The 288,358-nt window shown below is 43.0% G+C and overlaps 3 protein-coding genes across 6 annotated transcripts; 1 reads left to right on the plus strand and 2 right to left on the minus strand.

Moving 5' to 3' along the window:
• Positions 1-2,603: 2,603 nt before the first annotated feature.
• WDFY3 (WD repeat and FYVE domain containing 3) lies at positions 2,604-187,834 on the minus strand. Of its 4 annotated transcripts, none has more exons than XM_055796846.1 (67): positions 187,433-187,834; positions 147,444-147,538; positions 127,955-128,165; positions 121,121-121,244; positions 109,917-110,026; positions 108,718-108,879; positions 106,729-106,921; positions 103,973-104,159; positions 100,940-101,106; positions 97,616-98,083; positions 95,928-96,026; positions 92,070-92,263; positions 89,434-89,891; positions 87,205-87,288; positions 81,795-81,972; positions 78,896-79,110; positions 77,122-77,234; positions 75,337-75,568; positions 72,387-72,487; positions 71,165-71,383; positions 68,527-68,708; positions 66,849-67,080; positions 63,854-64,014; positions 62,700-62,811; positions 62,099-62,289; positions 60,439-60,591; positions 58,112-58,185; positions 57,847-58,008; positions 56,373-56,467; positions 54,530-54,650; positions 52,792-53,009; positions 49,856-50,046; positions 48,192-48,326; positions 46,130-46,309; positions 43,956-44,189; positions 41,918-42,017; positions 40,165-40,325; positions 39,329-39,558; positions 38,364-38,473; positions 37,307-37,489; positions 34,693-34,850; positions 33,229-33,306; positions 32,029-32,256; positions 31,128-31,181; positions 28,622-28,790; positions 28,249-28,412; positions 27,321-27,469; positions 26,933-27,053; positions 26,437-26,522; positions 25,992-26,072; positions 25,413-25,467; positions 24,931-25,050; positions 24,005-24,122; positions 22,761-22,867; positions 21,817-21,970; positions 19,235-19,326; positions 18,705-18,917; positions 15,820-15,967; positions 14,609-14,763; positions 14,024-14,182; positions 12,571-12,750; positions 11,285-11,467; positions 10,315-10,411; positions 8,936-9,265; positions 7,757-7,868; positions 7,211-7,408; positions 2,604-6,370 (listed from the first exon to the last, which is right to left on the minus strand). In XM_055796846.1, exons 3-67 carry the CDS (start codon positions 128,132-128,134, stop codon positions 6,250-6,252), a joined length of 10,539 nt encoding a protein of 3,512 aa, XP_055652821.1. In that variant the 5' UTR covers positions 128,135-128,165; positions 147,444-147,538; positions 187,433-187,834; the 3' UTR covers positions 2,604-6,249. The 4 variants fall into 4 exon arrangements, with proteins under 4 accessions (XP_055652821.1, XP_055652820.1, XP_055652823.1 ...); XM_055796845.1 differs by having other exon boundaries at positions 49,811-50,046; XM_055796848.1 differs by lacking the exon at positions 87,205-87,288 and having other exon boundaries at positions 49,811-50,046.
• A 27,388-nt stretch (positions 187,835-215,222) lies between these two features.
• Positions 215,223-247,674, minus strand: CDS1 (CDP-diacylglycerol synthase 1). The gene is made up of 13 exons (XM_055797740.1): positions 247,315-247,674; positions 239,615-239,742; positions 235,854-235,950; positions 231,458-231,555; positions 228,990-229,129; positions 227,388-227,446; positions 225,210-225,292; positions 223,652-223,739; positions 222,536-222,604; positions 221,584-221,736; positions 218,939-219,058; positions 216,864-216,967; positions 215,223-215,706 (listed from the first exon to the last, which is right to left on the minus strand). Exons 1-13 carry the CDS (start codon positions 247,396-247,398, stop codon positions 215,577-215,579), a joined length of 1,353 nt encoding a protein of 450 aa, XP_055653715.1. The 5' UTR covers positions 247,399-247,674; the 3' UTR covers positions 215,223-215,576.
• A 16,252-nt stretch (positions 247,675-263,926) lies between these two features.
• On the plus strand, positions 263,927-267,588 carry NKX6-1 (NK6 homeobox 1). Its single transcript, XM_055796600.1, has 3 exons — positions 263,927-264,998; positions 265,609-265,781; positions 266,809-267,588. The coding sequence occupies exons 1-3, from the start codon at positions 264,392-264,394 to the stop codon at positions 267,058-267,060; spliced, it is 1,032 nt and encodes a 343-aa protein (XP_055652575.1). The 5' UTR covers positions 263,927-264,391; the 3' UTR covers positions 267,061-267,588.
• Positions 267,589-288,358: the final 20,770 nt, after the last annotated feature.

Raw genomic sequence — 288,358 nt, forward strand, 5'->3', positions numbered from 1 at the left:
CAAATTCCCATTCTTTGGGGCCAGCCACGCACCCAATGCAACGTCACGTCACTCCCCCAGTCTTTCTGGCACAATCCGGCTCCCGACACACCCGTCCCGTTTCAGTGCTCACTTACCCCATCCTCTCTACGCTGTGTGGCACACCGACCTCGCTAGGGAATCACCACCACGTCCCAGCACAGGGACAGACGTGTTCCGCTGCCAGCAATTCTCTAAAAATACGTATGTGCATTGTTTACAATGGGATCCAGCATAAACCACTTCGAGCCTAGAAGGCAGGCTCCGAACCTTGCCTCTCCGAGCTGCCAAAGTCATCGCAACCGTGATGAGAGACAATTTAGTCACAGCAGATCTGCCACAAATTTGGCAACAACGGGCTAGGCTGCAGCACTACTGCAGAACGAAACGCTGCATTTTTTAGTTCATAGCTCCTCCCCGCCCCGAAACCAGGTACCGCACAACAGGCACACCCGACAAACGCGTTGGAAAACCTGGCCACGTGTTTTAGCTGCTGAATTGAGTACCCGGCCCCAGGAGCTGCTTCTGCGTGGCAGGAGCGCTGCTGGAGCCACAGCTCAAGGGCAGGGCACTCCCAGGGAGCTGGCCCCTCACTCATCTGCTGCCTTCCTTCACTCCAAATCCGCTGCTGGCCTGTCTGGTGCCTCTTGGGGCTTTTCTGGCTCCAACCCCGACATCTGAGCTGCCATGAATTTCACAGGGCGCTGTTCTTGCTTCTCCCGGACCCAGGTTTAGTGCAGGAACCACACAAAAGGCTACGGAGTTCCTAATTAATCATCCTTCTGTTTGTCTGGACAGAAAGGAGCCGAACTAACTCTCCCAACACCCGATTTGCAACAGGGACTCTAAATTGTACGATCTTAACATTAACATCGAAGGCTGTGCTCCACGTGGCGCGGACGGGACTGCACTTTCCTGATCAAAAGGTCCATCAGGCCCTTTCCCAATCAAAAGGTCCACGGCCCCTGCTTGCTCCTGGCACCTCCACTCTCCACTATGCCTGAGGGATGCTCCAGCCACAGCACAGCCTCTGGCTCCACAAACCCCTTGAAAAATTCAAAGGGCAATTTTTTTTGTTTGTTTGTTTGATCGAGGCAGGCTTCTCAGAGACCTGCGGAAGGGAGTATTTTGGACAGGCAACAGGCTGGCAGAGGTGGAGAGCAGCACGTGCACACTGGGGTGCTGTGGGCAGGAGGGCCACAAAACCACCGCACAAAGCCGGCTCACCTTCCCGAAGCTGAGCAGTGCCTCCGCCTGACTTCACAAGCCGTGGAGACGAGGCGCTGCAGTGCACTCTGTAGGCAGGATACGACACTAATTGCAAGTTCTTTGTGTCATTCAAAACGCTGCACCGAAGTTAAGCACAGGTTAGCTAACATAATACGGCACAGATCAAAGCAGATGGCTAACTCATCTTTTGCTCGTGGGAAAATGAGGTTGAAATACTGAACGGCCCAGCTGCGCACACCAGCCTGGAGCTACTGTGAGGAGGGCAGCAACGCCAGACCCTACACCCCGCGGGCAGCATGGTTTACTAGCTCAGAACACTTTGATGAAGTTCATTCCTGACCCGCTCCATGACAGCAGAATAGCATGCCAGGCTGCAGCTGCCAAGTGTCTGCAGGCACACCGAGAAGTATAGTAATTCCCCTGTAACTGTTAAAATAGAAAACATTTTTTTTCAGTGTATGGAAAGATTTAAAATACAGAAAACCCCGCATGAGAAATACTTGTGCCTATGAAAAGCAGACATTACCAACGCTACGTAACCAAGACATGGCTTAGGAAGGCCACGAAAACTGCTTCTGTAACTACTGCTTAAGAGCACACTTATAACTAAAAACCTGAAAGAGTTCATGGAAGGGGTCAAACACCGTGAGCACAGACAGCTAAGTTCATCCGTAGAGCAGTTCCTTTTCTTTTACAACCAAAGATACCACTACTGGCAAATACGATGTCAATTCAGGTGCTCATCAGCCAAGGAACAGGGGAGCCCCGACTGCATCAAAGCCTGTTTTTTACTTGGAGAAAAACTGTTAGCCACCAGTGTTGGCACGTTATCAACTGCCAACATGACACCCCCCCCACCCCCACCCCCATTCTGTAGCATTACCAGCTAAGCAAAGTGTATAAAAATGGACTAAAGAATTAGTAAAATATTTCAACATTTGGGAATCTTAGGCTGTTTCTCACCACAGAAGGTTATGCTCTAGTAGTCCTTCCCTCCTCGGAGAAGATGATTTAAATTGGATTTTCATACTTCCTCCTCTTCCACTGTCCTTCATCCAGCACGACTTAAAATCATTCTTTTCTGTCTGCTTTCTCTATATTGGTACAGCCTATTCTATACACTGTCAAATTCTGCTGGCTTCTAAAATTGACACTTATAAAGCAAAAAAGAATAAAGGAAGACATAATTTCACCCTGCATCATCATGGATGACCATACTCAAAAACCGTTAACAAGCAACAGAAATTTACTCATCAGGATGATACAGAAACACGTTACTCACTAGTTACCACTCCCATGTTAAAAACATTTATTCAGCTGCAAATGTTGCGTCTTTCCAACAAACGCAAACCAGCTTTTTGGTGGTAAATAGCAGGTATTTATTTGAAATGAAAAAAATACTTCAGTACCTGAACTATTGCATTTAATCATGTATTGTTGTAACTGTGTTACTCTACCTTTTTGCATTGGAGACAAATATACAATGAACATTCAGATATCACAGATTGCACACTAGATAGTAAATCGTCAGGCCTTTTACGTAACCACCAAAAAACAGATATTGGATTCTGCAATATAGTACAAAATTCCACACTCCAGTCTTAGCCAGTTATCTTCAATTTTCTCCTGATGCTGTACAAATAAATGGCCATTTAACTAGGGCTTACAAGTTAATAACAGGACAAAAAAAATATACATTGCACTGACACAAAAAGTCAGCTGTGTTAATAGTCATGCAACAAGTAACCAAACTTGCTGAAATTAAAAATACTTTCTAAAAACAGTTTTAACTGCATAAGTATTTTATACACAGTTCATTTACTGAAACAAAAGGAGTCTTTAAATGATACAAAGCAAATATAAGTTTCTACCAATTTTATACATAAGAAAGTGCAAAATAACTTATCTAAAGTGTTTTGCTATTGAACTGATGAACGTCGGCTGGAGGCAGCCAACCCCCTCCCAGAAGCATGACATTACAGTTGCACACTACATACGAATGTTAAAGAGTACGTGAATAAGTATACTACAAAGAACAAGGCAGGAGAAGACGTGTGAGGTACTTGCAGAGGATACAGTCTACTAATGTTAGTGTACATGAGTATATTTTTGCTCAACAGATTTTTACATGGAAAACAAAGCAAGTATTTGCATTAGAAGCTTGAAAGAAATGGAAAAAAAACCCACTCCCAAGTGAACAAAACAGTTGCCCACAGCACCAGCTGCCAGAGGAAATATGAGCAGGTGTGTTTTTTCCCCTTCACCTCCTACAAGCAAGAACGTGGGTTTTGGAACAGTGCAACTAAAGAATAAAGTCAGAGGGCTGTGGTGATTCGGTTGCAAAATGTAAATCGGGACTAAGTTCTATGCTACAGGACCTGTAAAGAATAACGACCTTGGTTTGTTTAGTATGCTGCCCATCGTCGGAAGCGTAGCACACCACCCGTGTAACGGGCTCACACAGCCGAGAGCAGCTGCCTACCTCTTCACCGACGGCCCACCATCTCCACGACCCTGCGTTAGTACTATATGCCAACTGTTTTCTTTAGTGTTTGGATTATATCAGTGCTATTGCCATAAATAAATATTGTGTTTATTACGGTTTAATTACGTGTATTATTTAATACAAGTTCCAGTCCGTAGAAAAGAAGGCTTCCTTAAATTTGGGTTGGATTTGAAATCTGGAGGCAAGGGGAAGAAAACTCTGTGGACTCAAAGGCATTTCCGAGTTGTTAAAAGAGCCTTTTCTTCAAACCAAAAACGTTAAGGCCACTCGCCTGTCTTCTGAACTATGCTGGTTTCGCATCATTTTGGGAAGGGTGAAGGCAACGTTAGAGAGAACAGCTGAACACAGAAATTCCAGTGCTCCGCACATGCTTACTGAGGACCTCTTCTTGTTTTTAGGGACAAATCTGTCAGGGTAGCCATGCAGCCTGGCTACTTGGATCATCACTCTTTGGATCTAAAGGGATCTATTTGGGTCAGCTAATCTCAACAAACCTGCATTTACTCAACAGTGTGCAAGGGCTCTAGAGAAGCCTTTCTGTTCATTTGGGGACCTAGTATACATACCAAAACAGGAATATATCTCATTTTACAGACCAGCACATACATAATAAACAAACATGTATCAAAATACATATTTAACCTTCAGTGCATAAACATGTGATACCAGGGTAAATAGTAAGTGGTCAGGATTAACAAATTATTCACCGCTAGAAGCTCAAATCAAGGGAAGACAGGTGTACCCCCCCCAGTGCCAAGAACCTTCTGGAAGGAACTCACACCACCACAGAGGGCCTGGCATTTTCGACGGTGCCATTCTGATGACAGTGCCAGTTTTAACCGTTTGCTGTCCCAGGGCCACAGTCTGCCCAAACCATTCCAAGCGAAGGATAACCTCATCGTCTTGAGTGGAGGCACCCACTGAAGTACTAGCGGAGCAAAAGCAGGGCCACCTGTCTTCTGTTGGTTTGGGTCCTATCCTTACCGCTATTTAAAAGAATCCATTGTGAATAAATCTAGATCTAGATCAGTTTGTCACCCATTTACAAAATATATACACATACGTTAAAAAACAAAACCAAGCCAAACACCAGCCTGCCCCCTGCACCCCCACCCCCCCCCACCCCCCCAAAAAAAACCCACTGGCAAGACCTCATTCAGAAATTAAGTCCATGGGCCTATCTCTGATGCACATGTTCCAATCCCAGTGGGTTTCAGTGTCTCTACTTCCTCCCACATGTAGTGCAAAATAAATGACAGAGTAGTAAAAAAATACTGCGATTGAATTCATATTGGAACTTAAAAACCATAATGGAAATCTACTGCTGTCCTCAAGTTGATGTCATGTGCCGAAACATGAAGATAGCTCTTAGAAGCATTTCTGACATGACTAATATCACCCTGTTTTACAGCAATGCCTATTGTTCCAGAAGTTTTTTTGCAAACAAGCTACAGGACGACAGCGGTTAAATTTTACGCACAAGGAATTCATTCTGTACCTATATATGCAAGCCAACTGATATTGACTAAACAAGGTAAAAGCTGGTTCTTGCACTGCATGAATCAGCTGCTAATGAACATTAAGTAATTAACAAAACTGCAGCTCTGACATATGTATAAAAGAGGCCTTATTAAATATGAACAACACTGAGGTGGTAAATAGTTTGGTATAAAATGCAACACAAGTGTACAATTTAGTTCCTGGTTATCTTACAGCTAGAATAAAATACTCCAAGTCCCATTCTCAAAAAGTCTTTTTTTTTTTTTTTTTTTTGAAAAAATCTATGAATAGCCTTACTTAAATTAAGATACTGTGGGCAACTGAAAGAACAGACATGCACAGACTGGATTTTAAACAGAAATATGCATAATGCCTTCGAGTCTTCTGGTTTTGTTTTGTTTGTTTTTGTTTTTTGGTTTTTGTTTTTTGTTTTTTTTTAAAACATTCGTATTTAAATTGATAGATGAGATAAAGATGCCACACAAAGTATAGTGGTTAATCTGAAGTCCCATGTAACAGGCAGTTAAGTTCATATTTAGATAAAAAGGCCATTATACCTATTTACAATATACACAGTTGCTTGCGAAGAAGGCAGATTTACAACTATCTTCTAAAAAGCCTTCCCCTCCCCCTCCCCCCGATAAAGATAACTACCTCTACAAAAACAAGACAAGAACGGGTATTTAGGATAAGTGAGGATTTTCTCCATAGCCACGTCAACATAGGTTTAGGAGTTGACAGTTCTATTGGATTTGCGGTTATTAATCATGTCTTCCTGGGCCTTGCTCTTCTCTTAATTACGCTGTTAGCCTCATTTACCTTCTGTCAACACAAATCAATTCAATGATCCCTTTTTACTTTTAGTGCTTAAAACTCAGTATAAACCTAAGTGTAAACAGACAATATTCTAATCCCTTCCGATCACTGCGTGATACTCTCACTAGTTCTTGGAGCGACCACGGGGCTGGCTGGGGTCTCCGTTTGCCAGGACCCCATCAATTTCTGGGCCCCTCCTCTGAACCCCTCTCATGCTGCAGGTTGTAGAAGCAGTTCTGGCAGACTCTGACTGGTGATGAAATCTTCAGACGCTTGATTTCAGACTGAAACCTACTGCACCTGCAGAGGAAAACAAACATCGCTATCAACCCAGGTCTCCCCCCAACCTAGCCAGTCTCTATCGAGGTGTGGAAATTATCATAACGGTTTCAAATCGCAGAAAAGCGGCATTTAACTTGTATGATCCTCACAGAACCAACGCAACAGCTGCGTGAGATGTAGCTTAAAACCAGCTTAGTCTCTGAACTTTTGTCACCAGTTTAAGCTCAAAGTAGAGCTACAGAGATGAAACTAGAAATACCATTCCTGGCCCAGCGGACCAGACAGGAGAGACTTCCACCTGTTTCTGGGTAAGGGGAGCTCACACACATCCTGTGTGTCATACATCTTGCCATTTGAGGCTGCACGCTGCTGGCTCCTACATCAGCATTCCTTACAGTCCTGCACACCATCCATATTTTGACCAGGTTACTTGTAGACTGCCAAGAAAAACTAGCTGCTGCCAAAGAAGTTTGTTTGGCTGTTTGGGGTTTTTTTGGTGGTTTGTTGGGGGTTTTTTGGGTTTTTTTGTTTGCTTGTTTTGTTTTGTGGGTTTTTATTTCACTAAGTTCATTTGTCTAAAGCTTTTCCCAGATGGGCAACCGGGAGGTTTTCAAAGCTGCAAGCAGATTTCATTCTCTCCTCATATCTGTCTTGCTAACTGGATTTATAAAGGGGCTAGTCTGTCTTTTCTAATCCCTCGCTGGAAGTTTTGAGAGTTCTGATGTTTTTTTCTTCACCAGTTCTGTTTTGGCAAGGGAAACCTCAGTCTTTCAGCAGAGTTCCATGGTATGCAACAGCTTTACCCAGCCTAAAATCCTGTACGGAAAAGAGCCCAAAGGAGACCATTGGCTGACTTACTTCTGACAGAAGAGCTGCCCACAGTTCCTGCAATGGTGACGCCTCTCAGTGAGCGAAAAACGGACCGAGCAGCCCGAACAGCTGTCTCCCCCCTCGTCCTTCACCCAGTGATCGGCTGCAGATCGGCCAGGCTGATCGCTTACGGACCAGCTGAACACCCTGCCTCGACCATCCCCAATAAGAATTCTGCTGTGATCTCTGTAAGAAAAAAACAAAAGCTTTCTTGCCACAACTCTGTCAGTAACACACAGACATCGATGACCAGTTTTACATGCCACAATATGTAAAACCACTGTCATAGTAATTAATGCACAAATTAGGCTGGTATGACTGAGAACCGAAGCTGTAACAATACACTATGTAACATCACGCAGCTGAGTAAGGCTACTTATTTTAGCAGTTTTTTAAATCTCAGTCCTTGAACACGGCTGCCCTAACCAGAAGTACCACAAAACAGCATTACGCAAAGAACAGCGGCTGCTTCGTACCGCTTCCCACTGACAACACTGAAAACATGTTTTAAGCAATCGCTCGCGAGCTACTCACTTAGAGATGCCAAGTGCAGTGATTTCTGCTGGATGTGCGTTGTCTTTGCGATCAAATGCCGTGTGCATAGTTAGTTTGCTTCTAAACACCAACTGACGCTCCCATCTGTATCCTAAAAAGAAGTAGGAGGGGAAAAAGCAAATTTGCTTGTTCTTGGTTTTGTTTTCTCTTCCCCCAACATACAGGTATGTGTGACTTTCTAGAAAGAAAAAACCTCCCCTCAGAGATCACTCTCTATGACTCAATTTCCACTCAGGGAAAACCTATTTTTCAACTGATTCCCAATGCATGTAAGAAAGGAAAGGATACAAAACAACGAACAGAGCCTCCCATGTCCCTAAGTCCATCTGGGAGCTGCAGAGGATGGTGACATGCAGGGAGGCCCTGTACCAAAGCCTGACAGAGGTGGGATAGCTTCCTTTTTTATTTTAATTATTTTATTTTATTTTTAAAGTGAAGACTCAGATTTCCAACTATCATTAATTTTCTTTATGAAAGCTCCTACGATGCTGTGTTTTGAGTATGTGACTAAACCAGTTTTGATGGCATACCAGCGTTTTGGCCATTGTTCAGCAGTACTTGCAGAGTGTCAAGGTTTTCTTTTTTTCACTGCTCTGCCCCGCACTCCCCGTCAGGAATTTGGAGGTGCACAGTAAGTTGGGAAGGGACACAAGCTGGACAGCTGACTCAGACTGAGAAAGGGATATTCCACACTGTGTAACATCATGCTCAGCAATCAAACTGAGAAGAGTTTTTTTTTGGGGAAGGCAGCCATTCGCTCAGAGACTGGCTGGTCATCATTCTGCTTGTGGGAAGTGGCAAAGCCATTGCCTGTGCATCACTTCCTTTGTCTTCCTCTTTCCTTGGTTTATTAGACTATCCTTACCTCGACTCACAAGCTCCTTTCCTTTTCCTCTTTCTATTCTCTCCACCATCCTGCTGCAGGGGTGTTGTGGTGGGTGACTGGCTTAACTGCCAGCCAGGGTAAAGGGACCACAGCTTCTCAGGAAAAGCTTGAACACCACGCGATATTTACACACCAATTTTTCTCTTTACCAACCATTTCGGAATTTATCAGCCACCCCTGCTCAGAGCTGCACAGACAGAGACAGACTGCCTCACGGGTCAGTGCTGAAAGCACCTTTATCTGACAGAGGAGGCGTGCCCCATTTCTTTTACCTGGTTTAAGCTTGCTGTAGTGCCGTGCTTCAGCATAGCCGGGGTGCGGGTGGTTAACCTGAGCGTGGGGATGCATTTTTGCTTGCCCCTCAGAATAATTCACAAAGATAAAGCCATCCTTCTCATCCAAGCTGAGCTGGTCTGACCAACGCCTGGAGTCATCAGAGCCACTGTCTGCTGACCACGCTGCCGCTGCTCTGTTTGATGACGACCTCGGCCTGTGGCTGGTGCTTATGGGTTGACTCTGGCTCTCCTGCAGTTTCATGTCCTGGCCAATGCATGGATCATCTGCCTCAGAGTCACTGCTGTCCTCTTCGTGGGCTTCCTGCCCTGGATTCACCCAACAGGAGAGAAGATGTTAGCAAGGCTGCTTTGAGCCTGAGCTTTTTCCCTATGCTGCCGCTACGCTACCTACAACCCAGCAGGTACCACCACAGCATGACTAGAGGGAAAGTGCATGCAGGCATCTCAAAGCCTTTGCAGAGAGTCATCTCCTGCCAGGAATCACACTATTCATCTTTTTTGCGCTGGTCTGTCAGAAAACAGCACTCTTTAGCTGAAGCTATTTCCTATGATAGGCCATCTGAGTCAGGCTACCACAGACATAACGAGTGGTATTTTCAAAACCGCTCATTAGCAAACCAAACCCTGCTGCCTTTCGGCAAAATGTACACAAGCAAGCACAGTCAGTCATGCTGAAACTCTGGCTGACTGAGAAACAGAATGCAGATTTGCTAATAAAAGGGTTTGTTAATACAAAAAAAGCAACTGCCGAAGATACTTATATTCCTAGTGACACTGAAGAAAAGAACTGTATTTATACAATAATTACTAATGAGTATTATGAGATACAGATTCAAATCCAGATCGTATCTTCAATATGAAGAGGGCAAGAGGAAGATGAGAAGGCTAAAAGGAACACCCATCAAGAATGGACCAGCATCTTCCAACAGGGGAAAGTGATATGGCCAGCACTGCTTGTCTATACAGCACACTGTTCCATCAGTAAATATAAATTATTTTTTTTTGACTCTGATGTTATGCTGTAATTCCATAAAAGAAAATATCTAGCTTTTGGACAACAGTAGCATCCATTGGGTCCACTGATAACAGAAACCACCACACACAGAGCAGTTCAATCTTCACAGATGAAAAAGCTATGATGGGCATGATTTTTCTTTTAGCAATATGAAACTACTGTAAGGAAGATGGTGAACAATGAACTCAGTTGCTCTATTTGTTATGCCCGGCTGGATGTCTATTGTCTTCTGAGACAAAATCCCCATTGTCCATTCTGCACTGTATAACCACAGGTATATAACCTGTATAACCTGTGTATAGCAAAGATCAGATGACAATACACCTGTCAGGAGACATACCTATTTGTGCTTCCTGACAATCCTCTTGCATTTCCAGCATCTCCACAGGCTCTGGAGCTGGTGTTTCTGGTACTTGCAGGAACTCCATCCGCCAGAACTGGAGAGAGAGGGGATAAGAAAGTGGCACATCCTGAACACTTAGCTTTCTTCTGAGCTACTTCTAGAGTGGAGATGGCTTATTAGAACCGTGCATTTGCACTGCTAGAACAAGAGGCAGGTCACGTGATACCTGTTTTTGGCAGCTAGATACTGTAAGAGGACATCTGTGTTCATGCCTGAATCACAAATGAGCAAGTCTTGTGCTGTTATTTAACATTTTAGCTGTTCAAATAAAAAACCATCCCCTCCGCACAGCAATCTGACCAGCAAACTCCAGTTAAGGCAGACTCAGGACTGCACACAGTACTGAAAATGGGGTTAGACTCGCAGTGATCAGGGATGTCACCAAGTTCCTCTTTCCTTTTCAGGCAGCAAAATGAATTGTCTCAAGGTGCATACCACAAGAGTGGTGAATGAAAACTACAATCTACAGGCAGGAAAGCCAGTGATCAAAAAGTGACCAAAAGAGAGCAGGAAGGAAAAATGTATGCTGCTGACTATCACTAGTTACTACATCACAATGGCTGCATCAAAAAGGAGAAGGAAAACTGGAAGACTGCATAGGAATGTCAGCTCACTGAAAAAGTTTTCCATGAATCTTCAGTGTTCATCTAACATGTGGACAGGATACAGCATACCACCCTGTGCAGAGATGGCACGGCTGGTTCCAGCACCAAAAGCAGTCTGCATTGCCTACCCAGCCTGGACTCCCCTCCTTCCTGCAGGGCTAATTGTGCAGGTGGAACGCTCAAGTGCAGCAGGTCTGCTTCTGGGACTGGCCAGGGCATGGTGTTGGATAGACATGACTTCTCTAACTACTACTACTAAGGCATAAACTTAATTTTTCCAAGCAGTGATTCCTGGTACTTACCCGGACAACTCCATCTGAATGTCCTGTTACAATGACGTTCTGGGTATCCCACTCATTCATCTCAGACACAAAACAACACATTATTTGCTGGCTCCGGCCAGTGAAAGTGTTTACGCTTGCAGTAGGGCTGCCATTAATGCTCCATACATGGATGTAAGTGCCAGCACATGACACAATATCCCCCTGCAAAGACAAATAACACTTCTGTATTTCAACACAAGACTCAGGTTTTCTTCAGCAAAAATATAAGCCACGTTGATTTATAAGCCAGCTTCAGTCACCAAGCCTGGCACTTTTCAGGAAGTTCTATTCAAGCTGAGTTTGGCCACTTAAACAAATCTTTAGGATGATATGCATTTTTTTTTTAATTGTACATAGAAAACCACACTTAGTAACACTCTGTTCTATTTACAGCACACAATGAGTAGACCAGTTCCTCCACTTCTCACAGCATAACAATCCAACAGTGTATTTTCAGTACTTTCCCTTCTTGGTTTTCAAAGGCTTTGCTCATGTTGCCTCTGCTCTTTTTCACAAACATGTACCACTTTACACTTCATTTGCTTCCTCATTAGGAAAAGAGCAAGAGATGGTCCAAACTAGTGCATAGGGGAAACACGAGCTGCAGTCTAAAACACTGGCAACACTACAATCATGAGACTACTAGCAGCTAATAAACTGTACCTCTTGCTACCTCCTCCTTGCATTACAGCCCCATTTTGTCTTGCTTTCAGCCACTACTATTGCTTCAGTTGCTACAAGGTCCATCCAGCCCTGACGGACCAGGTACATAAAGTTTCAAGTTGGGCAAATCCTTTCTGATATGTACGGGAGCTGGATAAGCGGCAGCCCATAACTTATAGGACTGCCACAGAGACAAGCTTTTAGGGCATGTCTGTTTCCACTATGATTATCACTGCAGCTTCATCCAAAGCATCTTCCGTCTCCTTTAAATTAAGCGTAAAAGAACAGAAGTCAATCAAGATCACATAGAAATCTTTTCTTAGCTCCTGTGGTAGGTTTGACAACCCACTTTGAATGCCACACTAGCTATACTGCTGCCAGCACTGTCAATAAGCTCTTCTGAGCTCAAGCCACTCTGCATGGAATAAACACACGCGTGCCTCTGGAGAAACGACGCACCCTAAACCAGCTAGTTACTTTTCAGACAAGTTATACAAGTTTTGCCAAACTAACAGAAGAGCCTAGCTTTTTCTTTGGTTTAACAATTTCTGACACTTGTTACTGTTCCCGCTGCACATTGCTGAATGGGATTTGTTTCTTACCGTTAATTCATTTATACAGAGTGCTGAAACTGGGGCCTTGTGACCTCGAAGCTGTGTTAGAAAAGACAGTTTATTCAAATCCCAGATGATGCAGGTGCGATCCCGTGATCCACTCACAATGATGTGATAAGCTAGAGAAGCTGTGAGGCATGTGACAGTGTCAGTATGACCCAGTAACGCCTGCAAAACAAAAGTCAGGAGGAACAAGCTGCAATCAGGAGAGAGCACAAAAATGACTACATTAAATGCACTTACATTAATGTCTTACTGAAAGATGCAACTGACTTACAAATCCTGAGCTGGCAATTATTTTTGTAACTGAAAGTGATAGGAGTAATATTTTTTCCCCATTTAAAAAGTACTCCCACAAAACCAAATTTCAAGGGTCTAATGTTATATAGCCGCCTACTGAAAAAAAACACCTCCAAAAATGTATGGAACAGGAATCTAGAATGCAGTCAGATTACTGCAGTTTACTCGGTTACAAATCACTGTCTAAGTGAAATGGCCTTCAATATGCTGCCCTGAAATTTAAGGGATGGTGTTTTATCTTGCACTGGTTTTAAAAAAACACTTTGGAAACACAGCTTTGGACAGTTGTTGGAGACCACACAAGGGAAGTTACTAAATATTTCTCTAAATTCCTTTTCCCTTAAGTTTGAGTGGAAGCTTTCCTCTGGAAAAGTCCTACTATCAATGCGCCAACAGGAACAGGAACATGTAACAATAATATGTAACAATCTAGCTACCTATAACAATGAATCACAGCTTCTAGTATATTTTGAGGTAATTGTTTTGGGGTTTTTTTTGTGGGTGGGTTTTGTGGTTTTGGCTTGGTTGGTTTTTTTTTAGCAAACATGCAAGACTCAGTCTGGACTTAGCTACAACTGATTTTAAAGCACAGGTGCTTTTTTTTTTAGATTAGAAGTTGATGTTCTGAATTAACAAAGCAAGAAAAGCTTCAAGTGATCCTGAACTCGTATACTCTGCTTCACAAACATCACTGCCAGAAAAAGCAAGTTTTGCACACAAGCGTAATTTAAATATATACATCACACAAGTGTAATTTAAAACAAAAAAATATCAAAAAGGAAATTGAACCTTAAGACAGTCTCCTTCACTGCCCTCCCTGACACAGACGGAGGTATTTTACGTACAACAATACAATAAATCAGATGATCTCACAAAACATGCCTGTATAATTTTGGTAAGAATACTACCAAATTCTCCGTCTCTCCGAAGAGCTCCTTGTGATCAACCACCCTTAAGAACGATGTCATTTTGAAAACAGATTTTGCCTGCTTTCAATGCAGATCAGTACCCCGACTCCTCAGTTCCCCAAAGGTCTGCTGGACTTGTGGTTTCAAAGCTTATTATGTGAGCAATACCCTTTTCATGATTTTTTTGATCCTGTAACATCATTTACGTAAAAAGCATCTTTACTGTATTTTACCTGTTTCAGTGTGAGGGCTTTAGCTTTTTCTTTGGACATGCCCATTTCCCACACACACACCGCTGTACTTGTTCCTCCAGTGATAACCAGTTTGGGGTTGGGGCAAATGGCACACAGTATCTGACCCCATTCTGACAAACATTCATAAACAATTACTGCCTAAAAATAAAGAAAACAAAGAAGAATTGCTCTCAGGATTAGCGTTTGGTAGGATAAAAATAAAAACCCGAGTGCCACCCTGCACGCTGGACCATTGCGTAACTCAGAGCTGCTACATGCAGTTTTTCCTCAAACAGAAGCAATTCCAGCCTCTGCCATTAGATGCCTCCCAAGAGATGAGCTTTAACTGCATAGATTTAATTTAATTATGTTTTGCAGACCCGGTAAAAAATTATTATTAATTGGTTTACGTCATTCTGCCAGCGTTCTGATGAAGGCCACCAGATAGGGAGCAATAAAACATACACAGTCCAAGATTATTTCATTCACACGTGAAACAGATTTCCATTGTTAGATCTTTTTTCACTATTGAATACTAATGGCTTTTGGTGCATTCAGCACTGAAACAAATTTCAGATTACAAACCTTGTCTGACTCGTAGGTACCCAGTCTACAGCTGAGGTCTGCATAGCCCCAAGCAAAAGTTTTATTCCATGTAGGTGGGATGAGAACCTTATTCTGTTCTACTGCCAGAATGCCTTTATCAGTACACACGATCTGTCCCACAGGCTCCTTGAGCTCTAAAAGAGAAGATGGGGTTATGTTTTATTGCTAGGCCAGGCAAATACTATCAGATCCCATTAAATACCTGATGCTCTGCAAAGGCAGGATCTCTGTACTGGATATGTTACACACATCTTTGTTTCAACTGCGATGATGGCAACTTTCAGTAAGTTCGTAACAAATGCAGGGCTAAGCTAAGCACCATCAGCAGTGGCGAGAACACCCTGAGTGTCCCAGACAGCTCTGATCCCACATGCAATGCTGCAGGTGTTCTTCAGACAAGACGTGTGTGGTCATTAAAAGTGACTGTACCATTTTCAGCACAAGCAAAAGTAAATTTCTGGTATCGATTCCAACATCTCGGCCAAGCGTTCCCACAGGCTACATTCCTAACTAAAGCCCATGGTGTCCTACCTGTTTTTCCCCAAGCTTTGCAAATATAGATGAGTGCTTTCTAAATTCCTGTCTTACTACAGCGCAGCCTTACTATGTCCTGTGTAATAGTATGTCCTTCTCTCTTTACAGCAGGCAGGCACAGATTCATTTGACCAACTAGGAAAGACATCACCATATAGCATTTACCTGCCTCACAGACAATTAATTTTTGTTCGGTCCAATGTCAGATATGAAGCCAAACCCCACCATTTTTGTTTCAGTACAGCTATCAAACACCACCTTTCCTGGCAACACTTCTATTTCTTGGCACTAAAAGAATAATAAAGAATCCTTCTGCTACAAAAATCACAAAAATTGAGGCTATCGCAGGTCCAAAAGCAATGTAACCTGAATATCGTTTGTTAAATTAAAACTTTAAAGAGGTGCTTGGGCCCAATTTTATCCCTCTTTTAAAAAACTTATATTAAACCAGCACAGGTGTGGTGCTTCCCAAGTACATTTTAAGGTAGCTAAGAACATAATCCTACAGCTTAGGGTATTTTAAATTTGTTTTTCTCACAAAAGTACAGGCATTAAGAATATTAGAACCAAGCAAAACATGGAAAAGGATGATCTCGTTGAAACTCTGAATGCTCTGGCAAAGAAAGAGGAATAATTACTGCAGTTTTACAGTTTACCTTTCACTGGGGCAAGGGATGGCCGCAAGTTGTCCAAATGATGGAAAAAAATCTTGTCACCTGTGGAACCAGGGGGCACAGAGGTTCCCACAGCCTCCCCATTCAGTCGGCTTCTAACACGCTTTGGTGGGTGTGGTTTTTTAAAGAGCTGAAGTTCATAAAAAAATTGATTATCATCAAAAATTATAGGTTTACAAGAGCACAAGCTTAAAAAGATCACCAGTATGTCCAATTCACCTTCTAAAAATTTTGCAGTTAGCAAACGGTACTTAACTGTTCTCAGTATTCACTACTAACTTATGTCAACTATTTCAGTAAGACTTCAACAAATCATGTGAAATCCAACAAGGATATAATAAGCAAAGTATTTTTAAAGCTACCTCCAGTTGCAAAAGCAGTTGAAGTAAAGCAAGCAAAAATCCCCAAGTTGACGCATAACACAGTATTAAACTCTAACTTAGGCCAAACCCAAAGCTAATTTTTGGCTTTGAAACAAACTGTGTCCCACAAACAGCAGCTCACGCACTTGGAGGCGGCCAGGCTACCAAAGAACAGAGTAACAGCATAGGTGGGCATGTAATTGGACTGCATACGACAACCATATAAAAGAAACACATCTTCAAACCTGATTATCTTCTGCCTAGCTTTTCATTATGAGTGATTGAATTTCAGTTTTACTGCTTCAGTGACCATTCCTGGTATCTCAGATAGCGTTAAACAAGCTGATCATCACTTCTAATAAGTCATGTTCATCAATGACACACGCTATGGCTTATCACGTGATAAATTCATAATAAACGTCTTGGATGGTAGGTGCTACGTACTGTAACATTTAATAAGCATTGAATGTATGTAAGATTTTGATTACTCTTTTGCAGAAAGGTTATTACAGCACTGAAAGGAAAACTGAAATTCCAAGGCTCAAAGTTATTTTCCTTACAGCCCTTTGAGATGTTACACGTTTGCCTATCCAAAGCAGAAGAAACATGCATAAGCCTGAGGCAGTTGAGCTAGGAACATGCACACATGTTCCTACCGCTTGCACCTACGCTCTGGGTACAAAGGGTAACAACAGGCCTATGTGCCACAGCTCTCCCTGAGCTACCACATGCCTCCCATCTAGCTGGGCTACGAGAATATGGAGAAGGCACATCATATACTGTTCACGTGGACAACTGATCTCAAAAAAAGCCAATGCCAGCAAGAAAACAACCCACCCTCTTTGCTCCTTTGAGCGACTTCTCCTCTGGCTTACTAATTCTGCTCTGCCCTTCCAGGCTGTGGCATCTTGGGACCCTCACAGAGCCTGCGAGGGCCCTCTTCCAAATGCAGTACCAGCTCTGAAATGTTTTGCAGCACAACTTTTTAACATGGGAAACAGAACCTCCAGGTGCATTACTAGTGGAAGAGATGGGTTAAAGAAGATGTAGCCCTCATGTTACATCTCCATGCAACAAAGAAGTAAAAAAGTGCACAGCAGACACGTCACTGAGATAGCCTGCCGTAGATCCCCTGGGGAAAGTCACAGAGGGTCACAGCAAAACTCTAAGGTTACATAAAAACGTGCTCCAAGAGCACTCACCACCACAAATGACTTAAGGAAGGAGGTCTGAGTTTCACAAATTTATTGCAGTCTGCCCATTTCCTCTAGCAAAGCATCATGCAGTTTCTGGTAGATCTCATCACAGGTCTGTACCTAACAGGCATTTGAAGATTCAGGCAGACGTCCAAAATCAGCTGCAATGCTCTTCCACCGCCCTGCTCTCAGCCCCAGTCTTTACCTGCTTTAGCTGAGCTATGTCTGATTCTCATCACAATGCAGTGATTGGTTATTGCTTTAGAGGATAAAGCCCTACACCCACTACATATCTAGATTATTGAGAGAGAGCAAGGAGAAAAATGGCAAAAAGCAACCACAGGGGATAGATGAGCAGTTCTTAGCCTTCCTTCCAAGCAATGAGACACAGGCAGCTGTTAGAGGGTCCCCACAGGAAACATCCTGTGGCTGTCCTGGAACGTTATGTGCTGCTGTAGTCTAGTTTCCCGCACATGGGTTGGGTTCCCAGTGAACTGCTGAAGGTTATCTGTGAGTTTCCACCAGATCTACACTGCAAAAATTCACCAATGACATCTAAAAGTTTCACTGGACAGGAAAAAACCCCTAAAGAAATGCCTGAGAGAGAGAAAGAGAGAGAGAGAGAGAGAGAGAGAGAAACCCTCCATCTGCCCAAAAAACTAATAATCCACACAGTAAAACTTTAGATCGAATATTGCATTTAATACTTCAATGCAATCTCTCAAAGAGAACACAAACTTTAAAGCTGCACCAAAACCATGTCTATACTAATCCTTAACTATAGCTGTCCTACAAGATTCAGTCTTCTTCATTTAAATTTTGAGGTTTTTTCCAACACGTTCTCCAAATAAAAGATGTGGGCAAGCCCTACAGAGTGCCAAGAGACCGGTGTAAAAAAAGGAATCATAAGTTATTATAGAAATTCCTTCATTACAGGGAAACTTAAAATACCTAAGCACCAGGCAATACTTTGAAGTTGCACTTTCACTGCTCCCCTCTGACTTTGCAGCGGGAACATACTTTTTTGTTTTTGATGCTGATTTTTAGAGTTGAACCATAACTCACTTTGCCTTTACTTTAAAGGTGGAAAGAGGAAAGAAAAAGAAAAAAAAGAAGACATTTCTATTATCAAGGAAAGCCCAAAGTTGATTGTTGTTGCATTTATGATGGAAATGTGACTTCACATCATTGGAAGAATATTTATAGAACACACTCCCAGGTAGTTTCACTCTTAAAACTTTCCCATTCTATATTGATACATTTCAATTTGACTGTCACCTGGAAAATAAGAATTATATGATGGGTATACCTGCTTTGGTATCTGTCCAAAGTTATTAATGAATCCTATGGTAGCTGTCTCTTTTAATGGATCATTGATGTTATATATGTCCACTTGCCCCTCATAGAAGAGATGATGAAAGACATTTACAGCTTCTACTGCAGCAGGACCTTGCTGTTTATAGCCAAAGATCAAGTCAATCCACTCATGCAGATGTGCACTCACAAAGTCACATTCCAGAGCCTGAAATTCAAAGGGCATGCATTAAAACTAGCTGTATCCCGTCACCAGTTGAGTCTACTACACCTGCCACAAAGAAAAATGCAGAATATATTTTGACATATCCTTGTTATGTTTTGATAAAGCCTTGCTTCAAGTACTCCCTAGCCAAAAAAGAAGGGGAGGAAACACCAGTTCTACAGACCTTTGCAACAATTAGCCATCAGCCCCGAATTCACGGACTGGCTAGTAGCTGTAACTGCACAACTCAAGCTTAGATTAATATGCAGTGCAAAGTCCCAACTGATGTTTTCTGTTGCCATTATTAAATTACAAATTACCTCCCGATGAACTCTGATAAATTCACGAGGATCTCCTTTTGCCCATGGGGGTAGTATTACATCACCAAGTTTAGTGCCATTTTGTTTGCAACCTATTAAGAACAAAAGAAAACAAAACAATTGGAGAGAAGCATTGAAACTGAACTGCAACAATGGTGAAAAAAGCATTAAAATATATCAAATTCTAACACCTTTCCTTTAAGAAAAGCAAGCCACTTCAGTCTTTTCTTTAAAATACTGTGTCATTTTTAAATGTCAGGCAATAAAAAATGAAAAAATCTGCCTCAGTTGCTCATGCTTGCAGGAGGAAGAATTAAAATATTCTTTTCTAAGACTTGAAGATGTGACAGTGTTTCAGCACCCGCTCTTCAAAACAAACATTACCTTTCTAGCTAGAAGCATAAATTAGATTATGCCTCCTCAGCCTTCACAACTTTACCATGCACAGTCTGTACTCACAACCTTTATGTTTCCCCATCAAGTGCTCTTGGAACATCAATATTTTGTCTTTATTCTTCTATTTAAGTAAATTTCTGCTTTTCTCTCCCTGCCATGGGAAAGACAGACCCACTACTGCAGTGTGTGAAAGTTAATGAAAACAAGAGCCAGTAAAATAGCTTTCTGCAACCACTGCACAACCAGAATCTTGTTATGTTAGTTTAGCTTGCACATAAGCAGCCAACCCTGCTAACCGGGAACTGCTACCATAGCAGCTGTCCATTTTGTACCCAGAAAAATCAGCACAGCAAGGTTAATTCTCTTATCTCTTTCAGATATCCTTGTTCTTATTCTATGAGGAAAACTGGAATAAATGTGCTAGCCCAAATTTAAGAAAGGACATAATTTCCTGTATTTGGCACCTGTTTAGCATGTATATAGCAATGGCATGTCAACAGAGTATATTTTGAAGAAAATAAATCCCAGTGCAAGACAGTGTAACAGCAAAGTGCACTGAGAAGCCTTGGTGGGGAACAGTATTTCATCCCAGGATTTATTTTCTTCACCATACAAACATTCTGTACCAAAGAACAGAATTATTGTTTTACCCATGAGAATGGCTACACATCACAGAGTACAGGCTAAATATTCATATCCTAACAGCAAAGAGCTAACTGGCATTCCCAACAGGCTTCACACCCAAGGATATTGGTGATTCCCCTGGGCACGATCTGGCCACATACATTGATCTGGGTCCTGATAGCCCCTTTCCCACTCTTAACATTAAACAGTGACATGTTGTGATTACTAAAAGTGTATTTGTTGTTCCCAGTTATATTCTTGTTTTGTTGCTTGTTGCCAAGAGACAGTTCCACACTTCCTGTTAGCTCAGAGAAACACCAATGAATTTCCAATTTTATAGGGTACACAAGTACTAAGAACATTGCTGCAACAGAAACATGCTTCCCTCACCAGACTGAACCTTTGTCTCTTTTATCTGGGGAAAGGGGAGCAGGACTGCTACAGATTATAACACAGTCAAAAGTATCACACAGTTTTTGACAGTTGTTCATAACGAAACCTTTCCTACTGTTGTTCCAAATGCTCAATGAAGAATTTCTAAACTCTGATGGTCACAGTCCACAATTATCAGATACAATGCTGAGTGGACAAGACCTCAGCATTTTTCAGGTAATGGCCATACCCTTCTGCATGAAATATAATTGGGTGAGGTTTTGCAGGGCGTTCTTTTGTTTTTGCCAGGTTGTGCTTCCGAATCTCTTACAATACATTTTGAAAAAAGGTTTTGAGGCCATTAAAACCTACGACTTGATTAATCTTTATTATTGCTATTAGATTCACAGCACAGAGCTCAGAAAACAGAAGCTTACTGCCACTGTTAAGAGTGACATACAACCTAAGGGACATGTATCCCCTACGGCCCATAAACATGAAATTTGCTGTTGAATAATCACTCTCACAAAAGCTAACTGCAACATTTCAACAAAACCTTTAGGAATACTTTAATAAAAGTGAGGACTGTCAAACAGATTTTGTAAAGCATAAAAATATTCGCAAAAAAGATGGTGAACACCATCATGGAGTAGCAAGTTATGTGGAGAAAAATGCAAACCAGAGAAACCCCAAGTAAAACATGATTTATATGTGGATTTCGAACAGGTGAAAAAAAACCCCAAAAATCAACTAAAACACACCACTCCAAACAAAAATCCTTTTTGGGTATTTCATCGACTTGTTCAGCAATTCTCAGAACAAACTTTGCATTAACTGCATAAAATGAACACTTACTGCTTGAGAAAACATCCTAAGTCTGATGAATGTGAAAAAATAAACCTGAGGTATCACAGAGGAAATAAGAATTCCAGCTACGCTCTTCCTGACTAAAAGATGAGTTCTGAATCATTCAGTCTTTCAAATCTAATACTGAATAAACATGTTGTATCAGGAAATATCAGAAGTAGTCCTGCCTATGCTCTCATGTCAAAACGTGCAAGTCGTTCATAATTTTCTCATGCAGTTAAACAGACCTTTTTCTGCCCATATTACAAGACGCTTTTCTTGTGTTGGACTGTCTGCCACTTCTCTTACACCTGTAGCAACACTATCAAGCTCCTTCTGCCTACCTAGGTCAAAATTGTTGGAATTGAGCAGGAACTCAGGGAGGTAGAAGAACTCTGGAATGAGCTCCTTCACGTCTGCCATGTTGTGCTTTGACGCTGAATACCAAGCCTCCCGTACGCTGTGAAACATTCGGTCAGCCAGGTCAAAGTGACCGCCCTGCAGGACACAACAAGAAGCACATCAGCATCAATCTCTCAGCACAGCAGATTTTGCCAAGGTGGCAAATCAGAACAACCTCTGCCCAATAAAGTTACCATAGAATGTAGCATGTTTCTTCCTTTAACACAACTGATTTAAACACAGCTGCATTACTTTTTGGTGCAAATGATAGTAAACAGAAATAGCAATGAGATACAGATATACAGAATTTTAAGAAGAGAGTCACCTAGTCCTATTTCAAAGTTTGGTCTTTTCAGAGAACCACATTTTTTTTTTGCCTGATGGCTTCTGTCTAGGAAAATACTTGACATGTAATGTTACAAAACCCATTTATCCATCAAACAGGCAAACAATTCCAGGCTCTGCAAACGTTTATTTTAACACTCAGTACTAAAATGGCTCTTTGGATAGACATACTGGTTTAAAATAACAATCTTTCAACACCTCCAGCACAGAACTGAACAAATGGCATATGATTCTTTCAACAACAGAAAAATAAAGCATGATGAGCAAAGTATTTTTCACAATAAAACTTGCTTTGTTTTTTGCTTGCTGATATTTTGTTCTACATACACTTAGAAAAATGTCCAAGCTACAGGAAAAAAAGTGTGAATTCCATTACATCACTTACAAAGAAACATCAAAAACCTCCCAGGCAATAACAACTCTGCTAGAAGTATTTCTTCTACCATATTTGATGAAAACAAAGCTGACTGACCATATTTTTCACTTAGGTCTCTCATATACAGCAGGAAAGAAACACAAAGTGAGATGATGCAATTTTTACCTGTAATCGTAGGAAAATCTGAGTAAAAGGCTCCATCCGGACAAGATAGGAAGCCACTATCATGGCTGATGAATAGTGGGTCCCATAGTGATAAGCTGGGGTTTCCCCTGCACAAGATTAAAAATCATAAACATAGAAGAAATAAAGCAGTTAGGTGACTGAATTAGTACTAACTGAAAAAAAGAATTAATTAGTGGTGCATCTTAATTACTCCATGACCTTGGACACACTTAAAATTGGAATTTGTAATTTTCATTCTCAAGAATCTGAAAGCTTTATGGTTTTTCACAGCCACCACTTGAGTTTTGGCTGCAGTCCAGTAGCCCTAATTCAACGGGCTTCTGCAGAGCAATACTGAATGGTTTGTAATTTTTTTATTTTAACTAACTGAAATGTTGCAGCACAGCTATGTTAATTTTTCTGCCGAAGAAACATTTTATTTATAACTTTATTGGTTACTGTGGAATTAAAAGCTTGGGCAGAAATATGTCTCAGAATTGTTGGCTACAGATTTTGTACAGCTTTTACTTTCTTGATTTCCTGGCCAAAAGTCTGCGTAAGTACTCCTTGAGAATACTGATCCATTTCTAGAAATGAACGTCTTTGCCACCTGCTGTTGTTTGATAGAGAACAGCACTGCAGTAGTTAAACAGGCTCGTGTCTTCAATAAAAGTACACAAGAAGAAATGTATCATGTAATAGCTGCCTTGCCAAACACGCAAGTTGTATATTCAATATATAAGGAAGCTCTAAAATCAAGAATATGTAACTGAATTGCATCTCATTCTGAGTGGGGGTTTTTTTAGCTAAAAAAAATGCATTAAGATAATAAATGATAAAAGCTAGAGTACTGCTAGTGCAGAAGTATTCCCATGCTTTTGTACAACTTATTTTCTTGCAGCAGTGCTCACACTTAGTAGACACAGCTGGTTGTGTGCTTCATGTGCCTGCCCATGCTAGCCTTTAGACAATGTCAAACTGCTCTGAATATGCAACTGTTTTGCCTTCATTTTTTCATATAAACAAAATACGTCATTTGGATTTAAAACAAACACCACAGCAAGAAAACCAATGCCCCTTTGCTCTAACTTAGTATTTGTTGGAGAGTCACTAAAAACCATGGTAGAGTTCTGCATATCCATATCCAGACCTCTTGATCCATTATATAAAAATCTATGAGTCCCTCCTGACATGTGACAAGCACACGTCCCTCTGCATTTCCTGCAGGATGGATCATTACTTACCATTGGGATCTTCCCAGTCTTTGTATCGCTTCTTGTACTGGGTTAACCTGTCCTCTGTTTGAGCTCCCATGGGCTTGGCAAGGTTTCTGAATGTCTTGGGATTTGTAAGATCCAGTTCCTTTAAAAATAAATCAGACATCAATTTTATAAAAACAAAAGCACCCCAAACCAAACAAACCCTTTCTATACTGCTGATTACCATATTTAACACCACACACCTTCTAAGGCTGTCATCTTTGTTTCCTACACATGCAGCAGGTACAATGTTGGATATGCTTAAAACAGTCCTTCAGTCCGACTTAAGAGAGTCAGTGTTTCTTATTTTAAGTCACATATGGGCTCCAGATAATTTTTGCCCTGCTCTCTTTGTCATGTTCCACAATTCCCTCTAATTCTGTTCTGGAATACTCAACAGCCATCTTAACAATATTTTAAGTTATGGTCTGGCTGGTAGCAACAGCTGCCCACAAAAGCATTAACAGGATGTTTCTTCGTTTTTAAAAGTAAATTCTTCACCATGGGGCCAGATTTCACAGCAGCCCCTACCACAGTCTTCTGGACAAGCGTGCTTTCTCTGTGGGCATAATGTCCTTCAGGACATTCAGTAGAAAGCTAATGCAAAGACTTACAGGAACTGTTGTAACACAGGCAACTGTCTTAAAACAAACTACTGATCCCAGCCCTCACTTGTGCACAGTCCAGTAACAGCTGTAAAATCAGCGCAGGCAAGGACCTGCCTGCATGGGACAGCCGAGAATCTCTAATATCCTACCCACTGATAAGCAGGAGGAACATTACAAAATAGACGAAATCAAACAACTGGTGATAAAGACAAGCCTCAGTTTTACCAAGGCAGTATGAGCCAGCTATAATATCTGCAAAAACTCCCAACATATAAAAGATTGCTGACAAGGTATTTTATTTACCTCTGAATCATAGTCTGCAAGGATCCAGGGAAAGACAGGGTACTGCATGAGATCATTATAGGATCTGCCCGCCAGAGTGTTTAAGTGCATCAGGTACTGGAAGTTACTGATTTCTCCTCTCTTAAGGAAGACAGATAACAGCACCGTAAAGTGTTCGCTTTACAACAATCCAATGTCTATACTGCCAGACTGTCAAAGTGTTAAGCTCTCCCCAAACATACAAAACTTATTTCAATATTACAACACTCACCCTATTTTTACTACAGTTGCCCCCCACCTTGTAATTTCAATGGTATAACAATTTCCTATTTGATGATGGTATCATGAAATATTACAAACTAAAACATTGAGATACACTTTCTATAGTAGTATATACCACCTGTTTGATTAGGAGGATGCAGCTTATGTGCCCTCATTAATTACGTATCACTACAAAACGTGGAATTTAGTTAAAAAAAAATCCCCAAAATCTTCATACTTACTTCCCATCTTTGAGTAACAGATTTTTCTCCCACTAAAGTGCTAAGCAAGCCAGACCTAATGGGAAGAAGGAATTGCATTTTCTGACTTAGCAGTAAGATCTGGGTTACATCTACACAAGACAATCCAAAGTTTTATTCTCAAAACTTGTAAATTTTAACAATTTGAAAAATGGGGCTTTGTTCCTTCTTACTTTATCGAAGTCTTTTTTTATTTCTAAACACATACTGTTAAAATCATGGACATTAATTACACAGTTCACTGCAAGTACAAACGTATCTAACAGACTGCTGACAAGGAAAATGTCTAATGGCTTTGGCACTCCAATTGCTTTCAGAATGTATCTGTATACCAATAATGTTAATCCTGATAGTATATATTAATTAGTAAGAAGATATACCAATGCTGCTAATGATATTAGCACATTTAAAATAACTGGAGCACATCACTAGTTAAGTTATTTTGGTAATGTCCAATTTTACATCAAGGTTGCAGTACTCTAGTGAATCCCGACCTTCATGCAAGCATCATTTATTTGAAACTGATTAGCTACAGAGCTTGTGAGGAACAGAATCACCTACCCTTGCTCTACGCTGGTGTTTGGTCTCTGCCCAGACACTGACTCTGAACTGTCAGTTAGAGATGGCACCACAGCCAAAAACCTGCATCAGCAGTTAAAAAGAGATTAAGATTAGAGTTTCTGACCTTGGTATGTCTTCTCCCTAGAAACAGCGTGCATTTAGTACAGTTACAGACTTCGTTTTGAGCAGCTACATAACATCTTCAGCAAAATTGGAATGACCCTTTTCTCACTGAATGCATATCACAAGTTTCACACACAGGCATTAGTGCTTCCTAGTGGTTCTTTTGCACAGCATCAAGTTACTATCAGGGTTATCCACGGCCCAACACCCATCACTCTTGCAATCTGCTTCTGGTTGTTAGGTCACTGTAAGGCTCACATATGGCTCCACACAGACATTTGGAAATATTTGGATTAAAATGTTCTACCTTATTTTACAATACCTTTGATAAACTTTGTTTCTAACCCCTTTTTGGAAAGCTAGAAGATAGTTCCGTCCATCTCCTGAGAAAACTTCAATTGCAATTGGCTGAAAACAGAGGACAAACCCATGTCAACACTAACACATTTGCTCATCACCTCTGAAGGTCAGGCACAGACTAGTGTAGTTATACTATACATATACACATATATATATGACACCACATTACGGTGAAGCAGACTTTGCTCAGCACAGCCAGATGTTTTATTTTTGGTCCACTAAAATTCACTAATACAGGCAAACAGAACTACACCATAGTAAGCCAAATGTTCCAACAAAGATGCCCAATTTCAGCACCTAAAGACAGGCAATAACTTCACTTTCCAAATAGTGAAACACAGGTAATAGCTTCACTTTCCAAATACTGATCAGTCATGTATTTATTTTACTTTTTAAAAATGACATTATAAAAAAATTCCAGAATAGGCTCCTCAATCCAAAAACAGTGCCCGTGTTACCTGCAAAAGGTATCTCCTTTTATGTACTTCCTTGATATCTTCATATGCAAAAATGCTGCATGTTCTTTTAAGTTGACTTGGACCTTGCCTTGCTCCCCTAGGTATAATTGGCTCGTGCATCCTGTAAATGAGCATAAACAGGGAGAGAGAAGTGATAAAAAGACGATAAATTAGAAAATTCTCTTAATTCATATGAGAGTCCAGTTACAGAAACAGCTGATTTTCACAATATACCATACTACACTGAGCAATTTGTGAGCACAGAGGAAACTGCTCCTGAGGTCTTTCTGAATCTGACATTGTTTTAGAGTTGACTCCTCAAAAATCTTATTAAATACTTCTTGTTCAGCTATCAAGAATTGAGGAATCTCACCACTAATCTACTCACTTTGGAGGCAGTGTCTCAATATCCCGTATTTCTCTGGTGGCTGTCATGGTAAATCCATCAATGACATAGAAGTGCTCTTTCCCAAAGAGCAGCAACCCTTCACTGGTGTCCAGGCCCTGGACCCGAGCACAGCGGTACATGTGCTGAATCTGTAACGAAAAGCAGACTCTGAGCAAAAAGCAGGTTAACAAGCTTAGATCATTGCTTGTTAGAACAAGCCCCAGACACTACTGTTATCCCTTGCAGATATGGCAAAAATTCTGCTGTTTTCCCCCTTAATCAGAGATATACCCAACACTTGTGATACAGCAGTTTGGGAAGGGAGTTAAATAAAGCCTCCTCTGTACGAGAAAGACTTATATATTTACCAAGTTATCCACTCACACCATGCTTTTTGAGCATAGTTTAGAACCTGTACTCCACTTGATTATGATGACAAATGTATTTACTGGTATAGTTCAGACAGACAAAGTCTGAAATACCAAATACACAGCACAGTCATTCAACACTCTTCTTGGGAATAAACTACTACTTATCAAGGTTCTTCATTCCAGTGAAGGGAACAATTAATTACAGACAGTCTGCCAAGTTCAACATTTATATTTGCAACATATGTTTTCTGTCTGGACTCATTAAGCCAACAGGGTAATAATCCAAGCATGTAGCATGTAGCTTTCATTTCAGGACAGGTTCTTTTTTCCCTAGCAGGCTGAAGGAAAGAAAAATAATGTTTCCAGTACAGGAGTTTTGGCCCAGGATCTCTTTGAACCAGAGCACACACCTGATTTCAAGGAAGAAGCTGACGAAATACTAAACAAATTCAGCTGTAGATCAGGGAAGGTATTTAGGACATTTATTAATGCTTGCAGTATGTAATGCAGGAATTTCAATACAGTAAGTGCTTGGTGTGTTCAAAAGTACACGGTACCTTCTCTCCTTCTTCGAGAAGTCGAAGCAAAGTTGTATTGTCAGTCTTCTCCTCTTCATCAATTGAACTCCCCTCAACAATTTGATCCTGTGATTGGTCCTGGTTCTCATCATCTCCTCCGTCAGGAGCAGAGCGAGACCGTTTCAGGGGGGGTTTTACCAGGCCTGGGGAATAACAGAGATAGATAAATAAAAACCTGACACAAAAAAATTCACTTCGCAAAAACCTATTGAACTTTGAAATTACTGATCCAATGCTAAGACAGAAAAACAAAAGTCCTACAGGACCCTTAAGCTTATCTTAATGCAAATGAATGAAAAGATATAAATGCAGATAAATTTAAAGAAAACAGTTCTGAACAAAACAATCTAACCTTTGACTCTTGCAATAGTGTCCTCCCCATGTTCTGGCTCCTGCTGAGTGGTTTCACCCACTGTATTCTCTTCTATAGCATCCTGAAATACTGCAGGGTTTCCAGAAGCCAGGCGCATATAGTACTCCTTACTGTCATAACTTACAGCTCTTCGGTAACGAGCAGGTTTCTTAGAAATAATTGAAGAAAATGCTTGGTCAGTCAGCTCCTCAGCCACTTCAGTGAACGTGTTTCAGGAATACTGTGTGCAGCACAGTGCATGCCCATCAAGTGTTTTATGCGTGCTCAGTCATACACCAACACATACAGAAACAGACACTCATCAGCAGATCTAATCCATCAGCTATTTGCAAGGGAGCTATTCAGCCACTCAAGTAATAAGGGGCTTGCAGAAAAGCCTGCAGACAAACCTAAACCTGGAAAATCAGAAGCATGGCCAGTATGTTATGAACTGTCACAAAAGGCCAGGATACTTGTGCTTAAGATTGATAGATCAGATGGCCATTTTATCAACTTTCATAACTCCCTACAACATACACAGCTTATTCATTAGCCAGCTGATTTCTTTGCTGGGCAATAGTTTGAACAAAAAATTGCTTCAGGGAATGATACAGATGTGTGGAAGTTGGTATGAACTAAAAGCAGCCAGGGACCAGCTTCAAGGCTTGGAAAGTCTTCACTAATTCAAGTCACTTCTTTTTTTAGTAAAGATTCTGACAGTTTGTGGGCAGGAGACCAGCACAGAAGTATCCATTTAAACAAAGTAATTCCTTGAGCACCATTTGTACCTTTGGGTGACAATGGATTATGAAACCCTGGTGGTGTGGCGGTTTTTTAGTTTGGGGGGTTTTGTGTATTTTGTTTTGTTTGGGGTTGGTTTTGTTGAGGGTTTTTTGTGAGTTCTTTGGTAGTTGGTTGGTGGGTTTTTTCTCTCCTTTGTCCACTCCATCCCTTACCATAAGCTAATTCTTACGTTCCTCCCTTGATTATGGAGATAACATTCAAAATAGAAAACTAAATGAGGACAATAAATATATCTGAATGATCACGGGAGATACAGGTGAAAATCAAAGAGGTATTAAAGAGCCTTTCCAAAATTAAAACACACTGATGCGTATGGATGGATGAAAACCCCATGGATTTTATACTACAGCTGAAAACTTTCTTCTCTGACTACTATTTAACATCACACTCAAACTTTAGAAAGCTTTGTGAATGTGTTCAGTTCTCCACCACAAATAGGGGTTTTTTGTGTGTTCTGTAGCATTATTTCCCATGAATCTCAAAATTAGATTGGGATAATTACAAATTATTATTATTATTAATCCAGTTAAATGCTTTACATTATGTAAATTGCAGAATATCATTGCTATTTCCGTCAAGATTTTTCCTTGTCCACTTTTGCAGTAATAACTGGAAATATATAAAATGTGATTTTTTTACCTTTTTTTGGCGTTCATCTGTATGATAGTATAGTGGGAAAGTAAATGACCCCCCAAAAAATCAAGCTTAGTTTTCTTACAAGTGGATGCTTGGGATGATAGAGAGATTAAGATCAGCAACACAGAGATTTATTGTTTCAGGTCAAATTGGCTGCCCCCAGAAATTTAAGGTACTGATCTAATTTGTTTACTTATGTTCAATTAAGTCTTCACTCATCACCACAAAAATGCCACCCAGATGATGCTTAAAACCTCTGTGGAAAAAACTTACAACCTACAAAGAGAAATCCTAACTAGCACTGCTAGCATGAAGAAAGGAAAACAGTAACAATTTCTATTAGATACTCTGTATAATAGGATTACTTTCATATGTATCTGTTAGTCTGTTGAATGTAACTCAAAATGAGTGCACGCACATTACACATTGTACTTAGTGATGGGCAAGACTGTGAATGTAATTAGCAGAAGCAGCACAATACTGAAATGCTTGCACAGCAGCCACTTCCAAACGAGTCTGTTGTTTTCAAGGCAGGATTCATCTTTTTTAAACAAATGTATTTTATTAATAGTAAAAAGGAGGAGAAGAGTCAGCTAAGACAAAATTAACCTGGGCTCTAAGTAGTAGGCCTGTTACAGTCCATTATGGCTAAAAGGGAGAACTGCTTACCAGATCCTCTCTTAGAAAGAAACACTTACTTTCCCAGTAAGTGCTTCCCAGTCATCGTGCTGCCCATTACTAAACATGTTCCACTGACCATTAGTTGAAATCCCAAAGCCACAACACTTCACACAGTGAGAACAGTGATAGCACAGCCCAACACAGCCTGTTAGTGTGCAGCAAAGAAGGCAAGATCTACAGAAAGTTTTATTAAGTGAAGGTTGAGGATAGCACAGTAACATCTTTTAATGTGATTACTTGAAAAAACCTTTAGGCCTGGAAGTATTTACTGAAAGAGCAAGTCGAAAGCCAAACGTAGAAGCCTTGTTAAGGTTGCCTAACATGCAGGAGGAAAAAAAGTTGTATTTATTTTACATTCTTTCAGTCCGTGTACTTGTTTCTTTACCTTTTGAGGAATGGTATCATCAGATGTCTCAGGAAGTCTGCTTGAGAAGTCAGACTGAAAACAGGGCATCAATTATATAAGCATCAGAAAAAGAACACTTTTGAAAAGAATGTATGATGGCATGTTCTCCACTCTGGGTGAATTAGACTGTCACTACAGCTAGTGTGTATCAGGCTGCAAGCAGACAAATACACCTAATGGTTTAAAAATGGTTGAATGCTAATTTTTGTTTGCTTGCTTTAAGTACTTTGACACTTAAGCTTAATTCGAGGAAAAAAACTCTGCATGCATATATGCATGCCTAAAGGGACACAAAAAAGACTGCTCCATATCATAAAAATGGTGTTCCAAAACTAACAGGAACTAACTGCCAAGCTTCCAAAGGCCACGTGCAATACTGCTACACAGCCCACGTTCACATTCATGGGCTGTGAAAGCACATTTAATTTCAGAAATGCACCCAAACCAAGGCCCATAGCCTGTCTGGTTTCCTCTTTCTTTTCTTTTTTTTTTTTTTAGATCACTTTTACCATGTTATCTAGCATAAGGCCAAGAACTCAGGCTGAAACCTCCCACAGTTATGGTACTTGTCAGCCTCCAGGGGCTTGTGAAGATGCCTCTGCTGTTCAGTGGCATGATCACTTAGCTGATGCAACCACACCTCATCTGATGCTGCAATTGTTAGTCTTCTGGTTCACTTAGTTTTCAGCTGAGAGATGCCGTCCCTTCCCTAAATATACTATGAGGAACAACCGGACCTTATCAACAATTCAGGACATACAGACAAAATAGCAGGTAATACCAACAGAGTAAGGTAAGTTTCTTAAGAAAAACTTATTAAAAAAATATGGATTTTACAACAGGGCATAAAATTACTCATCCCAAAATCTTGACTACTTACCAGCAAGTTTGTTTCTTGCTCGGCTTCAGGCATGTAGGGATATTGAATATAAAACATGTCATTTCGCACCATCTTTTTCCTCATTCTGCAGGGACCCTCAGTCATCTCCAACATCCACTTGTCAAGATGGGAGCCAATGGGGGGACCCCACAAACCTCTCTCTCGGAGTAACTCATATTCAATTTGAGACCACTCTTCTGTCACGTATTTTAACGCATTCTGCTGACGCTGAATACAAAGACATTTGTATATGCATCAGGAGTGATGCTTTTAAACCTGTCTCTGATATGAACAGAGACATTTTTACTACAGTACAGAAAGAAGTGAAATAATTCATAATTCTAGTAGCATTTTCTAGTACACCTTAATAAGATTTCCAGTGTTGGTTACCATGAAAGCAGGCTTCATATCGTAATCTTCTCAACAAAAAATGGGGAAGTAAAAAAAGAGGTGAAAGTTTTGCTTTTGGTTTGTATCATTAACTAAACATATTTCTAAATGGAAAATATGAAAGAAATTTAACGCTAATGCACTCATTTTGAAAAAGGATTTTAAGAATGAAAACAAAAATTCTGTTGGGGCTTTCCCTGGCTGTATTTACACTGGAGAGGGAAATTAAACGCAGTAAAGTTTGGCGGGTGTTTTTTTTTTAACTAATCACTTTCAATGATCTGTATCTCTTGGAAGCTGATTTCTCAAGATTTATAGCATGTAGCTCAGCAACTAGTTTGAACCAAAGGTCTTTGGGAATGTTTGGAAGAAACCGCAGGGTGCAATGATTTCATTCTGGAAGGCACATATCAGCCACTTTTTATTTCTGCATGATTTGGGAAAGGTATCATAAAATTTTCTTTGTGTTACTATAGAAGTAGAGTTTGTACACAATGCTTCTCCACATCTTCTCTTAGGTTTTTGTATGATGTTTTAGAAAGACAGCATATTCTAGCATATTTCAAATCTCTTTTTTTAAAAAAACCACACTTCTAAGGAAAGACTACCTAAGCTTCTTGGAAAAAAATTAAGATTTAACATGTAACATTGCTAGAAGAGTTTTCATATCCACAACCAAAATGTATCTACACATTCAAGCATTTCACCAATGACAGTCCAATATTTTACAAGCCCCATATTGAGAAATGGGACTGGTATACCTAACAGGTCAAAATATCAGTGTCGTGTAATTAAATCATTGAACCATACCTCCTGGTATTCCTTATACTGCATATCAACCAGGTCCCGAACCACTGCAATGTGAGTAAACATCCACTGGGAAATCTCCTAATACAAAGGTAAGAGGACAGACAGAATGACACTTTATAAAAGAAGATTTTGTTTGAATGAAAAGCCTATGAATACATCACCTTGCTAACTGTGCTCACAATGGATATTTTTTCTAAGAAATCAATTACTTAGATGATGAATTTCAAACTACTGCATGCAACGGTATTTAAGGTTTTGGGGTTTTTTGCTATTTTCTTCTTGTTTTATTTTTAAAGGCAGTAAATGCATATATAGAAATACCCTTTAGAAGAAACTGGCAATCATTTGAAAAATATTTTAACTAACATTCAGAACATTCCCAAACCGCCAAAGATTGGCACTGACAAATATTACTACTTTTGCCTATTTCCTTTTAAGTAATATTTTATGGATGCTGCCTAGTTTGTCGGAAATCCTCAACTCTGTACTACAGTATCTCTGTTTTTAGTTATTGCCCCCTCTACTGATACAGCCAGCAACCGCTCCTGTCAGCTCAGTTTATGAGTTTCTTACTGTTTGTTTTAGTGTGTATGCCTGCTCACCAGGAAAAGGACTGAGAGCAATGAGAATTCTTTATTTTATCAAAGATACCAAATTAGTTTTCAGATCAGAAAGAGAACTGGCAACATTATTTTTTTTTTTCCACAGGGGACAAACTCCTGATTAAATCAACAGGAGCTACACATTTCCTTGCGGCAGGAATACACCTGCCCTCCTTGACACAACATGTCCCCAGTGTTTCAAGTGCTAAATACAGTAAGAAATTAATCCTCCTAAACTTTCAGACTCCTCTCTTTCCTTTGTTTTCAGTGCCTCAAATACTTGATACTGACTCCCTGCAATGACCCACCAGGTACTGTCCTACTGAGAGCATCATTGCAGTGCTATTCTGGTCTAACCTTTTTTTTAATTAAGCAAGCAGGTTTGTAAAGTGCGCATCCAGTTCTACTATCACAGATGGTTTTGCTGAATTCTTCTCTGTAGTACAATAAAAACAGTGCAAAGCAGCATTTGTTTAGTTATGATACATGCATGCTTATATAGGGATCTTCCTAAACCACATAAACTTGGGGGCAGAATAGAAAAAAGGACAAGCATCTATCTCACAGCTTCCATTTCAGAGCAGTATTGCAAACGGAATTTAAGACCCAGACTAGCAAAGCAATAAAGCAACTGAGCACTCTCACCAACATTGAAGAGTTTAATGCTTGGCTTAATGTTACAGATACGCAGCTGCATCTACTAGATTAGGACTCACACAAGCAAGATGCCCAGCCTGGCTATTCCAAAAGGGGAAAGAAAACCAAGCACTCCACAGGATTCCTTACACTGGGATATTTACCATAAACCCTGAACATACCTTGCTGGATTTTAGCCTGCGTGTTATTAATCGACAGAAATTACCTGTGTAGAGAGGTTGTGTTTATGGAGCCCGCTCTCCTTGCGGTTTCTCCTCGAACCAGTTAATTTAGAGAGACCAAACCCACTGCTAACTCGTGAAAGTTTGGACTGTGTGGTTGGAACCAAAGCCTCCCCTCTACTGATGCATTTCTTCTCATGAGCTGAAAAACAAAGAGAAAGTGTTGGGAGCATTTTTTAGGGGATTTTTTTTTTTTAACTCCCTCCATTATATACACACATATACTATTAATAGAATAACCTTTTCTGCCGCTTTAAAAAGGTAGATGTTTGGGGAATTAGAGGAATTGCGTGGGTGGGGTGGTTGTTTGGGGGTTTTGTGTAGTTATTTATTTGTTTTAAGAGTGCCCAGCAGCCCTCACATACATGTCAAACATTCACGACTTGTATGAGGAAAGATCTGCAGGTGAAATCTGGGAATTGCTTGCATTTTGAAATGAAGCACAACAGATTCATTACTCCTTTGATGGATTATCAAGATGAGGGTCCATGAGCTATAAATTCTGTCCTCGTTTGAAGAGATGAAAACAGCTATGTATAACAAAACCATCACCTAGCCTCCCCTCTACCCCTGCGAACTTCGTTTTTGTTGATTTACATCACTTAAAGAACAAATGGGCGTTCCAAAGAAGGGAGACAGCGTCTGGAGAAATATTTTTTTCTCAAAACAGTTACAAAGATAACAGAACTTATATAATTTATGTTATAAACAGTAGAAACGAGCGGAAAAAAATGCAGCTGAGCCCATACTTCTACCCAAAAAGGAGCTACAACACGACCCCACTAACCAATCTGGAAGCAAAATATGCCACGTTGAACAGAGAGGCTACTGCACCTTTTTGTGCACGTACAGCCATCCCAGTTGATAGTCCAGTCCAACAAGACTAGTATGCTTACTCTAAAATGGAAGGTTAAAAATAAAAAAAACCACAGCTTAGTCCAACTCTCTTAAGAGTTTAACGTTCTCCCGATATTCAGCTAATGGACTGTCCTGTATGTCAGTTACCTTTGATTTAGAAAGTACATGCTCACATTTCTCACTGTTTCTTTAATTAACTCCACCTCTGAGCTTTCTTCTTCTTTTAAAACCACCACTACTTTCTTATAGCAATAATTTCTCCTAAGATCTTTCACTCTATTCAAAACATTTCTGCATATATACTGACTATAAGGGAGATACTGGAAACATGAGCAAGTATCAGCCAGGGATAGATAACACATCTACATATCCAGAAATACAGAGACCACAAAAACAAGTATTCCAAGCTTTGAAAAATGCTTTCTGTACATCCAGGTTAAGCTCAATTACTTTAGAGCTGTGTAATCATCAAAGGAATCACATCTATGGAATTTTATTACCTGCTGTCTAAACTCTCGCTAATTCAGTCCAGCAACAGCTGGCCTTCTTTGCACAGAGCTAACTTGTGCTTAACTTGTTGTCCACCTGGATTCCCAGGTCCTTTTCCTGCAAAGCTGCTTCCTATGCTGAAGAGACTTCCCAGCCAAGAAGTCACAGTATCACGGCTGCTGGAGAAAGACTGCTCAGTCACACATTTCCAATTGTATCACCAGACTGAGAGTTTGCAGGCTGCACCCAGACCTGATCACGAGGGGTCCCCCTCCCTGCCTGGCACATCCAATCCTGAGAATGGCAACACAGGTCACCCCAATCCAAGTGTTCATGGGAAGGAGCTAAATGACCCCATCACTGTAATCTACAATATGCTATTTAGCATCTTTAGCACAGAACTGCAGCTTCTGTGGAAGCCAAAACCTGAAGTGAGGACAGTCACTGCTTAGCTGTAACTACAGCTTTGGAGTAGGAACCTGGAACATACCACAGCAAGACCCTAGATGTGGTGTAACTTCAGCCAGAGACGCTTAATTCTCTCTAGACTACAGGGACAAGGTACTACAAGCCCAGAAATGTCGAATTCAGATATTCAGATGGAAATTACAGCAGGCCAAAGTAGTCCAACAGTTGCCAGTCCAGTTAGAGAGTGTTTCAAGTTTGTTTTGGTTTTTAAACGAGCAAGATCTGGCCTTTCAGGTCTCTGGTTTTGTTTGCTTTTTTACCTCCCCTCTAAACTACTGAAGCGTCAGGTTAGTTACAGAGCCAAAGAGATAAGGGAGCACAATGCCAGAAGAATTGCCCAGAAAACCCGATACATCTATTTGCTCAATGGCTGGAAGGATTCAATGAAACACAAGCCTAGCTGCAAGTTTTCAAGCAGGTCCACCATAGCCTAGTCTATGGGAAGAGTCATTTTACTTGTCTGCAGATGACAGAGGATATCCAAAAGGGAACAGTAATCCACACACCAAAGCTACTGAGCGGCCAAAGCTGAGCAATCTTACCCATAAGGTCTTTGGAGCATCGTGTGTCTGACTTACAAAAGCAGGATAAAGGCCCTGTGTGCAGTGGAGTGTAAGTATATCCTATAGATGGTACAGTTTCTAAATGAGACATGTTAAATGGTGACAGTTTAAAGTACTTACTGCTGCCCAAAAGCTAAGCCTATATTAAAATGTCCAGTGCATACGGTTCACTTCAGGGAAATCTATCATTCAGGACAGATAAATCCTCAGTTACACTCACCCAAATGATTTTGCCAACACTTTAAACTTGCTTCCTCAATGAAAGGTCTTGCAACAGTTATATCCACTTGGCCACGATCGTTGACAGGTAGCGTCACTTTGAAAACTTCCTCTAAAACCTGTTTTTTACTATGGATCAGCTCTGTCCACACTCTGTTTATGGCTTTTAAAAGAAGTTGGCGACCTGTATAGGTACAAGATCACAAACAGCAAGCTCTCTACAGTGCTTACAGAATTGGTATTTTTACAGTAGTGAACTAAACTTCTGCAGTTACACTCCAGGATCTTCCACTCCTGCACAACTTGTGAAATGCCTCTGGCCAGACTGTCTTTTTTGCCATTTATATCCTATCAGAAAGTATCTAATAGTTAATTTTGGCTATTTTTTCCTCTGTGAATCTGAAACACCACCTCTGATTAGTTGTGATTCTTCTCCTGCATCCATTTATTAATGACGTAAGATTCAAAAAAATCTTACAGAAGTATGGCTATAAACACATACATAATTCCACATATACATTATGCTTTAATATTTTTACATATGATTGTGTGCATAAAGTACACAACTGGAATAAGTATTGCGTATATACATGTAAGAAAAAAAAAAAAATCATCACCGAATCCTTTATTCCACAGCTAGTTCATAAATTTCCTTTGAGTGAGAGATCCTGAGGTTGTCACTAAATAATAATTTTAGAGCCTATACCAATGAGTTCTTACCTATGCTCATGTAAGACCCAGCTGATACAAAACTATGGTGCACACTTAAAATGAACCATTCCTACTGCATTTAACTCAGTGCATATAAAGCAGTATTTATAATTCTAGTATGTGTCCAGAATACAATGAAGAGCTCTTGCTATTTTAACAAAACAGTAACTTACCCTGGATATGTCTGTCTTGGCATTTCTAAGTGTTTTTTCATCTATTTTTTAGGTATTTTTATACACACACACACCCCCACACACAGCCCTAAGAGTAACTGGGGTAGAAGATTAGTGATGACAATACAGAAGTGGCATTAGGAGACATCTGTGACTTTGCCACTCTCTGATTACCTTCGCTGACATCTTGATTGTAGACTCCATCTGGTTCTATATCAGAGGGAATCATAATGTGCCAAGTTGTCATCCTGGCTTCTGCTTCCAATCCAAACCCATCGACGTTGCTACAAATACACAATGAATTAACGACTAGAAAAAAAAAACCCAACAAGCTAAAGCATTTGGTTCCCTGTGACAGTATCACAAAGATTAATATGTGCTACTACAGCAACGTATCTTCATTTCTGTCCACTTAGGTTCTGATCATCTGCAGTCACAAGCTGCACTGAAGGTTTATGAAAAATGACATGCCATGGACACTGACGTCACTAGAGGAAGATAGCAATATTTGAAGAAATGCAAAACAGATGAGGCCACAAATGGAAAACATTAGGGTTTCTGCTGCTGATGCTTCCCAAGTGTCTTTGGATGAAACACAAGTTGTACAACTTTTTGGAAAGAGAAAATGAAATGCCAGGCAGGTTTGCAGCAATGCAGGAAAATGGGTGCCTACAGCATTTGTCATGGGCATCTGATTTAAAGCCTGACTGGACTTACTCCAGTGTTATATAGCCAAGTACTAAGATATGGAATTTGTATGAAATGATTCAATAGACAATAAATCTAGTGACAGGTACCTTCAAATATTAATTACTTAGCACGAGTGTTTCTTTCTACCTTGAAAACATTTCAAATTATCAAAGCATAACAACAAAATGGTTAGGTAAGCACTTGTGACAGTATTTTAAAATACCTCTGTAAAAGTAGGTTACAATGTTCTCTATACCTGGGCTCTTCAAACATAATTCTTTTTCAAAATGAATCATTTAAGCTTGCTTGCATCTCACTGGCTGGAAAATTATAAACAGTTACGCAGAATTTGCTGACTTACAAGGTGAGTGTCACTGCTTAGAGAGAACAGGTCATTTTAATACTTCACAGCCCTGGTTCTGGAATGACCTTCTGTCTAAGATACTTACCTTCCCACATGCAGATTAATCAAGCAGTGAGCTAGGCAGCTGATGAACTCTTGATCATGATTTCCAGGTCCCAAAATTAAGTTTCTGTTCACAGTAAGGACCCTTAGGGAATCAAGGAGAGCCACTTGCTGAGGAACAGTTTTGTGTGCCCTTGAGAACTGATACAAGATGGTCCTGTTCAGGCAGTGATAAATAGCATCCAGCGATAGTCCCTGAGATCTTCTTTTTGACTGATGTGAAGTAAAAAACCATGATCAGACAGTAGCAGAAAATCAATTTACTGGCACACAATCTTCCCCTGAATTGACCCATGCTCATTTTTCAAAATCGGTATTTTACTAAAAGTGTCAACAATTCCATGAATTTCAAGGACTAAAATGACATTAATTAATGATGATACACTTAGAATTTTAACATCTATAAAGATACTGCTGATTTTTAACAATAAGAGTCTTCTAATAATCTCCAATAAAAGTGCACGAGGAAGCTTCCCAAAAATGTCAAGGTAAATCTAGGAAGCTTCCCAAAATTTATGTGAGGTAAATTTTGTTGTTTATCTGGGGGAATTTCTAAAAAAAAATAAATAAAAAAAAAAAAAATAAAATAAATAGTATCATGTGAAAGCAGTTTCTACTCAACGGCCCCATATTAAAGCACTCCACACTGACAAGATGAGCTAGGAAAGCTCAGTAAAGAGAGAGAAAACCTGGGGAACAAAAGCATGCTGCTGTGCTGACCTGTGTCACTAATGGGTTACTTAGTGACATCATTCGATGGGCTTTAACGTAACCCGCAAAAATGTTTCTGCAAGCAGGCTAATAGAAGAACACTGTTACCTGAGCAATGAGCTGGATTATGAATTCCACAAGAAGTTTGGATTCTTTGTTGAACATGCCCTGCCAAAGCTTATCTACCACACGCTGTGTAAAATAAAACACATTGTTCACCAGCACTTGGTAGCTTCCTCCACTCGTTATAGGCAGAGATGCATCTTCACCTAGGTAACGAAAAAACCCAAAGTTTTCTGCATTTATCAAAACCCCACATCTGCATAAATACATTCACCTTAGTCTGTGCTTTCTAGAATTCTGTAAATCAGAAGAAGACTCAGTCAGAGAAAAAGCTAAAACCTCACTCACAGCTTTCCTACAAGGATCTTTGATGGTAAGCAAACATTTGAAATCAACAGTGACAAAGACTAAGAAAGTGGGGGCTGGGGCAGGAAGAGTCTAGAAGAAACAGTACTCCTATGATCCAGAGGCATCATATTTATCTCTGGTCCTCCTTTTCAACTGGAGCTCCATGTGTGCAGAACCACCTGTAGCTTTTTTAAATTATACTTCTGCTCTTTCAAAAATAAAAGAACCTTGTAAACCACCTTGAGATGACAAGTGGTATCAGCTGGCATCACTTCTCCCTCATGGTGCTTCGCTCAATAAAACTAAGTCAATAGGCATCAGCTGCATATGTCTGCACATACATAAATGTCAGTCCAGCTATATTAAGAGAAGCTTTATGGAAGCACTTGCACTTTTCAAAACACCCAAAACCCCCAAACAACCAAACAAAACCCTCAAACGATCAGTGGTGTTGATTTTGTTGGAAGTTCATCTACACTTATTCACTTGTTGCCTCATCTGCACGTAAGCCAACTGATAGTATCACATGTGGAGGAAGTTGGCAAAACCTCGAAGAACACATGACTGGGGAAACTAAAGTCCTGTTCCTGAGCTGCACAGATGTACTTCTAAGGGCAGGAGACTCTTTGAAGAACCTGACCCAAAGCTTCATGTAACGTGATTCTGGATTTATTTTATAAATGCACTGCACCCACAGAAAAACAAATTGTTGCTGTGGCAAGAAAGGGGGAGCCTTACAAGCACTTTTGAACAGAAATGCATGCCATCCAATGACATTTAGGATGGAGACAGAGCAGACTGAGAGCTCCTGGGAAGTCCAGCAGGCCACCATGAAATCAGATTGGGCACTGTAGCAGTGATATTCCTACAGGCCACCTTCACAATCATCTAAACCCATGCTCTGGTGGGACAGCCTACCCTACTGACATCCAGGTTACAAGCTTCTAATTCTCCTCCTGTCCATTTATTAACTGGATCAATGGAGTGCTAATCACAGAGGCTTTTTCTGGGGTGCTGCATTCATAATAAAATTACAGTAAAAGGAAACAGAAACAAAGCAAACTTTTACAAATGGATGTCCCACCCGTGATAAATGGACTGTAGTTCCAGTTCATCTACTAAGACAAGAAGGACAAGAGAGATGATGCAAGATTCAGTTTCAGGTCTTTTTGATGTGACTGAAATTTGTCTGGCTTATATACCCAAAAGATTCATGCCATATAGTTCTTTTGAATAAGCTATTTTACAGCTTCGGCACAATCAACATAGTGAGGGAACATGCAAGCACAGCAACACCATTTACACCATTACACCAAGGAAAGGAAAGGGCAGGGGAAAAAAACAGAAAAAGACATAAAAGACAGTCACAGAACGCGAATAAAAAAAAGTTAAATATTCAAAACCCTTTTTCTCAAATCCATAGATTGATAATTAAACTTTGCTATATTACCCAATAAAACATCAGCTGCAAGTAAGTGGTCCATCACTCCATCCAAAACGTATGTCTGAAACTCTTTCTGCTGTGTTCGTGTTGATCTTTCAGGAGAAGCCTGGTAATAGAAATACAACATTAAGAAATGAATATCACTGAGTGCGGAAAAGAGGGAGGAGGAGAGTGTTCTAGCTGAATGTCTCTTCTCTCAGCTCTCAGGAACTGTTTTTTTTTCTTTTACGAGTCTGTCTCAATAAATAAGTCTTGGCTTCATCTAAAAATTTAAGAATGCACGTCAAGTATACATTGGCTGTATGCAGTCTTACAGAGTAGGTATTATTCCTATTTAAATCCAGTAAATTTGCCTTCTGCTGTAACAGGAACTGGAAAAGAACACATTCTGAAAAGGTGCACAAATCTAACTAAACATAAGGTTAAGTTGTGATGATCTCAGTTCACAGAATCACCTCCTTCAGTAAAGACAAGTGGGACAGATCAAACATGTAAGTGTATCATCAATCCTACAAGGGGTTCTGCATATTACTACAGAAGCCCTGGTACAGTAATATAATAGATGGATGTGCTAAACCTTTCTAATTTCCTTTGCACTTTAAAGGCGAAAATGACTTTATCACCTTGTGTTGTTCAATGCATACATAACCATACCTAACCGAATGATCCATTTAAACTGTCCTAGAAAGCAATACAAGATTAAATCAACCTGCTTTGTCTCGCCCCATAACAGTTTAGCAGTGTGTACATACCCGATTCTCTGTTTATGCTAAGCAGCCAGTAACACTAGTGAGCGATAACAGATTACGACAGCAGTAAACCAACTGCAACTAAATGACGATGGCCTTAGATATGCTTCCTGATGTTTGGGTACAACTGCATCTTTTGACAAAGCATTTTTTGCTTTGTGACAGCAAAGACATGCCCAACTGCCTCAGGAAGTTTGTTTGGAAATATACAACATTCGTACAGCTATCAAAAAAAAAAATAATCAGGGAGACGCAGCAACTCACAGGTGAGGTAACAAACAGGCAGGTTAAGGGAGAATGTGAATTTATGTGAGCTGAACATTTCAAAATATATAATCTGAAAGAGGTGTAGGCAGGTAAACAGAAACTGAACTTTTCACTCCCTGCCTCCTCATTAACAGAGGGATGCTTTCTGCAGGTGTCACGAACTTTAAAAGATAATATACAGGAAGATAACACAGTTATTTTGTGAATTTTTATAGCATATGGCACCATATGTCCTGACACTTGTTTCTGTCTAATACGAATAAAATAGAAGCCTTATTATTTCTGTAGTAGGGACTTGCAGGGATTTTATATTTTCAACGAAGTCAACACAGCTGTCATTATCTGAAAGGTGTTTAACAAATGAAGCATACTTCATAAAACCAAAACTTGATGAAAACTACAACTTCTCACGCTGCACTGTTGAACTGTTATGATTCAAAACCTGTGTTTCCAGACCAAAAAAGATATTGGCTAAGATGACAAAACAAGTATGGCTGCTCTAAAGTGAGGACAAAATAGAAATCAAACCCTGACATGGCATGCTCAGCAGCTAGCAGAGTCATTTGACTGGCCAAATGAAAGTTAAGGAAAGCACAAACAAAAGCTGTAGTAGGGCTGTGGTGTGCAGGGGAACACAGCACAGCAACAAGAAAGCCAGGTAACCAGCATGCAGACTGGCAGCTCTAGCACCTGAGATGGTCACCAATATACACAAATGCTGGAGGCACGGGCATGGAGAAGTCCAGAAAACACTGTCAAAGCAAGGTTGAGATAAACCCTCTGCATTTGCTTTCTTAGGTTTTCCAAGCTGTTAATGAAAGGTGAGCAAATTATTATTTATGGCACACTAGTGTTCCTTTTTCCCTGCCTGACCTCTTATTCCATGACAATTTACAGGATTCTGCTGAATCCCGAGTCATCATTACTCTAACTTTGAAAGGTAAGTAGAGGAAAACATTTTAGGAAATAAAGTGTCACAGTAAGTTCAAATAATAAAAATGAAAAACACACTCCCAAAGAAACTGTACCTCTAGAAGAAGATCTACTAGTGGAGTCTGTTTGCTGGCTGGTGTGAGGCATAAGTTATCAATTATCAGCACACGCATGAAGTCAAACACAAACTTCTTGGCAGGATGGTTGGTTAGGTATGTCTTGGTGCCAACATTGCAGTATTCTGATTGGCTCCTGTTCATGCCAGAATCAGCTGCAAAGGCTTTAAACTCTTCAGCTGGGGACCCCACTTCATCATCAAGATCAGTGACCTGTGAAAAAAAGCATGTTAAAACCCTAGAGATCAGCAAACCAACAGCAGTCTCTTTGCAACTCTATTCTTTACTTGTCTTTCTAAGGCCATTCACATTTTGCTTCTTAAGAAGCCTTTTTACAAGATTATTATGTTCAGGATCAGTTCCCTAATACACAACAGGAGTTGTGTATTGTATACACACATTTGTAGGATGTGTAAAGTCCCCAAGGCAAACAGTAATCGGTGAAGACTGGCATGAGTTACATGAGCTAGAGACCACATTTCATGTTCACTTACCCACAAGTAGTACTTGGGCAATTTCTAGATACTTTGCAAAAATATTTTTTTTTTTTGCAATCAGAAAATTTATGTAAAAAGTTATTAACTAAAGCAGATACAATCAGGACAGAAGCCACCTAAAAAAAGGCTATCAAGCTTACATGACAAAACAAAAAAGGAATTGAGCCTTTTCTTAATAGAATACCTTCACAGTGCAGTTATAGGTAAGCCAGTTTCCCCAAATCTCTAAACAAAACAACAGGTTTCCACAGCTTTCCTGTTTCTGATAACCAAGAATCTTTGGGGGGCTAGCTTTAAAGGAGGCTGTAACAAAAAGCACAAACAGCAATGAAAGCTGTCAAATCCAGAAGACTGTTTTTATGTAACACCCTCCTCCAAATGCAAAAGGAGACAATATGATTTCCATCAACAGGCTTATTGCATCACCAGCTTACATGTGAAGTAACCAAATGTTGTGAACATTTGGTCTGCTCTCCAGTAGGAGAGTATTCCCAAGAAATTAAGAGAAATGCGAACGTGTACTGCTTCTGGTTTTAACGGCAATCTCAGAAAGGCTGAAAGATCAGTTAAGAATTTTCTCTCAAGGCTGAATTTGGGTTACAGTATTTTATTGTGGGAATCTGGCTGTTATTCATCTATTTCACAAGGGATTAAATAGTTCTGCATATTCGGACAGAGACAAATGCTGGAGGAGTAAACCAATTTGGAAGTCAAGAGAGCCCTCAAACAGTGAAGAGCTTGAGTTGTCAGGCAACTACAAAAAGTTAAGAGACCTAGTAGTTAAAAGTAAAACCTACTCAGAGGCACAAGGCTCCTCTAAAAACGCTGTACAGGTGAAGGCCAAGTCAGCATTACCACTTTATAAGTGGCACTTCTTTTGAGAGAGACAGCACTCCTAGCATCTACTTGAAGTGCAAGTTTAACTTAAAAGCAAAATAAACTATTTTGATGAGAGACTCATCAGCACACACCTTTAAAAACTGTTATTGATAACAGAAAGATAGCATGCAGCCAGCAAGTATTTCCTGAAGTACTGTATCATACCCTCCCTAGTTCTAGGACTTTCAACCTGTAGGCTAACTATCTTTCCACATTCTTAAAAAAATTATTTTTAGATGTTGGCTAACAATAACTGTTTGTTCCCTTTCCATTCATATTCTAGAAATAATACCATTTTTAAATGCCACTAAGCTCAAAGAATACTTCAGGCACCAATTCACACCCTCTCCTGGCTTGAACTCAGTAGTTCCAGCTAATACAAGAACACTGTTTTGTGGCCAAGCCACAAAAGAAGAAATGGGAAGTGGGAGGAAAAAGAAGTTTTAGATTTTATCACATCCTCCAGAGCAGAAGAATGAAAGCACAGGCTGCTTCCCTTTCTTTTGCTTTTGTAAATCTGAGCTAACATTGTTCATATGACTGAAAAGAGTCCACTAGAAAACAAATAAACTGTGTACATTCTCCCTAAAATGCAGTTTCTGGTGTCACTGCACAGTAACTGCCCTTCAGCTGAACATGCACTTCTCTCGGTTCAAAACCCAAGCACAAAACATCGAGGCCAGCCTTTACAACGATCAGAGCTTTATTTAGCATGACTGTTAATTTATAAATCCACATTCAGGGGAAAATGAACAGCTAAGTAGTTGCATTTCCTACCATCTCAGAGTAAGGTCGTATGTTGAAAGGAAACACTGTTGCTGCCAGCGCACACAGGAACTCTGGACTCATCCACAAGGAAATGAGGTCCGGCACATTGTGATACAAATACCGAAAGAACTGCATCAAGGTGACTGGATATTCTCGAAGCCAAGAGCCTTCTTCCTCTGACTGCCAAGGCTGGGTTGAAAAACAAACAGCACATTAGCACAGATGGCACTAACTGACGAACGCTCATTTCAGAAAGGAGCTGCAGGAAGAGGAGCCATAGGGTGAAATATGCAATCAAACATGGTCAAACATGCAGTGAAAGATATGATCATCACATGTGATAAAAGATGCGGCCAAATGTGATCAACCACGTGGACAAGCACTTTTTTAAATGAAGCAGAAATAAGTGACTGAACATGTGGCCAAGCACATAACCAAGTGTGAAAAACGCATCAAATGTGTGTTGCCGCACTTGTCAGAACACATGACCAAACATGTTTCTAGATGATTTCTGAGGACAGTGTCTGAACATACGACCTAATATCTGATCAAACAAGTGACAGAAAATGTGTTTGAGCACATCACTACCACGTGACAAACCTGACCTGATGTGACAGAACATATGTCTGAGTATGTCACCATACAATGGACACCTGACCAATCACATGACCAAACACATGGCTAATCTTGCCTCCAGAATGTGTGACAAGTGAACAAGCCAACTTCTAACACCTAAACCGCCTGCCCAAATCATGTGCCTGCAACAGGTGACAACAGAACACATGTCCAAGTCATCACAGACATGTGACTGAACATACAACAGCACGTCACCGTATCATAAATGCATGAGAAACATGTAGCTGAATATACCAAACATTATAACAGGACACAAGTTGCAAGCCCATGAGGAAAGGTAACCGGACACATGACTGAACATGTGATAAACCTACAGCAGTAACACACAGCAGCCTAACACATGACAGTAACCTATGCCTGAGCACGTGTCCAAGCATGTCACAAACAGCAGACTGATCACATTTACAACACACGATTGATCATAAGACAAAACATGTGTCCTAACATATAATGGTTCAAAGCATGTTGGTAAACATGACCTGACTCAGGTCAACCTAAAATGTGATGGCACTGCTGAACATACACCTGATGACACAGAACCAGACAGCAAGGCAAGAGGCAGCGTATGCCTCTGAGCATGTCACAAATGTGTCTGAATAGGTGAGGACCAAACACATGACAGAACAAAGCACCAGCAAGAGACAAAACACATGACAACGGGAATGTGTACCACACACAGCAGGCTACAAATACATAACTAGTACCCACGTCCAGAAGATACTTCTGAACATGTTAACGTGGGAGGGAGATGCAAACAATGCTTCTCAGAGCATACTGCAAACACATAATGACCAAACAGGTGACAACCAAACAGGTCCTGCTTTTCAACACTTCATGAGATAATAGTCAGCATGTAACACACTCTGGCTCCAAGGAAATATAAAATTTTCCTACTGTGAAACCAACTTTCACAACTTCTGACATTAGATTCAAAGATTAGAAGACGACACGTTTTTCTGATGGTAAATTCATTTCTTTCAGCATGTGGCTATTAATAGTCGGGGACTTGTCTGCACGTAGAGGCTTCATGCATGAAATCCATAATTCACATAGCTCTGAGCAGTTGGGATATAGAGTCTCAAATGTTCCCCCATGATGTTAATCAGCAAAGAAATTCAATGACCTCTGCCAAGGGCATTTTATCCTTCTGCTTTCCTGTTTTGTTTTAATTGCAGCAAAACACAAAGCCTAGCCTTTTTGTGAAAAAGCAGCATTAATTTTGTGGCCACTAATACTTCTACAGATACTGACAAATGAAGTAAGATAGAATAACCCACTGACAATGATGTTTTTCACCCAAGTATTATGAGCCTAACTCAGAACTGGGTTTGTCATGATAGTAACAAAACTTCAACTTCTCTAATTTGGCTCTTGACTAAGTTGCAACTCGAACAATTCTGTATATTCAAATAAGAGAAAAAATTTTTATGCTTACTGAATTCAGCATGCTCCTCAGCATTCCCAATAACAAGAAGGCAGCTTCTGTGCAAACACCATGTATTGAAGAGGTAACAGTGCCACAGGAGGCAGGAACTCCAAATATGAATGTCCAAATAGAATCTAAATCAAACTGGAAGAGGTCAAAGAGAAGAAACGAGACATGAAATAATCCCCCTCTCCAGTGCAATCTGACAATGCTTTTTATTAAACCTACAATACACTCATTTGGAAGTATCTAAAAAATCAATTGTTTCATGTTCTCCAAACTTTATCCCCAAAAGCTTCACATGGTTGCATGTCACTGAATAGAACTCCTTCTAAGCATGGGCTAATGTAACTGCAACTCCCACTTTCTCAAAGGATTTAAGTGTTTTGAAACAAGAAGAGACCTGGCAGTGTAAGTGCTGCACAATCACTTCTGTTTACTTCAGTTACACCTAGCAGTAAAACCCACATGGTATCCCCCCAGAAAAAACAAGGGGGGCGGGAAGAGAAAAAAAGGGAAAGGCGAGAGACGGGAGGGGGGGAAAAGCGAGAGAGAGAGAGAGAGAGACGGGAGGGGGGGAAAGCGAGAGAGAGAGAGACGGGAGGGGGGGGAAAGCGAGAGAGAGAGAGAGACGGGAGGGGGGGGAAAAGAGATGAAAAAGGCAAAAAAGGAAAAAAACTAAACTGTGTTTTCCAGCAAGTCCAAATAATTAAATCAATTAAAAAATAATAATAAAAAAAACGAAGTGCCCACCTTTAGCATTAGAAGTGCAACTGCTAAATATTTCAAGGAGCTGAATTTAGATTTAACAGTGCTGTACTTCAGCGCTGTAAGGAGGTCAGCTTCATGGCTGCACCTCACTGTAGCACAGTGCTGAACATGCTGTCAAGCGTTCCTCTCAAGGAAGCAGGCAGGCAGAACACCTTCCAGCCTGACATCTTTATCTCCCGTTCCCACTGACAAATGTTAGCACTGCATTCACCATGAACAGGCACCCTCTCTACCTGGAGTGTGGCTCTTCTCCATAAAGCACTTCCTAGAACTCTGTTGTAAACCATATAATTTCTACTAACTTACATGCAATTAAAACAAGTCCAAAATAAACCTGTTCAGGATAGGAACAATAAACATTTTCCAGCAACAACTGAGATGCCTCCCTACAAAACCAGAGAGACTTTCTGAAATAAAAGCTACCTTGTTTTGTCTGCAACCTGTGAACTCTCAACTCCCCACTCAAAAAAACCAACTTATAAAAAAACCCCACACCAAAAACCAACCCAAAAACCCCCCAACCAAAACCAAACCAACCCAACACCAAAGAAAGCAAGCAAAAAATTATGTTCCCCCTCAGCGCCCACACCATGCCAGCTCGAACCAGGGATCTGCTTCTCATTTGACACGAAAACAGAGCAGAAAGACACCAGTGACAGTGATGCTGTGACAGGCTGGCTTCCACGTGCTTGCAGGGTACCATGTCCTCCCACCCCGAACAGCTCAGCACTAAACACCACAGCACTGTAAAGCAGCTGCAGAGGAGGGGGGGGGGGGGGGGGGGGGGGGCTGGTTAATCTGTTATTTTCTTTCATAACAGGCAGAATGACATTTACATTTTACTACATAATCCCTACCTGGCGACCCTGATTACACTGGCTGCTGATGACAGGCGCACTGACCTGCAGGTTTTCAGGCAGTTCAGTGACTGGCTGCTGCAGGAAAAGGGCCATGAGGAGGAAATAGAGTGCAGGTACGTTAGTGTGCTTCGGGAGAAGGGACTGCAGAATGGGAAAGCCTGGGAAGTGACAAGCATCCCGGTTAATCTCCCGGACCGTCGATCTGCCACCAGCACTCCTGCCAACATTGAACCCTAAGATGAAAAATAATAAGAAAACCCAAAAAGCCAACAATGTTAATAGGGAAACAACTGTGAAGCTCGCTCTTAATCAAGTAGTGAACTCAAAAGGGTACCTCCTCAGAAATTAACGCCGTAAAAAATGAAAGTGTGCATACAGACTAATCATACATGTTACACAAATCTGCTTCAGATGTCTGATTTATCAATCAATAAAAAAAGGAAATTATTACCTTCCAATAGCGCATAGATGAGACTGCTCCATACAGACTGCCTAATGCTACCACACATGCACATAGATCCATTTTCTGACTATGACCACAATTTCAGGCTTTTAAAACACGCAAGCTTCTGAAAAAAGATATTTCACTGGCTGAGAGGGATGCATCACCTTGATCTCAATTACAGATTTGTATTACCAAGCAGCAATCCCATGGCCCATTTAAGTTGATGGGCAGCTAATTTGTTTCCAAAAATGTCTCAGGGGCATCTTGTTTCAGCTGTTTTGTTACTGATTAATCAGCTGGTATGAAGCATTAAATGTTCTTATTTTATCTGAACTGTTGACAGAGGCACAAAACTCAACCTTTTGTGACCCTGCTTCTACCTATGTATTTCAGGTTTTTATTGAACAAAAATAAAAATACACCAAGACAACAGAAGCACTTATGTTCCAGTGAGGAAGGAGGTAGGAAGGGAGTTCAGGCTCAGCATCAGCACAATGAACCATTCTTCTGACACTGACAGACATCAGGTTGCTTTTCTGAGGCTCTAATACTGATAATTCTTTCCACCAGAAACTGACTTTTTAAACATAAAACAACTACCAGGAATCAGACTAATGAAATCTTTGCTACAAAGTTGCAGGAATTTGGTCAGCAATCTTGAACAAAAATGGCTGGTGTTTCACTTCAGGAGAAATTTGGGGAGTCAACGTGTTGTAATTTATTAAAAAACACAGGGTATAAAATTAGATAATCTGTCACTATCAGTTAATGAGACACAAATTTAAAAAATATGTTTGGTCACAGTCGTGCTTGGATTCAATTAAAGTGATACTATAATAAAAAAAACTGTTACAAATACTCTCCAACTGTGACTGTAAATCAAAACCTTATTTAGAAAGATTTTGTTACTGAAGAAAATTTTATGTTATTGGATTATACATATATACACATATCCATTTATATCCAATATAAATATCAGTTTATAGTGGATACTGAATAAACAAGTCAATTCCCTAAAATATCAATTGTTTTCAAATTTTAAGGCACCAGCGCGCAAGGCACAACCATGTGCAAAAATTGTTTCTTAAATAAAGTCACAATTAGCCAAACAACAGATGCTATAGTATGTTAACAATAAATGTTTGCACGTGTAATATGGTTTCAGGAAAACTGTTCTCCTTAACCTTCATAATTCATTCATAATGCAAAGAACCATCCTATGTTCTTAGTCGAATATCCTGAGGGATCTATTATGGGAAACCAGTGTAAATAAATAGACTTGATAGTTTTATTTATGCAAGAAGTAATAAAGATAGCATAAGATAACTTTGAGAGATTTCAAAGAGACAAAGCATTAAAAAAAAAATGGACTTTTAATTTTCATTTCAGGAAAAGTCCTCTTCCTAAACTAAGATCACTTGAACAACACTTTACAATTATTTCCTTATAATAAACCAATTTGGAAAAATCTTTAGCACAGAAACAGATCATATATTGCTGCAACACAGAGAGGTGCCTCCTTGTACAATCATTTTAGGAACAACAATTAAGTTGAAAGTACTGTTAATACCACTGCCCTGATCTAAAGCCTACTCAAGCTCATGAAGAGACTCCCATTTAGCGTCAAGGGATATGCATCATGGTCTGAAAGGACATTTATCTGAAAAGCACTACCTTATTTTGACCAGAGAAAAACAGGTCCGTATGAAATGGTGACTACACCTGTCCACACAGAATTGACATCCATAACTTGAGATGCTTTGAGATGCATTTCAGACAGCATAGAGATGCTCAACATGGGTCCTGTAGCACTAAAGCCTTACACACTGACTTCTAGATCACACAGGGTAATAGAAAGGTCTGATAACCTGGATAAATGAGGCTTTAAGAACCTGCAAAAAAAGTCTTTATTAAAAGAGAGAGTGTGAACCTGCATAAGTGCAGAAGGACGCAGGAGATGGAGAGGAACAGAAAGGCTGAGATAATACTGTGAACACAGAAATTCCCAAGATAGCAAAATTCCAAACTGGTAAGTCTAATTGGCACAGAACTCACTAGACAAAGCAGCTCTGGTATAACACCACCTGATGCTCTAACTAATGAAAGTAGACAAACAAGTAAATTTTACTGAATCTTAATTAGTTGTGTGCATAAGGTGCTATACTATGCTACCCTTGCATCTAGCTCAGGTGTGCCTGCCCATGGGGCATACTTAACCTCACCATGCTTGTAACAGAAAAAAAAAAATTAGCTACATCGGCTTCATGCAGATGATGAGGTAATACTGAACTACAAGGAAATCTGTGTACTGTCAACTGAAGGGCACTTTTGTAAAACCGCTCCCTTTTGTCTAGGAAATCAAAGTCTTAGTTGTAAGAAAAATAAAGTGCAGAGGCACCCGATTACAGCACCAACAACAGTGACAGAAAGGATGCATCTGCCAGACAGTATTCATACAGTAACCCCACCTCGACACAGACGCACACGTACTCCCACACAAGCCTTCAGTCCTGAGGGAGCTGGGATGCCATACCTAGCACAGTACCAATCTTATCGGTCAGGACAGAATCCGTCTGGTCAAGCCAGCCTCCACCACTCAGACCCTCCTTAAACTTTATAAGGATCGACTGATTACTCAACAGGACGACAAGAATTCGCATAGCTGCTGTGACTGTGGTGGAATGCAGATGTTCTTCCATAAACATCATAATCCAATCAAAACCCAGTGTCTTGACCAGTTCTTCACAAGCCCTAATTAAAGAGGAAAGAAAAAAGTCATCGTCACATTTTACAGCATTTATTTTCCTACTACATAGCAAGTATCAGTGTCCTCCACAACAGTGCAAGTTTCAAGATCAGAAAAAATACAGATCTATCAAAGAGTTAACTGAATTCTTAAATAAATTTGCTACACAACAAGAAATGTTGCTCACCAAATCTTGTGAAATGGAACATGTACAGTATTTGTTTAGCAAAAAGGGAAGACTCAGTACAGCTCCTGAGACTATCCCATTGCATGAGATTTCTCCAACTGCTGCTTTGATAACAAATGTGGAATGCTGAACTGGAAATGTTTGTTCACAAATCATAATTTCCAAATACATTCTGTTGAGCCATACATAGGTAGAGAGTTTTCACAAGCCTTTTTAATGAACTGGTATTAAAAAATGAAGGTTTCTTGGTGTTTGGGGTTTTTTTTATTATTATTAAGGGAAGGGTTGCTTGGGAACATTTGAAATAATGAGGGTTTTTGCTTGTTGTTTTTTTTTAAAAGCAGTATTGCTGAAAAGCTCAAACAGATTCAGGTTGTATGTCAACCAACACTCAGTCAATCACTACGTAATCTACATGTGCCATAAATCCACAAAATGCCTCCAATAGACTCAAGACAGCCTACGGGGCAGCTGCTTGAAAGTTGTATTTTGTCAAGTTTTAACTTGACAGTGTTTCAAAGCCTCTTCTCCAACTCACAACATGACTCTAGTGCCTCATTAAACTACAACATCAGTCCCTCACATGCAATTTTAAGGAACCAAGGGGCATTGTAGGGTCAATGACCCTAACGTTAACCCCTACTGAAGCCATTTTGATCTTAACCAAATGAGAAGCTGACTGTCCAGCTTCTCTAAACAGATTTTATTTTCTCTATATCCACACATGTAGTTATGAGAAAACAGCATCAAGAAGTACATGAGGAGAGCAGGGGTTAATGAACTGGCTCTCTAGATAAAAAAAACCCTTATAGTAGCCAGACATCCACACTAGTTCCCACTGCATCCTACACACCTGTGATCCTCTGTGCCTCAAGGTTTTAAAATTAACAGTTTTACAAACACTGGAACACTGGTTTTCTTCCATAAAGTAACAATAAGAAACAATCTCCCCCCAAATGTACTACATATTTTCCTCTCCTGCTGATATTATGCTTCAAATTAGGAACAACAGAAGTTTCTACTAATGCTGTCAATCATGGTCTGAAAGTTTCTTTTTTAAAGATTCAAAACAAAAACCAGTTAATGCAATAGCTGTAAGATACGTGTTAGTTACACCAACATCTGCTTAGTACTATCATCCTTGCATAAAACTCAATAATCATGCATTCCATTTCTGCTAGCATACCCAAAGCTAATTTAGTCACATCTGCATAAATCATTCAATAGTTCCTACAAAATTACACAATTCAATTAGTGAATCAAATGGGGACTGTATAATTCTCCCCCTTGAAATAAAAAATTACATCTTTTCTCTACCTCGATTTTTTTTGTACTTACTGCAAATTAACAGTTGTCTTTTCTTTAGATGTATATAGAAGTTTCAGAAGGATATCTAAAAGCCTATTCCGCAGTAGAATAAGATTAGCTGAAACAAGTCCTCCAAAATCATCCTCTGTTCCTAAAATTTTTTTTTAAAAAAAAGGGGGCAACATTTAAAATTAGGGTTTTGGAACTCAGGTGTTTTAAAGGCTATTCATAAATTCCATACATAAGCAAATGCAACCTGATCCCACTCAGTTGTGAGGAAGCCACACTAAAGTACATGGCAGCCTGCTACATGCTCCTGAGAAATGCTTCATGCCCCATCATCGTTGTCACACAGTTTAGTCAGCTTGAAGAACGGGTAAAAAGGAATTGCAATAATTCTTAGACAATAATCTAAAGTGGTCCAGATTAGCTAAGCCAGTCACTCCAGGCAGTTAGAGCCATAAAAATAATCAAACACACGCCACCCCTACCCCTCCCTCCCCCCAAGACCCCACAACATGGTATCTGGGTAAACATTTTGCATTAGGCAGTCTGGAGAGGTGAAGGGGATGGGGTGTGGGAATCCCAAGGGAAAAACCTGATGCTTCCGAACTCCCTCTGAATCTCAGAAATGGGGAGAAAAATCAGTTTTCTTTTCTTTCAACAGATCCCCAAATTAATCATCAGTTGAAAAACACACTTGCTGCAAAACAAGCCAATAGATGCAGCTGAGGCCTAGCTTTACAGCTATTCTGCAAATCCCTCTTATTGTACATTATGTTCTCAAAAGAGTGATGTATGCAAAAATGAAGATAGATAAATGGTCACTTTCTGGGCTAAGGTTTTGTGCACAAGTCACAGACATGAACACAAAGCAACTTCTACAGCAGAAATACAGAACTGGTGAAGACTGATAACCTAAAAAACTCATGCCATTTGCCTAAAAAGCTTCTCTTTCCATTCCTGCCACAGCCTGAATTTCTCCCCAAGGTTCTTTAGTCCTCCAAGTAGGCAAAAAGCAGCTCAGGCTGTGATTAGCCTGGGGAAAAAAAAAACTATGGCTGGCCTGGAGTAAGAACACCAATCCAGATCTCTCTCCAACATCCACTCCTGCTTTTTCACTAAAAATCTCATATTTAGAAGGAACAGGAGAGGCACAGGGTGGGGGATAATGATGAATGTGCAGATTGCCTAAATCTTGTTCTTTGGGAAAACAAACCAATAAAGCTAACTGTAAAACAGAAACACTTGTTCCTCACTTGTCCCTGTGCACCAACATATTTCCAAGTGATCGAGAAATGTAGAATCTTTGAGCACTCTCTTCTAGTTATTTGGGTGACAACCACTGTGGGGCTAAAACACTTCTGTTCAGAGAGACTGACTGAAAATGCAACTGCATAAGCTTTTTTTCTTTAGGAACACAAGCGCAGAAATGGTTTCAAAACAGTTCCACATAAACATTCCCAAAGAACAGTAAAACTTTTTTTTTGCCTAAAAAAATAACTAGGCTGTCTTAGTTAATCCTTTCACTTCCTCCACACTGGGAGGGCAGATGCAGCTAGTAATCCACTTTTGTCTTTTTCCTCTCCCCATAAAGAAGCAGAGATGCACAGCTGATTTCAAGGAGCAAATGCAGGAAACAGAACAAAATCATGCAGTGACAAATGAAGGAAAACAAAAGAAAAGTACACGGGTCGTGCACTGCTTTGCATGCAATGCTGAAAACTAAAGTACCACAACTAACAGGCAGCCCCACATTATAACAAAATAAAAATATAGCTAACGACACTACTTCTACATTTTATGTATTTAAGCACAGAAGAGATCACAAATTATTTCTCTTCTACTGCTTCTAAGCCATGTCATCACTTACCACTGTCAAGCTTTTCTTCATTGTTTATTTCCATGACTACAAACTTCTCACAGACTGCAAATGTAGGTAATGTAGAAGAGATGAACTGCCCAAACCTTGATGTATACAGAAAAAACATCACTCATTGATATGACAAATGCACTCTAATTTATCAATAACTCAACTTAAATAGAAATCCGTAACGCTAGTGAGAGAGAGACACCAAAAAAATGTCAGCTTTCTCACTTCTGAATATTGAGGAAAACTGTCTCCATCTAAAACTACTACCCCTAAAAAAATTAACGTGTAGTAATTACTGGAATCTTTGCAGGCAAGTCTGCAGGTAAGTGACCCTGAAAATGCTAGGATTCAAGAAAGGAAACTAGGAGATACCACCAAACCCTAGTAAAAGGAATATGACAAGTTAAAACAAAGGAAAACAAAACATTATTCTCTAACCGTTATAACTGAACAAGTATTACATCAAAACAAGTGATTATTTGACTCTGGTAAGACATTTATACCTATAGCTTGAGGTGATGTAAAACAAGGTCAGGGTTATCCAAGACAAGACAATGATGTGCCACTCAAAGGAGATGCAATATATTCCTCTTTCCTCTGGAGCTAACCTGAAATGGTCCCTAGCTACTATAACTTCTCCCAAGTTATACAGTATTTTTCATTTTTATGTCCAGCAAGGAGAAAAAAGAATAGTCAGATAGGCTGTTCCATAACAGTTTACGCATAAAATCAATGGGTTTATTCTTGAACCATTTTTTTGTCCTGTATGATTAAAATAAAGACAGGTAAGATGTTCAGGTTGATGCTTCTGATACTTTTAATTGTACTTAAAGTGAGAAGCTGAAAACATGACCCCTTGCATGCAAAGAACTCTCAAGCCCTGCAATACTTTATCCATTTCCATTATAATGAAATGGGAGATGAGGAAAAAGTTATCAGGGAGTTGAACTAATTTAAAAGCATTTCAAATACTCCTGTACATATGAACTGCAATAACTTACGTAACTTTCATCAGTCAGAATTAATACTACTGTATCTGACAGTCTTAAATTTTGTTTGTTTGTTTGTTTTTACAGAGTGATGATTAAGAAAAATCGTGAACTAAACATTTCATGCAGGAGAGTAATCAAAGCTGTATTTTAACCAGAAGTATCATTACATTTCATCTCAAATAATATTCAACAGTATTTAAGAAAAGCACTCAGTGCTTCACATGAACAAAGAAGCTGCAATACAGCCTGCAGAACATTAAGCCATTTAATCATTCAGTTAGACTTGGGTTAAGATACAAACTGAATTTAATATGCAAATCAAGGCATAAACAAAATTACTGCCTATATCTAGTTCACCCTAGCTCTTAGAGGAAAAAATTCAGTATATGAGCAGTTCATGTTACTTATTCCACAGCAGTATGATCCTTAAGTATTTTTGACCAAGATCACAAACATTATGAATTATGAAAGGTGTGGGCTACCTGAGCAAGTCATAGCTGCTAGGGAAGCCTTGAAGCAAAAAGCTCAGCACATTACTAATTGCAGCAATAGTAGGCTGGGACAGAGACATATCTCGAAGAGTCAAGAGTAGTCTTGGGATGAGCTGGAATTCCCTCATTAACTTTGCGTTCTTTGCTGCTTCACTGAAAAAAGGAAAGAAAGGAGGTGGCAATTTAAAACTGGAGCATCCTCTACATATTGCCTAATCCTGTAAGTCTCATTACTAGGCTGGCATCGTTCTCATACCTTGACTCAGTAAGAAGTTCAATAAAGTGTTCAAATAATGACAGATGAAGCTCATAGGGTGCATGAAGCCAGACCTGAAATACAGAATAAACAATTAAATGTTTTGTACACAAATCCACTTTAATATTAAAAACTGACATTAATATACCAAAGGTTATAAAAAGCTTGAAGAGATTAAACCTGTGAGTCTGCATGACGATTTACCTGGCCATTGTGCTTAAAAGCTCATTGCAAGGTTCTCAAATGTTTATTTTTCAACTTTAGAGAAGTATTAGGTATACCAGCAAAGACTAAAGAAACACACATTGGTACCAAACATATTCTCCATAAGCCTATCACGCTGAAAACTTTTAAAGGAGCTTTTGACAAAAAAGCTACACAAGGAGTTATTGGGGTTTACAAGGCTGATGAGAAATGCCATGTTACGTTTATTTGGCTTAAGTGAAGACGTAAAATTAACTTACTGTCTTCTACCAAGATTAAACTCAAGGTCTTCCGTATTTTGATTTTTCTTTCTTATTTTTACCCAGCACTTCCTGCACACCATCTAAAATGATTTAGATCCTCTAAAAAAAAGTAAATATTCAATTGTTCAATCAACAGAAGTAATAAAAGATATAAAAGCCAGAAACTCCAGTTATAGCTGCAAATCTTAAGATTGGCTTGCTATCGAACAAACCATAATTAATACTTGTGCTCTAGTGTATAAAACTGGCTTAAATGAAAAGCTTTCTAGCTTTTGCTTTTCTTCAATCTTATAATCTAAAATGATCAGAACAAATCTTTTCATTTCCCTGTTTAGCATAAGAATAAGAACATCTAATTTATCCAATTGAAGTGAAATGTTTGGGTCACTGATTTCAGAATACAGAAATAAAATAAATAATTTTTTTTAAAAAGCCAAAACCTGAGGCTTTTGGAAAGTTTCTGCTTAGTGACTCACAGGCCTATTACTTGCACATTTTTTAGTCTCTTTAAGTGTATTCATCCTCCAGTTGTTCTTGTTCCTCAGGGGGAAAAAAGACGACAGACATGAACTAGACAATACAAAATTGGACCTTTTGTACCGTAGTTGCTGTCTGAGTGACTATATACCATTGATGAAATTTCTCAGCTGGATCCTTTATGGTGGAAAGAAAAAGAAAGAGAAAGAGAAGACTACTCTTCAGTAGAATTCATGCCTCACTGTAAAAGGAGTTTGGCTGTGATTCACACTCTTCTCTCTGCACCTCTTGTAGATATAATATCTCCTATTAAGTCTACACTTAATTTTGTGAACACAAAGAAAGCATTATTGTAATTTAAAAGGTTTGTTAAAGAATAACTAGTTACATGATGCTGAAGAATTTGTTTAGACATGGCACAAACTTATTTCTAGTTTTAAAATTATGCCAAAAAAAAATATAAGGAAACTTTGGTGGGTGACAAATTTCCTCTGTATTAGAACCCCACTAAGGTTAAAAAAAAAAAAAAAAAAAAAAAAAAGCAGCTCAGATCTGCCCTTTTTATTTCCTCTTTCTTTGAGCCATTATTATAGCGTACTGCTGATCTCGGCAAGGGGGCGTGTTGGGTATATTAAAGGCGTTCAAGCTCTCAAAAAAACAAAGTTAATAAGGCCAGTTGTTTTTATTAAAATAAAGGCTATAGTAAGCAGCAAGAGTTTTTTCATAGACAAGTCCCTTGAAGTTTCCATGGGTGATTTGAAATACTCAAATAGACACCTAAAAAAGGGAATGCATAACTCCATAAAACCATTTGTGAAAGATGGACTTGCGCTATTAAGTCAGTATCTTATAGTTGGATTAGCAGTGGTAGTGGTATATTTATTTATTTATTTCAGTGTATGTGAATCAGAATACTTCTACTCAGTCTGTGTCAGGTACAGATAATGCCAAAGAAACAAAGACTAAACAACAAGTTCTACACATCATTTATAAGATGTATGATAAAGTGATTCAATATGCTATGTTGAAAGTTTACCTCCTACTGTTATTTTCAGTATGTCTTTCACGCCTTGATGTATGTACTGCAGCAGAACACACAGGTTAAAAGAAATTGCTGAACAGAAAACTACAAAATGTACCTTCTAGAACAACAAAAAGCAGAAACATCTGAGGTACCCATTCATTGTTCCTACAGTGATTCAAGCCATATGGGCAGAAGTTACCAAACATCTTGCTGCTCAGCTGCTTTACTGTACTACATATGAAATAGTAACTTCTCAGGATAACAACCTAGTTCACTGTTGTTCAATATTTAAGGTGGGTTATCAGCATCTGACTTAATCACTACCCAGTATCAACACTTTTATGTGAAGCTTTACATACTTCAAAATCACAGAGCAGATCCTGGAAGGCAGCAGAATTTGGAATAATGGATGTCTCATGCCCGCTGTCGACAGTTCCCACCAAGGAAAAGGTCAGATGTAGTATGTGGCTGTTCAGAAGTGATCGTTTCTTCTTTAACAGCATTGCAAGCAACTTGAACAAGTAAACAGAAAAGGCATTAGTAGCCCACAAATGCACAGCAATGTTGTCTAAGCACAAAGAAGCATGGATGACATATCTGTATCCCTTTTGAGAAGGCCCTTAAAGTATGTCTGATAGTTGATAATCTTGATAAAAAAGCTTGAAAGTGGTATTACAGGTGATTAGAAAAGAGGCACATCCAGGACACCCACCAGCTCATAAAACAACCGTTGTACACTGCAGACAGTATCTAGGCCCTGAGGATTAGGCATGCACACACACACACCTCCCAGCTCTCTAGTAGTCACAGTTCAGGAGAGCACATGATACATTCTCAGATAGTTGTGTTCCTAGACAGCAACCGTGGACATGGCAAACTTAAATAGAACACCCCTAGAATACTGCATGCACAAATGAGAGGTATTCTGGCACCGCAGAAAAGTAGCCAGGACAACATAAATCTGAATAAGCCTGACTTTCTTTTTTTTGCTGCCCTTTGTGGCCCTCGGCATGACTGCAGACGTCACCCTTTCAGTCCTCGTTCTCGCTCTAACTTCTTATAATCTGGGTTGGGAAAGAACCAATTGCCAGATGTACTACAGGTATTTCTTGTCTTCTGATGCAAACTTGTTAAAACTCTCAACATACTGACCTGTTCAGCTTCACCATCCTCCTTGAAACATCACTAAAGAGATACAGATTTCTGGGAATCTCTTTCAAACCATGCTATTTGCTGAGGTCAATACAAGTGGAATGTAAGCTTATATGTGACGATCCACTAACTGCTTAGGGGGCAAAGAGGACACAGACTGGATTTGTTTGGTCAAAGCCAAGTCTGCGACAGGCTACATGCAATAATATGTTTTGCTGTAACTATACTAGCCATTAGCACTACAAGGTTTGTAAATATGCCACCCAAACTACAGCAGAAACTTTCTGCTTCAGTGAAGCAGTCTTCATAAGAAATGTAAAATGCATTGGTTATGTGAAGATCTTTTCAAGTAAGTCGACCAATCCTTCTGCATAACTGACTGCACTTTCCCCATCCTGATGGAGAAATAAGAAGCCTTCAGCTTGAAAGCAAACAGCATCACTAACTGTAAAGTCTGAGCAGTCTCCTTATTCCAGGAGGAGTCCACTTGTTCAGTTTTCTTCATGTGTCCCTATCCTCCTCTTTTCCTGGCAGATCATGGACACAGAAGCTCCCAGGCTTGCAGGGGTGTTTTCAGAGTCACGGGAAAAGAATCATCTAAATGACATTCTCGTGCTCTTCCTTGCTATTAATGAAGGCTCAGTTTCAGCAAAGCAGCTAAACGTGCACACTGCTTAGCAAAACTTTCCACTCTCTCCTTTAAAAGCCATCCTGAATAACTCATCTATGCTAATTAGCCAAGAGCTCAGTAAACTTAAGAGCAGAAACTCATGTTACCACAACATAACAAGGAATTCCCATGGGAACTGCTGGCACAGAGAGTGAAATTCAATCAGCCTGGTCTGTTTTAAAACATTTCTTACATACCTGATAACCTCTGATTCTTTCCATTTCTTTGCTGGCTAATGGATTGCTCTTTACCACACAGACCAAAGCCTTCACAGCTGCATACAATCCTTCTACATCTGATGCCATGGCTACAAGTCCCAAAATAGCAGCAGCTCCACCAATGTACTGCAGTGTAGTGGCAACAGGCTTGGGGACAAACGTTCTTACTCCTGAGCACAGGCAGGAAAAGGAAGTTAAAGTAAAATCAAACCTAATTTTTGTAGGAAATCATTGTGAATACATGCAAGTAATTTGCATTGTACCATTGCTTGAATCATGTAAAGAATCTTACTAGAAAAACTATGGCAACTCAGAAGAGGAGGTGAAGCAAATGGAAAATCATTTATGATCTAAGGTAAAGTATCAAGTATATTTTCATAATGGTAACCCATATAAACTGAAACAAGCATCCCACGTTAGTAAAAAAGATAGTATGTCCATAAAATATAAAAATGTTAAACAAATTTACCAACATACCATTAGCATTCATCAATTCTGTGATTTATCTTCTAGACCCAAGTTCTTATTGACAAGTAATTAATCATTTTTAAACATAATAATTCTCAGATACTCAACTCACCCAAATATCCTATCAAAGCTGCACCAATGGAGCGTGCTGGTCCATTCAAATGCCCTGCTGAGTTATGCAGTAGCTTCACAGGTGTGGCATTTTCATGAGAAGAAATTGCCAGCTGAACAAAATAAGAAAAAAAGCAGGGGCTAAAGGGAAGAGGTTTTTTTACACTATCCTGGACATAACATGTATTTTCCTCTCATGATAAAGAGTAACATGTAACAGTATAGAACTAAGCTAGAGTCATTAAGACATTCTGTAAAGTAAAGAGAAATCTCCAGTCTCCAAAGCTTAAGGAAGACAAATTTAACTTTAAAAATAATCCCACCAGATCACAGAATGGTTTGGGTTGAAAAATCATCTAATTTAATCCCCCTCCTGTGGGCAGGGCCAGCTTCCACCGAATCAGGTTGTGCAAAGTGTCATCCAACCCGACGTCAAACACTTCCAGGAATGGGGCATTTACAGCTTCTCTAGGCAACCTCTTCCAGGGTCTCACCCCCCCTTGCTATAAAATGTTTTGTCCTTAGGCCAAATCTAAACCCATCTTTTACACAGTTTAAAGTCGTTCCCCCTTGCCCTGTCACTACATGCTCTGGTAAAAAAAATATATCTCCGTTGCTCTTATAAGCCACCCGTATGTATTGAAAGGCTGCAACATCTCCTCAGAGCCTTCTCCTCTTCAGGCTGAACAACCTCAACTCTCTCAGCCTTTCTTCATAGGTTTTGAACAAATAATTTACTAACTTCTAATGTACTTTGAAGTAAAATGTAAACCAATATTCTGGTTTCCAAATCCAAATCACAGTCAGAGGACTAAGCCATCAACTTTGTTCATCTGCAACAGTATAAGTATTGTTCAATGATATAAATGTAACTTTTTCAACAGGCGTACAACTGCCATCTACATTTCAAAGCCAAAATACTTCCAAAAGGTGCTAAGATACATAGCTACTACTAATTCCAAGAATGCAAGTAAAATCTAGGAGTACAATCTCCCTCAATTTTTAAATTAAAAAAAAAAACAAACATGACAGTGATTATGGACAACTCTTCTGACAAGTATTGTTCCTAGTTGCATTGAGCAAATTGCTTTGAAAGGAGTTAACAGAAAGGAACATACAAGTAGTACACATTAACCAACTGATTTTCCAACATACCTGTTTGGCAATAGCTTTACTATCCAACTTGTTGTAAATTTTCCTTATTTTTGCCACTGTAAATGAAGAAACTGACAGTGCATAGAGACCAAAAGAGACCTTCTCTTCTGGTACCAAAGATACTGGAGATGGGTTGATTCCTTCAGACTTTGAATCTTTGCCTTAAAGACAAAATAAAAATTCATTTCAGTAATAGCACTGTTTTTCTTTCCAGTTTCAAGAGTAAAATCTTACACAAAAAGAATAGGTATCCAAGAAGGGTTTTACACACAGCTGAGACTGTCTTTGCATACTTGCTTGCTGTATCAAAAGAGTAGTTTCATAGCATATGAGTCATGGAATGAATCTGCTATTTAAGATAAAAGGGCACTGCACAGCAACACTTTCTTTCAAGAAGGTCTACAATATTAACCTGTAAGGGCAACTGGCAGCCTGTGGCTTAGCCAACCAATAGAAGATGTGGTTTCCTCATCCAAATTTTTGGAAGGCAACATTACTCCTGTACTCAATTTGCATATAGCCGAAGGGCTGTTCACTTCCCTTCCCACCCAAAGGAAAAAAAAAATACTCAAAAGAACAGAGAAGTACTTGGTACATCTGCATCTTTGCCTGTGACAACAGGCTTTTTACAACGGTTTGCTAGGAAAACCGCCTTAGAGAATGGTATAACAGATGCAAGACTGAATAAAGATCAAAAGGCCCAGGAATTGAAGAGAATATACAACTGATCTTTAATATTTTGTATCTACTGCTCTGGAAGTGGATACTTCTTTTGAGGCACTGCAAACACTATGATTGACAGCTGTCTACAATGCTCAGAGGAAGCGTGCAAAACTCAGCACCTGAAAGCTCAACATAGAGATTCACTTCTCCATCTTCAACTCCAGGTCAAAAGGTGACTGCAACTCCAGTGAAAACCATTAATGGAATTTAAACACCATGAAGGCTCTGAAATAAGTGAGAAGCTCTGTGTCTACATAACTTGTTGTACCAGGGTCAAGCCTCACTTAAGACAGAGTTTCAGAAGTCTTGGTTTCCCCATAAATGAAATCCTCATTGGATCCTCTGCTCACATGGATGCCCTGAGAACATTCCTCCATTTCAGCGAACAAAGGAATTCCTTCTCCTGAAATAGTAACTGCTCTCTAAAGGGTCTTTCCAAGACTTAAAGAGTATCAGGTTTTTCATTTTGTTTAAACACAGGACAAATTCTCAGAAGACGGCAATCTTGCTCACTGAAAACAGGGACAAAACTTCCAAAAGAAGCACTGCATGGGCAAAAGGCAAGTCAGACAGTTTCCCTGTAAAGGGCAACAGCTGACGACTGCAAGGACTCTTCTCCAGGATTCCCACAAATAATCATTACACTAAGCAAAACTAAGCATTTTGGAAAGAGAGGCCAAGATAAAATGGTAACATACAGAGCTCATACTGCACCCCCTATCAAACTCCTTAGGGTTTGGCACAGTACAGAATGTGAACAGAAACTTAGCCCCAAATAAAAACACGCCCTTTGTTCTGGAGCACACTGCTCCTGAAATACAATGAACTGAGCAAAGTTTGTGTGGGAGAAACACCACACTGGGAAAAGCCAGTATGCTAAGAAACGAGGAATTCTTTTACTTTACTGTGGGCTTCCTGGTGAACATGGCCTTAGCATAAAGGCGGGAAGATATTTAATTCTCAGAAGTGAAACAACAAATTCACGTTCGTGGAATTTGCTTTGGCTAATTCAGTACTCAAACCCTGGACACCACCAGTCAAAATGCCTTCCAGGAGGAATTATAATTGACTAGCAGATACCTACAGAGCTGCCTGCCAGGTTTGTCTAGCTGTCAAAAAAGTAAGTATGTGACAGATCCATACATGACAAAATCCAGCTCCCTTAAGTTTTTCACTCAAGATGGAAAAGGAAAGCTACCTTCTTTTTCATGACACTTCACTCTTTCACAGCCTGAACATCATTTACATTTGGAGATGTGGGGTGGCCTGTCACCACTCTAGGGAAAGCTTTCACCATGAAAAGTAAGACTCTGCGCACTCCCTGTACATACTTTTGTTTTCCTACCACTCTCATCACTCACTGCCTCTTTCCTTGAGATGGTGACAGTTTCTCTTCAGAAGAGCTGGGGAACATTATGGTCTTCATGGGGAAAGACAACTTGACACATTCCCCATTTTTACTTGTGTTTCACTGGAAAGCTTTATGATAGCCAGGTAAAGCAGAGAGCATCTTCTGACATAATACTGATGTTAGTGAGGAGGTCCTCTAACCGCACAGGAAGACAGGGAGCTCTACAGAACAGGACAATTTCACTAGTGACCGCGTATCTTACTAGAACTAATGAACAATCCATTGTGTGATTATTTAAAAACAAACTCATGGACACACATTTCTAACAAGATTATTCACATCTTTGTGTGTTGTACTCCCCTCAATTTCAAACTAGAATACTTAAAAAAATTGCAGTAGAGTTGCCCATATTTGTTTTCAACAAATGCTTAAAGACTACCTGCTGTACCACAACCCCTCCCTGTTTGGTTTTTTTTTTCCTCAGTTGACCTATTTAGGCCCTATAAAGAATGATATTTCAAGACAGCTGTATTTAAAGTACAGAATATATACCAGATTTGCAAATGCGTGCTATCACTAGAGACTGACAAGTTAAAATGCCTTTCCAATTTCGCTTTCTACAGGTAAGTGTAATATACAGTATGATTAATGATAGCTTTAAGCATTTCTAACTGCTTCAAAACCAAAGCAAGGAATACAAGCACTTCTATCGTACCTCGTACAAAAACTACCAGAACTAAGTTAACACAGTAACGTGGATTTCTATCCTCTGCAATAGCAGCTATTAATCTCCTTCCTATGAACAGCTAGCTTTTCCTCTCTGCTACCACATAATCTCTCACCTCCTCTGCCAATATGCACACAAAAGGTTCCACTACACCTAGGACAAGCTACTAGTGCTGCCATGTGAATTGTACTTACATGGTACGTATACTGCTTGAAAGCTTCCGACGTAATTTGGTCCCAGCTCATAAATGGTGCTAATACCTGGGGCAGGCAAAACTTCCTCCAGGAAATGCGTAGGGCCCAAACGCCACACTAACGAAGAGAGCTGGCGCTGTGCGGGTGGCGTACCAATATAGGCATAAACAGTGCTGACTACAGGTGGGTTGGCAGAACCAGACCCACTAGGGCTACTATGAATGTAGTGAAGCTGTAAGGAAGAAAAACACAGTGAAGTTATTGAGGGAGCACGGGTGCCATGAAAAGAAAGAAGGAAGGTCAGAAATTCAGGCAAGCATTTTGCAAACCAGGGCATGTACCAAATGACCGCTATGTAACACATGGTGTTCTGATGACATACAGCAGCAAAAGTCAGTGAAGAACATTAAACAGAAGAGAAATATATAGATAAGAAGTTAAGTGGCTTTCAAAACATGAAGGTGTGTATGGAAACACAGAATGAGAACATGTGAGTTCTGTGCTTAAAAACACTGAAAAATGGGGCTGTATCTTGATTCTAAAAACATGGTACTCTATGACGGTCATTATTTTTTGCGAAAGAAGCAAGACTATCTCAAACTTGTGCTCTTCCTCCTTCTTATTCATCCAGTGAAAGCATGCCTTTGATAATTATACTGTTTTGAGCTAAAGTGCAAACATGACGAAAGCCATTTGGTAAGATTTCCAGATGACAATAAAACAAATGCATGCATAAGATGCTGGCCTATATATAATGACAGTAACAATCTCACAGGCATTTTCTATCTACCTCGTAAAAATTCTGTTACCAGCTATTGAATGTAGTCACATATGGTCACATACATGCTCATGTGTTACAGCTATTAACAAAACAAGTAAAGTTACTATAGCCCTCTTTCTGCAAAAGAAATACTGAAAGGTAAGCGTAGAAAGACAAAACATTGTTTTACTTATAGCAGCGCAGTAACACTAGTGAATTTACACCCCACACCAGGCTTAGCTTACTCCCTTAATACCCACACCTGCCAGGTGCCAATTAGTCTTTGGTTATCAGTTACAGGTCAGGAATACTTTGTGGCCAGCGGACAGGTCCACAGTGCTCTTCACTGCGCCCTGCTTTTGGTCTCCCAGTTTCTTCACCTATCAACAAAATTTTGACGTTTACTACTAAGCGTGTCTTATCTACACTCAACTAATAACAATGCTAGACATCTCAGTGGCTATCACCAGCAAAGGGATGCTATTTCTGGAGTGGCAAGAGGGTTCAGAACAGAATAACCTGAATAAATTGGTAAGACCACCTTATTCTTTAATCTCCCTATTATTCAGTTAGATGTCCTACATGGTTCTGGGTAAGTCTTCTTCAGCTCTTTATGGTCCTTCTAATTAACCTAGGCAGCAGCATGGCTGTGCCACACTTGCCTCACATTCAATGCAACGTGTCCACTTCACTTAAGCATTACTATTGCTCATACCTGAGAAAGTATGCATTATCTTCTCTCCTTACCAGGACTAGGGCTGGCTCAGACCTGTGTGGTGGTTTGGGTTTTTGGGGGGGTGGGGTCATGTGTTGGTTTGTTTTGTTCTTGTTTTGTGTGGGGTTTTGTGGATACATATATGTGCAGAGAGAGAAAAATCACTCCAACCAGTAAAAATGAGTCTGTAAAGATCATTTTACCTTAACAGTATTAACAAGCTGTCCATCAAGGTAGAGTGCAGCTGTGCTGTTCTTTAGCATGCCTTTACTCATGACCAGAACTAGGTGATGCCACTGGCCTTCCACAATGAGGTCACCACAGCGGAAACGGGCACAACAGGGAAGAATTTCATAAAATGATGATTCCTCACTGAAGTCATCGACTAAAGGAAAAGTACCAGTTAGTGGGCACCAGCAGAAGTGTTACAAGAAGCTTGAAACAGACTAACACATCATCTGACTTTACAAAAAACAATCTACAGCAATACATTAAAGCCAAATTTTTAGAAAGCACATAGTTAACACAAATACAATTAACAAGATATGAACAACCACACAATTAACAAGACTTTTTGAGAAAGTATTCAGACCAAATTGTCATAGTTTGACAGGGTGAACATCCTTAAATACTTGCACATTATCAAACTAGTATAGCCTTGGTAGTATCACCAACAGGTCTCCTCTTCCTTTACCTTAATTTTTATCCAAGAAAGTTCCCAGGATAATTTCAGACTTTTGACAGTTCCATTTTACTTTTCTGCTTCTACCCTCCCTTTGAAATTTTAGCTGGAAGAACTAGTTTGCTCAAGTTTTTACTGACATTCTCATACCGCCATGCAAGTCACAGAAAGATCTTTTTCTAATTTTTTTCTGAAAACCTTTTTACAGCAGTAGTCAGCAGTAATAGGTGTCTCTCCGAACCTACAGAGCTATTTTTCACTTTTCTCACACTGTGGAAAGAAAAATACCCATACTTCCCAGACTTTCTTCTCACAATTTTCCCTGCTCCACCAGGGTTTCCTCCACAAGCCCTGCTACCTGCTCCAGTGTGGTCCCCTCCAGGGGCTGCAGGAGAGGCTCCAGCACCTCGAGTGCTCCCTCCTCTCCTTCTGCTCTCACCTTCCTGTCCTCAGGGCATTTCTTCTCATGCTTTTTTTCTTTACTCCTCACTCCATGCACCCTCTCTCACACACGTTTTCCCAGAGGCACCACCAGCCTGGCTGCTCTGTTCAGCTGTGTCTGCAGGGTGGTCTGCTGCAGAGTTGGCCAGAACCAGCCATATCTGGCACTGGGCCACCCTGGCCTCCTCCCACAGAAGCCCCCTCTTGTCCCACCAGCACATGGCCACAGACACTCAGTATAAGCTTGCCACTACCTTGCTTAAACCACCAGGGTCATGCACAAAAGAAGATGCAAGTAAAAAGAGAGCCTTTCAAAGCATCTGCATCAGAATCACACTAAATTACAAAGCATCAGCGAAGTTGAAGATGAAGCTGAAAGCCTGAGGCTTTTTTCCTTAATAAAAACCACAAATACGATGTCTGGCTAGTGAGACACACATCAAGCACAGGCTGGAGGTAACTGTAACTCAAGCCTCAGCACAGTGGCTTCTCTTCTTCCCTTTTTGCAGTTCTAAGGAAAATGAATTTTCTGAAGCACTGCTACTGAAGGGCTCGCTCAGAGCTGAGACATTTCTGCCCAAGTCAAAACAAAGACTTCACGATGTCTCATCCATTCCACTCCAGAACTGTAACCACAGCAAGCTGCCCTTGCCTTCCCTTCGCTGTATCAGCAGCAGAGCCTGGGTTGTAAGGCCACGGACCTGATTATGACGGACACCAGCTGCTGTGGGGTGAGGTGAGCTGCACCCACAGCTCCATCAGCCACCCTTGCACCAACAGATGCAAATGTCTGCTTATCGTGAAAATAAGGAACATTTCGTGACAGTCTGCTTCATTGTTATTATTTTTAAAAGACCAAACAGTTATATAAATTCTTTATTAGTGCTTGCTACTCAAAAGGAAAGAACAGAAGCAGGAACAGATTTTTTGATAACCACTTGTTGGTCTGGTGAAGAGCTAAGCCTGAAACATAGGCAGGAGACTGCCCTGCTCCTTTCAGCTCCTCCACAGCCATGGTGTATAAACAGCCTGTCAAAACTGACCATTTTTGGAGGCTCTGATGGAGGACAAGGCAGGAGACAGGAGATAGCTAAGCCTGAACTCCCGTCCCTGGCACTGATAACGTGCTCTAGCAAATTCAATGGCCTCACCAGCTTCACTTAGGTCTTCACTGCACCTCCTGTAATTTCACCCTTGATAACACATACCAAATGAAGCTACAAACTCTTCATGAAAACTGATCACAGCATCAAAACCTGAAGTGAATGCCTCATCGCCTTCAAATAGCCCTCCAGCGTTGAGGCTAACCACACTGAAAAACCTTCACAACCTGTTAGTTTATTATTTCCAAACTTCTTCAAAGCAAAGATAAGTTAACATTTCCACCCCAAAATATGATGTCTAAAGTGAACGATACAAAGGTAAAAGGCAAAAGCCTTCCAAAACCAATGACATAATCCATCCTTCAAATCTGTTAATACTTGAGGTTTGGCAAAAAAATTTCTTTATACACAGATATCAAATCTTCTTTGGAAATTATAAAAGCACCTTGATTTCTACATGAATGCTTACATTTTGCATTTTTCCACTGCAAAATACATTAGGAGTTGGTGAAGCTACAACTCAAGTTCCACCACACCCAATTCTTCTAGATACTTGGTGCTGTCACATCCCCATAATATTGTCAAGATTAGCTGATGACATGACACAACTCTTACCATAATTTTGAAGCAATTCTTCTTTAGTTGAAACAATCAGTGATCGGTCTTTTGCTGAGAGAACAATGGCAAGACATACATAATGCTGCTCTGAGGAGTTTGCACGCCGCACTACAGTAAGAAGTCTCACAGGATGGTTATTAGGAGGCGTACTAAAATGTTCAATACAAAACCAAGTTGAGTAGCTTAAACCAGATGGCGGTGGGAAAAATCTTTCACCTAAAAACAAAAATGAAAGCCCATTATATATCTGCAGTAGCTAGTACTTAGGATACCTATTTGTTGTTCTTCCTTTTTTCATATCTGCTCAGTTGATACCAGCTGTGCTTTCTCAAACTTTTCCTTCACGGACTTCAACATTATTTCTTTAATTTTTGACTCAAACTTGGAGGAAAAGCCACAGAAACCTAGCTCAGAGGGGTTTCTTTCAAAACAAAGTAAAGCAAGAACTGCACACTATTCCCTCCTATTCTAACAATAAAAACCAACTCTGAACGTGTGCTTGTTCAGAACAATCTAATTTCAGTTCCCTACACAAAAAAAGTGGATCAGGCCATCAGAAACTAATATCATGATGAGATGTTTCTTCTATACAACTTGCTGAAGAAGCCTTTGTTGAAGAAGATCTCTCTACCACATATATCTGACTCCATCTCCTGGGGTGTTCCCACAGAACAAATAGCTCACAGACTTCAAGTACTGCCTAACACTATTTCAGTCTTACTGCAGTAAACCTTCAACTTAGTTTTTAGAATTAACACCTTTTCTAAGTGATGAAGTTCAATTAGCCCCATAGCACACCAGATTCCTGTAGGGTGATTTCTGTAATGATGTGTGTAACTACACCTGTAATAAATTCAGTCAAGAATTCAGCATAACAGAGCCATGAGTACAGCATTACAATTCATTCCATGTTTCCTACGCTCTTCACACTACCACCTCAACCTGTTCTTAATGCCTCCAGGTTCATTATTCATAGGCTTCTCCGTTACAATTTAACTTTCTGCTGAAAGCCTTGTACTTTAAAGCAATCACATTTGTATTTTATATTGCTTTTCACTGACTGCGGGGCAAAAAGCAACAGAAACTCACACACAAGAAGTTCTCAATTATGAGTGTACAATGTCCAACACCATATTATCACTTCATGGCTAAAAAAAAAATACAAGAGAACTAAACATCAGATACAAAACACTGCTAACAGTCATACTCGAGTACTTACCAGTTCCAATTCCACTGACAACTGCACCGTCAATAAGTCCTGTTGTAACAGCATTATTTGTAGGTGCATTATGGGGAGCCAAACTTGGCAAGAACAGGCAGCTGTTAAACAGAAGATTAGTAATACACTAGAGTTTATGAAAGTCAGTATAATTGGAGTTCAATACATGCCAAATGTAGCCTAGGTAAGTATACCATCACTTTCCTTGACCACACGTATTCATGAAAAGTAGAAATGAATTCTCAAGATTTCTCCTTGTGAGGCTGAATTATCTCCAGTGCAAAGAGCTTTGGCAGTGTATGTCTTTGGTGCAAAGGTGCATGTGGCTCCATAGGGTAAGATGCTCCTTTGTGGGCAACCGTAAGCTGTTGCAACCTTTGAGATGTTCAGGACTCTCAGAGAGACTGGATTAGCTAAACGTTCAAAGGGTCTGGTAAATGCATACTATGCTGTTCTTATTTTAAGTTACGCTCTCACATTAACATTGTATTCCACCAAATTAGCTATGTTTGGTCCTTACAAGAGCCACTGATGCTGTGCACACAATGAAAACAGATACAAGGAGTACCTCCCTCAGGTACTAAAAGATTTTAAGAGCCCAGACAGTTTCAGTGAGCAGCCTGCCTGAGATGGAGTGAATCCCCACAGGAATTCAGCTTCCAGTTTGTATAGACTGCCCTACTGGAGGCAAAATGATATTCTTCCACTTACTGAAGAACCATCATTTTGTTGACATTTACACCTGAGCCAGCTAGTTTAAGTAGCTGGGTTGCCTGACAGAACTAGGAGTTATTCTGTTCTCACATAAGCTATAAAGAGTTAAACTTGACCACCCATCTTGAAAGTAACAGCAGTCCATGGTTCCAGCAACGGTGTTAAAAGCATGTCCTCTTTAAGCAAATAATTTGCAAGGATCCACCAACTGTTGAATTCATGAAACACTCTGGCACTTTAAAATAGATGAAAAAGTTTTTAGATTATCTTTTTTTACATTGATTACAGCAGCCTTCCTAGGTGACTTGCTGAAATTCTAAGAAGTCACAGCCGCGTTACGTGGATTACTTTAGGACATTACCAGCACCTACAAATCTCCTCAAGCAACCACAGTGACAACTCATTTTGCTAGCCTATTTCAAGTTCTTTTCTGGTCCAAAACATTTTCTTTTCTCTAGTGAAGGATGCAGAACAGAGCTCTGAGCAACATTTATTTTCAAAGAAAGCTCTGTCCCTGACTACACTGGATATAAAGCCTACATGGAATATGGGTGCTGCACGCCTGTAGAGGAATGAAGCCGGGTTAATTAACATTGATAATATACAGCTGTGGGCTGGCTTCAGGGGCGGGGGGGGGGTGGGGGGGGGGTGGTAGTTGAGAGCCAAGGAAGAAGTAGAGAGAGGAAGAAGCAAGAGAAGAGAGAGTGCTTCTGGATGACGTGAGATGAGGGGAAGGCAGCAGAGGGACTGGCATGAAGAGTGTGTTGGTATGAGATGGTAAAAGACCTTGTTGCAGCTTGATAGTTTGGAGAGTGCTGTGACACACTCTTACTTCGCAAAGCTGAACAGAGAATGCAGAGCAGAGCTCCCATATATCCAGGCTGGACTCTGCTCTCAGACCAGTCATCCCAAATAAACTGGAACAAGTGCACTAAGATGAACTGGCTCTGTCAAAGGCCACATCAGAACAGAAAAAAGATTTTAGTAGTAGTATATATAATAAAAATATGAAGATGGAAAGAAAAAGACAAGATGAACAATTCTGTCAGGTCAAACTGTTTCTGGTTTTATGAAATTTTAGCACAGTTGTGGAAAACCGATCATTTCCACCTCTTCTAAGTTCTTTTAAAAACCACTGAGGAGCTACTCATCTCAAACAAGAATCTGTCACACACTTTTGGGCTTCACATCAGTTGTCATTTTTGGTGGTTCATGTCACTAAAAGCCTTTTAATAAAGCTTCTAGAGTCAAGGTTTTTAAGATTTTAACCAAGCTTCTGGGAAATTCTGAACAATTAACTTATTTCAGGTGCCATTCCCAATTGTCTTAACTTGCATGTACCTCACAACACTGCCTTCTCTGAGATCCTGGCTTTCAGCCTATTTGCGAGCCTCTGCCTACGGACCAGTCACCAGGCAGTTAAGGAATACCTGTTCCATATAATATTGGTCTGAAATTTTATAGCAATTTTTGAGATATTTACCCTTAAGCACAAAACAGAATGAGTATTTTGAGGTTTTTCTATTCCATTTTTACAAACAAAAAGACAAAACACTTTCCTTAAATAGAAGCTGAGAAAGGTGTCATGTTTTCATCTTCTGAACAGTCAAGTTAAATCATATTACATGATACTCAAAGTGCCTTACTCAGCAAGTGTTTAATTAGAGAGAGAAAAACTGTAAGAAAAGGTGATACTGCATACTAAAAGAACAAAATGAGTTAAGCATTATATTCAGGCTACACCTCCAGCTAATAAACATTTTTTTCCAGTTATTTGGACTCAACATAACTCCCTTCTCTGCTTTACTTGTATTTCCAATTTGTCCACTTCTGCATTTCCAAGTTCTTCAGCAATTTTAAGTGGGTTACAGAGCATTTGAGCCATCCAAATGTTGCGCGTAAATCCTAGCAACTAATGAGTTTCTGCAAGGGTATGTTGGTGTTCCTTTGATTTAAAAAGGCATGTGAAATCCAGAACTGAGAACATACTATCAACATTTAGATACACACCTACTTCTAACTTCCACACACAGCAAGCAAGCATTTGGTTTCAAGGCATTAATGAATTACAGAGTGGAAATTTAAGCGGCTTGAAGTACTCCTTTCTTTTCTTTAAAGAATTAATTTGTTTCTGGTTTGCAAACAGTCCAATAAAAACTACAAGTATTTATTTGAAAGAAGAAAGTAAAACATTGCACTGTGCCCCATGTTACTTGGGAGAACTGTAGGACCTTACCCGAACCCTTCAAGAGACGTGTCAAACTCGATGAAGGCCGGCGTAACTGATGATCCATGAAGCCTGATATCATGTGGGGTTGTCATGGAGACCAAGCACTTCACTCTCGTCAGGGGTACTGTGCTCCCTTCTACTGGCTTGAGCAGGCTCTTGCTTATCCGATAGTGGCTGTCTTCATGCAAACCGAAGACGCTGTCAGAACCCAGACCTTCCATTGAGGTAACCATGCTATCTACAGTAGAAGCCAAGAAACAACACAGCATTGCAAAAGGGAGGCATTTTTAGGCTATTTATTTGGACTTTTCAAGTACTGCTTCCAACACGATAGCTGAATTGTCAATCATCATCGACTAGTCCTGCCTTTCAGTTAAGAAGATGATGAGTTGGGAGTATTGCTCTCATTATAAAAACATTCAGCTGAGGCAGAGAGATGAGTATCTTGTGCTAGGTATTACAGAAAGTCTGTGGTAAAACCACACAGAAATATGTTGACACATAGAAATAAATATCACATGCTTTGGAAACTTATCAATTGATTTCTTTGTACTACCTTTTACTGACACTCTCATAATACTACATGAACTGCTATTCCCAAGCTCTACAACTCATGGATAATAACAGGAAAGAGCACATGTTGGAAGAGAGGTTTGAGTCGGCTGGAGGAATACATCAGTTACATTCAGTGCAGTTTATCAGATTGATTCGTTAAATGGCTGGAAACCAGAACTAACTTTCCAGTGTGAAAATCAGAGCTGATGCACAACTGCTAAAAGAATATGATGTATTCTATCAGATGGATGAACTTCCATGACAAGATACCACACAAAATTATGATGAAAATTACTACTGCATATGCATATGTATATATATCTATAATCTAGGAATATCCTATGAAAATGCCATGTGAATACTTTCCCAAAGTGTTAATTTCAGGACTAAAAATGACACACACACACCTTTTTCTTTTTTAAAGATGATTTACATGTGTCCTATTTCTTGGCAATTTTTAAGTTACTATGTGCTACTAATTCAACACATGCTTACCACATACTACTAAAGAGTTCAATTTTAAGATACCAGGAAAGTACATATATTGAAAGCAAGCAATGAGTAAAAACATTACAAATATTTGCCACGAAAAATTAATGGATAGTTAAAAAGGGACTGCTCAACTTTAAATAATTAAAAATGGGTGTTCCAACTCCAAATTCTACCTCTTTATAAGAGAAAATATTATTAGATTGAAATTCTGCCAGATTAGGTAAATTGCGCTCTTTTTTCTTTTTAATTCTCACTATTAGTGATGCTAACAATGAGCCAAGTTCTTCAGTCTAGCTGAAATAAATTGAATTATGCTTACATGTAGGAATTTAAGTTATTTTATCTGACATCTTATTGAACCCATGAGAGACACCACATAGATTTAATGACATGTGACATACACATGAAAGTATCTGGGAAAAATATTTTTCCTTTTACTGTTAAATAACTACAAATTCAGTATCTACTCAAGACTTAAAAGCAAACTACTACCATATTTAACAGTCACTGTTCCTAAAGTAAAACATTATAATTAACTCACTGGATATAGATTAAATACAAGTACTACGTTCCCTCTGCTTTTAGAGATTTTCCCAATCAAGCTTTTCTGTTGATTTTCCATTCAGACAAAGCTGAGTGAAGTTAAGTTTTTATGGATGCTTATCTACAAATTTTACGTAAGTATGCAATTGGGGATGTCAGTGAAGCATTCTTTACAAAAATTCCTAGCACTTCAGCACCTACTTCTCATCTCCGGTTCAAAACTCAGTGAGCTGGGTTTATGCACTCGGTACTGTTTCAACAGCTTTTTGTCCCAAGCTCCGCAATTCAAAGGATTTCCCAAGCGTAAAAATTCCCTAAGAAAGAGAATAAAAAAATTTACAGATCATTTTGTCTAATTATTCACCCAGAATGGCACCCATTCTAATACCATTTTTTAAAAAAGGTAGTAATTACTTGTAATAAATGTCACTTTTAACTAAGAAAATTAACTAATGCATAATTACAAGAAACACATTTGATCCTTCAAAACCATTCAAGTTTTGAACATATGCTGTCAAAAGTTGACATTATTTCAACTGACTGAACAATTTCACTAAAGCTCCCAATTCCCTTCTCTTAATTCCAAAGACTTGGCAGGAGGCTCCCGCATCCTACAGGAGAACACCAGGATGCTCACCGATACACATTTGGCAAGCTGAGCGCATCTGGAAGGCAGACCAGAAGGCTGAAGTGAGTGAGTTCCATATTGTTTTACCTATGTGTCCTATTTAGCTGGGGGATCACTTCACAGCTATCAACATCTACACCTATAGATAGTTCTAGTATCTGTATCTACAGCTACCTAGACTATTGGTGCCTATGCTTAGGGAAGCTTAAGTCCCTGCGATGCAATGCAACTACCAGCAAGAAGGTTCCTTGCAGAATCATTTCTGATGTAGCTAAATGCTACTGAAATGAACCAAGCAGCTGTGCCGGCTGCAGATCAGCCAGTCAGTGATCCACAGGAGATCATACCGTTAAGTTCCTTATTCCAGCTGACACTGCAGAATCACAAGGTGGTTTGGCTTGGAAGGGAACTTTAAAGATCATCTAGTGTAACCCCTCTGCTGTGGCCTGGGACATCTTTCACTATATCATGTTGCTCAAAGCCCTGTCCAACCTGACCTGAACACTTACAGTGATGGGGTACCCCATAGCTTCTCTGGGCAAACTTCCAGTGTCATCAACCTCATTGTAAAAAATGTCTTCCTTATGTCCAAACTAAATCTACCCTCTTTCAGTTTAAAACCCTTGCCTCTGGTCCTGTCACTGCAGGCCCTGGTAAAAAAAAATCTCTGTCATTCCTATAAGCCCCCTTTTTTTATATTGAAAGGCTACACAAAAGTCTCCCATAATCTAGCAAGCAATCCAAACTATAATACAACTGTTTAGGTATTTAACAAATGGTTACAAATATGCTCATGAACTAGCATAGATGTACAAACCTACTTGCGTTAATATGCAGAAAGATCAACTGTTTAAAGCTATGCATTCACTTCCCAATACCTCTTGTACTGCATTTCTGTACTTCCTTCACACAAACTAAAGTTCTAAATACAACTCCTGGCCTGAAGTTTTTCCAATCTAAGGTATTTAATGTTGCACAGAAAAGTCAAGGAAACCATCCTCATATTTCCTCTTCCTGCAGGACCCAGCCAAGAACAGCATTTTTGATAGCCTCTCAAGATTTGCAGGAAGAAAGCAAGCATTTAACTCAGTACAATCTCTGTGGATAAACACCAAACAGATTTCCCCACTCAAAACTTCTCCCTTCTCCCCCCCGCTCCAATTCCTTACTTGTCTAGGGTTACGTGCTTATTAACAGAAGCAAGACAGATGAGAAATAAAACAGCATCCCATGCAATCACTACCACACAAGATCACTTATGCTAACAATCTGAGCCATTTACAGCCAGCCAGCGACAGTGCAGGCAGCTGGGCTCAGCTCAGTGGACTTCAATGCTATCTTTCTGACCTCAACACCATGGGCTGCAGTGCCTGGGAGGCCAGCCTTTCAAACATCCTTTGGAGTGGCGGATGCAGTGAGTGGTCCTCGTCAGCCAGAGCAGCACTGCATCTTTGTAGAAGTCGTGCATGGAGCCCAGCTTCGCACATGACTTGTTGGTTTCTCTCTGTGTGCACTAGAGATTGCAGGATATTGGCCACTGCCAGCTGGAGATCCAGTGCGTGCTGGGGAAAAAAAAAAAAAAAAAAAGCACACAACTTGAGAGAATGCAAGCTGAGAAGGCAAATAAAAGAAAGCCTTTATGCAAAATAATTAAAAACAAACTACCATTAGCAATAAATACAGAAAATGTCATGTACTTAAATATGTGTGTGTGTGTGTGTGTGTGTGTGTGTACACCTGTGTGTCAAGAAACATTTCTGTCTCTTTATGAAAAAGGATAGTAAGATATATGAAAGATTACACAACTATTGTAAAGAAAAACAATGCACGTATGGAGGGTTAAACTAACCTTTCCTTTTTGCCAGAAGAAGTAAGCCCGTTTAGAAATTCTACATGCTTAGACTGTACTAAGAACTTTTATGACTGCTAAGGTAATTCTAGTAACTTAACACACAATCATAAACCCACTTAGGTTGGAAAAGACCAAAGATTCCGGAGCCCAACCGTTAAACTACCACTGCCAAGTCCACCACTAAAGCATGTCCCCAGGTGACCCATTTACATCTACTTAAAATACCTCCAGGGATGGAGACTCAAACACTTCACTGGGCAAGCTGTTCCCATGCTTGACAACAATTACATAAAGAAATTTTCCTAATATCCAGTATAAACCTCCCCTGGCGCAACTTGAGGCCATTTCCTCTTGTCCTACTGCTTATTACTTGGGAGAAGAGACCGACCCCCACCCGCCTACAGCCTCCTGTCAGGCAGTCGCAGAGAGTGATAAGCCCCCCCTGAGCCCCCTTTTCTCCAGGCTAAACACCCCGGCTCCCTCAGCCGCCCCTCACAACACTTGTGCCCCAGCCCCTTCCCCAGCCCCGCTGCCCGTCTCTGGACACTCTCCAGCCCCTCAGTGTCCCTCCTGCAGCGAGGGGCCCAAACCTGAACACAGGATTCCAGGGGCGGCCTCACCCGTGCCCAGTGCAGGGGGACGGTCACTGCCCTGGTCCCGCTGGCCACGCTGTTGCTGACACAAGCCGGGATGCTGCTGGCCCTCCTGGCCACCTGGGCACGGTGCTGGCTCATGCCCAGCCGGCTGCCCACCAGCACCCCCAGGCCCTTTCCCCCCAGGCACTTCCCAGCCGCTCTGCCCCGGCCTGGAGCGCTGCGTGGGGCCGGTGTGACCCCAGGGCAGGACCCGGCACTCGGCCTTGTGGAACCTCATACAAGTGGCCTGGGCCCGTGGATCCAGCCTGCCCAGACCCCTCTGCAGAGCCTCCTGCCCTCCAGCAGATCAGCACCCCTGCCCAGCCGGGTGTTGGTTGCAGACTCGCTGGGGGTGCACTCGATCCCCTCGCCCAGATCACAGACAGAGACACGAACCAGGACCGGCCCCAGCGCTGAGCCCTGGGGAACACCCCGTGTGCCCGGCCGCCAGCTGGATGTGGCTCCATTCCCCACCCCCCTTTGGGCTCGGCCAGCCAGCCAGCCTTTTACCCAGCCCGGAGCGCACACGTACAGGCCGCGAGCCGCCGGTTTCCCCAGGAGACGCTGTGGGACACGGTGTCAAAGGCTTTACTGAAGTCCAGGTAGACAGCACCCACAGCCTTTCCCTCATCCATGAAGTGGGTCACCTTGTCACAGGAGGAGATCAGGTTCATCAAGCAGGACCTGCCTTTCATACACCCCTGCTGGCTGGGCCTCATCCCCGGGCTGATCTGCACATGCTGCGTGATGGTGCTCAGGATGACCTGCCCCGTAACCTTCCCCATCACCGAGGTCAGGCTGACAGGCCTGTAGCTCCCTGGACCCTCCTTCTGGCCCTTCTTGTAAACAGACACCACATTTGGTAACTTCCAGTCAACTTAGACATCCCCAGTTAGCCAGGTCTGCTGGTAAATGATGGCAAGTGGCTGAGTGAGCGGTTCCCCAGCTCCCTCAGTACCCTCGGTGGTCCCGTCCTGCCCCATAGACTTGTCTGTGTGTCCAAGTGGAGCAGCAGGTCACTGACCATTTCCCCTTGGATTATGGGGGCTTCATTCTGCTCCCCATCATTACATCTACAAATTTTAAAATATCTGCAACACAACTGTCAAATTAATGCCCCGAAGACAGAAAGTTGCCACACTGATCACCAGTAGAGCACAAGAAAGAGGAGTCAAGTCTAGTAATTCTTGTAAGCTTTCAGATTTTTTTTTAATTACTTTTTTTATTTAAAGAAAGTGTGTTCTTCAGGGAAGACATCTCAAACAAGAAATACTTTAGAAACTCCAGAAAATGTCCAACAAATCCTTTACATCCAAACCACCAGTAGAGGTTTTGCTTTGGGAATTGTACAAAGGAGGCCATAGAATTTTGGAAGTAGAACACAGTCCACCTATTTCAAACAGCACATACACAGCAAGGCATAATGTCCAATCTCATGTCCTCCTCATACTACATGTTAACACAATACATCAGGGAAAATGTGAATTAATCACAGTGTTTAGAGACTTGATCTGATGGTCACTGCAGAAATTTCTTTAAATTTACATTGTTGCCAGGAGTTTGAAAGAGACAAAACAAAACAAAGCCTAGGAAATAGAGGACTGATAGAAATAAGTTTAAGTCACCAGTTATTCATCTGTGAAATGTATTAGTTTCTCAGCACAAAATGAGACTACATAATTTGTTTTCCTATTTGCCATAGCCAACCTTTTTCCCAGTCACTCTCAAAACTTAAGACAGCAGAAATTTTTTTCCCTACCTCTGGGTGTGTAGCTGATCCAACAGAGGCCAGAAGATCCAGCATCGCGAGCATAGCACCAGGGTGGATAATGACTGCATCAGAGCTTTGTATGGATGTGGGTCCTGTTTGGAGTTTCATATCAGTTATGTTTTTCTGAGGGCAAACAGGTGGTGTTGAAACAGAATGATATGCATGCCTGCAGGACAGAAAACATCTCGTGGTTACAACACCCATCTATTACGAGCTTTGCATATTTCAAACAGATGTAAAGTTGAACTGGCCTATACACATTACTCCCCTCTCCCTTCTCTTCCCTCAGACCAAGTACTTTCCTCTTCTCAAACCTGTTGGACATGTTTCCCCAAAGACAAACTGGAAGAGTTTCAATCTCTCAACTATGCTTGAACTCAGAAGCCTTTTCCCCAGGTGCTATGCAGTTTGAAGAACGGAAAGGTTGCCTTTATTGCCTCCCTCTTTTCATTCTAGTTGTGGTAGCAGCACACAGCAACAGCAGCATGCAAGCCATCACTGCTCCTGTTCTGGAGAATGAATTCATCTCTGAATACATTTCTCCCCATTTGCTTTTCATTAACAACTGACTACAAAACACGCTATCACAAAACGCTCAGCAATCTCTGATTAGCCTACAAGAACAGAAAGTATGATCTCAGTCTTTCTGTAACTGCTATGGCAATTTAGTTTTACATAAAGCTGCTTTATTCTGATCAAGGGAAAAGAGGCTTTGACACTGACTTAGAAGCAACCACTTGTGCTGAGAGTTGTAGATGTGTTTCTCATTGAAACTCAGAGTTATCAGCTTGATGCCATTTTTCTATCAGCAGAAGATTCAACACACAAACAGCATGAGCAGCTTACTGAACATATGCTTTCAAGATGTTGCTTTCAAAGCAAAAGACAGCTCGAAAGGCTCACGCTCACCATGAAAACAGAACAAAAAACACAACCAAAGTCACCCATATTCTTACAGTATTTAACATATATTCTTATATGTAAAAAGAAAGAAAACAAACTCTGTGTAACCATTTTTCTTGCAGATCAAATATCACCTGCTGTTTTACAAGAAGTGAATCCAGCGAAAAACGGGTCTCTTCCTATCAAATCAGTTGAGACATTTTCTCTCGTGTTCTCATTGACAAGAGATTTACCTAACCCCTAACTCTAACAGAAATAACACTTGGAGACTCACTGTGCCTCACCCATTAGGCACTTCCAACTAGGAAATCTTTTCTCCTGGGGGAAAAACAGGACGTAGATGGGAGACGAGGATGGCTGCAAGTGCAATTCTGTCCTAAACACTCTGAACGCTGCATCTCAAACACACCTGTACCCACCCCAGCAAGAAACTTCATTTGTGGAGAAAGGCTGAGGCAATGGATTATTTAGCCTAAGACAGGACACTAGAAAGTACAGCACAACCTTCTTGTGCTGGTTGGAAAATAGGCTGGATAAATAACATTCCAACAAAAGTGTTTCTATTGAAAAGGCTAATAGCAGATCAACAACTCTGCATCTGAACAATCCAAGAGCACTTTTTAAAAGAGAGTTTTGGAAGAAAGATGAAATTACTGATGCTTTATTCAGCTAACACTGACGGCAAACATGAAATAGTATGGAAATTCTATTGTAACCACTAAAAAAAAAAAGCCTGCCCAAATAAATTTTTCTAGTGTTTTTCAGACTCTCTAACCATCAATTTCCTAAACTTCTCTAGCAGACTCACTGACTGAAACATCTGGCAGGCAGAAGGCAGCTTTGTTATGCCTTTCAAAATTAAGTGGAATTAAGAACAGCAGAACAATTGGTAAATACTGTCATAGAGAGATGTTATCTCAACCCTGTTCTGTCTTAATGCAGAGACTGAAACATGGGCAATTGTTTCTCATGCATCCTAGCACTCCATCTGAAGAAAACTGCTACTGCTTTCCAATGTCACCTTGAGTGTCTCAATGCAACTTTTAAAGGACACAGTTTAAAAACTCAACATCCATTTGTATTTTAGAACGCTCTTCAGTCTAGTGAAATTCCACTCCCCAATACACTCCTGAAGATCAAGCTTCTATCCACTTTTAAGCATAAATTTTATTTCTAAGCACTCTCATCTGCACTATTACATTCACCTCATTAGGTAAACTCTGAGGCTGTAACACAGTAGTACAGTGACAGCCTGATAAAAACATGAGCCATTGCTCAGTATGATTCATGAATAAGCACATGATCCTGGCCTGAAACGGTCTAGACTTCAATATTACATACAACAAACTGAAAAGGGAAGACAGGCAAGGCTAGCCTAGTTGCTTTTCTGTTAGCAATCGAAGTAAAAGTTATGTCCTTCAAGCATGTATTATTGGAAGTGTCCACATAATTTTAAAATACATTCTGTTTTTTCTATATAAGGAACACTTGTATCAAAACAACCAAAAAAAGTTCAAAAAGATTTCCTAGGCAGGGAAAATAAAATAGATCCTACAAAATCCTGCCAAAGGATTTGCACTATGGGTCAGTGCAAAACCTGCAAAAAATAAATTTAACCATGCTTACACATTTTTTTAGGATCCTTTTAAAGGAGAAGAAGGGAAGAAGGAGACAATGGAAAAAGGCACCTGAAGATGACAGACAGCTCACACATCTGTCTAATTTAACAAAAAATAAAACTGAAAAAAATATTTAAGTTTAAATTATATAATTAAGTACAAATCTTTATAAGAATTATAACACTATTTTCATCTGGAAAGAAATACATAAGGTTTATTATAGATAAACCCCCTGCATATCATTCCCCAGAATAATCACCATCCAAACTTTGTGAAAACAATGGCTGAAGTATTTTAAAGTTAAAGCTACATTCTGTTCTCTACTTCACCTTGTCAGGCCCAAAGCATCCTCTCAGAGAGCGAGAGGGAGTGTGCCTTGTGTCAAGGTAAGCTTTTTCTACCAAAATCTCCAGCTATCAAACAACCAGCACAAAGCTGTAGTTTTTCATTCAAATTATACAGGAGAGGTAGAAGAACAATGCACTCCAGACAGCAGGGGGGACACATATGCACTCCCATCCCAACGCATGTGCTTAAGCAGTCCTACCTACTCTGTTTACATAAGGATAACACTTGGAGGGCACCATTCCTCAGGGAATTTACAGTTTTGAGAAGTGGCAGAGTATCTGAGAGAGAATATTAGCACATCTATGTATCCAGAACCATTCTAGACTGTGTGCATCAAAACCAGAACTGTACTATTTTTGATTGTAAGAATTATTTGTTTGCATAGTGTCTGCTTGCTCTTTTAGCAAACAACACGGGGCGCTCTCTCAGGCGCTTGTCTTAAGAGTCAAAAGGCAGAAATCCAGGCCACAACAACAAGGGAGATCCCAGGAAACAAAGTAAAGGAGACAGAAAACAAGAAAAGCGCAAACACTTCTCTCAGAAGAGTTAATTTCAACAGAATCTGACTGTACCTGACATTTTAAAAGAGAAAAAAAAAAAAAAAAATACCATTGGACTAAGATGTTTATTTTTGAAAGAAGGAAGATCCCAGCTATTGGCACTGAATTCACCAGGAATGACAAACATGACACTGAACAACTGTGAGAAAGTGACAGCTGCTCAAACAGACCTTTTGAAAAGCCTAGCCCTGTCTGTTTTTTTACTTGAAAACATGCTTTACAGAAGAGATCTGAAAAGTTGTACAGGCCAGAATGATGATTCTTTCTGTGCACTTTTGCTTGGAGTCTTACACAACTTGTTATCACCCAAAGGCCTTTTTTGTTTGTTAAGATCCATATCAAACACACTCCTTCACCTCAGCAAGTACCCACATTACTATACAGGTGCTTACCTAAATCGCCCAAAGCATCCCAAGGGATACTGACTTTTTAAACCATCCAATCTTTAACTCACCTTTTATCACATGGCTTTCAGATTTCATTTTCAGTACTACAAAAAACACACACAGGAAGCCTAACATATCTTTCATATATACATATATTTATATTTTAAGTACCAGGCTGCACCAGCTACCCATCTGGCACACTTTTATTCATTATGCCCTGGAGTCAGCTCCTGCTTGGCACGCATTGCATGCATTCTGCTGCAAGCCTTTGCGTACCTGCGTGTTTGAGTAATTCAGTGAACCTCAGCAGCCATGCCAGTTATACCTGGCAGAACAGCAAAATGTAGTAAAGGAAAAGGCAATCCATAATGCTACAGAGATTAATATCAGAGCTGCAGCAGTAAAATCCTCCACAGGAGGCTGTTTTCCTTTAAGTTGCTTCAGAGTAAGCAAGAGGGAAAGGAGTTTGGCAGCTAAGTTTTTTCCTCTGTGAACAGCAGTTGCTGCATTTGCTCATAAATGCCTCAGTGTCAGAAAAGAAAGGAAATGACAGTCTAAGATGTTCTGGTTTATTGGAAAAGTTGCCTTGCCCAAGCCAGTCCCTGACTTGGGTAATATCACTCAGAAAGACAAAAAAAGGCTTCTCTTTACTAACTTGCTCAAGTACAAACATTTCCTTTCAAAGCAGTTTCCAAAAGCAAAATCTGTTACATTCCAAATACGAAACTTGGTGGCATATTTTAAGCCACACACCAAGGAAGAATGATAGTATTTTCTACACATGACACCTGCACCTCAGATAACCTATTCTTTCAAACGTCTTTTTAGTGTCAGAAGCAAATCTCTGCCTAACCTGCATTTTCAGAAAACAAGTGGCTGCCCTCTTCCACAGGGGCTCCAGGAAAAATCTCCTTTTCTTTATTTGCACAGGCCTGTAAGTCACACTATTGTTGAATCAGTAAACTTTTTTTTTTTTTTTTAAGAGAAAATAATCTATCAGACAGTAAGATGCATAAGAAAAGACAGCAGCTTGGCAGGGAAGTAGATGTTAGGATTTCTGAATTGTGCTATTGGTGCTTGCTTTTCAAACCTTTTAATTTAGCATGCCTCTACATCATTTGTTAGTCAAGTACTGACAGGTTCACTGTTTATTTTTCATTCTGTGCAATTACTAACACCCCATCCACCTTCCAACTGAAAGTATCTTTTCTTGATAAATCAGTCAAGAAAACAGAAATCCTGCTGTATTAATTGGTCTACTAGCATAGTCTGAACTACTTTGAACTGCTCCTGAATGTGTCATTTATACCTCCCTTAGATCATTTCTTATACTAGACCTTACTTGGTTTTGAATCATGAACTCCATGCAGTGCTTCAGGAGTCTGGAGACATCTTTAATCCCATCTGTTAGAGTCACTACGAAACATACCTTTACATTTATTTTATTCAGTAAACATACAAGTGAAAATGCACACCTCAGAAAGAAATAGCAACTTGAGAGAAAAATTCCCCCAAAACTGAGAAACACAACAGTGAGAGAGAAATCAGAAGTGAGATCAACTTCTCTTTGAAGGGTCGGTACCTTTTCCTGGACAAAGCTGGCGTACCCCAGGGAGAGGGGAGAGAAGTCTCATTTGTCAGGCAAGGAGGGATCTGTTCTGCACGACTACAGACAAAACAGACAGGGGTAGGACAGAGAGGTTAGAGAAGAAACCAGAAGCCATAAGCTTGTTAGTTTTACAAAAGCACCAATAAAACCATTAATAGGATCTATTTTTCAGAAACAACACAGGTGAGACGAAGGACACTACAGAACAACACGCATCAGGTAAAACATGGACATGCAAAACATATGCTTGTTTTACAGTAGGACTCTGCAGCGCTTGTTCATTATTCTGCAGAGGTTTACTGATATGACCACACCAGCGAAACAGAACATCTTTCAGTGTTGAAGAGTGGAAATTGAGAGGAGAAAGTAAAACCTCAGTAAATTAAGCATAACTAACATGAGTAAGAAATAAAAAGCAATGTAAACTTTAGGAAGAATGATGATCAGAAAATTTAAGAAGAAAGAATGCAGTCATGGAAGATTACAGCCAAAAAACACCAAAAAATGAACTTAATGAGATAACTTATGCAAACAATACCAGGGGATTTACTTACCCCTTTGACCCCTCATACTCTACTGTCAGCCAGTGTTATAACTTCTACAGTACATCCAACGCATTTTTAATATGCCTTTCCCTGCCCCTAGCTAAATGCCTTAATGATACTTTAAAATGAGATCAAGTAGATTGATTTCTGTTTTTGGCTTTTAGTTTGGGGGTGGGTGGGTGGGTGTGTATGTTGTTGGTTTGTTGTTTTTTCTTTTTATGTTTTGTTTGTGGGGTGTTTTTTTTTAAGCAAGAGAAAAGCATTAAGATTTGCTGCTTTGGAGGCAAAATGTTAAAACGTTCATTAGCAAGAACACAAAGTTTGTACTACTAGTCAGCTAGCTTAAGAAAGCCTGACCAACGGGCAGCTCCATTAATACCTCAATGTACACAGCCATACCTTCAACACTTGGAAAATCAGACCCTGGTTTGACTAACTAGGTAGCCCATCTTATTAAAACAGGGTCACATGTATAAATAGCTGGGGTGCAGAAGCTCCAAGGTCCCAGAAACTAAGCTTAGACCTGTGATTTACTTTTTTGTACCTTAAATTATGGTCGAGAACTATTTTAAGACAAGCCAATCTTCAACACATATTTCATTAAGTTTTGTTGTGATTTTGAATCAACTTTAAGACACATATTACTGTTCATTTCAAATCTCAAGTATAATTTAAATTCTAATTGTTTAACTCTAGGAGAGTCTCCCAGTTAAATTAAAAAAACCCAGTAATTTACAGACTAGTTAGAACTTTAAAGAACATACCAATCCATCTAAAACAAGATGTCTAGTCTAGATGTGTTCAGTAACAAGGAGGCTCAGAGGAGACGTTATCGCTCTCTACAACGACCTGAAAGGAGGTTGTAGGCAGGTGAGGGTCCATCTCTTCTCCCAAGTAACAAGCAACAGGACAAGAGGAAGAAGCCTCAGGTTGCAACAGGGAAGGTTTAGATCAGATGTCAGCAAAATTTTCTGCACTGAAAGGGCTGTCAAGCATGGGAACAGGCTGCCCAGGGAAGTGGTTGAGTCACCGTCCCTATTTAAAAGATGTGTAGATGTGGTAATTTGGGACATGGTTTAGTGGTGGACTTGGCAGTGCTAGGCTAACAGTTGGACTCAACAACCTTAAAGTGTCTTTTCCAACCTAAACGATTCTATGATTCTAAATTTGTCATTAAATTATCTAATTACTTGAAGTCCCATATCAAAGAAAACATGAAGTTAAGGTGTGATGTTCAAAACCCAATTTTTCATTTGACTTAATAAAAATACAAAAATCTAGTAGTTCTGTACAACAAAGCAACCAGACAGTCTGCCTATCAATCAACAGGTTGCTTCAACACATCAAATGTAACCATAAACTGACACCCCTATCCTAATTGCTGCCATGACAAAAACATTCAGCATCAGAGAGAACGCTGCATACCCTGGAGAACACCAGTAAGCTAAGTCAATATTTGGTCAGATGTTGACACCTTCTATTCCTCTCACTGGTGTGAGGGAACAAAGAAATCAATTGAAATAGAAATACAGAAGTTTGCAATGAATGTATTCAACGAAAACTATTTGTGGGAACACTGCAGGGGGGTGGGGGGTGGGGGTGGCAGGTACAACAGGAAGAGAAAAATAATAATAAAAACAAGCAGCAAAGTTCATACCTGTCAAAAGAATCTGTTGCTACCTTGTAGAGGTAAATAAAAAGTTTGCTGCAGTGTCTTAGTGTAGGTGACACAGAATCCAGGGATATTAGGTCATCCTCCAAAAGTCTTTGAAATAGTTGTGTATTTGAAGGGAAGACATTCAAGGGACTTATTTTTCTCAAGTCTGAGAAGCAGCCAAGTAATCGAACAGCATCTGCCAGTTTTTCATACTGGATCTCTGTTTTGAAGAAATGAGAGTTGGCTGGCTCATAGCGCATTGCTGCAGTCAATGTGCAGAACACAGTGTGAAGCAGTTCAAACACTTGATTCTGGTTTACTTTCTCCCAGCCATTCTTAGGTGGTGAGCACAAAGATCTTTCCATAGCAACGAGTAAGGATGTGACATACACAAATCCACCAACTTTTCTAAAAACAGTTCTTGTGCGGTGACTTTCTCTCAGCACTGAGAGGAGGGCCTATGGACAAAACAAACAATCAAAACAAAGAAGAAAAAAAAGCAGCAGGCATTACAAACAGCTTGGAAAAAAGTAGGACTGCTTTTGTTTGATATGCTAACAAAATCCTCCTGTCATTTGTCAGACTTTGGTAATGCCTGAAGTCTCCAAAGATCAGCTTTGTACTGTAAGAGTCCCCATCTTCAAGAGCTTACAAAATAAAAAGAGAAAACGTGGTGGGGGAAAGTAAAGCGTTGCCCTTAATTTAGAAATAAGAAATTCAGGAGGTAAATAAACCTTCCAACAGAAAAGACTTGACCAAGCCTAGAAGAGAACCCAAAATCCCCAGGTAATTCCCTTAGTGATAAGGCAGAGACTACAGCTATTGGAAAGAAATATACTCTGCCATCATACTTCACAAACAATTTCAAACAAAAGTGGGCAAACAATTGGCTGTAGCAATGAGACATCTAAACCTCAGACCATCTTAACACAGGTGTGCTCAAAATCTACAATGCATAAGCACTTGGCAGCTATGAAGCCACAACAGCACTCAAAAGATAACGGCACCAAAGAATTAGTCCAAAAATTCACTTAGTTTTAGCCTTCCTATATAATGAAACCCATAAATCTCTGCATTGAGTGAAACCCAATCTTAAGAGTTTCTGTTCAAAAATAAGCCTGAGAGAAACAAAAATGGATAAAACCTTCTTTGCTGAACAAATACAAAGCCACAGTATAAGAAGTGGAAACTACATGAATATAGCCACTAGAGAATAATAATACTCATTTAATCTGTGAAATTTGGGGGTGGGGAAGCCCATCCACCCAAGCAGACACAAACAAAAAAACCAGCTGTCACGGAAAGTTTGACCCACATGTGAATATGGAATATAGAAGAAAAAGTACCTCTACATGAAGCACCACAAACAACAGAAAGATGTTATTGACACAGAAAGATAGGCTAAGAGGGACAGGGAATCTTCCACGACCAAGAGTTTACTAGTTGGTTTTTTTTGGTTTGTTTTTTTTTTTGTTGTTAAAGAACTCAGAAGGTGAGTACTGAAATAGTTAAGACTGTCATTCCTTTGAAGACAGTATCTCCTTTCCTGCCAAAGCTGGATTAACAGTAAGAAACACATCACTGCACCATTCTGGGCTGTCAGTTTCATAACCAAAAGTTCTGAAAGCAGCACTGATGGAAGATAAATACAACAGGTCAGATGAAGGACAGAAACCCTAACTTTGGGTGTTAAGTCCACTGGGGAACTGCAATATCCTTTCTCTCCCCTTAAGTATCATGAATGAGACATGCTCAAAACCAACTGTAGACCCTGATAGACAAAATGAGTCAAATGAATCATTTTGTTACTAGCTTTCCTTTCTGTCTTTTGGAATAATATATAGCTGCTCATCTATCTGTCAGAGAAGTATTACAGCTCCTTTTAACAGAGATGAACCTAGATGTCTCAGAGTTCTCTCTGGTAAGACTCATTTACTTACTACTACTTGCCTCAGCTTTTTTATCCTGAAATAACATTATTATGTTAATCTACAAAAATAACATTAGCTATTCTAAGAAGAAATTATAGGTCTAGATTAGCAACAGCAAATCTAATACAACAGAGAACAGACGAGAGCTTTCTCTCTCCTCCACTCACAGCCTTACCCTCCTACCTTTCCACTATTTTGCTTAAGCAAGCAAGTTCTTCAGCTTTATCTTCTACTATGGTCACTATGATTTACATTTATACTAACTAGTTCAGCATTTATAACTAAAAAAAATTGGTAAAATAAAGTAAATCTGCCACAGGAAAATGCAGGCACTGAAAATAAACTTAAGCGTTACATGCTTGCTTTTTCCCCCCCCCAAGTACTCTCACTATTTCTAAATGAATAATGCTCTGCTAGGGAAGATTAGCATTAACTGTAGAACCTCATTTCCTACCCACTGAAGCTGATAACAAGTGATGATGCTAAAAACACATACTCACTCACTAGCCTTCATCTCTGATTTGAAACCTGGCATGGACAGATGGAAGAAAATAAAAACCGTGCATCAAATGTATGCGTTTCAACTCTAGAGACAATCTACATTCATTAGCTAAATGCCACCCATCCAATCCAATCCCCTTCTCAATGTTTTCTTTTTTAAAACAGAAGTTTAGGAGCAAGAATCCCAAGCAGTACTTCATTTACCCTTAAGATGTCCGTTTTCAGCTGCAGTTCCGTAGGTGGAGCAGAGTGCATCAGTCCCAACAAAGTGCCCATATCATCTTCTCCACTAGGTGATAACACCAACTGCTGGATGATCATCAGGGCATGCTGTCGACACTGGGGATACTTTACTATGTTGTGCACGCATCTTGCACCGCCAAATTCCCTGAAAATACCTAGTCAAAAAGAGGCGCATGGGGATAAGCACATAAGCAGTATGAAAAATACTATCAGTAACAATTAATGACAACAGCAAAACATGAAAGGTATTTGTTTTCATTTCTACAGATTGAATGGCAGAGGTTTAGCCCTACGGATGTTTAGTGACTTACTACTACTTTTCCACTCCTACCACAAATAACAGCGGAAGTTGAATGACATTCTTCTGACAGTATTTTCCACTAAGGGTGTTGAGTACAAGGATGCAGGTCAGTTCTAAGAATTTGCTCAATAACTCTGTTACTCAACAGTAGTTACTCTTTCAGAGTTAGAGCTCAGAGTCACAAAATGAAACAAAAAATACAGCAAATCCTCCATCTTTAGTGAAGACTATATGCTGTTTTGGTTAAGGATAGTGTTCATACTGATTTAGTTCACTGCCAAAAATATAACTAGGCTGCTTCTGGACAAGACAAGCAAACTAGGAACAGTGGTTAAGAAGTTACTTGGTCTATTCACAAAATTTGTAAGATTCTACAGAAGTTTTCTTGTGGCAAGACCTACCACTGTAGAGGTAAAGCTTAAGTCAAATAATGGTTCTCAAGCTTACTAGATACTCAGAAGAACACATGTGCAATATTAACTGAAAATTAAATCAAAATTGATTCTGAAAACATCATAAAACCCAAACCGGAATACACATGGCACATATAATGTGTGTTTAGCACAGTGACAGCACCTAGAATACTGCCCTATGTTAATTACTGAAGATGAAAACAGAGTAGGGAAATAGATCAATGCTGCATTACTGCACCAAAAGCAATCATTTTCCTTGTGACCATAAACTAAAAGAGCAGTTTAAATGACCAAGTTCAGGAATAACAAGCTGGTCAGGACAATGTTTATTCCCTCTAATGTACATATACAAGTCTTCATCCCACTATCCATTGCCGATTTCAGGCCTCCTGCTTTCTCTGATGTTCTTTGGATGAGGTATGGACTTGGACAAGGCAAAAGGAGAGGTCTCAGACCCTGAGACAGTTAAGTGTGTTGCATTCCTTTACAGGCAAAGAGCATCTCCTCAGTGGTCAGGTCTCTTGTTTTCAGAGAGATTGAGGTAACATTTCATTCTTCTCCTACTCTCAGTCCAGGTTCTCTACTATCCAGTGAGCCTGTCTGGGTCTGGACACCCAAAACGTCTTGTTTGAGATTTGGTTATCAGTTATGCGATATTCAGGAAACCTTATCAGAGATACTGGTTGAAAATCAGAAGCCAAGCTTTGCGTGTGGTATGAATCACTGCAAGGCTGCATAATGTCTATTTATGCCTCTGTGATGACCTAAAACCTCTGCTGGCCTCTGGATACAATGCCACTGAGCTTACATCCCAGTCACACTGCGCAGACAGCAACCACAACTTCTTCGATAAATGGTTTAACTCCTCCTGTACAGCTCCGTCGTACTCCTGAACTTGGAGAGCTACTGATGAAATGAGGCCCTTGAAACTCTCCAAGAGTCCTCAGAAACACCTGTGGCATCACCCCACAGTCCTGATGTGTTTTATACTACCGCATGTTGTTTCTCTGGTAAATACTTGGAGATTAACTCAGTACCAAGAAGCAGCAATGAGGTACTGCTGCTTCAGGCAGTATGGAACACCATTAAGCAGCAGCCAAGGATTTGTCACAAGTCAGGTGGATGCTACCACAGTCAGAATATAATCCATACCTCACAGGAACAAGGCTCAGGTTCCACAGATGCTGGCACCACGCAGGTACATATAGACCAGTCCTGTGAACCATCAGCTGCTGCTTCTAAAATACAATGCAGTTCTAGTCCTTCAGAGATGTTAACATCACATACTTAACACCAACTCCTCCTATTCATCTGTAGAAATCAAACAATCCTGAGCTTTTTTGGGTTTTGGGTTGGTTTTTTTCCTCCCCCATTTTCTCCTTATATGGAAGCCCTGCCTTTACGTCACTCCTTTCTCGCCCATTTCTGACTCTGCCTTTTCTTACATGGCAAAACCAAAGCTGAGCAATAAATACACAAGTATGTAATTGATTCGTGCAATTCATCTGTAATCCATACCAATTCCTCTCTAAAACCTCCTTATTTCAGCCTAATTCACTTGCTGCTTGGTTCATCATTGAACAGATTCATCTGGTAAATCAAAGATCATGGTTTTTTTCCTTTCCATTGACAGGAGAGGTAGCTTGGTGGACAAAAGGGAAGTGGCAAAGGAGAAGCATCTCCAATTCAGCAAAGCTTCTGGCAGTGTCATCCACAGCTTTCTCATAAGCAATCCGACAAAATGGTCTAAGTGCAATAATGACAGACTGAACGTGTAACAAATTGAAACATAGCTTGGAGTAACCTCTGCTTAGCTCCAATGCCTTTCCATTTTGACTAAGGGCATCCAGCTGGTGGTTATCTTGAATGCCATGAATAATTCCTTTCCCAATGGAATGAGGAACTAACTTATCAAGTATACAGACAAAGCCAAGCTCGCAGATGTTGTAAATGCTCAGTGGGTAGAAGTCAAAAGCCATCTTTGAAAATGCTTTGAAACCACAAGCTGAAACACAATAGAACTTGAAAACAAGCACAACAGTGAAATGGGACAGACAGTGCTGGAGATTACTCCAACACTAGGCCTAAATTTAAATAAAATTTTGCCCAGGCAAAAGTAGAAAAGAAACAAGTTACAAGCTTTACATCATTAGTCCAAGAGCTAACATTTAAACAGTGAGCTGTCATCCAAGCTGGACAATTTTCAGCATTTCATTCTTAAGCATTAGTCACAGATTGTATTTTCTCCTACTTAAATGAAAACAAAAACAAAACCGGAAGTGAGAAATCCCCAGTCAGAATTGAGGGAGAAAAAAAAAAAAAAAAAAAACACCAAAAAACAAACCACAAACTGCTGAAATAAGGATGTTTCATGGCCTCCAAGGCCAGAAACTTCCTGGTCCCTCAGGGTGGTGTCTGTTTCCCTCCACCTGCTTACTTTCTTTTTCATCTAATAGAAGAGATGAAAAGGGTTTAAAAACAATTATCACCCTTTCCCAATCTGTTATTTCAAGCTCTCAGAGACAGTTTTTACTAATACAAGATACACGTACTATGTGTTTATTTCACATACATATGTCTATTTCAATGCCACTAAGTCTTGGCTCATGAAACATAACATGAACCTGCCTGACTTACAAAAGGACACTCGTAACAGAGCCCTATTTATACACAGTGACTGGGAATATGCCTTTGAAAATGAAAAGCCTTCTTCACAAAAGATGCAAGCAATAATAACGACATTTAAGTAGACATGGCACTGTCAACAGCAAACTACAAGTCTAATTATATGCTTAAAATTTTCAATATACAACCTGTGTTACAAGCCCTACTAGAAATTATTATAGTATTGTTGGAGAATGATGGAGTACTGTGGTTGCCTTCAGGTAAACAACAGCAAAGAAACTGAAGTTAAAAAGAAAAACTAGAAAAGCTCTAGTTTATGCTGCCTGTTCTCTCTCTTGCCATTTTTTTCCAGAAAATAAAGTACGTTTTGGTGTGTTTGATTACTTGCCTGAAGATAGAAAGTCAAGACTACTCTGCTTTCAGGCATGATTTTCTGAGTGAGTTACTTATAAATATTTTGACAGTAGTTTCTCTACTCACCTGCATTTGTGTTTGATCCTTGCAGTAGTACTGTTAAGGTCTCCATAACCAATAAAGCCAGCTGCTTTTGGTCCTCAAATGAACTGTTTCTTGAATCACCTAAAAATAATTTCAGAAGCCAGAATCATCATAAAAGTCATTCTTTTGTAAGATAGATCTTGATACTTTCCACCAACAATTTTATTTTCTTTGCCTCCCCAGAGAACTGCAGTCTAACCATATTCCAAAGCAAATTGAGATTTAGTCTACACATGCATTCCTGGGAAAGCTTAACTAAAAATTGTTAGAAAAGGTATTTATAAAGACAAGAATTTAAAACAGAAGTTTCTGAGTACGTGAGCTGTGGCTGACACTGCAGCTGTCTGTGTAGTTTCATATCCCCAACTGCTATTTCTTGAAGCCACAAAACCATACCATGGCTGAAGATTTCACAGGATCTGTTCTTGTTCAGTATTCAGTACTTTAAAGAGAAGTTCCACACAAAAGCATAAAACTACATTCACATCATGACAGTAAATGTGCTGATGATTCAACAGGTGTAACAGATGAACCAACACTGCAAGTGGCATCTTAAACACAGGGTAACACTCCAGAAAAAAAGATTTATTTAATTATTCTAATAAGAAGCAAGCCACAACACAAGGGCATGCGCACCCAGGCAGTACCCTAATCAGATGACAGCTCAGTCCATTCATTTACAGGAATGTGAGAATTACTGTGTTCTTCAATGGAGTTGCTGACAACAAAGCTTTCTAACTAACCAACTGCTGCCACTCACTAATGAAGCTTCAGACAGCAAACTCAGGTGAAACATCCAACAACTATGACTAAAAAAATATGTGTCACTGATGCAAACTAACTCAACTTCAGTTTGAATAAAGAATGTAAAAAAAAAAAAAATTCTCTGTGTGCGTGCACATATGGAACTTGGCCCCACATGCTTCACAGGCTAAGCAGCTATGCAGCTTATCTCAGAGATGTCCAATTCTGGAGATAACTCATTTCTTTTTTATTTTAAATATGCTATTAGAAAAATGTAGAATCAACTTTAAAAAAAAGTCTGCAAACTTGAACACATACTCCTATTAAGAGCTCAGATACATGCTTTATAGTATATTTTCAAAGTTGAGGCTAAACACAATCAAATGCACAAGTACCTTTTGTGAGGAAGAGTCTAGATCAGGGGTCCTCAAACCTTTTAAACAGGGGGCCGGCGCGCGGATGAAGTGGCAGGAAGCCATCTGTGGCTGTTTGGATTCCCCCCCCAACCCCCAGCGGGGGGGTCTGTAAATACCGGGGGCCGGATTGAGGACCCTGGGGGGCCGTATCCGGCCTGCGGGCCGTAGTTTGAGGACCCCTGGTCTAGATACTACGTATTGCTCCTTCACTTGCTCTTTTCATGTTAAGTAACAAGTATTAAACCAATACATGAAAAAAACATTTAAAAAGGAAAATACGAACTGCTACTATTTTGCATTCATTCAGCATCTTCATTAAAGCTTGCCTCGAGCTTTTCACAGGACATTGAGAGAAGCAATTGAGCTTCTAAGAAGGCACAGCAGCCCCCACCAGAAGTCAGCCCTTGAGATACATATTCAGACTCTCTCGTTCCTCCTCTTCAGTGCTCACCTCTGCCATTCCCAGCCAAATAAAGACATGTATTAGTAAAATGGAAGAGCACACACTACCTTGATCATTTGGTGCCTGAGTGGGATCTTTCAGAAGGGCTGCATATTTATGAAGAAGATTTACCATCACCTCCAGAAGCCCCACTTCCCTGAAGACATCTTTAAAGATGTAGTCATGACGGGTGAACTTAAGGAGTGTCTTCATGGCAATGATGCTACACTGAAAAGAAGTGCTGGATTTTAAAAGGATGCTCACACTGATCAGTTCTTTACAGGGTATGTAATTCAAGCTGAAGACAACAAATTCCAGCATCTCAAAGTATTTGGTCTGCACTTCTGGAAGTTTAGGAATTTTCTCTGCAAACTGAGACAATGTGTGCTGTGATTCCAAAATGAAGTAGTTGGCATTGTCCGCCATATAAATATTCGTGATGGCATCAAGGATGATTTGTGCTAGATAGTTGGTTTTTGCTCTCAAAAATGCATTCTGGAGGACTGAAAATGCTTGAATATTCCTCACGCTATGACCTAAATCAGGAAATAAAGTGGGATGGGAGGAAAAAAGGAAAGAGAAAGTTCTTAATTGCCATAGACAATGAGTACACTTATTAATAATGATCCATGCATTTTAATAAGTGTGAATAACAGTGTATGTCACGTATAATACAAATATTAAAACTGATTCTTAAAAAAAGCCTTTGCACAATCACTTACATTGCAAAACCTACAATCTCCTGTTTGTTAAGGTGGCATCTTCATCTTTAAAGGTGTTTACATAAGCAGCTAAATGAAAGATCATTTCTTTAAAATAGGCAAACAAACTGACCTATTGTTAAAACGTGCAACGGAATACAGTTCTAGAGACAAAACAAAGCCTGCCTGTCATCTATCCAGGCCACAAAAAGACCCATTACAGCAACAGTAACACGTTCTGTACTCCATAACGTAGAATGAAACTGTCCTCTACAAGGATTCAGCAGGCTAAGTTTAGAGTAACAGCCATCTGTATCCCCTCACTCAACAGAGCAATAAGCAATACTCCTCAGCCAGATTCAAAGCTAGATAACATGCATGGCCACCAAATTATTCTCTTGCTTCCACTCTTTGGCAGTTGCCTGCAAGAACAAGAGAGCTACGTGCAGAGAAACACCACAGGCTGGCACAAAGCTGGCAGTTGCCTGCCTTAGGCAGACAGGCTGCTTTTGCTCAGGTCTGGATTAACAGGCATGAATGACCATACCAGTATCGGGAGGTGGCATGGGGTTGGCTTTGGGAATCAGGCCTGGGAATAAGAAAGCTTTGGCATGGTCCAGTACTGTTAATAATTAGGCAATTAAAACAAAGGGAAAGAGCTGTAAAGTGTAAGGTAGCTATAATAGTAGCACACAAAGACCTCACATGTTTAAAAGCTCAGTCAAACTTCTCGTAAGTACCTTCAAGTTGAATAAAATTTCATTCATTTAGCCGAAGAATGCATCATTTATGAGTGTTCCCTGTGGACCCCAGAATTTTCTATGGGCAGGTATTATTCTACTAAAAAGATGCCTCTAAGCCAACTTTTTCAACTTCTGTAGGAACACTACAAGTCATGGTGGACAAATCCCATGATACAGAAAACAAGTAACAGCAAAAATAATTTAAAAAATAAACAAACAAAAACCAAACAATCAAGAGTGAGAACTTGAAACACATTCTAAACAAAGCATTTAGGATGCTCTAACAATAAAATCTTATTTTCAAACAAGCTATAAGTAAACTGTTAATCTGATTTTAAAATGCTTTCATAAACAAAGAATGTTTGTTTATTACATATGCTCTGTAGAATGCTACTCTGTTCACTGTTTATAAACTAAGTTGTCCAATTTGAAAGTAAATTCAATTATCTTTGTGTCTAGCCTCACCAACTTCCCTGCCAGTATCTCTCCTGAAGGCAACAGGAAACTTCCTTGAGAACTAATATGGAACAATTTCACATACCAAAAGAATATTAACATTACATTGTAAGTCACACTCATTTGTTTCTAGAAGGACATTTTCTACATGCTTTCTTTACAATGAAAAATGCTGAAAGGGGGATTTAGGGCTTATTAAATGTGACAGGAACATAAGTAGGGACAGGTACAACTTTTTCTATTCTGATTTACTATCAATAGTTGTTTCAGGCAATCAAGTGGATTAATAAATTATCTTTGATTATTATAAGGACCTCTGAAGAAAGCAAATCTTCACCAGCTCTTCAGGTTTGAAGAACTAAAAGGATTTAAATGGAAGCAATTAAGAAAATGAGCTAATATTGTCTGCACAAAAAGACAACTTGCTAATGTAATGAAAAGCAAGTAAAAGGAACTGAGAAAAGTCATGACAAATACCAGAAAATTATTAAGTAAAAGAATTCCTTTGGAGCCTACAATAGGCTATGGTTCTCTCATGTCGTTGTATCAGAAAGGCTGATTAGCTCAAGCAAAAATTAGTATGTTATTATCAAAACATGGAGAAATTAAGCTCTGAATGTGACTATCACCTTCTTTATTTATTGCAAAGGAAAAACAATTCCCATGAACAATGAACTCTCTCAATACCAGAGAAAGGAAGTCATTGTCCAAGGAACCTAGATATCCAAGAGAAACAGCGAAAGTAAAGCCACTAGCCTATAAATCTATAAATGTAACCCTATCACAAAAATTTTTCCTGTGTTCCTGGTATTACTAAATCCCATAAAAAGTTTGAGTAACAAACTAGCTCCACGGTCACTATTAAGTCTTGTATGTAACTAAGGAGTTTAGAATTTATCTGAATTTTAAGTTTATACACAGGATGTGAAAAACAAGTTTGCTTTTATAAAACACTTTCTCCCCTCAGACTTCCTTAACCTTATCTCCATATCATAATTGACTGTGGTTGCAAGTACACCACAGATTTCACCACTCTGAACACTGGTGATGAAACAAGATTTCAGCTCACAAGTTACGCTTGCCTAAGCTAACAGAAAGCAAATGAGGGTGGGGGACGGAAATCAAACCAGCACATCAGCCTTTCACATCAGGTTAGTAAGAGCAGCTTAGAATACCATAAATCAAATCAGTGCATCTCTCCATTATGATGATCTCTTACAATGTCCACACAGAAACTGTCAGCTTTGCAGTGAGAGATATTTGACTCAGCCTTTAATCCTCAGAAGACGAAAGCCCTACACTTTCTTCTTTGGGTACCAACCCCAAAATAGAACCTTTGAGACCAACAGAAGAAAGTATTTGATATGCAATCTTAGTAAAACAACATAGACTCACTTGCAAATGGTTTGTGTAGTACGCAGCTGCTCTGTATTTTGTTGTTTACATTTTAAAAACCAAAATACAAGCAGAGGGAGAAAGAAAGCAGACTCACCTTTGCCTGCAGGCTGTGGGACTGCAAATCCAGGTAGTAGGAAAGGTACTCCAGTGGTAACACCAGCTGGCTTTAATTCATTGACACCGTATGTTGTTAGGGAAGTTATCAAATTAACTAAGTCTTTCAAAGCATCCTTAGATTCAGCCTCTTTTGCCTGTTCTAATCTAAAGAAAACACGATAGATCAAGTTAGCAGCACCAGTTTATTTCAACTCAAATCACTTCAATAAGATCTCTCTCCCATTTTACTCTATTTTAGAGACCACACTTTTAGCGCTCTGTTCCTGCAGTATTTCACAAGTTCTCTGTTCATATTTCATACCATTCAGTAAAACATTATTGGATTTATGAGACCATACATTTATTTGCCATAGAAACTCACCTCATAAATCTTTCCTTGAACTCAATAGTCTGCTAAAAAGCAGTACAGACATGAAGACTTTTAAAACCCTCTTACAAACATGAAGCTATTGGATAGGGAAACACCTAGGTAGTCTGTCATTTAATAAATTCATAATTATTCTGCTAGATTCTATCTGCCACTTTGAGAGCTACTATTTTATGCTAATGAAAAGGTACCTTGGTAGAAGCCTAACACTTAAAAGCACACAATGAAACATCTTCATTAGGACTACCTTTGAACGCAAGACAATAGAAATGCTAACGTCTCATTCCAACCATTGTTCCCCAACAGCAACACATCATCAGACCAAACCCTAAAAACTGACTCCAAACCCCAGAACAATCCTCATTTTCTTTCTACTTCACCAAAAATTACAGAGTTAGTAAGTAATTAAACGTGGTTTAATCTACAGGTCTCAAGAGAAAGCTGGGGATCACAATCTCCTATTTGCTCACACAATGCGAGCTGTGTTTTATTTCTTGCTGACAAGTGACCGTGGGAGGCCTTAGAAACATCTCATTCTGCATCCTCCATCATCTTCTCAGACATGCAGCTGAATCTCCTTCAAGCAGCCATTACAGAAGCACTTAGGTCACTTATTGCCACTCTACTAATCCTCCATATGCCCTGCCCTTTCACATCGTTGAGGCGAAATTACATACTTGCTCCTTTGGTCCTCACAGGCCTCCTCTAATTTCTTATTAAGTCACCTTCTTCACGTGTCCTTCTGCATTACCAGCTCCAAAGCCTTTCTTCTTTGGTCCAGATTTCATTACCCCACATGACAATCATCTTCACAACAGTGCCACAGAGCTGAACAAATCTCTGTCAGTAGGTTTGAGCCAAATCATGTCCAGGGAGTATACATTACTGTTGTTCCTCACTGACCAATACATAGGCTTCCCCAAGATGATGCTTTTTTGAAACAAACTGTGTTTTGATTTGAAGACCAAATAAACTAAAACTTACAAGAAACGGCAAGACACATGGCCATGAAAACAGCACTCCCGTTTTGAACCATCTTCCATCTCCTCTATAACACACAAGCCACTAACAAATATACCACACATTGGTGCACACTGTTCATCTTATCCCAGGCATTTCTGCAAGAGTATTAGCAAGTTTTCTAGAGCCACCCTGGAAGAAGTGAGGATAACTTATTCCTATGCTTTTAGCCTTTACTGATGTCAACTGAAGCAGCCAGGTGCTCTCCTTTCTTTCAATCAGACATGCAAACCGCTAGTCTTCCTACACCTCTGTCAGGGATCCCCCACTCTTCGATTTAAAGGATGAGAAAGCTCAGGAGAAAGTATGTTTAAAACACTTGATCTAGAGGGGATTGCTTTTGTACCTGAAAATGAAATTGCTAATGACAGTGTGTTCCCCTCAGATTCCACCTAAACTCTGGCTGACAGTTTCTGAAAAACAGCTGAGTTTGAATTACATTGCTTTGAATGAATGCATGAATAAATATAACATACTCAAAACCACCATTTATATTACAAGAACAACGATTCCTTAACAGGTGTTTTAGCTTTTATGACACAGAAGATAATTTACGACTAATTTTAACTGTGATTAAGAATTTAAAATGCCATGTCTATGTCTGGTATCCATTTAAAACTAACAAACAAAAAAACCCAAAACATACTATGTAGTAGAAAATTTAGTTCAAATTATTTGGGTGCCAAAACCTATCATCCTAGCACACAAAATGAATGGCTTGAACAAGAGAAATAACAACATTTACACCTCTCATTAATGGCCATTACAGAACTGTTTCTAAGCATCTTTGACCCGAGTATACTTCGTAAGGTATACACTCATAGACATCATTTCCCAGTTTCTGTCTTGGTTTTGTAAAACATATATTTCAACAGCTAAGCATGCTTCTTCAGAACTTCATACTCAAAGCGAGCAACACAGACCAACCATTGATTTTACAAAAATAATGGAGCAGATGCTAATTTGTTGATTGAGAAGAAAAGAATGAAGTTTCTTTCATGGAAAGAAATAAAATCATGGATGGATCATACATCCAAATCTTGTCTGGGCAGGCATTTTCATTGCCATAGTTTGTGATGCATCAGCACATTAGCATTACCTTTAATAAAAAGTACAAATAAAAAAATAATAATAACTATACATATATACACACACACCCCGAATCCCTGGTAATATGAGTGTTCCCTCCAGCACTCTGGTATTAGAGCTTATGGACAAAAATGTCTCTTCAATACTAAGTAGCATGCACCACACTTATGTATATGATTTTTCGTTACAATAGTATGTTAAAACAAACCAAACCCCAACCAAACCCAAAAATGACCAGTTGCAACCAAAATTTCATGTTCTGAATTCTTTCTAAACATTTAGTACCAATTATTAAGCATCTGCTTTCTTAGCATATACAGAAACACTTAGTAATAAACCAGTACCGATGAATAAAAAGTAAACAATGTAGTTTCATAAATTGAGAGAAACACATAATTTCATGTTTTGTTTCTAATATCCTAATTTCATAATAACCTATAATCAGTTATTTGTTCAAACCTATTCTTTACTAAGAAATCTCTTCAGAAAAAGTTCAGTGATTTGTCTGCATTCCTTCAACCACTTTCTGCATACCTGAGGAGGAGGTCACAGAGGAAGTTGTATCCTTGCCATATCCTAAAATCATCCAACAGCGTTTGGGATACATCACTGGAGTCTTTGAGAAAACAAGAAAGTCCAGCAAACATCTCAACTATTTCTAGGGGAGAAAGGTCATCAGACTGCTGCATGTTCTGAACACACGTGGACAAACATTCCTTTTCTGCAAAGAATTGCAATTAAGAAATTTGGAATTTTACTGACATTAATCACAGCAAGAAGCATAACTAGTACAAGAATCACAGCAATAAGGTAACTGTTATTTAACTATCTTTTATCACATAACATAAGAGCACTTCAACACAAGCAGGATTCTCAAGCAGTTTTGGATCTGAACCCTAAGCTCTTTCTCAGATTTTTAGGTTGCACTCCTGTTTTAAAGATGCTCACTTTCAATTATCTGCTATTTTAACTTCACAGCATGTGCGAGACAAGTGCAAATCTTTCTAGCTAGACTGATAACAAAATTTCCCAGGGATCAAATCCAAGCATGAGATAGTGAAAGGATGCTCCTTTGCATACGATAAAATATCTTAACGTTTTTTCTGAATATGAGATGAGCCTCTTGACAGATGTAATCTCTTAAGTCATGTTCGTTTTTTTTTTTTTAATCAACAAGTGAGAGGGAATACCAACTGGTTTTATTTTTAAGATTTCATTTCACTTTTTAAAAAAACTAGAATATCTTTTGATATGCCAGCCTCACTCCTCTGTGGATCAAACCCATAGAGAAGTGAAAATGTAGTAGCTGCAATATGTCAAACACCACAGTCAAAACTTGCTTACTTTCTTTGTTGTGCTTCATAATACTTTCACATATACACATACACTTTCTACACTTACCAAAACCCACCAGAAGGCTGTTACAGATGCAGGCAAAATACCTACCACCTTTTAAGTCCTATCTGAATATACTTAACTGCTGACTGTTCTGTGCCTCCAAGTGATACTTGTACATTCACATTTTTCTGACTGGAATTGGAAACACACTGCTAGCTCAAGAAAAAACACAGACTGAAATTTTCTGTGAAGGTGTGGGAGCAGGGTGACGTATTTCATAAACTGTCAAAATGGTTTTGTGGAGTCTTGTTAACTACTTGCTTCCCAGTGTGTGAGGAAACCGTGAGGTTTCTTTTCCAGTAGATGTACACTGCTAAAATGTATGATAAGGATGTTAGTTCACTTCCAACAGTCATTCCAATTAAAAAACTACAAATGCTTCTATGGGGTCCTACAGTCTAAAAGCCCCTAAATATAGTGCTAGAAACACACTCTATCAAATTTCCTACCTCAAATCCTACAAAGCTAAACACCCATGTAGTTTTAAATTAATGCAACACTAGTATTTCGTGTGCAAAGCTGCTCCTGGGCAGCTAACATCTTCTCCAACACTTGTTTTCATCTTGCTTTGCTCTCACAAATTCTTTGTCATGAACCAGTTTGGCAGTTGCCCTTGCTAAGCAGACCATAACCAGTCCCTTGTAAAAATACATGATGAATCAAGTACTACTTATATTAGCTACCAAAATCTGTAACCAGCTACAGAAATACCCCTATACACTATATTTTCTATGCCTGAAAGTGTCAGGATGCTATTTGTCTTAAAAAAAGTACAAGAGAGAAAATGGCATGATTCTGGCTCCTTCAGTCATTTGGTGGCTCGCAGGCTGCGTTAAGGCCATCAGATGATTTTATTTTGGCTTTCAGGATGCACAAAGCCTACAATCTGTAAGCTGTATGGCCAAGTGGGGAAGTCAAGGGCCCAGCAGAAGAAACACAGGCTGGCTGAAAGGTGAGCAATCTAGTCAGTCAGTCCTAGGGACAACATCCTTGGGTTGGGGACTCCGCAGGGAAGCTGGACTGGACCACAGGGGAGAAAGCCAGTTGGCTGTTCCATCAATCAGCACTTGGAGGTTTGCACTCAACTGCTTCTGTGCCCAAACACCATGTTCCCTCAAGCAATTCCTAGTGCCTGTATTACACTGGGTTTGCTGTTACCAGGGTATGCCACTCCCAACGTCCCGGATAATGGAGAATACACTGCAAATCAAGGGTGGCTGTAACAGTCTCACCCAGCCTCTTCCCATAAAAGCAAGGTGTCTGGGAGAAAGAATCTTCTCCCAACAGACCCAAATTAGCTCTCCCCAGTCTGCATAACACACCGGTATTTACTACAGAACATGAGCTTTCATGGAGCTGGTTCCTGCATCTTCCTCAGACATCTCTACACTTTTATTGCCAGCTACAAGCAGCTGTAAACAGGGCACTGCTAGCTTGCCTCACACATCTACAAGGGACTGCAGCTGCTAATTCACACTGAATTTTTTCAGTTTGACAGAAAACAACTAACTCCCATTAAGAGCTAATGCTCGCAGCAAAAACAACAAACTTCTGCATCTTCCCCATGAATGTTTTTCAATACAGACAGTCACTGACGTTACCAAAGGCCTTTTCTTTTGGTCATTGTAAACTCTACACCAAAACATGAGGGGAAACTCTATCTTTCAATGTTAAATTGAAATGTGCATGAGGCAGATTCAGCTACAAACACCTCTCTCACAACACTGTGCTCTGAAATTTTACCTGTATGCAAATACTTACGTGTACAAACAAAAAGCCCCAAAGCTTTTCCTTGATCTACTATTCTCATGCCTATTTCCTAACTAAGAAAATGATGAAAGAAAAAGAATAGGAAAAAACCCCAATAAATAATATTGAATAAAGACACATACCATGAATGTATTTCACTACATTGACACTAAGGCCGTGACGCGATATGGTCATTAGTACTTCCCCTGCACTCTTCCTCCAAGGCAGATTATAGGGAGGGCACCATGAGGTTATTGCACTGAACAGAAGCTGGAGATCATCCTTTTGAGCTAGTTCTTCCGCCGGGGACACAAAACTGCACAATTTTACTAGGATCTGAAATAATAAGTCATTAAACATCTAGCATTAATACCCTGATCATTGTTATTTTTGCCTGGACTTAGTAAAAAGCTAAACATTCTTCCATTTAGCATACACATTAAAAAAGATAACACACTGTTTCCCCTTTGTGTGTTGTTTCTGTAATTTAAATTGAAGACAAGGTTATTGAACACATGGTTATTTCAAGTCCCGGTTCAGTTTAAAATGACTAGCAAAAGATTAGCAGCAGAGTTTATATCTCTTAGGCTGACACAGCATACTTGTATGGATACTAAGTTATTCCATTCTTGGAGAATCTGCTAGTTACCCAATTTATAGGTCTAAATGCTGCAGTAGGGCAGAAAGCCTGTGAAGCAAACTATTGTATCCCTTCCGAATGCAGGAAGGCAGCTACTGAAGAGATATGTTGGCAGAGTAGCATCTGTAACACCTTAGTAAAATGAAAACAACCAAAATAGTGTGGCAGGAAAGGCTACAGTAACACTGTAAACCTACCTGGATAACTGGCACCTGGATCTGAATTCCCAGGTTACCATATATAAGACAAAATGCAGCCACACAATCAAAATTACTATGTTGTGCTCCCTTTTCTGCATGCTTTGAGGACATGTGACATCCATTTTGGGTCTGGTGCAGGAAACTCTGAGGGTCCCTCTCAGAAAACTAGAGGAAGACTTTGTAAGGCTGACTGTGTCTGGAAGAGGTTTGGAAGCTCTATGAAACCTCACCCACTCCACCCAGCTCATTTGAGAGCACCACTTTATGGCCCTTGAAGAGGGACAGAAAAGAGCTGAGTGGTAGTATACTGGGGGGACCCCATAGGGTAACATTGATTATAATTAACTCTGGTGACTGAAACACAGCAAAGCAATTTCTGAAAGATAGTTCACAGCACATTGTGATTTCTGCTTTGGAAAACAGCCTGTAGTACACAGACAGAAAATTAAAAAAAAAAAAAAAAACCAAAAAAAAAAACCAAACCCAAAACCAAAAAAGGGTAAATGGGTATGTTCTCATATAGTGACTGTTACTGGGCAGACACTGTGGCTAATAATTGTGGGAATAATGCTCATTTTTATTTCTGTATTGCAGAAACTAAAATGACTCTTTAATATTATACCTAAACATCTTCACACTGCCTTCAAAGCCCTGAAGGATGTGATTGCTGATAAAACTCTGTGGTTTTGCACATGTGGCTATAGAGAGATGCATGCAATTTGCACATGGAAACTGGTAGTATGACCACTGACCCTTTTCTAACAGTAACTGTCAGCTCCTTCTAGAAGTTTCATCAGATGGTGGCTCTGGCCTCCCTGGGAAATCTGGGGGATAACTGTAATAGTAACTGCAAGCTCCGATGCTTCCCGTATTTAAATTATTCGTTCATGTTTTATTTCCATAATTAAAGGGAAAACAGCATATGTTGAACTAACTCCTAGATAATTATCAATACTAATGGTTTTAACTATGTCTATTTCAATCAGTAACAGCCAAAGATACCAAAGACCAGTTAAATTAATACAGAATAACAGTCAACTCATTCCTCCTTTTAAGCAGCTGCACAGAAGAGTTACATGCATTTTTGGGGAGGAGGTATTTGCCAAGGACAAAAACCACAGGGGAAGTGGAAATTTAACCTCAACTACACTTGGAGGAAAATCCATCTTAATCAGTCATCAGTTTGTGAGGAATCAAGGAAGAGAAAACCTGGTTCAAGTGAAAAGTTTCTGGACTTTTCTCACATGAAGCACTGCCACTCCTCTTGCAACTTCCTAATCTACCTTTCTTACCTGTACAAAGACTTTCTGTAGTAGCGCTCGGCGCTCTGCGAGAGGTAGTTCATTCTGTGCTCCTCCAACTACCTCAGGCACATGTGGAAGATCAAAAAACAGATACAGACATTTAACAAGTGTGGAAGGCACTGACATTGTAGTCATGCAGTCCACAGTTTTCTGGGGAAAAAGAAAACAGAGCAAAAATAACAGTTCAGCATATTACTATATTAAAAAAGCCACGTTTTTATAATGCAGTTGACTCAAATGCTGGCGTTTCCTTCTCACACTGCTGGTGACGTCCACATGGCAGTACAGATTCACCATCTATCTTTGAATGCCTACCTAAACAGTAACCTTAAAAACAGGATCATATTTTATTTACATGACAACAGCATCTAACAGCCACAGTTTGGAGCAGTCCCGGCTCAGGACAGAAACAAAAACAGACAGTCTCTGCCAACAGAAGCTTACAAGTTAATTAGAAGACCTTCAACCAAGCCCTCATTAGGTATCTATTCTTTATAGCAGTAGAAATGGGAGTGGGAGGAAGACTATTTATGCTCTCACTCGGCAAGAATGTATAAGCAGGCATAAGAAGCATGATAGTAGAAAATATGTGAGCATCAGTGGGAAGAACAGACAAATCAGGGTGGAGGTTGGTGACATATCAAACACAGATAAGATGATGTGCTCAGTTATAAAGGCAGATCAGAGCAGGAAGAACAAACCACACAGCTGTCCAGTACATTGCCAGAGATCGGCTCTCTGATGGAGAACAGCATCAAAAGCAGAGGCAGTAAAGATTCACTCTACCACCAGCTCATCAGTGCTGCTGGCTTCACTTTTTGCAGCTGCCCTCCTTGAATGGGGAGCCCAAGTTCAAAGTCTGAGTGATTTAGGTGCTGTGACATGCACCTCACAGGGCACTAAGCAGCAGCACGCAAGAGAAGCCTTTGGGGAACAATAAAAGTTGTGTGCACAATTCAAAAGAACGTTATAAATTAAAGTTCCAAAACTATTATTTTTCTAAGCAACTGAAACCACAAGGAGCTAAAGCAGAAGTCCTGTGGCAGTACAACAGAAAACGGATCTTTACAGAGAAAGCAGAATATAGTTACAATACCTTTTAGTGTGTGTTCATGCAGTTCATTACCTTATTGCTTTTGTTTCTCCCACCCCACAATATATTTTTAGCCTTGCTGTTTAAGACTAACCTGTCCTGATGAAGCTAGTAAATTGATTGTGGTGAGCAGCATCCAACCTCTACTTGCTTCTTCACTTTGATTGACCTCCAGAAACTGGACTATGGCACGACTTGCAGCCTCTGTAGGGTTAAAAAAAAATATGCAGTAAGAATTCAGTATGGCAGTCTGCAGAAGGGAACACATCCTCTTAGCTGACCTGAGCATGAATTCACCTCTGCAGCACTACTTGAAAAAAGGACTAGGCATAGGCCTACACTCTCCAGACACACATTCCAATCTTCCACACGCACTTGGTTTTGACACTAGCAAGGACACAAAAAGTACGTTCTTAGGTCATGCATCATCCTTTAAAGCAGCAGACAGCTTTCAGTAACATTAAGCAACTTTTGTTTGAGTATTCTGGCTTTATCAAATACAACATACTCTTTTCCAGAGACATGAAGTCACCATCACTTAGTGGTTCCAGTGGGAAAAACTGATATTAAATTTCTGAAAAAAAAGCACTGCACTGAAACAACAGTATGGAGGACAATGGGAAAAGACTGGAGGGAAAGAGAGGTGCAGAAAGGCAAAAAGAATAAAAAAAGCAGGAACAAAGAAATAAAGCCAGCCCTTTGTTCTCATGGGGGACTTCAACATACTGGATGTCTGTTGGAAATACCACACAGCAGAGAGGAAACAGTCCAGAAGATGCCTGAAGTGTATGGAAGATAATTGTCTGGCACAGCCGGTCAGGGAGCCAGCCAGGGGAGATGCCCCACTGGAGCGGCTGTTCCTGAACAGAGAAGGACGGGCAGGTGTTGTCGAGGCTGGTGGACATCTTGGGCTTAGTAATCATGAGATGATAGAGTTTTTGATTCTCAGAAAAGGAGAGGGTCAGCAGAACGGCTACCTTGGACTTCCAGAGGGCCGGCTTTGGCCTGTTTAGGATCCTGGTGGACAGAGTCCCTTGGCAGGCAGTCCTGAAGGGCCCAGGGGTCCAGGCAGGCTGGGCATCCTTCAAGACGGCAGTCTACAGGCACAGGAGCTGGCCGTGCCTGCATGCTAAAAGACAAGCTGGTGGGGGAGAAGATCGGCCTGGCTGAACAGAGAAGTTTGGCTGGGACTCGGGGGGAAAACAAACAAAATTTGTCACCTTTGGAAGAAGGGGCAGGCAACTCTGGAGGACTATAAGGATGTTGTGTGGTTACAAAGGCAGAAAATTAAAAAGGTGAAAGCCCAGCTAGAACTTAAGCTGGCCACTGCTGTAAAGATAAAAATGTTTTTACCAATACATTAGCAACAAAAGGATCTGCATCCTTCATTGGACGTAGAGGTGAGCACAGCCACAGAGGGTGAGGGAAAGTCTGAGGTACTTCGTGCCTTCTTTACCTCAGTCTTTAACAGCCAGACCAGTTACCCTCAGGGTGCTGGGTCCCCCAAGCTGAAAGACAGGGACGAACAGCACCATGAAGTCCCCACAGTCCAGGAGGAAACTGGTGTCAGTGACCTGCTGCTCCACTTGGACATGCACAAGTTAAGGGGCTGGATGGGATCCACACAAGGGTACTGAGAGAGCTGGCAGAACTGCTGACCCAGCCACTTTTAGTCATTTATCAACAGCCCTGGCTAACCGGGGAGGTCCCAGTTGACTGGAGGTTAGCCAGTGTGATGCCCATTTACAAGAAGCACCAGAAGGAGGATCTGGGGAGCTACAGGCCTGTCAGCCTGACCTTGGTGATGGGGAAGGTTATGGAGCAGGTCATCCTGAGCGCCATCACGCAGCATGAGCAGATCAACCCGGGGATGAGGACCAGCCAGCAGGGGTGTATGAAAGGCAGGTCCTGACTGACACCAACTTAATCTCCTCCTACAACAAGACAACTCACCTAGTGGATGAGGGAAAGGCTGTGGGTGCTGTCTACCTGGACTTCAGTAAAGCCTTTGACACCATGTCCCACAGCATCTCCTGGGGAAACCGGCTGCTCGCGGCCTGTACGTGTGCGCTCCGGGCTGGGTAAAAGGCTGGCTGGCTGGCCGAGCCCAAAGGGGGGTGGGGAATGGAGCCACATCCAGCTGGCGGCCGGGCACACGTGGTGTTCCCCAGGGCTCAGCGCTGGGGCCGGTCCTGGTTCGTGTGATCTGGGTCTGTGATCTGGGCGAGGGGATCGAGTGCACCCCCAGCGAGTCTGCAGCCAACACCCGGCTGGGCAGGGGTGCTGATCTGCTGGAGGGCAGGAGGCTCTGCAGAGGGGTCTGGGCAGGCTGGATCCACGGGCCCAGGCCACTTGGATGAGGTTCCACAAGGCCGAGTGCCGGGTCCTGCCCTGGGGTCACACCGGCCCCACGCAGCGCTCCAGGCCGGGGCAGAGCGGCTGGGAAGTGCCTGGGGGGAAAGGGCCTGGGGGTGCTGGTGGGCAGCCGGCTGGGCATGAGCCAGCACCGTGCCCAGGTGGCCAGGAGGGCCAGCAGCATCCCGGCTTGTGTCAGCAACAGCGTGGCCAGCGGGACCAGGGCAGTGACCGTCCCCCTGCACTGGGCACTGGTGAGGCCGCCCCTGGAATCCTGTGTTCAGGTTTGGGCCCCTCGCTGCAGGAGGGACACTGAGGGGCTGGAGCGTGTCCAGAGACGGGCAGCGGGGCTGGGGAAGGGGCTGGGGCACAAGTGTTGTGAGGGGCGGCTGAGGGAGCCGGGGTGTTTAGCCTGGAGAAAAGGGGGCTCAGGGGGGGCTTATCGCTCTCTGCGACTGCCTGACAGGAGGCTGTAGGCGGGTGGGGGTCGGTCTCTTCTCCCAAGTAACAAGTGACAGGACAAGAGGAAATGGCCTCAACCTATGCCAGGGGAGGTTTAGATTGGAGATTAGGAAAAGTTTTTTCACTGAAAGGGCTGTCAAGCATTGGAACAGCTTGCCCAGGGAGATAGTTGAGTCTCCATCCCTGGAGGTATTTAAAAGACGTGTAGATGTGGTGCTTAGGGACATGCTTTAGTGGTGGACTTGGCAGTGCTAGGCTAACAGTTGGACTCAACAACCTTAAAGTGTCTTTTCCAACCTAAATGGTTCTATGATTCTATTATAAAATTAAGACTAAGATCTGGAATTACCACATCCCCATCCTACATTTTTTGGAAAATGAAAACACTAAGAACTTGTGGCTAATTCTAAAGATCTGGTGGCCATTCTGGAACCAGATGCTGTTCCATATCATTCAGAGCTGAAGATAAATATTTAGCCTAGTAAACAAGTTATAAGCCTAAATAAATAAATCAAGAGAAAATGTAATCCTATTTCACCGTTGTCTGAATACACACGTGTTAAGAAATCTATAATGCCAGTCATAATGACTGCCCATTACCCTTAAGGGAAATCTAAAACCATTTTTCATTAATAACTGCATATCTATCATCTTCAGTGCTTTTAGTGTCAACTAGGACAGAAGAGGAAGGTCCCTAATACTGCTTTAAAAGGAAACACAAAGGAATTACTAATGGAGGAATATATTGGCAACTGAAGAAAAATTCAATTTTAATCTTTGTTTGCTTCATCTGCTGTCAAGATTCCCCAGTACATACCTGTGAAGGCGTTTGTTCTAAAGTAAATACATTTTATATGGCAAAGCACTTATCAAACTTCTAGCATGGACTACGCTGATAAGATAATTTTCTGGAGCTGATAAACTGAGCTGGACTATAAACCCACAAATTAGATCATCCTAGAAGACTTCTACAGTTGTTTGCTTTACAGTCCTAACATTAACTTTTCCCAAAAAAGACTACCACCATACCAAGCCAAAGCCATCAGACACTGGTAAAACAACATAATAAAAATCATGGTGTAAAGAAAAATTTTTATCAACAGAAGGACAGACCACAGATTAAGTAAAGTCATTTCTTCCTTCCACAAAACACTTCTTAGATCATGTGTGGAATGCTGCATCCAGTTTCAGACCCAACTCAATGTAGGGAAGACAACAATCAACAGGAACAGAGATGCTTGGGAGCTGGAGCACCAGCCCCGTGCGGAGAGGCTCAGGAACCAGAGTTTACTCAGCAGGAAGAGGGGACAGCCTCAGGGGCACCAAGCAGCAGACTCGGTGCCCATGGTGGGGGGAGCTATCAAGAGGTCAGCCAGGCTCTTCACAACACTGCACGGCTGGATGGCAAGAGACAACAGGCTTAAATCAAGAGAGTTTTAGACTACATATAAGGAGAAATTTCCCCAAACCCTGAAGACAGAGTTGCACTGAAACAGAGCCCAGAGAGGCTGTACTGTTTCCAGCCTTGCAGGTTTTCAAGACGCAAATGGATCAAGCCCAGTGCAACCTGGTCCCATCTCGCAGCTAGTCCAGCTGTAAGCAGGTCAGACAAGAGTCCTCTCTTATTCTACAATTTTTTTTCTCATACAGAAAAAGGTCTATTTGATGGATGTCTCAGACAGATATCGTGTCACCCATGCCTGTGTCAGTTGCATTCCCTTCAATTGCAAAGACGACTTATTTTTCCCTAAAGCCCAGAAACCCTTTCATATTCATAATCCTAGGGGAAAAAAAAGACATACAGATTTAAGGTAAAAATACAGATCTAAGGTAAAAATCCAGACTTGGTTCATTTGTTCAATGACTATTTTCCCATGTTTTTGTTTTGCAGCCTTATTCCCATAGCAGGTTTTTGTACAAACCACTGGCTGAAGCAAGGATAGGCACCTACTAAATCCTTGCATGAGACTGAATAAGATAAAACAAAGCTTGAAATAACAAGGTGAAAGGCAAGGCAATTTTTAAAACTCACACAAACATGGACATGCAACAACTTCCCAGCATGCTGACCTGAAGTATCTGGTGAGCACTTTGTTTTTCAAAACCACCGGTGCAAAACATTGGCCAGATGGTTTGGTGTAAGAGCAGACCAACTTGGAAAGCACAACAGTCATACCACAGCCATAGTTCCTACATTAGAAGCATACACGAAATACTAGAATTCCTGGCAAAAGCCACTTGCCCAAATTCTGAGCACCAAGCATATCTATAGCACATGCTGCTTCTACAATGACAGTGCCCCACCAGCACTGTCTGAGCACTGGCAGAGGTGGGCAGTCAGTCTCCGACTGCAAGATGGTACAACTGGTACCAACCAGGGTGTGCACAGCCTCCTTTGGGCATAGTCTCCAAAAGCCACCAGTGGAACTCTTTTAGTCATCTTTGAAAGTGAGACTCAGGGGTTAAGTATATGCTTCTGAAGAAGTTACCATGCTGCTGGCATCCTAAATGGCATAGCAGTTGAAGACTATAAATAGCAGTTTCAAAACTGTCAGTCTTAATTAAGCACTACCTAAAACACAGACAGCATTTTAAGCTCAGGAAGAAGTTGTCTTGTCATTTGCTCTGAGCAAAGTTGATAGCACTATCATTTAAGATTAATTTCTATCATCAGCACTAATCTTAATTTAATTCTTGTGCCTTTTCCCTGGTTTTGAAGTGCTCAAGTCATCTTTTTAATATAACATCCTCTATGTGCCTCACCCAAATGTCCTTAGCCCTTCAACATCTGCAGAACAAACCACTAAATCTAGGATTGGGATATGCTAGCTAGCAAAAAAAAAAAAGAGCAAAGAGAAAAAACTATAAAATAATACCTAAGCATACATATCTTTACAATTGTGCAAGCATATATGCATAAGTATCACCATGATTATGTGGTTTACATAGTTAATACAAAGTACTCAGATTTTTCAGCATGGATTCAGTATATATGGGATAGAGGATTAGATGAATAAAAACACCAGAATTTGTTTCATAGGTAAAAGATGACACAGGTGCTTTGTGTCCTGGACTTCAGAAAAGCTGCAGATGGAAAGCAATGGGATTACACCCATTCAGATTGCTAGCAAAAAGCAGCACTATGTTACAAGCAATGATATCGCCTGTAGCAATAGCACTAAAGACAAATTCCATACATGAAGCGTTTAGTTAGATGTTCTAATACCATAAATTGCATATAATAGCATCATCAGACTTTTGCATAGCTTACTCTTACCCCAGAGTAGAATACTAATGAAAAAATACCTGTGCATATGCCAAAGGGGGCAAGGGGTGTGGGATGAATGGGTGTATGCCAGGGGAGTGGATGGGGAGCAAGCTGAAATCAGGGACCCCTTTTCTAATTGAGCCTTCAAGAAGTCTCTACTACTTCTTGCAGGGAATGCCTGTCAACAGTCAGACACCTAGAGTTAAAGAATACAAATCGTTCCAACTGTCCTAAGACAGAAGTATCAACACAAACAAAAATGGAATAGCAGAAAGTCTTCCTTCAATCATCAGGAACAGTGCAGTGCTGTCATCGCAAGCTGCAGATACTAAGTGGCTGGTGCCTTTGCAGTGTGCAGAAACAGAGGGCTGCTCATCCAAAGATAAACTCAACTGTGTCAGCATACAGCCTCAACAACCCAGTCAATAAAAGAACGAGCTTCCTAGGATCTCTTGGAAAGGCACTATATTGCTTACACTCGCCTTGCATAAGATCTGGTAAACAGCAATAAAAATAAATTGAGAGTTAACTAAAAGTAACCAGATATCAGAAGTCAGTTCTGATCAATGGCTGCTATGAGTAGCTGATAAGACACTACTTTCCTTTCAGAGCAATTTCAATAAATTCAGGACAGAATCACCTTGTAAAGCATAGTCACCCACAGGAGGAAAAACATATAATGAAAAGAGACATGTGTAGTCACAGCGTGTGAGATTATTTCCAGCATAATCTCTTCTCAGCAGAAAAGTTAACCAATGTACCAAAAAAGTCTGAAAGCAGCCCCTAAGTCCACTTATTTTAGCAAGAAATAGTCTCAACTCTTTAAAGAGAAGCAGACAGGGAAAGTAACATTATCAGGAAAACTTCAGACCACCATGGGAGGAGCCCAAAAGGCTACGTACTAGTAGAAGATAAGAAGTGTCCTTAACTACCATTGGTAAAACTTACCCAAAACACAAGATACACTTGAACAAATAACACTAACTCTTCTGTATTTAAGAGAAACAAAATTAGTTCTGCTGATACGACAGAAATAGAAATTAATAATACAAGCAGAGTTTGCAGGTCAATGGAATTTTGTAAAGTATAAAGGTAGGCATTGTCAGAGGCCAAATACAAACCACTGATGTGGTTTTCTGCCATGGTTAAACATTATGATGATGAATGTTCAATTTGGTCTCCCAAAGTGGTTTGAAGATGAGATAATGACAGTCTTTCAGCAGATCTGTTAGAAGCATTTTCACTGGTGAAACAGTTTGAGTAAATCAGTGACATTAAGATGAAAAGAAAGAAAGGGGGGGGAGGGGAGTGGGAACACACAAAAAAAAGCAAAAAACCAACCAAACCCAAAAACCCAAACCACCACAACATTCAGAGGGTATAAAGAGTAACTGGAAATGTTGTTTCTGGAGGAAGGAGGGATTAGCTGAACAGTCCAGAGGTATGGTAAAAAGTAAAATTAGCATTAAATAGCAAAACACTGAGACAAATACATACAGAGAATACTGCAAATACCGGATGGAATGTTGACTGAAATCACTGAAGCAAGACACAACTAAATTTTTTCTACACAGACTAGCACACATGAAATAAAAATAAGAAAAAAAAATATCAAACAACTTTTGACATGGACCTCAAAAGGAGGTTAAAATGTTCCAGACCTGTGATGAACTGTTTTGCTTTCTCATTCTTCAACTTCCTACCCTTCTGCACACGTTTCATAGATTGTCCCCACAAACACTTACTCATATTCTGACTCGGGAAGGACCCCCCAGGTTGCAGGACTGCCCATCGGAAATCATTCTGAATCTCACTGTAATATCAAGTTTTTATACATCCTAATGCATTAAATAATGGGAGCTGTCAGTATGCCTTTTGGTGCACTTGAGATGCAGATAACATAGGATTGAGTTGGAAACAATTTTAGTAAACATGGAATAACCACTACAGGGTACCAAATCACAGGTTTACACACCCTCAACTGCTGAAATACAAGACATTGTTAAGAGTGAAAGAGAAAGATGTACTCTGTACTTGCCCTGTTTCTTATTTTCTGTTTGTTAGTGACTGCAGTTGGGAACCCACCGCTTGGTTACATGGGTTCACAGTTCGATCTGGGGAAGGCAGCTTTATGCACTTACCTTTAAGTCTGCAATATGAAACTATTCATTACTTGGGATTTCCTATGTACAAAGTACAGGTACTCACTGAAATGATAAACCCAAAGATCCCAGGCTATTCAGCTCATGGCACCTGTGGCACAGAGAGATAAGCTCTCGCACCTACCTGCACACCAGCCACTCCCTCATAGAGGATTTCGGGGACCACACTCCACCGTGAACCAGCCTGGCTAGTTACCTTGAAATGGCACACAAGTCCCACTGTCCATGCTAGAGGGACTGCCCGAACTAACCTTCCCCGCTGCATGCTTATCTTTGTATTGGGTCTAAATTGTGATGATGTGCCAAACACTCTAGGACATGCTGTTGAGGTATTTGCAAAATCACAGAGGAACCAATTGCATCCAGGTTATGTCCTTTGAAAAATATATGAAATATAAGTGTTGCTTCCCTTCCAGCATCAGTAGCCAAAGCAGTCATTAGCAGACACATTTATTCTACCAAGATTCCAGCTGTCCTTGTCCCTTTTTTAAGAAGTCTATCTTTTTCATCCCTGAGCCAGATGCACTTGGCTTACAGAAGAAATGTTCATTTCTGAACTGAGACTACATTAGGAATAGCAGTTGGAACATATATTTTAGCATGGTACTACCACAACTTCTTTGATCAATTCAGACATGAAATTGGATTTATTTGTGGAAAGTCGGACAGCTAAAAATGTCAAGTATATAGAGCTATCTCACCCATGACCACACCATCTTCTAAAACAGACTAGGTACCCCAGGGCAAGGGAAACTATGCACAGATATGGTTATTGCTGTCACCTGCAAATTATCACAACTCAGTTTTAGCTGCTTCATTTTTCTTACTCCGAGGTTACATACATACTAGAAAAATCAGGCAGCTGAAACTGTAGTTGAACATCCTACTTAAGATAGGATCCTGACATAGTTACTACTGAATCAGGGAATGCTGTTCTGAGAAAACTACTACAGTCTGCCAAGAATAACTGAGATATGCTTCCATAATGGCATTACTCACATAGCTATTAACATAAATATTCAAAGGCCTGATGAAAAAATTGTCCTGTGCTCCATTATGAGAGGGAGGGGAAAAAAAAACAAACACACAAACCCTAACACAGCCACAGGTAAGATTTTATCATACCACGTTCCCAACTATAAAATACTGTATTCATCTCTTTGTAAGAAAGCAAGTTCTTGTAAAATTTCTTCCCTTTCATTAACTATCTAAAGCTGACTTCTGATAACATTTGTATGGAAGGCTTGCCTTTAAAACAAGCTCAGCAGTTTTGTTGACTTAAACAGAGCACTTCACACCACCAGGAATCTGCACCTGGATATTGCCAGAGACATTTCCTGCATATAGTTTTTACTGAAGTTTTTCACTTTTAAAAATGTGCTAGGAGATATAATTACCTGTTAATAGCTATTAAGATATGCTGTATCTTTTTGTTTGGTACACAAAAATAATGGAAGTTGTAAAAAAAAAAAATAAATCCAAGTGCCTCCACAAACCATAGATACAATATTGTGTCTTTAACATAAAGCGTATTCTAAAAAGCCAATAATTTCTATTATTTTTTTCAGTCTTGCAGGAAAGGTGTACCTAGCTCTAAACAGTTTTGACATGCAAGTCTGCAAACTATGAGTTTTGACAGTTGGTTAATTGGCCATTTCTGGACAGCAAACCGCAACTTGCTGGTCCCACCAAGAGTCACAAAGCAACCGCAGAACACGGACCTATAAGGCCTTCTAAAGTAAGTTCTGAAAAGGGTTTACTGACAGACTTAATAACAATCTTGATAACAGAGGAAAAATTACTGCCTTCCATTTTAAAGTCAACCTTGGCACTCATTACATTATAGTTTAGAAGAGTACTAAACTGCCTTTTAAGTCATTGTGGTTAAGTTTCCACGTGAGTAGAAAACAAGAAAACTCCCAAAAGCCACCACCACGGTCTACCTCTGACTTGTGAGGTTTCAAGGATGACAACTGGATTATCTTGAAGCAACAAGCAGAGGTATAGCTTAAGTAATAAACACAAAAATGGCCATTCTTAGCAGAATCCAACTGACTAGCAGGCGTAACAGATGTTCCCCAGAAAAAAAGGTCAAATGAACACCACCATTCTCCCAGCACGGCTGTTGGACATTCATTTCCACCAAATACCTAAAGGAAAAGACATTTTGTGCCTGTTTACCCATAAAGAACAGGTTTTGTCTATGATATCTGTTTAGCCATCTGGACTGTTTCACTGTTAGTCACTTTACTTAAAATGGAAAGAAATTGTAATTGGCACAGTTTGTGACTCCTGATTTCATGCGTAATAATTTGCACAGCCTTTTCCAGCCCACTATTTCCTTATTTACCACTAAATCCAAGTTGAGAAGCCAGCACAGATCTTAATTATCTAGTAGACAAAAGTTTGATACTTCCCAGAAGCGCTTGTCTTCAGAAGAGGAAATCAAAGAGGAAAGCTATAGAAACATGCCTTCTTGGTGCATTGTCTTCTGTTACGCAATTGCCCAAATGTAGTCAGGTTCTGAAACATGCAGGGTTCAACAGAACCAAATCTCATCCTGACGTTTAATAAACAGAGCAAAAGACAGGTCCACTAATATCTTTCTAGAGCTGGTGGTGTTGGTCCTGATGTGGGACTTGCAGTACTTTCACATCTTATTAGCATTTTAAGGTAGCTGTTGGCCTGGAAGCATGTTTTTGGAATGCTAATATATGCAAGTTGCAAAACACACCGCAAACAGGCACCTTAGGCAAGACAGAGCAACATGTTCTTGGTCTCCTTCTACTAGAAGGTAATGCAATTTAGCTCACTCCTCTCCCTCTGATGCATTGTCAAGTTTGTGGAACTCTGCTTTCTCCGTAACCAAGGAAGGCAAACTCTAGCCTCCTCCTCTCTCAGCCCAAAGAAATGGAAGACAATTTGTTTCCGCTGCGCAGAATTCCATTTCTGAGCCTGCACAGTTGGCTTGGATGGCAGCTCATAGTATCCTGACTGATCTGAAATTGGCGATGCACATCTCAAAGCCCAAACTTATGCCCCATGCAATACCTGTGGACTTATTTGATGCTCTCCGTCGAATTTCAGTCACCATCAATCGTGACACTTGAGTAGTAAACTGCAGAAGATCAGAAAATTTTTCTGTCATTGTACTTGGAGGAGCATTTCCAAACACCTAAAACGAGAAAAATGGAGTATCAAAAAGTCATTCACTTTACAAGGATCACTATGAACTACCGCCTTCCTTTGCAAAGAAGGAGTATTACCATGGAGATAACAAGTTTTTGTTTTCCTGCTGCGGTATTCATCACTGTGTTGGTTTTCACAGTGCATGCTGTAAGATATATTCATAGTTGGAATTAAGCCATCATTCAGGGAGGTAAGATCTGATGAACAAAGAGGGAAAAGGGAATCATGAGTTTTCTTGCAAGATGAAAACCCCAGAGCCTCTAAAGACTGAGATTGCACGTAAGTGGGTAAAGACTAGGTAACAGAGCAAATTCTCCTACTGGAGTTCTGTTTTTAAGAGCAACTCCTTTACTATTTCCTGGACCTAAACGTCTCACAGGGGTGAACTGCAGGTACAGAATGATGTGTGTAAATCTTCTAGAAAGGAAGTAGAACTGCCCTGTTAAGTCTTCCCTCAATAAACTGACAACAACAGGAAGCCTCCCACACTGCTGGCATCCCAAGGCCTTACTGTCCTCTCTTGAGCTCCTCCTGAACATAACAGCGGTAGTTACTAGGGATTATCTTTTTTTATAAATCGTCACTTAATTCACAATTAAACATTAATTTGGTTATTAAATCATTTATTGAATCACATTAAACAGGGAGAAATTTGTTAACTCTGTGGCATGGCACTAAGCTATGGAACATGACATTAGCTCAAAATGGATTAGCTAGTTGTTGAGGTAATTTACTGTTTATTCAAGACTGCACACAAAAAGAAGCCTCCATCCACACTTGACTAAAATGGTCGCAGTTAAACCACAATATTAATTATCAAACACAGCATGCAATCCAAATTGTCGGTGCTGAAAAAAACAGAATAGCCTGCTAAATACCTAAACAGTCAAAACACTTCTCTGCTCATTTACATTTTCTCCCTCAAGGCTATGTACATAACCTGCAGGAGTGTCACAATGAGCCAGTGTAAAAAAACCCAGTATTTTTCTAATAAAACTTTAGTTCAACATAGTATATTTGCTTCTCAGAAAGAGGATGTGATCTACAGCAGTACAAACGATTTGGACTCAGCAGCTGCTTCACCCTTGTTTCCTTTCCCTGGGTGACCCAGTTATACTATTACAACTGAGCTGCTGACATACTTGAGGTCACTTAAGTCAAGGGACATCCAGTGAAATCCACAGTATTACAGCCAACAGGGATCCAAGATAACTGTAGTACCAACTTACCTTGGAACCCCAAACGCACTGAAGAAAACTTAAAAGGCAGAAGACAGAATAACCTTTGTCTAAGTTTGACTCCTTACTCCCCTTAATATCAGTTGCTCTGGCACATTACAGGAGAGCCATAAATATTTTTCCTGCCTACTCGCATTGCAAAGTCATGATGAAATAGAGCTAGAAATACAACACTGAAATTCAACACTCTGTTTCTTCACAATAAAAATATTTTTCACCAAAAAAAATAAGCATTTCTCATACAGGAAATTTCAACCACCATTATCAATAAAGCAAGCAAACAGGAGTCTAGACATCATAGGCAGAACTGTTTTCAGCAGACCAAGAAAAACACCCCTCGTTTGGATTACAAAGGATGTAACATTCCCAGTACAGACAACCTAGATCTCCCTAAACTCTTCACAAGACCTCCTTCTGCAGTCATCTGCATCAACTCCCAGTTCATCTGAGAGCCTAACTTCCACAAGGCTACAAGATGTGAAGAGGGCCTCGAGGCTTGCACGTTAGCTGGTATAACCTAAGCAAGATTATCTAGACTTTCAGAACACACGTTGGCAGAGCATCTTGCCATCATTAACCGTTTAAAGGTTTCACTCAGACCAATAAAGAGGAAAAACTAATAACCCTGTTACCTGTCCCAAGCTTGCCTAGAGTCGTCAGCAGATCCCAAGAAATGCAGAGATCAAAATTACAGTAAAAGGCTGACTGAGGTGATGGGATTTTAATTAGCTGCCCCATAACCAAGTCTGTGCTATGTAGAACAAGCATCTGCATTGGATATTGATATATTATTTAACTAAAGGTTGTAGTAAAACCCAGGAATAGGATATGAAACATTTTACCAGTAAATCATCTTTTTAATAAGGAAGAGCAAGGTCCTTTCAAGAAAATGTAAACCATTTACTAAAAACCAGCCTCTTCATCATTCCATCCACTTTTTTAATATACTGCAAAAGCATTACTACTGTGACAGTAGAGCAATGCTTCCACAAATGCATCAAACTCTGAAAGGAGCCTTTTGAGTGCTCTTCCAGAGGGCTAATCTTTTGTTAATTATGCACTGATTTAGCTTTCCATTACTATGTGATTCATCATTTCACAAGCCTCCCTGAACAATGAGGAAACAGAAATGGTCTGTAAACCCATTCATTACCAGAAATAGCAAGATGGTTTAAACTGTAGCATGTTTGAGACATGCTGTATCTATAAACCAAAGTTAAGAATGCTTTAGCTCCTCTGGATTTACTGTTAATAATCCTCAAAATGTCAGGAAGAAAACTGAACTGCATTTCACACAAAACTTCAGATACTTCTGAAGGGAGGAAAAAACCTAAACATACATGCAAACTCCTACATGGTTAAGCAAGAAAGCCTCAAGCTCGTGGATACACAGGTTATTTAACTGGCTGCCTGTTGCTGGCCACTTGGATGCCTATGGGAAGCACACTTACCTTCCTCACTCTGTATATCTGCATTCAGTAAAAATCACACTTCTTCTAGAACTTTTTCCTGGATTTTACATACACACACACACAGACACACACACACTCCCTGCTTCCAGCCAAAGACACACAATTACCACTTCCAACAGCTCACTACTCTGTACAACAGAATTCTGAAGCACACATTAAGGTGCGGTACAGAAGTCTTGATCTGAGCTCAACAATTTATTTGGAGTTTTCTCCTCCTAAAACAGACATCCCGATCTTGTAACAGATAATGTTTCTATGGTACACCATCATGGACTTCACTCAAGGCAGTTAACACAAGTACTCAATCTCACTTAAACCTGTCCAACAGGAGAGAGATAACTACGCAAAGTAACTGAGGGATTCAGAGTCTGAATTTTAATCAAGTTATTAACTGATAGCTTAAAACATTTGCAGCTAATGGCTATCTTTGAGAAACAATAATATTTTTCAAACAAAACTTCTAGCAATGTTTTAGTGTTTTCTGTCAGTAAAAATATAGTCTCAGAGGAAAATAACCTCAGAATTTAAAGTGAACCAAGATTTACCATGTCTCCCACTGAAAACGTCATATAAGACCCTTCAGAAGATTAAATATTCCTCTTGTTCTATTTTTTATTCCAATAAATTTCAGAGTTTGCCTTACTCTGACTCAGTTACTAACCTAGCAGGATTGTTCCAAAACAAGCTGTACCACAGACAGCTGACAGTCTAGAAGAAACAAAACTAGATAAGCCAAAGAAGTCACACTATATATTACTCTATATGTAAGCCTCAAAAGAAGGTGGCATTAACCAGGAATGTAAAAAGGTAAGCTGTGAAAGTATAAATAAACAGATGACATCACAACTGCTCAGCCTCTTGAACACGGGAAGACACACATGCAAGGAAAAAAAATTCCCCTGTAACTGGGACAGATGAGATCTGGCTGACCAAGAGAAATCCGTTCTGTTTGTGTTACACTAACAGTTTATTGATGACTGATAATGATTATCAAGGACTGCAAGAATGGAAGTGAAAGAGCACAGACAATACATCCTTCCCTCCACATGCCAAACTACGACTCAGATTTTAGAGGCTGGAAACTGAAGTGACAAAATCCAGCAACTGTCAAGAAGGACAACTCCAAGAAGGTCACAGAGTAAAAACAGTCAGTTTGAGGACAATGATGTTAAAATTAAACAACAAAACAAGAGGGAAGAGGAAGAGAAATGACCACAGGTAGGATATAAAAGCAAAACATTTGAACAACACAGAACGCATGTCTTCAGCACCAAGTTCACCTCAGTACAGGAGGGAACAAGAGAGTCTCTAGGATTCAGAGAAGGGAAGAAAAGCCCATCCACAAAATCAGATGGATTCTGTAAAGAATAGAAGAGAGACATGGGGAACCTGGGGAAGCAAAAAACCTACAACAAACAAGGCAAAAGCTGGAACCTAGGAGAAAAGAGTAGCCAAGATGTATTCATACAGATGGAAATCACAGAAACCACTCATCTTTTCAAGGATTATAAATGGTACCTGAGACTAGTTAGGTGAGGGCTGATTTTGATAGAGCAAGAAGAAAATTTGGGGCCACCGATTCATTTTTCAGAATGCTTCAACACACCAGCTGAATGAAGGACAGTGAAAGGACACAAATGGTACAAAAACCTAAGGCAACCACAACTAGGCTTCAACAGGATCAAGTGGAAGGACTGAGAATTAGGACAAAGTCAATAAGCAGTGTAAAGGAGAGGGAAAAAAAAAAGCATAGCAATAAAGAAAGGGAAGAGGGAAAAAGGAGAAAAAACACAAATTAAAATTTAACTGTTCTTCTTTATCTCTGAAGTCTTCATGAAAGTTTAAGGAAAGACTGTACGGAAATAGTGCATTGCTGAACTACGTTTCCTAAATCCAGTTATATCACCAATTGGTATTTCCATAAATACAATACTGCTGCAAGTAACTACCACAACAGCTAGGAAAAAAATTTTCTCTACCCATAGGTTACAAGTAAGTGTTGAAGCAGCTGTAGTGGGTACGTTCCCTTTTTCAGAAGCATCAGCCACCTGTAACCACCAGGGGGAGATTTTAAGCATAACTGCATCAAAATAACCTTCACAGGCTCAAGCCAAGATGAAGATTCCATTGTGCTAATTTGTAAAAACAAATTAAGAAAGTCCATAACTAAAGGGCATACAAACCAAACAGATAAAGAGAAAGCAGAGGAACTGAGCTTACTTCTCCCAAACTCACACAACAGGTTAGCAGTAGAACTAGGAATAAGATCTAAGGCAACTGAATGACATTTAGGGGATCTATCCACTAAAGCATGCTACCTAGTAGACTGAAAATCCTATTAATGCTATACCTTAACTAGGATTATTTTTTCTACACAGCATTGTCGTGGTTTAACCCCAGCTGGCAACTAAGCACCACACAGCCGCTCAGCTGCTCAACTGCTCCCCCCTGGTGGGATGGGGGAGAGAAAATCAAAAGGGTAAAAGTGAAAAAACTCGTGGCCTCAGATAAAGACATGTTAATAGGTAAAGCCAAAGCCACGTGTGCAAGCAAAGCAAAACAAGGAATTCATTTACTGCTTCCTACCGGCAGACAGGTGTTCAGCCATCTCCAGGAAAACAGGGCTCCATGATACATTAACGGCTACTTGAGAAGACAGACAACATCACTCTGAATGTCCCCCCTTCCTCCTTCTTCCCCCATCTTTATATGCTGAGCATGATGTTGTATCGTATGGAATAGATCCCTTTGGTCACCTGGGATCTGCTGTCCCAACTGCATCTCCTCACAACTACTTGTGCACCCCCAACCTACTCATTAGTGGGATGGTGTGAGGACTAGAAAAGGCCTTGACTCTGTGTAAGCACTGCTCAACAATAATGAAAACATCCCAGATCATGAACAATATTTGCAGCACAAATCCAAAGCAGAGCCCCATACTAGCTACTGTGAAGAAAACTCTTTCCCAGCCAAAACCAGCACAAGCATCTAAGCAATTCAACATCTAACACTGTCATAAGCCACACTTTCAGCAAAACATCAATTTAAAGAAAGAGAAAGCCGAGTTGATTTTATGATCAAGTTTTTGCATTTTAGTTTTTGGATGATTCCAGTTCTCCACAGTAGGGTATACAAGCACAAATCCATCACTGAAAAGCAGCTTCAGTAGCAAGGGTTTAGTAGGTCAAAGCAGGAAAAAGAGAAAAGTCAAATCTGTACCTACTGCTCTTTCAAGACCCTGAAACTACCACCAGAGTTGTTATTCAAACTGAAGTGGCAGAGTAACTGACTGATGTCAGGAGATTTAGCTCCTATTAATTCCACTGACAGTTGTCACAGTCCTGCCTCCAAACAAAATCTCAGTGCCTGAGCACAAGGAAGCAGTGAAATATGAATGGCACTGTACAAGTGGCTACTACATCTTCCCTACAGATTGCTTGTTCAAAATCCCGCTTGTCCAAGAAAAGGGATTCAGACTCAATACACAGGAAAGGGGCTACAAGGGCGATGAAAATACTAAGAATTTATCACGAGAGGAAATTAAAATTGTTCAGCTTATCTAGCGTAGCAAAACCAAGTCTGACAAGAGATATTGTAATTGTTATCTCTAAATATGCATCACTACAATAAACACAAAGAAGGGAGAAGAGCTATTTAGACTCAAAGACAATGCTGTCACACAAACAAGCGGGTATAAACTTGCTACAAGTAAGTTTAGGTTGGAAATCAGATGACTAATAACAGGCAAGCTCTGCGACAGTCTAAAGACAACTGTGGATTGCATTTCAGAAAAAGTGGTAACAGAAGGAAATCTCCAATGGCAGGTTTATCCACTAACACAACACTATGAGATGAGAAGGGGAAAACTGAAGGGATGCCAACAGAAAGAAAGCTTCTGTTGTGCTAAAACCACAGGCCTCGGGAATACAAAATATGAGCAGTCAATTCAAATAAAGAAAACATCTCTTGCAGATTCTCCAGCTTACCCTGTTAAACACTGGCAACATCATGTACAGTTTTTCTTCTTGTTCTTTCTGGGTCATGTGCCGTGGAGGATGACAGAGCTCTGTGAAGAGGCGACGCAGATGCATCAAGCCTAGTGCATTATCCTGAGGACTACACTCCTCCTGCCGTGGCCGGCCCATGATCCTCTTCACCATATTCATCTTGAATGACTTCTGGAAGCTCTCTTGTATCCTGTTCAGAAAGGAAAATGAACTTACTGAGTACAACAGATTGAGGCATTATTCCATCAAAGCCTTTAAATATATAACACCCTCTCTCTCAGTAAGTACCACACTGCAGTTAAGAGCATTAGCTAATTTTATATGCTAGACATTTATTAGTACATGTCTGGAGGATTTAAAGCCAACAACTTGAAACAGGAAAATATCCAATACTCTTCAGCACGAAGCATGACTGACCAGGCTTCAAACACCGCAAAACAACTTCAGCACTTTCAATTAGTGATTTTTACAATTCCTTGGTGCACATTCCACAGCGTTTACGGCAATGTTATCTATGTATTGCAAAGTATTCTCAAAATAATTCTAGAATAGGATCAGTACCAGTTATGTACTTTAAAATCTAATCAAACAAGACCTTCAAACTCTCTCAGACATTGGCTTTGTCATACAGAGGCATGCTTTAACTTTTTCCTGACTTCCCTACGGCAAATAGACAAGGCTACCCAATGGAGCTATCGTTCATCTCACACTTCAGCTGTCAGGTCTCGGAAGAACACCTCTGTCTTCTCCCTCTTGAGGCACAAGAAACTTGTTTTAGAATCACAGAATGTTTTTGATTGGAAGGGACCTTTAAAGATTATCTTTTCCAGTGGACGTCAGGGTGGCTCAAGTCCCCTAGCAGAATCAGGGCCTGCAAGTGTGACACTTCCTGTAGTTGCAGTAAGAATGCTTCATCTACATCCTCCCCTTGACACACAGTCTGTAGTAAACACCAGCCATAAGGTTTCCTTTATTGGCTTGGTCTCTAATTTTCATCCATAAGCTCCTGACCTGTGCATTGCCATCTCAAAAAAAAGCACTGTGTAATCAATCCATTTTTTAATGTAGAGGGCAGCACTGTGACCCTTCCTCCCTTGCCTGTCCCTCCTAAACAGTTTCTAGCCATCAATTGCATCATGCAACCACACGATTCATCCCACCAAGTTTCAGTGACAGTGGTCAGATGACAGTTTTCCAGCTCCTTTCAGCTGTTAGCCATGCCGCGTGCATTGGTATAGAAGCATTTCAGGCTGACTCTCAACTCTCTCACCTTTCTCACGGAACCTTTTTGAAGGGTTGGGGTGCATTCATCTCTTCTGTGGCAGATGCGCTCATCCACCCTGCTGCTTGTGAGTATGCAAGTGTCCTGGCTTTGGACTCCATCCCACAAGCTCATTAGTTGAAAGTGTGATACACTAAGTCAGCCAACCCGCCAGCAAAGATTCTCTTCCCTTTTCTAGGTATGCAGATCCCATCTCTCCCCAGTAATCTGTATTCCTCAAACAACATCCTGTGATCACAGAAACTAAAACAGTGGTGATGACACCAGCCACAAAGCCAGGCATCAATCTGCATAATGTGTCAACCTCCGCCTGCACCCCTATCTCTGACAGGCAAGATAAAAGTAGAAGATCACTTGGGCCCCTGTCCCCTTCACTCATGCACCCAGGGCTCCTAAAGTCCTGCTTGATCTTGCCCAGGTTCTGCTTTACCATGTCACTGGTGCCCACGTTTTAAAATATCTCATGGATACGACATAGCGTCTGTATTTAGTCCTGTATTAAGTCTTCAAAACAACATGGACCAAATCCTCAGAACATGGGACTGAGGATCTTGCACAAGAGGGTCTGAGCAGATAAATCCCTCAACAGATGTAGTCAATTGGATACTGTGGCAAAAATAACTATTCTCACAACTAAGTTCAAGTAAAGGAAGGTAGTAAGGGGGATACAGGGAAACAGTTTCAATTCCACATACAAAATTAAGGAGATCAACAATGAAATACTCCTCAGAACCCTAAAGTCGACCTCTCCTGGCTTAAAGGTGTTTGGAAGGACAAAGGTCAGTAACAGCCATAAAAATTATTCAAGGGTAGAAAATGCCTCACAGCAAGAAACTTAAAGAACTTCATTCCACTACTGAAGAACTCAAACCCACAGATTAAGTTGTGAGGAAAGACAGTAGCTGGATGCTAAAGCCAGGAAAACACCAGCTACAAACAAGGACTACACTTTTAAAACTAAAGATAATTAACCACTAATAAGAAATATTAACAATGGAAATTGACCCAAGGATGAAATATCTTTCTCGAACGTGTTCATAAAACACCACTTTACTAACATGCAAGAAAAGTTAGGAACTGATGCTAACAAACTTTTTGGTACAATACAAAACATCCATTTATGAAACGAGAACTCATAAAAAAAACTAAGCTAACGTACAAGCCAGCAACTGTCAGCCCATCCTGGAAATCTGCACTGGCTTTTTACATTTGAAGAAAAATGAGACAGAACTGGATGTTATCTTTTAGCATATTATCCCTAAGAAATAACACAGCTAACTACTTCAAATCAGCATGATTCACGCAGTTAAAAAAGAGATAGTACAGTTTCTGGAGGTGTTTCTTCCAGAAACCCACACCTTTTCCCAAACTCTTCAGTTTGGGAACTCTTCTCTCACTGTAATAACGTGTAAACTAACAGAATACCACATCTTAGCTCCAAGAGCCAAAACCTCACTGCCTAAAACAGCAGGGGAAAAAAGTATTCTTTTTTTAATCAATAAATCTTTTAAAGATAATAATTTAAATTTCTTTTTATGAGTCATAAAATGCTGAGAACTCTAAATCCAACACCTAAAACACATATTGCCATTGAATGCACCACTGCTGTAGACTTCTGCTAGCGCAGCCAATTTTTCTTTTAAATCCTATTGCTTTGTTCATCCTAAGCAGACACTAGATCAGGAATTTGCACTGGTTCAGCCACACAGTTGTAATTCTAATTCTGACAATTTTGTTATAGTCAGAGAAGTCCAAATACATGTCACACAATTTTCCCAGCATAACAGGAGCCTACTTGGGACAGCTTCTCCAAGACGTGATCCAATGACCTCCACTGAGGCAGTTTTAACCCAGAGGGATGACAAATGCAGAGAACAATTAAAGTAGTCCTCAGTTTCTCAGCACAGTCACAGTCCCTCCTGCCTGTTCCCCAATACAATCAGATATTCAACCTCAATGTAAGAGGTGGGGCAGAGAAGAGGGAAGAATGGATGTAACATAGTGTAAGTAAAATCCAAATGAATTTAACTCCTTTTTTTTCTCCAGAAGTAATCAAAAGACACCACAAAAATTGATATATTCTATGTGTGTACTTAATTCAGTTGGAACTCCAAACAAAACAAAACAAAACAAGCCAACCCAAAACCCAAACACCACACCAGAACACCACAATGCCACAGAATTTCGGACTTCTGTCCCAAAGACTCCCCTGCAACACTCAAGAAAATCTCCCTAGAAGATACTGCTTTGGGAATATCCTTCACTATAAAATACTCACTTCCTTGAGGTTGAAGTCCATGTTGCACTGTATAAAGTGAAGACAGGGGTAGTAACACTGACATTTACACATAGAGATCTTTGCAATATATGCTGCTTTTCTTCAATGATATTATCTGCCCTCCAGATCAGCTTTTTCTGTCAGTATTTTCCACGTATTCTCAGCCCTCAGAATCATGTAAAGTCTACCCTCAATTCCACTGCAGATCAGTTTGAACGTATGCAATATACTAATTTCAACCAGAGTAGACAGTACTTGTGGAATTATTCCACAGCTGAGTCCCACTGTTTCTGCCCTGTTAGAAATAAGGCTAGCATGGGCTCCATGCAACATCATACACAGTATCTTCTACATCAAATCTGAAAGAATTTCTGCGATTTACTTTTGCCATCTGAATACTGATAGTTTTTCTGATCACCACAGCACAAATTTAGAAATACAAGACAGCTGTGGGCTATGAGAGCTCCAGCATTAGGCCTAAATCTTAGACACGAGAAGGATTATTCATAGTTTACAGCAGGCAAAAGCCTCCTCATTGTGAATCTCTGTAACAGAGCTTACTTATCCCTAAAAGAAAACATTGAGATGTTTAAGCTCATTAAAAAACCAAACAAACAAACAAACAACAAACAACACTAAAGTAATACCTTAGAAATACTACATTAGAATATTACACATGTTCCCTGAGTGAAAGGACAGCAGTATGTTGCTACTATGTCCTGGGTAAATATTTTGACTGAGGTTTTCTTTGTTTAGGCTTAAATCTGGAAAAGAGAAAGCAGTATACCTAAACCTTTTGCTACAAACAAAAACTACCTAGGAGAAAGGACCTTCCCATTCTATTAAGTGAAAGCATCTGCACAGTCTTTACAGTCAGCTGTAACCACCACATGACTCAAATTCAGCATTAAGGCCTGGCAGTCTCTTTAATGCCAAAAATGAAAGGATTCCAGTATTTTCAGTAACAGTCAAGTCACCTGTTCACAACTGCTTGCTTATACCACATGACAAGCAAGTGCCCTGCACAGCAAAAGCACCTTAAGAGAAACAAACTCCCAAGTTAGGGAACACCTGTCTTGTAATTGCTTGTAGAGCTTGAATTTGGCCTGGCTTTACACCATTCGTTACAGTACAGTCTTAAATTGCACACTCACTTCCTACAGTCCCCCCACAAAGGGCCTCCTGCCTCTCTCAGCAGACAGGCTGGACACAGCCCTTGCTTCACAAGCAGTTGCTCAGTATTTTGCCACTTCATCTCTCCAACTGTGATGCTAGACCTTGGTTACTGCAACCCAAACCGAAAGCAATGCACTTCCTCATGGGTTCTTCTGTCCCACTGATTACTGCCAGATCAGAATGCCTCACAGCTAATAACCAACTTATTTTCACATCTGCCTCACAGCACAGGCATGTTGACAGCCTCAATATACACACAATGAACAAACACATGCACACACCTTACCCTAAAACTGGTCGTGTCTAATAATCTGGATATCTAGTTTAAGAAACTTTGGAGGGTAGCTAATGCTAAGTGGCATCTTGTGATGCTTGAATCCTTCTGCTTGCTTGCGTTGTATCCCTTAGAGACTAGCTGACATCCTTCTCCTTGTGATCTCAAAGTTAGACACCCAGCCCACAAAGGGTGCAATTAGAGAGCCATCCGAAAAACCTCAGAGGTTTTGTGGAAGATGCAATGACAGAAGCTGATTCTCAGGAGAGGAGGCTCTTCCGTGCCTTGCATCCCCTCTTCTGGCACATACAGCCCAGTGCAGGCACACGTTCTTTCCTACACAGCCCTGATGAGTTACTTCCCCCAGAAGGTCCATGCAGGCACACTCCACATTGAGAACCTTTGAGTTGGATGGTCCAGCTGTTGAGTCTTTGGCTTTTTTTAGCTGAGTAAGAAATTAGAAGTTATTTTGAAAGAGCAAACTAAGCAAGCAGAAGCTCTACAATGCAGCCCCACAGTGACAGGTACACAGTTTATCAGGAGCGTTGAAGCAGTTCAACCCACTGCACCCATCTTCTGCTACTTGAGCTATAAAGGTGAATTAATGGCAGTTGTGTATCATCATGATCTCTCTGGGCCTAAACTAAAGGCAGACACTGGATGAGAAGATTTCAAACGTGCACAGACAGCTACAATAAAAACACTGCTCTCGTAAAACACATTGCTGTTTTCTCCTAGTGGCAGAAGTAGAAAAGTCTCCATGTGAAGAGAAATGAAGCAAGCAGTAAAGGCACAGCATAAGCATCCTTACTTAAACAACCCCTTTATTTTCTTTCACTGGCTGTCAGATGGCTGCACATTTTCCCATAAGCATAAGCAAGGCTGACCCATTTGAGCAGCTCTGATAGAAACCTATTCACCAAGTTCTTCACTCTTCTGTTAAATTTATACAGGAACCCTACAAGATGAACACATGAGGTTTCTCAAGAATTCTCAGTGGACTTAGTGCAAGTGGTAACTTCTATCCTTTAAAATAGTATTTTAAAGTGTTTTCTACTGTTAGTGGAAGCTGTTGGCCAAATGATCACAAACCACTTCACATAAAATACCAACAACTTACAAAGCTCAGACACTGTGAGAAAAACATAACACATACACATAATCGTTAACACAAGTTAGGGTATGATAATGTACGGGTAATACCACTAGAGCTATCAAAACATTTGTGAAGAAAAAAAAAAGCAAGCAGACAGAAGCTGCATGAGACACACTTATTTCACAATAGCTATTATAGGTCCAAGCTGTGCATCTAGTTCCAAAAGGGTGTTATTTAAATAAGCAGCTAGGTAATTATCTGCTTTGTAATTACAGTCGCAAGTGTTTCTCCAGGCACTGTGTTGGTATTACATCAGCAGCTTAGCAGTGAAACAGGAATCGACTTCTTTCTTTGCAGATTATAATAGGACATCAGCAGACACCTCTGCTCCAAATATGTAGGGGAAATGAAACTTAAGGTAAGCCTTGTTGCTACAATGAATCACCGAAGTCCATTAGTAAATTCCACTCCTGTTATTTCCCTCCACACACATTTGTTACTTCTTTCCCGATTTTAAGATTCCCTACTTCTGTAGTTAATACTAACGTTCCAAAGATGATCATCAATATGCACTATTAAAGAGGACATTTTCTGGCCTTCAAAAGAAATAATAAAGAGCTGTTACAGGCTAGATATATCCATTTGCCCTTAGAACTGAACAGGAATAATAAATTCTCTTTGTAGGCAAAAACATCAGCAGGAGGGCGAGTAAGGAACCCCACTTCCTCCCACTCTCCCCCACCAAACAAAAAAACAGAAAGAAAGTCATGCACAAGGAAGCTGTGTTGCTGAAAAGGAAGGCATCAGCTCTCCCTGATGGACTGAACTCGCACACACTTCGGGGGAATATCGCCCAGTCCCCACAAGACAGGGCCTGGAGCAAAGCCAGCATGCTGACTCAGTAATAAAAGTGCCTATTCCTGTACTAAGTCTTCCTGTTGTTAAACAGCTAGTCACCTGGTTAAAACAGGAACTATTTCATTGAGAAATCCTCCCAACAGAAAAACACCATCAACTCTCACTCCACTTTTTGTACTGCAAAGTATTATTAATTAAGGAAGGTGTGCAGGGAAGGACTTGAAGTTCGCCCTATTATTTCAGAGTTGTGGGGTTATTTTTTTTCCTTTGCAATGAAATACTTTAAAACTTATCTCAAGGAACCTTATGTTATCACCTGAAGGCTTAACCTTCCTTTTTTTAGATTAATGTAAGTGCAGAGGCCAACCTAATGAAATACTGTTTTATTTCTACAGGTTGAAGAGATGCTTACAGAGGTGTCTCTTCCAATTCACAGGCAGTCTCCAAACCAGAGAATTCAATGCAGTTATTTTTTGCTTTAACATCTCTTAAAAAAATAAAAAAGAAAAAAAGGACACAACAAAAAAAAGAGAAAGAAAAAAGCTTACTATCCTAATTCAGGACATGGTTTTTCCTGTTCTCTGAACTCAGATCAGATGAGTATTTAAAGATACAATTCCTTTGTTACTTGCAATATTAGAAATGCTATTCTTATGCTCAGACTGACCTTAATGATTTGACATAGCTGCAAATAAAAATCCTTAATACTTCAACAAATATGAAGAACTTAAGTAACTGGTTAGTGAGAAAGACACAGATATAAAACCCAGACTATCAGTCTTCTTTCTAGGTCCATTTCCCACAAATTATTCATGATAATGACACATAATAGCAAGTGCTGATAGAGTAGATTTCCTGTGGTTTGTACCCTCTTGAAGGTTAATGTTTTATATTCAGTGAAAAAAGAAGGGCAACAATTAAATAACAGTGATACTTTTGACTTACGCTGAAGGGATGGAGGAAAGCTGTCTTGCTAAAGGCTAATAATGCATGTATTTCTTATTTACTATTAACTTAAATGAAAATGAACTTCAGCTATATCAAGTTTTTGCACTTCATTTTGTTCAAATAAGAAAATCAAGTCCTGCTTTTTACTTCTGCATATGGTCTATTTTTTCCTGACTTACTAGTGTGTACCTTATGTCTAGACAATAACCCTATCTTTGCATTTTCTAATTCTTTAATAACTACAAAATCTTATTTTCCAAAATTTCTTCCAGTGCTTTAATAAAATATTTCTAAGCTACAAACATTTCTTCCACCAACTCCTAAACACAAAGCCCATAAAACAAGTATTAAATACTACCACAGCAGAAAACAGTACGTAGTACTTCTCCAAACCACAGTTCAAGTTGCATCCATTTTCTTTGCTTCCATTTCCATACACAAAAAGTACAGACAACTTTAAGATCTCAAGTGCAGACCACCATCTTTTATGCCCCCGCAACTGAAGACTCTACTTCAACTTTATTTTTTTACTGCAATAGCACATAACAACAGTTACCTAGCATGAAAGACTACTGATGCACATGTGGAGGTAAAGGATGTGATTAAAATCACTGTTCATAGATATTTTAGGGATGGTGCTTGAAATTCCTAGCTTTATGAAACAAGAAGGAGCTACAAGTGAATTTTACAGAGAGCAAAGATGAGATAGCACAAGAGGAAGGAAGCATGTGTGCTGCCTTTTCCTAGCAGGAACAAAACTGACCACATAACATCTAGAATGTGATTTTTGGCTGGATGCTGATAAAATTGCTTCCTACATCTTTATTTAGCACACGTTAGAATCTGTCACCAGCACAAACATAATTTTGAGTGCTGCTTTTCTTTAAGGAAGCCCTTCTCAAGACTTAAGGACTCCTATTTTTCAACTCAGTAATAATCGGATAATCAAGCTAAAGAATTGCAAAGGCCCACAAAGCAAACTGCCAGAAAACTCAAATATAGGCTATTTAGACTGGCCACACATACTCATTTAAGGTTTCTGCCTTTGCATTTTTTACTCTACATCTTTTCAACTAAAATGAAAGACAAATTCTCATTTTTTCTTGAACTACCACACACTGCCTAGAGAACTAAAAGGTAAATCTGTTTTTGTAAGTACTTGAACAGACACATCCACCACTTGTTTAAAATTGGCTTTTGAAAAAGGTCAGGGAAATTTAATGAGTAATTTTCACATTTCAGAAGCCAAAGAGCACGTAACAAATACTGCGCCAATGACCAGCTAAGAGATGCAGAAAAGCTCATCTTTGAGGTACCTGTAACAGTACTTCATCTCTTCATAAAACAAGACCGAGAAACTCAGTCCATCCCTTAGGCTACCCAAAACCCACATTTAACTGCTGTGTTCTACACAGCTTCATCTGTGAATTTCAATGCAAAGTCTACGACCACCTCATCGGCATATAAACACAGACCTGACCTCCAAAAAGCAATTCGGATTTGCTAGCCATGAAGGGAGTCTGAAATTCCATACCTCAAACTGTGTGCTCCATGGCATCTCCTTAGGTTGGGAGGAAAAAAAGGTAATATTTATGCCAGAACAAAGTTTAAAATCATTTGTAAAAGACAAAATATATTACCATTGCAGAGCTGAGGACGAAATAAAACTCTTCGTGTGTAAAAGAAGCCTTTCTACTTTAGGAGATGAGGAATGGTCGCTCCAGGGGGAGAAAAAAAAACAAAAACAAAACAAAAAAAAACCCCACACCACCAAAACCAGAACAACTTTCCATGTTTCACTAACCCTAATCGTTGGTTACAGTAAAGATCAAAGCAGTGGCTCTATATAGGTATTATGTTAGAAATGAGAGACCTGCGTTAGCACGTTCAGGTGGTTCATTCATAGACATTCTGGCTCCAAGAAAATATTTGCTCATGCTTGTGCAATCACAGCACTACGGCATTTTTACACTCTGACCTGTTCCAATGCGGTCTCAAACTGGCAATTCAGTCCTGACTGCAACAAAGTCTGAACTAGTTCTAGGCATACAATTCCTCCTCTCCTTCAAGGAGCGTAAAGGACACTATTTACTAGAGAAACGTGGTAACTGAGGGGACAAAAATGTGTACAACATAAAAATCCTGACAGGCTGAAGGTAGACCAAGTTGGCTGAGCACAGACACAAAAGGTAACAACAAAAATAGGAGAAATTTCTCCTCTGACATATATTTCTGGAACACTCATTTATAGGAATATTGTGCCTGGTAAATTAACAAGTTTTAGACTGATAGGATAAAAATTCTGGTTTTCAATGTTCTCCATTTTCATAGATTACAAACACAGCAGATTACTTCTGGAAACTAAAATTTATGTTATTTATGACGCTAATCTGGAACTTTGTAACTGGACAGTCTTGCAGGTGTGAACGACCCCCATGCTAGCTCATTTATCTTGCTAGCCAGCAAAAACAACACAAAAGCAAACTCAAATTGTCTGCAAACCTCAGTACTGCTATTAACACCTACAGCTGAAAAACATACTGGAGGAAAGCAAGTACTGAAACATCATTCTGGTTTTGAACATACATTGGAAGAATTGAAACCTCTCAACATCTGCACCTCAGCAAAGTCATCTGAAATGGAGGAATCAATAAGATTATTCTGAACCAGAACATTACACGGAAAGCTTATAAAACAAGTAATCTATGCAGTGTCAGGAAAAGTTTGAATACTATAAAGACAGGTAATAACTGGTTAAAAAACCCAAATCGAAACAGAATGGGCTACTTGCTATCTCAATACTTTTGGACAGAAAATTCTAATTAACGAGTTCTTGCTATGTTCCCTGGTAAAATATCTTGAGCTTCTTTGAATACTGTTTTTCTTGGGGGTTTTTGTTTTTAAAAGGCCTGAATAAACTGATTTGCATTAATTGGACAAACAGAATGCCAGTTACGGCCTGTTGGGAATCAAGCAGAACTGAAATTTTACTTTGCCAACCTGAACTGCATGGCAATGACTAAACCATGCCATTCAGGAGAGGAAACGCTGCTAAGAAGCCCCTGGAAAAAAAAAAAAAAAAAGTAAAGGGGAGTGGGGGGGTGAGAGCATGGTGACACAAGATAACAAACAAAAAAGCAAAGTAATCTGGATTCTGAATAGATAAGCATATGCTTGGTTGGTATACAGACATCAACAAATGCATAGGGGAAAAAACCCACTCTTCCAGAGGGTGGCTCTTGCATTAGGAGTATATAAAAAGCCTTCCTAGAAAACTTACTCTACTAGAATCAACAATGAAACAATGGGCTGTTATTAGGAACCCAGAGAGTGCTTTGGTCTGTTTGCCTTTCCAAGTAACAGGGGTGGGAGTGAAGATGGAGAAGGAAACCTGTGAACCTGGAACACCAGACAGGCTGCTATATTGAAGCAGTAAGGCCATGCACTGAACAGTGTAATCCCAAACAACATGTTCAGTAAGGAAAATAGTGAGTCTAAGCACAGCCCTGATATTTAGCTAAGAAAAAAAAAATGTTTTTAAAAGGATCATGGTATTACACAGAATGGGTCCTTGTTTGTTGTGGTGGTGGTAGTGCTTTTTCTTACCAACAGCAACCTAAAGCATGAAGTTCCTCCAGCCATGTAAAACAGCCGTTTATATACCCCAAAGAAGAACACTTCTTCTGGCTTTAGGAAATTTACATAGGAAAGATCAGTAAATAGAAGTCCATTACCTGTAAAATTTGTCTCCATAGAGGTGCCCTTGTTTCTAACAACCAGGGTAAGAAAAACAACAAAATAATTATATCCGTACATGCTTGGCTGATGTAATGAAATTCCTCTCTCTGCTTCCATCTAGTAAGAAAGAGTGCAGCAGAAACAGCAGCGGATCAGCGTCAAACCCTGGGCACAAATACTTATTTCTGAAGCAACAGGAACTAAATAAGGGTGGATGATCACAACCTCTTAAGTTGCACATTCATAGTATTCCTAACTGCAAAACGGAACCAAACAGCCCAAGACCTTATAATTAGCAATTCAGACCAGAGATGTATGGAAAAGCAGTACAAAATACTTGCATACCCATCAGCAGTACCTTTCAGACAATAAGGAATCTCTTCAAATTACCACATTATTCCACTGCGTGTTTGTGCTCAACAGGAAGCTGCTGAACTTGTCCCTCCCCTACACACCCCCAGGCAAAGGCCCCCGGTAAACACTTGGGTGAATCTGGGCACCATGGCCAACAGCATTTAATGGACTACTCGTGAACTGACTTTTTCTTGGATGGGGTTCCCCTACACTGACACTAGATATTCTGGGGCATTAAAGTTGGTGTCCCTCACACAGGGACAAAGCTGCAACATTTTCAAAAATCCATGCTTATTTAGCTTGCTTTTTATTGCCAGTAATAGGGTTGGTTTATGTATTATTTACCATAACTACTTTCAAAACTATTTTTGTTTTCCTCTCCATTACCCATGTTCTAGTCCTGCTTGGCAATAATGCCAAAATGAAAGTTATATTTCACAGTGAATAAATTTATGCAGTACACTGCAAGACTGAGTAGAAAAGCTAGAATCAGCTAGAAAAAAAGCTAAAAAAAATGTGAGTTTCTGTGGTTGTCTGACCCTGGCTGAATGCCAGGTGCCCACCAAAGCTGCTCTATCACTCCCCTCCTCAACCAGACGGCAGAGACGAAATATAATGAAAGACTTGTGGGTCGAGATAAGGACAGAGAGAGATCACTCAGCAATTGCCACCACAGGCTAAACAGACTTGACTTGGGGAAATTAATTAAATTTATTACCATTCAAATCAGAAAAAAACCCCCCACCTTTCCTCCATCCCTCCTTTCTTCCCAGGTTTAATTTAATTCCCAATTTCTCTACCTCCTCCCCTCAAAGCAGCGCAGAGGAATGAGGGTTATGGTTAGTTCATGGCACATTTCTGCCACTCCTTCCTCACACTCTTCTTCCACTCCAGCATGAAGTCCCTCACCTGGGAGACCGTTCTCCATGAACTTCTCAAACATGAGTCCTTCCCACAGGCTGCAGTTCTTCACACACTGCTCCAGTGTGGGTCCCTGCCACAGGGTGCAGTCCTTCAGGGATGGACTACTCCAGCGTGGGTCCCCTGGCAAGTCCACAAGTCCTGCCAGCAAACCCGCTCCAGTGCGGGCTTCCCATGGGTCACAGCCTCCTTCAGGCATCCACCTGCTCCAGCGCGGGGGCCTCCCTGGGCTGCAGGTGGATATCTGCCCCACCATGGACCTCCACAGGCTGCAGGGGCACAGCCTGCCTCACAGTGGGCTTCACCACAGGCTGCAGGGGAATCTCTGCTCCAGCACTTGGAGCACCTCCTGCCCCTCCTTTGCTGACCTTGATGTCTGCAGAGTTGTTGCTCTTCAATAGTCTCACCCCTCTCTCCCACTGACGCAACTTTTTTTTTCTTTCCTCTTACTGTGATACCTTAAAGGCACTACCGCTGTTGCTGATGAGCTTTGCCTTGGCCAGCAGTAGGTCCACCTTGGAGCCGGCTGGCATTGGCTCCACAGGGCACGGGGGAAGATTCTGGCATCTTCTCACAGAAGCTGCCCCTGTAGCCCCCCTGCTGCCAAAACCTTGCCATGTAAACCCACTACATTCCACACCTCACCTCTGAAAATCACGCATTTAGGAGTTTTCCTTCAAATCCATGCTCATCATACAAAGTTCATCATACAAGTTCACAGACTTCACCCACTACCAAGGAAAAGAATTCTCCATGCTAAAAATCAAAATAATGTCATCACAACACTGAATCAAAGTGGACAATTTACACACAATCCACCCCTCATCATGGTGAAGGGACAACAGAAATTCTCCATGATCATTTTGCTCTTCACTCTCTAGCTGTGTTCAGTCCATGTTTTGCTCATTACCTCTCCTGTTTACTATCTTTATCTCAAATTTCTTGGGCACCATATTGGGCATCAAAAAGGACTGTAGTGTTTTGGCCCTGGCTGAATGCCAGGTGCCCACCAAAGCTGATCTATCACTCCCCTCCTCAACCAGATGGCTGAGACTAAATATAACAAAAGGCCTGTAAGTTGAGATAAGGACAGGGAGACACTCAGCAATTACCATCACACTGCCACAGGGGTGCTACCACCATCATTGATTAGCTCGCCCTTGCCCAACGGTGGGGGTGGGGTCCGTCTTGGAGCCAGCTGGCATTGGCTCTGTCGGACATGGGGGAAGCTTCTGGCATCTTCTCACAGAAGCCACCTCTATAGCCCCCCTCACTACTAAAGCCTTGTCATGCAAACCCACTACAGCTTCTCTTACTCAAAGAGAAGAAATGAAGCCTACAGCACTCAGACACAGGCAAATTTCTATTTTAATATGATGGGTGGTTCTCCAACTTTGTTATATTTCCAAGAACATTGCATTTCAAGTTGATAGCAAGCTTGCTTCACAGGAACTATTACACTTGAGAACAGGCTCACATTAGCTGTATTTTGAAAACTATGCACAAGACAAACTAAAATAAAGTATTTTTTTCCTCAGGTGAAATGACAAACACAATCTACCTATTTTTTATTTATTTCTGTATAGCCAGCATCCTAAAACCAGGAAATTATGCACAATTACTTACATTACTTAAAATATCACTGTATTTTTACTAAATCTGAGCTTGTAATTTGGTTGTTTATTTTTATAACAGCAAGTACAACTCCAGAAGAGTCTGACAAGAAAAACTAATGAAATGTTAGGCTGGGGGCGGGAGTGGGGCAAGTATCATGCAAAGAAATACAAGTAGTTTGTATTCACTTAGGTCTCATCCTACCTCAAATTCTTGACGTTCAGTGCAAGCATCTTAGTTTTCAAATCCTCTCCTTGTAAGATATTACTAATAGGAGACGGCAAGTTCCTCTGCCTACAAGCCGCTGCCAGCCCATCATTAGTAAACATCCTTCTGGCAGTCAGGCGGTCCGCCTGGGCTTCACACCGCCAGCCCCAGCGCTGGCTGTACCAGCACACAGGCTGGTTTGATTGCAGAGCACAGCCTGTCCCTCCCGGCTAGCAGAGGGATGCAGGAAGGGGAGGAGGAACTGCGATGCTAAAGGGGAAAAGGGATTCCTCCTTTGGCCTTACAATGCCCAGGCCACAGTAAGTGATACAGCTGCTTCACAAAAATAAATTAAAATCACACAAGCAGCAGCAGAATGAGACAAAAAGCTGCATGTTCACGTAAAAAGACATCTGCTCTGCAACACAGTCACTGCAAATGAGAACAGCTTATACATGAATTTTGTAAAACAATTTTCCTAATTTTCTCATCTCATAGAAAAATAAATCTGTTTAATTTCTGTAACAATAGAACTAATTATTCTCAAAACAATAAAAGATGTACAAGTGACATTTCTTACCAGAATCTATATCAGATGCAATGTGGGTTTTCCTAACGTTAACTTAAAATTCTCTGCATGTTTTTTTTACACAGTGTTTACTATTCTAGTTTGCAATGCTATTTTCATGCACAACACCACCCAATCTAGAATAGCTAGTTCAGATCATAACTGCCAGGTGTTCTGGTTTAGTAACAACAACTATTCAGAAGTGGTAGAATTTCCCTGGGAAATCCATTATCAATAACTACAGTTACTTGCATGTTATGTCGTGCCACTACACTAACCCCTTTCTCCAGTAATAACCAAAGGCACAGAAAACAAATCAGGATTGACACTACAGCTCTCTGAAAAAAATTCTCCCAGTGCCACAGAAGGATGATCAAATGACTACAACAGTCACTCCTTTATAACTAAATTTATCCCAGAAAAGAGCCTGAATATTCACACAGTAATAGCACAATTACTGAAGCAGAATTATTGACAGTAATTGTATACAAAATGCACTGCACCATCATTTACAGCTATTGAAATTACTTACTAGTTAGTTATTGCAAGTCCTGGCTTCTGCAGTGCATCCGTGAAACTGTATGGACTCATTTGGACATCCTGCACCATGCTTGGCCATTTCTGGATGCAAACAACCTGGGGACAGAACTTACTCTCTGGAAGTGAAAGGACATGACTTTTTCAACACTTTCCCTTTTCTCTAGTTTCGTGTTCTTTTCAAGCTTTGATGGTAACCAGCACATAGAATAATGATAACTACTCTTGTTCATTTTTAAAACAAACACCACACAACAAACAGAGTGAAACGCAGCAATACGTTGCCAAACAAAAACACATTAAAAAATAGGTAATTAAATGCTGAATGCTATGATTTAATTGCAACAATAGTGCCGCAGCAAAGGCTTCTTCTCTTACACATCCATATATTCCTTTACATTTTTACCATACATTCCTTTCTTCAATTTGATTTTATCTCTCTGTCAGAATTTGCAGATGTTCCCTCAAGTACACATTCCCAGGTTGCTCAGTCTGGGAACAAGGAGTGAGAGAGGGAGGAAGGTGTTTGGGCTTTTTACATCAACTTGTTTGATAATAGCTGTCATTTGAACAAAGAAAGGATGCCCTGAAAGCAGAGTAATTTACATAGAGCTCAGAGGGATAGCAATATTCAGGTACCTGAAGTAAAGTGATTTATTCAAGCACTGTTACACATTACATAGAATGCATACAGACACACACATTCTCACAACACAGCCTTGGGTACAAGAGTTGTCCTGCATGTTGAAAAGAAACCATGTAACGGCACAGCCGCAGTGCTGACTTTACTTATGACCAAGTTCAAGAGATGGCATCACTGAAAAGAGTGACCAGTTCAACTCTGACAAATGGCACAGAAACAACAAAGTCAACTTAGCAAAGATGCACTTTGGTGTAAGGTACAGGGCTTTTCACAGTAGCTGTATGTTCCCTATCAAAAGAAGTATTTGTGCAAGCTTCCATATCAGAGGACTCAACAGAAGATTAAGCAAGATAGCCATCTCTCTACCACAGGAAAAAATTTCATCATGCTGAACCATGGAGCAAAGCAGAGAGCAGCAGCCTCTCACTAGCACTCCTCTCATGCAGGTATTACAGGGGTGACTTTTTTTATCTCCCCCCCCCCCCTTCTTTTTTAAAAAGAGTGACCTTTTAGCAGCATTGAAGAATAAACAGTATTTCTAATAAACTCCTGCTGCAATAAAGCCAGATGGCAGCCCACTGCTCCATTGTTTTTTCCTCATTTACAAAAATTGCTGCACATCCAAGTTTCATCTTGAACACTTTGAACAGTCATTCCTCCATCTACAGGAACATGCCTTTGAGACTTCTCCCAGGCAGCTCTTTGAAGTTATAATCAAACAAGAGAAAGCTATAAAACTAGGTTTACTGTGCCTCCAGTTTGTTTCAATTCATGGGACCTAGAGTCTTTCCAAGGGATTGCCTAAGGCTTGCCTTTCACAGGCTGTCACTTATCAGTAGAGTAGCTCTTCCAATACCCTCTATCTTGGACATAAGACAGCAACAAAACATTAACAGTATTCTTGCTATTCCAATTACACCACTGGTACACCTCGTCTCTGTTGGTCAGATCTATTTATTATGAAGTAAATTTGTGGTTTTGCTGAAAAAACATTTGCTAGGATACTGATGAGCCCTACTCCAAGAAGTCAGGAAAACGGCAGTAGTGATTACAGAACCAGAGAGCAGCATTTCCACCTAATTAACCTCAACAGAGGTAATTTTTTCCCTCGGTACATTTCACATCCATAGACAGGAGCATGTAAAAGGAAGTTTCAGGCATTAACCTATTACTAGCAAAAATTTTTGACCCAGTGTGAAATACTGGTGCTTACGTCTAAGGGAGACAGCAAATTAATCTTTCATGATAACCTGACAACTATGGGAAGCGCATTGTGTATGCAAAAGCACGGCACGTAAACATCCCTTTCTATCACAGCGAGCTTAAAACAAAGCCGTATGTCAGACTTCTCTAACACAATCCCAGACGACAACTATTTCTACCTTTCGTATCTTACTCCACAAAAACTCTCAAAAAATACAGTATAAGCCTTTCATCTTTTTTTATTCTCCATAATGTAGAATGTATTTTAAAAAAATATCTACACATATCAAGTCGAAGGGAGCAAGGCATTTTCTAGGAAAGAAAAAAAAAAAGTATATTTCTGTCAGATGCCCTTGTGGACAGATTGGGTTTTTTTGTTAATGAATAAAACATTTGAGACTGAAGAAGCTGCTCAGAGCTAGAATGAAAACACTGATGTTGGAATGCAGGATTTCATACAAAAGGATGTGTTTTGAGGTTTTTGTCTTTCTGTGTGATTTTGTTAAATTAGAAGTGATATCTCCCCTTGAACATTTTACAACTTTCAGTTTTATACCAGGTAAGATACAGATAGTGAGAGTATATGAATAACTAAAGCTGTCAGTAAGTAATGGCACCACTTACAATAACAGTTGTTAAACTCTACATGCCTCAAAGAGTGATGCCAACTAGCATTTCCTTGTATGAACAGGTCTTTTTCCACTGGGTCATCTCTTCATTTTCTGTGTCTGATGTGCTGCAGCATTTTTTTCCAGTTTTTTTATTATTTGCTCCAAAAGGATCTATATGTTCAAGGGTATCCTAGTAAAGCTTGGACATTACTCTTCATAAAGTAAGCTAACAAAGATTAGAAATCCTTTACAGTAACCAGACAGGTTTAATAGATTTTAATTCAACTGCTTTTATGGAAATTCACTTCTTTGCTTAGGAGCACTTCGACATGCCTACCTCCACCCCACCCCCTCCCCACCCACGTCATCAAATTTTACTTGCTACATTCATTTTTCATCAGCAAAACAAAGCATTACTGAATCTGATATTTATACGAGCTTTTTTGACCCATTAAGAAGAAATCCACTGGGTGGTAAATCCTCTTTAGCTTTACAAAAAATGTGAAAGTAAACTAGACTGAATATTCTACCTGCAAAAGGAAGCCTCTTGTAGGCCATAACAGTTGTAGCAGAACTATATAGCTATCAGGAAAAACAATTGCAGCAAGCAGTCTACCCAGCTTGTACATAATTCAAAGAAACAAACAAAATCAAAATTCAAGTCACTCAAGGCAAACGTAGAAATAACACTACCTTTGTGTGGCTAGAGAATGATCTCTCACAGCCTGCCATTCTATAGAAGAGCAGGAGTATTCTTCTCTCAAAGTAAAAATGAGAGGCTTGAAAAACTCAATAAGTAATCATGTATTATGATCTCATGTATTATGATCACTCACTCTCACCTTCTGTTGTTGTTTTTTTTTAATCTATCAATTAAAACCTCTAGGTTTAACGCAGCTTGACTCTGAGCACACCTCACACCACACAACTTTCTGTGACTTCCAACTATATATTTTTACAGCATCTACACAGAAAAACAAAATCCTAAATTTTGTTTGGGTAGAGCAATTTTAAACTGACCATGTCCTGACAGTGCCTGAATTAACTCTCTTTCTGTGACAGGCAAATGAACTGCTTCACACAGAATTTGTTGAAGAGTGTGCCAATTACAAATCAAAAGGCAACTTCTACAAAAGCTCTTAAGCATCCATGTCACTAACCTCTACAGCATTCCTGGGATCAGGGCAAACAGCTTCAAAAGACCAGGGCCCATTCCTTTCAGAGGTCTCTCTTCAACACCAAAGCTGTTCTTTCACTAGGTAAAGTAAAAGGGAAAAAGGTTAGAATATAAATGTGACAATAAAATCACAAAGCTTTGCCATTTTGAAACGGAAGAGTAGTCAGTCCTGTGACAACTGGACTTTCACAAACCATAGAAATCTTTTAAATAGCTCCTGAAAAATGAGCTATAGCAAACTAGAAATCGACACACAGCATTATGCTTAAACAAGCATTATCTTCCCAATTAAATGATACTCACTGAGAGCACATGAACTGCTAGAAGAGTTACTATGAAGTGCAAGTCCAGTAATTAATGAACTGACAGCCTGTGATCAGCAAGAGCACCCGTCTACGGAACTACATGATTTCTCATCATTGCAGCAGGGGAATAAGAACTAAACTGCATTGACTCCAACCCAGCCGAGCAACTGTGAAGCTACTGAATGCATCTAGCTTACCCTGGCCTCTCCCCTAGCTTTTCTGCTCCTTTTTTCAGAGTTTTAAAATGCTTACCTTCGATTGTGCAACTGGACACACACAAGCCAACAAGGGGCACTGAGTCTAAGCTCACTTCAGCATGACTCCATGAATCCATCACAAGATTCTCCAAAGCTAATCTAAGGCAGGTGGCAGAGGCAGCAAAACCACCACTATCCACTGTTGGACCTGGCAAACCAGGTACCCCGATGAAATGCTGCACCTCAGTTAATTAGCCATGAGGTGGCAGACCATTATTTTACCTCTTATTCCCAGTCGGCCCCATTGGGCACTAGTAGTTCAGATGTTCCTGCGCTACAGTGCACTGCACAGCACAGGCATATCTGAAGCAACTGGGAAAACTTTGCAATACAATTCACATCATTGTTGTTTAATTATTTCATACATTAAAAAGAGTGAGAAATATTTTAGCGGGGGGAAATCAACACAGGTCAAAACTAGCACCACAGCATCAGGTACCTTAGAAAGGCTTTGTGGGAGACAGGGCATTAATCTGACAAACTTGCTCAGAGAGAGGTTGCAGGGCTTAGTAACAATAAAACATTTTGTTACAACATTGTATGCACTAAAAACTTCGATAACTTGCTGGGAAGTGCAAGAGTTCACTATTAATAGCTAAAGCAAGAAGTCCTCTTCTAACTCCATTTTCCCTGAACATAAAATCCTCTGCTACTCCTGGGACAGGGAAGTCAATTAAAGCACACCATTTGAGACCTGGGAATGTACTTCTTTGTAAAACTAAGGGCCCTTACTTGAGTGAAGCCTGCTTTTAGAAAGAACACTCCTATTTTAATCTAGGAAATTAGTAAAGGCGTCTGAGCAACAAACCAGAAAAATACACCAACATGCCCCCAGTAAACAGGACAACAGGATAGTGAGTCCAATTTCCAGAGGGACCCATCCACTCAGTGCACTTCATGTGCTCACCCCAATAGCATTCTCAACAGCATCTTCATTACTTCAGCTCACCTACCTCTCCTACCCACAGCCCACACAGCATCCGCTTACAATTATTTTCTCAGGACATTAGCTCCAGCAACATATCTGCAGTGGTCACCCTAAAACTATATAAACTCAGACAAGCAGATATCCTAGAATCCAGTCTCATGTGTTTCACTGCATCCATGCCCATGATTTATGTGGTATCTTAGACGCTGCTTTGCCAGTGTGAAAATCCAGGTTCACATGAGGCCTGGGCAACATACCACAGGCCCACACTGCCACACAGTCACCCAGCCTAGAGAACCACCCTTACGGCACCCTCGCCGTACTCAATATGACGTGCTCGTGAAAAGCCTTTATCCTCTGCTTCTATCCACCTCATCTCCCCTCACTTATCCCAGCAACATGCAACTGTTGGTGGGGAAACATAAGGAGCCAGCAGCCAGTACCAGATATTGTATGTGTGCACAGGATGTGGAACAGTAGAAATTGGACCACAAAACCCAGAAACTGGACCAGAAAACCCAGCAAAAAGTAGGGTGAGCACTTTTATTTTTACCTCCACAAAAGCAACAATGTTTCACTCTGTTAAGAACTTGATTACATCACGAACAACCTCTCAGGTTCAAAATGACAGATTTTTATTTTTAAATACAGACAATGCCAATCTCAGGTAAGGTCTCCAAATCAGATCAGACTGCAATTAAGCCAAACTTAATTAACGCTTACTATATTTGCAAAACTCAAATGACCAGTGACACTACAAGTACTCAAAGCCCACAAGCTTACTTGAACAGAAATCGACGGTTAGTACCAGCATCTCCTCCAGCTAAAATAGTAAAAAAAACCACTGGGAACCCTGAAGACACCTTGCAATCCTCATTCATAGGCCTTATTTACTTGTCTAAGAGAAACTAGGTGCAGTAAAAAGTATGAATGAAGGGAGAACCAAGCAACCATGCCTCCAACCAGGTCTTTTGGGATCTGAACCATCTATAGTTTATCTATATTCCCATAGTACATTTGGAATGCCTTGTCTCTTTGAGTCTTGATTCCCTTACATATATCCTGCTTCCATATTTTAAGTTTGTTAGGGTCACAATGGCTTGAGAAATACTTCATAAAAAGCATCTGCACAGAATTGCTTTGATTTAGTCTCAAAACCAATTAACATGGGAGACAGGAGGTGCTGTTTAAACATAGTTAACAGAACTAAATAAATGCCTTCATTGGTGCCAAAAATAAACCACTCCCACTTTACTTAAATCAGCCAACCTACAGTATTGCCCAAGCTCAAATTTTCCCTATAGTCATCAGCTGAGCTACCAAAAGTGGCTGCAAAGCCAACAGCATGCTCCATTTATACTACAGCAAGGAGAAAATGGAAGTTTTCAACCTTGAATATCTCAAAATACCGACATCCTCCAAAGAAATATAACTAATTAACAAAATAGCTTCATTTTGAACCCACTGGTCACAAAAAGCAGAACTCTGGAAACACCCAAGAGAATTCAAGCAACACCAGTCTCCTCACATCCCCCATCCTAGTGAAGGCTCAGGAACATCCCAAGCAGAAATTGCAGCTAGTCTATGTCCTTCAACTATGCCACACTCAGACACAAACCCTGCTGCAAGTTGTGAGAAAGAACTCTTTCTGGTCAGTGCCAAGGGGCAGCATAGCTTCAAAACCTTCTACTTAATCGAGCCTCTGCTGTAAAGAAGAAACGCCGCTGGGAAATATACTGGTATGTTAAATGCTGAAAACAAAATCCTTTCTCTTCATGCTTGAGGAAAGGATTTATGTTTTCCAAACAATCAAAAATCACATTTACCTTTCTTAGAAGATTTCATACAGCATTCGCCCTCTCTCCATCTGAACTAGGTGCCTGACCCTCCACAGGGACAGTGGATCTCCTGGTGGCACACAGGCACAAAAGGGACTCCATGGCTGTGCTGCCCACAGGCTTCCTTACATATCTCTGTCCACTGAAAGGGTGCAGAAAGGAACGTAAGTTCACCCTGAATCAGACTGCACCTTTGTGCTGGTTTTGGCTGGGAAAGAGTTTTCCTCACAGTAGGGGGCTCTGCTTTGGATTTGTGCTGCAAATATTGTTCATGATCTGGGATGTTTTCATTATTGTTGAGCAGTGCTTACACAGAGTCAAGGCCTTTTCTAGTCCTCACACCATCCCACTAATGAGTAGGCTGGGGGTGCACAAGTAGTTGTGAGGAGATGCAGTTGGGACAGCAGATCCCAGGTGACCAAAGGGATCTATTCCATACCATACAACATCATGCTCAGCATATAAAGATGGGGGAAGAAGGAGGAAGGGGGGACATTCAGAGTGATGTTGTCTTGTCTTCTCAAGTAGCCGTTAATGTATCATGGAGCCCTGTTTTCCTGGAGATGGCTGAACACCTGTCTGCCGGTGGGAAGCAGTAAATGAATTCCTTGTTTTGCTTTGCTTGCACACGTGGCTTTGGCTTTACCTATTAACATGTCTTTATCTGAGGCCACGAGTTTTTTCACTTTTACCCTTTTGATTTTCTCTCCCCCATCCCACGGGGAGGGGAGTGAGTGAGTGAGCAGCTTTGTGGTGCTTAGTTGCCAGCTGGGGTTAAACCACCACCTTTCCAGACACACACTGAGAAGACATGTGGCACCTTGCTCTCTGTCTAATGGCTTTCCCATTTGCAGATCCCACACTATCCAAAGGCTGCTGAAACCCACAATGGAAGAGAAGCATAGCTAAGAACCAAACTACCCATCTCATATTAGGTGTTTTCGCATGAACATTTCAAAAGCATATCAAGTGGAAATTACCTCATGAAAAGTAAATGACAAGTAACAAATATAATAGAGTTGCCACGTTTCCACTTGCTGTGCAAAACAAGTACATTTTCCTGATTTCTCATCCACCAGAATCCACCTTCACTGATGTACATACAGGCAGTAGGTGATTCAGCAGATGCCAGCACAACTGAGAAGCCACACTGCCAGCTCCCAGCTCTGAGTCACTTCGTTTTCTTGACCCACCACCGAACTCTGGCAGTAGCCACATCTATTACTTTCCAGAAATCAAGTGTCATTCAGAAAACAAGTTTTAGTCACCAAGAACACTCCCACCCATGGCTTACATAAAACTCCCTGTTGTACTGACAGGCTTCCTTAGGTTCATAGAGTTAGAATGTCATTAACCACTATTTTTTCAAAACATAATATTAGGGTGGCCAGCTTAAGCATAACCAATAAAAACACAAATGACACTTCACAACAGTTACCACCAAGTTTAACAGACATTTTCTTTTTCAGACAACTCCCAATGTATAGGCATTTCTTGAAGAGTTCACGTATGTAATTTGTATAATTACACAAGATCATAAAAATATTTTTCCATCAAATGAATAGAAGTTTTGAGGGTTTTTTAACTATGTAATACAATGGGTCATCATATATTTTATAACAAATGCACTTTTTTATTATAAACATCTTTCTGTTAAGATAAAGGATACAGTCAACTGAACTTTAACTACTGCTTATCCAAAAATTCTTCTTCAGAATTGACGCTGATAAGTTTAAATCAATTTCTAATAATATGTATGTACGATTTCAATAATTTTTCTTAGCTCCCATTACTACTTTGTCTTTGTCATTTAAAAAATGTGCCTGCTGTAACATAAAACATTTACACTCCTGCATCCCACTAGGTATTCCACCAGGAAGCTTTAATTAGGTCTGTATTTTAATTCTGACTGAACATCTCAGTACTTCGAGGCACTGTTTCAAGAGTTTAACAAATCAAGTAGAGTTTGATCATTACCCTTACCAGACATCCCACAAAAGTGTGGAATAACAAATCTCAGCAATCACAAACAGCTTGGTTCCTGCAAAGAAGCAAATTGATAAAATAACATCATAAAATGCAGGGGTTTGTACCTCTCATTTCTGAAAAAGAAATACAAATGCTGTGCAGACTTCCAGTTTAGCAGCACCTCCCTCATTTAAGATATTTTGCAAGTATTCCTCCATGGATAAACTACGTTTATCAAGTTTACACATACTGTACGGGTGCCATCATAATATAAGAAAATGAAAGCCCTAAAATACGTGAAGTCCTTCAGTCTACCACCTCAGGGGAGGTAGGGGATGGAGATCCATGCAGCAGCAAAGATGCAAAGATTATTAATGTGTTAGAAACCACAGAAGTGCCTGAGAACACTGCACATCAGAATTTGGGCTTCTCCCTGCAAAAGGGTGGTGGATCAATAGCCCAACTAAAGTGCATCTACACCAACTCCCAAAGCACGGTCAATGAACAGGAGGAGCTGGAAGCCACTGTACAGCAGGAAAACTATGACATAGTTGCCATCATGGAAACATGGAAGGATGACTCACATAACTAGGGTGCTGCAACAGATGGCTATAAACTCTTCAGAAGGGACAGGCAAGGAAGGAGAGGTAGCAGGGTGGTTCTTTATAATAGGGAGTGTTTTGATTGTCTAGAGCTTAATGATAGTGATGACAGGGTTGAGTGTTTATTGGTAAAAATCAGAAGGAAGGCCAACAAGGCAGATATCACGGTGGGAGTCTGGTATAGACCACCCAACCAGGATGAAGAGGCAGATGAAATATTCTGTAAGCAACTGGGAGAAGTCTCAGAATTGCTAGCCCTTGTTCTTGCGTGGGACTTCAGCTTACCAGATGTCTGCTGGAAATACAGTGCAGCACAGAGGAAACAGCCTAGGAGGTTCCTGGAGTGTGTGGGACGACTTCCTGACACAGCTGGTGAGTGAGCCAACAAGGAAAGGCACCCTGCTGGACCTGTGGCTTGGGAACAGAGAAGGACTTGTGGGTGGTGTGATGGCTGGAGGCCATCTTGGGCGTAGTGATCATGAAATGATAGTTACCGATTTTCGGAGAAGTAAGGAGAGGGGGCGCAGCAGAACTGCTACCCTGGTCTTCCAGAGGGCAGACTTCAGCCTGTTTAGAAGACCAGTTAACAGAGTCCTTTGGGAGAAAGACATAGAAAGGTAAAGGAGTCCAGGAAGACTGGGCATTCTTCAAGCAGGGAATCTTAAAGGTGCAGGAACAGGCCATCCCCATGTGTCAAAAGACAACCTGGTGGGGAAGAACACAGGCCTGGCTGAACAGAGAGCTTTTGCTGGAACTCAGGGGGAAAAAAGCAAAGAAGTTTATGACCTTTAGAAGAAGGGGCAGGCAACTCTGGAGGACGACAAGGATGTCATGAGGTTAGGCAGGGAGACAATTAGAAAGGCCAAAGCCCAGCTAGAACTTAGACTGGCTACTGCCAGACAACATAATTAAAATGTTTCTATACATACATCAGCAATAAAAAGAGGACTAAGGAAAATCCCCATCCTTTACTGGATGTGGGGAGAGACATATCGACAAAGGATGAAGAAAAGGCTGGGGTAATTACTGCCTTCTTTGCCTCAGCCTTTAATAGTAAGACCAGTTGTTCTCCAGGTACCCAGCCCCCTGAGCTGGAAGACAGGGAGGGGGAGCAGAATGAAGCCACCATAATCCAAGGGGAAATGGTCAGTGACCTGCTACACCACTTCAACACACACACAAGTCTATGGGGCAGGATGGGACCACCGAGGGTACTGAGGGAGCTGGGGAACCGCGCACTCAGCCATTTGCCATCATTTACCAGCAGACCTGGCGAAACAGGGAGGTTCCAGTAGAGCAGAGGTTACCAAATGTGATGTCCATCTACAGGAAGGGCCAGAAGGAGGGTCTGGGAAGCTACAGGCCTGTCAGCCTGACCTCAGTGCCAGGGATGATTATAGAGAAAATCATCCTCAGCGCCATCACACAGCATGTACAGGGCAACCAGGTGATCAGGCCCAAAGAGCAGGGTTTTATGAAAGGCAGGTCCTGCTTGATGAACCTGATCTTCTCCAGCAAGTGACCCACTTCGTGGATCAGGGAAAGGCTGTGGGTGCTGTCTACCTGGACTTCAGTAAAGCCTTTGACACCGTGTCCCACAGCATCTCCTGGGGAAACCGGCTGCTCGCGGCCTGTACGTGTGCGCTCCGGGCTGGGTAAAAGGCTGGCTGGCTGGCCGAGCCCAAAGGGGGGTGGGGAATGGAGCCACATCCAGCTGGCGGCCGGGCACACGTGGTGTTCCCCAGGGCTCAGCGCTGGGGCCGGTCCTGGTTCGTGTCTCTGTCTGTGATCTGGGCGAGGGGATCGAGTGCACCCCCAGCGAGTCTGCAGCCAACACCCGGCTGGGCAGGGGTGCTGATCTGCTGGAGGGCAGGAGGCTCTGCAGAGGGGTCTGGGCAGGCTGGATCCACGGGCCCAGGCCACTTGGATGAGGTTCCACAAGGCCGAGTGCCGGGTCCTGCCCTGGGGTCACACCGGCCCCACGCAGCGCTCCAGGCCGGGGCAGAGCGGCTGGGAAGTGCCTGGGGGGAAAGGGCCTGGGGGTGCTGGTGGGCAGCCGGCTGGGCATGAGCCAGCACCGTGCCCAGGTGGCCAGGAGGGCCAGCAGCATCCCGGCTTGTGTCAGCAACAGCGTGGCCAGCGGGACCAGGGCAGTGACCGTCCCCCTGCACTGGGCACGGGTGAGGCCGCCCCTGGAATCCTGTGTTCAGGTTTGGGCCCCTCGCTGCAGGAGGGACACTGAGGGGCTGGAGCGTGTCCAGAGACGGGCAGCGGGGCTGGGGAAGGGGCTGGGGCACAAGTGTTGTGAGGGGCGGCTGAGGGAGCCGGGGTGTTTAGCCTGGAGAAAAGGAGGCTCAGGGGGGGCTTATCGCTCTCTGCGACTGCCTGACAGGAGGCTGTAGGCAGGTCGGGGTCGGTCTCTTCTCCCAAGTAACAAGCAACAGGGCAAAAGGAAATGGCCTCAAGTTGTGCCAGGGGAGGTTTAGACTGGAGGTTAGTAAAAACTTATTCACTGAAAAGGCTGTCAAGCATGGGAACAGGCTGCCCAGGGAGGTGGTTGAGTCTCCATCCCTGGAGGTATTTAAAAGACGTGTAGATGTGGTGCTTAGGGACATGGTTTAGTGGTGGACTTGGCAGTGCTGGGTTAATGGCTGGACTTGATGAGCTTAAAGGTCTTTTCTGACCTAAAGAATTCTATGATTCTATGTATAGCATCAGGTTTCTTCTGTGATACACACACAGGTATTCAACAGAAACCTGTTCAGACCTAACCAGCCATTTTCCTATCTGTTTCCATGTTTTGCAAAATTACATGTTATATCAGAGAGAAGTGGAGGAAGACATTACATACAAATAAAATGCACATCAGTTGGAGCTAAACAAGGCATTGATGTTGAAGCCCAAAACAGTAGTTGCTAGGAATTACAGTAACTGAGTGCTAATACTTACTCCATGTCCTGCCTTCAACTGAAAGAAATCAAAGGGATCATAAACATTACATGACCCAAATCCGATTTCTGCCTTTTCTAGTAGAGATGTGTGCTTAGCACACATTCTCTGGATCACTGGTGCACTTGCAGATGCACTACAATGGATATGAAGCCAAAGCCCATCTTTAGCCAGATGAGGTGACAGGTCAGGACCATATACCAACAGGAGCACATATCTGAATTCACGTTGGCTACAACGATGAGCAGTAAGTTAGGTAACAATATATTTCTGCCGTACATAGAATCTGAGAAAGGAATACAAATGCTGGCAATACCTTGTCTAAGCACCTCCAGCTATTTTAACAGTAGGATCAGGTTAAAAGTGCCAGATGTTTCCCTCTGACAAAGAAAACACCTTTAGAGACCACAGAAGGGTCAGCCTCATTTAATCCCAAACAAACAAGCAAACACACACACACAAAAAAACCCACACCGAACAGGCTTCAGGTTCTGGCTCCCGCCAAGGCCCTCCTCCTTTACTGTTTCTTACTCACTACTTCTGCTAAATCAAGCTCTAGCATTGTAAACCTGAATGCAGGAAAGCTACCACATCTGTTTTCTTCAATAACAATTCAAAAGTCCATCAACCTGGGTACTTTCTTCTCATCACAGGCTTCACTGGATTCTTTTGCTTTTTGTTTTTCAAATACAACCATTGCCATTCTTGTCGTACTTCCAAATTAACACGTATTTCCAAGCGAAGACTCCTTTAACGTCCTCATGCTCAAGAAAGATGAAGGAAGAAATGCATTAAGGCACATGCACCACCTTCTCATATATCATCTCCAGAGGTTCACAGTAGACGACAGCAAAAATGACACACAGGAGTCTACCTACACCCGTCACCACAGATGATGAAAATTATTTAACCAAACTATTACTCCATCCATCTTCAACTTAGAACAGAGTATGTTCATCCATAACGCTGTGTTCTTGCTGTCCCTAAGAGCAAATGCAAGACAACTTGGTAAGCAATCAACACTAGAAAGATAATACAAGCCAAGGGCAGGGAAGAAACACCGCCAACACCTTACACACAACTTTCTGGAGGTGGAGGGGGAAGATCTTGTATGTGGTCATCTAAATTACAAATGCAGACACTAAGAAAGCATGATTCAGGACAGAAAATTCTGCGTAGATGATGTCCTGTCTCCAAGCTCCAGAAATGCACATAAGAACAGATAAGCACCGTAAGCAGATGAAACGTCTACTTCTCATACATAATGACAGACACACTGTTTAAGCATGAAATCCCAATTACAACCACACTACAACAATGTGAATGCTTTAGTTTGTATTCCCAACAACTAATCATGTTTAGAGAGGAGGAAAAAAAGTAAAAAAAAAAAAGTAAAAAAAAAAAAAAGAAAAAACAAAAGGAAGATATCCCACTGAGAGACAATGTCAATCTTCAAAACTTAGATGCCCTCAACCCAACAGCAAAGAGGCAGGCCTTCACGAATGGGGTCATTATGACAGATCATTACAGCTACCTTACTAGGTACAGCTCCTAAACATTGCTCCTTTCCACTGAAGTCATCCAAGAGGTAAAAGCAATCAAACTACAGCACCCTGACAGATGGTATCGCAGGCACCATGCACTCCTATGCCTTTCAGACAATAGTCCCTTCTTATCTGAAAAATTCTAATCTTTAAAGGTTCACATTTCAGCCGATGGTTTTCAACACAGCAAAGGGCTGAGAACATATGTATGTGAAGTGCCAACCAGGTACAACAAAAGACGACATCACCCTAGAGAAAGTGCTCAAGCTGCAGTGCATTCACATCTCCAGAAGCATCCTATACACAGAGAGGCAGAACACCAAGAAAGAACTTCAACAATTTGGCACTGGGTATAATTTAAAAGCAAGGAAAATTTAACACCAACAGCTCAAGCTTTTTTAAAGCAAGACAAGGAAAGTCAAGGAAATAAATCCAGTCTCATTTACTGCAAGCAAGCTCTGCTGGAGAGGCCAAGTCTTGCTTCAGTGTTACTGCAGTCATTTGGAAGAGTCAGGATGACTTAATGCAACCCGATTTCTATGCTACTGCAAAGAAGTAGTGCTCCATACACTGTGCATTTACGTTAAGTCAAGGCCAAAATTAGACTGAAAAAGGAACAAGAAAACTGCTGTATACGCTTGATGTTACTTCGCTCTTTAATTACTTCCTAATTAAATTTGCATGCTTTGATAGTATCTACTATTATAAGTTGATGCTCCAAATGGAAATAAATGGTAATTCCCCCTCCAAATGAACCGTCAAAACCATGTACATTTAAATAGATTAGTAAAATTTATTTCAAGTTGTCTTCAGAATATTTTCATCTACTGTACTCAATCCTCAATTTCCATGTCTTTGCCAAGAATGCATTAATCCACAATCATCCATAAACAGCCGTATGCTCTTAACAGCAAAGAAATGCTGCTCTTGCAGAAATAAATAGCAATCCGTTCAGTGCTAAAGTCAAGATGCTTCCTACACAGATATGCTGAACTGACTTGCAGGTCACCTGTGACAATGTTTCATTAATTAAACTGCTTGATAAGGTGCATTATCTTTTTACACAGACATTTTTAAATTATGTAATTGGGTCTTGATGTTACACCACTATGATTCCTTTCATACAAATACTGGATGTCGTTTACAGGCCCAAAGTTTGCTCAGCACAGGGTCATCTTACATGAGGTTGCTCAGAGGTCCAGATGAATTCTGAGCATCTCCAAGGGTGGAAAGCCCATTAACTCTTTGAGAAACCAGCTCCACTGTCTGACTTCCTTCATGGTGTAAATTTTTATCCTAGCCGTAACTTGCCTTGTTGCTGCTTGTGTTCACTGCCTCTCATCTTATCCCTGTGGATCTCCAAGAGGGTAAGAACAGTCAAGCTTTCTACAGTGGTTATCTCTCCTAAAATAAAGATTAGTGATCATGTACATACTTTCTAAGTTGATCAAATATCAAAAGACAGGGCCCTTAATCAGATCAGACAAATACATATTCAAATATTAAGTCTGTATTGTTTACACATGCTATCATTCTATTTATAAAAGAGTAAAATAAACCTTTATGAACACACATATCATTTTCCTTCATCAAATAGGAAACAAAAACTAGAATAACAGAGAGGGGTTCTCTGTTTATTTCAGGAAGCTAAGGCCTTGCTAGTCCTTTAGCTCTCCACAGGAATGAATAAAACCCTCTGGATACTGTGACAAACCCTGATTATCTAAGTTACTGGTATCTAAAATTCTGAAATCCAAAGGTCAGATACCTCACTGGAGGACAGATTCTCTGGCACATCTGTAAGAACAGATCAGCCACCTTGATGATATTTGTATGCTTGCAACACAATTTTAAGCACTACGTGCAATTGTCATGGTGGCAGTGGGACGGTTACTTGTTTCTTTTATGAAGAGAAGCATAAAGGTTATTCTAAATAATACACCCAAAAGTAAATGAAAGATTTTTTTGTCATTAGTCCACACACCAGCTTGCTTAATAGAGCTGCACTCACTGATCTTCTATTTCGTAATGTAATAAATATCACTATGCTATCCCTGTCATTAATTCCAAGCTCATAATCATTTTTATTTACTTTAATTAAACACAAAGTTACAACTTTCTAACAAGGACTGAAGGCTGACCTATATTAAGAGGTGCCACAGGCCACTGGCAAACCAAAGACAAAACCAGGCTTTTCACAGCACTGCATGGCAGAAGATGAGAGACAAGAGGCATACACTGATACAAGAGGTTCAGGCTGCATATAAAGAGGAGCCTTTTTCCCCCACCGAGGGCAGAGAGGCACTGGAACAGGACCCAGAGAGGCTATGCTGTCTCCAGCCTTGGAGGTTTTCAAGACACAACAGGATCAAGCCCAGTGCAACTTGGTGCCATCTCACATCTGGTCCAGCTGTGAGCAGGAGACTGGACTACAGGCCTGCTGAGGTTTCTTCCAACCTGAAAGACCTTGAGAGGTTCTTTTCCCCACTGTCACATATATAGCAAGTCTTAATCCCAGTGCTGACTTACTGTTCTGCTTTCCCCAGTCTCTCAATAGTATGGATTCTTTTAACTCTCTTCAACAGCCTTCAGCTTCCTGCCTGTTCTACTGCTTTACAACTTCTGCTGTCTTACAACAGCAAAAGTAACCTTTCCACCAGTAGACATAATTTTCTCCCCAGGCATCTGCTTGGGAGCCAGATTAACAGTCACTGAGTCTGCAGTAAACAAAAACCAGGAAAAAAAGAACAGAAAGCAGACATACTACAGGACATGTTGGGCAGAGGACAGGCCCTCCTAAGCATACAGACCTTCTGACTAGCAGAATATTTTGTATTTGATCTCATCCGGCCCTAGAAGATGCAAGCAGGTTCCTCAAGACTCATTCCAGCTGCCATGTCCTGTCACACGAGTTCTGTGACAAGTTTTTCTCCAGCACCCTCAATGCTGGAGAATACCCACACTAACAACCCTTCCTTTACAATGATCACAGAGAACCGTGGCAGGGCAACATTTTGGTGGTCCTACCTAGAGTCAAGTTGAATCAACGGTACAGCCCAAAAGCAGCTGCCCTGCTGACCCACCTTTTACATTTGTGTGATGCTGTACTTCAGGTAGAATTTTCACGAGGGCAAGAGCTGACCTTGCATCTGTGAATCTGTGGTTTTTGTCCATCTGCGACACAGAGAGATCGCTCCACAGATAACGGAGAGGTAGATGTGCTTCCTAGCCAGCAACTCTTGCCTACATGCAACTCCTCAACACTGTCCTCATCCAAAAGCCTAGAAAAAGGCTTCACAATATGCAGAGCACCAAGCCATTTGCTCAGCATGTGTTGCATGAAAAGAAAATTAGGGCAGCAGGCAAAGCAGCCGCCACCCTCCAGGTAACTGGCCAGCTATGCTGCACACATTTCCCACCAGTCCTCCTGCCCTGGGCTAAGCACACTGCTTTCAGGCCATGAGCTGCACAGCCAGTGTCCAAGTGTTCCGAGGAACCAGAAGAAACACATCTACAGAGGTGGTTTCATTTCTGGGTTCCCAGCTAGATATTTCTGTTCTACAAGAAGTCTTTTCTGGTCAGCAACCTTGGACTCAAAGGCTTGAAGCGCATGTATTCCAAAAAATCGTTTCCTCCCTGCTACATTAAATGTTACTGTTCTCAGAAGGTCCCTGGGTCACATCTCTTTTGGCTAGAGAATTTTGTCTGCTCAGACAGCGTTAAGGCAATAAGCAGCCTGAGCATCAGAAGTACAGATCAGTATATATTTAAATGTTTAAGAATATCCTGAAGATTCTGTTCAACATTGCAACCAAACAAGTCGAAGGTGACTATACCTAAATCCTAATAATAAAAGGTTTATTTATTTGTTCTATCACACACTACACCAGGAATCTTAGCTCCCAGAGCCTGTTTCCAAGGCACATGTACAGCTATAAAACATTTCTGTAGGTCTTGTGGTGCTAGCCATCTCACTGTGATCTGCCAACCTTCACTTCTCAAAAGTGCTACAGAATTCCAATTCTCATGTCACCGATTAATCTTTTTACCCAGCTCCTCAAACTCCCATCTGTAACCAGTCATTTGTACTCTGTGAGTTTGCAAGGCTAGCATACCCTCAGCTCTCTCCAAGTCCAAGTCATTTCTAGCTTAACTGAAGTAAAAAAGCATGTTAGAAAAGGAGCATTAAGTCAACAATTTCCACAAATGTCTATTTTACTGCACAGTTCACCAGCGCCTTATTCCAGTAGCTACCTGGAAACAAAGCAAATCACTGAACTACTACCACCATCCTGACAGGAGATACACCTTCCGAATAGTGTCCAAGATTATTTAGTATATTCCTGGGAGAGCTTGTTCTACAGACTGCCTGCAAAGTCCTCACAGCTTTGGGTTCCCCTTTCTTGGCAGCTACCAGGGATCTCATTTTTAATCAAACTTTTCCTGTCTTGACCAGCTTAATACAAGTGTTAGAAAAAAAAATTTAAAAAGTCCTAACACCATCAGACTAAAACAACACTGAATATCCCAGTAACTGTTTCAACCTGCAATGTGGAATCTAAGTGTCCAAAGTAAAATGTCATCTTTTAATTTAGCGACCCTTAAGTTGAACAGAAGACTAGCTCTTACAGACATTTTGGGGGGTTGGACAAAATCAAGCTAACTGATTTTTCTTTGTTCTTGAACCAAAGGGAAACTAAGGTACTGCAGATCAAGTCCTAAAAAGAAATGTGTCTAAATGGAGCCACTCTTAAAGTCATCTGCAAAAATTATGACCACATACTTTTCCTTTTCCAGAAGTAGCTCTCAGCACTTCAAAAATGCTAGTCCAAGTTTTGCGAAAGGACTTTACTCTGCAAATAGGAGAGCTCAATGGAATGCTCAGCTCACAGGCTTTAATTTGTTAAAGCATCACAGCTAAATTTTCATTGTCTGCATATTTAAAATATTTCCATACAGTGGATCTCCTGCTGTCAAATTCACATTCAAAAATCAAACCGACTTTCCTCAGTGTCTTCCCAGCAATCTCTTCATTCCTCAGCTGATTCATCTCTTCTTCCTTTCTTCTGAGATGTTAGATCCAAGAGAGCGTGCACAGGCCAACAAAGATATTTAATAACACACATTCCTGATCATTATTAACTTGAATTGAATTCAGACCACTAAATAATACCCACTTTTATTGTCCAATTAACAGTCTAACTTGATGTATTGCCTAGCAATCCTAAAAAGTTGAAAGCAAAAGAATGCAGAGAACAGATTTAGTTTTCAGTGTTTTCTTCCTGTCCAAGCATGTATTCCACACAAACAGAAGTTGTCCTGCCAAGATTTCAGACATGAAGTCTTCACACACAAAAAAATGGATGAATTAAAGCCTTTCCCTTTGAAGTGCAAGATCTGTAAAAATCAGTAGGAAGCAAGTTTCAGATCTGGATCATTTCAAATGGGTAAGTTATAACACACACAGGAAAAAAAACCCAAAACACCAACCTATATTAAAGACACTGAATAACTTAAGTCCATGACATGCCACTTGCCAAAACTGCAATGTCTCTTCAGTGATTCAGTAACCTCACAATTTTAGTGGTCTGTATGGCCAACCATGAAAAAATATCTTAAGAGAAAACTATCAACAGATCATAATTTTAACTCATTTTCCACAGTCATCCAGTTTTCCCTGTTACCATGGGCACAGAATCACATATCTATTAGTAAATATTTCTAAAAGATACCTAGCTACTGCATTTACACAAGCATGAATTTTAAGTTTCCAGCTGGACTTCTGTCTTCTTTTGTGGGGGGAGGGGGCTGTTGGTTTTGGTTTTGGTTTCTTGCTGATTGAGGGAGAGGGGATAACATTTAGAAAGAGGAATATAGCAACTACTTGATACAGCTTGATCCTTCCTTTCCCTTAACACATTCTTACTCAGTTTGCTCTGAGGAATCTCTTCTTCCTCTGCCTGTAAGCCACCATTATCATTCTTTTACAATTTCTACCTCTACTATGCATCTGAAGTATTTACCAAATTTTAAAAATCCTACTATTCTTACACTAAATGCAATCTAAGTTGGTTGCAATTGTTTTTCCTATTGCACAGTTAAAATTACTTGAAAATTCTGCACTAGAAATATCGAGTAAAACAAAAGACATGATTCTGGCTAAAATTATCTGTGCCATAACCAAAGCATACAAAAAATATGTCCATAGTGGGAAAAAATTCCGCCCAACTGAACACCACAGAATTTCATTACCGTTCTACTTTATAAGAAATAAGTGAATATGAAGTAAAAGGAAAGCTTACAAAGGCTGTTAACACCATTTAAACTGTTATTTATGTTCTGATTTATTATTCAGAAAAAAAAAAAGTGTTCTTACAGTTAGTTTGAAAAATATCATTAAAGACAACAGATAATCATAATTCGATGACCGTAGATTCCTACGAATCCTGTAAAGAAACGTCACTTTTGGCTAGTTGCCCACGGCATTAGAATAATCATAATAAAACAAAGTTTGCATGGTGTTACTTTGAAGGAACTGGGCTTTTCACAACACAGTCAGAAGGCTTTAGGTTCATTATGATAAAATGAGGAACACTGCTGAACTCTGCGAAGTACCACAATAATCACATTTACAATCTCAGATTTATTTAAGCAGAGCTCAAGAAAGGTATCACAGAATGAGGAAACACCATACAAGACAAGTCATTAAGCTTACTGATGTCACCACCTTCCTAGTTTAGCAGGACTTCACTTTTTTTTTTTTTTTTGTTAAAAACACTTAACCCAGATACTAGACCTCTAGACCTGCATGCTTTTCAATTTCCAAACACCACAGGTCTTCATATTGTAACCCAGGTTTGCCAGATCTCAAGTTAGAATTAGGTTTTTTTAAAGAGATCTGTTTCAGCAATATTTTGCTGCCTTTGCAATGAAACATCACCACCCCGGTTATCCTCCTGATCAAGATTTTAAGCATAAACAGCCTTTAAACAGCGTGATCAAGTACCACTTGAATAAAATTCTCTCTCTACCAGGTAACACAATTGAGATTTACTCTTGTAAGAGTGAAGCTGCAATGGACAGATTAGTTTGAACTCTCTTTGAAGAGAATTAACCTTTCATGGATATGCCCTTAGTAGTTATACAGAAAATCCAAACAGCGCTTACTGATCAAGAAATTTTTCAAGAATATTACTGAACTTAAGCTGCTGTTCATTTCCAGTGTGTTCCTAGCATCACTGTAAATTGGTATCAACCCTCACCTGCAACTTGATAGAAGCACATGTAAAATTATTATTTTCCATTGCTTTCAACAGAAAATAAACTCTCCAATAACCAAACTCAACATTATACTAAGGCTCAAGAAGATAAAGGGGAGACACAGGCAACTGCAACTTGGAAATCACCAGATTTAAAAAGGGGAGGGGGAAAAAAAAAACCCAAACTTTTCGCCAAAGCAGCAAAGAAGCATCTTCGTCCTAAATGGTTCAATTTCTAAAATTTCTGACTATTTTAGAAACCAGTATTAAGAAAAAAGAAGCCTTTTAAGTTCCTAATCCATAGCAACCACAGCACCACACATTAAGTTATGCATGTATTCACTGAAACTGCTAAAAAGTGGTTAAATCCTTCTCGAGGATCCTATCACTCAACAATAGATGAATCAACTGCAAGAACCACATGCACAAAGCAAAGACATGGAGGCAAACAATAAACACTTCAGGAACGCACTGATACAAATAATCACCTTTTTTTTTCCTGCAGCAGACAGGACAGACAGATTCCTTACAAATCTCTCCACTGCATGTTTTAAAAAAATCACTATTATTTTGGAATTCAAGTAAGTTCTTGGACAAATTCCTGAAATAATCAGTTTGTATTTCAAAAAGCATCTGACATACTTCTCAAGTCCAGGTTTTAAACCATGTGTACTGACTTCCATTTCACTGTCCTTCGAGTGTTTGTTTTGGTACCTGAAAATGCCACATACAGAAACCTGACAAAAAGATGCTTTATGCAGGGCCAAACCTGATGTCTTCCAAAGAAACTGTTTTGAGGCAGGTCTTCTCCGACCGTTACGAGTTAACTAGTAAATTACAGACTGATTTTCAATCCCTCCCCAAGAAGAACTCTGGGATTAGGACAACAGAACACCTCAGCCAAAAAGGTCTGAAGTGCAATTTCAAAATTCTCAATGAAGTTATCCACTTAACACAAGCATTAATTTTGGCAACTCTACATTGGACCAGGGCATCCCCACCACTATGGTAACAAGGAGCTAGCCACAATACCTAGCAGTTTTGTTGGTTTGGGGATATTTCCCCAGAAAAATCTTAGCAATCCTTCCCTCTTCATCATTACCTTCTGGACTTCCCCAGTATCAGGAGCTCTGATAAAGTACAACTGCGTTCATAGTGCCAGAACCGTGAGGCTGAGGTATGAACTCTAGTAGAGCCTTCACCAACAAGAGAAATAATCAAATAACTCTGTGACACATGTGGCTATCAAAAATGGACTGAATATGCATAGCTGAGCAAAGCTATGCTTGATAAACACAGTATCTTCTAAGGCAGAACTTGACATTCCCAATGTGAGAAATTGAGGGGGTAGAGGTATGAGTGGACAGGACTGAAGTATACACATTACGCAGCCAGTCTTTGCAGTCACAAAAGAGAAAGTCTTCCGTATGCCTGGTCTATCTAAAGCGGACTGAGGCATATTGTCACTGAAGGAAAAGAAATTCCAACAAAAAGAGCTTAGACCAAAAGGACCACAATTCCTTACAAATGACAGCACTTTTACAAATCCTAAGACAACTTGCCATTTCCCCCAAATACCTGATCCACAGTACAACGTGAGCAAGAAAATGCATCCTTTGCATTCCCTATGACTTGTTTAGCGTAAGACTTACAAACTAAACAAGGACCTTAAACCCTTATCCCAAATTTATTTCCTGATACAGGACACTAGGTACTAGAGCCTATTTATGACTCATACAGATCACATTTGACGTGGAAACACAAGCTGTGTAGCAAATAGCATGGTATCACCAACTATTATTTCTCTTCTACTCGGACTTGTACATGGTATACTCAGTTCATCTGTAAGCAGAGAACAGCATTGCAGTCTAAAAAGTCTGCCATCTCTTGCCCCATCACCCAGTATCGCCCAGGCAAGTTTCCAAATGTTTATCATGGATCAAAACAGCCTGTCTACAGTCACTTAAGCTCACAGGAAGCCATGTAACCTGAAATGGAAAGAGCATGACATAAAACTGTGAACTGAAAACGAAGTGTGAACACGGTAAGATGTACAGCATTTTCACAGTACACTGACTGCTTTTATTACACTGCAGTGAGATCGCTTGGCTGTAAAAGCATGAGATTTACAACTACCACATCAATAAATGTATATATTAATATCATATGTATATATATAATATAAATGCTGTATTTTATGTGGTGATTGGAGGGATATTAAAATTTCTCTCAGGTGCACCTTCTGAAGGAAGGGAAAAAAAAAAAAAACCCACACAAAGCAAAACACCAGCTTTTTACATGCTCCTAATATCATGAGAACGTGAACTCGTAACTTTTGACCTTAGCTTCAACAAAGGCCATCTGCAATATTTCATTTAGATCCAAGCAAATGTCTCTCCTTATATACCAATGAAGTATCAAGCAATTCTACTTCTCATGAAAAAATTAATTTGTCTACACATCTCATACTCTGCGTGATATTACAAGGGCAGTTTGATTTTGCAGCATACTGAATTGAAGAATAAACCCAAATGAGCCACTGTCTTCCTTGCACTGGAGAGAGAAGGAAACCGCAACACAGGAAAGAAAATAATTTGTTCACAAACAAAGTGGGGAGGCAGGGGGGGAGAAAGAAAACAAGAAAAAAAGCAGCAACCGGAACACAAGCAGCTGGCGCTCGGGGACTAGGAAGGACTTTGGCTCCACAATAACAGGATCAGTTGCATAATTGCTGCTGCCTGAGAAGTTATACAATGTCTGGCCTTCTCCTCATTAGGAAAACAAATAAGCAACAAACAAGGCCTTTTAGTCCACAGCAGCTAATAAATTAAATACTACGTGTAAAATCCTACCAAAGAGAAGGCCCTCTGTAGTTTCAAACATTACTTTTTAGCTTACTGGAACATAAAGCATTGAATTCTATGTTAACCCTTACCAAAAACATCTTATTTCCCCTAAAAGCAGCATGTCCTAACACCAGTGCCAAGCCACAAGAATTTACCACCTGGTTTCTGTTGGAGAAAGCTGTCTCTAAGTCTAAACAATGAAACACGACCTCTCCTGTTGCTGCAGAACTTTGTGAATTCTGTGGCTATGACAGCATTTGAACAGGAATCACATACTACCAAAAAATCCTAAACACTAACACAATTCTAATTCTGTACCTGGGTATTTTGCATATACTTACAGCAAAGCTGGCAAAATATTATTGAGAGAAATTAAATCGACCTACGAGGCATAACACATCACTGAAGAAGGAGCAGGAAAGAGGTTTTCCTGAGTGGTTATGCATTGTGCAGACCTGTATGCTGTGGCATCACACAAAGAGTGAAAGTGAGGTTTGACTCAAGTGTGACAGACCGCGAAGATACTGCATGCTGATTAAGATGCAGCTGAATTTTAGCTTGCCAACACTGAATCCATAAAGATAATTCTAGACTAATTATAGCCCTCTCGTTAAGGACTCGGACCAAAAGAACAAAAGTTTAACCTCCTCATCTAAAATTTGCTTTCTCTGTGATTATCTCTTTTCTGCTCTAAGTCTCGTCCATTTGGTTCTTCTTACCTCTGGGTCAGAAGGTTTATATCTTCCCACCATGATTTGGGCTCACAGCCCAATGCTGCTGCATTGCAGACTCAGCAAAGACATGATGCAGCAATATTCCTGAATTTCTTTGAATGTGGAAGTACATGTCATTGCAACCAAACCCTGAAAGCCATCCAGATAAAACCCAAGAGGCCCCATGGCACTTCAGAAAAATTAAAAAAACACACAACAATGATGCTAAGATGGCAGTCTTGGCCAGTTTATGGCCTGTTGTCATATTCTAGCTAGCATCCAGAGTATCGCAAAATTCACTGACTCTGCACAGACAGAACATTCACTGAGCATCCCTACAACTTCAAGCATTACCCCCTGCGCTCAACACAGACCACTTCCAGCAATAATTGCAGGAATCAGTAGCTCCCCTTGAAGAGAAGTGGAAATACTGGACTTGTATTGCAGTGGAAGCACAGATTAATTTAAGAAGTAAGGGAGACACCTAACTTATATTCCCCATAAGCCACCTGTCCAGTCTGTCAGCTCCTGCGCAACTAGACAGATGGGAACAGAACCATCTCTAGTCAAGTGAAAGAGAGAAGCTGCTCACCTGAAAGCCTGCGCAAACGACCATGCTGGCCACAACACACATTGATTCCGAATATCCAAGATATTCGGGGACCAACAATTACAGAAAGGCGCACTATTCTCTACTTAACTCACGAGCCCTGAACTTGTCTCAGGAAAATGATACAGATGCTATTCTGCCAAACTAGCCTCTTCCTGTCACTACACCCACTGCAGACTGTCTTGACCAGTTACAACTTCAGAAGCAGTGGCCAGGTCACAGCAGCATTCCACTAGCAGCGACTGTAACAGGAGAGCAGCATATTTCAAACATTACTTTTTTTTTTCCCCCCGTATTAGGGATTGCTGCAGATGGCAATAATTCAATCTTTAAAGCCCCTTATTGTGAATATGCTACAAAGCAGCCTATCTTCATCCATAATGTCTCAGCTCAGAATTAAATAAGCCACTTACCTTTCCTAATGCTTCTGCAACAGCTCAGAATTTTGATTAATGACCTGCTGTGCACCAAGTGCCCCTTCTACCAACATTAGCAGCAGTCCCATCACTCCCCTCCTGGCTCTCTGACAAATGCTGCGAACTATTCTCATGTTCAGGACTCAGGCAGGAGTCAGGAGAATCACTTTACCGGTTCAAAGAGTAAAGCAACTGCAGCCCACTCTTAAGACACTACTGTACACTAATAGGAGCACAACCAGAACAGCTGTTGAGGATCAAGAGTGTGATGCCCTTCCTTGTGAAGAAGACAAGAAGATCTGACAATCCCACCTAACCACCCCACCCAAGCCCCCTTCTTTTTTGTTTTGGTGCTAAGGAAGGAGGAGAAGGACGAAAGCCATAAAGTGGTCCAGCACTCCAACATGAAAAATCTGGCACTGTTCATATATCTACTTACAAGACAGATACCTAAATGCTCAAAACTAACCAACTCGGAAAGCTCACAGCTAAGCTTCCAATGCTACTAACTGTGCTACCCACTTTCTAATGCACAGGGAAATGGTTTACATAATATGTGTTTTGTTAGTAAATATAAACATCTAAAAGATGTTCACCTTAAATGACTCACTTTCTAGGTGTCTAGTCTTGCTCTATAGTTGATTTCCAATTAAACAGCTCTCTGGAAGTATGATCTTCAAACCAACATCTAAGGTGATGGAAATCCAGTACCTGCAAAAGGCAATTATTTCATCCCAAGGCATCCTACACATCTATCTTGATTTTGGACAGCTGGGTCCACACACTTAGGAGAGATGAACTCTGCCCTCTGTGTGGCCCAGTTGATGAGCGTATTCTTTTAACCCCATCACCCAGTATCAAATACTTCAAGTCTGCAAGAACATTTTTTTCAATGAAAAATGGACAGACAACTAATTAGACTCACTGCAAAACCCCTCCTAAGCCACTAAGCTTTTTACATCCAGGTAATTTGTGTTTAGGCTTTGCAAAAATCTTTCAGACTTATTCTGGTCTTGAAATATCTTCCCAATTAAATTAAAAATATCTCTTTTCAAAGGGGGAAGAGAGAAAGGAAAAAACAAGAAGGAAAAGGAAAAAAAAAGGGGGGGGGAAGGCAGAAGGCAGAGCAACAATAAGCAAAGTAATTATCAGTGACATGGAAAAAACAACAAAATTGAGCAGGGAAGTTCTGGGCAGGTAAAAAAAAACCACAACAGGTGCATGCAGAAGACAGGAAGGAGATGCAAAATGGAAGACAGACTACAGTTTTGTGGACACAAGTCCTGAAAACCTATTTACTTAAATCACTAGGAACTCAAATGCACGTGTTCAAATCTGATTATTCCTGCTTTGAAACCCTAAAGCTTAGTTTGAGAAGAGGTCAAAAAAAATTAAGCAGCAATAGCATAAAGCAATGAAAATAATTGTCATTTGTTTTTGCCCTTTAAGCCATTCAAAGGCTTTTGCCTGCTTTGTCAGTAGCATACTCTAGGAAATCCCAAAGCTTACTGTGTTTTGGCCTATAAAGAAGACAAACACAAACATACCTTTTCCTAAACTTATCAAGTCTCAACAACTACTCACCTGCCTACTGAAACAAACATAAAACTTTCATCCTTACGTCATCCCACTCAAGATGATTTAAAAAATTAACACAAAGAAACAAAACTAGGATTTACATATCTTATATAAAACTGAAATTCTTTAACTCACTGGTCACCAGTCCTATCAATAAAAGGGGAGTCAATACCAGATTCTCTGAATCAGAAACAATTATGCTGATCCCAAATTACCTGTGCACATATACACTAAAAAAAGCAGTAATATTTGAAATGTCAGTGATACCCTGGATTTAGATTAACTGAAATGATCAGAAGCAATTAAGTAAAAAAATCCATCAAAACAACCTATTTAGTCTTCAGTATATTCTCCTTTCTATTTTTAGTGATAATTAACAAGATCTCCATATTAAAAAAAAAAAAAGAGGGGGGGCGCAGTTTTGAGAAGGGTTGAAGTCTATCAGGCCCATGCTGCTGTCTGCAGTTTCTCCCCTGCTTCAGGCATTTCCAGGAGGACACTGGAGAATTCTCTGTAGCAATCTTTTTTTCAAGCAATATTTTGGCATAAATCCAAAGTATTTCTTTTAAAAGTGAAGCTCAGCACACTGTATTAGCAATGGACCTGTAAAAAGTCCACAAAAGATTTCCAAAAGAAGAGTTTTCTTTCAAAGGCAGATCAGAAACGACACACAATTGAGATTATGATACCCAAAAAGACTCCCAATAAAACCCAACAGAAAGGATAAATGAACGCTCTGGCAAGTGAGCACACACACACACTCCCTTGCTAGCTGTCATGAACAGAGCTTTTTGCAAGAGCAGACTACCAGAACAAACCACAAAAGGAAAGTGAAATAATACAGTTGTTTCACTGAAAGCACTCCCAGGAGCAACAGAAGCACATATGCCACACTTAAAGGGACAGACACTACAAGGGAAACACTAACTGTGAAACTGAGCTGGGTCACTGGGTTCTCTTACTTTCGGCAAGCTGACACATTCCTTCCCTCTGCCTGTCCAGACTTGTCAGCATACCGCTTGGAAGCGGCTGAAAAACTTATAATGGTGTTGATAATGTAGAGTGTACATTCAGACAGCACCTCCTCCTCTGTCAACCAGCAGGGACACCCAAAGAAGAACAATTACTCTACCGTCCAGCAACAGGTGCCCAAAAGGGACTGGCAACAAGGGGGCTGGGCATCACTAACCAGTGAGATGAAGGAAGAAAGGAAACAGAGTAGAAATAAAAACTCTGGGTGACTGAAAAGCAAATAGAGTCAGAGACAGAAAACAAATATTCCCTCCCAAAATCCCCACATTTTTTCCTCCAGTTGAAGACCAGGGACAAAAGCACTGTCTACGTCCAAGCGAGACTGACTACTGCTATTTCCTAAACTGAAAGAGGATGGAGGGTGGCGAGGTGGGATGAAGGGAAAGAGCAGCATTGCATGATGACTGCAACAGTTCTCTTAGGCTTGCAGATCCACTGAGACAGTTACCCTACAAAGCTCAGCAGAGAAACGGTCTTCCAAGAACTATCATGACAAGTGACACTGCTTTGCCTCCACTCCCTGCTCTGGTGACAACACAATCAGCACAGTGGAAGCCAAAAAGAAAAACTGTTTTTTATTGGGAGGATCTCATATTCTGAAACCATCTGACATGCTTAAAGTATTGGAGAGGGGGGTGGGAGGTGTTTACCGGACACACAAGAAAACACACAACAACAACAACACAAAATACACCACCACAAAAAATACCCACATCAAAACAACACAAAAAAACACAAAACAAAGGGGGGAAAAAAACCCCACAAAACTCCCTCCAAGCCCTTGCCTACTGGGTAATGAAATTTCTATCATTTCAGGACTTAATTGTAAGGACTGCAATAATGTTGTTTAGACAAGCTAAATTAGTTCAGATTTTCCAGACATCCTTCTCAAAGACATTTATATTTGCTATCTCACCCACATTATTAAATTGATTGTTTTGAGATAAATGTGGTCTCCTCACATGAATATACTCATTCAATACCAAAGCTGGCATGTGCTGTTCAGCACAATTAAACTGATATCTTCAGCTCAGCAACTTTGCTTTAATCACATTAAAGGTACACCAGCTAATACAAGCCATATATTAACAGAAGCCAATAATTCATGCACTTAGATGAGCACACAGTGGGTATATGTGGTAACTGCAGACTGACACTATTATTTGGATCTCCTTGTAAACAAGGCACCTTAAAATCACAGATTCATAGAATCATTTAAGTTGGAAAAGACCTTTAAGATCATCAAGTCCAACTGTTAACCCAGCACTGCCAAGTCTGCCACTAAATCACGTCACTAAGCACCACATCTACGTGTTTTTTAAAAGCCTCCAGGGATGGTGATTCCACCAACTTCCCTGGGCAGCCTGTTCCAATGCTTGACCAACTTTTCTGTAAAGAAGTTTTTCCTAATATCCAATGTAAACCTCCCCTGTCATAACTTGAGACCATTACCTCTTGTCCTGAGAGACATCCATGACCTTTTAGCATCGTCCATTTTAGTACAATCAAATGTACAGTTAGATGCTAGGAACCAGAGAGGGAAGAAGGGATCAGAGTACAGAAAACACAAATTCCAACAAGCCCACAGCAACATGAGTAATATGATTCTTGGATGCAGTGGGAGGCACCCCTGAGTTGGGGGAGATCAGTGGGGAAAGAGGGGAGGGTTTCAAAGCAGGCAAGAAAAACTACTCCAAGTATTCAAATGCCAACAGACTACCCTGAGACATATAAAGGTCCCTCTTCTTAAAGGATCTTAACCTCAAGAAGGCAACTAGAATACAATTAATTACTAGCAATCACTTAAATATATTGTATTTATCACTGAAGGTCAAGAGAAAGTTAAAAAAGAGACTGGGTCATCTTCTCGGCATACAGATCGTATTTACATTGCACAGGGCTCTTTGACCTAGCAGATACTGGATGCAGCATGCACTGGAAGAAAAGCAAATTCACTTTTGGTCTGGAAATAAAAACTTCTTAGGAGAGTTGTAATTGACCAGAACAGATTACCACCATGTAAGATTTTCCCCTAACCCAGAACCATTCATTACATGGGACATCTTTCTAAAAGAGACACTTAATTCACCTAAAAGATGTTGCAACCCATGCAGTGACGTGTCACTCCCTGCGTGGAAGGACAGCCATTTCTTACTGTAAAAACCATTACAGTCATCCAAAGATCACCACTGAAGTACCAGATTCTTCAAAAGACAGTTGCTTTCAACTAAGAAAGGACACCACAGAGAGAGAAAAGATGTCAGCCATTGTAATTATATTGCTCCAGTACACACATTTTTCAGATCCTGCTCTGAAACGCCCATGTTCTCGGTCCCTTTCTCTCCTCCTCCTTCTCCATGCCTTTTTATTGGAAAACATTTGATTTAGACTGGACTAGCTAGTTTTCAAGATGAATCAACAACACCTTGCACAACAAAAAGCAGAAAATAATAACCTATTAAGAGGCATAAATTGTGAGACAGTACTGTACTTTTTAGTACAAGCCTCCAGCTCACAATCAACTTTTGCCATCTTCTTCCCAGCCCTGTTCAAAATACTCTGTTAGGTCTTAGGAATGGAATCCCATCCCAGGAATGCTCATTACAAATGGTAGTAAGCAAGCTTCTCGCTCTTCTTTATAACATCAAAATACTCAATAAAAAAGAAAGGGAGGGCAAGAAAACTCTGTAAGAGAGAAACGAGGAACTGAATTAATGCAACACATGTAAGCACATATGGACATGCCCCATCATTTATTGTCAGTTCACAAGTAAAAGAGGAAGACACTGAAAATGGGAAGCAGAAAGTTGCAAGGATAAATTAGAAGAAACTCATGTAACAAAACTCACTACTGGTTTTACCAAGTTCACCTATAATTAAGGAAAAGCATTATTCCTTCTTTGGACACAATGAACACTGTCATACTTCCAATAAATGGTGTCTTACAAACACAACTATAAACGCCCACTGTGTTGAGGAGACCAGTCACTTAGGCAGCGGTTTCCCCTATGGACAAGTGATTTCACCTATCAGCCACAAAAACTGTCCTTCCTCCAGCCTGTGAATCTTCCAGGACTGGCCACATCAGACTCACAGCTACCCAACAGATCACAATTGACAGCAAGACCCGTGCTCCATATACCACCCTATATAACTGCCCTAATATGCAAAACCTAGAAACATGTATTTCTGAGCATTAAAGCAATCAAGTGTCATTCTCTCTCGACACAGTTCAGCCTAAGCATTAGTCTAACAGTACCTGATGAGAGAGCTGGAAGGCAAGAGAAAACTTTTTTTTACATTCACAGTCACAGTGAACTGGTCAAAACAAAACCCTCATGACTTGTCTGCCAGACTGGTTTCTTGTCATTTTCCCATTTAACTATTTTTACCAAAGAAACTAGGGGAGGAGGAAAGGGGATCTGTTTTGCTGGGTTTACTTTTTGTTGGTAGATTCTACTTGTTAACTGGCAAACTGGCCATGGATATATAAGTAATCATTAACAAGAAGCAGAAAAGAAAAAGGTCAAGCATCCTTGGCAAAACAATTCTACACAATTCTTCAAATTATCTGTAAATACCTTTTGCCCAGTCTAAAGAAATAGCAGCAATACTCATATTAATAAGAAAATAACAGTCGAATAATAGAAGTCTTCATCAGGCCTCCATTTTCCATTCATATAGACAAAGCTATCCTCCTGAAACAATTATACCAAAACCTCCTCAAGTAGAGTTCTCACACATTAACAAGAAAACACATGACTGCACATCTACTATGAGGTGTTTTTTCTTTAAATAGCAAGACATCTATTAATCCCAAGCAATGCAGTTCTTCTAAAAACCTGTTATTCATACACTTTTTTTTCTCCAAAGCATTATTTAATGTTTTAACAACAAAGCACGACTTCTGATTAATGGTCTTGCTATGTTTCAAGTTAATACTAAACTTTCAGTCAAGTCAAGGTGTTCCTCATCGAACTCCTGCCCCCCTCCCCCTGATTAACTATGGACTTGTTTCCTTGAACATGCACCCTCATCAAAGTAAAAAGATGAAAGGGCACATATTGTTTATAATCGATTGCTTAAATTCACAAAAGCAGCCCCCTTTCTCCTTAGCAGAGGTAAGAGCCTTCCACATGCTGTGCTAACCTTCCAACAAGGTTTATGTTAGCCACTGCCAGGACCTCACAGCCACTGACACCAGTCACTGCTGCCCACCACTCTAAATGCAAACGCAGAAGTCTAAGCAATAGACCAATTACAAGATTAATGGCAAAAAACAGTTAGAATAAAATATTCAGTACTTCCATATCCCACAAAATAAAAAATGATCTTACTATGTTCAGTAGCACATAAAAAAAAAAAAAGAAAAAAGTCGCCCTCTGCCTAACTGCCATAGTGCTTCATAGTGCACCTGAAAGATTCATGTCTTCATTTGTTGCTTAAGAGGGCATCAAAAGCTCACCACACACCCACCGCCTCTTATCTCCATAAAAAGTCAGGCCTCCAAACCCCATGCCCCCAACTAAAACATCCTAGCAAATATCCTGCTTCAAGGAGGACTAGATATCCCTTCCAACCAAAATTTCTCTGACACATTCAAACTCTCCCAGGTGAACTTAAATTTTAAGACAACTCCTTCCTCTCAATACATAATAAAGATCAGTATTCAAAGACTGCAGCAATTAGTCTGTTGAACCAGAGTCTTGCCCCATCATTAATGCCAGAATAAACCCTTCAACATGGTTCCGATACCCATAAATACTGGAGAGCCTTTCTTCGAGCATCGGAGAAATGAATTCTAGAATATATGAAAAAATAGGACTGCTAAAAACATGTGGTTTTGTTGGGTATTTTGGACAAGGTCCAAGACAGAAATTAAATTTTAAATACATTTTTTAAAGTGGCAAGAAGTTCACCATACCTCTTTAAGCACACTTTTCAGGATAAGTTTGCAGAGGCAGGCTATGAAAGTAAAAAAACCTGACATACACCCATCCCTCCCTCCCTCCACACACACATCAGAACAGTTTCAACCTTAGCTGAATTGTGTGTAACTTCGTACAACTGTTCCTGAGAATAGTTATAAAGACACTATATTTCAAGAAAGCTCCTAGAAGTAACCTTCATCCTCTTATAAATGACATTGAGCAGGGGTCCTCAAACTACGGCCCACGGGCCAGATACGGCCCCCCAGGGTCCTCAATCCGACCCCCGGTATTTACAGATACACACACACCCCCGCTGGGGGTTGGGGGGGAACCAAGCAGCCGCAGATGACTGCCTGACGCTTCATCCGCATGCCGGCCTCCTGTTTAAAAAGTTTGAGGACCCCTGATATAGAGCAAAAGAGACGACTGGTTTCTAGACACAAACATGTGACCCTCCATCAACAGATTCACAGGCTGGTTAACTTCCCTGGGAACTTAATGTGGAGGTACAGGGAATTTAACCAAAAATCAAGAAATGTATGTCAATTGACCATGACCCTGCAGTGCTTGAGATGCTCCACTTTCCTACTCAAAGGCCCCGTTGAGAAGAATACTACAGAAGGCAGACAAGCCGCTCTTATAAGGTTCTCCACCACCACAACCCTCAGCTTAACACCACAAGACAGACCTGAACTGAACTCCACACAACATAAACACCTACTAACAATGGTGTCCTTTTTTTATTCTTAAACAATTTAGATAAGCTTATTTTCACATGTTGTGCTATTATGTTTTCATTTGAAATGCTTGTCCTTACTCAGGCTGCAAGTTCAACTTCATTCCTCAAAGGATGATGGAAAAGAGGATGGGCAGGGAATAGGAGGAGAATCTTTATCTTTCAAAATTATTCTGCCTGTGCCACAGGAGGCTAAATCCTCACCTTGGTACATTCTCTACTCAATCTGGGCTACTTCAGGAAAACATCAACTTTATTTTTTTTTTTATAAAAGAAGATCAAAACACGAACCAAACAAAAAAAATAATGATTTAAAGACACTTATAGCTAGATTAAAAACATTTTTCCAAGTACACTATTTGCAATACAGACACCTTGTCTGCTTCCATTTATTTAAAAAAAATGCACAAACAAGCCAAAAACCAAACATTCAGATCATCATGTGTATTTGATGCATATATATACACACACACAGACACACATTATGTGCTTTACTGAAATAAAAATAGGTTAGTTTTAGGTAGTTTAACTGATCAGTACCCTATTCCAGTTCACACCAAGAAACCGTACAAGTAACTAGGGAAAATTAAAAAAAAACACAAACAACTGAACAAAAAAATTCAGCTACAAATACAGCATATCCGAATTCCTGCCTCCCTAAATACAAGGGAGACCACCAGTGAAATTGCAAGGGATTTCAAACAGAGAGCAAGGAATCATTTTCTTTTTCCCCTCTTGATCCAGCACTGCTAGGAACATGCTTATGTTCCCAGTAATAAACTGAAAGCAAAATATTTCTGTCTCCAGAAGTTACTACAGTCAACGTAAGAAATGTTGCTACAGTGTCTTTACACTCTCTAAACGAAAATCTTGAAGAGCTACTCCCTGGTTACTTCATGACCCACTCAAAACCTAAATTAAATATTCTTCACTAGCTTATCCTCACCGCTCAGAACTGTGAAAAAGAAACTTTTGCAAACCTAATTAACAAGCAAATTAGCATCTTCTTAGATCATATCCACAGAGACTTTGTTTTTACATTTCTGTTGTGGCTCACTGCTCAACTGCTACTGGCTCAAGTATTAGCATTTGATTTGTGATAAAATACCGAAACTGTTTCTATGCCTGTTTCACATCACTCTTTATAAAGAATGTTTACTTCTGTCTGTTCAGAGATGCATCCTTTCTTCTGCAAAAGAAGAAATATAGGAACTCCCAAATAAAATTAATTTCACTCCTCTTCAGTCGCTTTATCAGGCAGGAAACCAGTGATGACAAGCCCAGGTCTGACCACATCTTTCTCAATCTCATCATATTCATGGCATCCCAACTCCAAGCATTTTGCCATGTGAAGATTCCAAAAATGTTGGAGCCCTCACAGTTATGGGAAAAAACTGACAACTGCATATTCAAAGACCAAAACTGAAAAAGGAAATCCATTTATCTCATGCTTTTAATGCTTTAAAAGCCATAACTTGAGTCAATCTCACAGCTGAGGGTCTGCACCATGACATTTCAACTCATAGGTTGGCAACCCTGACAATATCAAAAGGTTCAACTTTTACATTAAGAAACACACTCCGTATCTGCTTTGTCTGTCATTCTACCGTGCGATACATTCTGTACTCTGTGCACTCATGCAAATACAAAGCAAGGCCTTGATCTCATCCCTGGCTCTCACATGGAGACCCAAGGACCTCCATAAAACCCCACTGGAAGTAAATAACTCTTGGCAAGAATGCAACAGCAGAGACAAGTCCTAAGACCATTAATGGCACTCTGAATGCTATGGAGGTGGTGAATCCTAGTGCAAAACCAGTAGACAGCAGTCCTATTATCATCAGCCTGCAGTGAAAGCACTCTTCTCTCCCGTTCCAAAGTCAGAGCACTAAAGTCCACCCTCTCCCATTCGGTGGGGATTCAAAAGCTTCTAGCATTAAAAGAAACACGCACAGGGAAACCCAAAGTTCTGTCAATGTCTTCCACTGTCAGAACAGTAAGACACTGCCTGGTTCCACAAGAGAACTTTGACAGATATGTGGGCTTAATAGCATTAAGGCTGAGGGAGCCTGAGGGAGCTAGGAATTCCCAGCTCTTGGTTCCCTTTACTCCTCTGGTTGCCCACAGACAACTGCTTTGTTTCTTTTTTTCCCAAAATTAAGGATAATTTCTAAGCTTGCTGCAGTAATTCCATATAACACTTGCCCCTCCTCCACACAGTCCACCTACTATGAACAACTCAAAGGCCAATACTTCACGCCAGTCTAATAAACCTCAACAAAACCTGAGGCTGATTATGCCAAGCGCACTTCTATCTGATTAACCTTCTTAACGATCTTTACTCTCCCTAAGGCATTCTGAACAGACTTTCTCCCTTTTGGGATTGTCCATCATCCAAGTACTTGCAAACTCTTTTAATAAATAAATGATATTTTGTCATTTTTGTAATGATTTTTTTTTTAAACAGCATACCTTCTGAACACCCTAAGCATCCTCCTACCCCTACGGTTACTCCTTCTATTCCCCTAATCTCCAGTTATATAAAAAAGGACATATTTAGAGGGCCAAGTAACCAAATACAAACTTCAGGAAACATGTAGTGTACAAACCCCCTCTTCCTATTACAGCTAATCTGTGATTTAAGATCTTGGTTCTCAGCAAAAACTAAGGGCAGCAAGCAGCACTACTTATCACCATTGCATTCAAATACAGTCCACTTTCTGAAGCAATATCCCATCAGTTATTAGCCTACACAAACCAAACCACCCTGCTTCGAATTATACTGAGATTTTTACCATATCTTCATTTGAAAACAATAAATCATCTGGTAATGTGAGAACATAAAATATGGTTCACTTGCACCCACGCTCCACCTGGCAGAATGATACTGAGAAAAGTACCAGCCAAACAATCCAGGTAGAGCTACCCTCAGATACCCAATGCATGGTGATACCTCTGACAAAGCCAGCGAAATAGAAAGCCAGACGAAAATTTCTCTCAAGAGTTCCTGGATCCACATTCTCACTGAAGTCACACCATTCTAAAAATGAAGGACCCTAAAAAACATCTAAATAACATGCAGGAGTATCTTCCATTTCTAGCCATGGATCTATCTCACTACTACCAAATTGTCAGCTCTGAAGGTTTTTGCTTTTCTCCATTTGCTTATTTGACACTGCTGCTTTAAGCATCAGTTTTAGTAATTTCTCTCTACTCTGAAACCCTTCACTAGAAAGCCTCAAATGCACACCCAAAACCAAAACCGGCATGACTGTTAGAAAGAAAATGGATGATTCAAGAGAATGAGTAACTTCTTTCACCAACTAAGAAGTTCATAGAATAAGTTGCTGGGGAAAAGTACGCAAAAGCCAACTTTAAAGGGTCTGACTTCTCCAAGATAGGCGCCTTAGAGTTGGAATAAGAAGCTTAAGTTAGGGATGTAACTGATGAATACCCACCCAACCCGAAAAAGTACAAGTTTAACTCTTACATACTTCCAGTGTAACATGCAATTTCTCTAGAGCAAGAGAGAAAGGGATGAAATAAGCCATCTGGAAAACCCACTTCTTCCATGTGTTTTCAAATTTCTTATTTTCTGTACCCTAAATTAGCCAACGTGCTCAAAGATTTTTCCTCCTTGTATTGTAATACAATGCACTACATGAAAATAACAATATTTGTGAAGGTGTAAGAACTAAACATTCTTTTAATGCATATCTGTGTGTTATAATTCAAATGCATCCATCTTACCTTTCTCCTATATTTCTTAATCTTTACACAAAACTACAAGCTATGTGCCCTCATACCATCCAGTATCCCTTATTGTTCATTTATTCCAAACAATTCACTCCCTCCTAGCATTTTAGAAGATACTTTTTACATGTGCTACAGTAAGTTTTGCAAATCTGTTCCTATTCTGCGATATGACACAACCATTAGAAGTTACATGCTTAAGTTACATGCAGAAATCTATCACAGGACACGGACAAAACACCACAACCAGCAAAGCAATCAAAATGGGAAAAAAAAAAAAAAAAAAAAAAAAAAAAAAAAAAAAAAAGATCCAAAAAGATGACATGTAGCTCTCAATGAAATAATCGAAATAATCCAATTCCAAAGAAACATCTAACAATTCTTTCCAAAAATCTCAATACAGACAGTTCTACACTCATAGCTTTGTTCAACAGGTGAGGAAAGAAAAAATAAAAAGGAAAAACCCCACATAATAAAAAAAAAAACAAAAACAAAAACAAAAAGATTCCCTGCTGTTATTCAAAATTCCAAAAACATTAGCACAATTGTCAAAAATTATGTCAATTGCACATTTACACACAGAACAGAAATCAGAAAACTTTGCCCCACAGCTGTTCACGGGAATAAAACTAAAGATATACATCATCTTCATTCACAAAAGACTCAAAGGAAAGAAAAAAATAAATAACTCCTGCACATTTAGAGCAAACCAAATCAGGAAAGGAACAAGATCCATTCTTCCTTCTCTGCAGCTACCAAAGCTGCACTTTGCACCTGTTTTGAAAGCCAAAGCACCAGCAAACAGCTCCTAGCAAGGGTGAGCCCGTTCCCCCAGCAGTGACAGCAGCACCTGAGACCAAAGCCACAGCCTCCTCACCAGGCGGTTGCTACCTATAGTCCTCCCGGCAGTTATCACATCGCTTTTTCTAGCAGCTTCTAGACAGAAAGAAAGGAAGACTAAGGTCTCCAATGTGTAAAACCCTATTTCAGTTGACTAACCAGTCATGTTTGGTGTACCTTCTGACTAATACTCATTAAAAGAAGTATGTTGAGCATGACAAGGGGCATGGGCAGTAACCAACAACACCCCAATACCCTTCAGCTACCTTAAAGACCAAGTAGAAAAGCTGAGCTCCCGCTCATATTTAAATGCTTTACAGGCATGTATGCTACAATCCAGTTAGCTAAAGATTGTTCCCTCTTCACCATTCATACAAAAATTCCTTTAATTACACGTGAGTATCAAATCAACATAGAAAGTTTAAACAAGCCACTTTGAGAAAGAAGATGCTACGCAACACTAACCCAACAATTTTATACAGTATTTCTTCTTCCTCCTTTGCCCATTAAGGTCTGATATAGTGTTAGGATAAAAATCAAGCAAGATATGCAGCAACTCTGCTATAGATCATCTAACTGAAATAATCACCCCCACCATCCGATAAGTGAGCCAAACACAAAAAAGTCTGTAGGTACTGTGTTATTTTTCACTGTCAAAAAAAAAGGCGCTGTACACACTTGCCTGTAATATCACAGAAGAACAGGGGACGCAACCAACAAGCAAAAGCTTGCACTGCTGCACCACGAAACGTGGCTCGCTTGCCAAACAGATGCTCTCAAGGCTGGATCACCAATAATGCATATTCAGTCTTACAAAGTTTGCAGTGCTATCACCTGAGCCAAGATGCTGCTCTCACATCCACACCAACAACTCCAATGACTTCAGTTAAAACGTTACAAGCCGCTAGCAGAATTTTGTACATAACATGAGAAGCTCGGGCACATGAGAGTACAAACAGGAATATAGGCTATGGCAACACTTTCTATACTGGCTGTGGGACAGCTGGTTAAAACAAATGTGCATAGGGGCCTTATAATTATGTCCTGTCTTCTCCTACCCAGCCTGGACAAGGTGCAAACAGCCCAGCAAAAGGATATAAAATCTCCAGTAGAAGATAACAGGAGCTATACAAGAATGAAACTGTTTATTACAAGATTAAAACTGTTAACCAAATTACAAAGTTAAAACTGCAAGCTGTTCCAGGAGACGTGACAATCTTACATCAGCACGCCTCAGTCCCTTTGACACTGAAGGGTACGAGAAGGCTTACAGTTATAACTCAAGTTATAGCTCCCTCAAGACACATACGTAACAAAAAAAGTATTTTAAAAAGCAATCAGCATTGCCAATAACTCAAAGAAACTAATAACGTAAGTATTTGTCACAACTTGGGCATTTTAAATGCTGTACTATTGCAATTTGCAGTAACAACAACAAAGAAGAATCAAGGAGGAAACCAGTGAAGTTAAAAGCTTCAGTATGAAAGGCATGAAGTTTTCCCCCTTCATGCGTACCCAAAAATTGTACTATGGACCAACGAAAGATTCTATTTCCCATTTCAAAATGCAAGTTTCATTCCAGTAACATATCCAGTAACAGACTTCCACAATTCTAATTATCAGAAAGGCAAGCACTAGGGGGTAAATTGTGACTAAGACTCTAAGGTTTTTCACAGCATACCATATCCGCCCTCTCCAAAATCTGTTTATTTTTGGCAAATGATACAAGACTTCCTTATAGCAGGAAGTCCTGCAAGTCAAAGGCCACTGCTGAAACAGTATTTCCACTATTTTGCAATAGGAACTTAAAATCACTTACAAACACAAATGAAACTGCTTATCAACATCAGCAGATTTGTCCTTCAGCAATTTAACTGTCAGAGAGGGAACTACTGGCTTTTCTTTACGTTCCTCAGCTTAGCACATCCTCAGAAACCCAAGTAAAACACCACAACTCAACACTACAAAACAGTTAACATCAACATTTGGGAAGTGAAACATCATGTTCCAACACCAAAATTTCCAAACAATCTCATGACAGTCCTGAGCATTTCAAAGGGCAAGCAGAACATCTGCCCACACTCATCCCATACTCTGCACATAGAGCATCCACGAAGTTTTCCCTACGCTACAAAAATCCAGCTGAACACGTATAGAAAACTACAAAATATTTAGATGGGCAGAAGTGAAACGCATTGCTGAATTCCTCCAAAAGTAGCCCACATTGGTACATACTGAAGACCTGCTCACCTTGTATACTACTTCTGGCAGTCTAGCTCCAGCAAACCAGAGCTAAATACCAAGGTTTTCATACCCACCCAGATGGCAGCATACCTTCTCAGCCAACTCACATAGCAAGATGCAACACCATAATGCAGCCTTCTGAACTAACCTTGTTATTTCAGGTTGAGTATATTAAGAATATTATTATAGTTTTGTTATTTAGCATGCTTCTGTTACTGTTTTGAAAGAAAGAAATGAGATCTCCTCTCCCATAGTACTGATACCACACAATACTACCAAGTAGCTGATCTTGATGCACCAAATGACAAACAATCAATCGACTGAACTTACTAATCCTTACTTAAAACTTTGGCATAAAAATGTTGTAATACATTTTTAAACACGTGCTGAAGATACTAAAAAAAAAAAAAAAAAGACAGCAGCACTGTCCTTAACTTGCTTTAACTTGAACCAAACAGATAATCAGCTGGCTAAGAGCTGCAACATAGTTGTTACTATATAACCCAAAACATACTACATTTTTATCCAAGTCTAGCAGCCTAAAACTGCCCAGCAAATTGGAAAAGTGAACAAACACGTCCAGTTCCTAGCTTCTTTCTAGAATACCAAACTGAAGAATACCACTATCTGATCTGTAGTCTACCGCCACTGATATTTGAGGCACTCTTCTACCCAAAACACATTGCTATCAACGGTGCTGAGTATTCCAGAGCTGGCTCAAATTGACCTCGACAGACCCACACCACTTAGTGCATAGACACCGACTCATAGTCCAAATATGCACCCCAAGTTAAGATTACCAGCACTTCTTGACCAGGATCATGGAGCAAAGGCACGATGCCATGGATTAACATGGATGCATGTTTCCAGCACCCAATGCATTCTGCTTCGTAAACATGCCTGCCCATAACCTAAAAGCACAGAAAAGGATTTGGTTGATTAGCACATCAGTAAGTTTTCTATCTGCAAATGCTGCAAGTCTACCAGCATTATGGATGAGAGAAACACTGCAGAAATGCCAGTTCACGCAAACTGTCCAGTTTGTTCACACAGCCTACTTCAATACACCACTAACTTGTCACCAAAATGGGCCAAGGATGCAATCAAGCTGGCTCTCTGCAAAACCAGCCTGGATCCATGGGAGCCTGTGAGCTCAGGAACATCATACAGCCATATACTGGTCAAAGGGGCACAGGCACCAGGCAGCAACACAGCTCTGGTGCAGTTTACGATTTAGCTAATTATTTGTTTGCTACAACATTCAATGTTTACTTTTCTTAACAGGAAATGTACGATTTGTTTTCCATCGCAAAATCTCACGGTCCAATACATGGACATGCACAGATCTCGTCACAAACCTACACTGCCAAGTAATCAAAATTAAATCATTAAAATAAGGCCAGAACTCACAGGTCTATACTGAAACCTTGGGAGTTACTAGTCAGCCAAGAAATTTCAGTTAGATTATTCATGAAACTACAAGTCAAAATACATACATTTAGTCCTCTGTGTTGTTCCATCTATAAGACCCTCTCTGTGCAGGCATACATAAGCACAGCTAGAAACTACCGTCTCAATCTTTCAAAAAGAACATCACACAAGGTCTCAGTGCCCAGCACCACTGACCGGCCCCTATGCAAACCTCTTTGCCTATGCGAATCACCTGCCAGAACTGCAGGGCAAACACTATGCTGAAGACAAGCAGCAGGTACCTCAGCACCTCCGCAAACCCACCCCCCCTCCCCCGCACCGTGCTCCGGGCACCCGGGGAGCCACAACCTCCCCGTCCCCGGGGAGAAACTCGCCGGGTGCGTTAACCCGAGCGCCCCTAACGCACCACAGGGTCGAGAACTGCCGCCAAAATAACTAATTACATTTTTAAAAAATGAAATTAAGGGGGACAAGCTACCCACCTCTCCGCCTGCGAGCCGGGCTTGCTCCCGCGGCGGCGGGCGGGCAACCCCGCGGCCCGGCTGCCCGCCGCCCCCACGCACCCAAGGGCTGGGGCGGGCGGGCCCCCTCCCGCACCTCCGCCGGGGCCGGGGCCGGGACCCCCCGCGGGAAATCCGCCCTCCCCGGCCACAACAAAGGCCGCCCGAGCGGCCCAGCGCCGCCGCAGCGTCCGCGGTGCTCCGCCAGCCCCCGCCGGGGCTTCCCTCGGTCCCCCCCACCAGGCCGGGGCCCCGGCACAGCTCCCCCTGCCCGCCCCCCTCAGCCCGGCGGGGGCGAGCCCCCCCCGCCCCGCAGGCTGCCCTGCCCCGGGGGCCAGGGCCAGAGAACGGCCGCTGAAATAAAGCATTAAAAAACCAACGGGGGGTGGGGGGTTGCCCGCGCAGTGACAGTGATCCATCACCCGAGGCACCTGCACCGCCGCCCCCTCCTCCAAGCCGGCGGCGGAGGGAGGCGGCCGCCCGCACGGCATCCCCGGGGAGCGGGGCGGCCGCCGCGGCCTGCGGCCGGGCCGAGCCAAGCGAGGCCGGTACCCCCGGCAGGGATGGGGGCCGCAGCCCGCCGCGCCGGGCCCGCGGGGCGGCGGCGGGTCTCCCCGCAGCGGGGCCAGGGCCGGCGGCGGTGCAACAAAGCGGCGGGGCGCGGGGAGCGGGCAGGGCCGCCAGGCACTCACCGGGAGGCGGCGGGGGTCTCTGTCGGTGCCGCCGTGCCCGGCCCGGCCCGCCGGGCCGAGGAGGGGGGCAGCGGGCGGTCTCTCCTCTCGTCAAAATTCTCTCCGCTCCTTTCCACGGGCACGGCTCGGCGGGAGGCGGGGGGGGGGGGGAGTTACGCGACGGAGTGTCCGCGGCCGGGCGGTGCGGGCCAGGCCGGGAGGGCGGCTCCCCCGCTGCGGCCCGGGCGGGCTCCGGCGGGAGGCGCCACCGCCGCTGCAGCGTCCGGGCGCTGGAGTCGTTCCGGCCCCATCAAGGCCGGGCCGGGCCGAGGGGGCCGCGCGAGGCGGGGCGGAGGGAGCGGGGCCGCTCCCCGCGGCGGCTGGTGGCCATCTTAGTCCTCCTCCTCCTCCGCGGCGCCGAGTGCCCCCTCCCCGCCCGGCTGCCGGCGCTGCCTCCTCCCTCCGCTCCTCCTCCTCCTCCCGGCTGGCTGCGGTCACCGCCGCTCCCGCGGCTCGGCGAGGCCGCCTGAGGAGAGCTGGTCCGTAATGGCGGGCCGCGGGAGCAGCCCCTCAGGTAGCGGCCCCTCAGGTAGCGGCCCGCCGCCCCCTCTCCTCAGCGGGAAGGCAGCGCGCCGAGGGGCTCCTCTCCTCACCCAGACCGGGTCAGCTCGACAGACATACAGGCCCCCTTCTTGGTTCTGGGGCTTTTTAGAATTATATTACTTTTCAGAGCGGTGGGTTTCCCGGGCAGACGCTTGGTTGGTTTGTTTTCTCCCTGTTCTCTGAGAGAAATCCCGCTTCTCTGGCACTGAAGGGCCCTGCCCTCTCCCCTCTGTGCCCGCCCCCAGCCCTGACACCGCAGGCCGGAGCAGCTGACACGCTGCCCAGCCCGCCGAGCAGGCAAGCCATCCATCCCAGCCGGGAGCCTGCTGTGGGACAAGGATGGAAATGCCAGGAGGTCAACGCAGGGCCAAAGCAGCCACCTGCAGGTTGGGGTTAGTGTGTGTGGTTTCCCTTAAGTTTTCCTCAAGCGTACATCCAGGGAAAGTCCTTTGGATATCCCTGCTATCAACCACAAAGAGGATTGTACATTTGTGCTTACCCACACATCTCATCTGTTACTCTTTTCCTAATTAAGCCAGAAGTTCATTAAATTCCCAACAGCAAAAGGACTTTTTTTCAGCAGGGCAAAGCGCAGGTTTAGCCACACCTGGGCACGTGGTGCAAGCGGTCACTGCAACCTTGGGACAAGCTTCATCTGCTTGGATGCTCCTGAGGAACGGTGCAAAGGTGTGTCTGTCCACACATACGTGACCAGATACCCTTCTGCCTTTTTCCAGTCACTTATAAACTTGCCTCCTTTGAGCAATCGGCTGCTAACAGCTCTTCACCCCCTAGAAGTTTTGTTTGGAAAACTAAAATTTTTTCATCAATGAAAATCCCTTCTGAAGTCTTCACTGAAAAGACTAAGCAGCAGTTCAGAGAATCTGGCTACAGGGGTAAAAGCTGCAATAAACAATACACAAACCATCCGAGACCTTGCGTTTCGCTGGCAAATTATCACAAGCACCAGGAACCAGGACCATTGCCACTTCCCTTTGCTAAGGGGTCTTACTAAACGAAGCTGTGTACTGTTGTACTTGAGGGCAAATGTAGTAAATGCCATTTATCCAGTCTTCCTTCTCTGGCTGTTAGCATCGAACATGTAAATCCACTTAATGTTTTTACTGGTTAACATACTGCTCTTCAGCTGGTAGTTGCCTTTTAGGTGGAGGAGACCTCTGCTTAAGACTCATGGATGTCTGGAGAGAAGCTAACTCTAATTCAGCTGCTAAGGAGCACTGATTGAAGGCAAAAGTATAACTCCAAACAAACCCTACTCCTCCCAACTGAAAAACAAAATAAGCAAGGTGAAGCTTATAACTTCCTTGCCTACACAATACAATGCTGCCTTTATTTGTTAGAGGCATCTTCAGACATCCCTAATTCACTGTATTAACAGGAGCAAGATTTAGCCCAACTCAGAACAACAGCACAGGCTATAGTTTGGGTTGGAATTGGACCAACTTTGCAATAACTGTACTTTTTCTGTGCAGAATAGTCAAGGAAGTATAGGCACTGAGACAGAAATCATGCACGGTATGCCAACCATACTCCTATCACAGCAACTGTAATATCACCTAGTGGCAGAAGCTCTTAGACAATCGGTATTCTCACGTCCCTGGAAAAAACTTACATTTTTTGCCATGTGGATCTTGTTTTGTCCCTCCTAACTAAATGCCTACTTTTCCTGACTTTTTAGACACAGAGCATTTTAACAACCTCATCCCCAACCACTTTCTCTCTACCCAATTGTTCTTCGCAGCCTCCTCTTCCCACATCATACTCTAGCAGAAGTAATTGTCACTGTCTGCTATGGAAAAAAAAATCGCAGTTGTCTACAGCTAAGGCTGTATGAGAAATGTTACAAGATCAAGAAGGGAAAATGAGGAGGACCAAAACATGAAACTATAGATTTGCTTTCACAGGGTGCCTTTTGAGGTCACTCCCCATGTTTTGTATTCATCATGGAGTAATGTATACACAGAGGTAAAAGCATGTGTGTTGAGTTACATTCTATCACATAACAGACTGTAATAGTTTGCCCCTGGAGTGAAGGCTAAGCTTGAAGTTGGTGGAGGTATGTTTATGCTACAAAACAACCAAGATCTGTAGCTCAGCCCATTTAAAGCAAACACACATGGCTTTTTGCATGCCTAAATTTTTACAGGTGCATTCTTGCTTAGTAACCCATGTCGGTGTAGAAGCAACCATGCAATGCATGCAGAATTTGGCCCTGCTTGGTATATTTTCATTCTGGTCTGCAGCAAGGGGAAGCTGTGATTTCATCAGCTTGTTCCTACAGTTATGTCACTTACTGTGCAAGATGCCTCTCAAATGCATCTTTGTTCCTACATCTGTAATCTTGGAAGGGCTAACACCACCACTATGGGCCTGAGGGGCCAGGAGACAGCCTTCTCTGATCTCACAGACACCCCAACAGTCCTATAGAGCAAGGATTTAGTTGTGAAAAGAGAGGAGTTACAAAAAGGCATCTCTGCAGTTTTCCAGAAAGTATTCTGGATGACGCTTTTAGTCATGTGATTTAGTTTTAGGTAGCCTTGCAAGGAGCAGGGAGTTGGACTCAGTGATCCTTATAGGTCCCTTCCAGCTTGAGATAATCTATGATTCTGTGCAGTCTGTGAATGGTACATAGCAGTTACACTTCACAAAACAAACAAATCTCTCTGTAATTTATGTGTGGGAGGATACGTGCATCTTTCATATGTAAAGGATTAACAAGATTATCTTAGCCAGCTCTACTAAGTAAGAATCAAAGCTTACAGAGATGGTTCTGTTCCTAATTCATTATCAGTAGAGGTAAACTTAGTGGGAAATCACAAAAATACTCCAGGATGGCAGTGGGAGTTGCACAGACAGCTGTACGCCAGATACAAGTTTTGCTGTGTGCCAAGTTACATCGCTTTTTTCTTCTTGCGCAGTTAACGCTCATCACATTCCTATTTATAGTCCCCGTGTTTCGGTCAGTAGTCACAGTTCCATAATAAATAATGGCAAGCTGTAACGATCCGTACTGAGTGACACCAGACACTTTTTACCTTCTCAACATCTTTCCTCTTGCAAAGCTCATCATGGTTACCTGCTTATCTTTGTCAGAGAAGGTGCTAGTTGGTAGCTGCAGTGCTATAGTTAGACAAAAGAAAGTATTTACAATTAATTTCTCTTCCACTTTACAAAGCAACTGTGTGTCGATCAAGGATTGCATCAATCATTAAAACCATGGAGATACATTTAGAATTATTTGCCTCTCTTATTAGAAGGTAAGGCAAAGCTAACACAGTTGTCTTTCAATGGTGCAATGCCACCCAGCTTTTAGGCGAGGGACTTGCCTACTTCCATTGCATTTATTTCATACATTTTGGGCAGTAAAGCTACATCTGTCCTGTTTGCATATATTAGCTAAACCAAAGTACAGGCAAATCCAAAACTGGAAAGAAATTGCTACAAGAAAGTGAAAGAAAATTGAGAGCATTTTAACTTTTTTTTCATTAGAATATTTTCAACAGAAGAAAATAGCACTGTTTTCCAAATTTACGCAGCCTAACATTTTCACGATACAAGATTCTTATGACTTCCTTTGAGACGTATGCTTCCCTCCCTCCTTCCTTCTTGTTTATAGATAACTTTTGGTATTAACTAAGAGGAAGGGTGGAGTTGTGGAGGGTCTAGTGTTCCTGTCCTGTGACACTCATGTTGAATTTGGCTGAAATTTGGGGAAAAAAAAAAAATCCTTTGTCACATATGTGCTTCAGAAAAATAACGGGCCGCTTGTCAGAAGTTAATAAACAATCCACAAATAGTCTGCTGCTGAGCTCATAGCATTTGTAAAGCTTCAACAGAGTCATCACAGCAGAAACACCAGCAACCCAGTGGAGTAACAGTGAAAGAAAGCAGCAGCCAAGGTTATTCTTCCTTCACCCTCTGGGGCCCAGCAACCCAGCCCCATTTTGGATAAATAGCCCTTTTCTGCTGTCTGTTAATGTTAGTCACATAGTTCAAGTAAATAAACATTTGCATCCCAGTGCTGCAGGTTCAGAGTTCAAAAGTGGGTGATTCATTAATAGTTTGTTACAGCTGAACATAATGTGGGGTTTTTTTCTTCTGTGACAAAACCATTGATAACAGAGCACTGGATTTATAAGCAGGAACATGAGGATGAGGGGAAGCAGCAGGACAGGGGATGGTGCAACAACAGAATTCCCAGGCCACAAAGTTTTAGGCCACATCTCTAACTGTAAAGAAACCATAGCTTGCAAAGTTAAGTTCTCAAAATCCCTGCCCTGCCTCAGATTATTTGTGCAGAACAGAACTCTTGCTGCAGAGGTGTCATGGTTGAACCCCAGTCAAAAACTAAGTACCAAGCAGCTGCTCATTCACTTCCCCTCCCCTCAACAGGGATGGGGAGAAGAATTGGAAAGGGATGTAAAACTTGAGGGCTGAGATGAGAACAATTTAATAATTGAAATAAAATAGGAGGGAAAAAAACCCAAACCAATAATAATAATAATAATAACAGTTATAATGAAAAGGAGGGAGAAAGGGAGAGGAATAAAATCCAAAGGGAAAGAAAAAAAACAAGTGGTGCACAATACAATTGTTTACCACCCACTGACCAATGCCCAGCCAGTTCCCAAACAGAGATGAACAGGCCACAGCCAGCTCTCCCCCCCATATACTCAGCATGATGTCCCATGGTATGGAATACCCCTTTAGATAGTTTGGGCCAGCTGTCCTGGCTGTGCCCCCTCCCAATTTCTTGTGCCCCACCAGGCTTTCTGCTGGCAGGGTCTAAGAAACTGAAAAGTCCTTGACTTAGTATGAACATCACCCAGCAACAACCAAAATCATCAGTGCTGTTATCAACATTGTTCTCACACCAAATCCAAAACACAGCATTGCACCAGCTACTAAGAAAAAAATTAACTCTATCCCAGCTGAAACCAGGACAAGAGGTTACAAGCGTAGTCCTGCATAAGTATTCATAAATAATTGATGTACAATTAAATAGTATTACAAGATTCCAAGGTAAAGCACTGATAGAAAGGAGCACACACAAAACTTGCTTGTAAACAAAAATTACATTGTGCATGCACATACATGGGAAAGAGCAGGTAGTTAAAAAAAATCAAATGAACTGCATACTACTTAATATTTAGAGGATATGGAAATTTTAGAGCTTGGAGCCATATTCACTAGGTCTAAATTTTTACGTGCCTGTACGTTAATGATTCTCATGGCCTCTCAAACTTGCACTGGCAAAAGGCAAACCACAGTTTCAAGGGCTGGATTGCATTCAGGCCACCTGAATGTGGCTCCACATGTCCGATGAAAGTGGGAAAACGAGCAGGTGGCCACAGAGGAGGTGCAGTTCAGTTGAGGTCGTTGTGGCTTATGCAGCCTCAAAGCCTGATGATCCCAGGAGTGAATCCGAGAGGATGAGATCACACTTAGAGTGAGGGGAAAATGCTGCCATCTGGTGCCTCTGGAGAAATTAAAAAAAAAAAAAAGGTTATGCGGTATGCTTCACCTGCAATGGCGTCAGTGATGCCAGTTCAGTTCTACAGACCTCCAGTTGTGTTTTTGTTGTTCCAAGGTGTCTTACCATTTTGCATGGCATATAAAAGACAAGCCTTTAAAGGTGTACATCAAATTTCAAAACAAGCAGGCTGAAAAAGTGAATTTTATGGTGTTTTGCCCAGAAGAGAAATATCTTTAAGTATTAATGCAGTCTTTAAGGCAGGTGATTTTAGGAAAGACTGTTTTAAACAAGGTCCCTTAGCTCTGAAAATAACATACAAGGATTCAGTGAGTTTCTTTTGCAGAACTGACTTTGACCTTGACAGTCACCGCACAACCTCTAATGTCCACTCTTTTATCCTGTGAGCATTGTAGATTATACTTAGTACGTGTCAGAAGCCTCAGAGGATACAGGACAAGACACTAAACACTGCTTATTTTTATGATTCGCCTTTTACAGCAGCCTATTTTGGATTGTTGTTGATACAGCCTCAGAGGATGTGCCAAATATGTACTGAGACACTCCACAGTGTTAGAATGAGGGAGTGTTATTTTTGTCTAAGATATTTTTATTTTTACAGGCTTTCACAGAAAGCCATAATGGTAGCTTGGAAAGATTGAAATGACTGATCAAATAAAACCCCATACATTGCTCTATTTTAGATGTAGCAGTAATATAATTAGTTCTTCCTGTGAACTTAAATTTGTTTGTCGCTTGACCAAGGCATAGGAAAAATCCGAGGCCTGGAGGTCAGCTTCCCACTGGAAGAAAACTGAGTGAAGTGGGTTACGTACCTTATTTATTTTTAAACACATCATTTTTGGAACAAAGCAGCCATGAAACCTCAGGCATGCAATCCACTCTTGCAGATAAACGAACTCCCACACCGCCATCGATTTCCCAGGAAGATAATCTAATCCAAGAACAGCTTCAAGCTCATGGAATAGTCTAAGGGCCAGAGAGTCTTCCAAAGGGTTTCTCTTACAATTCTGCAGAGCAAAGAGAAAGAACATGTTTACAAGCAAAGAAAAGGGATTTATAAAGCTACAACTAAAAGGGCTTTCTTGTAGCTTTCTTAACAAGTAGTTTCCACATCAGCTAAAGCATCTGATTCATCAAGATGCAAATTCAGTGCTAATGTTCTCTCTTCCAGTGAGCAACCAAAGCAACCAAACAAAACTTTTGCCATCATGGGTTTCTGTTACGTATACCTGCAGATAACCTGCGTCTGTCATGGCACAGACTTCAGCAAGTACAGAAAACTGTGAGACTAAATAAATTTAGAACACTCTTAATTTCCTAAATCACTAGGGAACTGCTTTTATTCCAGCTTTCAAAGAGTGGACAGGTAATTACCAAGAAACACGTTAGTTAAAAATATTTATTATTACTTACTATTATTATTTACCATGCCCTTTGAAAATGACAAGCTAGGTTAACCCTTTGGCTAAATTACTAAAGTTCTGTGGAAAAAAAAGAAGAGTTACTAGATGATCTGTATGAAGTTTGATGTCACTTCTTAGAAAGGCTGTTCCAAAAACTTACTGTTTCCATGGCAAGATACTTTTTCCATTTAATTCCTAGCCTTAATGTATTTACAGCCACTTTATACACATTTGTTCCTTAAAACCCCCACATTTTCACTCAAAACAGAGCTATATCCTCCTATGACTAACGTTACACTGGAAGAACTTGAAGTCCCTTCCTCTTCAGCATCATTAGAATTACTCGTGGGTACCTGGAGGGAGTCTGGAGCTTTTAGGTATGTACGTAGCTTACTGTAAAGAAGGAGTAATTTCTATGACAGTCCTTTGCCCATGAACAGATCAGGCAACTTGAAGCCCTTCTAATCTTATTAGCCATGTCATATAAAACTAGTTTTAAGAAACAACAAAAAAATCTTGTCAGTGCCTGCGGCAGCCTTGTTAACAGCAACTTACATCATCAGTCTCCCTTCAAGTTACAGTCTAGGAAGGGCATTTCATTTCAAACATAAAAGCATTTTTTGTGTGTCCTTCATCTCCAAGTAAAGTAATTGTATCACATTGGCTAGGTAGTCCAAAGAGATTTCTTATTAGCCAAACTTCTGACTATTTCAAAAGTAGATCATGAGAATTTTTTGTAGTAGATTGCTAGGTGGCTAAGGGCTACTTCTGAGCAAGCCATGTGAAACATGGCTGGGAAGAGCCCATGCCTTCTCAGTAGGCTTAAACCTAGTACACAGGCTCAACATCTCCACTGGATCATTCTTTAGGAGACTACTTACTAAGAAAAGTGGGAAAACACCCGGTTAAAATAAACATGACATCCAGTGTCCACACAGATGAAACTGTAGCAGACATAAGCTACAGCCTTGATGTATTTATGTGGTCTCAAGGATAGCATGAACTGTGTTTTGTTATCTATAATCAGAAGTTACCTGGTGCTTTTCAAATGGCTAGATGTGTTAGCCTCTGGGCCCATGTTACCACAGTACCGTGTGATTTCCTTACAACCCCAATCAGTTTCCCAGAATATTCTAGCTATTAGCCTACAATCATCACTCAGCACACTCATGCATTGTAAAACCTCTACTGCAGGGTTAAGACACAGATTTAACGTGTCTCAGCTTTTCACTGATTTATGCAGACTGGTACTGATAAGTATCTGTCAGCAACACTGTCCATCTGTAATTAGCATATGCTATTTTAAACACGTAAAAATGACACTTTACCTTGAGTCTCAAAAGGAAAGAAGTGACTTCTGGCTTTGCATGGTTTCATCATTTTGGACAACCAGCTTCTGCAAAAAGTTTTTTTTCATAGGCAAAAATGAATGCTTAACCAAAAGTTCTGGAAGAAGTCATGGCAAAATTACCACCAGCTCAGTACCTGAGTGTCAGCTTCCTTGTGCTCTTTATTTAAGTTTTTCATACATAATACCGCCTAAAAGAATGGCTTCTTCTCCCAACACTCAATTGCCTCTATGAGATCTGAAATGTAGGCTTCAGGAGCCCCAGCCACTGAGTCTACAACTGTACCTCCTGAGGCAGAAGTGGTTGTGGCTTGACGTAATCCACTTCTGAAGTTCAAGCCAGCCACATGGCATGGGATTTGAACGTCAGGCAGGACAGAATTTGAACACTACCTTGCCAGATGTGTGTTCACCCCAGTGATGTCTGTAGCTAACATGCAGATTTATTTTATTGGTAATGGATAACATGTCTGAAAATAAGACTTGGGTATGAAAGGCAGCAGTTTCCCTGCATGATTTTAAAAATACTTCTTTTTGTTTTTTCCTTAAATCACCTGATCAAAAAGCACACAAACTAGCTTGCATATTCAATTTAATCCTTTCATCTATTCCCCCTGCTTCCTCCTCCTCCATCATGTGATCCTTTCTTCCTCAAAACACCAGATAGTTTTGTACATCATCAGCACTAAGAAACCAAGCACAGGACTCTGGAATGTGATAGGCCTCTGACAGAAGACAGTCCTCCTGCCTGTTATTAGGCACTCATGGTCACTGCATGAGCCACCCTCTCCTCTCAAAACACCCCATGAAGGCTTCTGGAAAACAGTCCCTTCCCACAAACTCCTCCTGCTGCTGTTCCCTCATTTGGAGTGCAAATCTTCCCTCTCCACAGATCAGCTTTCTCTCCCCATCATTTCCTCTTGTCCGCTCTGAAAAGATAAACCACAAACCCTGCAGCCGATTTTATTTCTGCTTTCAGGCGGGCATCAGAAAGGTGTGGGGATATACTCTGGTCAAATCATCAGCAATAATATCAACTAACATAAAAATCAATTCAACATGCTGACTATCGCAACTGAGCAAAGAGGCCAGTGCCTGCAAAATCTGTGTTGTGGGAACTGGGAATTGGCCAACAGAGCTTGCAAAACCTCTCTTAGCTGGTTAATAGGAACATTCACTACGGGTGTCTAAACCATTACATTTTCTAGCAGATGCTACAGAAAGTAAATCAATGTAAAGGAGTGATATCTGTAAGGAAAATAATGAACACCATATTCAATTGCTTTAAATTTACAGAGATGGACCTGCGCAGACAGCACTTCAGCTGTCCTTTCTCCACGTCACCTAATGAGAGATCATGCAAGGAGATTTTTCCTCCCTGTCTGAAGGAAAGCCACAAACCACCTTTTTAGGAGGACTGCCCTGCCTAGCTCTTCTCATCAAAGCCAAAGAGGTAAGAGGGAATGCTTGCAGAAACGGTTGCTGCAGTAATTCCATTCTCCAGCATCCTCAAAAGATGCCAATCTTTTGGCCACCCAAAGCCTCAATTATCCCTCATAAGGAGGTCTTCAATCTAGCCTTTTCTATGATTTGTGACACAATATTGAATTATTACCAAAATGACCCACCTTTGATCAGAGGTAAGGACTGCAGGGCAAAATATGCTGGGCTTCAGGCTCTGTAACACAGACTTGCCAGTTACAGGTGCTTCTTATTCCCCTCACCTGGGAATCACAGCTGGTTCTTAAACATACTTGTTACAAATTTGAGGACAAGACTCCCAGGGAAGTAGTCTTCTGGTCAGACTCTGCTAGAACAACTATTACAAAGGAAAAATGAAGGAAATTTAAACAAATACCAGGACTAAAGCATAGAACATCCTGAGTTCACAGCACAATTAATACCAAGAACAAAATTTGTGGTAAACTGGCAGTATTGGATTAATTTATGGGATTAATTTAACCTTTATAAATGACGCAATCTTAAACAGGAAATATTAATTGGGGAAAAAATCAATATAATTTTAAGTTACGGGATTTGTCTTTTCCCCCATAACTGTCTAAAGACTGTGGGAAGACAAGACAACTCAAATTACGTTCTCACATACCTCCTAATACTCTGAGAAAGGAATCATGCTCCTGTGACAATTTTTCAGTAGTAAAATAGCTTCTAAAGTCAAGGTGAGATTGCTTTGTCAACAGGACTTGATGGTATGGTTGTACCTGCTGTTGGGGATTGTATTATGTGACCTATAAATGCCATTCTACTCCTATTTCTCTGTTGCACAGACTGCCCATCAGATTTACCTAAAATTGAAAGGTGACTCAATCTCCCTATCCAGAAATAACATTGATATTTTTTGCATGAGTGTAAGCTCTAGCTTGCACTGTGATGAGTGAGAAATCCTTCCTGAGATACCCAAGGAAGATCTCTACCACGTAGGAGTTTCCATCACTGTTCCTAGAGGCTTACTGAGCAATTCACATGCTTCCCACGTACCACATTTCCACCATCTGCAGCTTTCACGTGGTTTCCAGATGTCCAATTGCCACCAGCAGCCATTTGTAAAGCAGCCTCCAGAGCAGGGCTTTCTCACTGTTTCCAGGGCAATGCCAATGTGGCCACATCATAGCCTCAGCATACCAAAACACCATGCCCAGCCTAGGCAGCATCTCAGCACCTTCTCATCACCAGCCAAAAGGCTAAACTCAGGCCAGACCCATCTTGCTCTAATTGCACAAAGCTGCTTGGTTTCTGATTTACAGTCACATCCTGCTTTTCTGCCTTTTGCTAGTCCATTTGGCAAATTCAGCCTTTCCTGGTACCCTACCAGGATTTTCAGAGCTGGGTGCACCCTGCCTCCCACCCCCCTGCCCCCACCCCCCCGTAGCAGCAGGCAATCACACACAGACACCTGGAGATTGCCCTCCTGCAGGGGCTATAGGGGTGGAATTGCTGGCTGCTGCACATACAGTCCCACTTATGGGGGTTTCTGCACAGGAGTGGTGATTCAGAGCAAGAGGAATTGTGTCTAACAGGCTGCCAAGGGGATTTTTTTGGAGGTAGGTTGCAAGGGGAGAGAACTGATTGAAAGAGCTAGGTGCAGGGAAGGGCACAGAGCTTCTTTTTTTTTTTTTTTTTTTTTTTTAGAAGTTGCGAAAAAAATGGAGGTAGCCTGCGGAATATAATCTGCATGCTTGAATAGGTCCAACTAGGCTAGCCAGCCTCAATGGAGAAATGCTGTGTGCTCCTTCCCAGGGCCAGAGAGTGTGTGCTGATGCACATGAACAGCATAGACCAGGGAAACAGGTCTCTGAGCTGGCTATTTTGCACAACTCCTTTCATTTTGGGTCACCTCAATCCATATAGAAAACCCTTCACCTGCTTCTTCCCTCACCCCCTTCCCAAAATATGTGGCACTTCGATAGATTACTTGATTTTCAAGTTGTTGAACCTAGGTGAGTCAAAAGTTAGACTTTTACTTAGTGTTTTTAATGCCTAATTCTGGGAAAGTATCAAATTTTCCTCATGTTTGGGGTTTTGGTACATGCATACAACTAATTTAGGTATTACACTTCAGTCTCTTGACTGGGTTGGTGTTGGATCAGGTGTTCAGGGCTCTGAGGGACCACTAGGTGAGTGCACTCTGCAAGGCCATCCTCTGTGCCATGGGCTGCAGGCTTGTCTTCAGGGTGGCTGGAACCTGAGAGTGGCACCTCCAGCACCTAACACCCTAAAAAAAAAGATAAAGCCATTTTCGAGCTACTGGCTCCACCTTGAAGTTTGGGGTTGTTTTCACAAAGCCTTTCAGGGGAGATGCCTTGCATGGCCTGTGTTTCACAACCAAACAGGTGGATCCTGCAGCAGGGCTGCAGGTTGCAGACAGTTTGCAAGGGGGAAGCTGACTGCACATAGGAGGAGGGAATCGGTACCTGATCTGAAGCTGCAAGTATCTTCTGCTGGAGGCAGGTACACAACCAAACTCCCTCCTCTCCTCTTGTACTTGAAACTTCAGGTGGTGTTCAAAAAAACTAGCCTGGGTTTTGTGGAATGAAAGGCTGTACTCTGAAGACATTGGGAAGAGGTATGGCATCTAGCTTGGTCTTTTTAGTCAGTCAAAAGGAAATAGGTTTCATGTGAACTACCAAAATATATTCTAATTCGTTAGTCCAAGACAAAAGTACTGTTTTTCAAAATACTGCATTCAGCTGTCACTCTCCCAGGATCCATGTGAATACACTTCATTTCTAAGTTTCTCCTTAACTTGTCTCTCAAAAGTCTTACTGTAGGGATTTTTGCTTTAGTGCTTTGTGTGTTCAAAAAAACAACACCACCCACCCCACCCTGCACCCAACAGCTATCTTTACAGCCTATCTGAAAAGGCATACAAGTATAAAATAACCCATTTACTAATTGTAAGATAGAGAACAAAGCCTAATACCAATAAGATTGATTTATAATGCATTTTTCCCAAAAAACAAATTAGTGAAACAAGAACATGAGAACCAGGCATAAGCAATGGAGAAGTTGCACAGCATTTATAAAAATAAGTTGCTATATTAATCTTCAGTAAAACAATAGTTTAGTCCTTCTCCACTCTAAAAGTATTCTAGAGCTACAGTCTGAGCAAACATAATATTATAAACCCAACTGTATTCTTGCTTAGATCAAGTTTAGTTAAGATTTGTCTTAATTCAAACAGTAATATTGCATCCCTGATAAACAGCAAGTTAAAAAAACCCTTGCATTGAACACTATCATGTTCCCAAGAGTTTCAGTGTTAGCTCAAGTTAATTATGTTTAAATTATTTCCTTCGTTGAACTGATGCAAAGATCAACATCTCAAGCTATAGAACAAGAGCATGAATTAAAGCTTTCTGCCACTTACAGCGAGGCATGCCTTACCGTTGCACCCTCGTGGTGGGGTTTGCCTGCCTCAAATTTTAACACTGAAGGACTACATCATTAGGAAAAAAAAATCATTGCTTAGTTATGCTACTTGGCTTCCTACCTCTTAGAATTCTTCTAGGGAGGTTTTCAAAGTCCTCATCTTCCAAACGCCGTTGTCTGGCAATGGCATGAAAACAAACATCACTGCCACCTTCCTTTATACTTTCGCTCATGGCTCATCGTGCTGAACACAAGCCACTGCAAGTCTTTAAGTTTTACGTGTAGAAAAACATTAGCTAGTTTTCTCCACCATGTTGGTGATTTGCAGTCGCTGCTTGCTAGTGTGACAGCAGCAAGCTTAAAGGCAGTAGAAAAGAGGGTCAGCTGATTTTCCTGACTGCCTTGATGGATGTAAGTGCAGACTGGTTCTTCTGTGAGCAGTCATACTTGGGCATCACAACTACAACTAAGCATAGAAGTTTGCCTGTGGATGTTTTCAAGCACAGGAGTAACTGTGTAAATTGGAAGCAATTTCTGGCTATAACACAGTTAAAGACAGGTAGCTTCCAAGTGAGACAATTAAGATAAACCCCTGCATTTCTTTGGCAGCATTCTTTTTTTTGTTTGTTTGCTTTCAAATGAGCCCTTCAAAAAGGGAAGGAGCAGGAGTGGAAGAGACTGGACAAAATTGCTCCCAATTAAATCTGTTTTGCAAGGAAGTTTTCAAAGTTTTTAGCCTAGGAGCATTCAAATTATCAGGCAATTTGGATCTTTTTGACATACTGGGAGTATACAGATACTCCAACCACAAAACCAAATAACCATGAACCAGAAAAATTTGTCTGAAGTTACTATTGTTGAGCTACTGTGGATAAATCATCTTTGTGTTAAAGATATGCCAAGTCTCTGCACAAATAAAAAAGCAACCATGAAGTACACAAAGGGACTTTGTCTCATTCTGACAAATGCTCTCTTTGAACTTTTGTGGTATGAGAGTTTCTACAGACTGTAAATAAATATTTTTTTAAAAAAAGCATTCAAAGCATTCTCCTAGAGATTTACAGTTTGTGATCTGGTAGCTACCGACAATGCCACCTGCAGCAGACAGGCCATTCTGTTGTCCTGCTGTATGCAGGTCTTTGTGGATAAAAGCTTGTAAGCAGAAGTCTTACAAGCTGTTTCTTTTTTCTCATTTACAGTCTCTGTTCAAAAGGCATGGTATTACATTTGCTGTATACCAGATGAGATAAATATGATAACCTCAGTACTGACAAATTATTTAGAAGAACGTAGAAGACCAATACTATGTTGTTTTCTAGACAAAGCTTCAGAGGACGTTGTCCTCTACTTGAAGTGAAGTCAAATACACCAAGGCTACAGACTAACACTCTTTTTGATGTCACCCTAGCAGAAGCAGGGTTATCTACCATGTCTTACAGTGATCTATTGGATTCACAAAAATCTTTTTGTTTAATGGTTAGTGCAGTGGAGGCTTATGTCCCCAACTCGCTGACATTCTTGACCTTAAGAACTGCTATGAACGTCAGTCTCTGGGCTTCTTTTATAGCTATGCCTTCTGCTTCTCTTTGGATAGGAAGTGTTTGTAAACATGTAGTTTGCAATGTAAAGTTACTTTGGTTGTGTAATGACTATAATTTGTCAGTTTACAACAGAGCAGGCTAAGGTCAAATTTACATTCTGCCTTTGAAAGTACACCTGGCATTAGAAGAGGGGAGAATGCTGCAAGCTGAAGGAAAAGCTTCCCCTTGTCTCCAGTCATTTCTCTGAGTGGCCTCCTAGTTTTTGTTTTAGGCTGAAATTAGCCAGCTTGGGACTGGTTTGGAGAGAGGAGGGTCATGCAAGCATGGGAAAAGCTGTTTAATAACAAGGTGTCAGATCACTTTGAGCCCAAGTTGAAAACCTAGATCTTTCCCTTCTATTTACAAAGTGTATTTAGCCTTGAAGTACTACTGATTGCATGGGAGCAATTTGGTCACTTTGCTCAGGTGTCTGGGCATAAAAGCCCTTAGGAGAAGATCCATCGAGGTAAACCAAAGGCTTTTAGCTCAACATGATGCATTTTGGTTAAGCCTATTCCAGTTAATGTGAAAGCTAGAGTTGGCAGCCTTTCAGCATGTTTGGGAAGCTGCATTCTCAAAATACATTTGAAGTTACTTTTGCTCAAACAAACAGAAAGGTTATGGGGAATTTAAATACCCAAATCTGGATTTGTGCTCTGCAGGATTCCTGCTCAGATGCTAACTAACCCTGAGGGTTTTTGAAAATGGAAATGCCTATGCAATTTCAAATTAAAGCTCCGCAGGTTCACTAGCTTCTGTTTCTGAGACTACTCAACCCATGCGTCTCCTTCAGCCTGAGGATCATCCTGCAGATCCACACTCATCCCAAACACACCAGGCCTGCAGACACAGCCTTGCATGCCCTCTCCTCTGGAGGTTCTTGGCATGCAGCATCTGCCGATGCTAACTTTTCCCAGAAAGGAGTGGGAAAAAGTGTTTGCTTCCCAGCACAGGAAGGCACTGGGAGATGGGACTGCAACCTCCAGCTTTGGAGGTGAACACCTTATCCTTTAGGATAACTAAGCATGCATTTTCCTTCTCAGACAATCTCCACATCAAATATTTCTGTTAAAACAGCCACTGTGGGAGACAAGGAGGGTCTCATTCTTGATGTAGCACAAAAGTGCTCTCAAAGACAGCAAGGAGACTGAATCCTGAGCTGGGAACCTACTTTTCCACTGCTGGAGTACTGGAGTAGACATGGAGGGGTGATGGCTGCACTCCTGCCCCTCTCCTAGGTGTGGGGAATGATAGTCCTTGCTTGGCGCTTAGAGAGGGAGGAATTTGTTCCTTCTCTTCAGCAGCAGGTACCTCACTATGAATCACAGTAGCAAAACACACTGTATTCTGACCAGAAATTTAAGGGTGTCTAGGATGTAAAGAAAGTTTTCTGCAGCTAGCTTTGCCAGCCCCCTGTTCTGAAACAGCTATTCTTAAAAAAGCCTCAAGGTTATTCTGAAGTCCCTGAACACATCTCAACATCCAGCCTTCCTTCTAGCTTCAAACTTGTGTACCCCTGGTGAAACTGGAAGTCTGCTGAGACAGCTTTACCCAGTACAAGCTGTCCTTTCTGCCTGTGACCCGTACCGTGGATGGCCATCCCTTGCTGTACTTGCCAAGGACAGCCCACCACAGCGCAGCCTTCACTCTTAGGGGAGGCTGGTTGTCTGGGGAAGTGAGCACCAGAGAAGCGACGTGGGTAGAGCTGGTGAACTTCAGCATGGCCCATTTTCATAGAATTATTGAATTGTTTAGGGCGGAAAAGACTTTTAAGATCATCAAGTCCAACTATTAACCCAGCACTGCCAAGTCCGCCACTAAACCATGTCCCTGAGCACCACATCTACATATCTTTTAAATACCTCCAGGGATGGAGACTCAACCATCTCCCTGGGCAAGCTGTTCCAATGCTTGACAGCCCTTTCAGTGAAAAAACTTTTCCTAATCTCCAATCTAAACCTCCCCTGGCGCAACTTGAGGCCGTTTCTTCTTGTCCTACTTCTTGTTACTTGGGATGACTTACTCCTACCTGCCTACAGCCTCCTGTCAGGCAGTCGCAGAGCGCGATAAGCCCCCCCAGGCTCCTTTTCTCCAGGCTAAACACCCCGGCTCCCTCAGCCGCCCCTCACAGCACTTGTGCCCCAGCCCCTTCCCCAGCCCCGCTGCCCGGCTCTGGACACGCTCCAGCCCCTCAGTGTCCCTCCTGCAGCGAGGGGCCCAAACCTGAACACAGGATTCCAGGGGCGGCCTCACCTGTGCCCAGTGCAGGGGGACGGTCACTGCCCTGGTCCCGCTGGCCACGCTGTTGCTGACACAAGCCGGGATGCTGCTGGCCCTCCTGGCCACCTGGGCACGGTGCTGGCTCATGCCCAGCCGGCTGCCCACCAGCACCCCCAGGCCCTTTCCCCCCAGGCACTTCCCAGCCACTCTGCCCCAGCCTGGAGTGCTGCGTGGGGCCGGTGTGACCCCAGGGCAGGACCCGGCACTCGGCCTTGTGGAACCTCATCCAAGTGGCCTGGGCCCGTGGATCCAGCCTGCCCAGACCCCTCTGCAGAGCCTCCTGCCCTCCAGCAGATCAGCACCCCTGCCCAGCCGGGTGTTGGCTGCAGACTCGCTGGGGTGCACTCGATCCCCTCGCCCAGATCACAGACCCAGATCACACGAACCAGGACCGGCCCCAGCGCTGAGCCCTGGGGAACACCCCGTGTGCCCGGCCGCCAGCTGGATGTGGCTCCATTCCCCACCCCCCTTTGGGCTCGGCCAGCCAGCCAGCCTTTTACCCAGCCCGGAACGCACACGTACAGGCCGCGAGCAGCCGGTTTCCCCAGGAGATGCTGTGGGACACGGTGTCAAAGGCTTTACTGAAGTCCAGGTAAACAACATCCACAGCCTTTCCCTCATCCCCTAATTTCCTCTAGCACCTTCGTGTTTGTAACGGCCTTTCACTAATTTCTTTTCTCTCCCCCCCCCCCCCCCCCTCAAGTCAGCCCCTCCGCAGACTGACTCTGTTGGGGTGATCCAGGCATCCCTTCCAGAGTCTGCACGTCTAAATCTTCCTCTGATCATTTTGTTCCCTCAAAAACCCCACTCAATCAGGTCAGTGTGTTTCTTGTAGTACCATGCTTCAGCCTGCTTGGGCCACCCCAAAGGAACTGAGCAGAGCAGAATGGTTATTTTGTGCATTCCTCTCTGCTCCCAGAATCCAGGCAGCCTGCTCCGGCTGGGTGGCCAGGACAAAACACACACAGCACAGCACAGAGCCCCCCGACCCCAGCAGCCCTTTGAGAAAGGGCAGGCGGAGCAGCCACATGCCACCTGAGCCCCATTCCAGTCCAGCTCCTTCTCCTGACTGAGCTGCCCCCAGTAACTCCCGCACGGTGCCCGTGTGTGGGCCACCCTGCCGTGCTTGTGGCACCCGCAGCTGCGGCCGTGCTGTGCCCCCACCATGCGCCAGCGTGCCAGGGGGTGGCAGGGTGCGGGGACCCCGGCGGCACAGCTGGCCCTGCTGCCCCTTGTGGGCCCGCTGCTCCGCGGAGCTGCGTGGGGAAGCGTTTTGTGGGAAAAGTCACATTTCTTCGGGCCAGTTGATGTGTTTTGGTTAAAAGAGGATGGGGAAACCCAGGTTTGGTGGGAGCGATGGCCATGTACTGCGGCGGGGAGACACAAACCTGTGCGGCAGAGCCCACAAAGCCAGGCTGCTTGCGGGTGGCACATGCTTGTTATTTAGCCCAAGCTGATTAAGGGTGTTTGAGTCTTACAGATTGAGCCTAGAAGGGGAGACCAAGGGTTAGACAGGGAAAGAAAAGTCATGGAAATAAAGCACTGTGCTTGGTCCGACCAAAAGTCCCCCTGCCTGTCCCTTGTCCGATGCTGACCATAAGCACATGGCAGCAAAAGCATTAAGGCCAGAGCAGGTATTCAGGACACTCCAAGTACTCCTCTGGCCTCCCATATTTTCCAGTTCATTCTAGCCCACATACCAGTTTTATCTATTAAACAAACCTCAGTCCTGCCTCAAACCCATGTAAATATTATGCATCCAGAAGATCCTCTGCCAAGAAGTCCCGGAGGTTTGTTGTCAGCTGGCTGAGAAGCTACTGCCTCGAGAGCCGTTGTGCCTGCAGAGGCTCGCTGCCCGGCCATGCAGCATGAGGAGCCTGGTTCGTGCCCACCCAGCCCAAGCCATCCCCTCTCATTTGTCCTCTATGCCACCCAGGAGCCTCCCTACATCATGGGGCTCAGCCTCTCCTCCCCACCACAGCACACTGTCTTGCACAGAGGGGCAGAAGGCACAAGGGGACGGGGTCTGCCTGCTGGTCACCTTGTCTTGCCACCCATGCACTGAATGAACTCGGTGTTCAAGCTTGCGCCCCAGTCCTGGCAAGGACTTGCTCTGGAATGGCAGCGCTCCCCCCTCTATCTTATATATCTCTTAGAGTGATTTCTCTGGCTGCATTCAAGATCAACATGTATTTCTCCTCCAGCACATGAAAACCAATTAAATTGCTCTGGTGTATGCTACAAACTCCCCAGGTGCAACATTTCAGAAAACAAACAAACAAACAGTTGTTTTATGCTCCTTGACTAGAAGCCTGAGATCCAGCCAGGTTTAGAGCCCAGTCACTTACCGAGGTAGGGGCTTAGGAAGACACGAACTGATGGAAAGCCCCAACTTCTCCGGTGATCCAGCACAGGCGGGCAGCTCACAACCAGACCCACACCAACAAGAGGCTTCTGCAAGACAGGCAGTGAGAGGGGTCACCCCCCCCCTTCCAGGCCTTAAATGAGCTGGGGCAGGTGCCTGGGAAAACCAGGCGCAGGTGGGACGCTGCTTGAGGTGGATTGCAGTGTGGTAGATGAGCTGCCCTGAAGCATCACTAGTGCAGGTTGTGCAGGGGTCAAATGTTAGCCTGAAGGATGCTGTACAAAGAAAAGGTTGCGTGCAATAGGCGCAATTAGAGGAAACACAGACACGTTGGTTTTCACATTGATTTTCTTCCCCAAAACTCAGGAACTTGGGAATGTCACTCAGCTGCAGTGCAGGTGCATTCTGCAGCAGGGCAGGGATGGCAGCGGACGGGGGTCCTGAGCCGGGGGAACCCCGGGGGAGCTGAGAAACCCACTGGGAGCTGGCAACTCACACAACAGTTGCATGAGAGCAGCTGGTGAGGTACGGGCACCCCACCCTTCCACACATGCACAGAGGGCAGCCCCAGGGCCCGCCTGGGAGAACGCACAGTGAAGATGCTGGGCTGAGGGACATTCCACTGGCTGAGCAGAGAGACTGGAAGCCCACATAACCCAGCAACCAGGTGCCTCTCCATGACCATCTGCACAGGTCAAGGGTGCTCATCCTACCTCATGGCAGAACAGCAGGCACTCTTCTGAGAGGCAAGGCTGCAGCTCTGGCTGGGGAGTCTGTGCCATCTACCCTAGCTGTGGCCGACGTCTCCAGCCAGATGGAGCTGCTGAGGGGAGAGGCCACAGTGCAGATCTCAGACCACAGGACGTGCTCAGATCTTTCTCCTGGGGCAGGGACAGGCAGCGGACCTGCCTGCAAAAGCTGTGCCCAGGTGAAGGACCTACTGCAGCAGGAGTCTGAGCTGCAGGAGGCAGTGAGAAGGCTGCGTAGCATCAGTGAGGCTGAGAAGGAGCTAGATAGCTGGTTCCAAGGACAGCCTACAGTGGACCCAGAGCCCACGGCCAAACAGCCAAAACCTCCCCCACCGGCACACACAGGAGGGAAGGCAGCCAATAGTGCAGAAGAATGGAAGACTAACAGAAGGACCTGCAGGAGGAAGGGACTTCCCTTGGAGCCTGAGGCACCCTTGCAGAACTGCTTCGTTGCTCTGCCAACCGAAGAGGAGACAACAGTCACATCGGGAGAGACGCTGGAGCCAAGTAAGGCAGCCTGGTCTGCTCCTCGTGCGACAGCCGGCATAACTGAGGAAAAGCGATGGGCGATAGCAGTAGGTGACTCTCTTCTGAGAGGTGTGGAGGCACCTGTGCTGACCTGATGTGCTTTCTAGAGAGGTGTGCTGCTTACCGGGGTCTCACATCAGGGGTGTCACTGAGAGTCTACTGAGCCTTATATAGTCCACTGACTGTTTTCTGCTGCTGCTGTTTCATGCGGCACCAGTGATACAGCCAGGAGCAGTCTGAGGGGCACCAAGAAGGATTACAGAGCCCTGGGGGTGGTGGTAAGGGACTCTGGAGCACACACAGTTTTTTTCATCAGTCCTCCCAGGTAATTACCAGACCCAGTGAATATGGCTGTAAGCTCTAAAATTTCCATATCCTCTAAATATTAAGTAGCATGCAGTTAATTTGGTTTTGCTGGCAAGGCCTAAGAAACTAAAAGGTCCTTGACTTAGTACAAACATCACTTAGCAACCACTAAATACATCAATGTATTGTCAACATTACCCTCACACTAAATCTGAAATGCAGTACTGTACCAGCTACTAAAAAAAAGAATTAACTCTATTCCAGCTGAAACCAGGACAAACATCTTTCTCAGCAACATGGACAGTGGGATCGAGTGCACCCTCAGCGAGTTTGCTGACAACACCAAGCTGCGTGACATGCTGGAGGGCAGGGACACCATCCAGAGGGACCTTGAATGGCTGGAGAGGTGGGGCCATGCAAATCCCATGGAGTTCAACAAGGCCAAGTGCAAGGGCCTGCGTGTGGGTTGGGGCAATCCCAAGCACAAATACAGGCTGGGCTGAGAATGGATTGAGAGCAGCTCTGAGGACTTGGGGTGCTGGTTAACAAGAAGCTCAACGTGACCTGGCAGTGTGCGCTTGCAGCCCAGAAAGCAACTGTATCCTGGGCCGTATCAACAGAAGCGTGGCCAGCAGGTTGAGGGAGGGGATTCTACCCCTCTGCTCTGTTCTCGTGAGACCCTACCTGGAGTCCCACGTTCAGCTCTGTGGCCCCCAACACAAGGACATGGACCTGTTGGAATGAGTCCAGAGGAGGGCCGTGAAGATGATCAGAGGGATGAAGCACCTCTCCTGTGAAGACAGGCTCTGGGGGAGACCTTACAGCAGCCTTCCAGTACCTAAAGGGCAAGAAAGCTGGAGAGAGACTTTTTACAAGGGCATGCAGGGACAGGACAAGGGGGAATGGCTTTAAACTGAAAGAGGGTAGATTTAGATGAGATATTGGGAAGAAATTCTTTACTGTGCAGGTGGTGAGACACTGGCCCAGGCTGCCCAGAGCAGCTGTGGGTGCCCCATCCCTGGCAGGGCTCAGGGCCAGGCTGGATGGGGCTGGGAGCAGCCTGGGCTGGTGGCGGGCGTCCCTGCACGTGGCAGGGGGGTTGGAGCTAGATGATCTTTAAGGTCCCTTCCAACTCAAACCATTCCATGATTCTATGATTCAAAACAAGTATGAGTCAGCTGTCCAGAGGCTTGCACGCATCTTAGTTGCTGCAGGAAGAAAGGACCTGGCCTGTAGTTTTACAGAGCTTTTGTGTGAAGTCAGAGGCTTGTTTGGTGCAGCTGGACATGGCCCAGCACCGAGCCTGCTTCTCACTGTTGCAGGACAGCCTGCACTTTGTGGGTATGAGAGTTTGCCACACAGAAACAAGCTCAAAGTACACAGAGCTACACCCACCCTTCAAGTACATACAAACCCCAACGATTAGCCACAGTTTAGTAGCTAATACAAGCCACTATTGGGCAATTGGAGCTCTTGCTGTTTTCTTTAGAGGCGTGCACGATTCCTGCCAGATAGCACAGGTATTTAATTTCCTGTGATCAAAGAGCAGGATCCTAACAGCAGAAGCAAAAAACCTGTCCTCTTAACCTGTCCTCTTCATCTGAAAGCTACGTGTAAGATGGTTAGCTCAAAACTATGGTTAACTCCAAACAGTGACTCCGTGGGTTTGAGTCGCTACTGAGCTGGGGGCAGCTGGCCTGGGCGCATTGCATGGGAGCAGCGACCGCTTCAAGAAGCAAACTGCTGCTATTGCACCTCATCTTAGACAAGGGCAAGCGAACTGGTGGCAATTACATGGGGCTGAAGCTTTAGCCCTTTACTTCCCTATGAGAATATGTTGCCTTTTCAGACTCAGTTGCAAAGGGTACCTCTGTGCTAACGAAATCATAATAATACCAGTTGTTCTCACCTGTTCCTTTAAAGATCAAAACATGGCCCTGTAATTTGCAGAACAAGCATCAGTACTGGGAAGGCAGGGTATGATATGTGTGCAACAAACAAATCACAGTGTCTGCAGTATTCAGCGGTACTTTAATAGTGGAGTTGGCAGTGTTAGGGTAACGGTCGGATTCAATGATCTCAAGGGTCTTCTCCACCCTAAAAGATTCTATGTTTACAAGTGGCACATATTACTGCCTGTTTCTAGAATCCTGTCAGATACAGGACTTGCAGCTGAGCTTATGCAATTTGAAATTCTAAACCATGGAACTGGATAACTATTTTATACTTGAGAAACTACTTGCAAGAGAAAGAGCAATTGCACCTTAGCTAGGTGCAGGTTCTAGTACAAGCTGGACAAAGGCACTCTGCACAGCAGGGGTCCTCAAACTTTTTAAACAGAGGGCCGGCATGCGGATGAAGCGGCAGGCAGTCATCTGCGGCTGCTTGGTTCCCCCCGCAACCCCCGGCGGGGGCGGGGGGGTCTGTAAATACCGGGGGCCGGATTGAGGATCCTGGGGGGCAGTATCTGGCCCACAGACCGTAGTTTGAGGACCCCTGCTGCACAGTGTGGCTTAAATGTTATGTAGAATAACTTAAGTCAATTTTTATTTTTTTAAAATCACTAATTCCTTCTGCTGCAAGTGCACAAACAAGGATTACTTTGGCTGTCAGGCCAGGCCGCTGCTACACTAGCATCCCTGAAAGCGCTCCTTCCAACTGCCTCAGCAAGCATGACTCGAAAGGGGTTTTTGTCTGTTGAAGATAAAAATTTTCTGGTTTTGTGCAAGTAACAGTCCAAAATATTACCTGTCCAGCGGGAGAAAACTCGCCGCTAGCCTTCTCCTTCCTTTCCTCAGAAGAGCATCAGGAGGCAGATGCAGGCCATGGGGAAGCTCCCCCTGCACTTCTGCAGTGTCGTCTAACATCCAAGGAGGTGCACAGCGCAGACATAATTTGCTGCTGGTGAGTGTTTAGCAGATGTTACAGTTGTCTCTAATTTAGAAATGAGTTTGTTACCCAGCTTGTTGGAGGCTGCAGGAGGTGAAGGGCCTCCGATCCAAGACTTAAAAGGGAAGGAACAGGAAAGCCGGGAGAGGCAGCTGCCAGCTGCTGCCCATTCATCCCCACGCACTGTGAATCCGGACGGGCCGGTGCCAGCAGTGCCAGGAATAATGAACAGGAGGTGGGGTTCCAAATAAGGAAATGTCACAACCCCTGACACCAAGAAAACTGAAAGATTACTGGTGTTCCAGAGGCAGAACGTGGCAGGGTGGGAAGAGGAGTTACCGAGTGTTCCCTGATCAGGAGCTTTAGTCTTGGTGTTGCCGCACCCTCCCCTCCCTGCCGTTACTTCACAGATACCTGGAGTGGAAGCAAGAGGGACCGGTGGTGGCCAGGAGCAGCAGTGCCACCCTTGTAACACAGCAGGGGCTCAGACACCGGAGAAAGTCCCACCCGGCGGTCTCAGGAAGCGTCCCTATGAATGGAGCTCGGTGCCACTCACTGCAGCACTTCTGGTTTCTCAGCCTAGCCCAGATGAGTGACCACTCTTACCAGTTGCAAGCCACCAGGAGAACCAGGAGGGCCAGGATCAGACCTTGATGCCTGTGGCAGCCTCTTCCAGCCTCTCACCGGTGTGCTGCAGAGGCTGCAGGCAGCAGTATTTCCTACATGGAAGGAAGTAATCGCAGAAGGCAATGAAAGCGTTGCTTTTCCATGCTGTCAGCTCCAGGTAACTGCAGTAGCCACGCTGCGTCGCACGCTGTGCGCCATCCACTCAGGGGCAACAGCATGTGATGTTGAAGAGAGCACCTTCTGGAAAAGATTACAAGTCTGTATGTCTTTGGAGATGAGGCACATCACACAAGTTACTTGCAGCAATAGTCAAGGATGGCCTGAAATCTTGAGAGGCAAAAGGTAGGAAATTAACAGTAGGCGTTGCCATAAAGGAATATAAATTCTTGTAAAGAAATCTCCACCCACTGTGCATGCTATAGGAAACACAAGACAGAAGGAGGATTTCTGTCCTAGTTTTATTTTTATTCTTTTTACAATGCCTGCTTCAATGAAAGATCGAAACAGTTGAACCAAACCAGAAATTATATGCTCATACCATTTACAATATTTACATAATATACATTTTTTTTTTGCTCAACAGGTAGTTATAGCAACTTGGGAAAAAAGTGCAAGTGAAAAGAATCAATGGTGTAAAAAGTTAAACTTTCTTGTCGATTATGTTGCACTGCTTGAGCTAACAGAAGTAACAAGTGGGGTAAATGCACTTCATAGTAAGCAAGCATAGTTGTCACTTAACAGTGACAGGTCCTGCTGAGCTTTTACACCAAGCCTAAGCCATTAGGAAGCTATTACTCTAGCCAGAAAATTGATGAGTGAGCTCACAAGTGATCCCTTCTTCATCTTAACATTGAACAGCAGAACTGCAGTGTTAAACTTTCTGTTGTGCAAATAGATAGCAATTAATTTGAAATGCTCTGCTGTAATAAATGCCAAAATATATTTTAAATTCATTATTATACATGCTAGAAAATTACACTAAAAAGTCCAAGTTTCCAAAGTAACAATTACTTTTCTCTCTATATATTCTATATATAATTTTAAAATTTTTAATTATTCTTTTTTTTTTAATATCCAGGATGCTCCAGTACGGCTGTGTTTTTTTCATAAGCATCTACCAAAGTCCTGTACATAACCAAAGCCTCATTGAAAAGTTAGTTTTCCAGGTATGCTACTTTGGTCACCCTCTCATTTTCCCTTCCCCTCTTTTTAAAGCACCTTTCCACACATCCATTCCCTGGCTGTCTGTGCTAGCCTTTTAACCTCGGGCTATGCTGCCCTTCCCATGGAAGGGCTGAAATTCAGTCCCCTTCAATTAATAAGCCAAGTTGCACAGCCACTGACAGACAAACAGCTGGTGACATTTGTCACCCCTTGGAGTGTTCCTTCAATACAGTACTGCAATCTCCAGGTTAGACAATTTAATTCTGTCAAATACCTGACATAAACAGGAATTACTTTAGACCTGGATTTTGTTTCATAGCTACGTACAGGTGTGGTTTTCCATACACAAGCTGTACACATGCTACCATGGCCTAAGTCCAAAACAGAGTGCCCAGTGCTCTCAGCTACATAGTGTTCAACAAAAATAACCTGAATTTTACAGATATAGCCTATCACCCACCCTTGTGATTTTCTCCATGGTTTTATCCTCAAGTAGCACCAACCATTTAAAATTTTCATCTTTCATATATATATACACACGCACCTTTTAATATTTTTCTATATATACACACATATATGTGGCATCAGTACGTTCACCACAAGAGAAACTTATATACAATTAGTTGGAAAAATTAAATTTTATCGAGTTACAGTATACCAAAACAAAATTGGCATTTGTGCTTTCTGTTAGTACAGGAGTCATTTTTGTAATTTCAAAAAAAGTGTATATTTTTTATTTGCATCAAGATATGTCATATGATGAAAAATGTTAGAAAAAGCTAGGATTGAGAATTACAGAGCATCGATTTTCCTCATATGCCCCAGTAAGTCTACAGAAAACTTTCTATAAAAATTCTCCATTCAAACACCTATGTGGTTACCCAAGCTTGCCTGAGTATCTTCTTAATAAATAACACACAGCAGAACCATGCATCCTGTCTTGCACTATGCACATTCACAAGATAAGTTTCTGCTTTCACTGAGTAACAGGTTATTAAAACAGCACTTAATCTTCACTTTTTACTCCGGACTTCAAAGTGCTTTTAAAAAGAAGGAAGTACCCCCATTCTACACGGTGGTTAAGAGGCACAAGGAATAAGGCTTGAATTACTGTCTTCAGACACTGACCAGGCCGTGGAAACCAAGGGTTTAAACTCCAGATTCTCCCCAATCTGTTTACTGGATTGCAGAATCCCATTTTTTCAGGTAATCTCTACTCTTGGATGTAGACGCTTGTTTATAATCTGTAACATGAACTAAAAAACCAGCAGCTCCACAACCCAAACAGGCCCAGCTATACTTCAGTAAAGGTACTTTTCTCTTGAAAGCATGAAATAGTTTCATAAGAAAGCTGTTTAATTAAAAACAGAGCTAAGTTTAACCTTCACAGTGAGTTAGTAAATACAGGTCGTCTGATACAGCAGGCTGTGAGTACCTCTTTGACTGGGCTAACAAGTATTTTCTGGCCAATCATAATTTCTGCATGGGGCTACATAAAAGTGACCACCTGCCTCATCTGTTTACGCTTCAGTAACCACTGCAGGCCAAAAAATTTTTGCTAAAGATATACAACATTAAATAATCATTAAAAACTAATGGTAAACTTTATTTTGGAAGGGTTTTTTAAATACCAAACCTGTCAGGCTGGGTGCTGCAGACTGCTGCCATCCACTTCAGGAACTAAAATATACAGCACATGTGCTGTTACTTTGCAAGCACTTCAATTATTTTATGAGTAAGAGATCTTCTGTGTCCTAATAGGAAGTCAGAGCATTCACATTCATTTCAGGAAACATTCACCTCTGCTAAACCACAAATAACTCTTCCTTTAGCCGTTACCTATATGCACATCAGCAATGCTTTTCCACAGGCTTCCTGTAAATGGAGGTCTCTTCTAGTCCTCCATTTTGACAAACTACACTCTCAGAGATGGCTGCAGGATCCCTTTTTCAATAAGGTGAGATTTCAGGGTTTTATACACACTTAATTGTTGCTCAGGCTGAAGTATCAACAGCTGTTTCAGTAATTTGCTGGGATTTGGACCCCTGTCAATGAAAAAAGAAATTTTTTTGTGAGCAGCAGCTCTAAAGAAACTTTGACAGCTTTCCATTTTCCTCTTGCTGCACTAACAAATCCATCCATTTTGGGGGGACACCAGGTTATGGATTTCTCCCAGTCTATCTCCTCAGGATGCATGGCCAAGCATTACTGGCAAAGCATACTCCTCAGCTCAATCTGAACAGAAACTAAAATGCATTTCTTGTATTTGCTGTCAAATGTGGATATTAAGAAGGCTTATGACAAATAAAATTCACTGATTCATACTTAATCACTGTAATCAGCATTTTTCATCAGCAGATATTTTTTTTTAATTTAGCCTCTGTTGCCAGATAAGTTGTGTACTACTGAACTAAATGGAAAGTTGGCCATGTTGGTAAAGAAAACCGTAAATTAAACCACGCTTTTTTAAACAACAGCCTCATTTTTAGCTTGTCACTTATTTATAGTCTGCTTCTGAGATGGACTGAATAAAAGGCAAAGAATCTGTTGCTGATTAGGTATCTAATAACTATTGATCCATAAGCATTTACAAAACTAAAGGCATGTATCAGTTTGGACACCTACAGCCTCTTGATCCCTCCCTGCCTCAGGAACTGAAATGAACGTAAGACAATTGTCATTTCCAGGATTTCTTCTTGAAAGCCAGTGTGGTTGAGGGAAAATTGTTATTTTTAAGAAGTTGTCTCCTCTCTAACTACAGTGTTTTCATCTCAAACAGAAAATCCCAAGAAATATTGAAACGTACAGGAAGAACTGCAGTCCTGCAGCCTACAGGCTCTCCAGGAACCACACAGGGAAAGCAGATGCTGCTGCAACCCTCCTGCCCCAAACCCCATCCTCACACCTCTGTGTCACCAGTAAATTCTAGTAAAACTTCTAAGAGTTTGCTACACAAAACTTGCTGGTATTTAGGGCACACAGGTTATTTTAACAGCAGTCACAGAAACATTAAGGCGTAGCTTGAATCTGACACAAATCCTAGGCAGGCATATATTTTCTTAGTAGTTCTGTATTTGAAATCATTGCATAGATCAGAAACAGAAACCTGCAATCTCCGCTGTGCTAACAGTGCAGAACATAACTCGTACAAAGTCACTACGGTACAGCTCATTAAGTAGTTAATATTGTAAAAAGCCCATACCTTATGAAACTGGTGATATAGACATGAACAAAAGTGGCCATCAGGTACTGACAATCAAAGCGATCCATTATCCCACCATGCCCAGGGATTGTGTCTGCGAAATCCTTTTGGTGTGAAGGATGGAAAGGGGAGAAAAAAACCAAAACAAACAACCAACAAAAAGTCACGGTCAGTGATTCCAACCACACACACTAATGACGCGTCTATCACTTGAGAGCAGCACATTAAGGCTGCAATTAAGCTACGGTTTCACTGCACTGAGCCAAAAGTTAGCCAGAGCCTCCTTTGCTAAAGGAGTTTTTAACTGCAAAGGTGAGCCAAGGGATGAGAAGAAAAATAAGACATGAAGCAACTCGTCCACAGTATCACACAAGAGGACAGCAGTAAGTCAGGTGCTGGTTTGCCAGTACCGAGTACACTTGCATGCCTATACATACTTCATTTTGTAGCCAGCCTCTTCAGCTAATGGCTGTCATTTCTTGCCTCTGCAGAATATAATTCTCCTCTTTAATTCTTTCATTGCTCTACAGCTGCTGCTGAAACATTTGTAACCAGGGGATATATATTTGCTGCAAGAGAAGCAGTAACCTGAGGACTCTTTCCATTGCCTAACACCGGCTTTGCAAGTCAGACTGCCCATTTACCTGCTGTTTTTTCTCATTGGGTTCTTGGTAACCACAGTTAAAAACCATAATGTCTGCATACCATACAAATTTATTTAAGAAGTTATATATTATTAATAAAAATAAATTTATTTTTATGTATTTAATCAAGAAAACCTGTAGTGAAAAAATTATCATTACTTCAAAAAAAAAATTTCTGATGCAAACAAAACTCTATACACTACCTTTGTATTACCTGACCTTGTCTACCCAACAGAACAGCTTTATCAGTCAAACTATCTTCATATATCCTTTCTGTCAGCCACACTCACTTGTGTACTCGCTGGGTGAAAACCCTGACCTTAGACATGTGGGGCAACTGCCAGCAAGTTAAACCAGCCCCGTGCCAGTGCCACTCCAGCCCTGGGTAGGCATGGAGTGTATCACCTAACCCGTGCTGTCTTCCCAACAACCCTTTGGCCACCACCTTGGGGCCCAGAAGTATTTAAAAAAAAACAACACAAAAAACCCCAAACCAGCTACTTTTTCACGCTCTACTTTAAGAGGAAGTGCTGCTTTTTAGAAGCATTTTTCTCCCAAAAGCTTTTCTTCACAGAGTCTTTTGCTACGTGGATGTACAGGTACGACAGCGCACGAGGCTGTCACTAGCTAAGTGCTGAACAAGCTGCTCGGGCTGGCATGAGGAGGGGTAAGTCCAAGCACACGTACAGATCACCACAAACAGGTCCGTATGCTTCTGTGCAATGCCCACGCCAAAACAGGGAACAACAACAAGCAACAGGGTAAGAATTACAGCAGTCCTAGCAAGACATAAAGAAGGTCAGGTGAAAATCTGGGGCTGCCCTCTGCCCGTACTCCTGCTGCCGCTTAATACCAGCCAGGGCCAACACTGCCACAAGCGACAGCACACACCTTGCAATAAACAGAGGTTAGCACATCACAGCATCTGTATTGTCAGGTGGCACCGTATGGGCAAAGGCAGCCAAACATCTCATGCTTTGGTGAACCTGACATGTCAGCATCTGTGTACGACACAAATACTACAGGTAAAATGGAGCCAGCCGCACTCTGAAGCATATGCCACCATCAGTGCTTCCCAGGCATCTACAGATTGCCTTCAATATCAAGTATAATATCTCCTATCTTGCTCGTCTAACCCATTTCTGCAATGTGACTTGAAAAAGTAATTACCAACCAAAATATAAAACCAAATTATTCTTTGACTTCCAACACTAAAGTCACATTGATTACACAAAGTTTTAAGAATAACACATACATATATCTGATAAAACTAAGTACGCTGCCGATGCTCAAACATCACAGCACGTTAGTAGAAACACTAGGTACTACAACAAACGATTAAAAAAATAACCAAACCAAACGACATCCACCAATTTATCTAACGCAAAGAGAAAACCAAAACAAAACTGGCTTCTGGTAGCCATCACACACCTTGATTTTGAAAGCTCTTTTAAATCCACTGGCGAAGAATCCTCCAAATGGCCCAATTAACGAGGCAAACGTTGACAATGCAACGCTGTGCATCTGAAATGGGTACATATTCACAGTTTCCTACAAGAAAAATAATTAGCAATTTCAATATGTTTGATGGTAGGCATTTTAAGCTTTACTATTTTAAAATGGGGGTGTTAGCAAATATCAACAAAGCTCTAGTTTTCCTTACACAAATACTGTAAAGAAAGGAAAAGTAGACACACTGTAGAAAGCTGCTGAAAGGTCTGACCACGTGAACAGGATGAAGTACCAGGGGTTGCTAGAGCAGTTAACATTAACAAACTATGTGGTTTTCAGCCAATCGCTTAGTTGATCGTAGGGAATGTAACTACTAATTCCATAATGTACCATGGTACTCTTTCATCTTTCCTGGCTCTGCTTTTCCAGCTCCATTTCCAGAAAAAAAGGAGCTTTCCACAAATTCCTAGTATCGCCCCAGTAAGTGGCCCAATGCTCTCCACCTTCATGCAATTCACTGTCACTTCTTTCAAGTGCTCTCACAAGACAGCTATGAAATTTGCACTGATCTGTCATACTGTCACCTTTGTGTACATATGGCAATAATAGGAGATTAGAGATTAAACTTTTCGGTTTGCATTTAAACAGATATGGGTCCCTTCAGCCTGTCCACAGACATTTTTTTGAGCCGTTCAAGTTCTTACAGATAAGAGAGACTTTGCTGGCAACAGGTACCTGTTTTCCTTCTTGACACAGACTAGAAAAAAGGGGGGGGGGGGGGGGGGGTTTGGTTGGTTGGGGTGTTTGGGGTTTGTTGCGTCTTTTTGATTGGGATTTTTTGGGGGAAAATGGTTTTTGGGGTTGTGGTTTGTTGGTAGGGGTTTTCTGTAACTTAGCTTTGAGCACTTTCAAGTCAATGGTATAAGCTGCAGCCTCTGAGGGAATGCTATGCTGGCCTCATCCCTGCGAGAAGAGCATACCTCCCCTGGCAAGTCTTGATCAACACCATCTGTAGCTGAAAAATCCTGTACCTTGTGTTTCTGAATGGCATCACAGCTGGCCAACACCAATCTTGACTACTTTGTGCAGTTTCTGAAGACACCTTTCTTTTAGGATAAACTATTCAATTTGTCAAACAGTAAAGTTTATGAGTTGGAATTAAGTCAGTTTTTGCTGGGAGAACACAAGGCTCCATATCTTTTGACATCCAGCAAATGTCTTCCAAACATAACACCTGGTCATATTTCTGAGAGAGAACATCAGGAATTGACTAACAGAAGGAAAATCCAAAAGAGGCTGTTGCCTGAACAAGTAGATTCAATTTGACTTTCTACAACGAGCCCTAAAGCTAATTCTCTCTTCAAAAGGCTTGTTAGAGCCTGGCAGAAATACTCCGGAAGAGCCCATGGAACTACTACCTCTTTTCAGGGTTAACTGATAGCTCTCTATCAGACTGGCACAGAGCTGGGCATTCCCATCTCCTTGCCCTTTACTAAAATACACAATATAGCTGGACACAGTAAGATTTGTCCCTGCTCATTCCACATTGTGTTTTTGTGCAGAAAAATCCTTATTAAATTTGCAATCAACCCCACAGTCCCTGAAGCAACAGTACATTCATTTGGTACGAAAAATATCAGAGCTCCTTCTAGATGCGATCTCGCTTTTCTGAGTACCAACCGTAGCCATTAATTACTTTTAGTCTTAGGTTTGGTTGCTACAGTTTTCAGTTTGTGCTTCCTTCTGGTAACCACATCAACTCTTCTCCTTCCCCTTACACCCATGTAAACATAGGCAAAGCCTGCTGCCTTCCCTCACGCTGTGCAGTCACCCTCTGTGCTGAGCCACAGCACAGGTGAGAGCAGCACTGCGGAACTCGCTGCTTCTGCATTTATCCCCATCACCTCCTCTTTGCCCTAAAGGAAAGACAATGACTGCTTTGTTTCTATCCAGTATTCTCTCCCTGTTGGAGTGCCCCTGGAGCCTGGTGACTTCGGAGCACTGTTTTATACAGTAGAATAACTGATGACCTATTTCCTGACAGGTGAAGATACAACAGCTCACTTACACAAATTTCCAGGCTGGGCGTGAGGAAAAGGGTCAGTGACTACATTGCGTGGAACTATTACTGGTACTCCTTTTTCACTCAGCATGGAAGTAATGGCACTAATGTGCAAGATGCTATGTGGTGAAGAAAGTAGACATCCAATCCTAGCAACAGTTACACCCCAGCTGAAAATGGAATGAAGTTCTAGAAGAGTACTTAAGTTTGCTACTAATTGGGGCCATAACAAGCCTTTGTTCACTTTCCACAAAAATGTAAAGGTTGCTCTTCAACAACAATTTGTCTGCAAAATGCTGATGTGACATCCACTTCCAGCACAAAGAGAGCAGAGGCCACAAGAACACAGGTGGCTGTCCTTGGGTGACTCCAGCAAAGCATTTCAGTTCTGCTTGGGCGACCACCTCCCCTGTCTGAGCAACGGAGGAGCTCACAGCATCCATTTGGTTCTTACCCTTCAAGCCTTACCAGCATTCATACACCTTTCTAAAAGGTTTAGAAAACCATTCAGTCTGAGAAGCACACTTTCTACTTTATGCAAAGCCTTGGTTTTTTTCCTTACCCATCCCAACACAGCCTGAAGCAACGGTGGCACAGAGTACTTCGTCATCTGAAAGAGCTCTGAAGGTTCACACTCTGTCACAAATCTGTTGGTTTCACTGTTATATTCCACGGGGCAGACAAAGTATTGATGTTGAGCCAAAAAATAGGAAAACTGAAAAGCAAAACAAAGACTCCTGAAATAGGCACTTGTTGTTAAAGTCAAAAATCATACTGTAATGGATGGCTTTGTCATTGCACACTGAGGATAATGAAGATGTTTTTAGTAACAAAGAGACCCAGAATGGAGTAAAATTGGCCTGTTGGCCAAGTTGGAGAACACCTCAACAAGGCAGACAAATGGGGACATTCAATGGACTTAGTGATGATTTCCTAACTTGTTTTCCTTTTCATCTCTCTCAGGTTCACATCTACTGGACGTTTTTGCATTAAAAAATCCTCAAAATGTTAGCCACTCATCGTTTCTTTGCAGTTCACTTCTCCACTGAAACTTGAACTATTGCTTCTACCAAGTTTGGCAGTTACAAGTTCTGCTGACCTTGGTGATCTATTACTTATCAGACCAGTTACTGTATGCTGGTATTACCATCCATGCATATCATCAGTATAAACTACTTCTCAGGAGAAATGTCATTATACAGTATGTAATACAAAAGTATTACTATAAAAAGCATAAATAATGCTATCAATAAACTTCAATTTCCAAAAAGAGATGCAACTAATAGATAAAACAATTCCAGAGATAGTAACAGTAATGACAAAAATAGTCAATATGACCTACTCAGGAGAGGTGCGAGCCGTGCCTGACCTGTCCAGCAGAATTCTCTAACCAAAACCCTAACTCTTAGACTTTCAGCAGTTTGAGATGAGCAAATTTGTCAGTAATTTCACTTCAAGTGAAAACAAGAAGTTGAAGACTGAACCTATACAAGGAAAGTCCTGTGGTTACTTACAATAAATCCAAATACAACTGTGGAAAAGAAGCCTCCAATGAACCCTTCCCAGGTCTTCTTGGGAGACAGCTAGGCACAAAACAGATAGCATTAGCCTCATCATTGCATCATTGAACCCTTTTTACTGGAACTCATTTGTGAAAATGAACTTTCTACTTGGGTTTTTCAGATGTGTGAAATACCGAGTGTCAGCAGCTGCAGCCACTGAGCAAGATACACAGAGGAGTATGGCTAGGGCCTGTCCCAGGCAAGGAGGGAATGTGCCACAGCTTGGTTAGTGCCACTGGGCAGCTTGAGGGAATGGAGGGCTCCCTTTCCATCCTCTGCTGCTGCTGTCCTGAGGCTGCTGCCTGCCCCTGGGTAACGCGCTGAGCTCCTCCAAGCAGAAGGCTCGGAAACCTGCACAAGTGCGTGATGGCTCTGCAGGGGACCTCTGCTAGCAACTGCACACTTAGATAGCAACGGAAGCCTGGGTGTTAGATCACTGCTGCTGGGGATGCTCCTCGGGAGACACTAGCTTCCTACATACAGACTGGCAAAACAATACAGTAAATAACTGCAGGCCTGGAAAGGCCAGTGTAGCAAGCTATTTTCTTCATCAAATTCTATCACGTTTTCAATTTAGGAGCAGTTTAATATCAGAACCAACCAAATACCCAAAAGTTAATATTGCAACATCATGAAAATAATAATTTGTGGCTTTTTGTGGAGTCTGGTATATTTTAGCAGAATAGGAAGATTACTGCTTGAGACCCTGGTGCTACATCCACGAGACCAAACGAGGCATAGGTATATATGACCTAGCAGCTTATTTCAGATTACAGTTTTTGTACAGTAAGCATGCAGTTAAACCAGCATATACCATCCAAAAAGGAAGCAATTATGATGTAATAGGCTTGAACTGTATTATACTGTAATGTCAATATCACATTAACATTAATCCCAGTTTCCACGTACAAATCTTCAGACATAGGATAGTCAATTGTTTTTTCTAGCAAAGATGTGCATCACACAGCACAGCGGAAAGTATTTTTTCCATGAACGTGTTTCTGAACAAGTATCAAAAATGCTATAAATTGTAAAAGCTTGTTAGTGAGGAAGTGCCTAAGTACCTACCTTAATTAATGGTGTTCTGCCAAAGAAAAATCCAAAAATGTAAGCAGTAATATCGTTGCAGATGACACTTGAAATGGGAACCAGAAACCTACAGAAAGACATTAAAAGTTTCACGGAGAAAAAGAAAAGCTGCCCAACCTAAACATAGGACAGAAACTGAAACAGCAGCATTTGTTTCTGGGAATTTTTTCTGTAGTATTTAGAAGGAATTATGTTTCATAATGTGTTCAGCTAGTTCCTGCATGAACAGCATATTTAGCTGTACTGGTTTTAGTCTTCAGCCAATCCAGACCATTACAGATCCATGTTAGTTCAAGTTAAAATATGATTTTGGTGCATGAGATTAAAATGTGAGCGGGCTGGTTTTTTCCTATCAGGCTTGAAGACTGGTACCACAGTTAAGAAGAAATCAACAAATATAAACATGTTAATGTTTCTGGTAACATCAAAGCAAGCAAATTCCTTGTAAAGTGTAATGATACCTAAATTAAAAAAAAAAAAAGTTTCCTTTTTTTTTCCCCCCTCTTGTCAGCTTGGAGCAGTCTGGTTTAGCTTTCTAAGTGCTCTCTGCATGCAGACAGCATCTGTATTTGTTACTCAAGCCTGTTAACCTCTATTTTTTACCCTTTTCAAAGCAGAGATGTATTAATAAGCTAAAAGTCAGATTTTGCAACCATCTGAAAAATTGCCTAGCACCAGTGGAAATATAAAACAGGCTAGCAAGGCAATTAGGTTCAGATTTTGGCACATGATCACCATCACTATGAAAAAAATTTGTTTGCACAAACTTTGTCAAAGGCTTTGGGGTTTTTTTTCTATGAGCACATCTTTTCTGCAGTAATCTCCCCCACTGTAAATATATTAGGAAAAGTAACAGGACAACATGCAGTTTTATGTCCTTAGAAGGACACAGATTATCTTCCATGTGCTTCTTCCTTCTTTCTCAACTTGTAATTTACCTTGTCCCTAAAGAGGTGCAGGGTGGGAAAACACACCCTCTCTTTGAGGAGCAGTTCTAAGTAATTGAGTTTAACTGCATCATCATAATTTAATATATCGCTGGAAATGGGGCATTAAGATGATCCAACAATATCCAATATTTAAACTCTTAAAATACTTTAAGTAATCTGAATTTATCTGAACAGGGAAGGTGACCAGACTGGGGATTTCAAATTAAATAGTCCAACTTCTATAGCTCTGAGCAACCTTAAGCTCCCAAGTAATTGAAAAATAATTGCTGGATAGTCATCCATTCAGCAAAATGCTATGGAAACTATTTCACCAAGCATGCAAACAATCCTCCTTTCAAGTAAATTAAGCGGTTGTTCAAAACTATCACACTTGTGGCTGCCAACCTAGTTAGAGGTTTCTGCTTCCTCTCCTGTATCCTTTACCTCATTGCTCCCAATTCCTCTGATTCCCCTTCCAACTAGACATTAATGCTCCTTCAGTTTGTGCTCTTTGAACTGTTTCCACAATTATTGCTTAACCAGTTCTATGTAAAAGAACCAACCTTTCAATGCAACAGTTACAAACCAGTTTATTACTGTCCCCTTACCAGATCATGCCTTCAAAGAGATTTTGGATGACAAGATGAGATTGAGTTACAGTGATCAGCAAAGTGACATGAGTCCATGCGAACTGTTAACAATGCAACAACACAACAGTTAGTGAAAACACTGACCCGTACACCTCGGCAAATACTGGCTAAAGGAGATAGTTAGGAGTTCACAGGGAAGACCAGTTCTAGTGATAATGCAAGAGATGTGTGCATACAGTATATCACAAGTTAGCTGCCTTTCTGAAGCAAGTACTGAAACTTTAACAGGTTTCCCCATCACTTACCTCCACCCAGAAAGTTTTAACATGCAGTTTAACATCTGATTTAATAAAACATACACCTTCAGCGTGAAAGCAGCAAAGAAATGTAAGCAACGTGATATTCTGTATATACATGTAACAGACATGTTAGAACTGTAACGATAAAATGGCAATGAACTACTTATGAAAGAGTTATGTTACACAGATGTAGATATCTCTCATAACAGAATACCAGTCCTCTTATGAAACATGAATATTCTCAGGATTAGTGAAAACACAGTGTTAATTTTTACACACATGGTCATTCCAACAGTTGTTCTCCTCAGTATTACTGTATGTACTTGGTGTTTATTCTGTAGCACCAGTGCACAATAAAGTGGTTTCCAAACAGTTTACCAGTAAAGATTCTACAATAAGTTTTATTTTCCAAAAAGTTTTAAATCAAGAACTGGTAGTTTTTCCATGAAACACCAACTTTAAGCACTCTAAATGTCCTACTTCTTTCGATCTGTTATCACACGTGTTTTCCTATGGCAGCCAGCATCTCCTTCCAGTTAAGACAACTCAAGAAGGCTGAAAGGGGGTGTGCAAGAACTGCCTAAGGTTTCTGAAAATATTACCTGCTGGTTAATTAAAGCGTCTTTGGAGCAAAATTTTTAGTATGTGTACAGTGATACTGGAACACCACCTAAAACCAAATGGCTAATCTTGTCTGCCCAAACACTGTGTTGCGTGGCTTCCATCTTTTTACTGCAATTCTTAAGTGGTCACACGTTAATGTTTTCTGGGCAGGCACCAAGTTTTTCTGCCTTCTTTCCAGCAGGGGGAAAAAAATCATGGAAAATTAATATATTTACCTTGTGCCAATCTGATGATAAGGATTTTTACTGCAGATTAGAAGATAAAGACCACCTCTCCTAGAAAAGCTGCATCTCCCTGTCAGACAAGTTCTCCCACACACAGTAATTTTTTTGAGTAAAAGTGGTTTTTTACATGCTCATACAGGGCTCAGCTAAGTACGAGTCTAGAATTAGCGTTCCTCAATGGTGAAGTGCTACCTAAAGCACTGTATACACAGAGGGGTTAACTGCATCCCCAGAGCTTTAGGAAATCTTTAAGGTTGTGCAGTGCCCTGACTGCTCAAGTTCTTTAAAGACAGAAGCTGCATTACTGTTTTGTGTTGCTTCTTATCATTCCTATATTAAAGGGGGGGGGAGGGGGTGTCTGTGGGGTTTTGGGGGTTTCTTTTTAGGTGTTTTTTTGGTTTTGTTTTTTTTACCGATGATGTTACAAAATTAGGGTTTGGCCTATAAGAAAAAGGTTCACACTCTTTGATTAGCTACTATGATGTTTATTAGGTGGACAAATAACAGGAGATGAGAACACTGGTCTCTTTTAATGGATTAATGATCTATGGAGGCACAGCAGAGCAGAAGACCAGAACTGCTTTTAAATGTCACAGAATAAACCTTCCACATAGGGGTTAAGATCAAGTTCCCATCACAGTACTTCAGTGGGCCCTCTAAGTAAGTACGTACTAAGTAACACTTGAGTCACAAGAACCACTTCCCACCTATGCTGAACTGTTTGGCTTCAGACCGGGGAGACGCACACCCCTTTCTCCAGGAATCTCTTTCACACCAGCCTCTCACCAAGGGAAACGTATCAGGCTGTACATGCACAAGGCCTCTCCAGTGACAGCCTGCACTGACTGAAAGGCCACATCCCATAATATAACAACAAGCTGCAAAGTGAACAGATGCTGAACAGGCCAACATGATGTGATTTCACATTACTGTCTGTTTAAGTGCATTTTCCACACCCCTCTTCCAAGCTATTTTACAAGCATAGGGACACAACTGCTTCTAGTGACATTCATAACATGAGTGACCACAGCAAAGTGGGTAATACACACCATGTAAAACTGCAGACGATAATGTTTCTTCACTAAACTCAAAACAAACATGCAGAAGCCTGTAAAACAAAGCAAGTGTAGTTTGTACCATCTTATATTTCATTACACTGAACTATGATATACCAGTAATTCTCTTCCCTTGAAGCAGTTTTTAATCCCTCTGCTGCTAGGAGTGTTTGCTTGTATTCAGTTAAGTGTGCATATGGAATTATTCTCATCGGAGCACAAGATTTAGTTAACATCAGTAAAGAGCACCCATTTCATTATTTACAAGGTCCCATTGTAGACATCAATTTTTAGGGGAGAAGACCATCATCTTTAAAAAACACACAAAAACCAAGTCAACAAGTGGGTTTTGAAAAATTAGCAGAAATAACCAAAAGGAAAAGACCATCTTGCCCCTTTGCCCCAGACAGCCTTACAGCTGCACACAACACAAGCATGAAGTGCAGGTATGGGAGAATTCAACTGACTAAAAGAAACATTCTGGGTGGCTAAGACAGCATCTCTTCTCCACTAGGGCAACGTCCTGCACCAGCAGGGGTCAGAGGTCCTTAAAAGACCCTTAACCTTGGGGACAGCCCCTCAGTGACCCCACAATCCCAATGTGACAGCCACCACGGGGTTCTGCTACCTTCTGTCACCTGCTTTTGCTTATGACTGGCTTGTCTCATCTCTCCCCTCACCATCCTTCAGCTGGCACGAGGCATTAGCTCAGTTAGTTTCCTCAAGCCAAAGGCAACTGAAAAAGGTCAAGTCTTGCAAAGTCAGTTTCAAGTTTGCAATCTAAGCACAGAGTAGAATTTTTATCTGGTTTAAAAAAAAATAAATTAAGAGTAGACAGACTGACAGTTCATCGTGAAGATCAGGTTTCTTAATATATTTTACAAGTATTTGTAGCATAGCAGTCTCCTGTCCCTTAGGACAATCTGAGTCTTCAATTGATTTAATTTTATGCTAAAGTAATATTAACTGCATCGCTGAAAATACCATGGACATGTGTATCACAAAGCAATACCCACAAGACTGCCAGCTTACATCTTGTCTTCCTAGAGAAGAGGCTTTTAAATATTCTTTGGATAGTGAGGAAAATCTATCCATGAGGAAAGCATCTGAGTATCTTGCATTCAAAATAAACCTTCAGGCATTTTGAATAATCAGTTTAAAATACATTGGTAAATCTTATTGCTGTAGACCTACTAGAACACTTGCAAAATAAAGCATCGGCCCAGCACAGCAATTACACATATAAGTCATCCCCACAGACTGCCAAAATAGTGTTCATGTATTCCAGTACTAGAGCCCCACTTCCTCAGCGATCAAAATTACTTCATGCCAACTTCTCTTGAGCACTATTAGCTCAACTTCCTCCAAATAATCTACTTGTTTAGGCTGCTTTCTTACTCTCGGTGAACACAAAATTAATATTCATCTTTTCACAGGAAAAATGGAACCACAAACACCTCATTTCCTCAAACATCAAGAGGAAAAAGAAATTGAAAGTGCATAAAGCTGGGGAGAAATGTTTTTTTTTTAAAAGAAATAAGCAAAGAAACAAATGCAGCACAAAGTTCTTTCATTTTTGAAATTTCCTACACTTACCCGTTAAATAGAGTGCAAAAGATATAAACCTGTGGTAACGAATTAGGAATTGAAGCTGTTCTCTTCTCTGAACAAACGTAGCAAAGTAATCAGCTACAGTCTCTCCGTAAAAGAAGTAGTTCACGCAGAGCAAAAAGTACCTACAACACACAATAGCTAGAAGTTATTTTAACAAGATAGTATGTATTTAAGTGTCATTCTTAAAAAGAAAACAAACAAAAAACCACAATAAAACACACCACACAAAAGGAAAACCAGAAGGGGAGAAAAGATGTGATATAAATAAAATTCAAGTATAAACCCAGTCTTATACTTCTGGGTTGGTGTCTCCTCTGACAAGCCAATCTTTGTAATTAATTTTTTCTAAAGCAACTGCACTAGAAAAACAAACACAGCAGGATACAGTTGGAAAATTAATTTCACCCTTAACTACAGTATTGAATACTCCACACCTATGCAAGTCCTTTTCAGATATCCTAAAAGCAAAGAACAAGTACCTGCTATCATCGATACCAACACAAGAAATTCTGCATATGCTTCTCCTGTATCCTAATAAGGATGGTTTGTAATTTCTGCCTTACAAACAAGAAAAAAGGTACTTGCATAACGAAACCGCTGAGGTTGTAACACAGTGCATGTGACAGAGCTGAAGGATCTGAATGTAACTATACTTTTGCCATCTGGCCTGAAGATTCTCATCTGAAAGAGTTACTGCTGCATCTCCTGCTCTACTCCACCATGCACTTTGCCTTTTAGCTTTCTTGACCGAGCGTTACTCTGACCGGGTTAAATCCATCAACTAACTAGTAAATGCAGGTATTACTACAACTCTTCCAAAACAATTTTGTGGGACTATGTTCATACCCAAAGTTCAACTGAGGTGAAACGTCACCTTCAGCCATCTCTTTTTGCAAGATCTTCAAAGAAATTCCCTTCAGCCAAAGCAGTCAGTATGCAGTAACGCTGTCACAGGTTTTCATGCAAGTTCAATTACTTGGCTTTCTAAAGTCACAATGGGATCCTCAAATACCAAGGCAGCACTCGGTAAAAACCAATAAATAGCAAATCCGAAATCACTAAGAGATGCACCTCGCTGGGCAACATACTCCTCAGCTTACTACCAAAGTCAGCCACAGAAGATAAAAACTTGTGATAAACTGGATCTCCAGCTAGTCTTCAAGCAATTGGTACTCATCCTTTTCCCCCTAATAGATGTTGACACTCATTTTGCAAGACTTCACATCTGAGCCAAACAGTTGATCTTCAGACTACTAACAGGACTCTCTCATCTCATTGAAATGTCTCAGTGGCCAGATGTTGGACTGAAAGGAACTCTGATGTTAACTAGTATAGCAATACAGGGGAGTTGACTGAGCTCCACATATGAAGGTGACAGTGGCCAACTGCCAAAGTAGACTAAGTGGTAGAGTGCCTATATTGTCCTCTAAACATTTTGGTAAGGCTGTAGAATCATTCATGCCTGAGCGCCGTAGCTGTAGATCCAGAAGCTATGGAATAAAGCAGACGGTAGATCATTCCCCTGGATAATCCAGGTGTGACCAGAGGGGAACCGATTAGCACTTACAGAAAAGCCAACAGCAGGAATCGACAACATTACACAGTAAAGTTGCTTCTAGAAGTGAAGAAGCGATGTGATAAGAGACAGGGAATAACACAGATATTTCAATTCCTTAAAAAAGACAAACCCAACACAAATCTGAAACAACACAACACAGGCCATGTCGAAGAATTGTGTCCTTAAGCACCTTAGAGACTACATGCGCCCAACACCTTCCCATAACACTAATGCTAATCAAAAGCTTTTCTTTTTCCTCCCAGAACTCAGAAGAGTTGATTTCCCCAGTTCTATCCAGCCCTATGTAAACTGGACATTGTCACAAGTATCTGGGATTTGCCAGAAAAATTAATCTTATGTTTTGCCTTTCAGAAGATCCCCCAACACTACATGTATGCTGTCCTGTGATTAAATGCATGATTGGAAAGGATTTAAAGCTTGTATGCTATTATTTCAATTCTCTGCGTGCGTGTAGAGGAGCTTTTAAGGTACCTGTTCTATTTATTACTTGTGCAAGGTTAACAGCCAATGTAAAAAAAAAAAAAAGCAAAGCAGTTCAGGTAATACATATCAGGTGATTATTTGGCTATGCACATTTTTAGATAGCTTACACATGCTCAGTTCTGACTTAAAGCATATACACATGCATACATATATATATTTACATATATATGTATTTCTATCAAGGGAAAAATTGTGATAGTAAAAGGCCAACTAACTTGTCCAAGTTCAGAGGTGGAAGACAGCTACAGAATCCTGTATTAGAGACAGATGTCAAGTTTTGTGTGTGCACATGACATACAAAGCCATCATTCTGCCATGAGAGGACATGAGGAACATGAACATTTAAGTTTCCCATCCCTGCTTATTGATGTTCTTGCTTGCTACTCACCAGCTGAGGGATCTAAACCATGGTAAATCATACGAGTGGTAGACTCTGTAACCTATAGTAATGATTTCGTGGTAACACTTCACTTGGATGCTTAAGACCTAAAATAAGAAATAAAAAACTATGTGAAGATGCTCCAGTTGTTTCTTAAAGGCAGTAAGCAGTACTGCAACCTGCACTAAGGGGAGAAATTATTACAAATTCAAATTCCGCACAGCAAACAGACAGGTTCAAAGCAAAGTCCAAAGAAAACTAAAGCTCTGCTTTAAACCTCCCCCAAAACCCTCAAAATCACTAGGCATGCTGAGAAAAAAATACATGGGGCTACCTACAAGAATACACTCGTGAAACAAAGGAAAGCTGCTGACTTTTACAGTTCGGCAGCAACAGGTTGAAAGCCTTTCCTCTACGGAAGGCACTTCTATTCCTTTTGGCTAAGCTTCATCCTTAAATTTAGCTTAAGAAATATTTTCTAAGACCCAATGGAAAAAACTAGCTGTGCAACACAACTTGGACACCCAGGTCTTCCACTTGCAAGCATCTCATTAAGGGCAATTAGCATTGATGATTAGAAGCAAAGCTTACCTAACCCAGGTCTGAACACAACACCCTCCACCGTTTAATTTTGTTTTGCTGATCTCACTACTCCCATGCTTGCCCGTGCAAGTCTGGTAGTACGTCCTGTCAATCTTTGGGCTCCAAAGGACTCTCCACCAGTTTTGGCTAACCCACCGTCACCAAGCAGGTGGCCCTGCCCAGCTATCAAGTATTGCCAAACACAGGTCACAAGTAACCCTGTGCAGAGGCAGGGGTGAGAACCTGCCCACACCAGCTGCACACGCCAGGTGCCAGGCTTTGCAGTATTCTCTCACCACCTGCATCCATGAATAAATTTTGTCTTGCTCAACAGGTGAATGCAGTTTAAAACAGTCTTACACCACCTCGGCGAGTTAATTTTGAAGCTTCCCTTTCTCGTGCTCTTATGCTTGGCCTACATTATAAAACTGAAATGCTACGTGCAAGAGCAACGTTAAAGGATTGCACCTCACAGTGGAAAAGGACGCTGGGATCCAAAGGCATGGAAGTACCTGTTACCTTAGTAACAGGCAAACATCAAACATGCCTCCACACTTTTTAGAGCAGTCTCAGGTTTTGTCTTCCAAACTTCACTAGATTACCCTTCTTACAAGAAAATACTCTGGTCATTTTCAGGCTCAGTATTAAGATTTGGTTTTAACATGACAACTCTTGTTTAAAGGTAAAGTATTTGATTCCAGTAAAAAGTAATAATTCATGAACAAAACTGGTCTTTCCCTCCATTCTTTTTTACAAAGTCTCAAATGTCAACTGTACAACCTGTTTATCATATTAGAAGACAGCGTTATTGCTTTGCAGTACAACAGAGGAAGAACATTATTCCATTTCTATGTTTCATTTATATATCTGTTTTCCAATGAAACAATAAATTACTACTTTGTTATGTCATCCACCTGAAAATAGGAAATAAAACTCAGACTAATTCAGATATAAAGGCTGCAGTGCAGACCATAATACTGGTGAAACAGCATTCCAGTTCTGAAGAAAATACAGGGGAAAAAGGGGAGATTATGACCTGCGGAAGAAGGGGCAGGCAACTCTGGAGGATGACAAGGATGTCATGAGGTTAAGCAGGGAGACAATCAGAAGGGCCAAAGCCCAGCTAGAACTTAGACTGGCTACTGCCAGACAACATAATTAAAATGTTTCTATACATACATCAGCAATAAAAAGAGGACTAAGGAAAATCCCCATCCTTTACTGGACGTGGGGAGAGACATATCGACAAAGGATGAAGAAAAGGCTGGGGTAATTACTGCCTTCTTTGCCTCAGCCTTTAATAGTAAGACCAGTTGTTCTCCAGGTACCCAGCCCCCTGAGCTGGAAGACAGGGAGGGGGAGCAGAACGAAGCCACCATAATCCAAGGGGAAATGGTCAGTGACCTGCTACACCACTTCAACACACACACAAGTCTATGGGGCAGGATGGGACCACCGAGGGTACTGAGGGAGCTGGGGAACCGCGCACTCAGCCACTTGCCATCATTTACCAGCAGACCTGGCGAAACAGGGAGGTTCCAGTAGAGCAGAGGTTACCAAATGTGATGTCCATCTACAGGAAGGGCCAGAAGGAGGGTCTGGGAAGCTACAGGCCTGTCAGCCTGACCTCAGTGCCAGGGATGATTATAGAGAAAATCATCCTCAGCGCCATCACACAGCATGTACAGGGCAACCAGATGATCAGGCCCAAAGAGCAGGGTTTTATGAAAGGCAGGTCCTGCTTGATGAACCTGATCTTCTACAGCAAGTGACCCACTTCGTGGATCAGGGAAAGGCTGTGGGTGCTGTCTACCTGGACTTCAGTAAAGCCTTTGACACCGTGTCCCACAGCATCTCCTGGGGAAACCGGCTGCTCGCGGCCTGTACGTGTGCGCTCCGGGCTGGGTAAAAGGCTGGCTGGCTGGCCGAGCCCAAAGGGGGGTGGGGAATGGAGCCACATCCAGCTGGCGGCCGGGCACACGTGGTGTTCCCCAGGGCTCAGCGCTGGGGCCGGTCCTGGTTCGTGTGATCTGGGTCTGTGATCTGGGCGAGGGGATCGAGTGCACCCTCAGCGAGTCTGCAGCCAACACCCGGCTGGGCAGGGGTGCTGATCTGCTGGAGGGCAGGAGGCTCTGCAGAGGGGTCTGGGCAGGCTGGATCCACGGGCCCAGGCCACTTGGATGAGGTTCCACAAGGCCGAGTGCCGGGTCCTGCCCTGGGGTCACACCGGCCCCACGCAGCGCTCCAGGCCGGGGCAGAGCGGCTGGGAAGCGCCTGGGGGGAAAGGGCCTGGGGGTGCTGGTGGGCAGCCGGCTGGGCATGAGCCAGCACCGTGCCCAGGTGGCCAGGAGGGCCAGCAGCATCCCGGCTTGTGTCAGCAACAGCGTGGCCAGCGGGACCAGGGCAGTGACCGTCCCCCTGCACTGGGCACGGGTGAGGCCGCCCCTGGAATCCTGTGTTCAGGTTTGGGCCCCTCGCTGCAGGAGGGACACTGAGGGGCTGGAGCGTGTCCAGAGACGGGCAGCGGGGCTGGGGAAGGGGCTGGGGCACAAGTGCTGTGAGGGGCGGCTGAGGGAGCCGGGGTGTTTAGCCTGGAGAAAAGGAGCCTGGGGGGGCTTATCGCTCTCTGCGACTGCCTGACAGGAGGCTGTAGGCGGGTGGGGGTCGGTCTCTCATCCCAAGTAACAAGTGACAAGACAAGGGGAAACAGCCTCAAGTTGTGCCAGGGGAGGTTTAGACTGGGTACTAAGAAAAATTTCTTCATCAAAAGGGCTGTCAAGCATGCGAAAAGGCTGCCCAGGGAAGTGGTCGAGTCTCCATCTCTGGAGGTATTTAACAGATGTGTAGATGTGGTGTTTGGGGACACGGCTGAGTAATGGACTTAGCAGTGCTGGATTAACGATTGGACCTGATGATCTTAAAGGTCTTTTCCAACCAAAATGGTTCTATAAATACAACTGAAAAGGTGTTTCACAAAACAGTAGAAAAAGCACATTTTGACAGTTAAATGAACTTAAGAGTGAAATATCAAAGCAGTTACCCAGAAGTACCAATTTCAGTGTTTCAGAAGCCACATCCCTGCCTGTTACTTGCCACAAGTGGTTATGACACTTGAAACATTGTTCAGTAAAAATACCAGCAATAAAAATGATGGAAAGAAGCTATAAAGGCTGGCCGGGTATGTAGGGCATATTATTATTATTTCACTTCATGACATAAAAACGCACTTTATCTCTGTATGGGATGGGACCTAGCCCCATTCTACAAATAAGCCCAAGGCTGCAAGGCAGCCCCATAGAGAAGCAGAGAATTAATGGAGCATGCTTGAGGAAAGCCTTTAAGTGCCGGTCACAGAGAGCAAACCAGAGCTGCCTGCTTTCCTCAGCCTCAAACATGACTCTCTTGTGTCTTCATGGTTTTTTGTTTTGGGGTTGTTTTTTCGGGGGGGGGGGGAGGAAGGTTGGTGTTGTTCATTTCTTGGGGTTTTTTGAACAAACCTCAAAAAACATAACAGTAGGTGATGGGAACCAGACAAGGAAACGGATGACAGTAGTTTAGTTAACTTCAAGGCAACAATTGTTCAACTTCTTAGTTACCTTCATTCCTACTTTTAAAAAAAATTAATTATAGCATAGAAGAAGTCCTTAATCCACAAGGCCCAGTTGTGAATCTGTCCAGTGTTTTTCAAAGGCATTTACATTTAGACAAATAAGAGACAAATTGCTCTTAGCTGTCTGTTCGGTTTGCTTCCAGCTGTCTTAGGCACAATGAACAAAGAAATCAAGTAGTTCTTGCACGGTAGAATGCATTTAAACAAACTTACCAGAAGCATCAGCATAAACGATCCCAGGTATATGATCAGAAAAAACACAGAAATCATAGCTAGAGTGAGAATTCCACGAATCCACCAATTTTTCCATCTATTAAAAAAAAAAAAAAAAAAGAGAAAAAACCCCAAGCAGTTATAAAAGAAAATAAAAGCCACTTCCTTTACTAACTAGAGATTAAAGTGTATCAGAAACAGTGGGAGTTCCGTAAATTTTCACATTTAATAAAACACACAGCAAGAACCACAGATTCAACCAACTCTCTAACTAACCAGGATACACAGTAAAAGAAATAAAAGGTAGTCACTTGTCTTATTCCCCCATGCTCCACACCCCCCCCAAACATCACTTGCAATTCAACCGATCAACCCCATATTGAAGATGCTGTGAAAATACATCAGGACGCTCAAAAAGCATCACATAATCAGCAAGACTGACAAGGGCCCAGCCATGTCAAGGCTTACATATGAAAGAAAGGCTGCCAAGTAAAAAGCATACAAATCTTTGAGGAGTAAGAGACCAAAATAATAAAAAAAAAAAAAAAACAAAAAAAACCCCAGGTGATCACCAGCTTTCTGTAACAGCAAAGTAGCTATTTTTGCCAGATAGATGGTTATCTGCTGACAGCAGTCCTGTGTTCTCGTGAGCACTGGAATGAGGACAGGAAAACATGTGACAATGAGGGGTGATGGGTCAAATTAGTTCTACTATTTTCCCCTTGTAGACCTTTGCAGCTGTTTGTGGCTACCTAAGGAAAGCAGAACAGACTAAGGAAAGCAGAATAGAAATTCCTGATACCATAAAATCATTTTGGTTGGAAAAGACCTTTAAGATCATCAGGTCCAACTGTTAACCCAGCACTGCCAAGTCCACCACTAAACCATGTCCCTAAGCACCACATCTACACATCTTTCAAATACCTCCAGGGGCGGTGACTCAACCACTTCCTTGGGAAGCCTGGTCCAATGCTTGACAACACTTTTGGTGAAGAAACTTCTTCTAATACCCAACCTAAACCTCCCTTGGTGCAACTTGAGGACACTTCCACTTGTCCTATTGCTTATTACTTGGGAAAAGAGACCAACCCCCACCTGCCTACAACCTCCTTTCAGGTAGTTGCAGAGAAAAAAAAGGTCTCCCCTGAGCCTCCTCTCCAGGATAAACAGCCCCAGTTCCCTCAGCTGCTCCTCGTAACGCTTGTTCTTTAGACTCTTTATCAGCTTTGTTGCCTGTCTCTGGACACACTCCAGCACTTCATGTCTTTCTTGTAATGAGGGGCCCAAAACTGAGCACAATATTTGAGGTGCGTGCTTGGGGAAGTCTTCTCCAACTCGGAAGTCTTTGCTGGATGGTTGGGGTTTTTTTGGGAAATTTTAGTAGTTTCTAGAGTAATCAAAATGTTGTTTCTCACACTCCCTACACCCCCAACCCCCTGCCCCCAATGGCCAGTATCGGGAAAAATCAAGAGCCTAGATCATTTTAAAAAAGAATGTTAAAAACTCTCATCATATGCTTCGCTCTGCCATGGAAGTGTTTCTAGTTATCAATAGTCTGTATTTTATTGTTCATATTACTTCTCAGTAAGTTTTCTCCTTTTTTGCCTATATTTTTCCTTTCAATAATTTTGCCTCTAAAAGTACACCAAGTCAACTAATCACAAGTTACTGCTAAACACAAGAATCCCTACCATAGCTTAAAGAAATTCTTTCTGATGTTTTGCTTTGTATTGGTCTTGTGTTTCACTGCTGCATCAGGATATACATCTGATTGAGAAGACACTTAGTTTTGTGTCATACTCCACTTTTAATGTAAACTTCAACTATTATTAATTTGATTTTCAAGGATGTTATTCATCAGCAAGTTAATAAAGCTAAACCCACTAATTGGATTTGCCTTAAGTATCAGAACAAAGGCACAACAGGCTTTATCACAACAGATGCTTTACATTCCTCTGTGATGTGGGTTATAGAGTAGCAGCTCACTCCTAGAGGCGTATCTACGATGAGCAAGACTCGTTTACAAGAACTCAGCGTCCCTTAAGAATAATGTTAAAATACCACAGAGTATCTTGAGGGTGTTGACAAGCACAGCACTGGAAAGGCAGCTTCAGTAAGACAGGCAACAAGCTCCATAATCTAGGAAGCCACCTGACAAGTTTATTTTATCTTAACTCTCCACTGGAAAGTTATGGATACTATTGCCTCTGAAGTCTAAACACAAAGAGAAACAATATTTCTCAGACTTCCAGTGCAATGCACTCACATAGGGTATTGTGACACCAGCTTTGGTGGGCCTGCCAGTTACTAAACTAACAGGTGATTTAAGACTATTATTCATAAAACACCATGAATTTAATTTTGCACTCAAAGCACCCTTGTGCACCTTTGTGCAAATACTCCAATAAAGAATTTCAATCATGTGAAACAGGAAAGGTTTTGCCTGTGCCCCTTATGAGGTATCACTGTGCAAGTGCCCTTTGAAACAAGCCTGAAGACTTCCACAACATTCAACATGGTAGGAGAACTTTGAAAGCGATAGGAACTAGATGCTCCTTTCAGTAGTGGTGTGGCAGTAGTAAACATCACATGCTGCTCGCAGCTGGTGCCGTTTAGAAACATGCTTTTTGACACCTGGGAAAAATACGTTTGTATATAGCTCCCAGACGTCACAACAGAAACAAACAACACCTTAGAAGAGCATCAAGTCAAAAAAATGTACTTTCACGCTGCTATTGGAAGATGTCTGCTGGAGATCAATTTTTTTACAAAGACTTCAAAATTTTTAATTGTAGCCCAGATTGGAGGTCCTTCTTTGGACTCCTGCAAGACCTAAGTTGCATCTAAAATATATGTTGTATGTTGCTTGGTTTGTTACATTGAGCATAAGGTAGGCACGATACACACATTCATTTTACCAGGTAGTTTTTTGGTATGTGATCTATCACCCTCCTAAATGCTCTTTCATTGCACTAGTGAAAAAAAGGTAATGTGAATTGCCACCTCCAAAAGGGTGTGACTGACCAAGTGTTGTAAAGGGACTGTATAAAAAATTATAGTAGGGACTTTATTCATTAGCCTCCATGAATATGCAGGTCCCCACCATTATCTGTCTATTGATACACATACACAAACACCCTCACACATTTGCTAACCATTAAGCTCCTGTGAACAGGGGTTGGAAACAGAAACCTAGGTTTGAAAAGAGGCAGCAGGAAAAAAGTAAATGTTGCTTTAAAAGGTATGGAAATACAAGCTATATTGTATTTAACTGTCAGTAAAAAATATTTAGAAGTGGAAATGCTGTCACAAAAAGCTAGCAAAGTTCACCCAGAGAATTGACACTTCTTCCCTTTTCATTTATACACAAATACCTCCTAACCTTGGACATAGGAAATTAGTTTCTTATAACCCTCAGAAACAGCTATTCTGACTATTCTTTAGCCCCTTCTATTGCAATGCTCAGACTGAGCAAATATTTAAGCAAATATTTAAGCAAATTGTAGCGAAACATCGCAGTGGTTTACTTAGAAATGCATGCCATGGGCAACCTTCAGGTATATGCAAAAAATATCACACTGAAGGGACTATCAAAGCACAAATAAATTAATGACATCCACTAAAAATTTATCCTTCAGTTTTCATGTGTATCATATAAAAATTGAAACTGCAGTATAATCTGTAAAAATTAAAACTGCAACATAATTTGTAAGAATTTTAGCCAGCAGCTATTAAATTTGAGAGCTGTTTTTTTACTATACCTGGCAGATAAGCCCGACAAAGCCCTTTTGAGGATTTCTGGAGTGCTGTCTGTCGGTGGAGGAACATCGGGAACATCTGAATCAATTCTAAGATCCAACTCGCCAAGTCTTTCTTCCAAATCCACTTCCTATGACCAAAAAAAACCAACACAACATGCAAGATTAATTATTAGTTATGTCAGAAAACAGCATTCAGAGCCATAAACCTGTATTTAGGACCCAATAATACCTACATTACCTTCTAAAAAGACAACGGTGTACTAGTGACACCGTAGATGCTGTAGGAGACAAATGTATGCCAATAAATGTTTATACGCAGGCCAGTACTCAGATGTTGTGATGTTACCTGCTGTACTCAAGAAACCTCATATTCTAGGCACTTTTTCAACCCACGTGCATAAGCGTGAATTTATATGCTTCTAGAAATACTGCAGCTGACACAGAACACAGGAGTTTAACAGAAAGCTCTAACCTTCTAACACATTCCTTCACCTGCATCTCAAACTAACCCTTTATGGAATAAGGAGAAGGGTCTTCTAGAGTTGTAATGTCACATTAAGAATAAAAGAGGAAACTGAATGCATGAAAAAACCCAGTGCCTTTGCACAATGAAAAGAGGTTGCTGGCACAGTCTCATACATAGATCCACTAGGACTTGAACCCTTCAGCTTGAAAAGAACAATCCAAAACCAAACTGTGACGTGACCAAGTGTCCTATGGACACAGTATTACTCAGAATAATTTTTTGTATGACTCCAACACTGCAGTTGTTTCTTCAGTATTCACTAACGACCACTCAGGAAGACATCACCTAGACACTGTGTCTAACCCAAATGCAAAATAAGCAGTGTATATTTTGGTGACAACATACAAATTGTCACCAACGGTCAGAGTAGACTGTTAAGACTATTTTTCCCTCAGTTAAAGCTGGCACTAAGGGTGCTGATGACTGGCTTCACTCATTCCAGTGTTACAGACACCACAACCCTGCGGAGCCAGGTGGCTTCGCTCGGCCACGGTGCAGCAGTAAGGCTGGGTGCTGTCTCTGGTGCAGTGTCTGGCTCTCCTGAGACCTAAACTTCTTCCTGACCCCCCGGCTTGCCTCACCTCCTTACAATTCCGAACAGCTTCCAGCCTGCCCTGCCACCTCAGGTTCATCGGTTCTTAACAGTTCTGGGGAATGTGTAGCAACTGTGCTTGAAAACCTTGTTCACCACCGCTATACTGCTCTTTCTGCCTCCCTCTATTCCCAACTCCCTCATCACTGGCCATGGCTCTTTCTCCTTCATCTGCATGAACATGACTGTTTTCTTTCCTACCTTTCCTTAATAATATGCTTTCTTCCCTTGTTCTGAGTATTTGTGGCATTTTGGCAGCCAGGAGGTGCGCCTCCTCCCTCTCACCCCTCCGTGAGCCACCACAGAACCCGGGCAGCTCACAACCCCCCCATCCCACGTTAGCCCCTTCATACCGCCTTTCCCTCGCCATCCGTGGGCCTTTTCCAGGAAGCCACCCTTCAGTGCAAACCCCTGCCTCAGCGACACCTCTGTGAGCAGCACAGTGGGAAGGGTGAGCCCTTCCCACACGGTAACCGAGGGCTGAGCCCTGCCCAGCGCCGCCGGGGTCCCGCCGGGGGTCGCGCCGCGGGCGGCCGGGAGCTGGCCATGGTGCTGCAGGGCGCCCCCCGCCGCCCCCACCCCGCTCCAGGGGCAGCGGGCCCAGGCCAAGCACCAGCCTTTTCCCTTTAAAATGCTTTTTAGAAGCAGAGACCGGCAGCTGGCACTATACACACGCGCATGGGAAACGGGTAACCACAGGGAAAGTCATTCTCTTCTTTCACACGTCAGCCCTGCGTTTCTCTCATTCGCTTTGTGTACCACGCACGCGCCCGAGATCCATTTCTTGAATGGATTTTACATCATTCACATCTTGGAAAAACATGGTGAATGCTTTCCCTGTTCCTTGAAAACCCACAGCTGAATAACTATTAGACAGATATTGTCTACAATTAATAGGAAAAGAGCAAATACACTAACTGCAGTCCAAACTTCATAAAGTCTGTAGAACAACTGGAAAAGCACATAAATAAATAAATACTGTGCTTGCAACCTCTGTTTCTCATAGTGCTGTACCACAGCTTAGGAAATCAACCACAGATGTGATTGCCGGGGATCACAGGTCTCTCCCAAAGCCATGTTCCAACTGAGGCGCAGCAAGCTCTCTGTACGGCTCCAGAAGATGCTGCTCACTGTGTATATGATGGGTAGGGGCAGTAACCCTGGCCCTAAGACCATGACTTAGTGTCTTTAATATTAATCCCTGCTTGCACATGGCTGAGATATTCTCTCTTGTTAGCACTCAGAACTCAGAAAACGCCCAAACTTTTTTTTTTTTGGCTTTTGGTATCACAGAAAATGTTTCCATATTCAAACAGTGTTTAAAGATTAAAACAAAATATAAAATCATACTTAGTTTTACCCCTCTGATATTTAACATATAACTGTCACTCATGCACCTCATTAGAAGCAATGTTTTAGAGTTGCTACTTGAAACACCTGAATTCACAGGTGCATGGCATTTTTCAGAGTATCTGAACACCTTGGAGGAGTCTGTGCTTCTCTGATGTGGTTTTCAGTAGCTCATGGTTCACGCTGCCCCTACTGGAAGCTTGGCTGGTGCAACCTGCAAGTTGCATAGAACCTGGTGCATTTTTTAACTTTAGACTGCTACAATAACCAGTGGGAGACAAACCCCCAACCATTTTCAACTTCTCTTTGTAACATACCTCAAAAATTACCTTAAATACCTCATTTTCCAGTTAATTGCTAAAATGGCCACAACCATTTCCTGGGTAAGGCATTTAATGGGCTAAGTCAGAAGCCAAAGAGGAAGTCGTTCATAATTGTCTTCTGCATCATGAAATGCTCAAAGAACCCCATCACTGGGGGACAAGTCTTTCTTGCTAATTGTTTTCTTAATTATTTTACATGATTGATTATAAACATTCCAGTTTATAGCCATGAAAAACAGCAATCACTATGGAAGGCAGCACTAAGTTAATCACTATCAAAGTGCTCAAAAGAAAAAAACCAAAACAAATCAAGAGTCTTGCTACTTCAGCTTGACCTTCTAGAAGCAGTTTTGGAGTTCAGTATAAAACTACGCAGCCCTTCCTTCTGCTGCTCTTCAGGTCTGGGATTTGGCCAAGCTGAACACACAGTAACAAGGACCTGCGAGGGGCATTAATTGAAATACCGTGGGTTTTACACCATGAGCAGGTATTCACTAGGTTTTCAAAAGTTAATTGAAAACAGCAGAAGCTGTACTGTCCTAAGCAACTAAGACACCTTTCAACCCCAACGCCAAATTAAATGTTTGATCTGAGGTGTTTTAATTTGTTTCTGGAGTTTTCAAACTGCAGGTGACAAAGCCTTTTACATGCAGACTGTGTGCCACTCCCATCTCCCTGATGCACATCCCAAGTGTCTGTAACAGATAGATGTTGCTATGAGGTCACTGCTGTGTTACTCTTCATTTGAAAGCACATGTTCTTTGAACAGAACCTATCTGATCAGATCATAGAATAGAAGTCCAACAATGCTGAGATGATGCAGGCCTAACAAGTATGGGGAAGAAGGCAAACCTGGCAGTTACTCACGTGCTACAAATAGCACATAATAAACACGCCTATCCGACCACTACAACACTCACTGGTTTTCGTCATTTCCACAGTACCCCAAGACAAAGCTTTGTTTATTTATTTGTAGGGTTTGGGTTTGATTTTGGTGTTCTTAAAGACAAGACCTTCATCCTTAAGCTAAATCTTCTGTACAGGACCACAAACACTTGGCTATACAAAGGAGGAACTCCAACAGTCAAGATTCACATGGATGGACTGTTCATCAACAGTCAATCCACATGGATTTCTGCTTGACAACACCTACCAGGATACAGCTGTGTGTCATGCTGAAAAAAACAGACAAGTCAACCTTGCAGCATCTAAAAGGACATATGCATCAGAATTGCTGTTTTGTACCACATGTCCTCCACTACAATTAACACGTGCTGAGTGAACCACGCACAAGAATTATTCTAGTTACAAAGGCACTTGCAATGTTTTGCTTGTACAGCATTTTTTTCAAGACACAATAAGGAACTCCCAAGTAGACAGCAGCCACGTTTTTCTTGGAAGATGCAGCATCTATATGAAGAGCAACTGGGAAGACAAAGACATTTTCCAACAGCTTACGTGAAAAAAAGTTAGCAAGCAAAAAAAATTAATTATTGTCATTGTACTTGTATAAGCATTACTTAAAAGGAAGTTTCCTCCTCCAGCTTTGACCTTTCTGCAGTCTCTCTCACAAGTTTTACAATGAAGTCAATAGTTCAGTTGGATCACATTGTAGCATATTTAATTAATGTACCTTGATACCTTCCTCTGCAGTCCAGATAGCAAAGTGTCAGAAGATCCTGAATAATGAAACCTTTTTTTCCAAACTGTTAAAGCCTGACATATGCAGAAACACAAGTGAGAAAAGCGCACACACTGAATTGAACACTGAAACCTACAGAACCTTTACTATCTGCATTAGTACTACTTCACCATCACTTCCAAGAAAATAGAGGTTTGGAAATAGTCAGCCCTTATTATTATTATCATGCCTACAGCAGACAGCATAGAGGTCAGACTTCACTGCAAAAATTTAACAGATCCATTTTCTGGGTATTCCAAAAGACCTAAGTCAAATGAACTAAGTGATCCCTGACAGACTTCCACCATAACTCCTACTGCCATCAGTTATTTATCTTGTTTTAGTAACAAATAATAAATAACAACCCTAGGTGAACAGGCACTTGTTCCCAGGGCCAGCAATGCAACACGATTCCACCACCCTTTCCCTGCCTTACTCCAAGAACTCTGCACAGTACAAAGAGGAATAACTGTGTGATTACTTCCAGGGTACGCTGAATTTTTTGGAAGCATTTTAAAGCAGTGTGGCTTGTTTTTTAGTAAAGAATGCAGACAATAAGAATTTTAAAAGAAGCATGAACACACGCAGGTCCAACTGTAAAACTTTAACTGACCTATACAAAGTATTTGAATGCCAATAGTTTCTCTTGCTCCCAAAGGCCGCAGAGTATTTATGAAGGCGCTCTGACAAGACATTCTTAGGAAAAGAGCATCCAGGGCAAGCAGCAGCAAATACAAAAGTGACAACAACAACAAAAAAAAAGTCACTCCTGCATGTCACAGGGCAATGCAAAGAAACAATAAACTTGTGAAATCGCAGAGCCCTACAGGGCAAAGGCATGTTCATAGAAATTTTTCAAAAAGTCATCAGCTCAACAAGCTAGTGAGCAACATAAGACACTGAAACCTGCAGTGCTTGAGAACTTCAGGAAGAAGCTTCACAAAGGGCATACCATATTCCTTCATACAAACCCAGAGAAGTGAACTTTTATTTGAAATTATATGGGCATAGAAATAGCTACCAGTTGTTTCCAGTTAGTGGTAAAAAAAACATGCAAATGGGGGGCAGGGGGGAAGAGCTTCACTTAAATTCAGTGGGAAATTAGCATCTATAGACATCGTAAGCATAACGTGAAAAGTATCAGATTACATACTGAAAACAAGACTCAAAGTACAAAAGATAAAACTGTCCAGGTGTATTTAGTGTCTCAGGAGCTCTTCAGAAAACACAGAGCGCTTCTCCACTTTGGCACGAATCTGGAGGTCTGAATTAATTGGGTCAACACATCAACAAGAGCAGAAGCAGCACAAAGCAGTTACCATATAAAAGGAGACAACCAAGTTCTCTCCTTCATTACAAGTGAGGAAGAGGGTGATGTCTCTGAGCTGCATACTAGGAAGCAGTGGAAACCCACCACATCACGGCCATCCTGAGTGGTTGTGAACAAAAGAACAAGCTTTGGGTCCAAGTAGGCAATTAATACACCCGTAATATGTCATCTCAAAATAACCAAAGAACAACAAGCTATCCATTTGTTGTAAAGGTCAGGCAAGAGGTAGAGCAGAAAGATAACCATCTAAGAAGGCATATAACATGGTATCTGTGAATGCAGATGACCAGATGCTTCCCATCAAATCACCTAACAGCAGACGATGTCTGCTCTAGAACAGAGACCCAGGCTATGACCTACTGATAGAAAAGCCAGTACAAAATGCTGGTATATCCTTACAGTTACCTTACAGTTATATAAAGCACTAAAGACAGCTTTACATGTAAAACCAATCCTTAACGTTGCTTGTGAGCCACGACATCGGGGCAGAGCATGCACGTGGCAGACAGGATGAACAACTCTATTGGGAACAAGGAGGGTCCCCTAAATAATCCATCAAAAAGTCTTCTGTGTGGTGGAAAAGGCTTTCCATACCTAACAGTTCAAGCCATCATTGCAAATGTGTGCATCTTGAAATTTATCTCCTGTAACCAACACCCTAGCTGTATACATAACAGCAGAGTCCTTTCTGCTCAACATCACCTGCAACTGGACGAAACACTAGGCTGTCAAGCAGATAAAGTAAAAACCTAAAGTAGACCTACAGGCAAGAACAGCATTTTCCTCTCTGGAAATCATGCAAGTAAACCAAGAATAATATTAGTGAGTTTTAGCTGCACCCTTCTGAGGTCTGGAGAGCAGAGGCTTTGAACGGGAAGAACTCTCTGAAGGCAACTCCCTGCACACCTCAGAGATGAGCTTAGCCTACAAAATAAAGCAAACCTGAACAACTCCACAGAAAAACTACTTTTTAAGCGCACAACCAATCGGGTTTAAAGGTTAATTCTCATCTACAGAGAAACACACTCTGCGCAGCTGTGGTCTGAATGTACCTTGTTTGATGACAGCTCTCAGCGCAGCTCAGCACTACACATTTTCAAGTTCACTGGCTTCGGGTTCACGCAACCAAAGTGCAGAATCAAAAGCAACTGTTGAGTTTCAGTTTCAGGGCGCGTTTCCCTTGCCACGGCGCCCGGGGCAGACGCCACGCTCCCCAACTTCCACATCCACCTAGGATTAAACAGGCACCAACCCCAGCACCCTCCACCGCGTACTGCACACTTAATTTAGCAATCAGAATGCTCCTTTTTTTAAATTATTATTATTCCAGTTACCAACATGAGAACGTCGCTTTCATTTTATTCAATTAGCAAGCGGGACGCGCTTTGCTTTTGTGGGGATAAGCCTTAACGCCGCGGCAAACAAAAGAACAGCGCGGTGGCTGTTTTGCCGCTATAATGAACCCGATGCACAGACTTGGCAATGGAAAACCTCCTGCCTGAGCAGAAACGCCGCACGGTACGGCCTGCGGGGCCGGGCCGGGTGCCTGTCGCCTACCGGCCGTGAAGCAGGCGCACGGCGGGCGGCGCTGGCACGGCCTGTACCCGGCGCCCCCTCCACAGGCGGGACCGCGCCCCCCGCCCGCCCCGGCCGGGCCCGTCGCAGCGCGCCGCCCGCAGCCCAGCGGGGTGCCCCGGCCCGGCCCGCGGCGGGGCAGGACACGCGTGGGCCCCTCGCCCCCGCGCACCGGGCGGGGGGCGGCGCTGCCCCCGCGGGCGCCACCGGCGGAGTCACGGCGCCGAGGCTGGGCCCGCCGAGCCGCCAGCGGGGGCAGCGCCACCCCCCGCCCGCGCACCTGCCCCAGCGGCCGCCAGCGGCCCCCGCCCGCCCGCCCTCACCTTGTCGCTCCCCGCCTCCGCCGCCTCCTCCTCCTCCTCCTCCTCCTCCTCGGCGGCCGCCCGCCGCCGCCGCCGCGCCGACATCGCGCCGCGGGAGCTCAGCGCCCACCCGGCGGCGACCGGGAGCAGGCGGGGCCGGGCTGATCCGGACGGGCAGGGCGCGGAGGCCGCACCGCCGAGCCCGGCCGCCGCCGCCGCCGCCTCCTCCTCCTCCTTCCCGCCTGAAGCGGCTGGCGCTGTACCCCCTCCCCGGGGAGGGGGCGCTCTCACGGCGGACGCCGCCGCCACGGCTCGGGGCCGCAGCCGGACCCCACCGCCCCGGCAGCGGAGAAACGCCCGCGTCCCCGCGGCGGCGGCGGCGGCAGGGCAGGGGGCGGGGCCGCGGGCCCAGGTGAGCCCGACGCTCCTCCCCCGCACTGGGCCCCGCCGCCGGCCGGCGCAGGGGGCGGGGCGGGGCCGCGCCAGGAGGCTGGTGGCGCGGCGAGGGGGGTGACCGGCTCGGCTCGGCCCGGCCCGGCCCGATCCGGCCCGGCCCTGTCCCCGCCCGCTGCAGCCAGGGGCCGGGGGGCTGGTACGCTGGGCCGCCGCTACCGCGGCGCACGCCAGGGCCACCCCCCCCGCACACACACCGTGCCCCCTCCCCCCAACCCCCGCACCGCCGTGCCCCCAGGGCGCTTTCTCCTGGGTGTTGGCGTGGTGACATCCCCGGGGAGCCAGGGCAGGCATCCCCACACCGCCCCGGCACCAGCTCTGCGTGGGCACCCGCGGACACGGGTGCTGCAGCCGCAGGGGCATGGCTGGCTGTGGAGCGCTTTGCTTCCCTCTGGGGTACTTACGTCCACTTGCCCTCTGTCCATTTAAAAAGTGCCTCCAGCCTGTGCAGGAATGCAAAGCACCTGCCTGGGTGTTCGCAGCCCGGAAAAAGGCTCTGCACAGGCAGTTACATCTGCCTGCCAGCTCCATCATCCTCACCAAAGGAGCCGCTGCTTTGCTACAGAGGCTGCCCCAGGACAGGGTGCAGGGGGGGGCTGAAAGGCGTGGGGTGCATGGACGCTCTCCACCAGGGCTGTAGTGTGGGAGGCGTGGGGGGCAGGCCTGGGGGGGCAGCAAAGTCGGGGGAGAAGCCAGACCCTGTTGGACAGGTGACCCGATGAGCTGTCTGAAAATCATCCCGGTCTGCTGAGACTTGCTACAGCATGGTGCCATCCCAGCCCTCTGGCCCTGTTCAGATGCCCGTGTTGGAGCACCTCTCCACTCCAGCACACCGCTGTCGGGTGGTCAGGAGAGCAAAGACCAGCTTCTCCTCGAAAAGCCTGCTGTATTCCTCCAACCGCCCTGTTACTGAGCCTGTTCCGCTCCATCATCCTTGTATGGCTACTGACAGTCTGGCTGTGGGAACAGCCGGATGCCCCAGAGCATTCCCGTGACGGCACCCATCCCAGATGTACCCCTCGTGCCCACATGCTGGCTTACGGTGCCTGCAAAAACCGGGCCAGCACCTCTTGCAAGGTAGTGTCCAGCCACGGCTGCTGTCGTTTGCGTTATCCCTCTGGTGACTGGTTTCACCAAGCTCGATTGGTTTTATTTCATGCTCTAGTTTTATTATGTAAACAACATTATTATTAGTAGTAGTATGTCCAAAGGTACAGTCCCCACGTTTTTAATTACAACACCACGGTTCAGGAAGTTAGAGCAAGCTGCTGTGAGCAGATTATGGCAGAGATAAACCAGCTCTGACCTCACTGCCATGAAGCAGTGGACCCTGCAGTGTTCAGGAAGAGCAGTCGTTCCTGTGACATGTTTTACCCAGGCACTGCTGCCGGGAGGTTGCACACCTGCATGCAGCATCCCCAAACACGTGCAAAAACCTTTAGCAGAGAAGGGCTGCTCCAGCAGAAGGCAGGCCAGGCAGGCCACGGAGGCACAGCTTCTGCCATCAGGTCCTTCACAGGCAAAGGTGACCGCGGCAGCCCACTGCAGATCAGTGATATGGCCATACCTCCTGGATCCTCCAACATTTCACTCTTACAAAGTAAAATTTAAAATTTATTTCTCCGTAAGTGAAATATTATGGGGGGAAACAGAGTCAAAATTCAGCTGTCCTGCCTCAGAATATGCAAGGGTGGGAAACTTCCCCAGCAGGGAAGAAACCCAAACCATACAGGGTAAGCTGGGCACAGAGTGGATCCCAATGCCTAACAAGGCATCCTTTCCACTTTCTCCTCTCCCAGTATGTTTCTACCATTGAGTTTTCCCTTGTCAGTGTTTCTCCAGCAAAGTTTTCAGAAGAAAACATGGTTTCCCTTACTTCAAGCACAGGACATGCATTTACTCTGTTGGCCCTGGAATAGGACTAGTCATCTAGGGAAAAGCACAAAAAATTATTTCCTCTGTCCAAAGAAAATAAGAAGTGGTTTGTCTGGTCTTCAGAGCTTTGCCACCTGTGGTGGCTGCAGCACATGGAGCAGACATCCAGGCTGTTCCTCCAGCAGATCCCACACATGGGTCAGTAGCCTGGGGTGGGGTGGACGCAGACTGCCCTACAGCCACCACGGAGCAGCTGGGTCTAGCTGAAGAAGTACATGCCTTGTTATAGACCTTCCTGGTAAACCTGAGCTAACATGTGCAGGGCTGAGAATGGCTAGATGCTGTGTTTTGGCCACAGAAAATGCCCTTCTGTGGTTGACATGACAGACAAAGCTTCAATACCTGCATAAAAATCATTAAGCACATCTTTACCTCCCATTCAGGAGTGGAGTAAGAGCCTCCATTTCTCCTACATCTTTGCTCCAACCTTAACCTAAGCAGGAAAGGGGAAAAGAATGCACCTAGAAAAGCTTGGAGGAAAAAAAACACAAAACTTGTTTAGCAAATAGTGTGATGGAAGAAAGTAACAATAATTGCGAAGGAAGAAAAGGTGAGGTACTTGAAACATTAATGAGCAGAGGCAAGGCGAGTGCAAGATGAGTCACTGCATTTTGGGAATAAGAAAGAGAGCAACCAATGAACAACTGGTGACAGTGGGGTGAGGGAATGCTGGGCAGGGCCACCAGGAGAGAGAATTAAAAACAAGGACCAGGCTCTGGCAGGATCAGGCGAGAACCCAGCCCCAACTCTGCTCCTTCTCCCTCCCAGCCAGATGCTCCTGCTGCTGCCACACATCTTATCACCCACGGAGTGCTCAGAAACACAAGGAGGGCCAGCAAAGCATCTGTATGGCAGCAAAGCATTTAAAGCCTCTCCAGCTTAGAGGAAAGTGGCAAGGGGCTCCCAAAAGAGCTGCAGGACAGGGGGCTTAGGGAGCAAGCAGAGCATGGGGGCAGGATTGTCCTGCTCCTGGGTCGCAGCCCCTTGCAGTCAGGGGAGCTCAGTGTGTCTCTGGAGTCGCATCTGGTTAGACTGGTCGGATAGGAATTTTCCAAGTCGACACCCTGTTACTCAGGTTCCTTTGGGGCAAGTAACTAGGCTGGCTGCAATGCAACATCGCTTCTTCAAACATCGTGACCCTGCGTGGTTTCAAAATGTGTGGCAGAAACCTCCCCATTCTCTGCGCACAAAGGTATTAGCGTGTCAGCCACCGATTTTCTGATATGCAAATATTATCACCTCTCTCGTATAGAAGTTCAGTATCCTGATGTGTGAGGCCTCAGAGGTTTTTGTTGCTCTGCCTTGCCTTTGCCTTCTCCTCGTATCCCCACATGAATTTAGTGTCTCAAAGCTGCCAGCAAACAACTTAAACCTTGGCGACCTGGCCCAACATTTTCTGCAGCATGGGAAAGCCCCTGACAAGCACATTCCTGCACTTCCCCCAGGTCCCCAAAGCTAAGACCCATCACCTGCCATGGCCACGCTCCCCCCTGCCCTGCACTCCAGTTATCCACAGCAGGCAGATCTAGCTGCCTTAAGCTGCCTCTCCGCTGTGTGCCTCGACCCATGCACAGAAGGGGGAGTTCTCTGCAGGCAGATGCAAAACTAAAGCCTTGACATTAAAACAGTTATATAAGCCTTGTGTTAAAGCACTTACATAAGCCTCTCGACAGAAATGCAACCGGCTGGAGGCTGCTGTTGTCTCTGCTGCCCAACAGAAAGCCCCTTGTGCAGGAGGGAAGCAGAGCTGGGCTCTTTCCTTGCCACTGCTGCAGGGGCAAATGGAAGGAACTGGTCCCCTGTCCGCTCGGAGGCTGAGGAATGGAAAGTACCAGCTCTGAATGCCTGCTGGGAAAAACAGCACATCTGCAGACATAACACTGAGGAGCCCTACGGCTGGCAGCCTTGGAAACAGAAGTTGTTTGCAGTTTTATTTCAAATGGATTCCTACTAAGGCGCAGAAGAAACAAGGCAAGTGGAAAATGTGGATACCGACTGGTCAGCATAGACAGCAATGTCAAACAATGTCAACAACGGCTCAGTATCCCCTCGGATAATATTAATTATGACCGACATTGTAATGTACTGCATTTAACTGATTTATAATCTTTTTGCATCCCTAGATCATTATAAAGAAGATAACCCCCAAGCTAGAAAGAAGCAGAGAGAACAGCGATACAGCAGCCTCAGATCACACTGTTTGTTCTCCAAAGCACAAGGCAAGCTATTAATACCCTGCACTCCCCTGACAAAACCGAGAGCTGCAAAACACTGCCTGGTGCCGCCTTGAGACAGCGCGTGGGAGCAGGGAGCTGGAGCCCAGGTGGTTGGGATACACTCAGAGCTGAAATTCCAGGTCAGAAGCTTGTTATTACACAACCTGTACACTCTGAGATGAATCCTCCTCCAGCTAAAAGCACCAGACTCAGAAAAAAAGGAAAGCCCACGCTGGAATATGGGATTGTATAGTCAATAAAGAGGCTGCTTTTCCCTCTCTGAATGAATACAGCACGGGCTCTAACACGAGTTTAACATAGGTCAAAAGCCAACGATGCTTTGCCAAAGCATTCTGAATAGATGATACATACCTATATTCTAGTAATTTAAATCTACTGACAGCACTGAATTATTCTTTTGTGTTTAAGTAACATGTCATGTAATCTGTTTACATTTGCTAGTCTGGCATAAAAACATCATAGTCCGTGGTATTGGTGGTCGAGAATTATTTGCTTATTACTTGCACATTGGAACTTTATAAAGCAGGCCACTTGTATGCCAGAAAAAAACAATACAACAAAACAAACCGACCTCATTATTTCCAAATTAAGCACCAAAGTCTGAGGAACATAATCTAGTGACCACTGTGAAAGGTCTGGCTGCAGAAACCTTTGCCCCAGGCAGCTGTCACCTTTTGTTTGATCCAAGTGGCTGAGTACTGCAGAGCTACTGAGTTATTCTTGATTCTTCCTTCCTACCGTAATACCTGGGATGCTCTTGCTTTTTCCCAAAAAATAGTTCATACGTGGTGGGTGTTTGGCGAGCTGCTGCTCTTTTCATATAGGATGTGAAATTAATTCTTGAACTTACTTGTTGTGGCTGTCTGAACACGCCATGGATCTGCAACACACCCTGCTATTTCACATGCTGGATGTTACATTACCCATGCAGATCCTTTCTTTTAATACAAGCCTCTGTTTGGAATACCATAATTTATTGACTTGCAACTCTTCACTGCTGGCAGGGGTACCTTTTGCAAGGAGTGTGTGGGCATGAGAAAGGAGGGGACAAGCCTGGTGAGGAAACAGACTGGCTGATGCCACAGGTAGAAGCTATACCGTTGCAACTCCAGCGGGTAAGGCTGAAGCGGTGATCCCTGGATTGTTTAAAGGAACTGATAGCATCACTGGCAAAACACAAGTGACTGCCAGAGAGAAAAGAGGGCCTGGCTCCATTCTAGACAAGTGTCGCGAAACGTAGCACTGACAGAATCATCTGTTCCCCACCAAATTCAGTCTAAAGTCTTTGGAGAAATCAGCTTGCTCTCCGGGTGTTTTGGGCAGGACTGCAGAGCAAACCACTCTCCACAAAGTTTTATAAGATGCTTTTAAAAAGGCCTCACTAAATGTACAATGGTTCCTTCGGGTGACCCCACAGCTGGGGCTGCTGTACGGCAGCTCACCAGCACCTTCAGAGTGGCACCAGCCTGGTGGAGACTCAGGGGCTGCTGGGGACACCTGATCCCTCCTAGGACAAGGTCGGGGACCCTAACCCACAGCCTGCAGCGGGCAGGGCAGGAGGGAGGAAGAGACCTATTGCCTCCTCCACAGCACCCACCGCTCTGTTCAGCAAAACCTCCCTGGTAGGAAAGATTTGATCAAGCAAACTCGCTGTGCCCAGCGTACTTCCCAGTGGTTTCACTGGAAGTGGAGACCATTTATGTCAACATATGCATGGCTGGCAGCAGCCTTAACACCACAAGTGTCTGCATCTAACAGCCAGCTGTCTTCATCTGCAAGCGGTAATCCCTTCTGCACAATCTCAAGGAGACTGTGCTTGTGCCCAGACTTTATCTTCCCTCTTAAGTCTCGGTTGTTCTGGTTCTTCCTATGCAACCGAGCAGACCACAAAGCCCTCTGATAGCTGGGCTTTCTGGAATTCCTACTGCGCTACGAGCAATCCCCATTTCACCCTGTTGCAACAGACACGTGCTCCCCCATGTACCAGTCCCATCAGTGGGTATTTTGCCATCTTCTTACGCCAAGGCAAAGCGGTTCTGCAGTTTCAGCAACATCTTCTCCCATTCTCAGGTCAGAGCAACCCTTCCACCTGAAGTATTTACTGTTTACTTGATTTGTAGTGCACAGAGCACAGCTTGTGCTCATCTCTGCTTTCTGTCACTGGATTTGCTCCCCTCCTTTTTATAATGCTTTCAAGAAGTTTTATGCCATTTCATTTAATCAGACTCTAGTATTACCCACCCTGTTACTTTCCAGTTCATAAGAAAAGTTCATCTAAGGTATAAGCAGGCACATCACCATTGATTTTTAGCAGTTTATGAAATATCATTCTTTTGCCAGCAATACCATCTTACTGTCTTATCTCAAGGGACAGGCAGAGCATTATGGCATGCTCAGAGTGTATTTTATAAGTGGCGAACAGTCAGCAGGATGCAATTAAGCCAAGCATTACAGTCACAATCTGGAAAGGTTGCCCTGTGAAGTCCTGGTTTGATGCCATTTTGTTGTGGTAGTCTTCAGGTTGATGTACATCTTGTGCTTTACAAAGGTGCTCCTATGTATTCACTTAGGTGAATACTCTGAGGGTCATCTTCCAGAGGTATGGTCATAAAAATACACTAGAAATTTCTAACTGGTTGTAACTTTGGCAACTTTGCCATCTTTCTCCAAACCCTGTGGACTGGAACTATGTTACACGAGACCTTGAGCTCTCTACTAGGGGGATACAGGTTGAGAGAAGTGTCTTCCCGTCACCCAAAAAGAGCCAGCAAAACGTGAGCTACTAAAGACAGAGACTCAAGGCCTCTTCTCTTTTTTAAGCTTTCAGATTTGTGGCTGAAAGACCCTCAGGAAAACTTGACTAGTGACTTCTGGATGTATGCCACAGCACTCCTGTTCCTCATCTCATTTCTGCCTAAGTCACCAGCACACACAGGGGCAGCTGTCAGCAAGTTCTTCTTACGCCTTTTTCTTACCTGGAGGTGCCAGATTTATTGGAAAAGCACTTGATCCTGAGCACACAGCTGCTTCTAGGGACATTCTCTGTGTGCTAAATGGGCCAAGGAAGCTGGGGTCAGTCAGCCTGTTACCTGTCCTCCAAACGCCGCAGCTGGCTGCCCATCTCATGCTGAGACCATGGTGAAGGAGAGATCTGCAGCACCAGAAGGACCAGGTACTGGTTGCCAAAAAGAGGGACCAGTTCTGCTTCTTAGCATTTTTAGCTCCCTCTGGGGCTCTTACCAAACGGGCTGGTCCTCAGTCAGGTCCGGCTGGAAAAGCAAGAGCTGAAAAGGGAATGGAGAGCGACCACAGCAAATGGCTTTTTGTTGCTTCTACTGTTGTGCCAGACTTCTGACGGCTCGCCTGAAGCTTGCAGCGCAGAGCCAAAACAAGAGAAAAGTCCAGAACCATATCTTCAGGCTCACTCACTCTTTGATCCAGGTTTTTTTGGTGCAATTGCAAACTAAACAAATTCCCTGTTTGCCAATGCACGAAAAGACACTTTCATCCAGCTGCTGTACCAACGGGCTCAGAAAGTGCTTTCTGAACAGCATGCTTCCTGCCAGCATGACAGTTCACCAAAGGTAGTACTGGAAGAAATTATTTCAAAATAGCAAAGCATCAAGAGGTAGAAGAGACAGAAGCCCTGGATATCTTACTGCAGCCAAGCATTCCCTGCCGCCCTGCCCCCAGTTCTACTAGAATTTCATGCAAGCTGCAGAACATGACTCCTACTGACACCACTGGTTATGACAGATGCGAAGGACAGTGTGAATGCGGAGTGAGAGAAGTTAGAGATGACTGAGAAACCTGTAGAAAAAATGAAGAAAAAGTTTCCTCTGTGAGGCAAGAAATAGCAGCATGCTTTATCCCAAGAGTCCTTGACAATGCCACTGCAAACTGAGGTGGGAAGTTGGAATCAGACTCTCACAGTAGGTAAAATTGCCCCTTTCTGGCTACAGGCTTTTAGCAGTCTGCATCTCCTGTAACTTGGAACAACTCACCTCTCCTAAGGATTCAGCTTATTACAGAAAAATCTGGCCATCAGTGTTCTGGCTTCCCTCCGCAGCTCCCAGGCTGCACAGCATTCTCCCTGCCTTCTCCATCACACCTCTGGAGAGCAGGTCCAGCCATCCCATGCTTCTCTATGGCCACAGGGCCAGCACAGCAGCCCCGAGCAGCTGCAGGCCTGCTGCCTCTGTCATGCCAGGCACTTTACCTGCTCCCCTGGAGAATGGGGTTGAGCCTGGTAGAAGCCACCACCTCCCCTGTGGCCTCTGAAGGTGCCATAGCACTCACAGCCCCTGTAACAAAACCCCACATAGTTGTCGGGGCCAGTAAGGTGACCTGGAGTTTGCAGGGCTGAATGGTGCCGTACATTGACAGGAGGGAGGGAAGTAACTCCCTGCTGGTCACGCTGCTGCCAGGCTGCTGTGCTCCAGCAAGTCCCAAGGAAAGCAACGGTGCAGCCTGCAGCCCTGGCCCATCCACGAAGAGATGCTCTTGCCCCTTCCGTCATGGCACAGCAGCCTCTGCTGGCACGGGGCAGGCAGGAGCGTTGTGTTCTTCATGACTCTACAAATAGGTTTGTATCTTCCCTTATTATATTCTAATAAAGTTACAAAGCAAGAAGCTGGCCTCTGTGCAGGATATGACGTGGAAAGGTTTTATGGTGGTGGGAAGGGGAGCTGCTCGGCTGCTCTGCTGGGGCAGGGGAATTGGCCCAGGCAGCATGTAGTGACTCCCCTCAGTATCTGCCTGTGCACTGTCCAGCTGGGCGTCCCCTTGTCACTGGCTTGTGCCAGGCCAGGCCCAGCATGGCCAAGACAGCAGGGCCTTTGGCCAGCCTGGCTTCAGGAAAGAAGTAAGGCCAGGGGCTCGAAGCAAGGGAAGCTTGGCGCGACCTGGACGCGTTAGGGTGATGCTTGGTGGTGGCAGTTCAGATGAGCTTCGTTATTGAGATAAAACTCCTCCTACAGATGAGTTGAGGTGTTTTTTCAGCAAGCTGTAAGAGAGAGGCTGAAAGCATCGTGCTTCCACCTTGTTCCTCGTGCCCTTCCCTGGGAAGGGCTTCTCTCTTCCAGCCTTGCTCCTCGGGCGGCTCAGCCAGGAGAGCCAGGCGCATGAGGTGGTCCTTGCCGCTGCGGGGCTGGGGAAGAGCTTGCCACCGCCGCACCCCTGGCCTGGGCTGGTGGCACCAGCACTGGGGACGATGGAGAAGCCAGGGATGACCTGCCTCACCCCGCGGGCGCAGCGCTGCGGTTCCCAGCGGCCGGGAAGCCGGCGGCAGCCGGAGCCGCCGGCCGGGAGCGCTGTTCGCCAGGGGGCGCTCGCCAGGGGCCGCTCGCCAGGGGGCGCTGCCGGAGCGGGCCCGGCCGCGGCCCCGGGAACCCGCTGGCCCCCGGGAGCCGCTCGGCCGCCCGCGCCCCGACGTGCTGCTGCGCTGAAACCGAAACCAAGCGAGGTCTTTGCTTCAGCAAAGTCGCGGTACGAAGCATACCGCTCTCAGGAATTCTCTCTTTGCCTGCTAATCAGTGCAGCCCTGTCAGCTTTCGATGAAACGGAAAATGCTGAAATATTATTTTCTAAAAATCATAAAAATATGCACATAATGATCGCTGCTGCCACCGCTTTCTCCCTCCCACCCCCATTTAGATCATCAATTTAACGATTTCCAGTTCCCTGACACTGGCCCACCCTGTGCCAACAATTTCTAAGCAAAGCTCTCTCTGCTGATTTCCAGGGGGGCTGCTCAAAGATCGATTGCTGGCGGTGGCCTGCCGTACATATATTTGTCTCACAGAGTGAAAGAAACTATATAAAAGCTCCAGCTATGCCAGTTAAATTTCCATACATTTTTGCTGTTCGTGTGAAACCAAAGTAAAGCCAGATGTTAGGTTTAGCCTTACAACATACCTGGTTATCCACATCAAAAAGGACATGGGTAGTACCTGGACCCATAGCCAACAACTGCAGCTGTGGGGACACCCACTGCCCGGCACCTGCTTGAGTGGCTCAGCTGGCCCATGGGGGCTAGGGGATAGCGGGTGAACTTCTGTTGGGTCTAAACTGGTATCTTTATCCACACCCCATGTACACATACACCAGACAGTGGGAAACCCCTGTGCAACAGCATGCAATGGAAAGGAAAAGGAATGCAACTTTGGAAGGGTGGCACCTGCACAGCCCTTAGGCAAAGTAAGGGAGATGGAGCACCAGTGCTCTTTATCCCTGCTGTTACACATCTGGCCTATGATGCATACATTCCAGCATGACTGCTAATAGCGGCCTTCTAAAATAGTTTCCTTGCTCCTGTCTGATCAGCCACATGTGTCCGGTCCTCACATGGTTCCCCAAAGCCCAGCTGGAAATGGAGGAGGCCACTCAAAAGCAATCACAGTGCAGAATGAGGTGGGCAGAGGCAGCAGCAGTCCCCTGCTAGGTGCTGCTACTCCTGTTCCCAGTGGAAAGAAGGGCATCCCTACCGCAGGGGCTGCAGTCCTTCGCAAGCGGTGGCTAGAGGGAAATACCTTGTCTGAATGCCACGTCCCATCACAGGCACATCTGCCCCGGCTGCACCAGGAACAGACAAACATGGTGATGTTGAGAAACCTGTTGTGCGCTAATTAGTTAGGATAAATTAAGACCCGGTAATCAGTAATGCCGCACAGCTTTGCTAGCAGGGCTTCAGAGCCAGGCTGCCAGCGGAGCACTGGGTGCACCTGTAGCGGAGCCCTGTGGCCACATTAAATAATTAAATGTCACATCCACACCGCAGCGTTGACAACAGAGGTGGTGGGCAGTCTTTGGAGGTGTAAGCTGGACAATCTTCCCAGGCATAGTCTAAGCAGGGCAGGGGCCTGGGGGTGGGACAGGGGTTCAGAACAGGACTGCACCAGGAATGGTCTCTGCGGAGCCCCGAGAGAGGGACACTGCACTTGTAGTCAGTCCTCTCCTCCTGGCTTTCCCCCAGCAGGGGTCAGGCTGGTCCAACGATCACAAATCAAAAAAGTAGAAGCAGCGGCTCTGCTCCAGCATCAAATACTTTCAATGTTCCAGAAAGGAGAAAAATATTTTGCCTTGCTGAGGGTATGGAAAATACTTGGACATCTCATTTAAGACAACCAAAAGAAATATTGAAGTGGCAACAGAGGTGACAGTCTGCAACATCCTCCTTGTCCCTGCAGCTGTTTTAAAAAGGTCCTGTCTCCACTCGGTCTCATTACAGTCTCGGCCTCCGTTCCCAGTTATTCTGCATACACCTCGGTGTAAATGGAAACAGAAATTCGGCCAGGATATGGGGACCGCAGCATCAGAGCAGCAAAGTGACGCGAACGTGTCCTCAGAAACGACTGGAAGCCCCCGGGGGAGGCAGAGCTCACAGTACCCACCACCGGGTGGGAAGGGGAAGCTGCTACCCACACAAACCAGTAACCTACCACACAAACACATCAGTAACACAAAGCAGTATCAGTTCTGGGTTGACATCCCCAGTACACTGGCCAGCTCGAGCTGGCAGCATCCCACAGCCCTTGGCACTCTGAAGAGCAAACCAGGGGGTCCACAGTGGGGTCGCCTGCAAAGTGACAGCTCTGCCTTTGGCTGTCACCAGAGGTCTGCAGGCAGACACTCTGGGACAAGAATGCTAAAAAGCAAGTGAGATGTATCCAAAGGCCTGGCTCCTGAAAAATTTCCTGGCCAGCTTTGCCTCAGTTTGTCACCTAGTGAGAGGAGTCAGAGGATCGCATTTCATTTGTGGAATTTTAACGATAACTTTATTATATTTTAGTGTATTATTGGCTTCCGATTTTGTACTCTTACAAGAAATTTCCGTTTCCACATCTCCATTAAATATCTGATTCATTTTCTTGGCTTGTGGTGATACCTCAAAGCTACATCACTAAAGAATCAGTGCTCTGCATTAGATAAATATAAAACTGAGTCTGATTAACCTATTAACTATTTTTAATTAGCTTTTACTGTTCTTCAGATATTGCATGTTTTTGAGGAAGCAGAAAGAGAATGAGAGCACACTGGTACTATAGAGCTGTATAGGGCTAGCATATGGACTGAGATTATTCATCATCATTGGCAGGAGCTCTGCTGTAGGGAATCTTGCAACAACATCACAATTTTCCTGCTAGAGTGAATGCCATAATGGACACATTTGTGGCATGAATTATGGGCAAGATAGAAAAATTTTAAATCTTTATAGCATTTTTATGCTCTGTCTTCCTTTTTGGTAATCAGATCTTGATTAAGAGTTGGAATTAGCACCCAGAAGAACATTAGGCTTTCCTGGCTCCGTTCCTTTCTACCATGTAGAGCAGGCAACAAATGATTCAGTGGCTTCACAGTGCTGCTACAATAACAAGGTGTCTAAATACCTATCCATCACTTTAAGAAAGTAACCGACTGCTCAATTGCAACCAAGAACTTACGGTAATGGCAAAGCATTTTATTTGCTAAATAAAACTATTACTTGACTTAGTTCAGACAGACCCTTTTCCCAGTCATGATGACTTCGTGGGGCAAAAGCTGGTCAAGGTGGGATCCCTGGCATCTGCCTCCGCTGCTGGAAGGCTGAAAGCTCTGGACAGGGCCGGGCCAGCCTGCCCTTGGCAGCACAGCCCCTGGCACAGCTGGACACCGTAAGTGGCACGGTGCAGCCAGCTGCAGTTCGGGTCATCAGCTTGAAGAATACCTGGCCCCGCTATGCCAACGCACTTTGGACCTTTTAATTGTAGGTGTTCTCATGATTATTTTTTTTTCCTGTCAGATGCTGGGACGATTCCAGCCAAGGTGATTTTCAGAGGCGCAGCTGCTGGGGCACTCGTCCCTCCGCTTCAAACGAGCAAGCAAATAACTACAGCTTCTTCTGACAACGCTCCTGCTGTGTTCTTCTTAATTCACCTCTCCTTCTCGCCTCCCCTCTGTGTGACCGGGGTCTCCGTCGCAACTTGAGCCCCTCCCTGCCGCCGCCCCCGGGACCCCTCGGGACCCGCTGCCCCTGCCGCCCCCCGGGTCCCTCCCCGAGGCCCCGCGGCGTTCCCGAGGGAGCTGCTCTCCCTTCCCGGTTTCTCCTCCTCTCCGCCCGCACCCCCCGCTCGCCCGGCGGCTGTTCTCTTTCGTGGTTTAACTTGGTGGTTGCTTTATGCGCGGCAAGGACGATGAGACCATGTGAAAACGGTGCAAGCGGGTATTAACGAGCAGCCCCCGGCCGCAGCGGGCCCGTTCGGTACCCGCGGGTGCTCAAGGAGCAGCTTGGCGGCGGCGTTTTCCCGCTGCGGTTTGTTCTCCCCGTTAAGTTAAGTTTGTTGTTGGGGCGGTTTTACCCCTACCCGCTGCCTGGGGTGCCGACGGAGCCCCCCACCCGCTGCCTGGGCTGGGCTGCCAACGGAGCCCCCCACCCGCTGCTCAGCTCGGGCCCCAGCTGCCGTCGGAGCAACTTCGCCTGCCTACGGCTGGGCTCAAGCGAACCAAAAACTGAGCCTGGAAAAGGAACTAAATATCACCATTTCCAAGTCTTTCTGCGTGAGAGTTATCAAAGACACAGAAAGGAGGTAATGCTGGCGGCTGCTTTTGAATCCGAACTATTTCTCAAGCACGGGTCAGTCATATTGGCGCCATCTCACCTGCGATGCTATTTTCAGGAAAGAAGTTGCGCGAGGCGGCCCCCAAATAAAAGCTCTTTTTCGAGACGCTATCCGTTCATTCCAGAAGGAAGGAAGGAAGGAAGGAGAAGCGGTTTGTGCGGGAGGGATTGTGTTGTTTTGCTTTCGCTAGAACACAAACCCCGAGGCGCTGGGCTGCCGCTGCGGCCGGGGAGGGAGCAAGGGGCGAGCGGAGCGGGCGGTGCTGCTGCCTGCGAGCCGCCGGCCGGGCAGGCTGAGCCCCGCATCCGCACTGCCGCCTGCCCGCAGCAGCCCCGAGCGGCCCCGCAGGGACCCACCGCAGGAGCAGGCCAGGGCGGCCGGGTCCCTCCCTGCGGGCTCGGGGCCCCGGGGTCCCCCCGCCGCCAGCGCGGAGCGGCGGCTGGAGCTGCCGCCGCTGCCGGTGGCCGCCCCGGAAAAGTTCCCTCGGGGCTCTCCGGGCAGGGAGCCTCTGGCCTCTCTACCCCCAGCCGCACCGACGCAGACCCCGGCCCCCGCACCATCTCCTCTGCAGGCGGGAGGAAAAGCAGCTCCGTTGGGTGCCGGCCCGCAGGGCACCGGCCTCTACGCCTCCAAACCCAGTTTCATTTTTCTCCTTCCAGTTAAAATGCAGGTGCCACACACACCACCACCCCTCCCCGCCGCTGCCCGAGCCGAGCCCTGGCGCGCCCGAAGCTGCGGGGCCGGCGGTGCGGGGCTGCCGCGGCCGAGCGCTCGCCGGCTCCGCTGAAACCCGCCAGAAAAGACTTTTTTGTTGTTGTTGGTTTAGTTTTAGAATATCTGAGAAGTGACCCAAGGAAAAAAAAAAATAAAAATCGAAGCCAGGGACTTAAAGGCGAGCTTCTCGGAGGCTCGGTTCGGGGGACCGGCCAAAAGTTACAGCCAGGCAAGACCGTGCCCTACGCGTTCTCCAAGTGTTTTTCGCGGCTTTGTAAATTAAACTAAACCAATTCCAAGCAACTGGGATATTAGGGATAGAAGGAAACACCGTCGCAGGTCAAGAATCGACTTGCTTTGGCTTTATCTGAAATCCGTAATTACCGTCCTCAAAAGAAAAGGAAAAAAAAAAAAATAATAAAGACTCGAAATTCCACACCCGAGGAAATGCAGCTCACCCAGGCACACGCGCTCGGGCGCAGCCAGCACCGGGTAACAGTTATTTACGGTGGGTTTGCACGTCTCTCCCCTCCGCGGGACGCTCGTCAGGGGCCACATGGGATTTTTTCCCTTCCAGCCCCAGGCGTCAGGAAGAGCCGGGAGCAGCCGGGGGCGCTGGGGACAAGTGTCGAGGGGGCTGGTTACCGCGGGCCTGGGGTGCGCAGCACCGGCCGGTGGCCGGGCGGGACCAACGCGCCGCTCCGGTGCGCAGGAGAACGCGGGGCGGGCACCGGGGCAGGGCCGCCGGGGCGGCGGCGGCTCCGCTCCCCGCAGTGCTTACCGGGCACAGGGACAGAGGGAGCGAGGGAAAGGAAGGGAAAAGGGGAAAAGAAGGAAGGAAAGAGGGAAGGAAAGAGGGAAGGAAAGAGGGAAGGAAAGAGGGAAGGAAAGAGGGAAGGAAAGAGGGAAGGAAAGAGGGAAGGAAAGAGGGAAGGAAAGAGGGAAGGAAAGAGGGAAGGAAAGAGGGAAGGAAAGAGGGAAGGAAAGAGGGAAGGAAAGAGGGAAGGAAGCAAGCAAAGGAGGAAGGAAAGGAGAAAAGGAAAGAAGAAACGTAAAGAGAGGGAGATGAGAATGAGGAGAGAGGAGAGGAAAGTGAGAGGAAAAGAGCGCAAAATTAAATGAGAGAGGGAAAAGAAAATGAGAAAAAAGGAAAAAGAAGGGAAAGGAAGCGGGAAAGGAAAAGGAAAACGGGAAAAGAAGGAAAAGGAAACGAGAGAGGAAAAGGAAATGAGAGAATAAAAGAAAAAAGGGAAAAAAGGAACAGGAAACGAGAAAAAAAGGAAAAAGAGAAAAGAAGGAAAAGGAAACGAGAGATTAAAAAAGGAAAAGGAAACGAGAGAGGAAAAAGAAAACAAGTAAAGAAGGAAAAGGAAACGAGGGAGGAAAAAAAATAAAAAGAAAAAGAAAGCTTGGAAGGAAAGAGGAAAGAAAAAGGATACGCAAAGGGAAAGGACAAAGAAGAGCAAAGAGGAGAGGGAAAGGGAAAGGAGAGGAAAGAGGGAAAGGAAAAAGAAAAAAGGAGAGGAGAGGGGAAGAGAGAGTGGAGGGGAAAATGAAAGGAGAGGAGAGCGAGGCGAGACCGAAGTTGGCGAGGCGGGCGCGGCGCGGTGGGCAGGGCTGGCCGCCGCCCCGCCCCCGCCCGCCGCCGCCGCCGCCGCGCCCGCTGCCGGCCGTGCCCCCGCTAAAGGAGGCAGGGAGCGGGGCGGCGCGGCAGTGCGCCCCGAGCCGCGCCCGCAGCCCCGACAGCCGCGCCGGCAGCCAGCCAGCGGGAACCGCGCCGGGAGGGATGCGGGGCGCCGGGGAGGCGGCAGGGGCGGCGAGCGCGGCCCCCGCGCCGCTGTGAGCCCCCAACTCCTCGCAGGCACGGGGAGAGGAGGCATATACGTGTATACGCACGGACACTGCGCATATACACGTACATAGGCACCCGCCGAGAGCAGCGCCGCTTTCCTCCCCGCCAGCGGCCGCCGAGGCGCAGCCCTGATGCCCGGCGGGGCGGCGGGGCCGCCGCTCGGGCGCGCAGCTCCCCGCTAGAGGCGGCGGCCCCCGCGGGCCGGATGCGCGGCCCCGGTGCGGGCGGCACCCCCGGGCCGGCCGCCGGGGCCCCGCGGCGCTAGGGGCCGGCCGGGCCTCCCGCCCCGGCCTGGCGGCGGCGGCGCGGGGATGCTGGCGCTGGGGCAGATGGACGGCGCGCCCCGGCAGGGCGCCTTCCTGCTGGGCAGCCCGCCGCTGGCCGCCCTGCACAGCATGGCCGAAATGAAGGCGCCGCTGTACCCCGCGTACCCCCTGCCCGCCGGGCCCGCCTCCTCCTCCTCCGCCTCCGCCTCGCCCGCCTCTGCCTCGCCCTCGCCGCCGCTCGGCTCCCCCGGCCTCAAGGCGCCCGCTGCCGCCGCCGCCGCGGGCGGGCTCTCGGCGCTGGGCTCGGCCCCGCCGCAGCTCTCGGCCGCCACCCCGCACGGCATCAACGACATCCTCAGCCGGCCCTCCATGCCCCTGCCGGGCGCCGCGCTCGCCTCCGCCTCGCCCTCCGCCTCCTCGGCGGCGCCCGCCGGGCTGCTGGCCGGGCTACCCCGCTTCGGCAGCCTCAGCCCGCCGCCGCCGCCGCCGCCCGCCCTCTACTTCAGCCCCGGTGCCGCCGCCGCCGCCGCAGCCGTGGCCGCCGGGCGCTACCCCAAGCCGCTGGCCGAGCTGCCCGGCCGGACGCCCATCTTCTGGCCGGGGGTGATGCAGAGCCCGCCCTGGAGGGACGCCCGCCTCGCCTGCGCCCCCCGTGAGTACCCAGCGTGGCGGAGCAGCGGAGGGGAGCGGGCCCGTAGAGCCCCGCCGGAGTCCTCTCCGGGCGCCGGGCAGCCCCGGCATCGCGGCGAGACCCTCCCGACCCCCCAACCAGGGCCGGCTTTGCCTCGCTTTCTTTTGTTTTTGTTTCCTAAGTTTGCTCTGCCTTCTCCCTCCCCCTCGGTCGGCGCGAAGCCCTGTAAAATGCGGGTTCTCGCCGGCGCAGCGGGGAGCCTCCCGGGGTGGGGGGGGCGCCTGCTCTCCCCGTCCCCGCCCGGGTCTCTCGGAGCCGGGGCTGGTTTTCGGGGCGCGAACAAACTTTCCCAGAGCGGGACTTTGCGTTGCCGCCCGCTTGCAGTGGCTGCAGCTTTTCTAGAAAACGATATCGTTTGCCCGCTCAGATTTTCAATCCTCAAAGGAAAAATAACCAGGGGAAGCCGGGAGGCTGGCGTTGTCCAGGCAGCAGTTTTGTTACAGCCCCCCACCCACCCCCCCGGAGTGACACCCCTCCCCATCCCCCAGGGCCGCTTGAGAGCGAAGCGCTTTCCCAAATACGTAGATTAACGTGTCTGTCCGTGCCTTCCCTTTCTCTCGCCCCCCGCCAGATCAAGGCTCAATTTTGCTGGATAAGGACGGAAAGAGAAAACATACCAGACCCACTTTTTCTGGCCAGCAGATTTTCGCCCTGGAAAAGACTTTCGAGCAAACGAAATATCTGGCCGGCCCGGAGCGAGCCCGGCTGGCCTATTCGCTGGGGATGACGGAGAGCCAGGTCAAGGTGAGCGGAGCGGCTCCCGCACAGAGCGGTGCGGGGCTGGCGCAGCGCAAAGCGCCCGGCTCGGACCGGCCCCGCCGCGGCAAAGCGGGGCTCGCTCGCGCGGCCGGGGGTGCTGCGGGCCGGGGCGGCGAGGGCTCCCCCGGCAGCTACCGGCAACCCGCGCTCAGTTGCCTTACCGGCGGGGCTGAAAAGGATGCTTCAAAGCGTATTTTGTTTTAAAACCCGAACCTAACAAACCCAGGCAGGACCGAGAAGCCCGGTGCGTTCAGGCTGAACGCCACGGGGGTGGCCGCCGTGCTGGGGTGGGTGGGAAGGGGGGGAGGGGGTGTCAGGGCATAGCTCTTCTGCCCGCAGCCCACCCAAAGCGGGCTGGGGTCGCGCACCCCGCTCGGGCTGTCCCGCCCCAACTCCCCGTTGTAGTTAAACTCCGAGCTGCGGGCAAAGCGGGGATGCGAGGGGGTGGGAGCCAGGGCTGTGCCCCCCGGGGACATGCCGGGGGGAGGCGTTTGCTCCGCGGGCGCGGGGACACGAGGCGGGCTGGGCCAGAGGGGCCTCCCGGCGGTGCTCAGGCTTTCAGACCCATCTAGAGACCCTCCTTTGTCACTGCAAAAATGTCCAATGGCTGCGAATAAATTATTGCAGCCTCTACAATGAAAATGACCCCCTCCCCTGCCAGCGCCCTGCCAGCGAATGAATGCATCTGGCGGGGCAGGGGCGGCTGGGGAAGGGCTGAGCACGAAATGCGTGTCGTGCCCCCCCACACCCCCCCGCCGCGGGGCTGGGGGCGGCTGTTGGCCGGTCGGGGGAGGGGGGGGACCCGTGCCGGGACGGGGGGCTCCGGCTGCTTTCGGTTGACGGGGGAACGGCCCGGCAGCTGGTGGAGCGGGAGCCGCTGCCGCCCGCTGGGGACGGGGAAGCGCCGGGCAGCGGGGCGGGGGCGGCCCGGTGGGCTCGGCCGCGCCGGCGGGGGGCGAGCGGCCGCGGGTGCCGGTGGTGCCGGTGATGATGACGGTGGCGGCGGGGGCAGGTCTGGTTCCAGAACCGACGGACCAAGTGGCGGAAGAAGCACGCGGCCGAGATGGCGACGGCGAAGAAGAAGCAGGACTCGGAGACGGAGCGGCTGAAGGGCGCCTCGGAGAACGAGGAGGAGGACGACGATTACAACAAGCCCCTGGACCCCAACTCGGACGACGAGAAGATCACGCAGCTGCTGAAGAAACACAAGCCGGGGGGCGGCGGGCTGCTGCTGCACCCCCCCGAGGGGGAGGCCTCCGCCTAGCCCGCCCCGCCCGTCGCCGCGTTCGGAGATGTACAGATCTATTTTTCTAGACTCTACGCGCCCGGCAGGAGGAGGAAGAGGAGGAGTAGAAGCCGGAGGGGGGGCAGAGAGGACTGCCGGCGGAGCGGACCCCCGCCCCGCGTGTTGTAGGGTGGGGAGCGGCGGGGCTGCCCCGGTGCCGGGTCCCGCTACCGGCGGGGCGGCGGCCGCCTGTTGCCGGCTCTTTGTAAATAAACCGTGAGTCACCGCGACCGTAGGCGTTCCTTAATGTGAATATTTAAAATGTAAAATACCTTCTTTTTTTGTACAGCGGGGGCCGGGGGCGCCGCCCCCCGCTCGGCCCGCACCGTCCCGCGCTCCCGGCACCGGCGGCACACCGGGGGCACCCCCGAAGCCCCGGGACAGGTGGCACCGGGGCCGCCGAGGCTAAAGCCGCCGTGGCCGCCACTGGCCCCCCCCCCTCCGGCCCAAACTGCAGCGGCCTCGCGTGCTATTTATTAGTATTTTTGAAACACTTTCTGTTGCGGTCGTGGGGCGGGGGGGGGGGAGGCGGGGGGGGAGGGCGAAGGGCGAAGGGACAGAGTTTGCTTTCACTTACACCGTTTCCAATCAACCGCGTGTTGGAAAAAGTAGCTGGTGGGAATTGTCACGACCACTTTCAGTCAAAATATAAAAAAAATCATTTAGTTGCTGTAATTGAATTTAAAGTGTGTTTTCTTTTGTATCATACGGAATACTATAGAATGTAAATTGTTTTCTTTTTTTTTAAGCTAATAACGATGATATATCGTGATATAGCATCTTAACATTTATTAATTTATATTAAAAAGAATTCGGTTTGTAAAGAGAAGAAAAGCCCTTTGCAAGACCAGTTAAATGTAATGCACTTTCTGTTTAAAAAAAAAAAAGATAAATCAATTAAACCAGTTTAAAGATGTCTGCTGCCTTCACTAAAGGGTACAGATAATCTGATCTCGTCAGAGATTAAATAATGAAACCACGGTGCAGGAGGAGAGGAAAAAAAAAAAGGAGATAATTTTCAGGATCTTTTGTTTAATCTCAGTAGTAGGGGTTTTTGGGTGTGGATTGTTTTTTTTTGTGATTGTGTTAGGATTGGGGTTTTTTTGGTTTTTGGTTGTTTGGCTTTTGTTGGGGGTGTTTGGGTTTTCGGGTTTTTTTGGTTGGTTGGTTGGTTTTTTTTAACGATGGAAGTTGTCCACTTTGTTGTGGGGGTTGAAGAAGGATACAAATAAAATAAGCGGCGGCTTGTTTGGGAACGGGGCTGGCGGCTCCTATCCGTGAGCGGGCAAGGCAAAGTTTCTACCCGGCCCCCGGAGCGGTTTGTCTCAGCCTAAATTAGGCTGTATTAACTTCTTTTTTTTTTTTTTTTTTTTTTTTTTTAAGCGGTGGGCAACGCAAGCTGTTATCGAGGGCAGAGTGTTACCATTATTATGGGAAAGAAACTGCTTTCCGAGGAGAAAACAGCGAATAAAATAAGAGCCCTCCTAAGGGTCCAGAGTAAATAGTTAGACCCAATACCGAAACAACTGGTTTAAATTAAAACTCATTATCTAGACGCGATCATTTCCATATCTAAACAGACCAGAAACAATCGGCTTTTTTTTCAGGGCTGCAGCAGAGCAAACAGAAGCGCTGACATGAGGGAGAAAAGGGCCAGCTATTCTGGAGGAAAAAATAAATAAATTCGTATTCTTCCGTAAATTTGTGGATCATTTTCTACACGGGGCGGGGGAAAAAAAAAAAAAAAAAAGAAAAAAAAAAAAAGAGTAGAGCAGGGTTTTATTCCGCTTTCAATGACAATGCCGGGGCCGGGAGGAGGGAGCGAGCCCCGGCGCTGCGGCTGCGGCTGCCGGGGCTCCCCCAGGCCGGGATGCCGGGGCTGCCCATCGCCCACCGGCCCCCCCACATCTGTCCCGGCGCGTTGTGACGGCAGGACGGGAAAGGCCGGGCGGTTTGCAGAGTTGCCGTCTCGACCCTGCCGGCTCTCGCCGTTACGATTTCCCCGTGGGTTTGGCGGGGCCATGGGAAAGAAATGAAAACATGGCGAGGCCCGGACCGCCTGGGCAGGGACCGCCCGCTGCCGGCTTGAGCCCGGCCCGGTGGCAGCGCCCGGCCGGGGGTCCCCGCCGGGCTGTGGCCGCCGGCACCCCCGCAGCGCCTTTCACCGGCGGCCGCTCCGCCGCCCGGCGGGTCCCGGCGCCCACCCCGTGCGCCCCCGGGCTGCCGTGAGCGCCGCCCGCCCCGGCGCCCCCCGTCCCCTTTTCCAGTTGACTGCAGCACCGCCTGAGGTTTTCCAGTTAATTTACTTCTGCACAGAGACCCAGCTGGCCACCGGTTGAAGTTGGCACGGTCCAAGTGGAATCGCAGGGAAGAAAGCCCGGCTCTGATCGCTCGGTTAGGCCGGTTTTGTCCGGGGCGCTGGAGAAAAGAGCAGGTTATTCACATGAGCTCAGCGGCCCCCCCCTTTGCGGGGCAGGTTTTGAAAACCAACTACGGCTCGGCGCAGCCTGCCTTTCCTCCAAGGAGAGAACTTTTTAGGAGGAGATCCAACAACTGACCGCGGGATCGCTGCCACGGACATCGCAGCGGGCAGTTAGGACGCAAAATGCCAGCGAGATGGACGGGGCGCGGAGCTCCCGCGGGCGCGGGGCCCGGCCCAGATCAGCCGCGGGGTCGGGTCGACCCTCCGCACACGCGGGGGTTCGCGGCGTGACGGTACAAACTCAGGGACAGCGACACTACCACAGCACCGCGCCGCCGTGTCGCCCTGCGCCGGGGCCCGGCACCCCCGCGGGGAGCGGGCGGCCGCGCACACGCCTGGGCAGCGGCGGGCGGCGGCTGCGCGGACGCGCAGCGAGGCGGGCGGTCCCGGGCTGAGCGCTGAGCGGCCACCGCGGGCTGATCCCCGCAACTCCTTTTAGATATTTCCGCGCCCCCCCCCCGGCCCCCGACAACAGCTTTTCGTTTTCCTTTCTTTCTGTAATAGAGCCCTTGCGGTTAAACCCCGCTCCTTTCCGCGCACGGGTGCGGATTCCCCTCCCCGGGGGAAATACAGGCGGCTGTTCCTCGCTTTACCCTGCTGCGCTCCCTGCCACGTGCCTTCTGTAGCGCGCAGGGAGCAATTCCCGGCCCCGCAATCCCAGCGTGCCGAACGCATCCATCCTCCCTGCTTTCCCACCGCCCCTGCTTTGCCGCGGCACTTCGCGACGGGGACCCGCTGCGGTCCCTCCCCAGCCCCACCGAGCACCGCTGCGGGCGGAGAAAACTTTTTTGCCCGCGGAAAGGCACCGGGAGCGGGTCCCCGCTCCGCGCCCCGCAACAGCCGTCGGCACCGAGGGGCTTCGGGGGGGGAGGGGGGCGGGGAAGGCACGGGGAGGGAAAAGGGGGCCGGGGGCCAGCCCCGCCACCCGTACCCCGCTCCCCGGCCGGCAGCTGCTGCCCGCGGGAGACATGCATATGGATGCGGGACATACGGACGTGAGCGAGCGGGATCCGCACCGCCGTGCCGCAGGGCCCCGAGGCCGGCAGCCCGCCGAGGCAGGCGGGTTGCAAGGGAAGCCCGGGCTCTCCCCCTCGCGGGGTAACGAAGTGGCCGCTGGCCTCGGGACACGTGCGTGGGGGTGGTGTGGGTGTCGTGGTCTGTGTGCCACCGGCACCCGGCCCCTGACAGGCCCTACGCCAGCGCCGTCACAACTCCCAGGCCTCCGGACTCTTTAATCCCGGCAGCAACTCCCCCCCAGCGCAGGCAGCAGGCGAGGCAATGCCTGCCCCCTGCCAAGGGGATGCCCACCACCGCCAGCCCCGTCGGGGCAGCCCGGCCGGTTCAGCGAGTGTTGACCTCTCGCACCCTGCCCCTCACGCCTGTTCGCCTGTTCCGAGCTCCTGAAATGCCGTTATCATTCATCACTTCTCAGTGCTGTTAATTGGCAACGCTTCCCACAGCGAGCGCGCGCCGGTTTCGCCCCCGCTCTCCCCGCCGTTTGGCGCCGGGATGCCGTTTGCTGCAGGACTTTTCGTTCTATCCGTGCCAGCCGCCCCTGGGCTTTGCTTTCCTACACCCCGTCCCTCGGGACACGAGTCGTCCCGCATCCTAGAGAAACGAGGGGTTCAAATGCGGGTGGTGGGCTTTCAACCCCGGCCCGCCCCTCCCCGCCCCCCGGCCCCCCCAGGTTCCCTTCCCGTATGGAGGCCGCCGAGAGCGAGACACCGGCGCCGGCAGAGTTATCCCGCGTTCAGAGCCGGCGTCGCTGCACGCAAATTACGAAGCAAGATGAACTGCTCCCTCCTAATTGCGGCTCCGCCTTTACCTTCTGCACCGATAGGTATTTTCCAGATACATGTTTCTAGCAGCGTTTACCAGCTGTCTCGAACAGCGGTTACAAGTCTCCGGGAGGGACGCAAACATCTGCCGGGGAGCTGGAGGCGGCACTGCCGCAGGGAGCGGCGGGCACCCCGCACCGCACCCGCACCCGCACCCGCGGCTACGCGCCCCGGCAAACACCATCTATAGGAACAACGTTATCTATACCACAGCGGCGCGGGCTGCCGCACCGCTCCGCATCCCCTGCGCGTTTCACCGCTGCCCAGCGGCCCGGGGCTGCGGGTGGCTCCTGGCGCTGCTTTGCGGGGCCGGTGGGCTGCGGGCAGCGCCTGGCGCTGGCCTTGCGGCAATCACCCGCTGCCGCACACCCAAGTGCATCCCTGTAATAACGTCCTCGATCATTTATTAAAAGTCGTGTCAAGCGAGCCCATATAATTCATCTTTATGCAAATACATCAATGTCAAGCCATTAGTGTATTGCTCGGGTTTTTTATTAAAGTGCATTCTTTTTAATTCAGCTCAGTAAAATACGAGCCCTATTGCTCAAGAATTATAGCAACTATTAGAGTAACATATGGGCAACATGCACTCAGAAAATAAAAATCAACAGATAAAGTGGCAGGGTCACAACGGGGAGCAAACACTTAACAAAATGGCAGCGGGGTAATAGATTTTTCTCCGGCGCCCCCGGCTCTGGGGTGTCAGGAGGAGCCCTGGGGCGATGGCGGGGTGGCCCTGCCCGGATCCTGGATCCCGGAGCCACCCCCGCCCGGCCCCGGCCCCTTCCCCGCGGGAGCTGCGGGAGCGCAGCCCGGCCCCACCGACACGCACCTCCGCGCCGCACAACCCGCGCCCCCTCCCCCCGCCCCCCTTCCCCCCCCCCCCCCCCCGCTATCCCGGATTTAATGAGAGAGTTGCCCACATCCTCATCACCCCAGCATGGTAATTGAGCAGATCTATTAACTTGTTACACTAGATTTGTTTAAAGAGACTATTACACAGTCATTTAATCAATTTGTTACACTGGAGGTCCTGACTTATGAGACACTTGCCGTATGATTCCTTAATGACTGAATTAATTTGTTTTAATAAAACCAACATTGTGTACAAGCACATTTCGAGAAATGTAATTTTGGAGACGGAACAGTCCAATGCTTCATCTGATGAGGTCTTTTCTATGGTTTATCAAAGTCGGGAGTTGCCGTCATAAACTGCATGTATGGGGTATTTTTCTTTTTTATAGCGTCATTAATTTAATATGGATCATTAGTTCTTTATACACATGCATGTTCTGACAAATGTACCCAATGAATAATGCACCTAATGTGTTTGGGCTCAAATGCATCACGCCATAAACAGAAACTGCCGGCAAAATAAATAAAAATAAATAATAATAACAATAATAACAACAATTAATAGCAGAGGTGCCCTGCTCCCTCCCAGCCCCGCTGCCCTCGAGGCCGGTTCTACAGCGGCGGAGCCGGGCGCTGCCCCGCCACGGCGGCACCGGCAGCTCGGGCTCCCGGCGGCGGCAGCGCCGGTAGATTTACGGTGAGTTAAGGTTATCCCGGGAGCAGATGCAGGACAAGAAAATCGGTTTTGCTCCTGATGGAAACTGACGTGTGCGGAATAAATGTAAATAAACACGAGGGTCCCCCAGAAAAGGAACTTGATGGTATCGATTATGCAAAATAATCGCCACATTGCAGATGTTAATGTACTACAAACAGCCGGCGTTGGAGCTCCGGCTTCGAGCAGGAAAAGGAAGGAGCAGCCTGGAAAAACGCGCCGGGAGCCGGGACGGCAGCAGCAACGCAGACGGCGCTAGCGGCGGTCACAGCGCTAGCGACGCCGGCACCGCGGCCGGTGCCCGCAGCCGGCGGGGCACCCAAGGGCGCGCTGCGCTGCCGGGGTTGCGGTGCGGGGTCCCCCGCCAGAGCTGCGGCTGCGGGCTGCGCGCCCCGGCAGGGCTGCGGCCGGCGAGCGCAAAAACGACTCCCGCACAGAGCGCCCCAGCGCCTGCACGCCGGCCCCAGGGCACGTCTGAGCAGGGTGTTTCCATCTGATTATTGTATATTGCCTTCGAAATTCTTTGCCTCGGCGGTGTATTTTTTTTAAAGTCATTTCCACCAGTCGCCGTGTGATCCGGGAATTCAACAGGGCATCTACTTTTTACACACGAGCAAGTATTTTCCGGATCCCTGTGGAAAAACACGGCTTAGCCCCAAAGGTGACACTCTGGGCACCTCCTGCCCCCGGGGGGGGCAGCGGGAGCGAAAGCTGCAACGGCGGGTTGCATTGCGCGCACCGCGGCATTTTGCGCGTAGCGGAACTCCAAAGGAAAACCCGAAGAGGCTCACTGCCGGGGAAGGAGAACGAGACGGTGAAAGCGCATCTTCAGAGCAATGTTTCATCCTCCCCGCACCGTTTCTCACAGATCGGCTGCCCTTTATCCTCACGGCTCCATCCCCTATCCCACTTAAAACCGTAGGCAGCACATCCAGCAGCAGTGCATGCAGGGGGTGCATTTAAGTAAATAGATTCGACCTTTTGCCCATTTTAACAGATGCTGCTCCTGACCACCCCAAAAAGCTTGTTTAAAGTTAACAACATTAAGCATTGGAGGTCACGAGGCCAATTCAAGGTCATTTTAATTCTGGCTAAAGGTTAATTAGATCACTGCATTAAAGCAAGAATAGACTACACTCGACTTTACTCTAACGAGGATGGACAGGTTTTTTTATATACCTCTTAACTGCTCCCTTTATGATAAGGCTATAGGGTATATATCAGGGAAGATATCTTGCTGTCACTTCAACAAATCGAGTTACAGGAGCTCCTCTGGCTTTACGCCGGTGAGGCATAAATGCAGCCCTTGGTCCGTTTTAATTCTTTTTTCGTTTGTGGGGTTGGGCATCTGGGTGTTCCTCTCAGAGCGCCCGGGATTGCTCTGCTCCGCTTTGAGGAACACTGACCTCAGTGTCCAAAGGTGCGCGGCGGAGGCGGCATCACCGGAGCCACCAGAACTCGTGGACAGTGAAGTGCTTGCCTGGGAATGATACTCAGATTCCAACTCACAAAGCCAACAAGCCTCGTTTGAAAAATATCACGGGACTGTACTTACGAGTGCTGAACCAAATGGGTAAGGAGTTTCCAATCTGGCAAGTGTTACTGAGCTTTCACAATACTTCGCACCAGGGCAAATCCATTTTTTTTTTTTAAGACTTTATTTACGAAAAAAAAAAAGTCCGTGTAGAAAAGACCGTGGAGATGAGAGACTCCAGTTCAAGCCTGATGATCTCTTCTTAGGAAAAACCAGGACCTCTACCTGTGTCTCCTTCCTCCCAAGCAAGCCCCCCGCTGCTGGGCTGCAGGTTGCTCTGGTGTGGACTTCTCTCTGGATGGAGCTGTTCAGCTTTGAGTCAGTGACTACACCAGAGCTGAGCAGAGGCCAGACATCCCTTCCTTTTAGGTAAATACCCATGCTGCTGGGCCTCTAGCTAAACACAACTCTTATCCCTCATGTCTCCTGGAATTGGATGTGTAATTCCAATCTCCTCCGGAGAAATTTTCTAGGGGAGAGCTTAATCCAAATTATGGTTTCTAGAGGAAAGATGTGGCTTGACAGATATTTTCCCAGCAAAAATCTGTTTTGTAATGAAAATTCCTGACCAGTTCAACATTTAAAATCACACCATAACACCAGGCAAGAAATCAAGGTTTGTGTTGATTATTAGGCTACAGGTATTGCATGAATCACCGGTACGCAGGGACAGCGGTCTGCCTTAGCCATCTAACCAGTACTATCAGCCTGGTCAGAACAACTGCCCAAGACTGCTAGTGCTGGACATGCCCTAAGCCTCCCACTCTAACTTGCCGTGGGAGTGTGACTGGAGTCACTGGAAAAGGAAGCCATCCCGGGGCTGAAAGATACAGACACACAGCAAGGTGTCGGCACGCCAGGCAAGTCACTGGAGGGAAAGAAGTGAAGGAGAGGGAGCTGGAGAACTTATGTGCCAGACAGAACAGCGGGAAACGTGGATTCCTGGTTCGCAGCACCTGGTCACTAAGGTTACCTTCATCTTAACAGCAGGGAGCGTGAATGGCGCAATAATACCTGGTGAGGCACCCACAAAGGGAACAGCCTGAGTAGACCCCCTTCTCCACATACTTCTGGGTGCCAAAGACATCTACTGAAATCAGGATTGGGTTGTAGGCTACTTGTGATCAATGAAAGGGCTTCATTTTTTGGATAATTTATTTATAATTCAATCAGTTTTATGTGGGAGAGTTTGGTGTGCTTGGGCTGTTCACTTGGGATTCAGCGATGCTGCATCACCACACGTTTTTCAGAGAGCCTTCACTTCCTAAATTGGGTTGTTCCGCTACTGAAGTTACAACACAATCACCAAGTTCAAATCTATTTATCTCTCTTCTTTTTCTTGTTTTCTCAATACAGTGATTTCAGACGCAACTTCCAGACCACAGCATAAAACACCAACAGGAGAGAGATTTGCTCTTGTAGCATTTTTTGGTTTTGCCTGCTACTTTTAAACGTATTGCTTTATTAAAACAGTATTATTCTAGGTGCAGGCTGCTGGCTTGTGCATGCTACATCACTGTTTCCTTGCACTTTTCTCCCATGACCCTGCAATGGATCTTATCCCGAGACTCCCCACACAGCCTCACACTGCCTGTGTGCAGCCCCTTTGCACAGCAGGGTTAGCTCCTGAACGGGCCAGCCACCTTCTTCCCTAACACTTCCACCGGAGTAACTCCAACAAGCACTTGCCCCACTTTCTACTTTCCCTATAGTGCAGGTGATCCAGACACAAGACACAGATTGCACCTTCACTGGATTTTCCCTCCCCAGTTGCCATAGCTTATCAAGAAGCTCACTTTGGTATTCATTTTTTTTTTAGCAATATGAAGTTCCTAGGCAGTGGACCCTTGGAAGAGGAGCTCTATGGACCACCTGTTTACTCACGTCCCGAGGAGGCACATATAGAAGGCTGTCGCTTGGTTTCTCTATTGGTTTTAAGCATTTATTTCACAGTACAAGGTTCTCCAAAATCTCCCTGATGACCCCCCCCCCCCACTTAAAAAAAATTGATAAAATTAATACCTGTAATGTAAAATTGTGCAATAAATGAATGAATTAGCTGAGCAATCATTAACCTGATTCTCTGCTAGGAGAAACTACCCTGGCTTTGTTGGGTCACCCACTGAGGACCTTGGAGCGTGTTCTGTCTGGGCCTGACAAGTTCCTAACCAGATACTCCCACAATATCTTTCTAATTCTGGCTGAACTGTGTCTTCCATTGGAAAAAAAGAAAATTCCCAGGTCTAATATGTGCATGTATATTAAATATATATTTAAAATAGACATGTATGTAAAATAAACCTTTACCTATCTAGGCATATCCCTGTACACATCTTTATTTGAATTGCTGTTAATCGCGGACATTCCCCAAGGAGACCACCAGAAAGAATGTCAGGGGCCCTGCTCGTAACCCAGCTGAATACCTGACTATTTAAGCTACTCTTGAGCTGCATGAATCAGAAAGAAAACAGCTCCCCCTACCCATTTTATTAGAAGGCCATAAAATTTGGTGGTGTCTCATTAAATTTAATGAGCCTTCATAAAATAACCATTACACTGTGGAGGTAATGAAAAGAATAACTATGATGGTTAGTAAATAAACCAGCAAGGGTGATACTATTAGATATCCCAGATACCTACCAGGTATCAAATAGGTAGATGGCTCTCAGAATGAATTATGCTACCTTACACCCTTTTGCATCCATCGTTAGCTTCTCCTCTATCAGTTTTGAGGAATTTCTTTCCCCTCTTCCCGCGTGACATCAGTGTGTTCGAGGCAATGCCATTTGGTTTTATAGCACTGGGCTGTATGTGTAAAACCCCGAACAAATCGGAGCACAGATAACCTTAAAAACCAGATGCACATTTCCATGAGTGGCCCTGGGTTCTGTGCCTCCCAGTTTCTCAAGTTTCTTTTAAACTAGCTGTCACTTCTGAAAACGCCACTGTAGAAGTTTCTGGGGAAAAATCCTTGTTCCATATAAATCAGTGCCATCCCATTTTGCATGTTCTCTAATCACGGTGACAGCTGCAGGCAGTAAGACTTAAAAAAAGTGGCCCAAAATCTGTGTCTTTCTTACCTGGCTCATGCATGCTACAGCAATAAAAGAGTTAGGGTAATTATGGGATCAACTCCACTGAGAGTTTATGACTGCCCATAAAAAAGCAAGAAGAGAGGCTGAGGAGAGGCTAGCATAAAACTCCAGAAGGTTGCGGTGGGAAATGCGACTTTTGCATTTCCCTTTTCACCTGAAATGGCACAAGGAAAAATTTTAGCACAGCAGGACTATTCATGGGAGCAAACGAGGAGGATCTGATCTGTGGGCTTATTTCTATATCCATGCTTCCTTCTGATACTCCACTTGCTTCTACCAAGGTTACCTTAAAGATTATTCCTACTTCAGTTGCTAAACAGACATTACATGTGGGTGCAATGTGTCAGAGCTTTATTACAATATCTGCAGTGTTTATTTCTAGATTTAATTGTGGAACCCAAATACAACTCTAATCTTTGTCTCTTGGTCTACATTTTTTTTTTTTACATGAATGCATCACACCAGATCTGAAAGAGGCTGAGTAATAACAGGGCAGAAGTTGTACTCTTCCATGTAGACCATTTATCAAGAGATGACTTTTCCTGAAACTCATAGTTTTTACCTCCTGAAAGGGCTTAAAACCTGTGTGTACTTCCCTTTTGGGACATGCCATGTACAAAACTGGACTGTGAGATTAGTAATTTTTTTTTATCACTACAGTTTGTTTTCTGAAACAAGTATGGTGGCCAACTCCCCAGATCTCTCCTAATCCAGATACCTCGTACTGCCCCACGCAAATCAGTGACAGTAGAAGTCTAACCTAAAAACTTCTTTGAAGAAGCAATGTCCAAAACGCTCCACTGCATCTTAATCCCACCCCTGCCTGGCTGTTGCTCTCCTGCCCCAGCTGATGGGGATACAGACCCTCCCTCCATCGCTGTTTTGCCGCTCCCTTATCCAAGAGAAAGATGAGCCGAGCGGGACTGTTCCGTGGTCCTGCTTTCCCTGCTCTCTTGCATATGCTCTTCTAGCTCCCTTGCTCTAGGATGGGACTCAACCCAGGCACACAGCACCACGCACCTCTAGGCACAGACTTTTCCCCTGCGGGAGGAGACTTTCGTACCAATATAGCATCATGGTGAGTGGTCTTAACAGTGAGCCTTTTGGCTAATCCAGAAGCCATTTCGTACCCATTCACAATCATTATTGTTATTTTATGGTCGAGCCAGTGCAATTTTTGTCGAATTATAAATATTGCAGATCTATTTTTCCCTCCCCCCTGCCCCCAGCAGTTCCCAAAGATGTGTAAACCCATAGTGTGATTGCTTCCTAATCTAGTTGAGGTGATGAAACGGTGCCAAAACTCTCATTGCAATTTCATCAGCATATTCATGAGTTGCACTTTTGCAGTGTTGCAGAAACAACACAAATTGGTTTGTGAATTGTGAACTCCCCCTTCTTTATCGTTGCTGTCGCCTTTTTTCTTCAGAATCACAAATTGCGGATTAACAAGGCAAGTGTGCTTGGGTGACTTTGGGACCCGACCACTGAAGTTTCTTAATGTACCTTTATGGTTTTCACTGCAGTTTTCCCCCTGTAGTTTCACTGTATTTCCCCCCGCCTTCCCCCATTTGTGTGCATGCGCTCTGTTGATGGAAGAGCGAGGAGCAGGGCAGCCGTGGGGTTGCTGGCTCTGCTGTCCTGGCCACCCTGCCTTGCTACCACAGCTCTGTTCCTGCACCAGTAACAGTGATAACTGTGTTACTTGCAAAGAGAATAAATGCAATGGGCACAGGTGGTTCCAATTTTCAGATGAAAGGCGCTAAAGAATACAAATTGTTCTTAGCCAGTTTAAAAACAAATGTGTCCCGCATAAGAGCGCAGCAGGACTGGCAGAACCCCCCCCCACAGCCAGGGCTCCCTCCCCCGCCAGCTACTACAAATCTCTGAAGCTGCTGTCAAAAATGGCATCAGCTTACTGGGGGAAATTCTCCCCTTCAAGGCTGAAAGGCAGGTGCGTACAGGCTGGTCGGGGCTGTCGTGGAAGAGGTGGCAGCCTCCACAGGGCCATCGCTGGAGTCCTTGTAGGGATTACTGGGCACAGCCACCACGTGGTCTGGGCAGGTGTAGATGCCACCATCACCACAGAGGTGGTAGGATGCCATGTGGGGGACGTGATTTGAAATGAAAGTTACCTGAAGCAATGGGAAACATTATTCCTCTTCGCTCTAGGATTATATAAAATATTAATGACAAAACCATATTGCAGGAGCACACAGAGAGGTTGCATCAGATGAGGATGAGTATGACCTCCTACACGCAGCATGATGTTAATGACACAGGATAACACAACTGGACCGAGAGCTTGAGAGCCACGCAGGAGTGTTGGACACCCCTCTGCCCCCAGCACTGTGCACCAGCATCCCAAGAGCCTGCCACCAGCTGGGGGCTACCGGTGCTCAGCAGCTGGGACACACTCCTGAAGGGTCATCACTGACCCACCAGCAAGGTGTCTGACACTGAAGGGGGACACCTGCAGGTCACAGCTCATGGGACGGTTTGTCTTCACAAACTGCAACAGAAGCTTGAGGTGTGGGTCTTCCTGTGGCTCGACGGTAGGTTTGGATGCTGTAGGCTGAATTTCACAATAAGCCAGCAGCTTTTAAATATGTTCCATTCTAACTAAACATCCAAAGAGACCTATTCTTTAATGTAGCAGAGGCTGTAATTACGTCTCTTACAGGGAAATCACCCTTGTATCCATAAGATATTATTCTGGTGCTGTGTTTGGAAAGCCCGAGGAGGTCTTGAGCTCCACGGTGGGTGCTGGTGGGAAGGAGAGGTGGGAATGCTGTTTCTGGGGGACTTGTCACAGCTAACAGTCCTCTTCTGTGCAACCCAAACTTGTTATGAACACTGGACGTGAAATACATTTGAAATGACAGACTTTCACATGGAACTTGATTTAATTTTTCTGTGGAAAGATCACTTTAGACTTGCATTGTTCACATGAAATAATGAAACGTTACTGATTTAATTAGGGCTCAGTTTTTCAGTCTGTGCTTCCTATATTGTTGAAATTGCATTTAGCATGGGACAAAACTATCAATAGCTAAAGCAATTTAAAAGACACAGCTATAGAATATATTCTCTTCCCCTTTCCTTTGCCAGTTTCAATTCATTGCTCAATTTAAGTATGGAAATAATGTTTGTCAAAGATTTCCTGACACATGAATTCCACAGGAAAAAAAAAAAGGCAGAGAAAGAAAGATAAAAAAAAGATTAGGGCATCTCCTGCTTGTACTCCTAACCCATTTATGGTACAATATACAGATAATCCAATCTACTGCTGAAAACAAGGTTTGTGCAGTTATGCTCTGCTACTTCACAATGCTTCACTTAAAACTTGATAGTTTTCTTATATTTTCTTTCTCCTTGAACTGACAAAGTGGATTGGGCAGGTCCTAGCTGATAGAAACAACCGTTGACTCCTGAGCATTAGCTCTCTGAGATTTTACATGGGGGCTGCAAATTAAATTTAGGGAAAACAGGAGGTCAGCCTGTGAGACCACCACACGTCCCTGAGGGCAGGGCAGCAAGCCTCCCTGCGGGGCCCTGGAGCAGGACTGGAACAGCTCAGGGCTCTGACACCCAGGGTCTGCTTGCTCCCACCAAACAGCCAAATGAACACAACCAGAATCGTGACTTACGGTTTCTGCTCATTCAGGAAAAAAGCCTGAAATAGACTTTTTTGCCATTCAATTAACAGTTAGTTCTTTCATTGCCAGTGCACATGGGAAATAACTATGCCGCACTAGGAGCCCAGGAAGGGATGCTCAGCTCTTCAGTAAGACAGCTGGCAGCAGGGCTAGCGATTGCCACTTTCAAGCTCTACCAGACAATCAAGGCAATTCTTTCATTTTTCTAACACATATTCAGGCACAAAGTGTGTCACATCCTGATTTGAGGCACATGGGGTGAGAACTGAAATAATCCCACTAACTTTACTAGTTCAATGTGAATAGTGAAGTAAGCAAATGAGGAAAAAAAAAAAAAACCACCACCAAGCTGTAAAATCCTCAAAAACTTCTACCCTCAATTCACGGGTATAATCTGGTTATATAGCACATCATCTACAGCTGGCAAAATCAGCTCATTTAGACAATAATTTATCTCGGTACCAATATTTGTGCCAGAATGATGGCACCAGTTGTGTTTCACTGCCAGAGCCACAGGATTTTTCTGTTGGCACCTACAAGGACTAAGGGGAGCTTTCCCTAGAATAAGGTTTTTCCATTGTCTTGTTTGCAGTAAAGAAGCCTTTCCAAGCAAGCTGACATCAACCCTTAAATTACTTCCCTGTGTAGAGTGTCTGTCTGTGCTGTATAGTAGGAGACTGCTCATTTCTCATATTGATTTACACAAGGCAGGGTAGTGAACATACAATTAATAGTTGACTTCATTGGAAGCCAGCTGTTAGCCCTATAATTTACAATGGGAACAGTTTAAGAATAAGAAGAATTATACTCGTGGAAACTGTATTTCTGGGTTTTAAAGGTCAAATCCAGCTTCGACCAGGGTTCTTAGAGACCCTAACTGTCTGAAAATGATGCTATGTGCTGATGCATACAACCACGATTTGCATGTCTTACTGCAAGAGTGACTTTTATGGGACACATGATCCTTAGCACAGGAACAGGTGTTTTCCTCAAGCCAAATCAGAAATGGAGGCAGATGCGTTAAATCAGCGCATCTGCCTCCAGCTTTGCTCCTGAAATAGGTCTGAATTCCCGTGGCACCTATCCAACAAAGTTTTCTTTCAGAAAAACACCGATGCCTACTGGAGTTTGGCATCTGCTTAGCTGCTTCTGCTTTCCTACAAGGAGGACACTGAGGGGCACACTGGAGGGATGGTATCGGGAAATTTGGCGGTGCCAGTCTCCAGCCAGCCCGAGCTTCCAACATGTGACCTTCCATGAGAACAAACTCGCAGACTTAAACAACCACCCCGCTGCTCAGCAACAACGAGTGACTGCAAACAAGCAAAGATTCTCCTTCTAACTTTTACAGAATCTAAGGAGCTAAGGGAAATATTTTTAAGAACGTCTGGGTCTTGATGCAAACCACAGCCTCCCCAGTTCTTCAGTGCTGCTGGAAACCCTCTGCCCAGCTCCGGAGTCCAGGCCAGGGTGTGAGGCTCTGGGATGCAGCATCGCTCCCTGCACCACCTTTTCCCCAGGAACGACCTGGACACATGGACCAGAGAGGTGCTCGTGGGCAGTGCAGCTGGACCCAGCACAGTGGCTTTGTGGCCCAGCACCGCTCAGGTGCCCCTAGTAAAAGCAGCATAATGATTTTTCAGAGACCTGCCAGTTAAGGGTTACTTATCCTTGGGTATAGCTGAAATGCCACCCGGATATAATATAGGTGCTGTACTTTTGTGAAGAAACGTAAGTACCAATTAGTGCATTTCATTATTCTTACATGTATTTTCCCATATATGCACAGAAATAATGAAATGTATCTTATGTACAACAGAAACTACATGTGTGTGCTTATGCACATGTGCATTTGTATGCTAACAAAGAGATTTACATTCACATATACATACCTACATACATATATGCACAAGAAACAAAGGGGAAAAAAAATCAGGAAATAATTAGCAAGCGCAGTAGAAATAGCTGGTTGAACACAGGTTAGTGCCATGTGCAAGGTTGCCATACTCATCCCAAACCAAGACACCAGGTCCAACTCAGATCCCAAAGCACTTTGCAAATATCAGCTGTTAACTGTAAAAATACCTCCTGCAATAGGTAATGGGTATCATGTTATGGCTGAGGTAGATGCACGTACATGAAATGAGGTTAAACGCAATGGTTTCAAAGTTGTGCGTGTGCAAGTATGCTCTTCAAACCCTCTTTTCAAACCCTGCTTACAGGAGGAGGCGAGTCAGAGGTCTTGCTGGAAATATTGTGTATTCCTCTGCTGTCTGCACAACGTAAACAAATACTCATTTCCCAACTGTTAAACCAAGCTGCATTGAGTGGTTCATTTCCAGGCTACGAAGCTAAAACAATGCATACTTTATATCGTTTCCGTCTGAATATTGCGTGTATGTGCCGAAATAAATCCATGCAACACAGCTTAGCTTCACAACCGACAGATTAATTTATTGACAGAGCCTTCCTCAATATATTCGGTCAAATATTAAACAGCATTTAATTCGCTGATGCCCTTGAAGCTCAAACATTATTTCCACGTGTGGTCATACCAGGGTCACACGCTAATACTTTGTGTATGTTTCGAACATGCTTTCCTCAGCCTCTGTAAATGTAAGCATTAGAGAGTTAAATGGTCCGCACTGCAAATAAACCGGCCCCGTTCCCAGGTCTGATAACCTACAGGGTGCCATTATTTCACACATTCTTTTTCTTGGTGTCATGTACACCGCAGGGAATATTGCAAAGAAGATAAGAGAAGAATGCAACTTTCACAGGACTGAAGGCCAATGCCCTACACCTAGGAAATGAAACCTGGGAGAGTGTCAGGGGTTGGCAAAGAAAAACCCCATGATCCCAAGTTACCTAACACACAGGCCTGCTCCTATGCAACCCTTTATTCCAGGATTTTTAACATGAAAGGTAGGATGCCTGCAACCTCCTGAAGGACCTGTCACACGCTGCAGTGGATCGAGGCCAGGCTTTGGCGTTCCTGGGAGCAGCCGGTTGTTTGAGCAGCTTCTCTGTTGTGGCTGTTTCTAGAGGGAGCTTGGGAAGAAGGTGAAGTCCTGCCAGGGAGGACTGAGGAGCACCTGCAGGTTTTTAGCCTTATGTGGTAGACCTAAAAGCGCTGGCACTCTTGCAGGCAGGTTGGGATCAGTGTTTGCACTTCGTGGCTCGCCCCAGTTAGGTTAGAACCCAGGGGACGTTGTATGGCTTGTCCACGGGCAGGCTGCCTCCAAGGGCAGCACTGGTTAGCAGCACCAGGGGAAATGTCTGCTCACTTTTGTCTGTGCTTATGATCAGCTGTTTCCAGTACTAAACTGACTCCAGCATTTTCCATCAGTTTGGACAGTTCTGGCCAGGTGCATAGGGATGCAATCAGAACATTCGCTAACGTCCCTGCTTTGCATAAAAGAATTATGATCTCACTAGAGAAAATTCCAGCTTAGCATCACTTCTATGGGGTTTATGGCAGGTGGTGCCAAAATTCATGGCACCCAAACCTTTAGGGCCAGATTCAAATAACAGATTACTACAGTTCCCTTGCCTTCAGTGAGGCTCACCCACAAGCCGGCTGGGGCTCTGAACAGACGGAGCCGCTGAGCCTTGCGGTGACGAGCGCAGGGCAGGGAGGGTAACCCAGCCTCACGATTCATGCACTAGAAAATACGAAACTGGTCACAGTGGTGCTTCTTTTGGTTTGCCTGTTCTGGGTTTTTTACAAACACAGATCACCCGTCACACAGCACCCACCCCACCCAACTCCATTGCCATGGGGTACCACACGTCATCAGGCGGTGCTGAGCTTTGGCAGCAGCTGAAACCACATCAATGACTAACAGCAGAGGAAAACACTTTGCGGGAATGACTTCTCTCCAACGTGTTTACTACTTCCTGTAGCAGGCTGAGAAATCCCTTCATTGCCCTTAGCCTGCAGCACAGCTCAGACAGGAGTTTAAAAACTGAAGCAGAATGAACCCTGCAAAGCTCCTGTGGCTCTGGGGAGGGGTGCCTGGGTGTTTACATGGGTGCTCTCTGCTGCTAACCACCAGGATCCCGCGAGGCTCTGGGACAGCCAACAGAGCCAAGTGCAACAGTCAGAATAACAAACAGAGATTCCACATGACAAAAAGAAAAGTTTCTCAGAGTTTATATTAGGATGAGCAGCACACTGGGTCACAGGCTGAATTAACCCAGAAAGAATGGGGTAGGATTTAAAATAACTTTTCCAGCGCCTGACTACAGCTGAATGTCCCTGCTATTCAGGGGAAGGTATGTATGTTCTTGCTATTTATGTCGTTATTTTTGCACGTTTAACAGTGTTGCTCATTAAAAAGTTTAAACCTTGAGGCAACAGGGAGAGCCAGACTCTCCGTTGACTTTGGTGGACTTTGTATCAGCCCAGTTTGATGACAAAAAGGTGCTACGTTCCCCTTAGCCCCGTGCTTACAGAGTCAGCATCCAGGAAGGGCACCGTTACACGGTTACCTGTTAGGCTGCAGGGTCTGGCTGGAGAACAGGGAGGGATGCAGCTGGATCATTACCCTTCTGCTTTGACCTACAGCCCTAAAAAATTCAGCCCTAGTTCTGCTTGCCAGATAATAAGAACACGAGAAGAAATTCTCTTTCATTGCCACGAAAGGTTTCTGTCAAGAAGAGGAAGCTGGACAGAAAAACAACCAGGTCTAGAAAGACCCTTTTCAATCCTTCTGTCAGCCTCTTCAGATGTCTTGATTCAGGGCGCAGGGAAGAGACAGCAGAGGTGCTGTGTCAGCAGGAGATTTCTTGCTGTGTCCGATGGATGCTGAACCAACTTGTGTTTGTGGGTTCATCTCAGAGAAGCTTCCCTTAGAAAAAGAAAATGAGATGCTGTGATTTCGTCTCTCTAAGCCATCTGAAAGACTTTGCATGGAATTTATAATCATAATGATAAATTTATGATCATTAATAATCATTTATTATAATGATTATTTTATGATCATTACAAGTGAGAATGGGGGGATTAGCAAAGGGAAGTTCCTTGCAAACGAGATTGATAATGTCAACTCAAAACAAGAATTCCTGCACTCTAGTTCAAAGCTTGTCATACATTCTTTGGAGGTATTCATCTGGCTAATGTAAAGCAGACTTTTGTTTAGGAAAGTATGAGCCAAAAGTCAAAGTTTTGGTGCTTATGTTGTTATCCTTTATTTGGGAATTAGGTCTTTTTTTTGGTGCTGGAATCACGCTACTTGCTCTTTTGCTGATTGTTTTAAGTTCTTTACTGGTCCTACTCTAGATCCTCTTTGGGGACTTTTGCATGATTTAAACAAACAAACAAACAAACAAACAAGCGATATAAGACTGCTTCCTCTGAGAGGTTCAGGGTACGGTAAGATGCACAGCACTGTTGGACAAGTCCTGTGATGGTTAAATTGCCTTTTTTCTGTAGAGAAGCAATGACAATTCACAGCAACACGAGGCTCATCGCTGACAGTCTCCCAGGTGCACAACCTTAGGGTGTAAGGTAAAATTGCTCCTTACCTATACTGAGGAGAGGTACACCTCTGCTCCACCAGTGGTTACTGGATTCCAGTGGATAAATTTTACCTGTCTAAAAGAAATTTTAATTTCTGCAGCCATCACTTAGCTGGGTAATCACCTAGCACTTTCCTGATCTTGGCAGCGTTGCAAGGACCATACTTTCAACAGACTAAAGTGTTCTTAAATAGCCTTCCTGACCATATTAGACACAAACAGTGTTTTCTTCTATATTGGGTTTGCTAACCCTCATGGAAAGCCCTGTGTAACTTCATCTGGACGCAACTAGCAGCATTGCACAGCGATTTTAAAGGACTCCGCAGAAAGCACTCAGCAGAACGGGATATGGTTTTTCAAAACTGCTCCATGATACGGTGGAGGGGAAAACACAGATTTCAACTACCCACATGCTGCATCCTCCTCCGCTCCTCCCAGGGCTTGCTTCATGTGTCGGAGAGCAGAGCCCACAACCCTGACCTCAGGCTTGCTAACTGCTTTCACGTGCTCTCCAGACCTATGCTCTCTTTGCCATGGGAAAGCAAGGCGAGACGAAGCAGAAAAGGAAAGATATCCAAATAATGCCAAATCCTACTGAAAACAATGCACATCCTGAATTAGGGGAATCTGAAGAATTCTGTAAGTGAGAAAATGGAGAGCTGGACCCTTCCCTAAGGCAAGGTGGTGTGGTGTTGGGGAGTGCAGCTGAGACACACTGACACCACGTTGGTGGGGAACCCAGTCTGGGACAAGGACTGGGAGCCTGGTCTAGAACAGGGACTGGGAACCTGACCCCAGGCAGAGGGAGGAGCAGAGCTGACCCAGCGAGGGCTCCCACAGACAAGGCACTTCCTAAACTGGTGTCAGACAGATAATTGGAATTTCCTTCACTAGACTAAAGCAGGTTTTGGGGAGCCCCCACGAACAGGTGAGAGGCGACAGACACAAGCAGCAGCAAGAGTAATCCCTGTTAGGTATAAGGAGAAAATGTTTCATGGCGGCTGAGGTCAAACGCAGGAAGAGAGGCATGGAGAGGCTGCAGAACCTCCACCCGTGGCGAGACTAGTGGACAGGATGAGGCCCCAAGCAGCTCAGCCTGACATTGACGGCAGCCCGCTCTGAGAACTGGGTGACCCCCAAAGATCCCTTTGGCTAAATTGTTCCCTGGTTCTAGCCAAAGTTTTCCTGAATCCGTGTCAAGCTCACAGAAGAGTTCTGGTTAACATTTAGTTAATATTTTTCAACATGCTCACATTTTTTCTAATTGGAAATATTTCTTTAAAACATATTTTTTTTTATTACAAAAAGACTGATAACGAATGAAATATTTAATTTTTGGTCAAGGAAAACATTCTGTTCAATTCCACAAGACTTTTGACTGATCTTTTCTCATCTGCTGAAAACCAGAGTACCTTTGTTTTTGACTAATCCAAAATACACTTTTAATACTGTACTGAACTGAACTGGGGTGCAGGGGAACTGAAGGTGCACACTTCACCTACAATATTTACTTCTGCGCCTTTCTGGAAGAGGAACTGAAGAGAGAAGTATTTTGCCCAAAGCTTTTTGTCGCACT

This window comes from Falco peregrinus, chromosome 2 (assembly GCF_023634155.1).
Source record: "Falco peregrinus isolate bFalPer1 chromosome 2, bFalPer1.pri, whole genome shotgun sequence".
Classification (NCBI taxonomy): domain Eukaryota; kingdom Metazoa; phylum Chordata; class Aves; order Falconiformes; family Falconidae; genus Falco; species Falco peregrinus.

What these genes read in the sequence shown, in the direction of transcription:
- WDFY3 (XM_055796845.1), bottom strand. Translation starts at nt 128,134, where the DNA reads ATGAATATGGTGAAGAGGATCATGGGCCGGCCACGGCAGGAGGAGTGT. An exon ending in TGCAGCTGATGTTTTATTGG is followed by an intron (nt 40,326 to 41,917) that starts GTAATATAGCAA and finishes TTCGTTACCTAG; the next exon opens with GTGAAGATGCATCTCTGCCT. An exon ending in ATTGAGACACTGCCTCCAAA is followed by an intron (nt 27,054 to 27,320) that starts GTGAGTAGATTA and finishes GCTCATTTACAG; the next exon opens with GATGCACGAGCCAATTATAC.
- CDS1 (XM_055797740.1), bottom strand. Translation starts at nt 247,398, where the DNA reads ATGTCGGCGCGGCGGCGGCGGCGGGCGGCCGCCGAGGAGGAGGAGGAG. An exon ending in CGTTTATGCTGATGCTTCTG is followed by an intron (nt 231,556 to 235,853) that starts GTAAGTTTGTTT and finishes TTCTTATTTTAG; the next exon opens with GTCTTAAGCATCCAAGTGAA. An exon ending in CTCTTTGAAGGCATGATCTG is followed by an intron (nt 223,740 to 225,209) that starts GTAAGGGGACAG and finishes GTCTTTCTGTAG; the next exon opens with GTTTCTGGTTCCCATTTCAA.
- NKX6-1 (XM_055796600.1), top strand. Translation starts at nt 264,392, where the DNA reads ATGCTGGCGCTGGGGCAGATGGACGGCGCGCCCCGGCAGGGCGCCTTC. An exon ending in CCGCCTCGCCTGCGCCCCCC is followed by an intron (nt 264,999 to 265,608) that starts GTGAGTACCCAG and finishes GCCCCCCGCCAG; the next exon opens with ATCAAGGCTCAATTTTGCTG. An exon ending in TGACGGAGAGCCAGGTCAAG is followed by an intron (nt 265,782 to 266,808) that starts GTGAGCGGAGCG and finishes CGGCGGGGGCAG; the next exon opens with GTCTGGTTCCAGAACCGACG.